Source organism: Dermacentor andersoni, chromosome 2 (assembly GCF_023375885.2).
Source record: "Dermacentor andersoni chromosome 2, qqDerAnde1_hic_scaffold, whole genome shotgun sequence".
Classification (NCBI taxonomy): domain Eukaryota; kingdom Metazoa; phylum Arthropoda; class Arachnida; order Ixodida; family Ixodidae; genus Dermacentor; species Dermacentor andersoni.
Window position 1 is genome coordinate 17519689 of NC_092815.1, and position 202145 is coordinate 17721833.

The 202145-nt window shown below is 45.6% G+C and overlaps 6 protein-coding genes and 1 long non-coding RNA gene across 8 annotated transcripts; 4 read left to right on the plus strand and 3 right to left on the minus strand.

The window, feature by feature from the left end:
* Positions 1-6168: 6168 nt before the first annotated feature.
* On the plus strand, positions 6169-45242 carry LOC126542771 (NPC intracellular cholesterol transporter 2-like). The gene is made up of 4 exons (XM_055077481.2): positions 6169-6402; positions 41489-41590; positions 44563-44744; positions 45064-45242. The coding sequence occupies exons 1-4, from the start codon at positions 6300-6302 to the stop codon at positions 45148-45150; spliced, it is 474 nt and encodes a 157-aa protein (XP_054933456.1). The 5' UTR covers positions 6169-6299; the 3' UTR covers positions 45151-45242.
* A 5123-nt stretch (positions 45243-50365) lies between these two features.
* On the plus strand, positions 50366-60869 carry LOC126542851 (tigger transposable element-derived protein 6-like). Its single transcript, XM_050189972.3, has one exon. The coding sequence runs from the start codon at positions 50419-50421 to the stop codon at positions 52015-52017; it is 1599 nt and encodes a 532-aa protein (XP_050045929.3). The 5' UTR covers positions 50366-50418; the 3' UTR covers positions 52018-60869.
* Positions 60870-72137: 11268 nt separating this feature from the next.
* On the minus strand, positions 72138-153255 carry Rpn2 (Regulatory particle non-ATPase 2). Its single transcript, XM_055077479.2, has 25 exons — positions 153113-153255; positions 152670-152787; positions 152502-152565; positions 152314-152419; positions 148405-148595; positions 146901-147044; positions 142920-142988; positions 141507-141610; positions 139410-139484; positions 136827-136875; positions 136537-136668; positions 136300-136388; positions 135667-135745; positions 135189-135362; positions 126312-126372; positions 119434-119561; positions 109273-109392; positions 107434-107529; positions 102517-102581; positions 94783-94897; positions 94577-94723; positions 93277-93440; positions 76337-76913; positions 74825-74900; positions 72138-72277 (listed from the first exon to the last, which is right to left on the minus strand). The coding sequence occupies exons 1-25, from the start codon at positions 153144-153146 to the stop codon at positions 72195-72197; spliced, it is 3060 nt and encodes a 1019-aa protein (XP_054933454.1). The 5' UTR covers positions 153147-153255; the 3' UTR covers positions 72138-72194.
* LOC140216047 (tigger transposable element-derived protein 4-like) lies at positions 116955-118137 on the plus strand. Its single transcript, XM_072286319.1, is given in 2 exon segments — positions 116955-117883; positions 117885-118137. Coding segments are annotated over 2 exon segments (1182 nt in total).
* Positions 153256-154025: 770 nt separating the features above from the next.
* Positions 154026-167970, plus strand: LOC126542867 (uncharacterized). The gene is made up of 5 exons (XM_055077480.1): positions 154026-154427; positions 155842-155944; positions 156096-156199; positions 158475-158650; positions 166455-167970. The coding sequence occupies exons 1-5, from the start codon at positions 154319-154321 to the stop codon at positions 166728-166730; spliced, it is 768 nt and encodes a 255-aa protein (XP_054933455.1). The 5' UTR covers positions 154026-154318; the 3' UTR covers positions 166731-167970.
* On the minus strand, positions 160401-166448 carry LOC129387847 (uncharacterized). Its single transcript, XR_008614998.2, has 2 exons — positions 164696-166448; positions 160401-162662 (listed from the first exon to the last, which is right to left on the minus strand). It is a non-coding gene; the product is annotated as an uncharacterized lncRNA (long non-coding RNA).
* Positions 167971-175027: 7057 nt separating the features above from the next.
* On the minus strand, positions 175028-177152 carry Rap2l (Ras-associated protein 2-like). Of its 2 annotated transcripts, none has more exons than XR_007601865.3 (2): positions 176240-177152; positions 175028-175323 (listed from the first exon to the last, which is right to left on the minus strand). XR_007601865.3 is itself a non-coding variant. In XM_050190008.3 (2 exons), the coding sequence occupies exon 1, from the start codon at positions 176838-176840 to the stop codon at positions 176295-176297; it is 546 nt and encodes a 181-aa protein (XP_050045965.1). In that variant the 5' UTR covers positions 176841-177150; the 3' UTR covers positions 175028-175323; positions 176286-176294. The 2 variants fall into 2 exon arrangements, 1 of the variants encoding a protein (XP_050045965.1); XM_050190008.3 differs by having other exon boundaries at positions 176286-177150.
* Between the last annotated feature and the right edge of the window lie 24993 nt (positions 177153-202145).

Sequence of the window (202145 nt, forward strand, 5' to 3'; positions counted from 1 at the left end):
AAGCGCTTGCTTGGCATGGCGCTGAAGAGCAAGCATGAGATGCAAAATCTGTTTGGTCTTTTAATGTAAAAATATTTGCGCGCAAGTCTGATGATTCCGATGCTATACAAATCGCTCGTGAAGTTGACCTTGAAAAAACTGACTAATAGAGGCTTTCGGCGTTGAACAGCTACCAAAGCAAAAAAGTCAAGATGAACGATAGTATCATAGCCGCGCGCTCTACCCCCTGATGTTTTCCCACAGACTTAATTACAGAAGTCTGTTTTGAACTTGAAAGCACGTTCCGCAGTTGGAAACATATATGAAATCATATGCTTAATTAACCAGTTATTGTTTAAGTTCAACATAATGATAACTGAGACTTGGTACTACGATGGCTGTGATGCGCTTTGTCTTGACGGTTACACACCTCTTTTATTAATCGTCAGAATCGACGAGGCGGTGGTGTTTGTATCTTTGTGAAAGGTTGTTGGACATATGAACTTGTTTCTGATTTTTCTTTAATTACTGATGACTTTGAATTTTTAGCACTTAAAAGTGACGTCGAAGTTGTGGTTGTTATATACCTTCCTCCCGCTGGCGACATCATGAAATTTCTTAATTATTTTGAGGCTTTCTTGGAATATATCTGCTCAAATAAATTTCGTCTTGTATGCGGAGGCGACTTCAACCTTAACATTTTGGAAGACACTCCAAGGACATGCCATTTTATCTCATGCCTTCACTCAGCTGGTTTCACAAATGTAATATCAACGCCAACTCGTATCACAGTATCCAGTTCATCGTTATTAGATCTACTGATCACAAATGCTGACACACTTGTTTCTGACGCCGGTGCTATATCATCCGACATAACCGATCACTGTCCAGTGTTCATGCAATATAGTTCCTCACAAATGCAACAGAAACGTCAACATGATACTATCACAGTTCAGCATTTCTCTTATGAAGGATTGCAGGCTTTCAAGCATGCTATTAGTTTGCATGATTGATCTTTCGTTTACAAAATAAGAAACGTTCATGAAATGTATCTAAAGTTTATAGAGACTTTCACACATCTATTTGTCTCATTTTCCTTTTATAAGGTTGTGGGAGATATGGGCGATTCTCCTCCGTACTCTTGGGACAAAGGAACGACAACACAGTAGTGCAAACAATCACAAGGGCATTTATTGCACCTTTCATAGATCAATGCCTGCTAGCCGAGTTGCCATCCACAAAGCATGCCGATGGGCGCGCGACAAATCTAGAAGTCCGACTCACCGCGACCGATAGCGAGCGAATATGTTCGCCCCATGCTGGATCCCAACGCCTGGTCGTTCGCGTGTAGGGTCACGCCAACGGTGGCGCGTTCGAAGACGGCCACGCGAGGCGGTCTCGCACAAGCATGGGTCGCCGCGCGCGCGCGGGACGTCCACGCCGTGCGCCGACCCGCCGGGAAAGAGCCAGAGCCTTTCTTTCCCGCGCCTAAGTAACCCCGCCGCAGAGCAACACTAGCGCCATCTCTCGCACTGCGCAACCACTCCGACCGCCGCGGGCGCCAGGCCACGCGACGGGCGAAGCCGCCCTGCAGGAGACGAGCTGTGCGGGAAAACTAGATCTCAGGGGAGGCGTGAGAGTCACGCATCCCCACAAGGTTTAAACCGTCAAAGAAAATCAGAACACCATGGGTCACATTTGCTCTTAGACGTATGATAAACAGGAAAATAAGCTATTTCATGCATTCTTGTGATCTCGGGCGGAGGATTTATTCGAGGAATATAAAGCACTTAAAAATAATCTAAACAGTGACCTTCGAAAGGCAAAGATAGCGTATTACGTGAATTTGTTTTCTAGTATCAGTACAAGAAACCCAGATACTACTTCGAAAGCTAAAAACAGTGTTCTGGGACTCAGCAAGAAAGACCACATGCCAGTTGAAATTACACTATACCATCTAGTATTGACCGGTGAAATCCTTGCTGATTGTTTCAATAAACATTTCAGTTCCAGCATAGCGCTAGATAATGATATCTCACTCGTAGGTGATTTAATTATTCGACGCCCTGAAAGCACAGTTCTTAAACCCACAGATGAACCAGAAGTTTATAGAACATTTGTGAGCCTTAACAACAGTAGCGCACTAGATATACACAATCTACGGATAAGGCCTGTAAAATTTGCTTTAGATTATGTTGACCAGGTACTTGATTATATATTCAATTTAGCAGTGGAGTCCGGAGAATTTCTACGTAAAATGAAACGTTCTCGCGTAACCGTTCTGTATAAAGATGGCGACGAAAATATGCTGGGAAACTACCGCCCAATATCGATTATACCAGTATTTGTTAAAGGTTTTGAGAAAATGTTGCATTTCCGGTTTTCAAGTTTTTTCGATAAACCTGATATTATCAGTGATTCCTAGTTTGGTTTCCGGAAAGGAAGATCGATGGAGTTAGCTCTGTTAAGGCTCAAAGAACTCATATTACAAAACATTGACAACAAGCTATACACATTAGGTTTGTTCATGGATTTTACTAAAGCTTTTGATTCACTTCAGCACAATATACTGTTTCATAAGCTAGAAATGTATGATGTTCGGGGCACTCTTCTGGCTTTATTTAAATTATATTTAGCAGATAGATCCCAATGCGTGTGTCTGAACAACTATCACTCATCTTCAATGCCGATTAGTAGAGGTGTCCCGCAGGGAAGCGCATTAGGCCCCCTTCTTTTTAATGTCTTTAAAATGACATCGTAAATATTGACAAGACAGTGAAATTTATAATGTATGCTGATGATGCCACAGTCTTACTGTCTGGCGAAAATCCACATGAGTTGGCAGAAAAATGTAATCGATTATTAGATAACATTAAATCATGATCACTATCAAGTAATTATTTAACCCCAGGAAAACAAAGGTAATAATTTTCGGATCTAGAAACAAGACACTGAATATTAAACAAGATATGTCCATAGAACAGAAAACCGACATTGTTGATGAACACAAGATCCTTGGTGTGGCATTTTCATCTCATCTAAGTTGGGATTCTCACATAAATAACTGATGTAAGAAACCTTCCTTAATTACGAGAGTTTTATCGCGTTGCCGAGAAATCCTCCTAAGACATATAAACAAGAAATAAACAATAAACAAGAAATATTTCTGTACTAATTCATTTATTCATTCACTTTTTCTATCAATATAGGGTCTTCATTAGTAATGGACTTTGTTCTACAAAACAGGTTACTCTGGTTTCTGATGCCTAGTGTATTATTGTTTCATTCTTGTTAATTGGTATCAATATAACTGATGTTATTTTATATTAATGCGGTTAGTTTTTCTATTAGTTGTGTTACCATTTCTTTCTGTTAGTAAAATTAGTGTTACGTATTATGGTAGAATAGTGCTTTTTAGCTTCAATATATGTTTGTTGTGTATCGCAACACAAATGCATTGTTTTTTTTTCTTTTCAAGTAAGAGTGCACGTTCTTAATTAATGTATAATGATATTCTACTAGCTGCGTAAACAACTTTCGTGTGTGATGGTTTTAAACATCTGTTATCAGTTTACCTGTCGCATGTCGCCATGCATGTATGGTCTCCTGGGCCCCGTCAAGCTGTTTTCTTGCAGCTTTTAGCCCAGGAGTCCAGCCAGGATATTTTCTGGTAAATAAAGAAACATGAATTGATGCGGGTGGGAGCGCAGTCACGTGGTGTTTTTTCATTTCTTGTAGGGTTTCTGTACCAGTTGGAAAAAATATTGTACACAATTATTACGTCGCTGAAAACACCGCAGTATGATGTCATTTGGAGGTGCCTACAAACGCCTCATTGACACTTTGATCATAACGACTGTACTTCTCGAGTTAGATAATAATAATAATTACCTGATTAAATCTCAGTAACGAAAAATTTACTGGCGGCTACTACACTGTACTGGAAACAATATGCACTAGATTTTCTTCGAGTAACGCAATTGCTCTCTTCTTAAGTATTGGTGCATGATAGTTGGGGAACATTGTATAATTCACTCAGTAACCGAAATGAGCCCAAGCCGGATTCACTCGAAATCAGAATCGACAGCAACCTGTGCAGGAGCGCCTATACCCAGACTCACAGAACAAAATAAAAAGATGCTGCATTTTCTCCGGAAAGGCGAAGCATTATTAGTCATAGCGAAGTGTACGACAATTACACGAAAGAAGATTACACCACAGAGAAACGCCAGGTTCTTGGTGGTGGGAGAGGACTCAGCTAGGCTGTGAAGTTGAACTGTCTCCTACTATGAGATCTTGTAAATTCTCACATTAGGCCGTCACTTCAGTGAACGATTTTTCGAAGTCACAAGAAGTTTCTTCAAGTGCAAGAAATATATACAGCGTGTCCCAGCTAACTTGGACCAAGGTTTTAAAAATACCCAAGAGCTCTAGAGAAATCGTACCGACTGCATAGTAGCCGTAGTCGTATGCACTTACGGCCAGCATTTTTTTCACCACGAAGTATTGCTTAATTAATTACTTTTAATTAGTGAACGTTTTGATTATTGCTTGAATCGCTAACATATCAATTACAATGTTGTACGGCACCTTACATAACCTCCTAATCAAGCATTTATTTCACGCTGAAGTGGTCCTGGTTGTTGTTTCCAAGAAAAAACAAAAGCCCGCAAAATACGCGAAATACGAAATAGATGTGCACTCGCACGCCGCTACTAAAGCGCCTACAAGCAACCATTGAAAGATATACGGCTGCATTCTCTTATCGCCACATCGTACAAGGCTCCGCAACGCTTATCAATTAGTAAGCGGCGTGTTCTCTTGATGCCGCGACCATAACATAGCGTGAAGCCCTGTACCGAGCTGCCGCCGCTAGTAAAGCCGTGTATCCGTGGCTATTCACTTGGGAGCGCTTAAGTAGCAGCGCGCGAGCGCCTATTTCGTATTTTGGATGTTTCGCGCGCTTTTGTTTTGTTTTTTTCTCGGAAAAACCAACGAGGCAAAGCTGAGCACTAAACAAATGCTTGATACGGAGGTTATTTGAGGTTCCCTATAACTTTGTAATTGATATGTTTGCGATTCAAGCAATAATTAAGAAGCTCACTAATTAAAAGTAATTAATTAATACTTCGTGATGAATAATAATCTGGCTGTAAATACATACGACTACGGCTACTATGCAGTCGGTACGATTTCTCTAGAGCTCTTGGGTATTCTAAACATCTTGGTCCAAGTTAGCTGGGACACCCTGTATATATACATTTATATGGGGTTCGGAAAGCTAGTCGTGCTCCAGCCCCCCCTGGGAAAATGAAAACTTTCTGCCTATGGGAAAACAAGCATCCACCGAGATATACCGTCCCTACTACCTTTTCCCAAATGAGGCTCAAGTGCCAGCCCTTTCAATAAATATGTTCATTAATTCACTGAAAAGGCTTTAGGCGGCCTAAATCATGGCGTAAAACAGAACCAGTCGTAAGCGGTAGTTCGAGTTGTAGTTGATCTGTCATACTAGCAAATTAGAGAAACAGATACATTGTGGGACAACACAAACATTTAGTGATTCCAGTCGATCGTTCTTGCTAGCCCGTATACTTTTCCCCAACCACAACTTTTTTTTCTTTTTCTTCTTCATCTTCTTCTGTCTAAGGTTCATATGTCACGGACTTTTACGGTCGGTTCTTCACGGGGCGTCGTCAGCAGAGCTTGACAGTTTTGGTTGTTGACTAGTGTCAGCGATGCAAGCGGACAACTTCTTTCCCGATTGGCGATCTCGTAACATGCTTAAGCGCGTGCCAATATATGCAGTGTGAGCAACGTTCGATTACCAAACGGTATTTTCAGCTTCCCACTTGCTCATCTTGCGCCATTGTGTTTACCGCTTCCGGAGTTTCCTGTTCCTGATCCCGCGTACAGTGTCTATAATGAGCTGCCCCGTTCCCGCGCGAGCTTTACGGCCACCTGAACATTTTCTTCGACGGCCCGTCCGGTTTCCCTTTGAAAGCCCTTTCAATCTCCTTTCCCGCTTGCCTCCACGGACGACAAAGAGGGGTAAGGGTCATCCACGGGGACACAAATGGTCCCAGAAACGCGAGCCACGTCGCAAAAGGCAGTAGGGACCCCGAGTTCAATGCCCCTCGGCGCGTCTAAGAAAGGAGGCCCGGCATTCATGAAAAAAAAAAGGGAGTTTCCACACAGCGGGGTGAGTCGGGGTGGACGTTGTTGGTCAGTCTGCTGTACTCGCCGTCAAACTATAGAAACGGCTACCGTAGACCTCGGACTGCAACGAGCCGAGAGACCAGTGTACAACTATACGCACGATGGTCGGGCTCTCTGCGAAGGTGTTGCCCCTGCTAGTGGTCGTTGCGGCAGCCATGGCCAGCACCGGGTCCGCGGCGGATTCGGTGGCCTTCAAGGATTGCGGTAAGCAAGCTCCAGATGCAAGCGTCGCGTGTAGACGTGGGTGTGTATCTAGATGTATACAGACCTAGGCAGCTGCATGTATAGTGCGACAGGTAGGTAACGTCGAGCGAGCAGTATAGTCAATATGATTTTCTTCCTCGTGCTTTAGCGGGTACTTAAAACATTGGAGGGCATTAAGCTTCGCCTTTAAAAGTGGAACGCCATAGCACTCAAAGGCCCCTGACTGCTTTTCATGCTTCCCGGAAACTGCAGCATATGTAAACAGGGAAACGCTGGCGGCGAACGCTATGCACGAAGACAAGCTTTCTGGTAGAAACGCGGCCTCTTGCCTGGGTCGATCTCCTGTTATTGTTTCGCACATTTAATATTTCAGTCTGAGAAGAGATAACATAAAAGATGTACGCTGTCGGTGTTTATTATTATTATTATTATTATTACATTTGTTTGTGGGCTGCCGTTCGCAAAATTCCGAGGAATAACTTTGCAAAGAGTGAAACACAAGGTATGAGCAACTTTGGTGGTAGAAGAGTGATTGGGTATGCATGGTTTGGAATTTGGTTCGAAATTCCTTTTGCCGAATCGACGTCCGACGCTGGACGCCGAGCGCTGGACGCCGAGCGCTGGACGCTGGCGCTGGATTTTCTGCAACACGGGGCCCTTAACGCTAGCGCATTAAAAATGCGGCAGATCCAACGAGTTTGAATCTATATACAGCGAAGCTTTTTGTGAGTACATAAAGCGTCCAAACACGAGTTTGTGCTTATCGAATGTCCGCACAGAGTGACACGGAAGGCTTTGTCCGGACATTGTAGAGAGTCTAATGTAATGCCGCCGCTGCTGCCGCGGATGCGCGAATGCAAGCTTTCTGGTTCTTTCTTTTTTCATTCCTCGCACGGCCGGCGCCGCCGCTGCTGCTGCGATGATGATGATCATGATGATGATGATGATGATGATTTATTGGCATTTTCTTGGAAACGGGGTGGGGACAAATCGTCCCCTAGCCTGGTTGAGTTACTCAAGTATGCTATCAATGCTTTTCCTTCTGGAATTTTTGTGTACATCTCTTTAATCTTCTCTATCTACAATACACCGGTATATACTTATGCCTGTAATGGATCCAGTCGTATCAGCCTCTTGCTCATCTCGACCGCTGACCGGTTGCTACCTCTGTCTACCTTAAATCCAAGCGCTTCTGGAAGTTGTACGTTACGTATTGGTCTCGCTGGGTGAATCTCTTCGGATGTGCGGAGTGGTCTCAGGATTCTTGCTGCAGCATACACATGCCTCATCTAATTGCGAATATTTGCTCTGGTATGTTTTTGTTCCTAGGCAACCAGCTCGAGCCTCAAATAGCAAGGTACTTTCCTTCATGTTATCGTACAAATTTTCCCTTCTAATTTTTTTCTCATTGTTGTAAATTTCTATGGTCTTTTTCGTTTTCATTATTTGCGTCCAATTCGCTGTCTCTGCTCCTCTCACTTTCTTTCTGATTACTCCTGGTTGTCTATTTGCAATTTCCACTACCCTGTACTTGGTTGCCAACTTTCTTGACCTCTTTCTCCATTCTGTGTCCACACTTTTTGGGTACATATATTTGTTCACTTTAGCCGCCCATTTCTTTTGATCCATGTTGCTGAGTCTTCTTTCAAAACTAATTTTGCTCTGTGCTTCTCTGACTTCAAACGAAGCCCAGCCCATGTCCCCTTGCACTGCTTCATTTGTGGTTTTGCCGTGGCCTCCCAAAGCCAACCGGCCCACCAATATTTGGTTAACTTCCAACCCCGACAAAATATCCGATTTTAGGCACAGAATGGCATTTGCGAACATCAGCGCTGGCACCACGACTCCTTACCAAATTTCACGTACCGCCTCACATTTATTGTGGCCCCAAAGTACCCTATGTTTCATTATTGCCGCATTCCGCTTCCCTTTTATTTTCTAGTTTTGTTGGTGGGTGCTTAAGTATAAGTCTTTATATTGCTTGACTACGGGTATGACTTGCTGTTGGATCGACACCATGCACGAAGTTACCCGTCTCTTCATTAAAGGTCCTAACTCCTGATTTCTCTGTGCTAAATCAGGTCTAGATTTGTCGTTGCGTTGCCACACATATTGGCCAGTGTCTGTAAATTCCTTGCATTGTCCATAGGCAACACTATGTCGTCCGCATGCATCAGTGCAGGGACCTTCTGTTGCACCATTTGTCCATTACGCGAGTATGATAAATCAAATCCTAATTGACCCACCGTGGGTGCTTAGTGACTATGGTGCTGGGCTGCTAAGCACGAGGTCGTGGGATCGAATCCCGGCCACGGCCTCCGCATTTCGATGGGGGCGAAATGCGAAAACACCCGTGTACTTAGATTTGGGCGCACGTTAAAGAACCCCAGGTGGTCCATATTTTCGGAGTCCCGCACTACGGCGTGCCTCATAATCAGCTCGTGGTTCTGGCGCGTAAAACCCCATTATTAAAAAAATAATAATAAATCCTAATTGACTGTTTTCCAGTTGTCTTTCTATGCCCTTAACATAAAGCGTGAACAACAATGGAGACGTAGCGCATCCTTGGTTCAGTCCGTGGTGAATTTCAACCACTCCATTACAATTTCGGCCTTCCCATACAATTTTACTTGGTTGTCTCTGTATATCTCCCTCTAAACGCCGGATGGATGGGTGGATGGATGGGTGGATGGATGCTATGACCGTCCCCTTTGGAACGGGGCGGAGGGTTGCGCCACCAAACTCTTATTATATTGCCTAATGCCCTACCTATGTTAAATGAAAGAAAGAAAAGGAAAAAAAGAACGCGAAAAATTCCTATCACCAAACTTTCTGAACCCTTATTGGGAACTTTGTTCTTGTGCGTCTCCTTTGTTTGTAGTTTCTCTACTTTTCTTCCACCAATCGCCTCTTACTAATCTCTATTGCGGACATGTTTACTTTCCCGCTGCTCTCGCTGAACCGAAGGGTTTCATGTAGGCCAGAGGTGCCTAAATCGACCGCTGGGCAGAAAGCTTCACATTCTAATAAAAACGTGGTCCATCGTTTCCCCAGCTTTACCGCAGCCAAACACATGCGTCTTCTTCCTTCTTATATGTCGCTTTATAGGTTGTTACGTTTCGCCTACAACGCGCGGTAATGCCGGCGCGGATGCAACGGACGCCGGGGCTTTGTTCAAAGCGGCGGACATTTTGGCCCGTCCGACGCCGCCGCAACGCCTACCCGCCAAGCGTGCCCAGGCGTGTTTCAGTGCCACGTGTCTTCGTGTGTGCGTGTGTGTGTGTGTGCCCTCGCTTGTCAAAGCGCGGCAGCCGGGGAGCGGAGTTCCCCGAATGAGGAGCCTGGAGGTCTCTCGGCTCAACTGTTCGCGCCGTCATGTGGGTGAGGGTTGGCAATGCGTCACTACACTCGGTTCAGCAGGTCTCTCGGCCCGACAGTTCGCGCCGTCGTGGGCTCCTGCTGCGCCGTCCCGTGACCTTCATCCCGTGACCTTCCCTCCTTCCCTTTTGGACCGCGACGCCGGGAGTATAAGAGCAGCTGCCCCCGGACGCCAGGAGAGGGGCTCCGATTTGTACTGTTGAGTTACGTGCTCTCCCGTCTCTCCACTTCGGTCGACCTGACCGGCCGCTCTTTTGCTATGTTAGAATAAACAAGTTGTTCTGTTACCAGTCTTCTCATGCTTTGCCGGGACCTTCGGATGCTTCCAGTGCCCCAGGCCGCCAGGCCAACGCTACCCTTGGGGCTTGCGACCCATTGGCAATAACGGGCGTCAGCACCGAGACCCCAACAACTCGTGCCAGCGGTGCGATTCCAACATCTGGTTGGCAGCGGAGAGATCGCGACAACGGAGGCCAGCAGCGAAGAGATGCGGTTGACTGTATGCTGAGCAGCTCAACGACCATCCGGGAGCAGTGCAACGAGCCCTGTGTGATGACTGGTTGCCTGCAGCGGAACGACTGCGCTGAAGTCTTGGCTGCAAGGTTTGGTGAGTGCGGGACTTTCTTCTTCTGAGTTTTGCCAGGCTTTTGTTAGTGTTAGAAACAGAGCTGGTAATTGTGGTTGTCGTTGCTACCGGGTTAGTTTGCGGCAAGACAATAGTAGGCAGTAGAGAAAGCAGCATTCAGAGCAGCCATGGATTTGAAGTCGTTGCGCAAACCGAAATTGCTGGAGCTTGCGAGAGAGTTGGGTCTGGATGTCTCAGACAAACTCAGAAAACCAGAACTGCTAAGGGCTATTCTTGAGTTAGAAGCTGAGGATGACGAGCTGTCGGAATGCCTTGAGACCATTGAGGAAAGGGAGACGGCAAAAAGACAGGAGCGCGAACTTAAAGAACAAAAAGAGAAAGAAAAAGAAGAGCGCGACCGTCAACACGCTTTGGAAATGAAGCGTCTCGAGTTAGAGATGGAACGCGCTCGTAATGGAAGTCAGGCACACGGTGCAGGAGAACGAGTATTGTTCAAAATGACTGACCTGATGCGGCCGTTTAAGCTTGGAGAGGACATTGGTTTGTTCCTGGTTAACTTTGAGCGAACGTGCGAGAAGCAGGGGTTCTCTCGGGAAACGTGGCCACAGCGCTTGCTCACTTTGCTACCCGGCGAGGCGGCCGACGTAGTCGCTCGCTTGGAGAGAGAGGAGGCAGAGGATTTCGACAAAGTGAAATCGAGTCTGCTAAAAAAGTACCGGCTGTCAGCGGAGGCGTTCCGTCGGAAGTTTCGGGAAAATGAGAAAGGCAAAAGTGAGTCATATACAGAGTTTGCGTACAGGCTTATGTCAAACATGCAGGAGTGGCTCAAAGAAGAGAAAGCGTTTGGTGACCATGAGAAAGTTCTGCAGTGTTTCGGGCTAGAACAGTTTTATAGTCGGTTACCTGAGAACGTGCGGTACTGGGTCTTGGATAGGCCAGACGTTAGTACGGTGGCTAGAGCCGCTGAGTTAGCCGAGGAGTTTGTGACGCGTCGGGCTCGTGGAGCTAAGGACGGTCAAAAGGGTGAATTTGGCTCCAAGTTTGAGAGGCCAAAGTTCACGCCCATGAGAGCAAAGGGGGACACACGTAGTGCGGATGCGAGTGAAAGCAGTCCGACCGAACGTAAGGAGACGGCGGCAACCGAAGCCGAACGCAGAAAGCGGTTCGAGATGAGGCAAGCGCGCGTTTGTTATACGTGCCAGAAGCCGGGTCACTTTTCGGCGCAGTGTCCAGAAACAAAACCAAAAGTCGTGTTTTTGTCATTATGCAGCACTGACGAGAACATCAAGCTTCTCGAGCCTTACATGCGAGACCTCCTCGTGAACGGGAAAGAGTGCCGAGTGCTTCGCGATTCCGCAGCTACAATGGATGTAGTTCACCCCTCTTACGTAGAACCCGATATGTTCACGGGCGAGTGCGCATGGATCAAGCAAGCAGTGGAAGCTCATAGCGTGTGTCTGCCGGTAGCAAAAGTGCTTATTGAAGGACCTTTCGGAGCACTTGAGACGGAGGCCGCAGTGTCATCTATGCTGCCCCCCCAGTACCCGTACCTATTTTCGAACAGGTCCGATCACCTCCTGCACGAGAAGGGGCTTTTGTTTGGTGAGGCTAGCGTTCAGGCCTTAACCAGATCGAAGGTTCGGGAGCTCGCTGCAAAGGCGGTAGTTGCGGGGCCGACGTTGTTGAACGATGAAAAAGGGTCAGAGGCGCAGCAAGCTAGTATTCAGAGCACGCCCGAACGGGATAAAATTGAGCCTGTAGCGTTAAAGGCACCAGATACTGGAGAGGAAATTCCCGATGCGGGAAAGTTAGAAGAGCTTCCGGGACTAGGCTCAGTGACGAACAGGAAAGACACCGATCAAGTCATTAGTGACTTAATAAGTAAAGCATCGCTGTCGCCTGAGCAGAAAACAGAACTACACCAGCTCTTACAAGAGTTTCAAGGTCTGTTCTCTGAGAGGCCTGGTAGGACTTCTGTCCTTACTCATGACATAGAACTTACCTCCCCAGAGCCAGTACGATCCAAGGCGTACCGGGTGTCACCCCGCCAGAGCGATATTATGGAGGCTGAGGTAACGAAAATGCTACAGCTCGGTGTTATTGAAGCGGGTGAGAGTGATTATACCTCCCCTTCGATTTTAGTTGAGGTACCGGGCAAGGAACCTCGTCCTTGCGTCGACTACCGCAGGCTTAATTCCATCACTAAGGATCAAATTTATCCGATCCCTAACATCGAGGAGCGCCTTGAGAGAGTGAGTAGCGCTCAGTTTATTTCCACCCTAGATCTTGTCAGGGGTTATTGGCAGGTTCCACTTACAGAAGAGGCTAGTAGGTATGCGGCATTCATTTCACCAATGGGGACATTCCGTCCTAAAGTTTTGAGTTTTGTTTTGAAGAACGCGCCATACTGCTTTTCAAGCCTCATGGATAAAGTGTTGCGGGGACAGCAAGAATTCGCTTTACCGTATCTAGACGACGTAGCAATATTCTCCGCATCCTGGCCGGAACATATGGCGCACTTGCGGGCAGTGCTAACCCGCCTGCGCGATGCGGGCTTGACAGTCAAGGCTCCCAAGTGCCAGTTAGCACAGGCCGAGGTTGTCTACCTCGGACACGTGATTGGTCGGGGTCGTCGCCGCCCCTCTGAAATAAAGGTGGCCGCTGTGCGAGACTTCCCGCAACCGCGTACGAAGACCGATATTCGGTCGTTCTTAGGTGTCGCCGGCTACTATCAGAGGTACATCCCCAGGTACTCTGATATCGCGGCTCCCTTGACGGATGCTCTAAGAAAGACAGAGCCGCAAACAGTCGTCTGGGATGAGACGAAGGAAAGAGCTTTTAGCGCCCTAAAGAGCGCCCTAACAAGCCAGCCTGTGCTACGATCGCCCGACTACACAAAAGGGTTCGTTGTTCAGTGTGATGCTAGTGAGCGAGGCATGGGCGTTGTACTGTGCCAACGGGAAAATGGAGAAGTAGAACACCCCGTCCTGTATGCTAGTCGTAAGCTGACCAGTCGTGAGCAGGCGTATAGCGCCACCGAGAAAGAGTGTGCGTGTATCGTGTGGGCCGTTCAGAAATTGTCATGTTACCTAGCCGGCTCGAGGTTTATCATTGAAACGGATCACTGCCCTCTCCAATGGCTGCAGACCATCTCTCCCAAAAATGGCCGCCTCCTGCGCTGGAGCCTCGCTTTGCAACAATATTCCTTTGAGGTGCGTTACAAAAAGGGGAGTCTCAACGGTAACGCCGATGGCTTAAGTCGAAGCCCCTAACGTGGGAATCAGCCTCAAAATTGCTTGTTACTGATGTTTTTCTTCCTGAGGCAGGATTTTTTTTAACTTATTGCTTTTGTGTAGTGTTTCAAAGTGATGATGTGCTTTTTAGTGCAATTTTTCCGATTTGTGGACGCGTTCTGAGTGCTGCTAAACTACTGTAAGGAACTAGGCAGCAGTATAAAAGGGGAAAGAGCCTGGCAGGGCTTAGTGAGGGTTGTGCCGTGCTTGCTGACTGAGCGGTTGACTTTCAGGCGTGGTTCTAACGCTTGCCGGAAACGAGAACAAAAATGTCAACTCTCCCGAAGTCACTTTGCAGTGTCCTGTGTGCACCTGAACGTGAGAACGAGGGCTTCTCTGTGCGCTGCGCTCAAGAAACGCCAAAGGACGCCCGACTTCGGTTATGAGCATCATCGAGCGACATCCCTCCGGACAGCGGATGCAGTCCCCTGACCATCGGGATCTCCTTCCCCCGGCGGGGCGGTCTGTTACGTTTCGCCTACAACGCGCGGTAATGCCGGCGCGGATGCAACGGACGCCGGGGCTTTGTTCAAAGCGGCGGACATTTTGGCCCGTCCGACGCCGCCGCAACGCCTACCCGCCAAGCGTGCCCAGGCGTGTTTCAGTGCCACGTGTCTTCGTGTGTGCGTGTGTGTGTGTGTGCCCTCGCTTGTCAAAGCGCGGCAGCCGGGGAGCGGAGTTCCCCGAATGAGGAGCCTGGAGGTCTCTCGGCTCAACTGTTCGCGCCGTCGTGTGGGTGAGGGTTGGCAATGCGTCACTACACTCGGTTCAGCAGGTCTCTCGGCCCGACAGTTCGCGCCGTCGTGGGCTCCTGCTGCGCCGTCCCGTGACCTTCATCCCGTGACCTTCCCTCCTTCCCTTTTGGACCGCGACGCCGGGAGTATAAGAGCAGCTGCCCCCGGACGCCAGGAGAGGGGCTCCGATTTGTACTGTTGAGTTACGTGCTCTCCCGTCTCTCCACTTCGGTCGACCTGACCGGCCGCTCTTTTGCTATGTTAGAATAAACAAGTTGTTCTGTTACCAGTCTTCTCATGCTTTGCCGGGACCTTCGGATGCTTCCAGTGCCCCAGGCCGCCAGGCCAACGCTACCCTTGGGGCTTGCGACCCATTGGCAATAACGGGCGTCAGCACCGAGACCCCAACAACTCGTGCCAGCGGTGCGATTCCAACAAGGTGCGTGCTCTAAGGCATCCTGATCTCGCTTCGAAAAGTAATGAGCTTCCCTTTGAGTTATCGTAAATTGTTTGCTTCCTGATTTCGTCCCGACGTATTGTCTGTCTGTCTGTCTGTCTGTGTCCGTCCGTCCGTCCGTCCGTCCGTCCGTCCGTCCGTCCGTCCGTCCGTCCGTCTGTCTGTCTGTCTGTCTGTCTGTCTGTCTGTCTGTCTGTCTGTCCGTCTGTCCGTCTGTCTGTCTGTCTGTCTGTCTGTCTGTCCGTCCGTCCGTCCGTCCGTCTGTCTGTCTGTCTGTCCGTGTGTCAGTCCGTCCGTTCGTCCGTCCGTCCGTCCGTCCGTCCGATTTCGTTTTTTCCTCTTAAGTATTTACCCATAGCAAATTTCTTTTCCATTGCGTCCATCCACAAGATTTTCTCATGTAGCCTCTCTGACTTTCCGCTTGACGTTCTTTGTTGTCATGTTGTTCACCATATACCGGTCGCATATACTTGCTGGTCATATGCTGGTCGGCTTCCCTAGTTCTTTTCCTCCACTGTGAATCAATGCATACCTATTTTTTTACAAATACCTGAACATTCTCCCAGCCCGTTTACTTTCTTCCATATATTCCTCAGCCGTTCTTCATAATCAATTTTACTTTGAGCTTCCCTCACTTCAAAACATGTCCAGCCCATATCACCCTGCACGGCTTCATTTATAGTCTTCTCGTGAGCGCCCAATGCGAGGCGTCTCACTGACCTTTGGTTGCCATCGAGTCCTGATTGTACACCTGAATTCAAGCAAAAAACCGCATTACCAAATGTAAACCCTGGAACCATTACACATTTCCACATACCCCGGAGCACCTCGTACCTATTTTATCCCCATAGCGCTTTGTGCTTCATTATGGCCGCATTTCTCTTCCCCTTTGCTGTTATTGTTTTTTCCTGTGTTTCCATCTGTTACGTTCGTTTATCCCTATATCAAGGTATTTATGTTCTTTTACCGGAGGTATTTTCTGGATGCGCGGAGGCAAGCGCCATCTGATGATGGTGCAAGGAACCCAGCTGCCCGCGCGGCGTGCGTCCTCCACTGTGATTGGTTGGGCTATTCTGCAAGAGAACAGCCTGGCCGCAGCATGCACGATCACGAAACCCTGCGAGTTTCGCAATGAAAAGCTTTGCTTTTAAAAGAGGTCAATGAGCGGGGCTCGAACCGGAACTCTCTGAGTAGTCGCCGACATTTGTTTACAAGGTCTTCTCTGTCTGATTGGATCACTGCGCACAACATACATTTGCAGAGTCACATGATCGAGGCATGCGCACCGTCTCTTGAAACAACGCAATACAGACACACACTGCATGTGCAAGAAGCCACCGATTTTTGGTTTGTTTGTAATGCGACAGGTTATGCAAGTCAAGACAGCTGGTGCGGTGCACACAAAGCGGTATCTGAGTGTAACTAAAGTGTAACGGCTGAGTGCGAGAGAGAGAGACAAATCTTTTTGCACATTCTAGGCCATCGTCATCAGTCATCATCATCCTCAGCCTGGCTACGCCCACTGCAGGACAAAGGCCTCTCCCATACTTCTCCAACTACCCTGGTCATGTGCTAATTGTGGCCATGTTGCCCCTGCAAACTTCTTAATCTCATCCGCCCACCTAACTTTATGCCGCCCCCTGCTACGCTTTCCTTCCCTTGGAATCCAGTCCGTAACCCTTAATGCCCATCGGTTATTTTCCCTCCTCATTAAATGTCCTGCCCATGCCCATTTCTTTTTCTTCATTTCAACTAAGATGTCATTAACCCGCGTTTGTTCCCTCACCCAATCTGCTCTTTTCTTATCCCTTAACGTTACACCTATCATTCTTCTTTACATAGTTTTTTGCGTCGTCCTCAATTTAAGTAGAACCCTTTCGTAAGCCTCCAGCTTTCTGCCCCGTACTGAGTACTGGTAAGACACAGCTGTTATACACTTTTCTCTGGAGGGATAATGGCAACCTGCTGTTCATGATATGAGAATGCCTGCCAAATGCACCCCAGTCCATTCTTATTCTTCTGATTATTTCCGTCTCATGATCCGGATCCGCGGTCACTACCTGTCCTAAGTAGATGTATTCCCTTACCACTACCAGTGCCTCGCTACCTATCGTAAACTGCTGTTCTCTTCCGAGACTGTCAAACATTACTTTAGTTTTCTGCAGATTAATTTTTAGACCCACCCTTCTACTTTGCCTCTCCAGGTCAGTGAGCATGCATTGCAATTGGTCTCCTGAGTTACTAAGCAAGGCAATATAATCAGCGAATCGCAAGTTACTAAGGTATTCTCCATTAACTCTTATCCCCAATTCTTCCCAATCCAGGTCTCTGAATACCTCCTGTAAACACGCTGTGAATAGCATTGGGGAGATCGTATCTCCCTGCCTGACGCCCTTCTTTATTGGGATTTTGTTGTTTTCTTTATGGAGGACTACGGTGGCTGTGGAGCCGCTATAGATATCTTTCAGTATTTTTGCATACGGCTCGTCTACACCCCGATTCCGTAATGCCTGCATCCTTATCAGTACCACAGATAAATTCAGCAGCATCACAGGCAGGCCTGATCATGCATCTGGGCTCTTAGTCAGCGCGTGAGTTCTTGTCTGCGTAGTGTTTGATCCAGGATTGAGCAGACGATATAAAAACCAAGTATTTAGCGACATTAGCAATGAATTCAGCGAGTGTTTAAAATGGGCATGCTCGAGGCGAGCTTACGGTCAGGGGCGGCACCAGCATTTTTATGTTGGAAAGGGGCACAGGCGGACCTACCGGGGAGCAAGGGGGGTGGGGGGTGGGGGGCAAGCTTCCTCTCCACTTTCAAAAGTGGAGGGGAAGCTATGTCTAGAGATAGCCTATATAGCGTCGCCGTGTCAATATCTTATCACCATCAAAAATCTGATCAAACCTCTTACAGGTATAAGTGTCCAATTTCATCGTGTAATCACGTTTAATCGTAGATGTGCTAGTGAAAATGACCTTGGTCGAACGTGCAGAGCCATTTCAATACCAATAGAACAGTGACTTGAAATTTTTCTGAAGGAATATGTCACTTCTGACTTTGACGATTTCATTCTCGGACTGTCTTTAAATAAGAGCTACACTATTACTTGTTTCCCGGCAGGAGAAAAAAACAGCAGATATTCCGTATTCTGAAAAACGAGAGCCACTTTTCTTCTGACGTGTACCGAAAATTCGCACTGTGTAGGTTGCTTATGTGCTATGCAAACAGGTACCTATAATAGTCGCTCACTTCCAATTCCTGTGCCTTATACACTACATTCAGTTGTTTTCCCCGATATCCTCGGCAAAATATGCGGGGCACTATGCGGGGCATATATTTATTGGAAGTACGAAGCAATGTTCTGAGTGACGAGCGATATATGATTATACTGTGTAGGTTCATTGCAGCCTCTGTAGAAAGTTGCTCATTGAAGCGTTCTAGAGTGTCATACTGCCGCTAATCTAAATGTTTCCCAGGCTTCTAAAATAACAGCACAAGAGACGGTTGACATTCTGTGAAGATAGAGAGAATTTTAAACGCAATGCATTGCGAAACTTTCACTTTCCCGGTTTAAATGGAAGTTTTGCAGATAATTACTAAATCCCCGTTTTTCCATGTGTTTTCGTGCATCATACGAGATTCGCAGTTAGTTTCTACAGTGTACACGGTGAGCTAAACAAAGCATCTTGTTTATATCGGGGGAAAATTATGGGCATGGTATGGCCAATGTGTAGGCAACGTTCCAAGTGCGTGGGTTAAATGCGAATTTTCCAGTATAATACATATACAAGTGATCCATACCGTTATTGGCCTGTTTTACGAGCGGTATAAAACTTATACGGCTGCGCTGACATAATTAAAACTAGAATTGAGGTCAAATTTTGCGAACATAAGGGGAACAATCCGCCAAGTTCATGTGCGATGGTAAATGCGTGTTGATCAAATACAGCGTTAAAGAAAGATAGCAAGCAGGTGTTCGAAAGTATCACGCTGCTGTTATTAGCTAGGTTTCCCCATGCCCCAAGAGAAACTCTGCGTTTCACATATTTTATACTTGGAAGGAATAGGCAGCATTTTAAGTGTTAACGTTTCTGACTTATTTAGTAGCGTTAAGAATAATTATTCAACCATCATGTTTTTTTACTTTTTCGCGCATGAAATATTGGATTGGCCTGGTACCCTCACTGAATTAAAAGAGACAGGTTCGTTTTGTTTGGTGGCTACAAGGACAAGTTAATGGGTACATGTTAATGGGTAGAGTTAATGAGGACAGGTTAACACATGGGCTTTCGCAACAAATTACGTATGCAAGCACTCCAGAGTGTTATAAGCGTGCCTAACGAGCGGAAGGAATGGAGCCCGCTGCCCTGGCAGAACTATAACAGCCGCCAAGACCAAATTTAGCGAAGAATGGTGGTACGCTATGGAAACTCTCTATGCAAAACATGGCAGGATCAAACACAGCCTTCGTAAAGCAGGGAGGAAGGGCAGGGAGGAAGGTGGGAACCATGTGAATGATATGGCGAAGTAACATGTGGGCTGATAAATTACTGTTTTTTTTTTTAACTCCCAGAAAGAAGTGCTCCAAAGCATTACTTGTGGGCAAGGTTTTAAACGGGATAGTGATATTGTCACGTGGTGGTGACGTTGAAGAACACAGTAGCAATACTGTGAACGACAAAACTAACTTTTATTGGGCGAACCTGTGCCCACAAGACAGGCTACACTTATAGCACAACGATAGCGGCGAACACGGTCGGCGATCGTCGAAAATCTGATCAACGGGTCAAGCGCATCGGCTTTTATACATCAATCGTCGAATGTTCCAGACTAACCGTTGGGACCCGCGTGCCTTCCACAAAGTTCTACACCATTCGCGTCAGGCGATGAAATCAGATAACATAAGGTTCGGCGACAACAGAAAGCGGATAGAAGCATCGATAACTTTCCAGAAACTTCGGATACTTGCAGGCGCGTCCCGCGCTGTGCGATAACATTTGTTAGGCGGCGAAACGTGGTCGCCCGATAAAGATAAGTACACGTGCCAATATATATATACGGGTAACTCTTTAATGTATGCGATATAGTCAAAAGAAACTTTTATTAGAACTGTTCGAAAGAAACAGCTTCGCTGGAAATCGGGTTGTAATTCTCCCAAGGTCACACACATCTGCCTTTCTTTCTTGTGAATATTGCAAGTAAGTGATGTTTATTGTACTTCGTTGCCTATAACCTCGACAATGCTATTACGTAAACTAGCGATGCATTTATGCAGTAGACTGAAACATCAAGTACATTTCTTTGTTTAATTATTAAAATTGTTTGTAGTAAATGCGCATTTTTTATGTGCGCTGTACTGCTGTTACTGGGCTCTTTCCAGGCTCTTTCACTTATTGTAATCGTAATATATATATATATATACATATATATATATATATATATATATATATATATATATATATATATATATATATATATATATATATATATATATATGTATATATATATATATATATATATTGATAGAGAGAGATAGAGAGGTCAGATCGTTTGCGGTTTGCCACCCCCCCCCCATCATAGTTGGTACGCCACTGGAAAGGGGGGAGGGGGTGGAGGGCAAAGCATGTCTCTCCATTTTCGTAGGGAGTGCTAGAAGGCACATCATATATCACTGGTTACTTCACTATGGTAGCTACGAGCCCAGGAGTGGGGCGATGGGGGGGCAGAAGAAAATTTTGTAGAGCCTCCCCTGCTTACGGCTTGAAGTTTTAGCATATATATGTGCACGAATCAATTACTGGTACTAGAGGCAACCAGGAATGCTCGTTTTCTGTATGGCTTAATCTGATTTAGCTTGCGACTTCTGGCGGTCTATCGCATTGTGCATCAGCTGTAACAACATAAATGTGCGGTGTGTACGTATAAACCGTTTACTGCTCCTTGTTCCTTGCAGCTATTTACTCGCAAAGAGCTTGCGATTGTACTGCGCAGTTTATATATAGTTTCGAACGAATGTAGAGTTCGAACCTTGTGCTGGGAGGTAGATTAAATATGTTCATAATCAGGACGCAGATTAGGGTATATTTTTGGTTCACAGCAAGTTCCTCACCTACCTCTTTCTCATATGTTAAAAGGCAAACACACACTTTAGCGCGCTTTCATTTATAGGCTATCTGCGAAAGGAAAATTCTTATATAAAGGTCACTGCACAAAACGCACCGTTTTGAAGAGAAAAAGTTGAGTTTTCCGACAATGTAAATTTCGTTTGTTGTATGTACGACCAATGTTAAGAACGGCCCACTGAGGTGCAAGTTTTGCCAGCCAGTTGCGACAGCGGCGTCAACTTTTCCTGGAACGCCACCGCAACCCCCTAGCCACACGGCGTCACTAAGTCTACTGTGTCCGCAGGACAATACGCCACGTCCGCCATTCTGCGTCGCGGGATTGCCGAGATGAGTTCGACGAACCAGGCTTTATGACTGAACACGCCACCGCCGATCTGGTCTGCCGCGAGCGGGGGAGTGCCCGAGGGAACGTAGTTGAAGGCCCCTTCCCACGCGCCTTGCAAGACGCAAGACAATGGACAACCGGCGGCCGCGCTGCGGGGGTCAGCTCGGGGAATAAGATACGCCTTTCCTGACGTAAGCCCCGAGCTCTGCGAAGACCGTCTGACGTCGGTGGGGGCCGTGAACCTGTGCGCAAGTGTGTGTGTGTCCCTCCCGCAGAGAGGCGACTCATTTACGATGACTGGTCGACGTTTCCCTCACCTTGGGATTGAGGGAGGACCGAGGGTTTATAAACCACTGTTGTGCGGCTGCTCAGTGTACTTTCTCTCGCAGTCATGCTAGACTGATGAACTGCAACGTCCTTATGTATAAACTCATATTCCTCGTTCTCGATGAGAAGCAGTCCTCCCTTCAACAACGTCCTCAGCGTGAATAAGTTGGAGGACGGCATGGGCCAGCTACCATCTATTTTATGCCCGACTCCAATCTTGATAACTGGTTACGAACGGTGGGATTCACCTCACAATCCTCACACCAAGAAACTATTAAATCCGTGGCGGCTCCTGTGCGGACGGCGAGTTTGGGATGCCTAGGCCAGCCGAAAGTGTTGCGAAAATCCGAGGACGCCTAGGTACCTCTTATGAGTTCCGAATGCGAAAACACGCATGTCCAATTGAACGCCGCAGACTGGTCCTTCGAGTTTTGCGCTGCAGTAATGTTTTCGAGTTTCACTGCGGGGTATGTTATCGAGTTTTGCTATTAAATTGGTGCGGGTTATTTTATTTTCTTTTATTGTTTCTGTGTTAGCATGTTGGCTGTAGACCGGAATAGTTGGGGCGATATTGCTCGCAAAAGAAGGACGCCGCACGGCCCCGACGTCCTTCGCGCCGAGAGACCGAAGAAGCAGCCGCGGCCGCCGAGGCCGCTAGGTGCACGAGCGCTGCAGCTGAGCACAGTGGGCTGAGTAGGGATGGCCGATAATATTTGTGCTTTTTTCTATTAACGAATATCATTGATAATTTTAGCCTTTAATCGATTCATCGCTTTCGATGCACGGTTTTTCATCGATGAATCGATCAATCTAAATTCTTGCCGGTCACTTTTAGAAAGGTTGAAACACAGGTATCTACATATGGTAGGACCCTATTTTAATGTTGGAGAGGCGGAGCAAGGTTTTGAACAGAAGTGTATAAACGTTTGATAAAGTATAATATCTTTAACTTGTTAAAGGTTAAATATAGTTGGCACTCTTATCTACAGAGCGAAGAAATGTCAATTGGCTGGGATGTTTGGGTGAAACCGACACCTTCTTTGAATAGTCACACACCAGCGTGCGAGAATAGATGCTCGGACGCTATAAATTTACTGGAATTAATCGACATGAACGCCATCGCTATGTCAAAATACATGCTCCAAACTGGCGCGCATGCTGTGTCACGTCTTTAGTGGACTGGGAGTGGCACGACGATCAACGACTGGGTTGCCGCCGGCATCGGGCGCGCCGTTTTGGCGTGTGCGGTGTCGGGGAAGAGAGGGGAAGCGCTCGGCTCGGCATCATTCGGGACTCGGAAAAACAGTCGGCACTTGCTCTACCAGAGCCGCACAGTCACTGTTGGTGCGCCGCCATTCCAGTACAATTTCAAAACTCTCGCGTCACTCCTGTCAAACTCGAAAACGATTAATCGAACAGGTCTAATGGATTAAGTCGATTAAACTAAAGGTAGACATCGACAAAGATTAATAGTTTTGCGGGATACATTTAATCGATTAATTATTCGTCGATATTACCAACCCTAGGTGAGAGAGAGAGAAAGATACGAACCGCACGCCAGCTTGCGAGAGCGAGACAGACATATGCGCGCGTCACGTGACTGCCTCGCCAACGATAACCCGTCTCGCCCTGCGGCGTCGCGTCGCCGTATGTGCTCCGTCGAGGCGCGCCGATGACGTGCGTCGCGATGATGCCCTCGCCCCTGACGCAACCCCTGGCGCGCTATCGAGGCAGCGGGTGTTCCGATTCGCCCGCTCTGCTCCGTCAAGGCGCGCTCGTGACGTGGCGTTGCGGCCAATGGAAATTTAGGTGCCGTTTATCCGCTACAGACGCCTCCGGCTTTTTCGCTTAATGAGTTATTCGATGCTTTCGCATCAAGGACTGCAATACGGTTCCGGTTCGCTCACATGCCATAATGGCCTCAAGCACTCAAGTTCTGCATAACGCGTCCGGCACGAATACGCGCCTTGATCTTTGAAGTGCCGTTTGCGCACAATTCGTGTATATTTCGCACTGGCTCCAATGGAAATGAAGAGGACGACCAGATCAACGTCTAAGAACGTTGGTCCAGATAACGTGTATACACAGCCATTTCTCTAAAGACACAATTTTCACCCCTGTGAGTGGCAAATTCTTATCGCGTTTCACAGTCTATGGATCCAAACTTTCTCATGCAGGGAGAGCTGCTCGATCGCGTTTGAAAGCCGCAGGCATTTAACTACAGCTAATGCTCATTGCTGTATGTTGCGTGACTTCATGTCCTATACGAAACGGTTAACCGTGCGTAATCGGTACTCGTGCGAGACACTTCTCTATGGCTGACAAGTGTCGAAAGCGCAACGACTGCTGTTTTCAGAACGAATGTTGCAACACTTACTTCTGCCGAACGCGGACTTTCGTCCGTAGAGCCACAGGAACGACATTTCGGCGCTGTAGCCGCTGCTAGGAATCCTTCTTCTTTGACTACGACAGAGCTGCAGCGCGTGCCAACAAAGCACGAAGCACGTGCAACGCAGGTACTAGAAGGAGTTGATGATGATAATTAAACCATTTGTTAGACTGAGAATCAGGCAGTCGGAATAAATGCAATTTTACCCTTTGCAGATAGTAGGACATAGCACACTATATAGCTCAGGCAGACCTCTCTGTTTTTCCTTCTGTCTAGATCTCTGCTGGTTGAACGATAGAAAAACAAGAAAACAAAAATCACAGTTTAGACTGAAAGGCGAAGCATTGATTGTGATAACAAATTATTAGACAGCTACACAAAGTAAGGTTAATTGTTTTATCAGCTGTAGAAACTGCTGTAAACATTCGCTTTAAAACTAAATTAACAAGCACGGTGATATGCGCGTATAGGCAAACATGAACACATATCACTCGATGACCACGGGCACTTCAGAACAATGACGTGATGAAGAGCGGCAGCAGCGGTGAGCGAATTTCCCTCCGTACTGCATCTCGCTTCAACGCGTAGGCGCGCGAGAACACCGCTCACACGAAGCCATCAGCGATTTCGGGTCGGCCAGCCTTCGAGCCCACCTTCCTCCCTTGAGCGCGCGAGAAGACGCCAACCTACAGCGACGACGCCGACGGCGGAAATTCGCCTGGAGTGTCCATAGAATTGCTGTCGCAAGAAAATGGAAAAGAAAGAACATCATTGACAATCAGACCAGATGAATACAACACAAAATACATAAAAGAAGGAGCCTTGTTCAACGATTAAGCGATAAATAATTTGAAAGAAAGATAGTGATAGTAAAAAAGAAAGATACGCATCGGCATAAATTTCTGCGGGTAGATACTACACGGTCGAGGCCCCACGGAAGGGTAAAAGCGAAATTCTTACAAATAAAAACTAAGTATACGAAGCATGCAGAGCTGGAGAAAGCGTTTCTTAAAAAAAGAAAAAAGAGAGATAAAAAACAAGCAGTGGGTGGCAGGAGAAAATTTAGTGTTCAACAGATCCAGTTTCGTTGGAGAAATTACCAAGAAGAGGTCCCCAGACATCTTTAAATACTGAGCTAATAAAAAGTTGGAAGCCTATTAAACCTCGACTTGAGGTCGATCAACGATAATGTTCCTGAGCGAGTCGGGGATGAGTCACTGCGCACGCCACTCTATCCCCCCCCCCCCCCTTTCTCGCGTGAGTAGAGGAGAGAGTAGCGTTCGACTGCTTCAGTTTTTTTTACTGCAAGATCTTCGGGATCGCCTCACATTTTAGTCTGCATGAGTTCGGGATATGCCCACAATTTTAGAGTGCACATGCCCACGGGAACGGCCCGCATTTTGGCTGTGCACACTACCTTAGGGACAGGTCAACATCTTTAGACTGCATAATCCCGGGGATCGGCCCACATGTTTAGAGTGCACTAACTTCGGGATTCGCCCACGAAAAAGGCTAGAAATCCAGAAATTCGATACGGAAAATTGGATTAACTCGCTAAGAAAGGCATTGTCTTTAATGCAGAGCCTAAACTTACACAGTATGGGTTGATTGCGTTTCATGAATAATGTTACGTGACTTCTCAATCGAAACGCAGACTTGGTATTGATGACGGTGGTATAAATGCGAGAAAGTGACATATGGGTGAGACAAATGGCGACTCGATCCACCTGAATATTCACTCATCATCTCCCGATAAGGCCACAGATTGTGTCAACGTCTGGTCTGGAGAAATGCTTACTAATAGCTATTATACTAAGAAACATTGCACGTTCTGCATTCAAGAAGAACGAAAACTCAATGCGGGAACTTTCAAGGACTTTTCCGAGCAAAAATGTGAAAATGCTAGGAAATGCATGACGTCATCAACATTGGCATCATGGCTTGTGTACAATGTTTCAGTTTTTCAACAAGAAAGAAGAAACCTTTCCATTCCTGATAGCCAGTCTTTTGGGAGACTCAAGCCTCTCTGTGAAATTGCCGTGGGGATGTCTGCGCAGCCGTTGCAAATTTCTGTCTAAGCAAGGACGATCTCCTTGATAAATTCTTAAAAAAAGATTTATTTTATCATGATTTTCATCTCATCAAAATTTTTAATTTGTGCATTCTTTTTTTGGGTTTGATTTACTATCTAATTCATCTGATTGTTGGTCAATCTCCCATAGTATTTTTTTAACTGCGCACCAATGGGAAAGCATATCCATTCACAGAGGCAAATCGACCAACCGGCTCCGCCAATATTCATCGCTCTTCGCTGAACAAATGCGGAAAGGTTTCTGAAAGGGCAATGCATACCAGTTGATCCTAAATTACTGTCTTCACACAGAACTACTGCCAGATTTTCTCTAGCACCTAAATAAAGAGAGCATATTTTTTTTTCTTTTTTTTTCTCCTTTTGGAAAATGGGTTTGTTCGAGCATTTGGCTTGAATTTCAAGCACGGTCCTTGAGCAAATAAAGACGACCTCAGGGCCCATGTAGCTAAAAATATATACACTCGATTTGAAAACAGTTTACACCCCTTCGTATGTATGTTTGTCCCAGAACAATTAACGTCACCTATCTTGCTTGCGTTTCCTTTCTTGGAGAATCTGTACTCGCTACTTTCCTGTCAAAAGAGCTACATCATGCTGATAACGCGCGTGCCGTCCGTAACCTTGAAGTGCAGTGTAAGAAAAGTTTGCACCTTTTAAAGCTTTTGTTTTTTCCCCGAACGCTAATCGTGATATATCGTGCGTCACCCGCTCCGTTGGCCACAGACATTCCAATTTTGTTGCCGCCCAGCGCGTTAAGCATATCACGAAAGATGTTTGATGCCTTTCTCAGGAAACGAGGTGGTCAGTGCTGCTCCCAAAATGCGGTCCGGAACGTCTGATAGAAGGGCGGTCAAAATTAGTGAGCAAAACAAAGTTACGTAGTCTGATATGCTGCTATGGTGATCTTCGCAAGATAATTTTAATTAAAGTATGAATGAATGAATGAACTTTATTCCCCTTTTAAGAAAGGGGAGGAGCCGGGGGGGGGGGGGGGGGGGGAGAGAGGGAGGTCTAAGTACTCCAGTCCCAGCAGGCGTCCATCACCACATTATGTGGCTAGAAGTCCGTCTACCAGTCGTGGTAGGCCTCCGCTACCTCCTCAGCCCACCTCAGGACTCGGTCCTGTAGGGTGGGATCGGAGCTGCGCAGGGCAGTCTCCCACAGCTCCTCGCTACTAATTAATGGTTTGAGCTTGCGGGGGGGAGTTTTGAAGGGGCATTGCCACATGATATGGGAGAGATCTGCTATGGGGACAGGGCAAAAGCGACACTTGGGTGTCGGGTATGTGGCGGGAAAGAATAAGTGCAAAGTGCGCGGGGTAAGAAAGGTGCGAGTTTGTAGTTGTCGCCACAGTATTTCTCTCTGGCGCGTTCTAGACACACAGAGAGGTGGATACAATAGGCGTTGGTTTCTGTAATGTGTGCAAATTTCATGGAATGTGACGAGTGTGTCTTTATTGGTGTGTTGTTGGGAGTCATTGGGTGTTAGAGTTAGGCCCATATTTGCGGCCACTCGGTCCGTGAATCCTCGAGCAGCGGCATGAGCCATTTCTTTGCCGTGGAGTCCTTGATGTGCTGGAGCCCATACGAGAGCGATGTCTTTTTCTGGTGGGTGAGCTACAAGCAGAGAGTGCGCGAGGTTGTTAATGTAGCCGTTACTGAAGTTCCGGATAGCAGTTTTAGAGTCACTAATAATGACGTCGCAATCGGGTAGCCCCGATGCAAGTGCAATGGCGGCCTCTTCCGCGTCACCCGCCGAGGTGGTCTTGATTGATGCTGAACAAACAGTGTTGCCCTGGTTGTCTACGACCGCTATAGCATAACGATGTTTAGGGGTGTAGGCTGCAGCGTCCACATATACACTCCTTCAGCCTGTCCATAGCTGCGTTGTAGCGCCTTGGCTCGATGTTTGCGGCGTTTGACGTGAAATTCGGGGTGCATTTTTCTGGGTAGGGGCTGGATGTGGTATTGGCCGTGTATGTTCGGAGGAAGTTGATGTCGCCTACTCTCGTTGAATGGTGGAGCACGATAAAGTTGTCTCAGGATCTCACGCCCAGCTTCAGTGGTGGTGAGTCTATGGTATTGTGATGATAGATGGGCTTCGGTTAATTCTTGAAGGGTATTTAGTGTGGCGGTGGCCATCACCCTTTGTGTGGATGCTCTAATTGGAACACCAAGAGCGACTTTGTGTATCTTGCGAATCAAGCAATTCACAGTATCCTCTTCCTGCCTAGAGAGTGAGAGATACGGCAGTGCGAAGGTGATTTTGCTTAAGACAAAAGCCTTGATTAGCTGAATTAGCTCCTTCTCTCGAAGCCCTCCGTGTTTGTTGGAGATTCTCCCTATCAGGCGGAGCGTATTATCTACCGTTGTTTGTAGTGTTTGCAAGGTATGCTGATTTGCTCGGTTGCATTGGAGGTGTAATCCTAGGACCCTTATCCTGTCTACTTGGGGTATAGGGTGCCCTTCAATCGTGAGTTGGATATTCGGGGGTGAAGTCCTGAAGCGTCTTGTGGGGCGTAGAAGGAGAAGCTGTGATTTGGTGGGGGAGCACCTGAGATTGAACTCGTGACCCACTTGTTCGACCTGATCAATTGCGGCTTGGAGGGTGTCTTAGATGTGCCCGTCAGAACCTCCGGTCATCCACAGCGTAATATCGTCCGCGTACAGTGTGAATCGGAGGTCAGGAATCTTCTTGAGAGTGAAAGCTAAAGGTCGCATAGCCAAATTGAAGAGGAGGGGGGAAAGTACTGCCCCTTGGGGCGTGCCAGTGCTTCCTAAACTTATTTGGCCAGATTGTTCGCTGCCTAATTGTAGCGTCGCAGTACGCTTCGTGAGGAAGCTGCGTATATAGCGGTAGATTCGCTCCCCGCAGTTTATACTGCTAAGTTCGCGTAGTATGGCCAAGTGGGACACGTTGTTGAAGGCGCCCTTGAGGTCGAGGCCGAGCAACGCTTGTGTGTCACGTGCGTCGCTCGGTTCGATAATGTCTTCTTTGAGCCTTAACATGACATCCTGACAAGAAAGAGATTTGCGAAAGCCAGTCATTTCCGAAGGGAACAAGTGATTATGTTCGATGTATTTGGAGAGGCGTAGGTGGATTACGTGCTCCAAGATCTTCCCTATGCATGAAGTCAGAGAAATTGGACGGAAGTTATCAATGTGAATTGGCTTATTCGGCTTTGGAATGAATATCACTTTGGCTGCTTTCCATTGCTGGGGTATCGCTCCCTCTTCGAGACAGTGGTTGTAATACTCGGTGAGTTTGCTTATGGATTGCTCATCGAGGTTGCGAAGCGTTTTATTAGTCACAGAGTCTGGGCCTGGTGCCGTGGTGGTTCGCACTTGGTTGAGGGCATGTCGAACCTCCGCTTCTGTGATGGGGCTGCAAAGCTCCTCATTGGGTTCACCAGCATAGTCAGGCATGGGTATTTGCGCAGGAGGGGGCATATGTTTGGAAGCCAGGTTGCTGAACATGGTCGGCAGGTCGGCTGCATGTTCATGCAGCAGTTTATTCATCTGGTGGTTGTTGTGCGTCCTAGACGTGGTGGGGTCGAGCAGGTGCCGGAGCAATTGCCAGGTCTTTTTAGTGCTGAGAGTACCATGCGCTCCTTCGCAAACCTGAGTCCATTGCTGCGCCGCCAATTTGATAGCATATTGTTGAATCTGAGAGTCTAATTTGGCTATTCAGATTCGGAGTTTACGATTGTAACGTGCTGTTAGCCATTTCCTAAGTAAAGCTTGCTTCGCTTCCCACATGTGTAATAGCTTGGAGTCAATTGTGGCCAAGGGTGTGTCTAGCGGGAGAGTGGTGGTATGGGCCTCTACGTCTGCTTGCAAGGCGTTCGCCCATTGCTCAATGTCGGTAATGGTTTCTTCGTTAGTGTTGCAGCGAGATTTTCTGAATTCCGTCCAATTCGTAAGCCTTAGTGGTTTCGTGGCTAGCGGTCTGTGCTTAAAATCTACACGGAGTTCGAGGATGTAATGGTCGCTTCCCAAGTTGTTTTGGAGGTTTTGCCACGTCGCCTGAGTGATGCGGTGAGTTAGGGTGAGGTCGGGGGATGTATCCCTACTGACGCTATTTCCTAGCCGGGTAGGAAGAGTGAAGTCATTGTAGATGGTGAAACCTTGATTTTGTATGTGCTGCCATAGAGCTCTTCCCTTAGGAGTGGATGCGGAGTGGCCCCACATTTGATGGGGGGCATTGAAGTCGCCCGTTACGACTAGCGGCTGTTTATTGGCGTTAGCTTTGGCCTGGGCAAGCATGTTCTCAAAGCGGTGGTGTCGAGCATTGGGAGGGCTATAAATATTCAACACGCATAGGGTGGGTTGTGTGTGGCTTTGAGGTAGAATTCTGGTGAAATCGTGGGGGATTTCAGTACTGCTGAATGTTTCCCGTTTAACAGAAAGATGTCGCCTTGCAAGTATGACAGTGTTGGGCTTGTCTATGTGAGGATCTTGAAACGTATCGTATCCAGGTAGCGTGACTTTCCCGTGTGTTTCCTGCAAGGCTACAATGTCAGGGAGCTCGTTAAGACTCTGTAGAAATAGTGTTAGAGATGCGCGCTTGTTGCGGAACCCCCTGCAGTTCCACTGCCAGATGACTAGACTACGGGCTGGCTTCATCATTATTGTCATTTTGAAGGACGGGAATTTGTGACGTCGCGGAGCGTCTTCCCCAGCTGTCGATTAGCTCTTGAAACCGGCAAAACTGTGCAGATGCCTCACAAATAAATGCATCAAGCTTGCTCTGTAGTCGATTTTCAAGGGCAACAAGTTTGTTTTCCAGAATGTCCATGCGGTCAGTGAGGACAAATATGGCGTTTTCAACGGTGTTCTCGGTGTCTGTTATTTCGGCATTCTTCCTTTTTGCGGGTGGGGGCTGCGTGTGTGATGAAGGCAGCATTGGAGTTGCGGCTTCCGTCGTAGCAGTGGATGCAAGTGTGTCCATGTGTTCTGTCGGAGGACGTGCGAGTGTGGGCGCAAGCGTTTGTGGGAGTGGTTTGGAAGTAGCAGCAGGAGTGTCAGTGATATCGATGGGGGGGTGGAGCATTGCTTTGAGCTGCTTGATTTCGTTTTTAAGCATTTCGTTCTGATTTAGCAAGTATTTGATGAGAGAGCTATCAGCATATTGTGAGGAGCTGCTATTGTGGGAGACTACTCCTGCCCAGCTCACCTTTTTGTGGTTGATGGGCGGTGTCTCCTCGTTGCGTGGGGTCAGCGGAGGCCAAGCTTGCTTCGATGATGGGAGCTGCGCCGATGCTGCAGTGTTCTTGCGGCCAGAGCTGCTCTGCGGCGTCTCTTGTCCAGTGCGTTGATTGGGGGCCTGTACAGCGTTCCTGGCCGGAAGTGTCAGTTTAGACTCTGGAGGTGCCGGGGGCGGTGTCCTTGGTTTGTAACGAAGTTTGCACTCTGAGGAACCAGTCTTGTGTGTTCCGGTGCAGATGATGCATGTGGGAGTACAGCTGTGGTCCTGAGGAGGATCTGGCGTGCCGCATTTTGGGCAGAGACATATGGTCACATTGGGGCAGACGTCTTGGCGATGGCCAAGCTGCCGGCACTTAGTACACGCCTCCACTTTTTGTCGATATGGTCGGCAGCGGAGGTCTGTGCGGAGGTAGTCAATGTAGAAGGGGACCTTTGAGCCTTCGAAAGTGACCAGGATGGAGTCTGTAGAGCCCATTCTTCGAGCAGCTAGGATGTTGATTGCTGGATTGGACTCTCGAAGGTTAGCCAACACGTTCCCTTCTACCAGGGAGGCCGGCAGCTTGATGATACCCCTACACGAATTTTTTAGGGTCTGCCACGTGCGTGGAGACTTCGTAGCTCTTGTCCATGATGGTGAGGGTGACGATCTTCAAATAGCGATCAGCCCTGTCCATGCAGGGAGTGCTTATGATGATTGTGTTGTTAATCTCGTTGGCCCGGAGTCGATCTAGCGATGCTGCAGCCGTGGAGAGACCGGTGGACTTGATGACGATGTCGCGGAGAGAGACTGGATGTATGTTGGCGCAGTTGACTCCACCATGTACACGAAGAATTATTTTGTATTCTGCGGCTGGAAGTGGAGGAGGACGAGGCAGAATGTGGCTTACTTGCGGTGGAGTTTTGAGGGTGCTGGGCGAGGTTAGCGAAGGCTTCTTGGTGTCGGAGTAAATAAATTTCTCGCGCCAATCGAGGATCTCTTCCGGAGTCATGTCGACGCTGTCGACGACGCCGTCCTGACTCATGGCTGCTGCAGCTGCTACCGCCGACGCACGCTGCCGGCGTTGCGCGGCAGGGGCGCGGGGGTTCGGATGTTTCGAATAAACGGCGATGAACTGAAGATGACAGGTCCGATTTCCGCTGAAGAGGTGTCGTTCGACAGCGGGTCACTTACAGCACCAGTGATCCAAAAATCACAAGAGTCGAGGCAAGAATTTGGACACAGCACACGAAAAAAGACGGAGCCGATGCATCATGCAACCACAGCGTTCGAAAGCTGCCTGTGCATTCTTAATTAAAATAATTACTGCCATCGTGACACAGGTCGGCCGTGCAAGTTCGTCAGCTCAGCGTAACCCTTTCTTTGCTCCTACTATGGGTAGCGAGCACATTTTCCGGGCAAGGTGCGTCCAGCGATGAGAATTAAGGCTATGAAAACAGGCAAAAACCTTTGCTTAGATCACCGTTTTCAATACGCTTTGTTTTCCAAGCTCGTCATACCTATTTCAAGACTAATATAAGCAAGTTGCGAAGTTCAGGCTGGCCGGTACTTGAGCGAATAAGTAACTGGAGCCTAAATACACTAGGGAAAAGAAGGGGGGGGGGGGGGAGAGGGGGAAGATTAGAAATACAAAGGCGCAATGAAATGTTCACAGGTGTTCCTGCGTTTTCTTTTTCTTTTTATAAAAATATTTTTATTTCTACCCTGATAAAGTGATGTTTTCCGAGCGGTCTCCGGTAGTCTGAAAGTGCGTTGAACAGAAATCATCATCATCATCATCTGCCTGGTTACGCCCACTGCAGGGCAAAGGCCTCTCCCATACTTCTCCAACTACCGCAGTCATGTACTAATTGTGGCCATGTTGTCCCTGCAAACTTCTTAATCTCATCCGCCCACCTAACTTTCTGCCGCCCCCAGCTACGCTTCCCTTCTCTTGGAATCCAGTCCGTAACCCTTAATGACCATCGGTTATCTTCCCTCCTCATTACATGTCCTGTCCATGCCCATTTCTTTTTCTTAATTTCATCTAAGATGTCATTAACTCGCGTTTGTTCCCTCACCCAATCTGCTCTTTTCTTATCCCTTAACGTTACACTTATCATTCTTCTTTCCATAGCTCGTTACGTCGTCCTCAATTTAAGTAGAACCCTTTTCGTAAGTCTCCAGGTTTCTGCCCCGTACGTGAGTACTGGTAAGACACAGCTGTTATGCACTTTTCTCTTGAGGGATAATGGCAACCTGCTGTTCATGATTTGAGAATGCCTGCCAAACGCACCCCAGCCCATTCTTATTCTTCTGATTATTTCAGTCTCATGATCCGGATCCGCGGTCACTACCTGTCCTAAGTAAATGTATTCCCTTACCACTTCCAGTGCCTCGCTACCTATCGCAACTTGCTGTTCTCTTCCGAGACTGTTAAACATTACTTTAGTTTTCCGCAGATTAATTTTTAGACCCACCCTTCTGCTTTGCCTCTCCAGGTCAGTGAGCATGCATTGCAGTTGGTCCCCTGAGTTACTAAGCAAGGCAATATCATCAGCGAATCGCAAGTTACTAAGGTATTCTCCATTAACTCTTATCCCCAGTTCTTCCCAATCCAGGTCTCTGAATACGTCCTGTAAACACGCTGTGAATAGCATTAGAGAGATCGTATCCCCCTGCCTGACGCCTTTCTTTATTGTGATTTTGTTACTTTCTTTATGGAGGACTACGGTGGCTGTGGAGCCGCTATAGATATCTTTCAGTATTTTTACATACGGCTCGTCTACACCCTGATCCCGTAATGCCTCCATGACTCCTGAGGTTTCGACTGAATCAAGCGCTTTCTCGTAATCAATGAAAGCTATATTTAAGGGTTGGTTATATTCCGCACATTTCTCTATTACCTGATTGATAGTGTGAATATGGCCTATTGTTCAGTAGCCTTTACGGAATCCTGCCTAGTCCTTTGGTTGACGGAAGTCTAAGGTGTTCCTGATTCTATTTGCAATTACCTTAGTAAATGCTTTGTAGGCAACGGGCAGTAAGCTGATCGGTCTATAATTTTTGAAGTCTTTGGCGTCCCCTTTCTTATGGATTAGGAATATGTTAGCGTTAATCCAAGATTCCGGTGCGCTCGAAGTCATGAGGCATTGCGTATACAGGGTGGCCAGTTTTTCTAGAACAATCTGCCCACCATCCTTCAATAAATCTGCTGTTACCGGATCCTCCCCAGCTGCCTTCCCCCTTTGCATAGCTGCCAAGGCTTTCTTTACTTCATCCGGCGTTACTTGTGGGATTTCAAGTTCCTCTAGACTATTCTCTCTTCCATTATCGCCGTGGGTGCCACTGGTACTAGTCATAGTCCAGTGGCATAGAAATAGTCATATGCTAACTTAAACAAACAATAATTTTACACTAGGAAGTGGTAATGAGATTTATTTGCAAGAAAATAGTGTAAAACATGCTCGGCGATTGCGAAACATGATAGAGCGTGGTGCAACTAATGCTCGATATAAACCGCTTGTCACTGAAAAAATTTAGATCTTTGTAGTCAGAAAAAGCTTTATATATGCAGCATCAAGTGACAAGAATCGTAAGCGCAATTTAACATTTGCATATAACTACAAAGCCACTTAGCCGACGCGAAATCTTGTGGTTGAGCCCCGAGATCGTGCTTCATTTCAAAAACTGCGTACAATCTCATTTACTCACTCGGCGCAATATTTTATGACTGAGTCACGACATCTTGTCCCTGCCTGCGAGGGCTGTGGTTGTATAATTTTTTTATTTAAAAATGAAATTCTGGGATTCTTACGTGCCGGAGCCACCATATAATTACGAGCAAAACGAGAACAACGTGAAAGTTCCCACTTTCACCTTGTTCTCGTTTTGCTCATCGTCTTGAATTTCCACCGCCCGCATTCGCCCTGCTTTCCCCATATGATTGTGAGGCACTTAGCAGTGCGACGCCATAGCAGAGTCCTTCCATGGTCATAGCCACTGGGTTACCACATTTGGTGGTGACATGGTCACATAGTAGAAACATTAAATATGCAACGTTTGTCGTCTTCCTAATGCTGTCATTTATATAACTAAAACTAGAAAAAATAATACAGACAGTAATTAGAGAGCGCCGTGCTACGCGAGACGCTGTCAGAGCGTGAGAAAACAAATGAAAATGAAGCTAGCCGGAGCGTAGCAGACTACAAAGGCTGGTCCCCCGTCTGACGTCCCCCATCTGACGATTTATGCATGGATGGATGGATAAGGCCGAGCTCTTTAATTAGGGCGGCGGCTCACGCCACCTTGCCATGACTAGTAATATATATTGTATTTGGCAGAGGGTAAAATTTCACTCTTGCCTAGATCACCAAATCAGATAATCAGGTTATTTCTACCCTCTTAAAGTCTATTTTGCCTCCACTATCCATAAAACCCAATGCTTTAAAAATTTAGTCTCGTTGCTTGAACTGTAGGGCGAATCCCTTTACAGAAAAGTATCAGGTGTCAGTTTCCTCTTCCGCTCCACACGCACCGCACCACGTGTCTATCCCTTAGTGCTTGCCTCGGTATACCTCTGTCCTGGCTTCAAACAACAAAGAACTTCCCCTAGAACTATCGTAGATATTTTATTTGGTGATTTCCTGCTTGAAAGTTCTGTATGTTCCCAGTACTGATTTCATCTGCGTCCCTGTTTCTTAACTGATGATTATTGGTTTGTCCCCCACCGCTGCTGTCCGAATATTTGATTGAAAGTTTTCTGGTTCGCTTCCTCCATTTTGTGTCAACATTCCTCATGTACAAGTAACTGAAAACTTTCCTAGCCCACCGCTTTCCCCACATTTATCTCAATCGCTCCTAGAATTTTATCTTGCTGCTAGCTTCTCGGTCCTCGAATGATTTCTATCTCATGTCACCCTGTACCCCCTGATTTGGTGTATTTCCGTGTGCTTCCAAAGCAAACCTACCTTCCCCACGTTGCTTAATTTCCAACTTTGCTTGAACCTCTGATATCATGCACTGGACCACATTGCCGAAAGTCAGACTAGGAACCATCACCCATTTCCAAATACCTCTCACCACTTCGTACCTATTGTGATTCGACAGTGCCCTATTCTCCATCACAACTGCATTGCTGCTACTTTTAGTTGTTAGATATTTTTCATGTTCCATCAAGTACTCAGCCCCATTGTTTATCCACACGCCAGGATATTTGTACTTATCCACTGCCTCCAGCGTAACCTCCTGCATCCTCTGCTCACCGCCCTGATTATCATTAAGAGAATCACCGACGATTAGTACACTCCCTAATGCGAAATTTGAGCGCAGTTGTATGTGCGTTTTCATTTCGCGATATATTGAGGCATCGCACCTACCACACAGCTGCCGCTTCCCGGCAAAAAATTATGGGGTTTTACGTGCCAAAACCAGGATCTGATTATGAGGCACGCCGTAGTGGGAGATTCCGGAATAATTTCGACCACCTGGAGTTCTTTAAAGGGACACTAAAGGTTAATATAAAGTCAACGTGGACTGTTAGAATACCAACCCAAAAACTTCGAAACGCTTGTTTCATGCGAAGAAGAGACTTATTTTAAGAGAAAACGCGTTCGGAAGCGTCCGCGCGCACCTCTAGCGCAGTTCAAATCGCCCGCCCTCCGATCGAGGAGTGGTGACGTCATGGTCTCATAGTGACGTTGCGCCGTCGGTGAGTAAAACGGCGCCCGCAGACGGCGCTACGGCTTTTCTGCGCAAAACGCAAACGCGCGGCCAGAAACAGAGCCAAGACAGAGCCAACAGCAGCGCGAAAGCGGAACTAAGGTGGCTAGTGGAAGGGAAAGCGCGCGACGATAAGCTGGTTCTTTATTTTATGACGCCAACTTTTACGCTAGTTGCAATGGACGACCCTGACAACGACACATTGGTTCGCGATGCTGGGCTCGACTTTAGTGATTTAAGCACTGATGAACGTGACCAGCTGCTGAGGGCTCGCGCTGCCGGCATCGCTGAGTACTGCTACGACGGCAACTGTATGTCATGGCTGTACATTTTCGCACATTTGTAGCTTTTCCTTCGTGAAAACCTATTGCCGCACTCGACCTGCAGTTCTTCTTGCGCTTCGGAGAATGCAGGCAAGACCGATGGAACAGCGCTACGGGAAAGCATTGCTTTGAAAGGCACTCCACACGACTTCAGTAAGTCGGCGTTGAATTCGTAGTCCTCTGGATGAAAGTGCAGCGAGCACACGATGCGATTTTTCGGCTCTTTGCCGACGAGCTGTGGCAGAGGTATGGCACTTAACCACTTCGAACGGAGAGGTTCACTCGTTGGCACACAGTGATAAGTAACGTTGTATTCGCCGCTGCAACTGCCCTTGGCCAAGTTCTGCGGACCGTTTGCGCATCCCACGGCATCACATGGACGTGGCATTCTCGCTGCTTGTTCCAAATGCAAGTTTCGCGATCCAGCAGAACCAGCGCAGCACGACGTGATAACGAAACAACTGAAACTCCAAAGCGCACGCGGCGCAAGAGTCGAGCGCGCAGAGTCGAGCGAAAACGAAACCTTTCGACCACCCATACTACTGAAGGGTAACGTCAAAATGTTATTTTTTCTTAGAATCGAACAGCAGTAGAAAAGTAGCATTTTCTTCCGTCTTATAACCTAATGAAATGATCTTTTTAATACGATTAGTTGAGTACTAGTGACATAAATTGTGATAAGGAGTGCCTTCGTCATCGGGCTAGTACCGGAATGTCGCTGGGGGGGTCTCAAATCGTGCCATGCATTTACCTCAATTTCTCGGTTACTAAAGCTCTGTTCGCGATTATATTGAAGCCTTAGACGTTCTAGAGCATTGCTTTATCACTTTAACTTGACTTCATAGTAACCTTTAGTGTCCTTTTAACGCGAACCTAGATCTAAGTACACAGGTGTTTTCGCATTTCGCCCCCACCAAACTGCGGCCGCCGTGGCCGGGATTCGATCCCGCAACCTCCGTTTTTAGCAAACCAACACCATAGTCACTAAGGCGGCTTTCCGGAAACTGTAGCTTATGGAACCATAACCTTTAAAGGGAAACGCTTGCGGCGTACGCTATGCGCGAAGATGAGCTTCCTGTTCTTTTTTTTTTTTTTTTGCCCCGCACGGCTTTCGTGGCTTCCTCCGCTTCCTTCCTCCTCCTACGCTTTCCTCATCGCGCTCTCTTCGCTCTCGCCGTATTTCATCCCCCGCTGCGCTCCGCGTTCGCTCCTTCATCTTTCGCTGTGCTCGTTCACTCGGTTACGCCTCCGAGGCACGCCGACGCTCAATTGACGCAGCAACGGTAACTTAAGGTATCCGTGTCGCAGAAAAACCGGCGTCAAACGTCGCGTCAGCAAAAAGAATTGCGAACGAAATTTCGAACCACGCATACCCAACCGCTCTTCTACCACCAAAGTTGCTCATACCTTGTGTTTCATTATTTGCAAAGTTATTCCTCGAAATGTTGAGAACGGTAGCCAACAAACAAGTATAATGGGAAAAAAAACACAGACAGCGCATATCTTTTATGTTAGCTCTTCTCAGACTGAAATATTAAAGGTGTGAAACAATAATAGGAGCTTGACCCATGCAAGAGGCTGCGTTTCTACCAGAAAGCTTGCCTTCCTGCCCATACATATAGCGTTCGCAGCCAGCGTTTCCCGGTAAACGTTACGGTTACATAAGCTGCAGTTGCTGGGAAACATGAAAAGCAGTCAGGGGTCTTTGAATGCGATCGCGTGCCACTCTTTAAAAGAATAATGGGTTTTTACGTGCTAAAACCACGACCTGATTATGAGGCACGCCGTAGTGGGGTCTCCGGAAATGTGGACCACCTCGGGTTCTTTAAAGGGCCCCTCACCAGGTCTGGCCATATTGAGCTGACAAGCGCAGAGCATACAATGCGCGATAACGATCGTGCCAGCAAAGTATTACATCGTTACACGCCACGGAGAGATCTGAAATTTCAATCCGAACGCCGTTTTCCCTTCTCCTCGCGGCCGCCCCGCTACAAGCCGGTGGATGACGTACTCGTTTTAGTGCGCCTACGTACACTTGTTTGTACTGTGACGTCGCTCGTGGGGACACGCGACTTCGAGAATTATTCGAGGCAACATCTGTTATTTGTGCAATATGTTGCTTGAATAAACGAATTAAAGCTTAGAGAAATAATAAAAACGCGCAAATTGAATGTCTGCATGTCTTTCTTTTTTTAATTCGCACCGCAGCAAGAGAGATGTACTACCATTTTGTCTGCTTGTTCTCACGTCATGCAGTCGAACGCGCAGACACCGAAACTATGTCGTTTTCTACCGTTTTCCAGCGCGGGATCATTCTCTGTGATCCGCTTGTGTCTGCCTCAGTATTCGTGTAGCACTAGCTTATACCGATAGTCAGTGTAGTGTCCATACTACCATACGTTACAGTCAGGTGTCCTCGTGCACAGCGCGAAATCGGTCGCTGTGCGAAACGAGACAATCACAACAGTTCGCGCGCGACGGCGTCAGCGGAAGTGCGCCGCGCCGCAAAAAAAGCGATAAGACAAAATAATGAAGGCGGGGCCCGTGACGTATGCGTCACGCGATCCTCGAGATTCGGCATGGGAGAACGCAAGGAGAGAATTTCGCTTGCGGAGCCTAGACGGGGCAAGTGGAGAGAGTGTCGCTTGGCAGTGGAGCTCGCCTCCTGAAATCATGGGTTCGAGGCACTGAAATATTTCTATGTCGGCTATTAATGAGCCGATTTCAAAAATTATTGCGGCAGAGTGCTCCCTTTAGAGGACACGTAGCAATTTCCGGCCTATAACCAAAATCTGCTATGGGGCCTGGTGAGGGGCCCTGCGGCAAACAATAGAGTGCGTTTCTCGAATGTTGGTACAAGTTGGTGTTTTACATTCCTGATAGCAGAGATTAAACATTTAAACAAAAATGTGGGGTTTTAGGTGCCAAAAGCACGATTTAATTATGATGCAGGCTGTAGTGAGGGGCTCCTTAATAATTTCCACGTGCACCTAAATGTAAGTACACGGCGTGTTTTTGGCATTTCGCCCCCATCGAAATGCATCTGCCGCGGCCAAGAGATTAAAGTGTACAAAGTTGGGAGATACATACGGCACCTATTTGCTGCCTGGTGTCTCATTCGGTCTTCATACAGTTTAACCCTTTAATTCTAGCAGCCATATATCACTAAAGATTCGTAGCAGTGAAGGCATTTGAAAACGTGATATATATATATATATATATATAAACGAGAAGGGGATTAACCGAGGGGCCCAATTTTTTTATTAGTCATATCATAAGAAGCCAACAAACACTGACACCAAGGACAACATAGGGGAAATTACTTGTGCTTAATAAATGAAATAAAGATATACGATAAATTAATGGAAATGAAAGTGGATGAAAAAACAACTTGCCGCAGGTGAGAACCGAACCCACACTCGGTAGAGCAACTTGGTAGATCATCGCACGCGAAATGCGAACGTTGTGGGTTCGGTCCCCACCTGCGGCAAGTTGTTTTTTTCATCCACTTTCATTTCCATAATTTTTATCGTTTCTTTATTTCATTTATTAAGCGCTAGTAATCTCCCCTATGTTGTCCTTGGTGTCAGTGTTGGCTTCTTATGATATGACTAATAAACAAATCGGGCCCCTCAGTTAATCCCCTTCCTTCTCGTTTATTACATAACGAGGGTCTCGAATCCGGAAACATTGATGCCTTCAGGTAGTATGCGTGGGTTTATTGACCAATCGCCTTCACCCAAAAAGATCCCGTTCTCGTGACGCCTGCGGCAGAAAGGACGTTCACCGTCCGCCGCCAAGGTCTGTGAGTGGTGGCGCTGGCTAACACTCCCAGGGTTCTACCAGGAAACATAAATACCCAAGAAAATGGATGGGAAAACGGCGCCGCGGTAGTTCAATTGGTACTGCGTCGCACGCGAAATGCGAAGGTTGTGGGTTCGGTCCCCACCTGCGGCAAGTGGTTTTTTCATCCACTTTCATTTCAATTATTTTATCGTTTCTTTATTTCATTTATTAAGCACAAGTAATTTCCCCTATGTTGTCCTTGGTTTCAGTGTTGGTTGGCTTCTTATGATATGACTATATATATATATATATATATATATATATATATATATATATATATATATGTGTGTGTGTGTGTACCGCAGGACACGGAAATGTGAGGAGAGTGAAGATACTAGGCTGCAAGAAACAACCCTGCCACGTCAAGATTGGCTCCAGAGTGACGTTCGAGGCTTCGTTCATCGCACGTGAGTCGACGGATCAATATCGTTGTTATCCTTTCTTTTTTTTATTTTTCTGAAGTTGCATTTACCTGTATTATATACAGGGTCTGCTCTGAAAGTAGTGGGATTCATTTTTTTTAAATTTATTCACGAGAATAGTAAAAACGATTAGAATTTTTCAAAGTAGCACCCTTCTGCATCTACACACTGCTGCGAACGAGTTTTCCCGTTTTCGTACGCCTCCAGGAACGCCTGGACCGGAATGCTGTTTAGCTCCCTCGTCATGGCCTGTAGGACCGCCTCTACCAATCCGTGATGCTTCCCCTTTTGCGTCGATTTTATTCTCGGGAATAGAAAAAAGTCTGGCGGGGCCAAGTCGGGGCTGTAGGGGGGCTGAGGCAGCGTCGCCACCTTGTGCTGGGCAAGATACTCCACTACGCGGAACGCTGTGTGGCTCGGCGCGTTGTCATGGTACAGCCGCCAATTGTTGGCGATGGCTAGTGGACACGAACAATGTGTTTTCGCAGTCTTTTGAGGACGTCCACGTAAAAAACTGCATTAGCTGTTTGTCCGGGTGGTACGGACTCTTTGTGGATGACTCCATGTCTATCAAAAAAGCAAATGAGCATGGACTTTTGCTTGAATTTGCTCATTCGTGCTTTCTAAGCTTGAGGCATGGGGGAGAAGTGGTGTGCCATTCTGAGCTCTGCCGCTTGCTCTCTGGGTCGTAATCAAACACCCACGTCTCGTCACCGGTCGCTGCATTGTCCAAAAAGTCGGGGTCCTCATTCACATGATGAAGAAGACCCTGGTAGATCGCTTTCCGCTTGGCCTTTTGCTCCACTGACAACACTCGCGGCACGAACTTCGCGCACACTTTCCCCATGGATAAGTTTTCTGCCACGATCTCAAAACTTGGGTTTGAGGAATGCTCAAGTCATCAGCAATCATTCTGATACTCATCCTACGACCACTATTCAGTAAAATTTTCAGTCGCTACACATTTTCGTTGGTCTTGCTGGTCGAAGGGCGTCCGGAGCGGTCGTCGTCTTCCACTCTTTCCCTTCCTTCTCGGAACAGCTTGTGCCACTCGAAAACACCTGATCTACCCATGGCAGCATCACCTAGGCCTCCCTAATCATGTCGTGAGTCTCTTTGCCAGTTTTACCAAGATTTACACAAAATTTGATCACGTATCACAGATCCAGTAAACGCTCCATGATTCTCCGTGACGAGGCGTTTCGACAGAGGTTCACAGTACCAGCGACCTGCTCCCTTCAACGGCTGAGAGCCGCCTGCCGATTTTTCCCAGCATTCCCAATATCCCCCTTCACCAATCTTGCGCGCGCAGACCGCCTCTCGTCCGCCCGTTCGCCCAGGAAAAAACCAGTCCTACTACTTTCAGAACAGACCTGCATACAATACAATACAATACAATACAATACAGTTTTATTCGCCCGTTTCATATTGCGCCGCTTTGGATATTACCATATTTTTGTTTTCATACCAGAATTTTTCCCTACCATACTGAAGATCGTAAGAGCAGTGGATTATCTTACAAGCTGTGTATCTCTCTAATATAATTATTTATCATATCATAAGAAGCCAACAAAGACACCAAGAACAACAAGCAACAAGTAATTTTCCCTGTGTTGTCCTTGCTGGCTTCTTATGATATCATTAATAAAAATCGGGCCCCTCGGTAAACCCCCTTGCTTCTCGTTCATTACATAACGAGGGTCTCGATTCCAGCAACACTGACGCCTTCAGGTAGCACGTGTCGGTTTATTGACCAGTTGCCTTCACCCAAAAAGATCACGTGCTCGTGACGCCTGTGGCAGAAAGGATGTTCCTCATCCGACCCAAGGTTTGTGAGTGGTGGTGCTGGCTAAAACTCCCAGGGTTAGTTCTAGTAGTAACACATTAATACCCCAGAAAGTCGTTGGGAAGACAGCGCCGCGATAGTTCTACTGGTAGAGCATCGCACGCGGGATGCGAATACGTGGGATCGTTCCCCCCCCCCCCCCCCCCCCTGCGGCAAGTTGTTTTTTCATCCACTTTGAATTCCAATTATTTATCATTTCTTTATTTCAATTAGTAAGTACAAGTAATCTCCTCTATGTTTTCCTTGGTGTCTTTGTTTGGTGGCTTCTTATGATATGATTAATAAAAATCGGGCCCCTCGGTTAACCCCCTTTCTTCTCGTTTAATTATTTGGAACTGACACGCCCGAAAGGAGGCCACTTTTCATATCGATACCACGTGTGCCGTCAGAAATATGGACGCTGTGACAATTTAAAAAAATTCATTTTCCTTTCGTTCTTTAAACATGCAGCCTCAAATTTAATGGTGCAATGCGCACTATAGCGCGCGCCATCAGACAATGGCGCATGTACCGAGAGGGGTGCAGCTTTTTCGCTGCTTCTGCACGTATCCAAACTGTCGCTCCTGACGCATATACATGGATATGTTATGACCACGCCACAAATGCATGTACAAGGTTCATGTGTTGTTGCAATATGATAACAGACGTAACTTTTGGAGGATGCACTTTCAATGGTTGTGCGAAGGAGCGGCAGGCGCGCGGTCTTCGCCGCTGCGGAACGGCGGCGGGCCGGATAATGAAGCCGGTGAAGCGACAGCTGGTAGGGGAGTATATTCGCGTTGCTCCATATCTACGAATCATTTGTCCTAGCCGTAACGTGTAGCAAACAAATAGTGTACAAGTTTCTAAAGCCAAGCTATACATAGTGTAGTTGCGAAGCCATGCTTTGCAAAAGCTTGCAGTTGCCTTACTTATTTTATAATATTTACGACTACCTCATAAATTTCGTCGTCTTGGGCCAATGTAGGAGTATTTCGCATATTTGTGCTGTGTTGCATCAAATAGATACGCTTGCGAAGCACCGAACGCCGTGCTGTACTATTTTTGTGCTTATGTCAGTGGTAGCACACCGGGCCACCGAATAAAGCAGTCGGTATATGCGTGCTTGCAGCGTTCACGACCTCTTCGGCGGTCAACGACATCGGCGCGTACATCGAGCGGCACAGATTTCAGCTCCCAGAGCCGCACGTCGACGCCTGCGCCAGCGGCCACATCAGCCCTTCGTGTCCCATGCGTAAGGGCCAAGTGTACTCCTACCGCTACACGTTGCCTGTCCGGGAGATATATCCTGCGGTATGTATACGATTCTCTCGACTCAGTACTTCAATGTACGATTTAGCAAGCATGCCAAGTACGCATGTCGTTTAGTACACATCCGATGGAACTATCTCAAACAAAAGCTGGTGATGGCCAGTTTCAAAATTGTAGTGCAGCCTACGTGGGTTCCCCGCAAAACCATACAACCAACTTTTTGTCGGTAAACCTTCACTCAACTGTCGCTGTCGGGTTGTCACTCGCTCACTCGTTCGTTCGTCAGTGGTTTTTGCACAATTTTTGTAGTGAAGCATTCACCATAAGAGAGTGCGATTCCTTATACTTTTTGCCCTTACAGACGCCGGCAACTATTGAGTACAAGCTGGTCACCCAAGAAGGTAAAGTTATAGGGTGCAGCCAAGTTCCAGTCGTGATCTTCAGATGATTTGGAGCGGTCTCGTCAACTCATCAGCACAGTCAAGATTACGTAATTATTGTAGTCTTGGGTTGAATAAATCTCGAGTTTACGCCCGAGAATTTGTAGTCAATGAATGAATTCATGCCTTATAGGGTGGCGCCCTCTGGATTTAAAATGCGGGTCGTACCGGCCACGACCTACTGGAACTCCAGACCTGCACAGATATTCGGCTTCTATGGGAGCAGCTTGCGCCCACTTTCGTTCAACCGACGGCCGTAGGTGGCGCTTTTATAACCTGTTCGTTATAATAGTGGAGTTATAGTGGAGGAAGAAATTGGCAAGTCGCCAAGTAAGGGGTGGGAATATGGTGAGCTTCTAAGTGTAGTAACGACAGAAATACGGAAAGAGAAACAACATGTTCATTGGAAAGGAAAAAAGAAACCGAAAAGCTGGTGGAACAAGGAGATACGAGAAGCCATCGCCGAACGACAGAAAGCATCTCGAGAGCACAGGCAGGCAAAGAAGGCGCAGTTGCCACAGGATGAAGTAACCAGTAAATGGGAAATATACCGGGAGAAAAAGTCTATGGTTCAAATACTGGTGCAAGCAAAATTAAAAGGTGAAAGTGAACGTTGGTTGTCAGAAATACGTGAGAAAAAGAATATTTTTCTTTTTCTCACGCACCTAGAATATTTTGGAATCACATAAAATTATTAGGCAGGAAGGCAACAACAATACAACAACATATCCTAGACGAAGATGAAAACAGACTGGAAGGAGAAGCAGCAATAAATTACATCCAAAAAGTAACAGCCGAATCTTTCCAAGGCAAGGACAAGGTTGTATTTGAAGAAAAAAAGAGCATGAAAGGGACCCAAGGGGGAAAGGAGCTAGTGCTTACAAATTTAAACTGGAAGAAAGCGGAAGAGAAAATTCCTAAGCGCACAGCCACAGGGCTAGACGAAGTTCCCGTTAGGCTGATAAATGAACTGGGACCAAAAAGTAAGGAAGCTCTCGTGAAAGCAGTTGAAAAAACTTTAAAAGATAGACGAATACCAGACAGTTGGCGACAAAGTAGAATGAATTTAATTTATAAAGGTAAGGGGGAGAAAGACAGAATTCACTCGTATAGACCGTTGACCATTACATCGGTAATATACAGGCTAGCAATGCAGGCAATCAAATTAAAGCTTCAAGCATGGGCAGAAAATAATGGCATTTTGGGAGAGCTTCAGAATGGCTTTAGAATAGGTAGGCGTTTGGATGATAACTTGTTTGTTCTTACTCAGTGTATTGAAATATCAAAAGCAGAAAGCAGACCGTTGTATGTGGCCTTTTTGGACATTACAGGAGCATACGACAACGTACCGCAGCATTTTGTGGGATATTCTGGAAGGGAAAGGCTTAGGCAACGATTGTATACAGCTTTTGAGAGAGATTTACCTAGAAAATACTGTTTGCGTTGAATGGGAAGGGATGAGGAGCGCGGAGAAAGTTCATATCAACAAGGGACTGAGGCAGGGGTGCCCTTTATCCCCGCTGCTGTTTATGATGTACATGGTGAGGATGGAGAGGGCGCTAGAAGGAAGTAATATCGGGTTTAATCTCTAATACAAACAGGCAGGTACAGTAATAGAGCAGCAACTCCCAGGTTTATTTTATGCGGACGACATTGTGTTGCTCGCAAACAAGCAAAGTGATTTGCAACGTCTGGCTAATATCTGTGGACAGGAAGGCAACAATTTAGGTTTGAAATTTAGTGTTAGAAAATCAGGTGTTATTGTATTCAATGAAAACAGTGAACAGACAGTGGAGATACAGGGCCAAGAAATACCTCGGGTAACAGAATATAAATACCTTGGTATGTGGATAAACGAAGGCAACGGATATATGGAAACACAGGAAAAAACCATAACAGTCAAGGGGAAGAGAAATGCAGCCATAATGAAGCACAGAGCGCTATGGGGATACAATAGGTACGAGGTCCTCCGAGGTATGTGGAAAGGGGTAATGGTTCCAGGACTTACTTTTGGAAATGCGGTTGTGTGCTTTAAATCAGGGGTACAATCAGGACTCGACGGGAACCAAAGGTCAGTGGGTCGCCTCGCATTGGGCGCTCACGGGAAGACTACAAATGAAGCTGTGCAAGGGGATATGGGCTGGACTAGTTTTGAAGTGAGGGAAGCTCGCAGTAAAATTGAGTATGAAGAACGGCTGAGGAATATGGAGGAAAGTAAATGGGCTGGGAGAGTGTTCAGGTATCTGTACAGGCAAAACATTGATTCACAGTGGAGGAAAAGAACTAGGAAGCTTACCAGCAAGTATATGCGGCCTGTGGGGTGGGCAACACAGCAACAAAGAAGGTCAAGCGGAAAGTCAGAGAGGCTGAATTAATCTCATGGGTGGCGGCAATGGAAAAGAAACCTGCCATGAATAACTACTTAAGGGGAAAAAACGAAATTAGGAAAGAAACCATTTATGATAACTCAAAGGGAAGCTCACTACTTTTCGAAGCGAGATCGGGATGCCTTAGAACACGCACCTATAAAGCGAGATATAAGAAGGAAGAAGAAGCATGTGCTTGCTGCGGTAAAGCTAGGGAAACGACGGAGCATATTTTATTAGAATGTGAAGACGTCTATCCAGCGGTCGATTTAGGCACCACTGGCTTCCTTGAAGCCCTTGGGTTCAGCGGGAGCAGTGGTAAAGCAAACAGGTCCGCAATAGACGTCAGTAAGAGGCGATGGGAGGATTGGTGGAAGAAAAGTAGGGAAACGACAAAAGGCGGAGACGTACAAAAGCACAGTTCGCAATAGGGTATCAGAAAATTTGGACGTGGTAGTTCATAGTGGTTTTTTTTTTTCATTGGTTAACCTAGGTAGGACATTAGGCAGCATAGTAGCAAGAGCTTGGTGGCGCAAGCCACCGCCCCATTCCAAAGGGGACGCTCATAACATCCATCCATCCATCCGTTCAGGACTCGACGGGAACCAAAGGTCAGTGGGTCGCATCGCATTGGGCGCTCACGGGAAGACTACAAATGAAGCTGTGCAGGGGGATATGGGCTGGACTAGTTTGGAAGTGAGGGAAGCTCGCAGTAAAATTGAGTATGAAGAACGGCTGAGGAATATGGAAGAAAGTAAATGGGCTGGGAGAGTGTTCAGGTATCTGTACAGGCAAAACATTGATTCACAGTGGAGGAAATAAGAACTAGGAAGCTTACCAGCAAGTATGCGGCCTGTGGGCCGGGTGGGCAACATAGCAACAAAGAAGGTCAAGCGGAAAGTCAGAGAGGCTGAATTAATCTCATGGGTGGCGGCAATGGAAAAGAAACCTGCCATGAGTAACTATACTTAAGAGGAAAAAACGAAATCAGGAAAGAAACCATTTATGATAACTCAAAGGGAAGCTCATTACTTTTCGAAGCGAGATCGGGATGCCTTAGAACACGCACCTATAAAGCGAGATATAAGAAGGAAGAAGAAGCATGTGCTTACTGCGGTAAAGCTATAGGGAAATGACGGAGCATATTTTATTAGAATGTGAAGACGTCTACCCAGCGGTCGATTTAGACACCACTGGCCTCCTTGAAGCCCTTGGGTTCAGCGGGAGCAGTGGTAAAGCAAACAGGTCCGCAATAGACATTAGTAAGAGGCGATTGGAGGATTGGTGGAAGAAAAGTAGGGAAACGACAAAAGACGGAGACGTACAAAAGCACAGTTCGCAATAGGGGATCAGAAAATTTGGATGTGGTAGTCCATAGTGTTTTTTTTTTCTTTTTTCATTAGTTAACCTAGGTAGGATATTAGGCAGCATAGTAGCAAGAGCTTGGTGGCGCAACCCACCGCCCCGTTCCAAAGGGGACGCTCCCAACATCCATCCATCACTCCGTCTGCTATGCGGTGGGCGGCTGTGCGGCGTTGTAATTAGTACGGCAGCTGTTGTGTTGTGATGAACTGCTTGTCTAGCCGATTATGTTTGCTAACACAGTGACAGTGATGTCAGTCATTTGGCTCCAAAAGTTGACTGCCCGAACCTACAAAATGTCGGAGCGTGTATAGTCCGCGCGCTGCTCTCTAAAATAGCGTTAAATAGCCGCTCATATTGCCTTTTTCAAGCAGATTATTATAAAGCACATTGTGTATAGAGTTCGCAAAGCACACAACAGTTTCATTGTACACGTTGTAAAATTCGCTTCTGCGCTCTTTAGAAACTTGAAACCACCGTAATGTTCGACGACAGAACGATTACCACTCATTTTAACTCTCAAAAGTTGTCCTTGAATCCGTCGTGAGTTCAAAAAGAGAATTACGCACACAGCTTCCCTGCGTACGTATCTTAAGCACCACCGTTATGCTGCCGCCGTACCACGCAGAAAAGCTAGCTTTACAGTTTGAAAAGAGTTCCGTGACGCGATTTAAGGCCTGCAGTGCAGCACGTTTTAAAGCACTGGGATCGCTTTTGCCAGCTTTCTACTGAGCTAGACAACAAGATATGCTCACCTTTACTTGAAACAGAATTGTTGTGTATAGGGGGCGATCCACCTATTGCACATATCGGGCGAAGGACTTACTCGTAAATACTTTTACCAGATCATCTGCCTTTCACTACGGCACACAGCAGTAAATCCTAATGTCATCTACAACATTAGGCTATCTGTAATCAACTCAGAAAAGCTAGATTATCCTATGAATTTTTTAAAACAACTTTTCCAGTCTTTTACGGAGGCTAGGAAAGGGAAATTTCTATGCTCGTTGTTTACATTTCTTGCACCGCTCCTCCTCTTCTAGTTTCACTATTCAAATGCAAAGCATTCGCAAATATGTTTTCTTTTGTATATTTGTGAATTTATTCATTTACCGCCAATACAAGCGCTTTGTGCCTGCCGAAATGGCAAGACAAGCGCTGAACAAATCGCAGAAGCAGACGACAGCGAACAGGTTATAACTAGCGCCACTATGCTCGTACGCTCTTTCCCTAGTGGCGAAAGGGGCGAACTAGACTAGGCGTGCTGGAGGAGGGAGATCTGTGCAGGTCTGGAGTTCAGTAGGTCGTGGTACCAGCTATGCAATGGTAAGACTGCAAATCGCTGGTTGAAAGCGCCGGACGCGATTTCTGCAGCGAGAAACACGCCATAAACGTCGGAATTTGAACACCACCTTTAAACTGCGGTTAAAAAAAAACGCACCTGATTCTTTTTCCTTTCAGTTCCGGTTTCGGTTGTTATAAGCCATGGCTAGCATACAGTCTGAACCAATTCACAGGCGACCAACCAATCGATACTGCCGCCACAAGATGGCGACACCATCTTTGCAAAAAAGCAGCAGTGAAACAAGCAGCACAAAAAGTAACAGCAACAGCAGCGCAACAACAACAAGTAGGAGACAAAAGACAGCAGCGGGAATGCTAACGATAGATGACAAGGCGCAGGCTTGTGACCCGCTGAACAAAGGTACGTTGAAAAAGCAAGGAGCCGATGCGTACACGGTGCATTCGACCGGAATCATCAAGATGATGCGAAAACGAAGTAGCGAACCTGTCGAATTCTGTGCGGATGCGGGCTTCGGTGGCTGCGGTAGCGGCAGCGGCGTGGTCGCTAAACGCAAGTTTACGGCCCACTTGAAGTTTGCAGACATTGACGCTGCCATGCTTCAGTGGGTTTTGGAGAAGACCTCCGAAAAGGTACCGCTCTCTGACAGTGCCATACAGGCGAAAGCCAAACAACTTGCACAGGTCCTGGGCACTACGGACTTCAAAGCGTCCAATGGCTGGCTGTACAAGTTCAAGGAGAGGCACGGTTTCGCGCTCAAGAGCGGTTCCAAAGAGGAGGGAAGTCGCAGCACGCTTGAGGACATGGGTGCAGGAGTCTGCGGTCTAGGGAACTATCATCACGCGCTTCTCGACCACGATCCGGTCCGTGTTTACAGCTGCTGCGAAACGTCCATACTTTACAAAAGAGCGCCATTCGGCAACGGCTGTGAACCAAGCCCCGAAAGCTGTTCGCCGGACGATCGGCTGACAGTGCTGCTGTGCTGCAACGCCAGTGGTACGCACAAGATCAAACCGCTGGTTATCAATAGCCAGCGGGAGACTCAGGAGGTGCGTGAGAACATGTCCAAGTTGCCTGTTACTTATGCCTGGCAACGATCATCTTTTATGACGAGCACCATCTTCCAGCAGTGGCTCTGGGAGTTCGAGAAGCAGGTGGAACACAACTCCGTGCTTATCCTCGATACGTGCCCTGCTCATGTGAGCGTCCAGTCAGACCGCGTCAAACTGTTGTACGTGCAGTCCAATATGCGCGAGCTGCAGCCTCTGTACGGAGGCGTCCTGAATGTTTTCAAATGCAAGTACAGGGCTGACCTGGTGGTTCACTATCTCAATTTCCCCGACCTGAGCAATCGTATCTCCATTCTGGATGCCCTGCTCTTGCTGGGTGAGGCCTGGAGCCACGTTCCGCGAGAGACCATCGTCAATTGCTGGGTGCGTTCGCAGCTGCTGCCAGTTCGCATGTGTGCTGGTCGCTCGCAGAATGGCGATAGTGACCCCATGGATCAGCTGTGCTCATCACTTATGAAAGTGCGCCCCGACATTACGCGTAAGGACGTTGAAGACTACCTGCACTGCGATGACTCATGCTCCACAACATACAGTTTCAGCGAGGAGGCCATTGAATGCGCAAAGCCAGGCATCACCGAGGCACCTCCCCACTCACAGTATCAGCATGGTGGCTGCCCTACCAACCTACGTCCTGGTGAAATACTGGGTATGCTTGACAAAATGGAGCATTTCTTCACCCACCAGGCACTGACCAGTACTACTGACTTGCTGGCCATTCACAGCCTTCGAAGTAAAACTATACAGATAGCCAGCAATGACTTTCAGACTGAGTGATTCACTGTCTTCCTTCCTTTATGGTATAGCCAACTTGTTTTTCAATAAGGTAGCTGAAATTAAATAGAATAGACTGTGCAAATATGCCAGGTCCCCTTGGCACTTAGCATTTCTCAATACCCCACTGAAAGTCACCTGTACTTGCTGACGCATGCAGGTGGCACTTAGCATTAATTTTGCAGATGGCTTACATGTGGCTTCACACAAACCATACTGGAACACCATGTGGCATCACTACTAGGCTGGATATAATGTGTTGCTTGTGATGCCCATGGTCTTCCAACATGGCAGCTGTGACATCAGTGCAAATGATTGTCACTCCTGTTGGCAAGCAGGCACCCCGTTCCAACCATAGAGCCGGTGTTCATCGTAGTCAGGGCAGTGTCAATACCTGATTTATATTGCATAGTAAATATGCAGCTATACATTATCTAGGCCCCATGATGAGCTTGTTCCTTCAAGGGACACCAAAACCATTGAAAACTGCACTCAAATGACACAATCGCATATTAACTCCATCCACCTGTAAAATGATGTAAAAGCAAAAGATGTTCTGAGCAACTGAAAGAAGGAAGCAGTAGTGGCATGATTTGATATTTCTGTTATTTCTGTAAGTGAACATTTAATGTGTCTGCTTTTTGGGTGGTCATGTCTTGGCAGGTAAGACCACGGAGGCTATGCAATGCATGAAGAAAGAAAGGAAAGCTGTCATGAAATTGCACTATAATGCTTTAAGAACTTCAAGGGGTACAGGCACTAATGTTTTTCTATGCCTCATTCCAGTCTTGCATGTTTGGTGCACTTGGTCACCTAATCTAAAGAAGTCCATCTGCCGACAGTGCGAGCACTTGCTGTAGCCACATACTTCTAGCAAGCCTACCGCTAAGAGTAATTCACTACTGTTTATTCAGCTATTCATTTTTCTGGTATGGCCTTTTGTATGGGCAAATATAGTGGTGCTACCCTAGCCATAGCTTCCACTGTATTTCGTGCACTCGTGGTTTGCAAGCTAAGTAATCTTGATGATTTCATGGCTGCCATGTACAGCATCTGTTCTGCTTGTACCAACAGCTAGCTCATCAAATGTTGTGAATAAGTTAGATGCGTTTTACACTTGCTACTATGAGCACTTCTTTGGTGGCACCAAGTAAACAGCCGCAGTTTTATTGAATTTCACACAACAGTTGCGAGTCTCTCATGCGTAAACAAATTGTCATCGGGCTCCCACGTATTGTGTTCCTACTCAATACGATGTTACCCCATTATGCTCCTGCATCTTGTGTTTCCTTTTGAGGAGGGCACTGACCTAAATTAAGAAGCAGGCACAGTTTACTACACAAATGCGTAGGAAGTTTTGATGGGTCAAAGGGTACACATGTACAAGCTTCTCAGTGGTATGCTGGCTTCTGGCATCCTGACATTGCCATCAAGGATGATGATAACCAACGTAGCGCTCAAAGCATGGAAAGCCTCGGAGCACATGACTGTCAGCTTTGATAATGGAGACGATGGATGCAAGATATTTTCAACACTGTGAATCCTATAATTTTTTTTTAAAGCATAGAACGAGTTTTATGAACTAAACCATTTGCAAAGTAAAAGTGCACTGCTTTAACTCATTTTGATGGTTACCTTGCTTTTACATTTTCTTGTCCATTACTTCTTTTCCATGGTCAACTGAAGCACATAGCGTGTTTCTCTTTTACTAATATCACTGGAGGCAATGGCTCCATCGTGAATAGCCTTATTGGAGTCTGCAGAGTTGCATAAAGAAATGGTGTTAAATTACTTTTCTTTTTCACACATGATTGTAGATTAAGAAAAAAATTGCCACAAGATGAACTCCTTTTTTTTTTTTTTCCAAGGATGAAGGCCTAGCTGGTGCCTGTACCCCTCAGTATGTTAGCTCCAGGTATTTTACTGCAACCATTGTAGGGAAGTGTACTGTATGAGTGGATAATGCAGTAGGCAGTCATTTAGCATGCCGAAGCTACATACACATTGTACCGAGCATGCTCTTAAAAAGCATGTACCAGTCACTTACTCATTTGAATGTTAATCTCAGTACCCTGAATCCTTTTTCCAAATTTTGACTCGTTACTCTTGTCTTTGTTGCCCTTCTTATTTCACTGATTCTTAACATCATTCCAAATGTTGAGTATTGTATTTAGGAAGTAGAAAAGCAACTGTTCAAGGCATTTGCACGTCATTTTCTTTTAATATTTTTTAATGAGCATTTCAGCTAGGTATCAATGCCAGGACCATGCCACTAAGTATTATTTTTGTAGTCCCTGTTTTAAGTTCCTATTGTTTACACCACTGAGTTGTCACTCCTATAAGCATATGTATTTTACATTCACATTGTCTGTTCCCTTCCATGTCCATTTTGTATTTGTTCCTATGTATGTTTGAAAAATGACTATTGTGCACATTTGTGCTTTTGTGGCATTATACAACGTTCCTCATTTTACTGTCGTTTTTGCGCAATCATGTTCTTCATTGTACTGATGAGCATTCTTTTTGTTGAACCACTTTTTTTCATGTGTGAATTATTATTTTACGTGTTTAAAATTACTTTCACTGTGTAATCCAGGGAAAACAGGGGAAGGTGGGAGGGGGAAATTCAAGACGACAAGCAGAACAAGAACAAGGTGAAAGCGGGAGCCAGCATTTCAACGAGTGGACTTGTCGAAACATTGGCTCCCGGTTTCACTCTGTTCTTGTTTCATTGTGTAAAGCATACGACCCTGTACACAAGGATGCATGTTGCAGATTGCAAGACTGCTTAATGATAGTGCAGCGAGATGCTATGATTGCTTCATTGCATGTTTGCGAGAGATACACAAATGGCAGGCACAATGTAACGAAGCATATTGCTTGGAAACTGTATATAATATAATGAATGACCTAAATAACAAATCTATGCAGGAACACAGACAACATTGTAGCATTACCAGGCACCAATGCATAACAGAGAAGTCAAGCAAAAGTGTCATGCCAGTAGCATCTTATGTGCTTGCAGTTTTTAATACAGAATTTACAGCATTTAGAAAGTAGTTATCTATGCAGTTTTATGTGTTGTTTTTACCCATACAAATTTACATGATCTGTGGGTACAACCTGGTATGCTGAGCTACACTGAACATCGAAAGAAACATTGAACCTGTTTAATGCTCTTGCATCGTGCAACAACACATGCTAGTTTTTAGAGTAGCTTTTTGCAGCAGGCACACCTAGTGCCTCTAAAGGACTGTCCAGAATCGTGACTTGCACATATCATCTTATCAATGACAAGGTTTACCCCGTTTCTTTTTGCAGGAACATATCACAGATATGACTAAATTTGAGCTCAGTGTGCTTACATGTATCAAAGAATGCTTGTTGCATCTATCCTACTAATCGCCCTCCTGCATTTTAATTCATGTGGTGACATATACTGTACTTGAAATCATATGCAGAGGTAAGTTCCATTTACTTTGTACAATGTGAAAATTTTCTAGCTATGGTGCTGGATCACCCATTGAACAGGCACCAGCTAGGGTGCAGATGCTGCTTTGTGTGCTGTGCTAATCAGCACACTGCTATTTTGTGCACGATCTACAAGAGTGAAATTACGTGAACGGGATGTTTTGCTTTCTTTAGCAGTCACGTATGCATTCACAGGCCATCTTTCTCATGTTGCACTTTTGTGTTACATACTTGTAGTGTTTCAAATGCACCAAAAATTTTACTATTATTCACTTGGAGGTCACAGAAGGTTTTTCATACATGTCATAGCTGTCACAATTTTTTTACACTCTTGTCATCTGTGGTTATTGTGCCTGAGCATTGATTTTGAAGCAGGAATATTTTCCTGTAGAAGATTTTTTTGTGCAAATGATTGTACATTATGCATTGTGTTTGGTGTATGGATAGGAAAAGCCGAGTCACATGTTTTGTTTTTTTATGCGAGCATTTTTTCATTTTGAATCCGCTCATTGTTACCTGGTTGCTGCTACCAAAGAAGTGGTTACACACTACCGGGGCACGAATGGGCATACCTTTAACTTTACACTAAAACTTTTTAACACATGTTGTATTCATGCGTATTTTGCATTGTTGACTTAGCACATCACTATAAACATTGCAAAATTTAGTTTGTTGCGAGACATGTTCAATGCAAACTTATGCCGTGCTGTTTGTACAAAAAATATGTGGCTACATAACATGCCAAGCATGTATTTACAGATACAGAGCCAAATCAAAACCTTGTCTGAACGCTATAGATGTGCAGACCTTATGCTTTCCTATTGAGTTGTGCTTTTGGTGTGTAGTAGAGCCAAACATTGTTGTCAGGTGCAATGGGAGAGAATGCTTTGTGGGGTATGGATAAACCCTCTGCTCCAAGTTTTCTTTTGCACAATTTGCTTCGCAACACTCTTCGTAGCTCAGAAAGCACAGGAGCATCAGATGTTAAATTTGGCTCCATCATTATTGATGGACAATATAAAACTTTCTGAATGCGGAATTGGAGTCTCTATCTTAAGCTGTTGAGCTGTTATTTGGTGATAGACATTTAGCTTTATTACGTTTTCATTGTGCACTGCACCCATAAGAGCCAGTAAAATATATTTTTGAACAGAAACATGAAGCTAAACGTCAGACCGGACAGTGATGTGCACGCAGTTGCATGCCAGTAATATTACTAACGTAATAAACATTGCCTGTGTTTTGGAGGACTACAGCTAGAAGGCTATTTTTACCATCCGAATGTACTCAACATGTAATAATATTCACCTATATTTAACATGCACCCAACACGTGAAGAAATAAAGTGTTTAGTCGAGATATCTTTCATACTGCAAATCTTGAGTTCAGTATCTCGGCAGGTGATGCAACAGGAACGAATTTTACTCTCACCACCTTTGTAATCGAACAAATGCATCACATTTTACCCTCGATAAAGTAGCATCTATGTTAACATGTGAAAGTTGGTGTACATTCCAAAAGATGCACTCCCAGCCACACTGACACCTAGCTGCTTCTGAACTTGAAACAAGTTGTATAAATGTTGTTGAGAAGCAGTCCCAGCTTCCTGCCTTTTCTTTTTTTTTTGCTTTGGCCTTCTTGTCATACCCCCAGTAGCTGCTCACTTACGCAGCACAACAAAGATGAATCAAAGTTCTGAGCTTTGGATAAAAACCTCTGGCCTTAGCACGATAAGCAAACGGTTTGCCAGTAGAGTTGCTGTGAATTATAGAGTGCTTGTGAGTCTTGATACAGCTATATTGTAATGCTGTGCTTGCAGAAAGTAATGAGTAAGTAATGGCTTTAGAAAGCTTGTACTTTGATGTGGTAGGTGAGAGTGGTTTGTTAGAAGTCGACATAACTTGTAACTGTAGGACATTTAGCAGCTGGAAAATGTGTGCCAAATTGTTTCGTGGCGTTTGGGTACAACTTACCATTCCTAGCCATGCATATTTTATGCAGATTGTACTGTACATAGCAGTCATTGCCTACCGTAGTTTGTGAAGCTTATATAATTCTATGCATAGCCTAGTTCTCTGTCACATACATGTTAATTTTGTTTGCCTTGTGCATCTTTTACTGGCCTGCTTGTCGGGAACCTCGTACGAGCAGTCACACAGTCTGCCCTTGTCCTCTGTTCCCTGTCTGCATTGTTGTGCTTCTTCTGCACTAGAACAGAAATGCTTTAATCAAGTGTGTTCACTGCATGGAGTACTTTGTCTTATGCGCATTTTATTTTGATGTGTCTTTAGCTGATAATATTGATGCTGGCGTAAGCAAAAACGAAAAAATAACCCTTTGCTTAACCCTACAAAGCCCAACATATCATTGTTGATATGCCGAGATTGATGCCTCAATATTCTGATTTATGCAAGTGAAATTTACTGCAAAGCCCATAATTGCATTTTTAATATGATGGAGCAAGGTCTTAGTTGGGGAAATCTCATCAAACTATATACAAGGAATTATTCTAATTCTTAACTGAGATACTTTTTTTTCTCTTTTTCATTTTTACAAATGCACTCATAATCAGAAATGCAAATGAACAAGTTCTAATTTTCTTTAGTGTAGAATGGCGTTTGGCCTTTCTGGGGTTAAGCTATTGGAACTCCTCTGCTTTGCAAGTCAGCAAAATGTGTCAGTGAAATATGGTTACAAAACAATACTGCTTATATATAAAATGAGCTTTATTAACTTTTAATTGTTGTTTGAAATAAGAAGTGAGCCGCCAATCAAATCTTTTGAGCAATTTTTTTTTACTGATATTTATTTGCTACAGCTAGTTTTGGTAGTTGCTGTCATCCAGGCAGCCTTGTATGAAAAACAAAGTGCTAGTTCTTGTCCGTAGCTGTTGAGCTTGAGTGATAGACTGGTAGCTACATTGAACCCACGAAGGCCTGCCTTTTGATGCTGGGCATCAACACAACATATGCAATTTAATACTTTTTAATAAAAGCCATTTCATGCAACAGCTGTATGCAAACAGAACAGAAGGATCTGCTGCTTTGTTTGTGTTGTTGCGACAGCAGCTTGGTAAACAAGTTGGCGTTCACACATTCAAAGTGTTGGAGTTTCGGAGACTTAGTATGCTAAGCAATACATCTTTACCACTGCTGAATGCATGAAGGCTTCATGCAAATGCAACAATTCATTATGCTTATTTATACCTCTGTTCAAAGTTAAATGAAATATCTCCTTTCTTCTCCTTTTTTTTTTTTTAATCTACCCTCCTGAAACACGTACAGGGCTATACACTCTTGGGAGGAACATCTCATGGTGTTCAGTCAGATATAAAGTTGGGATTTCTTTCATGTTATGACAGATAAAGTCACCAGTATGAGGTCTTCAGTTATTATCTACTAATAAAAGATTAGTAAGCACTTAGTCATGTCAAATTTAGGCTTTTATGGACACTTGAATGTTTTTATAAGGCGTATTCAATAATGTCCCTTTACTGCTTGGAAAATAATTTTGCAGGAACTTTATTTACTTGCACGGAATGTACAACTTGTCAAATATTCCCCATTGTTTCTGACTTTGTGGCATTATTAAGGCGCTCTTTAAAGAAAAACGTGAAAATTATTGTGGATAATGCTTTATCAATGTTTTTGTACCCTCTGTTCTACAGGCATCTTTTGCATCTTAATATTACTCTTGCAATGTAGTGCTTATTCTTGCTGATAAACATTTCTTTATGATATTACTGTGATTATTGGTCTACAAATCTGTTTCTGCAGAAGAGTTCTAAGCTAGGCTAGTTGGTTCATGATGAACATAGCGAATAGTGTAAGTGACGGGACTAATGATAGAGACAAGTGTGGGAATTATGCCATGTTTCAAATTTTTTCTCCAAGTTGGTGGAAGTGTAATTTAAAACTGGGATTAGCACAGTGCTCTTGTACTTCTGCTTAAGAAAAGATTAGCAGAAGCCAGATACAAGAGTTCTTGAAAGCTGCATGCATGCTTCAAAAAAGCACAGATCCCGTTCAAGACCTTGCCTGCTCAACTAGGCACACAGCCTCAGCTAGGAAGCTTGCACAGCCACCAAAGAGCTGCAAGAATTATGCGATAGTTCACCGATATGCTCCTTGCTATCGAGTTTTCTTGGCTGCACCGTCACTAGCAAAGCCTAGCTGTTCATGAAATAGCGAACTAATTGTATTACCACTATTTTGGTCATAGTCAAACATTTAGTGGCCTTGAACATATAAACAATATAAATCTTCAATGATGCGAGCCGTTCCATGACTCATTCAATTTTGACAGCATACGAATCTTGCTCTTTGCTGGCTTTCTTTCCTTGTTTTCTTGCTTTCTTTGCACTATTTATTACCTGTAAGGTGGTTCATGTTTATCACTATGCAGCACCAACTGTACATGCAGAAAACTTAGCATCACGATGTCGCAAAGTTAAGGTAAATGGCCCCTTCTCAAGTACAGGCACCTTTGTACCCCGTTTTTACTATGGTTCAGCTGAAGGCAAAAAGGGAGGTTCATTAACCGCAGTGTTAGCTGATGCCTGTGCCATGGCCGCTGGATTAAAAAAAAAAAAAAAAGAAGAAGAAGAAAGGGTGTGGCCTGCCATGTCGGGCAGGCTGCAATGGGAGCGAACATGACAGCTGTAGTTGCATTTTCGGCCGCTTGGTTGGGCCGAATGGCACTAGTTGCAGGGGGTAGGATGTGTCAGGCGACGGCATTCCAAGTGCGTTTTTGATGCATTTTCTATGCTGATCCCAGACAAACAGTCCCAGCTGGTGGTGCCGCGGCAAAGGACACCGTTTTCTATGCATGCGACAGGCCTGTGCACTAGCGGCTGTGCCTGTGCACTCCCTCCTAGTGCGTGCTTTGCTGGGGGCACTAGCTGAAGCATCGGCAAGCATTCATGCTTCTTCTTTCAGAACCCCAGCTGTGACCAAACATACTTCAAAACCTTGAGTTTCCAGAAGTGCAAGTTTCCTAGTGCACTCCTAATTAAAGCATCATCTGTCCACTTGTGTGCTTAGCTCGTGTTGTGCTTTTTGTTTTCATATTTGCATGCGAGAAACTTGCACTTTCTTATTAGGCAAGGAAGAGCTCACCCATTTTGATATAATTATATAAGTGGCTAAGGGATTATTAATGTGTTCACAACATACTCGTAACAGATACAAGTGAATGGAAAGCATCCTATGGTCATATGTGTATTTTTAAATGAAACATGTATTTTTGTTTTATTCTTTTTATGTAGCAAACGTTGGCATCAATCCTACTTACTTGTGCTGTTGTATGCAATATTGTTGGCTTGCTGCTACTTTGTAATTGGTGCGTATTATGTCCAATGACAAAAATAAAGGCACTGAGAGACACCAAGTGTTATTCATTGCTGTTAGATTCATATTTGCTTGATAATTAATCATTTCAAATTGTCAAATATTAATTTTGGGTTCGAATGTATGAAGGATAATTCTGAAAAACTGAATAAACAATTGAGCAAGATCACCCCTAACATTTGTCTCAACGGGACATATAAATTGGACTAACTGTAAATGTCATACCAATTGGCCAGGCAAGGCCAAACGGGGATATTCAAAAGACGAAACGCCATCTATCAACTTGCAACAAAGAGCCATCCGACCATATTAGTAATGGTACAACAAAACCAAAACTGCTAACTCAACAGCATAGCTTCACGCATGGCTGCTGCTTTCACACTTGTGCTATGGTGTCCTCCCACTGCTATTTGCTGTTTTAAGCGAAGCAGGGAATCCTTGGCAACAAACTAGGACTGCATGCTAGACAGTGGTTGACATGGACTGCTGTTATCGAATAACAGTAGCATTTAACTTGTATCTCATTTCCTTGTGTATTTACTGCGACTATTACACTACCCACATTCCCAAAAATCTTTCCAAATTATTTTTGACCATGTCAGCTTTGTTTAAATCTGTGTTCAAGGGCAATGCTAGCTTCCACACGAAAATTTGCGCTCGTTACAATGCACCCATCTACAGTGGACTTTCGTATATAACGGACCACGGGCGGAACGTTTTCATTTTCCCAGGGGTGGGGGGGCCCAACCAGCTCTTTGAACCCCATATATATATATAATCATCATCAGCCTGTCTTATGTCCACTGCAGGACAAAGGCCTCTCCCTGCGATCTCCAATTACCTTTGTCCTGTGCCAACCGATTTCAAACTGTAAGTAAGCTGGCTTCAGAGGCAGCAATTGAAGTGGGAGGTAAGGCACCAAGGCAACCAATAGGCAAGCTCTCCCAAGCAACAAAGGACCTAATAAAGAAATGACAAAGAATGAAAGTGTCCGACTCAAGAGATAAGATAGAATTCGCGTAACTGTCAGAACTGATCAACAAGGCGAAAATAAGTGATATTTGAAACTATAACATGAGAAAGACCGAAGAAGCCGTAAAAAATGGGCGCAGCCTGAAATCAGTGAGAAAGAAACTTGGCATAGGGCAAACCGAGATGTATGCACTGAAAGATAAGCAAGGTAATATCATCAGCAATATTGAAGATATAGTAAAAGAAGCGGAAGAATTCTACATTGACCTGTACAATACCCAGGGGAATCAGGATACCTCCATTAGGAACAGTAATGAACAGGATATAGAAACTCCTATAACTAGCGATGAGGTCAGAAGGGCCTTTCAAGACATGAAACAAGGAAGACTGGCAGGAGAAGATGGAGTAACAGTCGGTTTAATCAAAGATGGAGGAGACATAATGCTTGGAAAACTGGCGGCTCTTTATACGAAGTGTCTATTGACTGCAAGGGTCCCAGAAAACTGGAAGAATGCAAACATTATACTAATCCCCAAAAAGGGAGATGTTAAAGAATTGAAAAATTATAGGCCCATTAGCTTACTCCCAGTATTATGTATATAACATATTTACATTTACCAAAATAATCTCCAATAGAATAAGGGCATATATATATATATATATATATATATATATATATATATATATATATATATATATATATCTTGCACTTGAAGAAGCTTTGTGTGACTTCGAAGAATTGTTCTCTGAAGTGACGGCCTTATATGAGAATTTACAAGACCTCATGGTAGGAAACAGTTCAACTTCACAGCAAGAGTCCTCTCCCACCACCAAGAACCTGGCATTTCTCGGTGGTGTAATCTTCCTTCATGTAATTGTCGTATACTTCACTATGACTGATACTACTCCGCCTTTCCGGAAAAAAATGCAGCATCTAATTTTTTTCTGTGAGTCCGAGTACAAGTACTCCTGTGCACGACCACTGTTGATTCTTATTTTGAATGAATCTGGCTTGGCTTCATTTAGATTACCGAATGAATTATACAAGGTGCCCCAACTATCATGCACCAAGACTTAAAAAGAAGAGCAGTTGTGTTACTCGAAGAAAACCTAGTGCTTATTGCCTTCTAGTACAGTGGAGTAGCATCCAGTAATTCCTTTGTTCCTGAAATTTAATTCGACAACTGATATTGCTTATTTAATTTGATAAGTATTGTCCTCATTATTATCAAAGTGTCCATGAGGCAATTGTAGGTACCCCCAAATGACATCAAAGTGCTGCGTTTTCAGCAATGTACTCATTGCGTGTCATTTTTTCTGACTGGCAAACAAACCTTACGAAATATGAAAAATGCCACGTGACTGCACTCCCACCCGTATCATAAAGCAGCACCCTCAAATAAGCTGACTGAAAGCAACTGCATTGCCTGTCGCAAACCCAAAGAGACAGTGCATTGCCTTGATTGATAATGGCACGGAAGGAGCACCAACAGCAGCTTTCATGTTTCACAGCTATTTCTTCTTTTTTATTTTTACGGCACACTTATTATCCATCTCTCAAGGCTGACTGATCACATTAATAACAAAAGCCCCTTGATAATGCGGCCGAAGTGCCGCTCTGACCATACACGAAACGTGAAAAACAATGTAATAGGCATAGCATGTTTCAAAATCCCGGCTTTGCTCGCACTGCATTGGCAGAGTGCTATATTTCACGCCATAAACTTGCTTTGGACCAAAGCCAATTTAAGGTGACGGTTTTAGTTTTCACGAGAATGTATATGTGCTGCAAAAACAGGTTCATGCATAGGCTAGGACTGAAAGATTGAGTTCTAAACCACTGTTTCTGGAAACTGCCAGTTTGTCTCAGGTTTTCATAATTTCTGATGATAATAGAAGCATTTGGTCTACCGCCACACTTCCATGACTGAAACACATTTGCGGCCTTCCTTTTGTTGTCATTTGCAGCTCCCAAGGCAAGGATCATTTTTACCTTCTGCTCGTTAGAGAAAGACATGGAGACTGGGACAAAACGAAATGCATTTTTAAACATTTGCACTGACATCGATTTACTTTTGTGGCGATAGGTATTGTGGCAAAAAAAAAAAAAAAAGACCCATCCGTGCACTCTATCTACTAAGACAACAGCTATTGCAGCTTGTTTCCAACTAACACCAAACATGACGTGTTATTTCGGCTGAGGCGCGGCAGATAAGGCATTAGCTCGGTCACTATGATTTTCAGCAAAGCTGTATATGTCTAGCCGATTCGACTGTCCACCAGTCTGTCGACTGTACGCCGAATACTCCTCCGGTGCAACCGCATGCAACCGCACACACACACACACAAAAAGAAGCGAAAGAAAGACGCGAGATTGGCTTTGAAAGGCGCGAGAGTGACGTTGTTGCTCTCCGTTGCAGTCGAGCGGGCATGCAGCAGTTTCTCTCCGGCTCCGAAATGGGTAGGCCGCACGTCATACGTACTCCTGAGGAGCATGCAGCTTTCGATCAGCAACACCGCGAGCAGAACCGCGAACGAGCTCATCTATGTCGTCCCGATGCTGCAGCTCAGGCACAAGAACAGGCTCGTGCAGTTGAGCGCAAGCAGCAACTGCGTACTGAGGATCTGGCAGCCTACCAAGCCGTTGTTTAATGAACCGTCGGGATTAACCCAGTGACACCGGGTTTAGAATCCTCCAAACTGATGACTTGGAAACTGGTACCTGGGCGGCCACGTCCCGCATGCTAGCATGACGATTTGAGGCCATAAATGCTAGAACATCCGTGCGTAAGCTAGGACTCAAAGATAGAATCCTACGCAGCTGTTTCTTGAAGCTGCCAGTTTGTCTCAGGTTTTCATCATTTCTGATGACACCGTAGCTGACGTGTTCGGTCTACCGCCACACTTCCGTGACTGATATAAGGCAAGGATCATTTTTACCTTCTGCTCGTTAAAGACATGGTGACTGGGACAAAACAAAACACATTTTTAAACATTTGCACTGACGATGTCAATTTGCTTTTGTGGTGATAGGTATTGTGGAAAAAAAAAAAGAAGACCCATCTGTGCACTCTATCTACACTAAGTCAACACACTATCGCAGCTTGTTTCCAAGTAACGCCAAACGTGAAGTGTTACTTCAGCCGAGGCATGGCAGGTAAGGCACTAGGTCGATCCTAAAGTTTTACAGCGAAGCTGCACATAGCTAGCCGATTCGTCTGTCCGTAAGTTTGTCGCCTGTATGCCGAAAACTCCTCCGGCGCAACCAAATGCAAATGCACAAAATAAAGCAAAAGAGAGGCGCGCAATTGGCTGCGCCAGTAGTGTCATCGTTGCTCTCCGTTGCAGCGGAGCGGGCATGCAGCAGTTTCTCTCCGGCTACGAAATAGTAGGCCACGTGTCACACGGACTCCTGAAGAGTAGGTAGCTTAAGACCAGCAGACGAGCAGAACCAGGAACCAGGTCGTCGACGTCATCCCGCCGCTGTAGCCCGGGCACAAGAACAGGCTCTTGCAGCCGTGCGCAAGCAGTAACTGCGTACCGCGGATCCAGCAGCCTATCAAGCCATCGTTTAATGAACCGTCAGGATTAACCTAGTGATAAACACCGGGGCCACCCATTTCAACTTCGCTGGTTAACCATCCGTACGGAGTGCTTGGGTGGTGATTTTTTTTATTTCCTTCATTTCGTTCTGGCTAGCTCAGAAGGAGCCTGTTTGAGGGCACTGCTTTATGTTGCGGGTGGGAGCACAGTCACGTGGTGTTCGCCATATTTCCCAATGTTTGGTTGTGTCAGAAAAAAATTGTACGCAATTAGTACATCGCTGAAAATACCGCAGTTAGATGTCCCTTGGCTGTGCCTACAAATGCCTCATTGACACTTTGATAATTATGATAGTATGTCTCGAGTTAGATAATTAATTACAATTACCTAACTAAATCTCAGTAAAGTAAAATTTACTTGCAGCTACTCCACTGTACTGGAAACAATATGCACTAAATTTACTTTGAGCAACGCATTGTTTTTTTGTTTTTTTAATCTTGGCGCATGATAGTTGGGACACCCTATATATATTTATGGCCTCTGCATGCAAGTGACGTTTCCATACCTAATAAATGTTGTAAATTATTAGAAGTGTTCTTTTAATGCGTCGTTAGCTTTGCTTACTGGAAAGAGAAGCAATACTGGTACACATCATCCATGTGCATTTCACATGCCGTTGATAAGTCTCTGCCAAAGAAGTCACTGAAGTCTGCAAGCTTTTTTCAGGGTCAAAAAAGCACGCAAGGCATTTTGAAGCAAGGCAAACATACAGCAACATATTCGTTCTCTATGCATAAGCTATCCATACCTTTAGAAATAATTAAATGGCTACCTCCTTCGCCTTAAAAATATAACAAACTTTGTCCTGTGTACATATTTAAATATATTGTATATGTGCATGGTGTTTACAGTGGAAATTTAAAGCTATGTGGAAGTGAGAAAATACCGACGAGGCAGCCGCCACTGGTACTTCTAATGTGCTTGTTCTCCTATTGTCAGGATTTGCAAAAATAAGCGAAGTATGTATTGAAATCCATGCACGTCCGCACCAACAATGATGCGGTAAGCTATTAGCAACAATAAAATTTTAAGTGAAGAGGTCAAGGCAAGTCAAAAGAAATCTCAAATGGTGTGGGTGACAAAACTGTGGCAGCGACAAGTTAGGTGGCGGGGTAGGCTTCGGTATCGCTAGGGGTGGGCTCTTTGTTCGGAGGCCCCTTGTAGTCGGCGCCTACGTTAAACAGACCATGTTTCAACCTTAGTTTGTCCTATTTTATTAATGCAACAAAGATTGCTTTTAACGGACCACACTACAACGCTTTATCAGCTGCAGCGGACGAAATTAGTGGCAATTTTTTTTCAAGATCGGCGTATTAAACAGACTTTAGCAGTATCGACACAGGCTGACAACTGACTTGCGAGGTCTGTCGACAACTGCGGCTCTATGTCATGTGCGCAAGGCACGTGGGAGGGGGGGGGGGTCAGGTAGAGAGAGAGAGCGGGTTATACTCCAGCGGCTGCTCCTTATGCCACAGCCACCGTATCTTGAAAGCAATCTGTGCTGTGGACAAAGTGCATGCCTGCACGGGCCTCATATTTAAAACCATGTGCAATGTGGACGAAGTGCGCCCAGTGCCGGTAGCTCCACATGCGCTGTGTTTTCTACGTTTAGTTTGCGTTGAAGCAAGACAGCATGAAGGTCAATTCGCTCGCAGCTGCTGCTGCGCTTAATTTATTGCAGTCACTGCTTCACCTTTGGCGCGAAAGTGCGACTTTTTTGTTTGTTGTTTCTTTGGACGTTCGTCACTCACGCTTTGCAATGAAGTTGTTATATATTGGGACCAAAGATTCGGAAGTGAGGCATTTAGAATATTAGGGACTTTGGATAAAACTGATGTTTTTTGTCAGGTTATTAGGGTTCATTGTAACGACAGCAGTCTGCATTTTTGAAAAATGTGTTTAGCCTACACGCACCTGCCAGCCTGTGAATTCTAAAATTTGTAAAATTCCACAAACATGACGCCGCAGAGAAAAAGGGGGAGGGAGTTACACATTTCCTCATTTTTTTAAGGAAGCTTTACCTTTGGTGCCAACTTTGATGTTGCCCATTTAAATACATGTAGAACGCAGAAATGCATTTACGAGACCTCTGGACCAATATAAAATTTATCGTATTTAAGAGAAAAAGTTAAGCTGTAGTGACTATAGCAAGCAGAATTTTGATTATTGTCCTGTATTTTTTTAACAAAAATTGCCAAAAATTGGCAAGGTAAAAAAAAAAAAAGACAAATTTAAGCAGAGTTTACAAATCTCGAACTCTGCACCAAAAAAAAAAAAAAAAGATAATAAATAAAGATCAGTTCTGCAAACTGTCTCTGTTAGAGCATCTAAAGTGGGCAAGTTTGATATATCAATGCATGTCTTACGTGAAATTCTTACAATGTTCATGAGTGTTTTGTAGAAGTTCTACTCACAATTTGGTGGCGTATTGAAGGACATGCATAATACGTCAATTTTGTTTGCTTTAGAATATTAGGTGCAGTTTACAGAAGTAGTAGGAGTAGTAGTAAACGACTTTATTGGGGTCCTGAGGAGCTAGGCGGGGACCTGCTAGGTAGGTCCCTACCCAGCCATTAGGTAGTCCCATGTCGAAACAGAGAGGCCATGCCTCTCTGCTCGTTCATGGGCCCTCTGGACAGCCAGGAGCTGGACATCTTGTTTCGGGTCTGTGATGGCCTTCGTCGTCGTCTTCTCGGTTAAAATCCTGTAACACAGGGCGCTGCCAGAGCATGTGACTTAATGAGCTAAATTCAGTGCCACAATCTGGGCAGAGTGGATCAATGTCCGGGTGGAGCATGTTCAGAAAGCCCCTAGAGGGGTAGGACCCCGTCTGGAGCATGCGGAGCGTGCTAGCTTATGGCCTGTTGAGCTTATGATGGGGGAAAGGAAAACTCTGCCTATTCCCTCTGTAATGAGAGGTGATTTCATGAAAACTAGAGGATCACTGTGCACAAGCTTTCCCGAACTCACCCGAGACCCCATACCGTCGCGGCATTGGGGTTCAGGTGACCCAGTAATATGCTTGGTCCCATGTGAGCTGGGAACCAGCCTATGTGGTGAACAATGTCAGAGGGATGTTTTGCCGTTCAGAATCCTGGCTGCTGCTTTGGCTATCAATACCGATGCAAACGCTCCAACGGCTGCTCGGGAGCCTGTGTACACCGTAGTGTGTTTCGAGTCCAGTAATGTGAGAGCTATAGCAGCCTGTTCCGCCACATCGACCGAGGAGGTCTTCAGTGAGGCTGCCGAGAGGAGCTCTCCCCCGTCATTGACTATGGCTATGGAGAACTTGTTGGCACTGGCGTGTCGCGCCGCGTCAACAAAGGTCTCCGTTCCGGATATGTTCTTCAAGAAAGTTCTAGCCCTCGCTAATCTTCGACCTTTATTGTGTTGGGGGTGGACATTTCTTGGAAAAGGGTCTACAATAAAGGAGTTTCTTGTTTGAATATCAAGTTGCGCGATGTCTCCCTGATTGAAGCCAGGACGGAAGCCTGCTGCATCCAGCAGTCTTCTGCCTGCTTTGGAGTTTGATATAGTTTTTCATTGCCACGTTTCGTTTCCTGAAGTTTTACGATTTTTAAACATTTTTATAAATATATTGGCACCTTAAATAAAATTTGTTTCCAACAGTCACTAGGTTTTATTTTTTTGCTTTTAAATGCAACAAGCCTCATCAGATGTGTTAAGGTAGTTGCCAAGAAAAACTATTTCTTCACTCCCATGTGGTTAGATAGGAGTGCCCGAACTAAAGCTTTGTCTTAAAGCTTGCCCTGAGCACATGCCTTTTCAGGCATACGTATATCTGTTACTAGAGGTGATCTACCTTTAGATGCAGTACACAAGCAGCAATGAACTTGGGAAAGCAAATGTTGACAAGAAGCAGACTACTTTTAGATCATGGCGACTTATTCAGTGACTTTAGAGTAGTCAAGTTCACTTGCCTCAGGGACTTCTTGATGCAAGTATCACTTTTGCATCCCTTCCCACCATCAGGAGACTTCCAAAAATAAGTTCAGGGACTGACAAGCGAAGCTTGTTAATGAAGGTAACGTACTTTTTGTAAGACGACAAAATATTCATAAAATTGCAAAACAAGATTAAAATTGAAAACCTTATGCAAAATTCGGGAGAGCTGCAAGTTATGCTACAACCGTGACTTTTTTTATGTGAAGGCACTGCTCATTTTAACAATTTACTTTGAAATGTTTAAGCTTTTTAAGCTTTTTAATAGCTAAAATATATTTTCAAATGAACTAAAAAGACACCTCATGGGCAACTGCACACATTTCACTCAAGATTTCTTCCAGCATGAGCCAAACTGAGAGAGACTTCTATGAAGAGGGAGCAATGTTCACAAAAAATTGTATTTCAATTTATATTGAAAAAATAAAGTGCTTTGACACATGTGTAGATGGATTTTGCATCCCTGGCGTTTTACCACTACACATATTTGACAGCACACTTTGAGAGCTATGTCAGCAGTGAGCGGGTCAAGTGATCACACAACATCTAGATGAGTATGAAAATCTCGAGGTAGGATGAATCAAGGAAGATCTACGTCAATGTCACCAGAACCAATCTCAGTTTCACAGCTTACCTTAAAAACGGGCCAAGTGGCAGTCATGTGGTGTAGCAGCCCCATCAAATGCATATGTCATTACAGTCTACATAAGTACGGCAGAAGCGCTAAAAACAAAAGATAACATCTCCAGTGCTTCACTCCATCGCTAGTACCAACCACTTCTCATTCCCTTCTGGTGCAGGATGAATAGTCCAGAGAGGAAGTATCCTTGGAGTATCCTTTATTTTTATGTCCACTAAGGACCAATGGCCTCTCCCAACGATCTCCAATTACTCCTTCCTTGAACTAGCCGATACCAAGTTGTGCCTGCAAATTTCCTAATTTCATCACACCACCTAATTCTCTGCCACCCTCGAGTGCACTTCCCTTCCTTGGCACCCATTCTGCAACTTCAACAGACCACTGGTTACTTGCCATAGGCATTACATGGCCTGCCCAGCTCCATTTCTTCCTCTTAATGTCAACTAGAATATTGGTTACCCGCCGTTTGCTCCCCGACAAACGGCACTGTTTTCCTGTCACTTAAACTTGCACCTAACATCCTCCGTTCATTGCACATTGCGTGGTTCTTAACTTTTTCTCAAGCTTCTTGGTTAACGTCCAAGCTTCTGTCCCATACGTCCATACCAGTAGAATACAATGACTGTACACTTCTCAAAGATCCCGGTCATGATTTGGTAATACCTGCTGTTATACACTTCAACCCATTTTTATTCTTCTGTAAATTTCCTTCTCATGATCAGGGTGCCCTGTCAGTAATTGACCTAAATATACTCTCCCACAGATTCTAAGGGATGACTTGCAGATCATGAATTCTTTTTCTCTTGATAGGCTATTTAACATTTCCTTGGTCTTCTGCAAATTAATCTTCAACCCTACTCTTACAATTTCTTGGCTAAGGTCCTCAATCATTTGAGGACTCGGTATGACAATTCGCTCAATAAGTTTTTTAGTGGACCCCAAAAGAAAGGTTGCATGATTCGGGAAAACGTAACATCTGGTAGCGCCTGCAACAGAACTAGTTATGAGAGAAAATTTTGCTGATTCCACGCACCATGGGAATCAATGTCACGTGAAGCTGGTTATCAACCATTGTTCTGGAGTCTGCAAAGTGTGACCAGACTTATGAACATGCTTGTTTAAAGTGGGCAATTGTGTATGTGACAGTAGCATGTATGTGATGACAGCAGCAAGGCGACAATGGTAACAACCATATTATCACATTGATGGCATGATGACTGATTTGCTGTACTTGGTTGGTTGGAATTAAACACTACCTCCACTCACCAGCGATAGGCCAGCCCCGTCCAGACAGAGTGGAAAGGATCCCACACACATACAACACTAAAGAACACTCCCTCCACCATACATGAGACTAATACATACAGGAACTGCCACATTGTTTGTGCCTCCAAGCTAACATGCTCCGCAGCCTCGCACTCCTGCACACCACCTATCCTGCCCACACCAATGCCCCTTCTGTGAAGGACTCTCAAACCACATTCCACATGGGAATTCCCCAAACCAGTTGCCCAACCTTCTGCGCAAAAGGGTAAAAAATGCATAAACAGAAAATCAATGGTTGTGATAAGGCGCAATGCTACTTAACAGGCATTATCACTACTATCCACTATTTTCTTGTCCTGTTGTCTGCACTGTTTGCTATGCTATTAACAAGCTAACTAGCACCAATCTTGTACATTCATACGTCAATACCAGCTTTCCGTTCCAGATAGAGACAGTCTAGTCCCAGCTTCAGAACATTTCTTTTTACCCTTACAACAAGCACATTTTTGGTACTACCATGTTAATGCAGCAATAATAAATTAATACAGAAATGACTCAAAGAAGTAAAAACAATATCTGGAGTCAGCATTGTTAGAGCCACGGACAGCCTAACTCACTGGCAACTTAAATTTAAGGCATGTTCAGCCAACTTTATTGCCAGTACAGAGCACTTAACGAAAGTGGGCAAATGTGAAACGTTGAACACACATACTTCATGTGAAGCCAAGAAAAGTAGAACGCTTGTTAACCAATGGTGGTCGAAAACAAGGGTGCATGACGGGGCTGCACCAGGGAAGGAAAGGCCTATCAGTGAGGGGTGTTGCTCGCACATTGGAAATGCACTTCTGAGACACATGAGAAACTAAGTCCAAATTTGTATTCACACAGCAGCAATAAACCACAGATAAACATAGCAATCAGTCATGGTCAAACGGGTACTCGAATGGTTCTGGGGCCTCAGGCTCGTCACCCTCGTCACTCTCTGCAGTGGGGCCTCCAGCTGGAAGAGGAGAAGTGCCAACATGAGGGGTAATAAATTCTCAGCAGCAATAAATTAATTTTTTGTCTCTGACATGTCTTGGCTAAGAGCTGTGGCAAGGTAATGCAACTTGTTCACCAAAACCAAAACTGTCATTGCACATCTTCAAATTTATATTTGTTTGTTCTGAACACTAAAATTTGAACCAATGTGAATGCCAAATAGCAAAACATTCGCACAAGCCTAGAAAACAACAAGCAACAAGGAAAGAGCAGGGCAAAATTAATCTGCTATTATCAATTCTTTTCTTTTGTTTATTGAGAACAGCTAGAGCAACCACTATATTAAAAAAAGCCTTTTTTCCTTTTTTTTTGTGCTAGAAAATAATTTTCCACTAAGGGAATGCAACAACTAATGCAACTTTCTTCCTTGGCAACACAAAGAGGCGTGTGCACAGGAGAGTGGTAGTCAAAGCGATTACGGTTGAACTCACTTGTAGCAATATTCAAGTGGCCAAGAAAATTCCATTGCTATAACTAAAAATTGTTATACCAGGATTGAATGAAAAAGACAGAAGGAACAAGTACCTAAACATTTTTAATAGACAGAAATAAATACAGCTGAACCCACTTATAGTATTAACGGTTTAACAATACTCCGATGTAACAATGAGCATGTCACCATGTTCAATGGGTAACATATACTGCTTATTTCAATGTACTCACCACCAGCACCTCTTTCAGTCTACCCTCCGCTCCTCTGAGGTCGGTGCTGCTGGCGCCTTCAATTCGAGTTCCAGAGGGGTGGAAGGGAGACAAAAGAGAGGCGTGCGGTGCTGCATGCATGTAACACAGGCAGGTGCAGCGGCTCGCATTTTCTTTTGTCTTTTGACGCAAACACCCAGTGGCCAGATTTAATTGTTATAACCAATAACGTGGCATGGGAACATTGTAGTAAGTAGTTTATTTTATCATACAACACACACAAGTTCACGGTGCTGTGGCTGCTCATTCTTATATCTGATATACTATTGTTAAAACCGATATTGTTATAAGTGGGTTCAACTGTACTGTTATTACGCGTGGTGATGTACTACAGATTACATGTGCATATATTGTATTGAACATTCTTTACATGACTGAAAGCACATAAAATTTATGAAACATGTCACAACTTGTCTTTCAGTATGTGCAAGAGCCATGCATGTACAGCAGTTGACTGATACTTTTTTGGGCTCATTTGCTCATTCGACTCTATAGGACTATATAGGGTGTAATGGCTATAGAAAATTCGGATTATGTGCAATGACTTATTGGATTTTTCACACAAAATTTATGTACACCGTGCTGCAAATATTGCTGTTGTAAAAGGCAAAACTATAGCTGCATTTCTTCTGATAGAGAGGTCTGTCGACTCTCCGAGAATCAGCTAATTAAGCGTAACAGGAAAGCAATTTTCATTGAGTCAACACCAAATGCAGTAACTTTCAATTGTGTGTTGTACAAAAAATTTTCCGAAATCTTATTTTGTAGCAGCATTTGAGCTTTGTAAGCCAAAATTTTTATAAGAGTGACCGTTCTGGCTGTCATGCTATCACACTCTAGGGAGATCAAGTCAGCTATAATGTGCAATTAATTACATGCTACAGAGAATGGTCAAGCAGAAAAACATCGCAGATTGTCACAAGTCCCTCAGTCGATTTGTAGGGCAAGTAATGTGCAGTCAGGTAAGCTTGCGAATTTTGACCTCTGCTGTATCCTCGCATGACAATCAATCAATTGAATGTTACCGAATGCAAAAAAAATATGTGACAAATGAAAAATTAATGCAAGTTTTGTTCATTCCATATTCCATTAACTTTCTTAAAGTTAGTTTCTTTGAAAAGCTAAATTTTTCAAATGCTTTCAGAGCCACCCATAGGTTAAAGAAGTTTGTTTGGTTTCTGTAACCAAATAAAAGCACACTTTCTGTGCCAAATAACATGTCAACCGTTTGCAGTCATGTGTTGTGCAAAAAATATTGGCTCCTGTCAGATGTTCGGAAGCACCCAACATATGTGTGCTTACTGCGGCAACGTTCAGAAACTTACTCCACTATTGATAATTTCACTCCACAGCTTCTGCATACGAGGACAGCACAGTTTAGTGGCACACACGTCCTATTAGAATGTGCATTATCAACCATTGCATCATTTTCTTTGCGTACACTTTACGGAAAGAACTCGCATGAGTTTAGTGAATATGAAGATGATTTAGTGCTGAGGAGGAATAGATTCCGCCTTGAGGCGACAAGCACACATTCTTAGTTCAGAGCAGTGAAGAAGAAAGTGACAATGAGGATCCCCGAGAAAACGATTCCTGCGATAATTATTCATTACGTGATGCTGACTGAAGAATGTACGCGTATGAGAGCCTCAGGCATAATAAAATTTTCTTGACATTACTCACTATGTATTTGTTCATATAAGAGCTTTCTGCACGGCATCTAAAACACTAAAAATAGTTCCTGACCAGAACCACCATACAATGGGAAAATGCTTGTGACTGCAAACATTTAAAGAGGCCTTACCTGAGACAGGCTCTACCAATTCTTCCTCTTCACTTGACTTTGTGTCTGTCACCATGATAATGCCACCAATAGTGATCTGCAGCAGAAACCGAAAACTATGTGAGGAAATCAGAATGGCACAGTGCTTATCTACTTGATGGCACAATCCACAAAGTTGCACTTTCAGTCCCAGTAGTCAAATTTCATCATAACAAAGATGGTTACGTTGAATCACTGGATATAACAAAATAAATGTAATTTTATGCATTCAAAAGTTAATTTTAAGAAAGCAAACGTTTTGTATAAATAAACATAATGAATCCTTTTTAGTTCAGAAATAAGGTTAACTGGTCATTTTTCACCAATTTGCACCACATCTGGTTGTATGTGACAGTCCTAGTAATTGGTCAAATAAGTAGTTAAAAAATTTTGTGAGCAGTAGGCCACCTGCCAACCCAAGACAGGCCGCAAAACAACAAACAGCCCTATCCAATGCATTTTGTGTCATATTTCTACATGAAGTACCTCAGTGCGAAAATCAGCGCTGAAAGTAGATCAAAACTGACATTTTGGTGTGTTTGTCATGTTTCTTCTTTCTTTCTTCAAAAAATTTGAACTATGTATTGAAGCATGGGAACTTTTTTTGTAAAGTAAACCTCTAAGGCAGTCAGGTGAAATTCATTACAATGAATAAATCAATAGTCATTTTTCTAGTAGAAGATAATCAATTTTGCAAATTTTCATCAATATTTGCAGCTCTTAAACCACTTTTCCAATCGAAGTTGCCAATAAACACCACTACGTATTGAAGACAAACCTATTTGTTTTACCACATGAGGTTGTGCAGCATTACACACTAAAATACCTTTTATATTATTTTTCTTGTTTGTTTGCTTCTAAAGTTCACTCAAGTATTAATAAGTTCGTTCAATGTTAACGTACATTCTTAATAAGTTCGTTCAATGTTCAAGTTTGTTCAAGTTAAAGTTTGCTCAAGTATGTTCCACACACTTCAGCAAGCTATAGAAGCATGTCATGTGACAAGAAATTTTGTTTTTTCATAAAACATATACTGGGAAATCACTGAGCAAAGTAGCACATAATGATGACATTTTACAAGAAAATCACAAATGGTCGAGCAACATGTCTGGCACACTGGCATGAAATGATCCACATTGGACTCTTCTCCAGCATAGGGGCAGGTGTCGGAGCAATGCATTCTGGCATGCAGCAGTTTTTAAAAGAAGGGAACTGATGCACCTTAGCAGCTAGAGAAGGCGACTTGATGTGTCAAGCCTTGAAGAGAACATGCTTATTTTTTTATGCAAGAGGTCACGTGCATATGCCTTTACGGAAACAGTGTCATTTCCATTGAGAACTTGGCCCCGCAAGATATACATGGCGCTCAGGTGGCCCATAAACGGCCATTAAATTACAGTTAGCTTCTTTGGAACTTTTGTTACCATGTTACATGTACCTTGTTAGATCCGCCGTAAAGAGTCCAGTAACAAGTAACGAAAAGTGGCAACTCACATCCTTGATTGGCCGATAGCGTGAGCCTTCAGGCATGGTAAGCACCTTCAGTTGTGGTTTCACTACTCTTGCTGGATTGGAGAGGAGCTCAAAGTTTGGCTCTGGTTTGGCCTTGGCTTCAGGCTTTGCTTCCGCCTTTGCTTCAGATTTCGCTTCAGACTTGGCTTCAGACTTGGCTTCCGCCTTGGCTTCAGTGCCAGCAGGGGCCTCAGTGCCTTCCTTTTTAGCCTCTTCCGTGCCAGCAGCCGGTGCCTCCTCCTTCTTTGCTGCTGCTGTGTTCGTGGCAGGTTCTTCATCCACTTCCATGGTCTCAGGTGTTGCCACAGGCGTGGGCGATTCTTTGCCAGAGCTGTGTGCCTCACGGCGGCGTGCCTTGGCTGTGATGGAGAGCACCGCCGTGGTAACCTTCTCGCGCTCCCGCTCCTTCTTCTCCTCCAGTGGTGGTGGGTAGGCAAAGGTTGAGGGTTTGGCCCCCGACCGAATCTGCAGCCGCGGCATGTGCAGCTCCCCTGTCAGGGCAACCAGACAGGTGGGGCTCAAGGCCAGCGACAGGAAGTGTGCCAGAGGGAACCAGTACCTGAACAAAAAAGATGCTCGGCTGCACTTCTGGGCTGGGCATATGTGCCAAGGCAGTTTCAGGAAGAGGAACTAGTATTCTTACAATAGACAAGGGCAACAGTGAATGCTGCTGCAACTGGTTTTCTTGGTAGTATTGCATCAAATATTACCCCCATTAATACTTATTTTAAAGGTTTCTTCCTTTTTTATGTATCAATTGCTACTGTACTTCAACACAGCTGAAAAGCATAAGCAAAACAAAAGCGCTGACAGTTTGCACATGTGTAGGAGCCTACAGCCAGGTTGTTTTAAACAGAATATCATGTACCAGGCGTGCGAATGCTAGAACATTTTTTGAAGCCCCTTTTGGAGGAGCATATACTATATCTAAAGCAGGTAAACTGGGGAAGGAGTTTGCATTTGCAGCAGGACATTCCAAATCTGGAACAGTGTAATAAAATCAAAGATACCAATTTTACATTGCAAATTTTACAGTACATGCATTACTTTTTTTAGGACTAACTCCTTCAGTGTGCTCCATGTTTTGGAACAGCCCGCCCGCAGCAAGTCGTAAATGTAGCACCTTGCAGCTACTGACGCAGCAGTTCCGCCATTGTGAATACTTAAAGAATGAGTTTTCCTGAAGTTCTGTAGAAGACACGATTTGATCTGATAATTATGGTCTTTTGTTTTTGGCTAAAGCTTGATAATTCTAAAATTTTTGCACCTCAAACATTTTTATGAAAACCAGGTGAAACCAGATTCCCCCCCCCCCCCCCCCCCCCAGTTCTAACCTTTCATAACGGGTAAAAATACATGGAGATGTTCAAAATATGCGTGTTATCTCTGTGCCACCATTCTGGGATGGAATGAACAATGGAATCTCATAGTAAAGCTGTGTGCTTATTTGTTGCAAGATCGAACTACAGGTGGCAGCACTGCTGCTGCGGATAGGTAGCCAACAATACGCATTGAAGTGTACACAGCAGCGTTCTGTAAACGATTTGGCCCAGTTTTCCGATAATAAAAAGTGCTGACTGCAGTTAATTGATCTTATATGGTTGCCCTCGAATGGCTCATTCTTTCACGAAATGCACATAGCATTTATATTTACTTGAAAGAAGCGCAAACAATCATTCAACGGGAGCTGGCACTCAGCCACACAATCTCTGTTTCAGCACTTTCTTGGTACTTTTTGCGTATTTTTTTGCTTACATTTTACCTACGCTGTTAATATTGTTGCGCAAGTTAATTATACATCTCTCTCTGTGAGTATGCCTATATTCCAGTACAACGCGAGTAGCAACTTAATGGCCAATTGTACACATACATCTCCATTTTTTTATTAGCTGCGAAATTCAAACATTTAATGAGTTCAATTAAGCAAGCTAGGCCACTGTGAGTGATAATACATTAATAGGATCATCAGGTTGCTTCACACGAGATCACCTTTATCGCCCTTGCACGGTTACGTACACAACAGTAATGCAACAAAGTTGTAATTATTTGAGGAGCTAAATCACTAGGTTGTTTTATAGACCTTCTTCACTGCGATCTCATGAGTGCTGTCATGTTTGATCAAGTGGTGATGCATCCATTGCTTGCCGTGTTTATTTTATAATGGACGTCATGATGCACCAGAGCGGCTCGGCAAGGCTCTGTTTCGGCAGATGTCGTAGACAGTGACTAGGTGGACAAAAAGAAGCTCTCTTCACAGCTTCAGACGGTACGTAAGCGCTTTGAAGCAAGGAGCTTACTATGCCAGGAAGCGGCACTGCTCTCTTTGTCACTGTGTAGTGAGTGATAATCAGTCTTTCAGCTGTCCTGGGGTTCTTTGGAAGTTAGCGATACAGTGCTGGCACATGAGACATTTTTTATCCTTGAGGAAAGCCATGGATCGTGAAGGGCCAGCAACACAGGCAGTTCTTGTGTAGCAGCAGTTTGAGAACTTGGCCACACAGTTTCATTCAATTCCTTAATATGCCAGTCACTCTTTTGCAGCCATCTACCACTTCTTCCCTCTACCATTCCACATTTTGCAACAGGAATGGAACACAGTGCATAAGCAAGCAACCAGTTGCATTTCTGACAGCTCATCACACAGTAGCAGGGCCGCAGTGGTAATTATTTCGCAATTGCGTGCTTTTGCTTGAGGAAACGTGCAGTGCATAAAGTCCCGTTGTTTTGGAAAATAACGACACTCTTAGATATTTGCCACCACACCCTTACCTGTGGCGCTGTGCCTTTTCCTTCTCGCTGTCACCGCGCGCTGGTTGGCTGCGGCGCATGAAATTGCCCTATCAGCTGACCCTTGCGTCAAGACGACGTCATGGAACTTGCTTTAGCTATTTTTACCTTTTTCAGGCAGCCATTCACCTGCCCTGTGTTGATTGTGCTGCCATGGCATACGTGCATTTTGCAAGTGAGCTTCATTTGCTGGAAGAATGCTTGGCTGCTGCGCTTTTCAATGCAGCAGCAGGCAGAAAAAAGGACTAACATTGTTAACAATCGCCAAAAGAAAACAGGACATTGTGCAGTGAAAACAATGGCTGCACAACATCGGAATACTTCGCACCTTCGAAAAACACCGTTCTTTGCAAGGCAAGTATTATACTCCTCTTAATACTTGCAGGCAAAGTTGCATGAAGATTTTTATAATATCTGCAGGTCAGACTGTGTTAAATTCATCCCAGTGAAGCAGTGCACTGCACATTTAGCGCGTCTAAAACATGTCGCTAACTTATTTTTTATAACTGTTTGCGCATCACAACACAGTGCATTTTCTTTTCGTGTTCGCAACATTTTAAGCTATACTATATCCTTTACAATGTTGTGCCTGTGGCTCAGCATTCGCTTAAATAATTATGCATCTTGTAAGCCAATCTTAGAACAGGTTAGTCATAAATAAAAGTTATACTTCGTGTGTGTGCCTAAAAATGTTTCCAGTCAGTAGTTTGTGTTTTTGCTTGCATTTTTGTGCAAAAAATGAAGATCTCCACAAAAGTTTATTGGTCGGCTCTTTTATAACAGTGCAGTGAGCTTTCATGTATGGTGTTAGTTCACTAGGCACACTACAATGCACACATTTTTAGCACAAGTTAAATTTCGTGTTCATTACAATTGTACTGGCATGCACTTGGAGGCTGCTTTTATCTCAATATTATGTTAAGTAAAATTTCAGGTCACAATAACTACTTCGAGGCTAATGTCCAAGATAATTTTTTTTAATGAATAGCACACCAGTCGCAAATGCTTAATCATGCCTGCAAATATCTGAACCATCTTTTTCATTATTTAATACTCGCATTCCTAGAAGCTCAAGTTTCATAGAGATAAGTATCAGAAATTCTGGAAGACCAGCAGCGAATGGCTTGAATAAAAAAAATTACACATAAGAAATGGTTTCCTCTCAAATGAAATAATGTTAAGTTCTTACGCAGGAACTTGAGAATGACGCCCGATTTTTCGTACGAATGCTGTAGATGGCCACCTTTCTGTCTGTGACGTTCCGAACGAAAAACAAAAACAAAATCACTTAATAGCTCATTAAATATATGTTGGCATCCGCCATGCACTAGGCAGTAAGCAATACAAAAGAAAATTGCTTAATTGGTGTGTTTTATTCACGACTTGACACAAAATATGAGCTACGCACATTGCATTTGGCCCCATATTTCTGGCAAAATGTACATGTTGCATGCTGTTGGTTTATTGTGAAGCGATGTAAGCAAAGTTCAAGCACGTGCATTGCTTCCTTTATTCACTCTTCACAAAAGCCCAGAATATGTCTCGCGTAGTGGCACTAGCCCAAGTGCTTTCAGTGCACTTGATAGAGGCAGATTTACTGTAGGAAACCATCACATATATTCCTGCTTATCTTTCTCAAGCTTCTTTAAAGCCACGTATATGAAAGGATAGCATTACTTGTCTGCACTGCTTAAATTTTCTGCATACCGCACTCCATTCCACCATGGATGGCCAAAGTGGCATTGACATGGAGAGCAAGCCTCTGAAATATAGCTCGATAGCCACATTTTAAAGCACTTCCGCTAGTTTATCTCGGAGCCTTTCTTGCAATTATTTTTCATAACAACCCGTCGGAAGTTGTGGCAAACACCTGCTCCCATTTCCTCCAGCGTACTCACGTCGTCCCATTCGCACGTGGCGGACGCGTCGAGCCGGTGTAGACATGGGAGAAAGGCACTACGCGCCCTCCCATTCTCCGTCGTTCTTGTGACGCGCGTACCCCTTTCCCCCCCCCCTGACTCGCGGGAAAAGGAGAGGTATCCGGTAGGCGAGGAGCAACTCCCCTCGCAAAAGGTAAAAAGGCATAAAAGTGCGCCACCACGGGAGACCCTCTCTCTCTGACACCCGACTCCTAAGCTGCCAGACTGGATCACCTGCCGCAACCCGTGAGTGACCTCGTTTGCCTGACTACCCCAGGCAACGAGGCAAACCTATTTATTACTTATTACAGAAAGGACTTCCCTCTGCCAGTGTTCTTTATTGCTGGTAGCAATAAACGTTGTTACAGTAGACACTGCTGGTTGCCTTATTCGTTCGAACCCGACGTAGCCGCGATTGAAGCGCTACGGGTTGGGGAGTATTACGGAGCGACTCTGAGGCTAGATCCGGAGCTTGTCTTCAGCCTTAGCCACACACAGAATGGAACCCCCACAAAGTTTACCATGGTCGTAGTACCAGTGTCATTAGGCGATGAATTTCCCTTTATAATGCTTCAAATGGCTGAAACAAGCATGCACATCGATTCTTCTGCGGCACCAGGCGGCTGCTGGCAGGAAAACCTTGATGTGTGCAGCGCGCCAACCCGTGGGAGAGTGAAATTTGAGGAGAATTGAGGAGGAAAGCGTGCATGCGAAGGTGAGTGTCACTACTTTCTAGAGTAGAGGGGCTTTAGCAGTGTGCCGCCACAATTGCCATCTCGTTCCTCTCAAGCAAACTACTCTGCAAAAAGAGCCTATTGCAATTAATAGTGGCAATCCACCTTTTTCATTTGCCTGTGCTATACTTTCCTTTCGAAACGTTTTCAGCATGCTGCTGAAAACATTTTGAAAGGGTGCCGGGGCTTTCGCCAGTTGATTTGTGTACCTGTGCCCACATTGAGTGCATGTTGGTTGTGCATATTGTGGATTGCAAATAGCTTCTTCAATGGCGTCTTCGGGGCAGCATGTCATTCCTGGAAGCCATGTAGCATTCACCAACTACTGGGTGAGCAGGCCTGAGTGCACTGCTGTGCAAACAGGGCAGCTGATAAAGGCCTCCAGAGTAATCTCTGCAGTGCCAAAGCAGTTCTCAGTAGCAAGTGCCAAGCTTTCCAACTCTTTGTGGCAGCAGCACATACTATGGCTCACAATGCTTCACACAATTGCCTCCTTTAGTAGATGCCTGTGAAATTGCGCATGCTTCCAGCACAATAGGCCTGCCCTCAGTTGTGAACAAGCGTCATGTGATGGCATTCACGACTAATACTGTCATCAATGGCGTTGGGTGGGACCAACGGCTGGTGACCCAGCGCACGGTGTTTATGTGGTCGGTACAATCGAACCCGCCTATAGCGAACCTATTTACATCGAATTACTCTATATATATATATCGAACAATTTCTGGTCATGGTATAGACCTTTCGGTCACGGTATAGGGCAAGGAGGATAGGGCGCGTGGCGAGCCTTTCCTCCTCTCTAGCTTGGGCAATTCGGCGTGGCGCTGCTTGAAAGTATTGCTGTCGCATGCTGTGGAACGATTTCAGAATGTTTTAGATCGTACTTTGTGAAATTTACGCCATGTCCGTTCATATAAGGTCGCCAGAGAAGCCTTTCAGTGCATCGGTAACTACAGTAGGCAGAAATATGTCTTGGGGGCGCAAAAATGTGACGTGCATTATCAGCCGCAGTGTGTGCATATGTTGTCAACTATTTTGCTTATGTCGGTTTTAATTCAACAAAGAAAGCCGGTGTCTCTGTATTACCAGCATTAAATGGTAAATCAGCTCACTGTCCGATCGCTTGGTGTAGGGAGTAAAACATAAAACATAAGAGCGCATCCTCGTGCATGGCCAACCTAAGGCAGCCACAAAACGTCTAAGCGGCAGGCGCTATCAAATATTTGTGATACACCGGCATCGTTCTCACGCATTTCAAGTCTAGTAGGCTTGAAATTACTATATGTCTACACTAGCCTTCCAGCATGAGGCCGATGGCTCTGCTCAACAGAGCGATCACTGCGGTTGGTGAACCAGCACGATACATATATAAGCTGTGTGCTTCGGCATTGTCATTTTGACCTGTATACAGCCATAGTATATGAGCGTGATCACATAAGAATTCGATGGCTATTTTTGAGGACAAAATTTCTGTAATACTGTATTTATTCGAATCTAGGCCGACAGTTTTTTTTTAAATAATCATATTCAAAACTCTAGGGTCAGCTTAGATTCGAGGATTTTAAGGAACGCGCCAGTGTTTCATTAAAACTGCTAAATATGGTGCATAGCTAGCGCCATTTAGAAAAGTCAGTATCACAGCCGCTACTAGCCATGCCAGCAGCCAACTGTACACAAGCCAGGTCACCATTTTTACCTGTGTCGTGTCGGCTGTATCGGCGTGTCGCGTGGTGTTATCGTGATGGCACCAAGCAGGAGATGCCACTACAGTGCTGCTTTCAAGTGAAAAGTTGTGATAGCCACAGAGGCATTGTCAAACCTTCAAGCCGGGCGGGACTTCGGCGTCGACAAAAAAAACTTTCGGCGTTGGAGGGGACAACGACAGCAGCTTTTTGCGTGCGCCGCAACGAGGATGGCATTTAGTGGACCAAAGAAAGGCCGTCACCACGAAGTGGACACAGTTTTGGCCGACTTTGTTCGGACGCAGAGAGCAGCTGCCCTTCCAGTGACAACAGAAATGCTCCAAGCGAAAGCTAGGGAACTTTCGAGGGAGCGGGTCCTAACGCCAAAGGATTTCAAAGCCAGCTGGGGCTGGCTTCAGAAATTAATGAAGTGCTTCGGCTTCAGCGTCCGACGTCGCACTTCAATCACCCAGAAGCTGCTAAGCGATTTCGAAGAAAAGCTGATAGCTTTTCAGCGCTACGTGCTGCGAAAGAGAGAAGCGGCAGGCTACAACCTTGGGCAAATCGGCAACGCCGACCAGACGGCTGTGTATTTTGATATGCCAGTGGTGTGCACCGTGAATGAAAAGGGTGCTAAGGAGGTGATGTGTGGTATTTTATGGCGCAAGGGCCAGGTTTGGCCAAAGAGCGCCATGACAAGTGGTAATGTTGACGATGTATTGTGGATGATGTGCACAATGAACTCATCATGGTAGATGTAATATGGCTGTAAAAGGGTCAAAAAACTTCTGCTGTAAGTGGCGTAGAATATATAGGTGCTAAAATAATGACGGTGACTAGGACGTGATGTGAGCTATGGCAATGGGCTTTCGTTAAAACATGATGCAATAAAACTTAACACTGAAACCACAGTTTCAAGAGAGCCCTTGAATGCAGGGCTGTTAGTCATGTGCTAAGAGTTGCCTGGCCAAATGATTTTCAGGGTGTCGGTATTGGCTAAAAAATCTAAGACTGTTTGCAGATTAAAAAGCGGTTCATCGCTAATAAAAAATGCAGGGTGAAGGGGTATATTCTTGCGATATGCAGCAGGGAAATACTTTTTCCTCTCTGTTTCTATGGCAGGGCACTGAATAAGAACATAGAGGACTGTGAGGCTATTGCCGCACTTAACACAAGTTGGAGGATCGCCCCCAGTCAAGAGATGAGAGTGGGTACCGTATGTGTGGCCTATCCTTAAATCGGCAAAGAAGTACTTCCTTGTACCTTGCTATTTTCCCATTTATCCAGTTTCCCAGTTTTGGTTTTATTATGTGAAGTTATTCATTGCTTGTGAATCCCACTCGCCTTTCCAATGATTCCTCAATTTACGGCGTAGAAAAGGCTTTAGGTCTGTGGCAGGGATGGGGATATTTGAATCTGCATCGCTAAAAGTTACTGACCTAGCACTTTGGTCAGCAGCTTCGTTGCCTTTTATACCTTTGTGACCAGGTACCCAGCATATGATAATCACTTGATTGCACATATTTGCAGAGCACAACAAGGTATACAGTTCATTCAAAACGGAGTTCTTGTGTTTTTGTAGGCTAATTAGGGCTCTCACTACACTTAATGAGTCTGTGAAGACAATAGCCTTAGCGATATTTGTGAGCAGTATGTGTTGAATAGTCTTAAGTATAGCCTATGCTTCTGTTGTAAAGATACTGGTGTCTGGGTTTAGTGCTCCAGATGTTGAAAGTGAGGGTCCCAGAGCTGCGTAAGCAACACCAGCAGGGGACTTGGAAGCATCTGTATAAAATTCATCACAGGAGCACTTCTCCTTAAGTTCCAGAAAATGCGAATATATTTGTGCCTCTGGGGCTCGTTTCGATATTTCTAAGAAAGAGATGTCACATTGGATAATCTGCCACTCCCAAGGCGGTAGAAGCCCTGTAGGAGCCATTAGGACATTGTGTAAAAGAGGGACCCCTGTATTTTCTGAGAGTGCTTCCAACCGGAGGGACAGAGGAGGCCTAGTGGCTGGGCGGTTACGAAACAGCCTAGCAGTGGACAAGTTGCATATAGTAGAACGACAAGGATGTTTAACATCTGAGCTAACTTTCAGGGCGTAGGAGAAAGTTAAATATGTCCTTTGGTAGTGCAATAACCATTCGTTTGATTCGACGTAGAGGCTTTGCACAGGGCTAGTCCTAAAGGTGCCTGTAGCAAGGCGGATTCCTAAGTGGTGAATAGGATCTAGCATTTCCAAAGCGCTAGGTGCAGCAGAATTATAGACTATTGCTCCGTAGTCAAGCCGTGTTAATATTAGACTTTTGTAAAGTTTTAAAAGGCACCGTCTGTCGCTTCCCCGAGATGTACGTGACAAGAGCTTCAGCAGATTCATAGTCGTGAGGCACTTTGATTTCAGATACTTCAGGTGTGGTACAAAAGTCAGCTTACTGTCTAAAAGGATTCCTAGAAATTTGTGTTTATGGCTCACAGATAGCCCTTCTCCATTTAGATCTATTGCGGGGTCCGCAAGTATGCCTCTCTTGTTAGAAAACAGGACGCATGTACTTTTTTGTGGGTTTAGCTTGAAACCGTTCTTGTCTGCCCACATACATAATTTATTTATGCAAAGCTGTACTTGCCGCTCGCAGATACCTAGGTTACATGATCTGAAACCTATCTGGATGCCATCCACATATACAGAATAAAACATAGTATGTGGTATGGCAGTCTGGATAGAGTTCATTTTGACAATAAATAGAGTGCAGCTCAGCACACCACCTTGTGGAACACCAGTCTCTTGCGTAAATGGACAAGACAGAACGTTACCAACTCTAACACGGAACGTGCGATTGGAGAGGTAACTCTGAATCACGTTCAGCAAGTTGCCTCGAATTCCCATTTCAGACAGGTCACGGAGGATTCCAAAGCGCCATATCTAAAAACACTGACAGGAAAAACTGTTTGTGGACAAAGGCATCACGGATATTCATCTCGATGCGGACAAGGTGATCTGTTGTGGATCTACCCTCCCTAAAACCGCACTGAAAGGGATCGAGTATCTTGCTGCTTTCAAGGTAATGGATGAGGCGATGGTTAATCATTTTCTCAAATAATTTGCATAGACAACTTGTCAGAGCTATAGGCCTATAACTGTTGGGTGAGGAAGGGTCCTTGCCCTCTTTGAGAATAGGGATTACGATTGCTTCTTTCCAGACAGAAGGAATGTAGTCGGCAGAGAACATGGAATTGAAGAGTGACAGTAATGTTTTTTGGATTTCAGGGTGCAAGTGTCTGATCATCTCATACATAATTCTGTCACTTCCTGGAGCAGACTTGCTGCAACAGTTCAGTGAGGCCTGGAACTCAGCCATTCCAAATGGACAATTGTATGCTTCATTGGATGTGCTTTTCCGACTAAAATGCAGCTGTTCTGCTAGTCGCTGGTATTTTAGGAATGTATCTGTATAATGAGATCTACTGGAAATGTGCTCGAAATGTGCTCCTAGACAATCAGCTTGGTCCTCAAGAGTGTCTGCTTGTGTGTTTACTAATAGTAGAGGATGAGTTTCGCGGCCTTTTAATTTGTTTACCCTGTTCCAGGCTTTTCTTTCGTCTGTATAGGAATTAATGTCGGAAATATATTTTTGCCAGCTATCCCTTTTGGCACTTCATTAAATCTTCTTTCTGGGCGAGTTGGTCCATACTTGACATAAAAATTGTTACAGCGCAAACACATGCAACCACAAAGTATCAAGGACGGGACACAAGCGCTTTTGTCCCGTCCTTGATACTTTGTGGTTGCATGTGTTTGCGCTGTAACAATTTTTATGCCCTTTTGGCACTGTGGCGTGTTCTTCTGCCTTCTGATTTTATTTTCTTAAAGCTGATAAGGTTTTCGATAGTCAGAGAGTCACGGAGCTGATTCCAAGCCTTATTCTGTTTCTTTCGTGCTTCCTTACATTCATCGTTCCACCAGGGAACATGTCGTTTATTAGGCGATGCATTTGTTTGCGGGATACATATTGACGCTACGTGGAGAATACATGTTAAATATGACACTGCATCGTCAATACTAAGCGGACGAATATCCTCCCAGGTCATATACGTCAGTTCTCCGTATCGCTGCCAGTTCGCTAAGTCAACTTTCCACTGGAGTACATGTGGAGAACATTCGTCCCGTTTCTTTAATTTTAAAACAATCGGGAAATCATCACTCCCGCATGGATCCTTATGTACTTTCCACTCTGACTGTACTTGAAACAATGGATAAATCTATAGATGAAAATGTCTTGTGCGCAACGCTGTAAAAAGTTGGCTCCTTCTTATTTAGCAAGCATGCATCCGTACTGAAGAGGAAGTTTTCAATCAGACGCCCTCTGGCATCACACCTAGAGTCACCCCACAAGGTATATATATAGGGTTCCGGAAGTTGCGCAATGAAGCTTTCAAATTCAGTTTTGGAGAGTTGACAGTTGGGAGGAATGTATAAGGATGCAATTGTCAGCAGCTTACTAAAAAGCACTGCTCTGACTGCAACTGCCTCTAGGAGCATTTTAAGCTTTAACTGCCGGCAAGCAACACTCTTATCTACTATTACTTCCACACCGACCGACGAGGCAAGGGCCTCGTTGTGGTCTTTTCGGAGAATGGCATACAGTCGGAGAAAGTTTGTTTGTGAAGGTTTAAGATGTGTTTCTTGGACACACAGCACCTTTGGGGTGTACCTATGTAAAAGTTCCTTAATGTCGTCTAGGTTGTGGAGTAAACCCCTCACATTCCACTGTAATATGTGTGTGTCCATATTATGTATGTCTTGTGCTGTGTGTCTAAGAGATAAATTAGATAAGCTGACGAGGCCTTTCCAGGCCCCGTGATACGGAATTTTTCTTTCTTCCCGGTGCGCTCGAGAGAGCTGCGCCGTTGCTTGGGCGTCTGAGACGCCGGAGTTGTATTTGTTGTGTCCATCACCTCGTCTGAGGTGGTGGATAGTGCCTGGGCAGCGGGCACGTTCGCGGGGGTGGTGGGCCTATCGGCACGCGTGGTGGCCTTGGGTCCAACAGGCCCGAGGGTCTGCTGTTCCTCCTTTGCGGGGACTGGAACAGCGCTGGCCGTTCCGGCAGGGGGGGGCTGATGGCGTGACCGCCGTCACACTCCGTGTGACTTGGGCGCCATCGGTGTTGGGCGCCAACGCCACATCGGTGTAGGACGGACTAGATTGGTTCATCGAGAAGTGCTTGCGCGCCTCTTGGAAGGAAAGGTTCAGTTTGATCTTGATTTCGATTATTTGTTTTTCTTTTTTCCAGGATGGGCAAGAACAGGAGTACGCTGGATGATCCCCGTCACAGTTAGCACAATGGGTGGTGGTAGTGCAAGTGTCAGATGAGTGCTCGTTTGATGCACATTTTGCACAAGTAGTGCACCCTCGGCAGCTTTGTGAACCGTGCCCGAACCGCTGACACTTGAAGCATCGGCGTGGGTTAGGAATGTATGGCCTTACACGGAGTTTGCAGTATCCTGTTTCTATTGAGTCTGGTAAATTGCTAGTTCCAAAAGTTAAAATTACGTGTTTAGTGGGGATTTCCTTGCCGTCCCGCCTAATCGTTATTCTCTGGACCTTTACTATATTTTGATTTCGCCATCCCTCAAGTAGTTCACTTTCACTAAGATCGAGCAGGTCGTCTTCAGGGACGACACCGCAGACAGTGTTCAAAGATCTGTGTGGGCCTACTGAAACTGGAATGTCCCCAAAAGCAATTAGTTTTGACAATTTACTGCACTGTGTCTTGTCACGAAGTTCAAGAAGGAGATCGCCGCTTCCCATTTTAGTTACATTGTAGCCTGGGCCGATGTAGTTTGCCAATTATTTTGCCACAACAAAAGGAGATATTGTTCGGACTGTCTTGCTTTCATGTTGACTGTGAATAACATGGTATTTTGGAAAGGTTTCTTTCTGACTCATGAAGAAGTTGAAGGAGTCTTCAGTGCGCCCCCTCTTGAAGGAGTGATCAGGGAGTGGAGGGAAAGTTGATTCCATAAGTAATAATAATATATTCGGCAGGGATGGCCGCCACCCACCATGGAGCCCAACCAGGGGACGACACAGGACGAGAAGTATTCAGTTCTGGGCACGCCAGCGGTACATCCCCACTATAACCAAATACCTATACCCGAGGCTGGGCATAATGCACAAGGTTAACCCTTGCCGCCAGGAAATACGGAAGTAATAAGAAGTGAAGAGAAGACAGGAAAAAGGAAAAGGTGAGAGAGAAAGACGAAGATGAGGACAGGAAAAGGCGACTACCGATTTTCCCCAGGTGGGTCAGCCTGGAGGTGCCGTCTATATGAAGCAGAGGCCAAAGGGGTGTGTTGCCTCTGCCAGGGGGCCTTAAAGGTCCAAACACCCAGCATCGGCTCAACCCCCAGGATCCCCCTTTCCCCAGACATGGCTAAGCCGCGCACGGCTACACGCGGGAGGGTCCAACCCTCGTGTGCTCGGGTACGTGGTGTCGCAACACACCAAACGCCTGCTTACGCAGACGCCCCTGCGGAGGTGCCAAGGAAGTGAAGGTGTGCTCTGTGGGCTACAAGAAGCAGCGCGCAACTGTTATGCTGGGCTGCACAGCTGATGGACATAAACACCCTCCTTATATGATATTTAACAGGAAGACACTGCCTGCTCGAGAAACTTTCCCAAGAAATGTCATTGTGCGGGCAAATGAGAACGGGTGGATGACGGGTGCGATGGTGGAAGAGCAGGTTAAGATTGTGTGGCGATGGCGTCCAGGAGCCCTTTTAACAAAGAGCTCGCTCCTTGTCGTCGACTCTTACCATGGGCACTTGACCAACAATGTGAAGGCTGCGCTCGCCCAAGTGAACACGGACCTCGCTGTCATACCGGGTGGCATGACGGGCCAGTTGCAGCCACTTGATGTCTGCATCAACAAACCTTTCAAGGATCGTCTGCGGAAATATTACACGGACTGGTTGACTGACGAAGACCACATGCTAACGGCAACGGGCCGCATCAAACGTGCATCGCTATCGCAGCTGGTGGGCTGGGTAGCTGCAGTGTGGGAGGACATCCCATGTACTTTGATCGTGCGCGCCTTTAAAAAGTGCAGCATATTTAATGCGCTTGACGTTACCAAAGATAGTGCACTGTTTGAAGGTGACAGTGACAAGGAACACAGCGACGACGACGTTGAATGAGCTTTGCACGTTCAGATTCAGCAAATGCTGTTTGCATTTTGTGAACGCTGTCCTCACTTTTTTTGTTCGGCCTACATTCGAGGTAATATCCTTTTTTTTTGGGGGGGGGGGGCTTCGGACTTTAGGGGGTCGGCTCAGAATCGTGGTTGGCCAAGATTCGAGTACATACAGTACGTGTGAGTGCGTTGAGGGAACGAACACAACCGAAAAAAAAGTTCGGTTATCATTCTCTTTCTCGAAAAAGCAAGAGAAAATGGGCTAACGCCGCAATACGACCGCGCATAGTCACGCCGCACAACATTTATGCTAGATATATAACCGCCGATGCTGTATGCTTGGACCACGCGCTATATAGAACAAGATACCTGTAATCCAGCACCTACCACTGCTTAGGACGCTCGCACAGTTCGTAAATGGTCGCTTTGCTAGACAAGCTTAATTCAGACGGTAAGGTATGCTGCTATTACTAGCTAAAACAATTTTATTCATGGGTGGAAACCTCATCCATCGAACCAAGTAGTCCCGCAATGTAACCTGCAGCGAACAGTTTGAACGCTTGTCAAAGTATAACAGCACACCTCCTATCGTAGCAAAATGGTACCCACACTGTTACGATTGTCACGTATGTTTCATTTCTCCTAACCCGCAGCTTAGAACTAGAGGATAATACTGCAATAAGGTCACATTAGTGAATGGAACATTCAGAAATACACAATTGATCTCCAAGGTTGATTGTAGGCTCAAATATATGCGCGCACACATTGCGCTGCGTGCTCCGTCCGCCTTAATGCCAGCAGAAAGTCCGGCCATACCGACTTAAACCACTTCAGTAAGTCTCACAGAACCATTGAGCGCGTAGAAGATGCATGTCGTGCTAAATAGACCGCGCGAGTGCGAAAACAAACACCAGAAACCATCGTCAACATATACCTGCCAAGCAAAACGGAGCCCTTGCCCAAGCCAGCATGCCGACTGCCCATAGATGGCGCCCATGAAAAAATGGTGTATAGTTACAATGAGTATATATAGCAAAAATTACGCTTACATCGAACAAATATAGCAGCGACTCCCGATATATTGAACGCCAACGCGGCGAAAAGTGCCCCCGGAAGATGGCTTTCCCTCACGATGGAGGGAATGCCTGGCGGCACGGCTCCATCCAACTGCTCTCCTTACGGTGACTGTGCTCCCTCAGACGAGCCGTCGACACCCCCCTGCAAAAAATGATCCTGGCCCGCCCGCAGTGCTTGCTCAGACAGCCAATTATAGGCTCTTGTGCCCTTGTCGTGCAAGATGGGGAAAGTAGGAGTTTCTTGCTGCTTTTCTGGTTCATTGTGTGTGCGCCTTGTGGGCTTTCTCCCACAGTGTTGCAGTGATGAAGCGGCAGAATTCGCCTTTCGTCGTGAAGCTCGAAATCATAAATCAGGTCGAACGCGGTGAGAAGTCGGATGTACCCGCAGCGTACAAGATTCCGAGGAGCACTCTCAGCACGATCTTGAAGAATAAGGGGGAGATTAGGGCTAAAGTGGCCGAACTCTGGACCCTGTGCCTGTGGCGCCCGACGCGAACGCACGGCGGTGTACGAGTGGTTCATCCGAAATTGCTTCAGCTGTGCCGACTTCCGTGTGCTCGGTGATGACTAAATTCTGATGAATGGGATGAAGCTGTTGCCGGTATTGCCGAAGTTTGGAGCGAGCTGTGAGAATTTTCGGAAGCCATTGAAGAATCAACGATGGACGAGTTTGTGAGAGCAAATGATGGTGTTGCAACCACGGGAGAGCCAGAAAACGAAGACTATACTGCCGACATCGTACCGAGCACAAGTGAAAGTTGGCACAATGAGGAAAGCAACGACAGTCCTTGGCCTACATCCTCCGAAGTGATTGATGCGCTTGCACTAGTCCGGTGCTTCTGCGCGAATGTGGAAGGTTGCGGCCTCAGCTGCTTCGACTCCTTAGACAATGTGGAGAAGTGCGTGTATCGCAGGCAGCGAAATTGCCTAAGCAGAAGAAAATGCAGGACTATTTCGTTCAAAACTAAGCTAGTTTCATCAATAAAGTGACTTTATAAATGGTATGTGGTTTTATGACATCCAAATCTTTAGCAGGCTTATATCGAATTATGCTTTATATCTAACTAATAGGCGTTTTTTTGTGAGTTCGATATAGCCGGCTTCGACTATACCATGGTGAAGCCATGGTCAGCACAATCATTTGGGTGCGCCTTTTAAAAAAGTTGGTTATTTGCTCTAGAATACCTGTTGCCTGTAATGCCTGCAGCCATACGCTGAGCTATGATTGAGGTTAATGGCCTTTGAGATCGACGTGCATGCATGATGGAGATTTTGGAAGCCCCGTGTTCTGCCAGTGGTTCCACAAGACACATGTGGCACTCGTGAACAACACTATTTCAGAGTAGAAAAGGGAAAGGGAAAGGGCAGCTGGTTTTCCGCTCATGCGGCAGGCATCTAGTAAAGGAGGCAACGTACAGACCATCGAATTAAAAATGCTCCACACCAACAGAACAGGAATGTTGCGTTTTTGCCAAGAGTGGTCAGTGGCAAACAAACTGCACCTCTATGCCCAACATGCATGGGTACTCACCAAAACTGTGTGAAGACAAGCATGCCTACAACAGCAGCCATGTTCACATGACCGGTGCGAGAAGTCAGAGCAACGGTGACATTGCGGCCACCTGCATCCAGGATGCCCTGGGCCAGAATGGCACCTAGCTTGGCCATGACATCATCGTGCTTGTCACTCACAACCTGCACACAAACCCAGCAGGGGGTATAGTCTGCTGTAGCACATTGCTGGAAGGATGCACTGATTGGATAGAGCAGCAAGGAGACACAGCACAAGCAAAAATTGATAGCATTACCCTTCAGTTTGAAAGTGGCACACTAGACAGACATCTGTTGGTCTGAAGGCACAACACGCTCACAGTGAGCATTACAACTCCATGCAACTAGAAAATTTCAGTGATCTCCCTTGCATTGTAGAAAATATTTCTATCAACCAGAACTCATCTCTCTCACACAAACCTAAAAACACAACATAAAGTATGTATCCATTGATAATGGACAACACATTTTATATGTTGCTTCGTAATTGGTTCGAACTAACGACGAAGGTTCATAAGAACAGAAAATTACATGGAGCATTAGAGAATACAGCCACAGGGATGCGTGGCCATAGCAAAAGCGAGGCACACTATGTGAGCGGCCGCAAGCAAGCTCAGTCGTGCACACTTGTCAGAAAAACTAAACATGCTAGAAATTTGTAGTAATCAAAAGTTAAATCTCTAGCTTAGGCTCTACGAGTCCTCGCGCACGTCACAAAAAGAGAGAGAGAGCACCCACAGCAGTATCGCCGCTTTGCAAGCGCCCGCCTGCAAGCAAAGTAATTGCATGCCAGTGAGAGAGCTACGTGGGCGAGCATCTTGCAGTATAAGGAACACGGTAGAAATCAGTTTTCCGGATGCTGTTAACTGGAAACAACAGGCGAGAGCGTTTGATTCACAAAGTGCGCAAGCACGGGCATGAGCATGTGGCAGTAACCTAGGTGAAGTGGAAATACTCCCTAACTACCACGATGGCAGACAACATAAAGTGAAGCAAAAAATTAAGTTTTGATGGAAGCCGAGGGGGCTGCAGCACAATACAAATCTTTTCTAGAAGTTACGGAAGATTGCACCATCTCTGCAGCAACATCAAGTGTTCCAAAAAGGCATATTTTCTCACATATTTAGTTGCAACCATACATGTATGGCAGTTGTAAATGTAAGCATGAAAAGTTGCTGCAGCTGTCACTGTAATGGGGCTATAATGCACTGGACAAACCCTTCGAAGGCATGAGAATGTATTGAGCATCACTTCTGTCAACAAAGTAGCAATGTGTTTACCTTGTGGTAAAGCTGTCGGAAGTCCTTGACTTTTGGGCAGGTAGCCTCTGTTTGCTGGATGAGGATTAGTGCAGATGCAATCAATGCCCCCTGGCGGACATAGTTGACGGGATCGTTGGTCATTGGCTCCAGCAGGGACAGGGCTTCCTGCAAGATCTTCAGGTTAAATCTACGGCCCCACAAGTGTCCCAAGCACAAAACCTCACCTTGTTGCCAGTGCCAGCACACGAGATGCCAAGTGCCATGGCTGATCCATAGCGCACATTGGGGTTGTAGCTTTCCGAGAGAAGGGACACAACGCCAGGGCACTGTTCAGGTGTCCTAAAACCACAACCTGACTTTGTTACAGGTCCAGGACATGGCAAACACGTTGAACAGCAATTTTCGAAGTATAAATATCTACTTTTCTGAAGCACTTTGGTGGAAAATAATTCTGATTTTAGAGCAGATAAACATTTATACTACTGCAGCAGTTTAACTAAAACATGGCTACATCCAGCAAAACCTGGAGCAATACCCTTTTAGAGCATCATTAAAAAGAAACATAGGTCAATGGGTTTAACAGGCACTAAATGCACTTTTGCTGCTTTTCATGCCATACGGGGAGACATGGGTTATTGAGATAACTGGTATTTCTTGATCAAATCTGACAAAACTACATATGCTCATTCAGTTTTTGTGTTTATTTAAAATATCCAATTATATTTTGCATATACATAGTAGTTGCCAAGATAATTAATAATTGCGTTCTATTGCTTGTTGAAACAATTAAAATTTACCTGCTAAAGATTCGGGTTGTGGCGAGTTTACCCCGCACGTCCACCAAATATTATGGGGAAGAATATTAACAGGGGATATATATACAGGGCGAATGCAGGCAGGGCGATACTACTGAATGATGTCAGTGTCAGCTCATCTTCCTCTTCTCACAATGTCTTTCTATAATGGCACAAACTACTGCATAATATTAAGTCCAGGCGGCGGAAGCACTGTCTCAGTGCATTTTAGTGTGTTGAATTCATAAGGTTTCAGTGGGGAAACGTATATGATGTCAGTCACTGGTGGATCAGAGGAAGGCTTCGTAGTCAATGGTGAGATCTCGTATGTTAGTTCAGACCCGGTAAGACCCGACATAGGGCGGCAGCAATTTCTGGCACTGGCCAACACAACGTGAAGGCAGCCACTCCAGGACAAGGGACCCAGGGCAGAAGCTAACATCCCAATGGTCATAAATAAGCTTTTGGGTCGTCTGAGACACCTCAAGTCAATCACGGGCAATGCAATGCACCATGGCTGTGCAAATGATGGCATCGTGAGAGTAGAAAGTATTGGAGTTGGCATCGGCAAGGAGCAGGGAGTCAAGAGGCAGGAGTAGGTCGTGGCCATATAGCAGATAAAAGGGAGAGTAGCCAGTGACATTGTGGCAAGACGAACTGTAGGCAAATGTAACAAATGCCAAGGTGCAGTCCCAATCCCTGTGGTCATCGAAGACGTACATGGACAGCACGTCTGTGAGTGTGCGGTTGAGGCGCTCAGTAAGTCTGTCTGGGAATGGTAAGCTGTGGTGAATTTGTGAGATGTAGAGCAAGAGCAGAGAAGGTCGTTAACAACTTTTGAAAGAAAGCAAGAGCCCCAATCAGTGAGTAGCTGACGAGGAGCACCATGGTACAGAATCACTTCATGAAGAAGGAAATTGGCAACATCAGTTGCACAGCTAGTTGGAAGTGCCTGTTTAATGGCATAATGCGTGGCATAGTCTGTTGCAAACGCGACCCACTTATTATCCGAGGACGACATTGGAAAGAGCTAAGGAGGTCCAAGCCAACGCGGAAAGAAGGTTCACTTGGGATGTGTATTGGCTGAAGGTACCCAGCGGGAAGCAAAGGAGGCTTCTTGCAGCATTGACAGAGCTCGCAAGCCGCAACATAGCGTCGAACTGAGCGGTATAGCCCAGGCCAGAAGAAGCGTCTGCGAACGCGACCGTAAGTGTGAGAGACATCCAAATGGTCAGCGGTTGATACAATATGCAACTGCGCAAGCACAGTGGAGCATAGATGCTGAGGAACAACAAGGAGCAGTTCACCATCGGGCTGCATGTTGCGCTGGTATAACGTGTCATCTGGTAGTAGGAACAGGCGGAGGAAACGATGGTGTCTTTCGGAGTTGAGGCGCTCAATAAGAGATCGTAAAGACGGGTCCCAACACTGTGTGACAGCAACCTTGAGGAAGTCAGTAATTGAAAAAGCCCAGGCATCGGCTTGAAGTTCTTTGGCGCCAGGTAGATCAACCGGACAGCGAGAGAGGCAGTCAGCATCCTGACACAGCCACCCAGATTTATAGGACCCAGAGAAGGTGGACTCTTGTAAACATAAAGCCCAGCATCCAAGACTGCCTGTGGGGTCCTTGCGTGAGGACAGCCGACAAAGTGTGGTGAAGGAAAAAGGTTGGCTGAACAGATAAGGGTGGAACTTAGCAATGGCCCAAACGAGAGCAAGGCACTCGCATTTGGTTATTGAATAATTCCACTCTGATGCTGAGAGAAGGCGGCTAGTGTAAGCGATTATGCGATCTACAACCCATTGATGTTGAGACAAGATAACGCCAATGCTGTGGCCACTTGCATCAATGCGAACTTCTGGGTAGGCAGATGCATCAAAATGACCCAAAATAGGTGGAGTTATGATGCAAGCAGTAAGCGCTGAAAATGCCTCAGCTTGTTCACCTCCCCAACAGAAACTGGTGTCCTTTTTGAGGAGATTGGTGAGAAGACGAGCAATGTTGGCGAAGTTCTTAATGAAGCACCGAAAGTATGAACACAGCCTAAGGAAACTTTGGACATCAGCGGACAAATGACGAGGTGGAAACTCACTGACAGCACATATTTTGTCGGGGTCAGGTTGTATAGCGGTAGCGTGGACCAAGTGCCCGAATACTCGTATTTGATGACAGCTGAAATGGCATTTGGAAGAATTGATCAGCAGGCCGGCCTGTTGAAAGCCATCAAGAATGGCCAACAGCCGATGAAGATGGCTCTTGAACGTCGGGGAAAAAACCATGACGACATCAAGGTAACGGAGGCATGAGGACCATCTAAAACCACATAGCAGAGAGTCCATCATGCGTTCGAACGTAGTCATATTACATAGTCTGAAAGGTATAACTTTAAATTGGTAGAGGCCATCTGGGGTGACAAATGCAGTCTCTTCATGATCCTTGTCATCGACAGCAACTTGCCAGTAGCCCAAACGTAAATCAATTAAAGATAAATAACTGGCACCATGTAAGCAATACAGTGCGTCATCGATATGTGGGAGAGGACACATGCCCTTTCTAGAAATCTTGTTCAGATGGCGAAATTCGATGCAAAACCTCCAGGTATTGTCCTTCTTTTGACCAGGATGACGGGTAATGCCTACGAACTGCAGGAGGGCTTGATGATGTCTTTGGAGAGCATTTTATCCACCTCTGTTTGTATAACCTGGTGTACAGTTGTTGACACGCGATAAGCATGTCTGTGAATAGGAGGAGCGTTGCCGGTGTGCATCGAATGGGTGACAACGTTGGTTCAACCTACTGGATGCTTGCGGAAATCAAATAGATCGTGGTAGGACATCAAGATGCGACGGAGTGCATCGGTGTAGGCAGCACGCAGATCGGGAGCTATCATTTTGGCAAACTGGTCTTGATGAGAGCTGGGTGGTGCCAAAGATTCAGCAGAGTCAGACGGTAGATCAGGCGTTAACGCAGAAACCACGAAGTCATTCGATGGGTACAGCACGGCAACTGCAACACCTTGAGCAAGAACCTGCAGAGATGACCCAAAGTTCAGAAGGGAGAGCCACGCATAATTGCTGGTAACTGTGACCACAGCGCTGGGAAGGGCTATTTGTTATGTCAGGAGAATGTCACAAAGCAAGGATACCACGTATTGGCCATTGCAATGAGGTGGAAAAGGAAACATGGGGACATGGGGACATAGGGACATAGGTTGTGGGGGTTCCACTCTGCGTGCGGCTAGGGCTGAAGGCGAGCTCCGGATCTAGCCCTACGCAGTCGCTTCGTGGTACACCCAACCCGTAGCGCGGGAATCGCGGCTACGCCGGGTTCGGACGAATAAGGTAACCAGCGGTGTCAACGGTAACAACGTTTATTGCTATTAGCAATAGCGAACACTCGCAGAGGGACGTCCTCTCCGTAATAGTAATAAATAGGCTGGCCTCGTTGCCCGGGATAGTCAGGCAACGTGGTCACTCACGGGTAGCAGCAGGTACTCCAGTCCGGCAGGTTATGGGTCCGGCCTCAGAGAGAGAGGGTCTCCCCCGGTCGCGCTGTTTTGTACCTTTTTAGCTGGGCGAGGGGAATGTCCTCCTCGCCCGTCAGCTGCCTGCCCGCGAGTCGGGGAGGAAGGGCGCGTGCGCGTCGCGAGAGCGAGGGAGAATCGGGAGAGGGCATAGTGCGCCTCTCCCCCGTCTATGCCGGCTCTCGACGCGACGGCACGGGGAAAGATGGGCACGTGTGCTCCCCACAAGGTTGCAGCATCGGGTTGCAGCCAAACAAATTCAACGCACCGAAGTTGGGATTGGTCTGCGGCAGTGTCGGCAGAGTACTCGAGCAGCTCGAGGTGGAGAACACCAGTTGAACGATCAATTAGTGCAGAGTGGACTGTCAAGAAGTCTATTTCAAGAATCAGTTTGTGGCAGCACTCCACGAGCACAGTGAAGAGAATGGATGTTGGGTGACTTGCAATGATTACGCTGGCTGCGCACATTCCCATTACGGCTGTGGTGCTGCCTTTGGCTACTCAGACGGCAGGTGACTCGGCAGGTGTCAGAACTTTCTGGAGAAGACTACGAAGATCTGAGCGCATAGCCGACACTTGAGCTCCGGTATCAATGAGAGCTCTAAAAGGCACACTATCAACAAAAGCGTTGATTAGGTTCGGTCCGGGAGCAAGCGTCAACAGAGATTTTGCTGTCCGGGTCATCAATGCAGCCTCACCTACGGGAGCTGCGTTGTTTAGTTTCCAGGGAAGTGGCCAGAATAAGGAGGGAATTGGGATCTTCAAGAAGGAGGTGAATGGCTGGTAGTGTTCTTCCGTCTGGTAAGGTCGGCATTGTAGGGCTCAGCGAGAGGGGACAGCAGACGAGGTTCACGTTCGAAGCGGCAGTCACCGTATGGTCGAGGTGAAAAGAACCAGCGACTGCGGCAGTGGCGGGCGATGTGGCCAACCCAAGAGCACACGAAACACATAGGTCTGTCGTCCGGTGTTCACCACTCTGCTGGGTTCCTGTAACATTTGCTTGAATTTGGTCTGGATGCAACAGTAGCAGCAATGACAGGAGCCATAGGGATGGAGCGCTGGCGAATGGTTGACAGAATGTTTATATTTGCAATCTCTTGGCTGATGATGGCTTGAATGAGCAAGGTGGTTAAGCCGTTGCGCGTCTGTGAACCGCGAGTGCTTGGAGCTATGGCCTCTAGCTTGCGACAGATGGCTTGCGTCAAATTTGGTAATGCTGGCTGTTGATGTAGTGTTGGCAGGTCGTCACAGGAGGAGGTGGCAGCCGTGTTGGGGAAGCCAATCAAAGTGTTGTGCAATATGTTTACTCTTAGTTTGCTCAAAGTGCCGGCTCTCCGTTGTGATTGGCTGAACTGCTGCACAGCCCTGGCAAAGAAGCAGGTTTGATGCATCGCCTGCGATGCCCTTTATAATGTGGCCGACTTTATCTGCCTCCAAAATGTCCTTATCTGCTTTTCGATAAAGAGCCAGAGCGCCCTGAATGTACGAGACATGATTTCGTGTATGTCTGGGCATGAGACGCAAGCTCTTTCTTGGCTGCTACCTGGCGTCCAACAGGCTTTCCGAAAAGATCGCGCAGCTTGTCTTTTTATGTGTCCCAAGTCGTAAGGTCGAACTCATGTGTCTAAACCATACCTTTGCGGTTACCCGCAAGAAAAATGTTGCTATGGAACAGCCGCCACAGTGTGGCTGCACTGAGGTGAATGAAGACGACGTGGCCCCGCTTGATATAGCGTCGCCATCTTTGCCACCGTTGGTCTACGTGTAAATATATTGTAAATAGACTTGTACATCAGCTACACGTAACATTAATTTGGTGGAGGTGGACGTTCCCTGTACCCGTCACGGAGCTTCGCAGCGGTTGCAACGGCGACAGTGCAACTTCGGCTCCTGCTGGCGGCACTTCATCTACGCAACCGTCTCCGCCTGCAGCCCCGACCTACGTCGCCGTTTCCTCTCCTCGGGATCCTGGTGTTTTCAACCGAGTCGGCAGTTCTGATGTTGACGACTGGCTTCGCTTATACGAACGTGTCAGCACCAGTCACAGGTGGGATCCAACTATTATGCTTGCGAACATTCTTTTGTACCTCGACGGAGCTCCACTTGCATGGTTCCAGACTCACGAAGAGGAGATCTCGAGCTGGGATCTCTTCAAAGAGAAGCTCCGCAACCTTTTTGCCGATCCCTTCGGTCGCCAAGTCAATGCCAAGAAAACCCTTGCCACACATGTACAGATGTCGACAGAGTCCTACGTGTCGTACATTCTCGACGTCTTGGCCCTTTGTGCCAAGGCTGACCCGACCATGTCTGAGGACGATAATGTTAATCACGTCCTCAAAGGCATTGCTGACGCCTTCAATTTACTGGTGTTTACGAATGTCACCAGCATCGATACGATCCTCAAGGAGTGCCGCCGTCTTGAGCATGCTAAAAGCCGCCGGGTATCCCAGCACACCACGCGACCTCCCAACACAGCTGCTACGTCATCCTGTGACGACCTCTTCCACCAGCCGTCGCGATGTGACAACTTGACCCGCATCATTCGTCGTGAGGTCGAAGCGGCACAACCGGCGGCCCCTTCATTCCCGTCACCTGATCATTCTCCGGTGACAATCTCCTTGATCCAGGCCGTCGTTCGTCAAGAGTTGTCCAACGTCGGCGTGCAATCCCTTCGTTCCGTACGCTCGGAACCTTTGTCTCCACGCACGTCCCCACCGTGCTCTCCTTACTCCTCTTATGGACAGCGCAACCCCTCCGAATGGCGAACCGTGGACGACAAGCCGATCTGTTTTAACTGCCGACGTATAGGACATGTCGCTCGCCACTGCCGCAGCCGCTGGACTTCTCCGGTGCGCATTCCTTCTGATCACCACCCTCGCCCCTCTAGCGCGTCCTTTTCCTTCGCCCCTTCTATGCCCGCTCCATCATCTGACCCTGCGACACCTTTGACACGACCCCGCTACTCCCGCTTGCCTTCCCCTTCCCTTTGTCAATCTCGTTCGCCCCCTTCACACCGTGCTCCTTCTCCGACCAACTCGCCGCACCCCCAACCGGAAAACTAGACAGTGCAGCTTCTGGAGGTGAAGCTGCAATGACGAAATTGGCACGAAATCCTCGCTTCACTTTACCCACGAACAAGAATCTTTTGGACGTTCTCGTCGACAATGTTCCTGAGTGCGTGTTGATTGACACCGGGGCGCATGTGTCCATTATGAGTGCTGCTCTTCGCTGTCGGCTCAAGGAAGTTCTGATGCCCGCCCCGGACCGAGTTGTACAAGTCGCCGACGGAGGGACTGTCAATATTGTTGGCATGTGCTCTGCCCGCCTCACAATTGCTGAGAGACACACCGTCATTCTCTTCACCGTCATCGAGCACTGCCCTCACGAACTCATTCTCGGTCTGGATTTCCTTGCCAATCATTCTGCCCTCATTGACTGTTCGGCCGGCTCACTTCGCCTTGACTTGCCTCTTCTTGCCGACCCTGTGGACCCGCCTCCAAGCCATGTGAGCTGCATGGATTTTATTCGCCTACCGCCTCACTCTGTGAGGCGGTAGGCAACCCTTTTGCACAGGAATTTGCATGCCACATCGGCACAGCTGTCTACACCCATGCAGGGCCATCTAGTACCATAGCCTTACCTGAACAAGATGAATCCAAGGGCTTCAACTGCTGCACGCCTCACGTCATCATTCACGTCACTCACCTGCACGAGGTAGCACAACACTGTCCAAAAACATGCAGATGCTATGGCACACAGTTTTCTACTTTGTGGTTCAATTGTTTCAAGCACTGGCCTCACAATCTTTCGCCTGACCAAATAAGTGTTTCACAATTATTTCACTTTATCATGCAACTTCAATTGCTTAAATAAATCACAAACTTTAACATATGCATGTGGCCAAATCTAGACAATGTTTGGTAGCTCCACCATGGGCAATTATATTCAAGTCATTTTCCACTGCCATTTCCCACGTGTGATGGCACTCAGTCAAACTAGAAATTTTTCACTCAAACAAGGCAGTATGTGCAGACGTTAAGAGTGCTACAGCTTGAAGAACACTCTTTCTGTGTTAAGCATTCAGAAATATTTGCTAGGAATTTTACCCGATATACCGAATGCACTTCATGTTCTAAGAAATGCATTGTACGAAAAATGTATTCGTAAGAGATGCTCAAACATGGTAGTATTCTCAGGCTAAAGATCCTGTTACGGAAGCATCAAAGAAGAGAGAGGAAGAAGAAGATCGCAAGACGCTGGCTGCTGCGTGTTGTTACTAGTCAGCCATCTTAACCCCATTGACTCTGCTTGTACATACATTGTAAATACAGTCTTATACTCCCAACATCCCCGTAACATATTGGAGGAGGTGCGGGGTACCACGGCTGGAAACGGAGCTTCGCAGTGGATGTCGCGTCCCCATCCTCACCATGAAAAACGGTGGGCACTCGGAATGAACGCCGTTGCCGCCTCCAACGTCACCATCGCCCGCTACGTCGCTGTCCCCTTCGGTTGTGGTTGTGCAACCCAAGGATCCCGGAACTTTCTCCGGGACTGATGGCGCCGACATTGAAGAATGGGTTGCCATGTATGAACGTGTAAGTGGAATCAACATATGGGACCCTATGCTTATGCTAGCTAACCTGTTGTTCTACCTAAGAGGCATGGCAAAGTGTGGTTCAAAAACCATGAAGGGGAGCTGACCAGCTGGACCAGTTGTTTGGCAAACAAGCTGGCCGTAAAATTGCCGCAAAGAAGGAACTGGCCTCCTGTGCCCAATCCCCCGCGGAGCCTTGTTTCATATATCCAGGACATTCTGGCACTTTGTCGTAAAGCCGATCACGACATGACAGAAGCTGAGAAGGTAGGGCATGTGCTCAAGGGAATTGCTGACGATGCCTTTAATCTGCTCATGTGCAAAAGCTGCTCTACAGTTGGTGCTATCATCAAAGAGTGACGACAATTCGAGCAGGCCAAAAGCCGACACTTCCTGCAACCATTCACCAGACTTCCTAATACTGCCGCAACGTTGACATGTGAAGATCGCAACATTCTTAAATTGGACTTTTTATCTCATCATTCCGCTCTCATCGACTGCGCAACCGGCGTTCTTCAGTTGGAACTGCCTCAAGTCGCTGATGCTACGAGCACCGCTCCACCGCACTTGTGTTCACTTCAAGATGTGCGCCTGTCACCTAAGGCAGTCACTTACGTCACTTTGACTCCACAGCCAAAGATTCCTAACGGGGAATATGTCCTTTGCCCCATCATCGACGTGCTTTTGAACTGGAACGTTGCTCTTCCGCATATGCTGGTGACGATTACTAATAACGGCGTCGTTCTTCCGCTTCTGAATTTCAGCCTGTGCCCTCAAGTGCTTCCAGCTGGCATGTTCTTGGCCAGCATTTCTAATACTTCCGAATTTGACATTGAAAGTCTGAATGACGAGAGTGGTTTCTTAGCACTAATTGTAGCTCACAACTCTGGCTCCATAAAAGATGACTTCGTGAAGATGATTGCACCTGACTTCACCTCTGCACAGGCCACAGATATACGTCTCCTCCTTGAATCGTACTTTGACATCTTTCATTTCGGCAACAAGCCTTCAGGACAAACATCTGTCGTTCACCACTGTATCAACACCGGAGACACAAATCATATTTGTCGGCATCCCTATCGTGTATCGCATGCTGAACGTCGTGTCATCCAATCAGAAGTGGACTAAATGCTCCGCAAAGGGGTAATCGAACCATCAGCCAGCCCTTGGGCTTTGCCTGTCGTCCTTGTGAATAAAAAAAGATGGTACCTGGCGTTTTTGTGTCGATTATCGCCATTTATATAAGATCACCCGAAAAGACGTCTACCCGCTACCACGCATCGATGACGGCTTAGACTGCTTGCACGGAGCTAAATAGTTCTCGTCCATTGATCATCGATCCTGCTACTGGCAGATATCAATTGATAAAATGGACCGCGAGAAGACGGCCTTCATCACACCTGACGTTTTATATCAGTTCAAAGTCATGCCCTTTGGCCTATGCAACGCTCCTGCGACATTTGAACGTATGATGGACTCTCTTCTGGGAGGCTACAAATGGACCACCTGTCTTTGTTATCTTGACGACGTTATTGTTTCTGCAATATGCACAAACATGCGCCATTTCCTGATGAGTATGCTACCTTTTGCATGCAGGACCATGATAATGTAATGTATTTCTTCTCGCACTTCGTCAGTGGTTCGAGCAGTGCTCCGGACCGTTCAGTCATGAACAGTGGATGATAAGAAATGTATAGGATCAAGGAAGAAGAATCTTTACATTATAACCCTATCTCTTTTGCTTTTTTAATAAATGCAAAATTTCTTTTTTTCAGTATTCTTCCACTTTTACATACTTACAATACAGGAAACCCTCATTAACTCAAACTTGGATATCTCGAAATATCAGTTAAGTCTAAATGTTTTCCTGGCTCTGTATCAACTTCATGTATTTCTCGAAGTGCTTTTGCACCGTACTACAGATATCTCGAAATCTCGATTGCAAAAATGTCGGGAAAGAGTCACCTAAAGATTTCCATACTTTGCATGCAGTCCTGATACCACCAAAAAGTGACAGGATCGCAAGGATTGTGACGAATTTTGCTTCATTCTATGCCACTGTTATCGTGTACCAGGCTGTGATACCATTGATAGTGCGGGAAGAATGTCGCTCTGACGCCTGAGAGAGTCAGAGAGAGAGAGAATAACTTTATTTAACTGAGGAAAGGGGGATAGGGGGTTGGGAGCTTGATGGGTAGGGCCCCAAATCCAGGGCTCCACTGGCTTCTGCCGCGAGCTGAACGTTACCCAGAAGAGCCTTCTGCACCTTCGGGTCTGAGCTGGTAAGTTGTGCCTCCCATTGCTCCAGTGTGTTAGTTAGGTTATACCTAGCTAAGTAGGCATTTAAACTTGGCGGTCTATTTTGGCACCCCCGTGAGATGTGGTACAAAGACTGCGGCGAGTTGCTACACCACGGACAAGCTCTCCCATACATCGTTGGGAAAATGTTGCTTAATCTTAAAAAATTTGGGTAGACCCCCGTTCGAATCCTGCGGTGATCTATTGCCGTATCTTTGCCACTTTGCCACATACCGCGCTGGTGAGCAAGAATATCACGTGGTGCCATACGTATCGGATTGTTACCCTCCTCCTCGCGACGGCTTTCCTGTGAAGTGGGGGGTTGTGAATGGGAGGGCGGTGGTTGCTCCGCTCGGTTCGTGAGCTCTTGAGCTAGAGCTAGAGCCTGCAGGCCTGCGTGTCCAGGGCACCAGACCAGTCTGTATGTATTCTTGAGTTCCTTTCTCAGGAGGTTGCTAACGCTGAAAAGGAGACGGCCATTCATATTCATAAAAAAGCGGCACGCCTCCCGAGAGTCTGAGATGATAGTGTTGTACGACTCCCCCGTCCGTTCCCGGTCCTTGATTGCTAAGGCGATGGCGAAGCATTCTGCCTTGGCAATTGAGAACGTGATCAGGGAGCCGCTTGAGATTAGGCTAGTCTTGTCAGTGCCTATGACAGTGACTACCGCACGCTTCCAGTTGTACTGAGAAGCGTCCACATAAACGGTACTTTCATTATTTTTGACTAGTTTGCTTAGCCATTTCGCCCTCTCTTCTCTTCTTTTTTTTTTGTTTGTGTCTTTGTGCATATCTTTTTGGACAAGAGCGACTGAGATCCTGCTTTGGACGGGACCAGGAATATCTACCAGTACCTCATCCAAGCGCGAAAAAGTGAACATGACCTCCGCAACAAGCATAGTAACGTGTGCGAAAGGCATGGCTACAAAATCACGGCCCTGGACTTGTATTCCCGGTCGATTACTTTTTGGGATACAAGCACTTTCATGCTATTTCGTGTGACTAGGGTTTGCACATGTCGTTGCCTACGTGATACAGTGTTTGCTTGAGTCTGTGCTAGGACCGCTGTTGGCCGTATAGGTCCGTCGTGTCGAGTGCTGAGTCGCACAATATCTCGCAAAAGTGATCTACCGAAAATACCGCTCCTGGTATGCTGAGCTTCTGCAAGAAATTTAGCAGCTACTGAAGAGTATATTGAAAGGCTCTACGTGGTCTATGCAAGGCAAGGGCTCATGTTTTTGCAAATTCACTTATCTCAAAACTGTAGTTATACTGAAATTTTCCCTAGTTTTTACAACTTTGAAGTTGACAGGGTTTTACTGTAGTTATGTATTCTTTTAATGACCAAATTATGTTTCAAAGGCAAGGTTAAACTGCAATTACGTGCCGCAATATTCAAAGGTTTTTAATATCCCCACAATTCTACCATTTTGCTGACCCAACCACATGGAGACTATTTCTCTGGTTGACAGACCAACCACGACATGCTGTCAAGTGGAGACTATAGCGACGTTGTGCTTTATACCTCCACTTGCCTGGCAAGGAACACCCCACTAGTAAAAGCGTCACGAACAAGGACTTACCGCGTGCAATTTTAGTGAACAACACTTCAGACCTTTGTCTGCACATAAGCAGCAAGAGCGGTGCCGGCAACACAACTCACCGCAACATGTAGAAGCCTGCGTACAGCCCTGTTGTTTCCAGATCCACAGTAGGCCATGGCAATGGCGTGCATGGCTGAACGACGTAGCAGTGCGTCCTGCATTGCAAACAACCGATCACATCTAACTAATGGGACACAGCCTTGGCTATTTCGAAAGCACCGGATGTCACCACGAATGCTGAATCGTTCATTGTATCAAATCATTAATGTTCAGTTCAAGACATCAGATCTGTATGATTGGAAGCACTCATTTTGTTCATCTACATGTATAACAGACACAAAGTAAACACACTATCTCCTTCACCTGACAGCGCACCTTCCCTCCGACCCCCACTCCATCTTCGTAGTGAGAAAATCTTACCTACAATTGAGCACACATTCCTGCTCCCTTCCTCGTAATCTAACTTGGGTAGAAGAAGCGCCTCTCAGGTGAAAAGGCTCGATTCGTTTTCACTAACTAAAGTGTTCCTGGCGCTAACACTTTATTAAACAGAGGTGGAGGTTTCATGACCAGAAAAATATATATGGATCACATGCACTACGGGAATCAATGTAAGCAAACCTTTCTGCGCTGTTTGCTTTGATTGACTTAACGGTGATATTGACGGCAAACATTTAATTTCTTTGATATTCAGTCAAACACGAGAGTGGTTAGTTGATGTTAAATGTTACCTTGCATGTACCACTGTCGTTTGTCTGTGTAGTACACAGAACACACATGGTAGGTGTTTGCTTGAGGAGTTGTTGAGCGCCGTACTTCATAGCCTCGGAGAGGGTTGAGCATATTCATTGCCTCACATGGCACATGGATCGTGACAGGCGTATTAAACTTTAAATTTAATTATGGGGCTGTACATGCCAAAACTACCATCAGATTATGAGGCACACTGTAGTGGCAGACTGAATTAATTTTGACACCGTCATGTTCTTTAACGTGTCCCAAAATCTAAGTGCACGCAAGTTTTTTATTTCAACCCCGTCGAAACACGGCTGCCGCGCTCGGGATCAAACCCACAACCTCGAGCAATGCCACAGCTGCAAAGCTACCATGGTGACACAGGAGCGTTGATTTGACGTGTGACTGGTTCTGTGGCGTTGCCTAGACCCTACGGTGCACTTTAATGCGGCTTGCTTCCGCACGCCCTGCGTAAGTTGTCCACCTGATAATTTTGCATGGTGTTTATTTTTCAGAAATGTATCATACCGTATCCTGAATTTAAATTTATATAATTTCCCGCAACCAATGTCGTATCTGTAGTCGTCGTGTTTCCTTGCTTTCTCACCTCACCTCCCAATCCCTCCCTCCCCTTCCCCGCTTGTATGGGAACTGCGAGCGAAAGCTGGCAAGGCTGTTATTCACTTCTTTTGTGACTGCGTCGGTTCTACCCATTCTCTGCCTCCTCTCTCCCCTGCACTCTAACATTTTATCTAGCTTCCCTCTGGACTTGCACGTTAGTAGAAAGGTAAGCCCTGCAATTTCTGCTATGCTTTTGTGGGGGGTCACAGATAATTAAAGCTGTCAAGGGGCTAATATGGCGATGCGCAGGGAGCTCCAGAGGACACTGTGCACATTTGACATGGCTCAAAGGTCCAAACGAGTTTACCGTGTCATCTTTCATCTCTGCCGCACTGCTGTCATGTATACACATGCTCTAAACCACCCCCTCACGCTGCGTGCCAGACAACAGAAACAGCAGCAGCAGCAGCAGTGGGAAGTCGACAGAAGAGGCAAAGAAAGCTTTGCTTTAAAATCATAGAAGGACTCTGATATTATTTTTCCTCTCTCAGATCCTAAGCACAGAGCCTAATATACTGTGCCAATATATGTAGCAAGCTCACCTTGTCCTTTGCCAAGGCATCGATCTGAGTGTCAGCCTCCTCAAGACGCCCGTACAGCACCAGTGCTATGCCCACTGACAGGCCACGCAGGATCTTCTCATGCTGTGTCTCGTGAGCATACTGCAGGAGGACAGTGTATTCAAATTGTGAGAGGCTCAAACCACACCACGGGCATGTGCTCAGTCAGGTGACAATGAACACCTTAATGAGCATACCAAACTTCTGCCACGACACATGCTATAGGCCACTAAGCAGTCTTAAATATTAGTATAACAGACATTTGCTGAGTCTAAAACCATGGTCCTTTAGGCTGCAATTACTGCTTGGTGTACAGAAAAAAGCTCACAAGTGTAGGAGGTGGTTTCAGGATCATAACAGCTGAAAGCTAGGACTAGTTTCATCACATATTCCCTGTTGGGTACAACTTTGTTGTCTGCAAACAAAGAGGGCAGTCACCAGCTAACAGCTATGGGTTCACTAATGCTCACCTCACACCATGCATTTTTGGTTTGACTATGGCTCAAGGCCACTCCAGGACCAGTGACGCATTATGCAAGCTACCACATCTTGCAGTTCTCTCAACAGCCCCTCCCTGCTTGAAAGTCCTGGTGCCTACATCTGTTTAGTGTCACAGCTCCTGATCATTGAGCAACTTGCCGTTGCGTTTGCAATCCCTAGCTCCTCTTGTTTTTGCAACTTACAGGCAATACAGTTCAATGTTAACACAGTGCAGTGTGGCTATACTTAGCCCAATGCACTTAGATTATAGTTTTGGCTATATTGCAATTTACAAGTTTGCGTCCTGTGACTAAGGCTGGTGTGTATCAAATGCAGTCAAACCTCAATATAACGAACACAGAAATTAATAGTTATTGAATTTAACAAAGTTAATCTAAAATTTAGTTGGTCATATATTATTTCACCGAGAATTCTACTGCTACAATGGAACCAAAGATGCAATATCTTAGAAACACTAGAAACAGCAAAGCGAATATTTGCTTGCTCACACCTCAAAACACCTTTTCTGGTAAAAAAAGATGCCTATTTAGCAAGAGGAACTCAAAACGGCACATTTTGGACATCCATGCACGTCTTGGCTAGTGCCTTGGCTTAGCTGGCCCACAGCTGGTAAACCAACCAAACTATCCTATGTGATCAAACAGATTGTATGGTTGCATATTAATAATGGTGCGAAGCATGTTTGCAAATTAAGTGTCATTCACGTGCTACGTATCGTCATAGCAAGCCACCAAGGAGACATCAAGATTGACAGGAGGCCCTTTGCCGGCCTGTCAGAGGCATCACACTTGCATTTCTTGCACACTGTACTCAATCACAATTTTTTATATATTTTTTTTCTAGTATCAGCATGTTGCTCATAACAAGTATACAATAGTACAGTAATCCCTCGTAATAACAAAATCGCTTTACTCGAGATAATCGCTTTATTCGAAATTTATTCCGGTCCTGACCCAAACGCATGCATTTTAAGCCGCATTAGTCGAAGTGCACGAAGAGCTTGACCTGCTTAGAGCGGCGGCGACCCTTTTGCGCATGCAGTGTCAAATTAATACCGCCAACGAATTAGTATCATGCATGCACGGAACGGACCACAAATGTACCAAACCCACGACCGACGACCACCTGGTAATGGGTACCAAGCGAGTGCCGAGTGCTCCCAGCTGTTTACTGGGGAGCGAACAGAAGCTGTCAAATTCCATGGTGTAGCCCGCCCAAATCATTAAGCTCGGTCGCAATCGCATCGCTGGTGTGCCCTGTGACAGAATCCACATGGAAATGAAGTTTTCCTTCACTGTACGATGCCAGAAAACCTGGTCTCTTGGATGCCGAAAAGTAGCTAGAAAACCGCGGGCAGACTTGCGTCATAGCATTCCATGGGGTACGCACGATGAGCAAAGTTTTATTGCTCTGAAGAGCAGATATGGTATTGAAACATTCCGAAAAGCACAAAAGAAGTGTCCCTCCGATTATAAGTGCCATGTTCAATGCCAGGAGCTACACTGACAAATTTGAAAGACGACTTTGAGGAAGCCAGTCTAGAAATTTGCTCGCCCCTCTCCATAATCAGCCTGCATCGCAATAAAACACCACCCCTACCTTCATTGCACTTTTCATGGTGCAAATCGACCTTAACTTGCTGAAAACACGAAAAATCTTAGCATCGCCAGCGGCGAGCAAGGCTACCAACATGGCGGGTCAACACAAGCTAATGTTTCCCTGGCGATTTTCTCGAGCCTGTCATGCTAGATTCGCCCCATCTGACTTTAGACAAACTGTCTAAATGCACGATGGGGTCAGTGAATTCTGTTCCTAGACATTTTTCAATGGCGCGGACGTGACGGTGCGCAAACACCGACACTCGAACCATAGAATTTGCACAGTGTCGACAACGGTGTGCTGAAAAACTCTCGTTTTGAAAACTTCACGGCGGCACGCCTCGGGAAAAAAATTGCCCAGTGATCATGCAAAGCGCCTTCTCCAAAACCGCTTAGTTTTCACGATCGTGCTGCATACCCACAATGAGCGGCTAATCGTTTTATGAGCACGACACAACCTCAGGCTTGAGCCACAGCACTTAAGGCGCATTCACACCGAAGGCGGGGCGGGCAAAGCGGGCAGGCTGAAAGCGGGAAGCGGCAAAAACCTCCTCGCCGAGTGGGCAAAGCAGGCGGAAAACGAGGCGGGCAGCCCGAAGCAGCCGCTGCTTCCCCCCACTCTTTATTCGTTCTCCAGTCTGCAAGCTGTTTGGACGCCAGTCCCTCCTCTCACTTGCCACCATAACTCCTCGCTGCCAGTTTAGAGGCTGCTGCTGCTCCTCCAAAGCTGCCCTCTTCCGGCCTGCCCTCCCAAGCACAATCTTCCACCAATGGGTGCCCTTCTCCGGTTTCTACTTCTTGGTCTCTACAACTCCGATCGCCTTTCTTCCGCTACACGTGAAGCTGATGCCAAGCCCGCCATTGCAACCGTCGCCATTACCAGAGCACACTGATGAGGAAAGTGAGATGTGTGTGTGTGAAAACTTTTATTGTAATGAGGTCCGGAGGCTCGACTTCTTAAGCCAAGGCGGGCCGCTCCCACGTTGGCACTGTCAGGCCAAGCCTTTCAGCGACATCATGGGCCCTCTGGACTGCCCTTGCCCTGATGACACTTTGAAGCTTCAGCTTTCTGCATCGGCCACCGCCTTCAGTAACCTTGGCGCAAACGGCGCGTGCGGTTGGACCTGTGCTGCAGGCCATGTGATCGTGTGTTATTCGGAGTGCTTCGTTAGGCAAGCCTCGCGTGTGCTTTTGTGGTCTACAGTGATAAATGGCTCTGTTGCCTCGGTCTCCGAGTAAAAGTGCCTGACTTTGGGGGAGAAAGTTCTGCCGATAAAAGAAGTCGAAAGAGGTGGCCCGCAGAAAAATGACGCCACAAAGGAATTCGGAATACTGCTGTCATTATCAGCTGTATTGAAAAACAAGGAAGCTGTTCTGGATGGCTTTGAAAAGAGCTTCTCAGCGAAGAGAAAGACGAATCACGATTCGAAATACCCCGAAGTGGAAGGTGCACTTCTACAGTGGTTGAAGAATGCCAGGTGTGCAAATCTCCCCGTACATGGACCTGCACTTACTACAAAAGCCAAAGCTTTTGCGCTCCAAATGGGCCATAAAGATTTCAAGTGCAGCAATGGCTGGCTTGAGCGGTTCAGGAAACGACACAGCGTGACCTCGAAGTCGATCGTTGGCGAAAACGCAGCCGTGAACCGTGACATTCTAGACACATGGCGCCAAATTTAGCTCCAAGCTCTACTTGAAAAGTTGTGGGGCTGCCCGACCCTCACGCGTCCCCTTATATGTTGTTTTCCACGCATGTCTCGCCTCTCCTGTGATTCGGCTTCTCCACGTAGCTTAGCGCCGGCCATGGTTGGTCTTGTTGCAGTGCATTACGAGAGAGGACACTAGTGTGGCACTTCAAGCACCACCTAACGGCAGGGTTGGTTGGGCGCGACAGGGAGTAGGCTTGTGTTCTTTGCCTCGGGATCAGCAAGTGGGGGAGACGTTCCACACGTGCTTCCATCTATGCTTTTGCGAGACCATCTCGCATGGCCTAGGAATGGGACACCGGAATGGATGAACACAATCGTTCAAACACACCAACATTCGCGTGACCGTACGCACAGACAACCATGCGTTAGTGTCCAGCATGGGGTGAAAATATTCACTCTATACGGTCGCAGTTAGTTGAACTACCGCCGCACGCCCATCGGCATGTATTGTGGGCAGCAACTCGGCTAGCAGGCATTAGTCTATTAAAGGTGCAATAAATGCCCTGGTGATTGTTTGCACTACTGTGTTGTCGTTCCTTTGTCCTAAGAGCACGGGTGAGAAACCCCCAACATCTGCAACCTAGATGAGACTGCATTTTTCTACAAGATGCTACCAAATCACATGTTCACTATCACTGGCGGATCCTCATCCTGAGGAAAACAGAGCAAGGAGCGTGTCACAGTGCTGTTCGGTGCCAATGCAACAGGCGAGGACAAGCTTCCCTTGTTGATATTGGGAAAGGCGGAGAAGCCGTGGTACTTCTGAAACACAGCTATTCCCAAGGAATGCATCTACAGAAGTAAAAAGCAAGCGTGGATGACTGCTACTATTCTTGAAGACTATGTGCACCTTCTGGATAGACGGCTCGACGCAAAGACAACTGTCCAAGCCACGGGAAGATCGACAACCTCGAGGCGATTGCTGTGGAATTTTTGCCTGCAAACACAACCACAGTACTGCAACCAATGGATCAAGGCATCACTAAGACCACCCGGAAGCTGCACCGCAAGCGCATGCTCTCACCATACGATGCCAGCAAGAGGTACAACATTGGCTTATTTGGTGCAATCCACTTGCTGAACTTTTCATGGAATAAACTCGCACCTTCGAAGGTTGCCAACTGCTTTGCACACGCTGGCTTTTCCCGCGCCGTCGTCAGCGACCCTGACAATGACTATAGCTTGACGATGACTGGACTTGCAGCGATCTGTACAAGGCTGTTCCTACAGATTGCTGGTGCGGTCGCCCTAGCAATGGATGCGGAGATACTAACTGACACTGTTGGTGGCCCCGACGAGGATGAAGAGCCACATGAAGTGCCAACTATGGTGCAGACGCGGGAGTACCTACGCCTGCTGCGAAATAAGGTTGAATGCATAGACTGGGACTACGGCCTCGTGCAATGCTTGATCAAATTAGAGTAGGGGTTGCTTGCACACGGTAAGAACTTGAAACAACCAAAGCTCACTGGCTTTTTTGCGCCTGAATAAAGTTTTGCTTCCCTGAATACATTGTATAATGACTTCCTCACAGTTGTGGCACAATTAAAGCTCGACTGCTTTTTCTCGAGTGGTTGCTTATATCGAATTACCGCTTATAACGAATCTTTCCGTTGTCCCGCTGACTTCGTTATAACGAGATATTACTGTTTTTCAAAAGAAAAAAATTGGCCCTAAAATTACATTTTGGGTCTTGTCATTCTTTTTTCATCTCTAAAACCCTTAACTTTAATAAGATTCATTCCATAAGATTCCAAGACCCTTCATTTCCATAAGAATTTGAAGTTATGTCACAATAAAGATGCTTTGAAATGTTTTCCCTTGATTTCTTAAAACAACAATTTTGACACACTTGCAATTTTGGAGAGAACATAGCTTCTATTCTATTTTAGCTATAGTAATAATAATTCTCTCTTTACCAAAAAATAAATGCATAGAGTTTGCACTAAGCCCAATTTTAGTGTAATATTTTCTTCAGAAAGTTCATTTACTTAGTCATACGCTTCCCTTCTTAAATATCACATTTTTTTCAGGCAACTTTGATGGGCCCCAAACTTCGTTTTCAATTTGTTCAATTTGTTCTAAGTTCAATTTGACCTAAAATATTGGTTTATATCCTGGCGCACACCTTAGATATTCTAGATTATTTCTATATCCTAATGACTGTGTTTTTTGTCTACATGCTAATTTTCTTCGAAACAAAAGAACCTAATTTCTACAGTATATCAGATACTACTCGTATACAGTCGAAACTCTATTTAACAAAGTGATGACCCCGCTCAAATTATTTTGTTAAATTGGGAAGTTTGTAAAATCAAGTAAGGAATTTTTCAGTCCTTCAAAATCTGATACTGTAACGTAGCGACATGCAAAAGCTACAGCAGCATTGTATTTGCCACTAATCCAGCCATCTGTTGCATAAACCATGGAATAACAAAAGCAACCATCGTCGCTACTATCGAGGTGGTGTTTAGTGCATGGGCACGGTGTGCAGCCTCGTCAAAATAAAGCTAGGGCCGTGACTAGGGTGCCTAGATGTTTTAATACGATAGCTTTAGAGCGCACGCTCGAAGAAAAACCCGTCTGTGTCAAAATTAGAAAGAAATCACTGCTTTTCTTACTCATTTATTTCAGGAAAAAGCTTCGTTAAATCGAGTTCGGCCAAGTTAGTTTCGTTAATTTGGGTTGATGACAACATTGAACCCTATGGGTACCTGCCAGGGAATGGAAATTTCATTAGATTGGGAACTTCGTAAAATCGAGTTTCGTTAGATCGCGTATACTACATTTCTGGAATCAGCACATCAAAATGTGCACATTTGGTTAAAGTTTATCCATATAGAGTAGCCGACCGATTTTTCGTACTCCAAAAATTTGGACTTAATGGATATTCCGGACTTCATAAATGCACCATCAAGGTTCCCACAGAGCTAATGCATTTTCGCAACCGATTTTTAGGACAACATAAAGCCAGAAGTTCGATTTTCTGGACAAAATTTGCCATGACGGACCAACGCTACAAGTCAGGGACGGTGCCATTTTGAATCTCGAGCCGCCTGACTAGCTTCGGATAGGATGTGAGCTGGCTTGGACCGGTATAGTAATTTGATTAGCAAGTACAGGAGGCGTCCAAATCCACGCGGCAACGGTGGCGCCTGTTGTAAGAAACGCCGATCTTAGGCCATGCTTTTGCCTGTAGCCTGCGGCAGAAGCAATTTTGAGATCTGGAAACCGGTCAGGCGCGGCCAGTTTTGGACATCACCTATGACTGCTAGGCGACGCTCATGATAAACACCACCATCATCAGTTTTTACCTCTGTGTCGTAGGTGGTGTCGTGCATGCTTTCGTCCAGCAGCGATCCGCCGGCTTTTGTCCAGTACAGTGCCATGTTTTTGAAACCATCGCTTGCCACCATTAGCCGCCGTACAACATATCACCGCTATTTCAGTGTGTTGCGGCCATTCATTCAGCGCAACACCGACGCATTTTTGATACCACGGCCCCTCCTCTTCACCCGCCTCCACCGAATGTGTCGAAGAAGCGTGGAAAATATTGGACCATGACGCTGGACAAGAAGGTCGTCATCATCAGGTTTATCGAGCATGGACGGAACCAAGTCGACGTCGCGAAGGAGTTTAATATCTCTAACAGGCCTTGTCTGATTACGTAAAAAACAAAGAAAACATCTTGTCTGCAGTAGACCAGTCGCACTGCAAAACTACAAAACATGACTGGAAAGGACAACATCCGAAGCTTGAAGAGGTCCTGCAGCTGTGGTTGAAAGGAGTCCTAGCAAAGAACCTTCCTGTTTCGGGCAAGATGTTCAAGCAGAAAGCAGAGATGTTCGCTTTAAAAATGGGCATTCAGGACTTCAAGTTCACCGATGGGTGGATCCGTGGGTTTAAGAAAAGGCACGGAGATTCTTTCAAGAAAGTTTGTGGGGAGAGCAGTGCCGTGGATCAATCTACTCTCACGGATTACCGGACGAGTAAGTTCAAGGCTCTGCTACAAGAGCATGCTCCTGCAGACATTTTTAATTGTGACAAGACAGGCCTATTCTTCAAAATGCTGCTGGACCGTTCACTTTCCTTTACTAATGAGGCCTGTGCTGGTGGGAAGCATAGTAAGGAGAGGGTAATTGTCATTGTCGGGGCAAATACGGTTGGCACCAAGAAGCTGCCCTTTCTAGTGATAGGGAAGGCGAAAAACCTGCGTTGCTTCATGGGTGCAAAGAACCTGCCTGTGTGGTACAGCAGCAATACAAAGGCCTGGATTACACAAAGCTTGTTCGAAGATTACGTTCACCGTCTGGACCGGATGTTTGAGCGCCAGAAGAGGCAAGTGGTAATAGTCGTAGACAACTGCGGGGCGCACAGCACCGTAAACAACCTGCAAGCTATTCGTCTTGAATTCTTGCCGCCAAATACAATGAGTGTGCTCCAGCCGATGGACCAAAGGGTCATTAAAAACCTCAAGGTGCACTACCGGGCCCGTTTACTTGGCCACACACCGATGTGTTTTGACAACAGGAAGACGTACTCCGTTAACCTGGTCTCGCTACTCAACATGCTAGCAGATGCCTGGAAGGCTGTTCAGCCTTCGACAATTGCAAAATATTCTAGGCATGCTGGATTTTGCAACTATGAAGAGCCCGTGATTGAAGAGGCAAACGGTACCACTGAAGACTTCGACACCAGCGAGGAGCTGATTGCTGACTTGCGCAGCAGTGGGATGGACCTTCCCACTGCTGTTACTTTTCACGAGTTTGCCGCGATTGACAACAACAGAGTAGTGCGCAGAGCTTACGGACGACGAGATCGTGCACCAGGTGACCGCACCGCCACAAAGCGACTCGGACTCCAACGACGACACCTCTGGCCGCCCACAAACATCAACGCAAGACATTGCCAACCCTCTAAAATTGTTGTCTAGTGTGTATGAAAATAACATGACGCTTGCACAGATGCAAGCTGATGTCATTACAATAAGCAGGAATTTAAAACAAGGGACAATCCATGACTTTCTCAGTCCAGTTTAGCAGGACTAGTTTTGCGACTCACGGATTTTTCAGACCGTTCTTTTATACAGACTATTTTTCGGTCCTCTCCAGGTTCAGAAAATCGGTCGACTACTGTATAAAAAAGTTGGCTTTCAAGTGTAGCATCTGCCCTTAAATGTTTGACTGTATTTTAAGTTAGCAGGACTGACAAAGATACGTTGACTACTTGGCTAGGTCTTTCAGAAGCAACACGTGGAGCAGTTGTGAAACATACTAGGCAATCTGCAATGGCGTTACGAATGCCATTATCACATCACCATAAACGCCACAAAGTTGCCTTCACACAGCTTGAATGTTTCTTCACAGAGGGTACAAAGGAAAAAAGTTATGCGATAGCTGTTGCTACAAGCACGGAGTGCTGCAAACCATGAAGCAAGCTCATGCAAACACTTGCAAATGCTGCAGCATAATCAACAACTTGGTCCATGTCAGCGCCCACATATGAGCCCTGTCTTGTTTGTCTTAACTCTCATCTCAGCTTTTTTGGAAAACCTAAGCAGGTCACCGTGGCAATATTTTCTTTCTCCTTTCAACTTTACTGCTGCTTGTAATTATGTTTTTTGTCAATTTATGAAAACACATTATTGATGCTAACAAGGGCTTAAGATTACCCCTATTGATGGGGTAATGTTCCAAGTTTCATGATATGGGATATGAAGGCCTGCTATTTATTGTGAGTTACATTAGTGAATGAGGGTTAAAGTCAAGACAGTGGTGCTCAGGTCCATTAATTTTTTATGTTCAAATCTTGTCGTCAGCATGACAACTATTGTGCTAGCAAAACTATTACACACATGAAATAATGGTCTGAATAAAATGCAATTCTCAGCCTCAGTTTCAGACTTGAAAATGCAGCAAGCTCAACCACTACATGACTAAGCTCTGAAGGAGGCCAAACTCTCAATGCCCTTATAGAAATACAGACACATACATGTACGAGGTAACATAGTTCATGGCAGAATGCAGTCTAAATAAAGTTCATTTTTAGCAGTGGTAGTGAGGAACCTAATTCTTGAGCAGCAACAACTAAGAAACAACATGTGTTTGCGACATAGTATATTTCATGTTCTCAGATTTGTTGTTCCTTGGAGCACTGCTGCCCAAACATGCCCAACGGTCTAATCAGCTTGATATTCAGCTATTTAATTTGAATTTCAGCTAAAATTTTATTCACACATCTGTACGACCAAAAATCCCACAGTGTGTCCCGTCACACAGCTATCATTGCAAGATAAATCTAAAAGTGCATTTTTGACAAACGAAAACTATACTCACTGCAATCATATCACCAAGTGTGGAGTGTGAATTTGAGCCCAGCATGACCAGGCCCATGGCGATGCCTGCAGCTTCTCCAGCGACCGCATCATCCTGGTACAGCGTGTGCTTCAGCTGCTCATAGATGTCTGAAACCAATGGACATATGCTTATTGCATCCTCTTGTGAGCTGCTGAGAAAACATCAAACTGCATTTGTACAATAAAATTTCATTCACATGTCTGTCAAATGGGCTGTACAACACTATTTGTGAGGATGCTGACTGCAATTCAAGCCACTTTTCAACACTGAGTGACGACACATGCAAAATAAATGGCAGAAATCAGCTAGTACAATCGACAGTTATTCACCAAGTGAGTTTCAATATAAAAGCAATTAGAATATAACTCGCATCTCGAATTTTGGAAACCTTCCATTGCCATTTTGCTCACCCAATGACACAGACAGAAGAAATAGAAAAAAAAGTGAATGCACAAGGTTCATGTAGAGGATGTTTACCGTATTTACTCACATAATGATCACACTTTTTTGTAAAAAAATTGACACAAATTCAGGGGCGCTATCATTATGCGGATGAAATTTTCTGTGAAAAGAAACTTTGTTTTCTTCAACCCACATTTTCTGCAGGGTGACCACAGGTCAACAAACAGCAGCCGGCTGCCGCTGTAACAGTGTGGGAAACCAAAACAAAAATGGTGGCTGGCGGAGCAAGCCGAACGCGCAGAACTATAAATTTTTTTCTTCTCATGGGTACATTACGCGCACTGAAACAGTTTCTTCCGTATCAGCAATAATATTGTTAATATTGGCAAGCCTGTGGTATAACGTAGCCATGTCCATTTTGAGGGGACAGAAACAGAGATGGGCACGCTTAGCCGCCACTGACATAGAAACACATGGCGGGCATGCTGAAAGACTGCAGCATTTGTCTTCACTACTATCCTAATACAGTCAATCCCGAATATATCGAACTCGAAGGGGATCACGAAATAGTTCGATATATCGATAATTTGAAATATAAAATATACATGTCAAAAGCTTCTCTAACAACTCCACACATCTCAAGGCAGTTTCCCGATGTCGTGACTAACGGGAACTTACCGATCTGTGCCTCCAAGGTGTGTAAAAAAACAAAAACAACGCGATGACCAGAGCACTTTATTTCGGAAGAAAAACATCTGTGACCTTTGCTTGCTTTTTCTTCTGCACCATCAAGTTCATTAAGCTGTCGTCAAGTTTGTTGACAGTGTCCAAATGAGAAAGGCCAGCTCCTTCCATTGTGCCACAACAGCGGCGAATGACGCTGAGAGCTGATGCAAGTTCAGCTGCAGTGCATATTGGTTGGTCCTCTTCGTCGGAACCTTCGCCGCTGCTCAAGTCTGCGTCCTCGTCACCCATGATGTCAGCCACAATCTCTGCATCAGCGCGATCCGCTACAGCTAGCACGCCGTCGTCAGCGCTGACGAAATCGCGTGCTATAACGCCGCCTGGGTGGCGCCTGGGTATGCCGAGAGCACACGAAATTCGCTGTCCAGGCATCCAGCGTCGTCTTCAGTGTCAAGACATCTGTCGTCTGCAGCTACCACAAAGCCTGCTTTGTGGAAGCAGTTCCCAATTGTGCTTTTCTTCACGTCGTTCCAAGCACCAGCCAGCATTTGAATGGCTCCGAGGAGGTCCACCTTGAGTTTGATTCCTAATCGAAGGTTGATTAGGAGCCTCTGCACCAGTCGTCGTCACAATGCCTTAGTCGAGAGGCTGAAGTTTTACCCTTAAGTTTGGTGTCAGAAACTTGAGGGTGATCTGCTTAAATGGGCAGACGACATGATGGGCCGAACAATTGTCAAGAAGAAGACTAACTTTGCGGCCAGACTTCTCCAGTTCGGCATCCCACGCCTGCAGCCACTCAACGAAAAAATCGCGTGTCATCCAAGCTTTCTTATTGGACGCGTATCGAACCGGGAGGATTTTCACGTTCTTAAAGCAGCGTGGCGACCTGCCCTTTCCAATGACAAACGGCCGTAGTTTGCATGACCCATTCATATTTGCAGCAAGCAAAATCAACGCACACTTTGCTGTTCTTTTCACCATGGCATGCAGTGCCCTTCAGATGCAGAGTCTTGTTTGGCAGCATTAGCCAAAACAGTGCCGTCTCATCTGCTTTGAATATTTGCGACGGCGAAAAGCTGTCGGAAATATTTGGCCACTCTTCAGACAACCACTTCTCTATGCGACTTGTGCTAGTCGCCTCGCTTTTGCCCGAAATAGTCTTTCCGACGATGCTGTAGCGACTCTTAAATCGCTGCTGCCAACCAGTGCCACCAGTGAAGCTTTCTTCTCCGAAGGCCACAGCAAACCATTTGGCCTTCTCCATGAGCATTGGGCTGTCAACAGGTATGTTCTTGCCATGTGTCTCCAAAAACCAGGCGTACAATGCCTTCTCGACCTTGTCAAAGGTTGGGACGCGCACACGACACGCTCCAGGGCGACTGGACTGCACTGCGTTCAGCTTAACATCGGCTTTGTTCTTGAGGATCGTACTCAGGGTGTTGCGAGGAATTCCGAATGCCGCGGTGACCGACAACTTTTTCTCGCCAGCCTCCACCCGTCGAATGATGTCCGCCTTTGTTGAAAAATCCAATTTCACGGCCATGGCTCCGGAACACGTGCCAAACGCGGAAAGAAAAATGCACTGCACCACACGAGTCTCAAGCCTTCGCGTTGGCCTCGAGAATAAAAGGAACAAAGTGAATTGAAAGACGCACCGCTCCACATCTCCACACTACCACAAGCCCAAGCTGCACTGACCTCGTTAGTCTCGCTGCGCCAGCGGTGTCAGCCAACCAAAACACAGGAAACGGGTGCCTGCGGTCAGCGTGGTTTCTCCCTCCCGCTTCCCTTTCACACCCAATCGCACTCCAAGTACTCCTCGTCACGTGCCTTTTACCCACACGCCCCTTTCTCAGAGTGCAGGGCGGCGCGCGTGAGATCGCAGGAACATCGCGAGAGCTTCGTGAGGAGAAGCGCACCTGCGGGGGTGGGATGCGATGGGATAAGAGCACTTGCAAGGGTGGGGTATAGTGGGAGAAGCGCACTTGTCGGGGCGCAGCTCAGCACGGAGTTTGATACATTGATATGTCGGTGCACGGGAGTTCTGTATACGCGAACAATAGCGCTATACTTTTGCATGGGATTCCCAAGGGGATTTTTCAACTGTTCGATATAGACAATAATTAGATATATCTGGGTTTGATATACCCGGGATCGACTGTACGGCACGTTTCCGCTAAGGGTGGGTGAATATCTTAGCTGTGTTACAAGTGTCGGTGTATGAATAGGGCCCACTTCTAACGTATCAGTGTAAATGTGGCTACTACAGTTGCCGCTCACGATTTGTTGCGTGCCCATGAGTACAATAACAGACAGGTCAATAACGCTATCTATTGACGATCGTGCGTCCGCGTCGAAAGCCAGCCATTACCTTTTGATAGACGATGTAAAACTCCAAGTACCATTCTAACCGTGTAAGGAACATTCTCTCCATTACATTGCCAAAACAGCTGGCCAGTGCTATCGGACGGTAAGATAACAAATCCAGTGGAGACTTGCCAGGTTTGTGGAGTGGAACAAGGCGACTGGATTTCCACATGGTAGGAACCAGGCCGTCACGCCATGATGCATTGTATAGGCCAAGAAGTGCATCTCTGGCCTCTTGACCAAGGTTTGCAAGCGCAGAGTATGTGATGTCATCGGGTCCTGGTAACGAAGATCGTCTGCACCCAGCAAGTGTGGCCTCCAGTTCTTCGATGGAGAAAGGAGCGTCCATACGAGGACCTCGGGAGCAAGGGGGGGACAATAATAGGAATAGGTGTGCAAGGTGAATAAGTGAACGCCGGACCTGTGATCCTTGTGCAGTAATCTTCGGCTACGTCGACTTCTCGGCGTCCTTGATGGAGGACTAGAGATTTAAATGGCCGGTGCTGTTGAGGAGCTGTTCGAAGTCAGTGGACTGTTCTCCAGGCAACTGACAGAGGTTTACACGGATCGAGACTCACAAAAGGATTTCCAGCGTTGATTTTGCAGCACAGCAAAATGACAAATTTTCTGTTGAATGCGTCTGGCCTCTCTCAGGTCGTAAACCGATTTAGTCCATCTGTACCGCCGCTCCACTCGCTGGCGGATTGCACGAGGCTCTGTATTTCCGCATCAAAATCTGTGTATTTCTCCAATGGCCGAAATGAATGCATAGCATCCTGCATAGCCTTGGCGATCTGAATTTCTAGCGTTGCCGAAAAGCCTTGGTGGCAAGCATCTTCCATAAGTGATTTAAACACGAGCCAATCTATTGTTTGTTTAAAAGTGGATGGGATGGATTTGGTTAGGCCTTTAATCTTCAGGTAGGTAGGAATGTGGTCGCTTCCGTGGGTTTCTATATCTGAGAACCAAAGGACAGAGCGCATGAGGCATCGCGAGACAAAAGCCAAGTTTTAACAACTACTACACGTCCGGCCGTGCAGAAACGTGGGACTGCCGTCGTCTAGACAGCAAAGTTAATGGTCACAGGCAAAGAAAACGAGCTTTCTTCATTTGGAATTTACCTTGACGCTTCCCTAAAGTGAATGATGTGCGTTAAAGTCCCCAACAACAATCCATAGACCAGGAGTCGCATCTATAATGCCACTCAGTCTCTGTCTGCCGAAACCACTTGATGGAGAAAGGTAAGCGCCCACTAGAGTAAATGAAAGTTTGCGCTTTTTCACGATCAAACAGACATACTGATTACTGTCATGTGGCAGCACTAGATAAACAATGTAAGTCAGTTCATGCCGTATGTAGATGATCACCTTGCTGATTTCATTACAAGTCAATGACACATAAGGTTCATAGCCTGAGATCCAGACGGGTTTCTGTAGGCTCGGTTCACATACGACAATAATGGGGAATCGATTGGTGAAAACGTAATGGCGAAAAGTAGCAATACGGGATTTCAGTCCACGGGCATTCCATTGGATAATAGACGCTTCCTTGACTTGTCTGAAGAACGGCTGACGCAGTAGAGCCATTGTGCATGCTATTCAAGGCTCGCAAGAACCGGATCCAGACCGTCCAGCACTTGCAGTGCACCCCGAGCAGATGGCGTCTGCATGTCATTTATCAAAACGCGAATTACTTTTATTAGAGACTTGATTACAGCGATTACTTCCTTGTCTTGTCCTCGCACGCAATCTGTTCCGCCATTGGTGTGTTGGCAGTCCACTGCCGATCTTTGCTCTGCTGGAGGACTTAATGTCGGAAGTGCAGGCCAGGCGTTTGCAGAAGACGTATTCAATGTGCCATTAGACGCTGTGTTGCTAGTGTGGGTGAGTGTCTTGGGAGCACCAGCTGTTGGAAGAAGCGTCTTTCTTACGACGGTCTCAGTACTTCTAGTTGATGAAGATCGTCTGCGGTGGGCACGACGCCGTCACACTTTGGCAGCGGCTTCTCTGTGCGTTGAGTTGTCTCTCACCATTTGTTTTAGGACTTTCAGCTCTGTCTTGTGTCTCAGGCAGTCTTTCGACGATGCTTCATGAGGACCAGAGCATTTGCACACTTGAAATCAGTCGCACGGCAAGCATCAGTGCTGTGCTGCTCAGAGCGTTTTGGACACACGGTCGAATTTTTGCATATGCCGCTGACATGCCCGTTCTTCAAACAATTACAGTACTGAAGTGGTCTTGGAACGAACGGTCGCACTGGATGACGAAAAAATACAACTTTCACGTGTGACGGCAAGCTTCCTCCCTTGAAGGTTATCCTCACACAACGTGATTCTCCGAGGCGACGGATTTCAATAATAGTGACATCTGCTGTGGCGGGTTTAACCAATATAGGCAGATCGTTGTCGTTGATTGACTCGTCAACATCATAAATCATACCTGATGAAGTATCGCTGTTCTGTGGTATTATGGTGCGAACATTAATCTTTCCATCAACATCGACCGCGAGAATGTTCTTATGGGTGTTGATTTTCACATCTGTAATCTCATTCGGAACGAGAGCCTCCAGTGTGACAGATATGGCTTGCCTGTTTAGCTGATTCAGGTCATCGGTCGGCGTCTTGGGCAAGAAGAGGATGGTAGGAGCTGTGTCATCGCTCCTTGCCATCGCCGTCGTCTTTGTTGAAGACGAGGAAGCAGTGACAATTCTCCCCTTTCCTTTTTGCCTCATAACTGTCAAGTAATCACCGTCGTCCGATAGATCCTCGCCTGAAGCACAGTAGTACAGCATGGTGACCTCGCTGCCTGTGTCGTTCAAGAGGTGGTTGCGCTTCCTAGGAGTGCTCGACGCTGTTACGTCTGTCTCCTCTGGACGTCTAGTGAACTCCACTTCCATCACTGAAGGTCTCGGGAGCGGCGTCTCCCAAAAGCACACAAAAATACTCGTAAAATAATGTAGAATCTTGCATCATGTGGAAGTGAGCTGTTGCAGATCCTGTGTGCTCTACAAACAAATTTTTCATGTTGCTGGACTGTAAAAGGGAAATGTTTCTTTCTTTTGAAACTAATTTCCTCAGACCGTGCTATCTTTCTGGCATTTCTGTGGCCCCGTCACGGTGTGAAAAACCACTTGGCAACTGAATTACAAAGAAAAATGCTGAACCAAGGCTGCACCACACTAGTGATGCTCAACACATCATCCACCATAGTTCAAAGACAAATGAGTCAAATGGGCAGAACAATGGCCAGAAGTAGCCAATTGTTGATTACTACTTATAATGAGAGTTCCAAAGAGACAAAGAGAGAGAGAAAAAAAAAAGAATGAATGAAAGAAAGAAAAAAGCTGTGATGGGCTTGCAAAAAGCCAACAGGCTATACAAAAAGGAGTGACACACTGCCTCTTACCTTCCCTGTGCGTACTCATTGCAGCGAGACCAAGACCAAGGCTTCCTCCATGACGTACAATCTGCATGCACCAAAATCCTATGTCAATGGCAGTAAGCACACATCGCGAGTTCAGCAGAAATATGGTGAAAGAAACTGCAATGAGGCCTGCAAGAATGATCAGCCAAAGAGCCCACCACCTAAGCGGTGCTCTGGCAGTGACAGCTCTGACAACTGAACAAATCACAGCAACACTGTCAATGAAGTGTTTGCTAGCATAATACTATGAAGGCAAACAAATGTAAAACACCCAAAATAAAAAAATTGCCATATTTCTAGAGGAAAAAAGAGGGCGGCTCCAGCGTAGGTGGCCACGGTATATGCATGGTGCTCCCTGCGTTATCAGTTCCGTGATGAAAAATAACACTCGCCACGGTGGTTCAGCGGTTATGGTGTTGCGCTGCTAAGCACGAGGTCACAGGATCAAATCCCAGCCGCGCTGGTCGCATTTACATAGGGGCAAAATGCTAAAACGCCCGTGTTTCATGCATTAGGGGCACGTTAAAGACCCCTGGTAGTCAAAATTCATCCGGAGTCCTCCACTAAGGCATGCCTCATAATCAAATCATGGTTTTGGCACGTAAAACTTAACAATTCAATTCAATAAAAACTAAAATATAAACCCCTTTAAGAGATATCAGTCTGCAGTTGTGTATCGCTACTGTCAATAAAAAAAATATGCCTGTGTTGATTTGTTGGCACAGGCTTCAAGAAAAGCTATCGGCAGGACACTTCACCCATTGCACTTTCTCGCTTGGTTAAATTATGAACAGTCTCCCCATATAAACTACGCTTGTGTGATGCCAGTGCACAATGAACAATCCCCACTGTTTACCCAATAATTGACGTAAAAGGTTTTCAGACACCCTGCGACACTTTCGCTGTTAACGTTTGACTAAATGCTGCCACCACCATTTCAGCCTTCGTGAGCATTATCACATGGCTGTGGACTTGTGGGGAACTGTACTGAATATTTTGTATCTGCAGCCGGTAGTTTAAAAAAAGCATTCACGCAACTGGAGGCCTTGTTTAAATCGTAATATATTACCATGATTACACGAATTTAAGTCGAGATTTATTTCAAGCTTTCTGGCCTCAGAATGTGCTTCGCAGTATATTCAGGTTTATGACGCAAATATAATGGGGCTCCCCCCCCCCCCCCCCCCCCTTTTTCTTCTTTCGTTGTCACCTGCTCACCATGCTGTGCCATACTCAATGTGTCTGCTGCCACTTTGCTTTGAGCAAGAGTGGTGGGCTGAGAGTTGCCCCTGTGCCTTTTGCACCGTCTTTCTTGTCCCGATTTAGAATGCAGTTAGAGCTGCATCAATGTGGTTAAGACATATTAATCACAACCTTGAGTAAGATGATAGGCGCTGTAATGCACACATGTCAAGTGAGTGGTCTTAGAAGTTGCACGGTGCATCATCATGCAATCTGTGTATAAGGCCTTGTAGTGTTCGATTGTGTCGTAGGCAATTTTGTAGTGATGTTTGTCCAGAGATGTTATGGACAACAACATCATTCTTGCCAAGAGTGACAGATACGTCAGTTACTAGCCCTTTCACTTTATTTTGCAATAGCAGTTTGCAGTAACGATGCATAAAGCCCTACGAGCAGCCTCTTTTTTGCATTGTTTACTCTTTCCTTGTGCCTCACTTCGAGTTATATAACAATAATATATACCGTACTTACTTGCACAATGATTGAACTTTTTTTCAAAAAATGTTGGCACGAATATAGGAGTGCAATCATTACGCAGGATAAATTTTCCAGGAAAAAAAATAAATTTTTTTTTTTCATCCCATGTTTGCTTGCTGCAGGATGACAATAGGTCAACAAACAGGCAGCTGCCGCTGTAGCAGTACAGGACATATAAACAGAAATGGCAGCTGACGAAGCAAGCTGAATGCACCGAATGCGATTATTTTTCTTTTTGTGAGTGCATTACATGCATTGAAACAGTTTCTTCTGTGTCAATAATGAATGATATTGTTAATATAGGCAAGTTTGCGGCAATAACATAGCCATGTTGAGGGGACAAAAACAGAGATGGGCGTGCTGGCTACTAGTGACATAGAAACACATGGCGGGCATGCTACGAAAACTGTGGCATTTGTCTTCACTGCTATTCTAATACAGTCGAACCCGACTATATCGAACCCGTTTACATCGAATTATTCTATATAATACGAACAATTTCTGGGCACGGTATAGTTACAATGAGTATATATAGCAAAAATTACGTTTACATCGAACAAAAATAGCAGCGACTCCCGATATATCGAACGCCGAGCGTCGGAAAAGTGCCCCCAGAAGTTGGCTTTCCCTCGCGGTTGCAGGGAAACCCGACGGCGCGGCTTCATCCAACCGCTCTCTCGACCGTGACTGCGCTACGTCGGACGAGCCGTCGACACCCCCACTGCAAAAAATGATCCTGACCCGCCCGCCCGCCGTGCTTGCTCAGGCAGCCAATCAGAGGCTCTTGTGCCCTCGTCGTGCAAAATGGCGAAAGTGCGAGTTGTCTCGGTGCTTTTCTGGTCCATTGTGTATGTGCCCTGTGGGCCTTCTCCCGCAGTGTTGTCGTGATGAAGCGGCAGAATTTGCCTTTTATCGTGAAGCTCGAAACCATAAATCAGATCGAACGCGGTGAGAAGTCGGGTGTGTCCCCGCAGCGTGAATGATTCCAAGGAACACTCTCAGGACGATCTTGAAGAATAAGGGGGAAATTAGGGCTAAAGCGGCAAAACTCTCGCCCCGGTGCCCGTGGCGCCCGACGCGTACGCACGGTCGTGTACGAGTGGTTCATCTGAAATTGCTTCAGCCGTGCCGGCTTCCGCGTGCTCGGTGATGACTGCAAATTCTGATGAATGCGACGCAGCCGTTGCCGGTGTTGCCGAAACTTGGAGTGAGCTGTCAGAATTTCCGGAAGGTGTTGACGAATCAACAGTGGACGAGTTTGTGAGTGCAAATGATGGTGTCGCGACCACGGGAGAGCCCGAAAACGAAGACTACATTGCCGACATCGTACCGAGCACAAGTGAAAGTGGGCACAATGAGGAAAGCAACGATGGTCCTTTGTCTACTTCCTCCGAAGTGATTGGTGCGCTCGCACTAGTCCGGTGCTTCTGCGCGAATGCGGAAGGTTGCGGCCTCAGCTGCTCCCGACTCCTTAGACAATGTGGAGAAGTGTGTGTGTCGCAGGCAGCGAAATTGCCCAAGCAGAAAGAAATGCAGGACTATTTCATGCGAAACTTAGCTAGTTTCATCAATAAAGTGATTTTAAGATTGGTGTGTGCTTTTATGACATCCAATCATTCAGCAGGCTTATATCGAATTATGCTCTATATCAAACTGATAGGCGTTTTTTTGCGAGTTCGATATAGCCGGGTTCGACTGTACGGCATATTTCTGCTAAGGGTGGGCGAATATCTTAGCTGTGTTACAAGCGCCGGCATATGAATAGGGCAGACTTCTAACGCATCAATGTGAATGTGGCTACTGTCGTTGCCGCCCACAATTTGTTACGTGTCCACGAGTGCAGACGAGAGAAACCAAAAGGCGCCTTTTTTTCTAGTTGTTTTGTTGACTACAACCATTATAAAGCTTACAAGTAATAAAGCAAAGACAAGTTTTGTTGCAGATATTTTTTTTTTGTTGGAAGTGGAGAAAGTAATGAAAGGAATGAAACGGGGCATCTGCTTAAGAATCTGTTTGATGCATGCAGACCATTTTGGTAAGTCTTGAGTCGTTCATGTAGCATATGACAGATGGTAAGCACAGTCATCATCAGCTAGACTTGGCACACGACATGTCTCTGCGGCAAGTTCGGGGTGCAATCATTACGCAGGAAAGAAGAAAAAAAAAAAACTTTGCTGACAAAATTCAGGGGCGTGGTCATAACTTGAGTGCGATCATTATGCAAGTAAATATGGTACTCCTTTTTATAAAAGATCAAAAGTACCCCCTCACATATATTCGTAGTTGCATTATTTATTCTAGTGCACAACATTCCGAACTGGTTTGAACAAGGCACAGCAAACTCTGTGTTTAGCATTTTGAATGACTTGATATCCCTATGGTGAAGCTAGAGCTCGCATCATGAACTGTACTGTGGATGTTCTCCTACATTTTACATGCACTCTAAGAAATTGACTCACATTAAAGCATGTGTACTGCGCAGAACATGGTACAAACCAAATACACTATGTTGTCGTACAAGCACACAACACATGTATTCGAGCACAGCCAGAGACCACTGTAAGCCAGTGCTGAAATTCAATTCTCTCCTTCTAATGTGTAGCCCATGCATGGGCTACATAAATGCTGCACGCAGTGACATGCCAAACATTCTATTTATAGGACGTAAAGTAAATATTAACATACAGCAAAACCTTTTTACTACGAGCACCACATTAATAAACTTTTCAGAAATCCCCTGCAGACTTTCTTATAGTTTCCATGCAAAAAATATTTCAGTACGTACTACAAACTTCAGAATACCAAACTTTTCAGAATAACGATTGTCATTGCTTCTCTGTGATGTTAACAACGCCTCAGTACTACGCACTAATATTCAGAAATGTGGCGATTCTTAGATTTCAGTGTATCCTTCACGGCAGCTGAAACAGCAGGCTAGCAGACGTTGTGGTGCATGGGTTCAGAAAACCTGAGATGGCACCTGAGGAAGAAAGAATGCGGGCGAGCGGAGGCGGCAACAAGTCAGGTTTTGCGAGCGCATGTTCCGCACAGAAGTGTTGCCTAGCAACGGAGGCATGTCTCTTCCTTATTTTCCCTTTTTTCTGCGCACGCCTCTTTCTTTTGCACTTCATTCTGCGGCCGTACTAGCTACGTGCACGGTGAAATGTAACCTTCGTACTCGCGGGGACACCACACGGTCGCACTTTGCACTTTCCAGGCGAGGTCATTTACGCGCGCTTGCACTTTGACATAGTTCAGGTGTGCACCTGGAGTGAGAAAATTGTGGTGTCCACAGAAAGAAATGTGAAAAACAAACAAAAAGCCAGAAACATTGCGCTTTGGAGGCAACATGGAGCAACCTACTTGCCGGTAGTTTTCTCGGCGTCAACATCTGTTTTGTGCACGTCACTCTTATTATACGGTGCTTCGATGGTGTGTGGGGGCAGAATCTATGGAACATAGCAGCAGTGCCTGTCGAGAGCCAACAGCAATGTTTTTGTGGATAGCTCATATGGTGACTGAACTGGGCTGATGGGCAGAATTCTTAATTTTGGGGCTTTCACAATAACAATCTTTCAGAATAACGAACAATCTACTGCGATCCCCTAAGTTCGTTATATCGAGATTTCAGAGTATGCATATACAGTCGAACCCGACTATATCGAACCCGTTTACATCGAATTATTCTATATATCGAACAATTTCTGGTCACGGTATAGTTACGAGTATATATAGCAAAAATTACGCTTACATCGAACAAATATTGCAGTGACTCCCGATATATCGAACGCCAAGCGGCGGAAAAGTGCCCCCAGAAGTTGGCTTTCCCTCGCGGTAGCGGGAAAACCCGGCGGCGCGGCTCCATCCAACCGCTCTCCCTCCCGTGACCGCGCTACCTCGGGCTATTCAGGCGAGCCGTCGACACTCCCCCTGTAGCGCATAGTGGAGTCTATTAGGCCACATCCTCCCTCTTTCTCTGTCATCTTTCACTTGCCACCGCCTCTCCCCTGACGACGCTTCGCCGTGCTCCCTCACGGTTTGCAGAATCAAGCGGCCTTCCTTTCTTTAGATCACTATCTAGCGACACTCCCCAGCAAAAAATGATCCTGGCCCGCCTACAGCGCTTGCTCAGACAGCCAATCAGAGGCTCTTGTGCTCTCTTCGTGCAAGATGGCGAAAGTGCGAGTTGTCTGGCTGCTTCTCTGGTTTATCGTGTTTGCGCCTTGTGGGCCTTCTCCCGCAGTGTTGCCGTGATGAAGCGGCAGAATTCGTCTTTCGTCGTGAAGCTCGAAATCATAAATCACGTCGAACGCGATGAGAAGTTGGATGTCCCCGCAGCGTGCAAGATTCCGAGGAGCACTCTCGGCACGATTAGGGCTAAAGTGGCCAGACTCGCAACCCGGTGCCCATGGCGCCCGACGCGTACGCACGGCCGTGTACGAGGGGTTCTTCATACGTGCCGGTTTCCGCGTGCTCGGTGAGGACTGTAAATTCTGATGAATGCGACGAAGCCGTTGCCGGTGTTGCCGAAGTTTGGAGCGAGCTGTCAAAATTTTCGGGACATTCGAATCAACGGTGGACGAGTTTGTGAGTGCAGATGATGGTGTCGCGACCACGTTAGAGCCCGGAAACGAAGACTACATCGCCGACATCGTACCGAGCACAAATGAAAGTAGGCACATTGAGGAAAGCAACTACGGTCCTTTGCCCACATCCTCCGAAGTGATTGGTGCACTCGCATTAGTCCGGCGCTTCAGCGCGAATGCGGAAGGTTGCGGCCTCAGCTGCTCCGACTCCTTAGACAACGTGGGGAAGTGCGTGCGTCGCAGGCAGCGAAATTGCCCAAGCAGAAGAAAATGCAGGACTAAATTATGCCAAACTAAGCTAGTTTCGTTAATAAAGTGATTTTATAAATGGTATGTGCTTTTATGACATCCAATTATTTAGCAGGCTTATATCGAATTATGCTCTATATCGAACTGATAGGCGTTTTTTTGCGAGTTCGATATAGCCGGGTTTGACTGTATGTCCAAGAACCTTCCCAAGGGTTGCCAAGTGAGGAAAATGTATGCACAATGTATGACAGTCGTGAGCAGACAGCAAGAGCTTATGTTACAAGTGAAATGTTACAGCTGGCATCATCTTTATGCAACTGGTGCAGCTATGACCTAGTGAGGTGTTGTAATGCCCTCGGAAAGCATGCCACAACCAGTTAAACACTGTTGCAACAGCGCACAACCAATAAGCGCAATATTGAAGTCCATTATTTGGAGGTTTAACTGTATATAGGATCGTTCCTCAATAGGCACACTAGCGTCCACAGCACAGTGCCGATGCGGAGTTTGTTCGTTTGAATGCTCAGAAATCGTCCAATCCCAGTTTTCAAGGAAAGAAAGGGGCCCGTTTATTTCCAAGACATTTTAAGGGCCCTTGAATCTGTTTTTCCAAATTCAGGTGTCTTCAAGGATTTCAAGAAGGTGTGCAAATCCTGCCACTGGTTCGTACTTATAAGCCATGAGTGGCAGGGAGCTTTCATATTTCCATACTCATAAGAATTGCCCGCGGCAATTTTTCAAGACAGCTGCACACACTGTATTTGCTTGGCTACCTCTCTCACGATCACAATCCACACTGGTGTGAAACAACAGTCAAGCAGGGAGAGACACACATAAAATGTGCTCATTAGTGTTACAGTTAAACCTTGATATAAAAAACTTCAGTATAACAAAATTCTCAATATAGAAAGTATTTAACTTTTTATAATTTCTTGTCCATAGAGCACCATATATTTTGAACCTCAATATAACGAAATTCGTTTATACACAATTTGAATAACCCAATTCACTGCCGCCAAGAAGGAATACTGTTACAATAAATGGAACTTCCACAGAAGCAGGTGGCCAAATAGTTCAATTACATGCAGCTGCTTGGAAATTCACCTCTCAATCATGTGCCGCGCACCAAGAGGGACCGTTGAAATGGAAAAGCCACAGTCAGTATAGCCCGGGAGGGTATGCTAAGGAAGTTCCACTTTAAAATTATGAAAGACCAGGGTTCTCATTAGAAATTCTAGGAGGAGTGGACATTTTTCAATTGGTAGGGGCAAGGGGACTGCCCATTCACACTCAATGGTACATTCAACAATTTAGTATGTGTATGAGATTGAAACATCAAGTTTGGCCAACTTTTCTAACATCTTGTCAAATGAACAGTCCTGTCATATCTTGTCAAATGAACATGCTATACACATGCGAGAGTCTAGCGACTTTTTCTTTCGAGTGCTTTCTTAGGAATGTTTTGATAAGCTTCAGCACAGGGAAATGTCTCTCACAATGATACCAACTAGCTTCACTGTCGCCACAAAATGTAAATAGATTCTTGTGGAAATCATGTCCCCATCACTGCTACACCGCAGCTAGGATGCCTTATTAAAGAAATGCGAACCAAAAATGCAGCCTACCATAATTGCCAAATGCCACTTGGACAAAGAAATGCTAAGTAATGCACAGCTAGCCACTGTCAAAATGTGCGCGAAATAGGTGCATCAGCAATTGAAACCTGCGTCAGCCTATAGGAGCCTAAGCGCCCCCTGTACGCCCATGATGGCAATAATGGAGTTTGACGTGTTTCTTTACCTTTAAAGTTGGTAACTTATGCTTTTATTTTTGCACAACGAAATAAGGCCTTGATGCTATCTGGAGCTCTGACCTATCCTTTTCTACAATGGCTTCAAGATGGTAGCGCTGCGTCAACAGAAGGCCCTGTGATCCATGCTGCAATGGCTCCTTGCGATGCCCAATTTCTTACCCAGCTTTGTCACCAGCACACTACAAATGTGCAAACTGCTTTACTTCTACTGTACGTTTCTAATATGTTTCCGTATGATAAAAGAGCACTTGAGGATCACGGAAAAAGAAAACACATTAGAACTTATGACCAAGTCGACCATTCTATTTGCCATGTCCCCCTCTAAAGGGGTGGGTAGTCAACCGGAGTGGTGGGAAATCAACTGAAGTAGCTGGAAGCATTTCACACGGCATGCACCTTTGCCACCCTGAGAAGGGCCAAAGCACAGTAAAGATATCTCTGCTGCATTAGCATTTGTGTTGCAGGGTATGTGTGGACTGAGGAGAGACTGACCTCATTGGTGGCATCCCTGAGCTGCGAGAGTAGATAATCTGTAATGGAGGCACCATGGTTGGCATGAATCAGGCCCAGAGCATACAGCCCACCACCCTCTGTGTACCCGCTGCCAGGACCCGACTCTTTGGGCAGGTATGATGACATCAGGTGTAGGGCCTCCTTCTCATGACCCTGCATTAACAATGACAAAACATCTTTTGAATGCACTAACCAGAAACATGCACCAAGGATGCACAGCAACATACTGTATGCATTTTTGCAACTTAACCTGACTAGGTACTAGTACTTTCTTTTGGCTATAGAAAAGAAAAGCAAAATGAAACTTCACAACAAGCTTTCATTGAAGTCTAATGACATACTATTTGAATGTTTGCATGGGGTTTATGACCTGATTGTCCTCTAAAGATAAAGAGGGACAAATGCTGATAAAGCATGCAACAGCGACAATGATGCAGCCTAGGCAGAGGGCCCCTACCTTGTGTATGACGCCAAGGCTGGCTGTGGCTGTGAACTTGGCCCAGTTGGTGGCACGAGCAAGCCACTCCAAGTTGTCCCTGCATCACAGGGCAGTCTTCACTGACATGTGTTAAATGCGATTGCTTACAGCAGCCATACTTTATCACTCCTGTGTTATAATAGCCATGTCTGAATGTACAAAGTAGAAAAAAAATATCATTACTTCGACCATTGTTAACTCGGAAAATCAGACAATTCAAACTGCCTGCCTGGTCCTGCAAACACATACATTATTTTATGGCACCAATGGTTAGTGAATATGTGTGCCATGACTGCTGAAAGACATGCCAGAAGTATGAACAAACAGTGATGTTCACGGTATCAAGATCTTGCATTTAATTTCCTGCCATAATGAACAGCCATCTTGGCATAATCTCACAAGTAGTTTTCCCAGCTTCAGTCTCCTCTGTCAGCTTCTGCTCCAAGGGGCGGAGCACAGACAAAAAACATGCACTGACAAGCTGCACACACACATGAAGTGCTGGTTCTAAACAAGGGATGAATGCTTTTCTCAGCACTTAACGAACACATTCGTCTATAACTAGCCAAAATACACACGCACAACCAAAATTGGTCAAAAGCGAAGACTCACCTGAGGAAGAGGTCACTAGTAGTGCCACAGTGCATCAGAGAGTTGGCAATCACTGTGGCCGTATGGCAGACTGAATTCCGTACAGCATCCTGCATTAGTGGGCAAGTAACAGTCAAGACCACTTATGCATAGAAAAAATATGGTGTCTTCTGATACCTAGTGCACCCTCAACATGGTTGCACAAATCTCTTTGCAGAATGTAAGCAAGAATACAACATGAGAAAGAAGGTGAGCCACCTTGGTCTGCTTGAGAATGAGCAGGTCTGTATGGTTGCTGCGGATAAGGAACTGCAGATGCAAGCCGATGGTGACCTCTCCGCTGAGGATGGTGGCTAATTTGTCGAGCTGGCCCGCACGTGGACTCTTTTCCTGCATGAAGGCAACATTGACCCATTGACATGAGAATGAGAGAGGCACAATGCTTGTTTACTCCTTAAAGTATTGCCAAATGTACCACCACTGGGATCCAAGTGCCCTGGCTAGCATCTAACAGACAGGTGTAATAAATGCTCGACCAGTACACTCGCCTTGTCAGCAGTATCATCAGCAGGCTGGTCCTCTGCCGCTGGTTCTGTCCTGCAAGATAATTATCATATGATGCTTTCCAAAGAGACTCGAGGCAAATGGCAAATCACATTGATGTTGTTTGTGCTCAAGTGTCCAAGGCCGCACTTTTGCCAAAAGATAGCTTTGATAAGCTAGAAAATGATGTATATGTGGCACAGAATTGGGCATTGCCACTGTGAAAATATAGGCTACCATGACTTAAAACAAATTTTAGTCAACCACTGATAATAGAAAGGTCATAATATGCTGCATTTTAGCAGAAAAGGAAATAATAAAAATCAGTATAGGCAATCAAATTCTCCTGAAAAAGAAGTCGCCGACACTACATCTCTCTAAAATACTCTTTCAGTGTTATTTATGGCGACGTGGTGGCACCTCTGCATTGCGTTTAGACTGCTACCACAGCTTAGTGTACCTTGTTCAATACAGTCAATTTGATACAACTGCAGAACTGTGCAGCCCTTTCATTAATAGTTCCTCTTAACAAAGTCGCCTCATGGCACAAGAATATTAGGATATTATTTGTCGCGAGAATCACTTTAGGCAAATATTTCCTTCTTCCTTGAAAGCAATGCTACTCTTGTTTAGTACCCATTTACAAGTATAGACCACAGAATAAAGTTGGTGACATTTTCCCCTTGAAGCAGCATGAACATGTGGCACTCCAGCACGGCAGTCTGGTCCGACAGAAACCCAAGTCTCTATCGCACACACTGAACCAAACTTTTCCTGCACAAGGTGTTTTTAAAATTAGCTGTTTGTACCAATACACAATACGGTTCCATTCTGCTGCTGCCTCATGACTGCATATTGAAGACGCCCAGATTCACGCTTACAACCCCCAATATCATACACTCAAGTTCTAAATCACACATTCTAAACCACTGTGCTGAACCAAGCCTACCATTACTACCACTAACGTGGATGAAAACACGGGACTCATGTCAGAAGCGCTCTCCCTCGTGCGCGCTTTGACTCCGTGGCTTTCCCTTCAGTGCCACAGAAAGTTGTCCGCGAGTATAGCTGTAACGGAGCAAGGCCACACGGCTAGCTTGAAAAGCAGCTGAGTCCAGTGCCACGAAAAGGTAGCACCTTGCTCAACAAAACACGTCATATAGAAAATGCAAGTATGAATGCTTCGCCTTTAACTACTAGTTGTTTATTCATTGGTTAAAATGCATTTGAGCACACGGTGCAGATACAGCCTGATCAAGAAATCACAATGACCTCAAAAATAAAATTGCGAGTTTAAGCCAAAGGTCAAAGCACTGACGGTGATAGCAATGTTTAGCGTTGCGCTTGAACTCCTCGGATGGTGTTCCAAATACACAGTCCAACTAATGCGGATGCGACATATGCGGGTACGGCAAAACTTCCGGCACCCTTAAAAGCTTCAACACGCCATGTAGGGCCTGTAATGGCATCACACAGCCACCACTATGCTGCCCGTAAAGAGCCACACCAGTAAAATTGCATCACTTTCAGGTTTGAGCACCGATATCGTTTTGCACTTTGAATATTTAATAGTTTGAGAAGATTTAAGATTAAAGATACACTGTCAATGTTGTGTCTCACTAAATTTGTTTGCGAGCTACCATTCTCAAAAATTCTGAGGAATTCAGTCAAAAATGTAAGACATGATTTAAGCAACTTTTCCAGTTGAATAGTACAGCATCCACCTTACATATACGGGATGCATAAACATATAGCATACATATACCTAAACATATGCGGAACCTCACGGCAACGCTGACTGTAAAATTCACCTGGAGTGTCTATATAATTGCTATTGCAATAAAATGCATTTGCTACTGAAGGGAGATTAACATATCTCTAATAGCAACTTTGTTTCTTTTTCTTACATAAAAAGCTTCCAACAGTTCCACCTTTATTAAATGTGCTTTTGCCTAGAATACATTTAATCAAACTGTGCCTCACAGTTGCAGGTACTGCCAATGCACAAGCAAGTGTACATTGTTCTATTCCCTTATAGAATATTCATGCTCACATGCTCAGACACTAAAACGCCATTCAGCATAAGTTATGTAGGTCTGCACCACAAACAGAAGCCATGTTAAAATAATTTTTTCAATCCTTTCAATGTAATGTGCCCTTCAGCTTTCATGACTGTGAGGAAGCCATTGCTCAGAGTGTGACATTTGGACACCATCACCATTTTTTGCAGTTGAAACAAAAACATTTTCCCTAGCCTAGACTTAAGTCGAACCCTGATATGTTGAACCCACATATAACGAATTATTGTATATATTCAACAGCTGTAAGATCCCCCTCAAAAGCTTTTGTATAAAATTTTTACTTTATATATATCGAATGGCCTATATATCACTTTGTTTGTGATCCCCTTCAGATTCGATATATCCAGGTTCAACTGTATTTGCATTTGGAGTAGCATTCCAGGCAGTATATTCCTATACTTCCTATATATTCCTACAGTATACATTAAACTGCCTCTCACAATCATCTCAGGGGCAGCTGTGCTAGCTTTCGAGCAGTCCACCGAACAGCAGCCACCAGAAACTCACTTTGTGTCCTGTGCATCCTCAGCTGCCTCTAAGGCCTCTGCTGGTGCAGTTGTTTTCGGTGCTGCTATCGCTGCCCTGCAAGCAAAAACATAATCTGCTAGCACCGTTTTCTTTACCACTTGTGATGTTACACCCACTAGGGGTAGCAAAAACACCCACTAGGGCTGACTAGGGATAACATTACATTGCTCACAGCAAACCACATTGACCACCCTTTCACGAATTTTGTTGACCACGAAACCTTCACATAATGCTATAGGTGCACATCATACTGTCACGTTGTAGCGACGGTGAAGAATCAAACGCCACCAAAAGTGTGAGTCGAGGATCTAACTCTTTATGAGGTGAAATTGCGTGCAGAAATATGACCAACACTCGAATCACAGCAATAGCAGCAAGCACAGTAATCAAATCTATTTACGTTGTAATCTGATTTACGTAATCCGATTAAACAAGAATCTTTTACTATAGGATTGGTAACAACATTCAAGAAATTTTGGTTACAGTAGATGCATCTTGCGCCGAGCGATAACTCGATAACAGTGATAAGCCTGTGAAAATCAATCACCAAATAAAAGTAAAACAACATACGAGCGAAAATCTGCACTCTGAAGTATATTCAAGACAAAGAAAAAAAAACTTAAGTTATAGGCGAAATACAAACAGTAGGAACCTAACTTCCAACCTCAGAGTGATATGTGCAGTGCACTACCTACCAAACGATTTGAAACTGTGGCTGCCCATTCTTTCAGTTATCTCAAAATTATGTTTAAGAAACATAGCCATTGAAAACAAATTAGCTAGTGCCATTGACAGGAAGCGTTTTCCAATTTATTTTAATTTCCTTACGTTAAAAATACACAGTAAAATTTTAAAGGTATGCTAAAGGAATATATTAAGCCAAGTTACATTGATAGATTATTCGTCTAGAAATGTATGATAGTGTTCTGTGTGCGAACACATGATATAAATTTCTCGAGTAGAAAATTTCCACCAAAGGTCCCGTTGCTGCGACACAATTTAAATTGTCCAGGTCAAATCGTACGAATTCACATACAGTCGAATGCCTTTATAACGAAGCGCTTGGGGCCTCCAAAATCATTCGCTATGCAGGTCACTTCGTTGTAAAGGTCGTGCACCGCACCGCTCACACTAGAATTGGGACAGAATATTCCCTTCCTTATACAGCTCATTTTTTTGTAGAGGCCCTCGACTGTAATTTCCACGTGGCCTCCCTCTCTGCAGCTCTTTGTGAATCAGCCAGTTCCGACACCACATGATAGACCACACTCAAAAATATGACGACACTCCCGATTTTTCATTTTTGTCACTTTCTCACTTGCAAAAACTCTGTTTTCGCTACAATGACAAATTTATTATTACAGAAGCCTAATATTTCAATCTAGCTCGACTTGATATTTGTCTTTAGTGTACCTTTTAATTAATATCAATGTATAAAACATACAGGCATACACTTTACACACCTTTGCTTTGAACTTTGCTTGAGCTTTATAGGCTGTCATTGATTCTCGCTTGTTTCCATGCCTGTCACATGCTCAACACACCGCCATGTCCTACAATCATGGCAGCTGCCCATCTCACAAATGGGTGATTTAATTTGTGACCAGACATGCCAGTATTTCCTCTTGATTCAGCTTTTGCAGCAAGTGCAACAAGCAACACATGGCCTACCTGTACCACTAATGACACATGAACATCGAGGATTTGGCTCAGAATGAGTTTTGTTTTTGTTGTACAAGCTAACTGGTACCAAGCTGAAATGCTCTCGACACCTAAGACGTTTAAAGCGACCACGGTAGTCGAAGTTGATTTAGCTGAGCTCTCACATCAGTGAGAAACACTGCCTGTGGTAATGCTAGCCAGCATACTGTGAACACTGGTTTAGACAGCCACTTGCGATGCCTTGACTGGTCAAATCTTCCCATCTGCCCTTTTCTCGCCTTCAGCTGTTCACTGCACGGCCAGGATAGGCATTAGAAGTGCCATACCTCGCTGTATTTCATGCAATGGAAAATGTACTGCCAGAAGTTTCTGATGAAAAGCCCTGCCCAAACTTCAAGCGAAAATTCCACTTGCCCGCCACCTAACGTGCGCAGTGCCTGAAGTACGCGTGTCAGGAACTGCTGGGTGGCACTCTCATAGAGGTCGAATGCAATCTGGTATGCCATCAGCGTTGACTCCTACAGAAGGAGAGAGATGATCAACAAATAAATTAGTATAAAATGCTCCCTGTGTCATTAATGCTGGTCAGTACTAAATGAAAGAACATCTTAGTGAAAACAAGGCACTATATAAGTGGCAGTAACCCAACACGCAACTACTTGTTATTCAGGCCTTGAAACACAAGTGCCACTTCACAGCTGGTAGGAAAACAAAGCCTAATTGTGCTGGTAGTTTGGTGCACATAGCTCGAGAGAGGAGTGCGTCACGTGTTCAAGAGTGTCACATGCATATGAAATGCAGCAAATTCATCAAACGGTATGTGAGAGTGGCTCGAAATACGGGAGAGAGATGGTATTGATGCTCTCATGGATTTCAAAGTATTTCCTCATGTTTGGACAGCATAACACAGAAACATCTCAAGACATTCTAAGTCGAACCTTTTGTTCATTAGGAATGCAATGTATTCCTTTTATATTGACTGGCAATTAAATATGTGCTGCCAAAATATGAATTGCACTGTGCTTGGCACAGGTTAGTAAAAGCTTTCGAGATCACAGTTTCATTATGTCACAGTGTGCAATGAACTTCATTCAACATGCACTAAAATAAAGAGGTGTCACCTTGAAATTTTCATGTGCTGCCTTACTAGCAGTCAGTCAACCTATGTATGAATCTTTTCTCTTTACCCTCCTGTGGCTCTACATCTGATAATACAACTTACGGGACGTGCGAGTAAATACTAGTAACTTAAACTGCAAGCAGTGTACTCCACTTTTACCAGATCACTCCCTTGACATCACATTATGCCCAACAGATGCAGTGCCACGAATGCATTCCGCCATAAAATGAATATTAACTAGTCCTGCAAACTTGTTCTGTTGCAGTAGTTTTAAACAAACATCAATGGTAGCAGCAATGAATTAACATCTTTAGGGAATCACATTCATAGAAAACTACAATAATTTTAGCACATCACAGGCATAGGCCAACAAATTCACTCATGAGTCAGCTCACTCAGACCGACCTGCGAGTCTGTGTGAGTGAGGCCGAGTAGAATTTCTGTGAGCTTGAGTCTGAGTCAAGCAAGCCAAGGAGAATTTTGGCAAGTCTGAGTGAGCCTTAAGTAAAAGATATAATTTTGTGAGTGAGTGCCATTTGTTTTACCAGCCTATGGTTAGATGTTTTAGGACTGCATACCTTTATTTATGGTGCTGTTAAAAGCCTTTAACAAAAGCCATGCCCGCCAGTGACTATGAATCATCGCATGACTCTGTGTGACAGTGCTGTAATGCAGGTTTGTGAAGTGTGCCCTGCACAAACACTCACCGCATTGCCGTCGAGGAGCCGCAGCAGCACATCTGCCACTGACCGTGCATCATCCAGGAAGATGAGGCACTGCAAAACAATGCAAACACACTCACAGTCAGTCTCGTAAGCATAAACAACAAGAAAGAAAAGTGTCACCATGTCTGTCTCCTTCTTTGAAGAACTTAGCTCTTCATGTGGAGTCCGTGTGGCTGGTGCAGCAGGAGTGGCGGGACCCGTTAACAAAGGTCAATTTGCTATTCTTACTGTTGTATATTTAGACACAAGTTTTCCACCTAACTTTACCCTTTGTTGACCAAGCCTGCTAATTACACAATGTTGCTCAGTTTTTCCACTCACCTCAAATATGCAATTAGTTTCTATGTGGGCCAATCACATCTCAATATACTTAAAGGTCGCACATGCAGTCACAATTTAAGAAATACTGGCTCAAAAGAAAATTATTTTTAAAGCAGGGCTAGATAGCCTATACAATAAAGAATACAATGTTGGAAGCAGTTTTGTAAAATATTTCCTTCTTGAAACTAAAAATAAAAATTAGTTCAACATTGCAGATACCACAAACATAGTTTCCTATGTACTAAAAATTTCTTGACCTTACCTTCTCTAATGCTGCCATATCAAGGCCAAAAAATTAAACGTAGTTATAAGCATTACTTTAAATGGGTCCTGAATCACGCCTCGGGCTTGATGAAAAACACAATCAGTGGATACCATACACTGCTGTGAACATCTCAGCCAAATTTTGCAGTCATGCCCAGCCCGTGGATCTCGCAAGTAGAGTGTGAGGTCACCTTTCTCTCAAACACTCTCTCTTTTCAACAGAAACTTGCACCTCACTCTTTTCTGGATGCTTTATTTCGTAATATAACAGATTTTCATATGCGGCTGCTAATGGCCAATAGGCGACATCAATCAAGAAGGGTATTTGGATCAGGGCACATTTCTCTACTCTTACTGTGTTTGTTTATTGACGAAATTTAATAAACAGGGTGAAGCAAGTGAAAAGCTGCTTTCGAATTTTGACAATTATTTCGTTATGGGGGTGCTAGAGTCTCAGAGAAGTACCGACCACCATGGGTTCGAGCTTAGCGAGCCACAGGACTGTGTCAGCCATTGCCTAGCGCGCCGCTGCGCCTGCGCTCAGGCCGCAAAAGGGCTACTGAGTGCTAAGCACGCAAGAGAACACAGTATTGCCCTGAGTTGGCAGAAACTATTTATCTCCAGCAACACCCAACACTGTACAAATGCATGGTCCTGGGGTTCGTGGAAGCCAAATGGCTCCTGTGCAAAGGGCGAAAATGCAGAAGGGACAGCTATAGCATGTGACTGCGAAAGCAAAGGCTCCAGCGACATGCTGGGAAAAGTCCCCGCGGTTAGGCTGCTTGCTCCCACAATAACCAGCGGGCCAACTCACGAGAGCTCGGACAATCTCCTTCTGCTTGGGCATCCGATAAGTGCAGCTTGGCACAGTTCGACCCCATGCGAGCACTAGGCACCGCTCTTTGGCTTAGCATCCGGAAAGAATCAGCACAAGCCACGTGCTCGACGTACGGGCAAAGGCACCGTACGCGAGCTCAAGTCTGCAACACCAAGGAGCCAGCAGGCGAGAGGAAAACTTGGACATACTCAGTGCAGTGTCGGAGAGAACACCTGCGGGCAGTCTTGGCCACCCTGCTTATCAGTGTGGTGGCTGTCAGGTCTCGCTAATTTCAACTAGTTTTGAACACTCAACTAGCCTCAAACCATGCGCAACTTAAGGTCAGACGGCACGTACGCTAGCCAGCGCACGCTCACTCCTGGCCACTCCTGGTTAGACACGTTGGCAGACTTCGCCCTTAGGAATGTGCAAGTTGGATGTGGCTACTATCCTTCAGCGAAGCTGGTGCAGGAAAAAGCAGCGCCCACCACATAGCATGGCCAGATTGGAGCATATGAGCACGAGCACGCAATCAAGTCCTGTTGTGCACAAAGCAAACGCTGCACACACGCACTACATTTGCATGTAGCTGTGATCTGCTATGTAGCGTACATACCACAGCAGCCGCGACAAGTTCGCCAGTTGAGCACACTGCGGCTCGCTGAAGACAACAGCATTTGGCTTACGTTTGGCGCGTCATAGGTGCCATAATCTTAAGTAGTGGCGTCTACGTGAACATCCAAAATCAAATTTGAACTGCACGCCATGGTGGCGTCCAGTAGACTGAGCGTTGTGGGCACACCATGCTCCGTTGTATCCTTTGCAGTGCAAGAGATTGAAGAAGGAGCAGAAGCACCGCGAACGATGTGTTTGATTGCCAATAACTGCGTTTCTGCTGAACGCATTGAAGTACTTTTTTACGGCAAAGTATTTTTTAAAAAGCTTATTTTTTTCTAGGGGCCCTGAACCACATCAATAAACAGTGGTTCAGGGCCCCTAGAAAATGGCAAAATAGAAGAAAGAAAGTAAGTAAGGAAAATAATTTTCAATGGCTAAGAACAAAAATACCTATGCAAATATACTTGCACTCTTAAGTGTGGTCACTAGCCAGCTTAGATATGAAGCTATCATATAGTCAATGAAGGATGACATCACAATTTTTAAGACACTTGCAGTAGGCTGGAGCTGCTAGAAATACGCTGAATTTATAACAGCAAAATTCCAATGGCTGTGATATTTTTTGCAGGTATTGTTCAATCAAAATATCTTTCTGCAGGGCTATATTATATACTTTAACTGAATGGTGTATCATATACAGTAGAACCCTGTTGATATGTTCCCGTTATGTACGTTTTCCCGGTCCCAACGTTGGCAATTGAGAACAAAAAAATGACCCAATAGAGTTGCGTTCATTTTTTACCAACTGATTTGTTCCTGGAACGCGCAATTTTTCAGCAGCGATGTTCAATACGTCACCAAACTGCAATAATATGATACGTTTTCCATCCGCTAGATCCCATGTTAACAAGACAATGCACGAGGTGCGCGGGGTCAACAACAGTATATAGCTGCCTGCTGTGGCAACTTCACCGCAATACTCGCCCTCCCATCTCACATGAAAGGGCCGGCGCGCACTCAGTTTCTCATCTCATTACCAGCAAATGTTCTCCGGGGTCGTCGCACATGGCATTCACAGCTATCACCGCCAATCCTATTGCAATAAGCATCGTCGCCTATCTGTTTCACAGCGCATGGTCCCATCAGAAGTGTAGCGCACGCTTTTAATAGGCGATTACCGAAACGCGACAGCATTCCCTGCTGCAGACTGGGATCGTATACGTTTTCTAGCCACTAGACCTCATTGTGAACAAGAAAAGGCGTGAGGCGTGCGTGATCGACAACAGTATATAAACGCCCATCTCATGCGAGAACGACGGCGCGCACAGTTTATTTCGATACCAGCAAATCTCCGGCCGGGTCGCTGCACTCACAGCTATCGCCTCCAAGCCTACTGCAGTAAGCATCTTCACCTATCTGTTTTACAATGCGTGATGCGTAGTGCATTGTGTCATTGGTAGCGTGCTGCAAGCTATTACTAGGCGATAATTCAAATGTGCTGCCATTCCCTGCAGTGTCGCCCTCCAGCTTGATTTCATTCCGGTTTCCTGTTGCCCTCTTAAAACACCACACTATAGGAAAACAACAAAAGGCGCCTCTGGCCTCAGGAGCACCATCAGCTCGACGCGCGTCACATTACGTAGATGTCAATGATAGTAGAGTCTCAAATTTTTTTAGTCACTTCGGATCGTACGTTTTCCCAATTAGTAAGCTTTTTCTCGTATTTTTTTCCAAAACGTATGAACGAGGTTCCACTGTATATGATATGCGACAATTACCATTCACTAAATCTCAATTGTGCACTTTTTTTTAGAAATGTGAGGTTTGTTAGGCCATTGCAAGACTAAACGAAGGCTTGTCTACTTTTCGCACAAAAAAATATGAATTCATACAGTAAGGAGTTAAATTTGACACACAACAACTGGCACAATATTCCAACATACCTGGCACATGTTGACATAGTCTGGTGTGGCAAGATTCTTGTAGAGTCGAACCAAGGTGCGCAACACCTCATCTTGGAAGGCCCGATTTTGGACTAGTGTCATGGCCACATTGGCACTGTAGGCCAGCATTCCAGGAATTTCTTTCTGCCAACGCAATAAGCAAAGGCATCCACTATGAGCTCATGTTAATTCTATTGGCTCTAGCTTATTTGTGTTATTACATTTTGCCGCTGTAGCCAAGCAATGTCAGTAATATTGTTCGTTTCTGCATTGATGCCTTTCCAGGTGTCACATAAAGATACAATGCTGGCAATGAGTTGACAAGAAGAATATGAATGCACTCTAGCAGGTGTTTTTTTTGCATTCCTTGTTGGCCAAGGCTATCTGTGGCTTCTACAATACTGCAGAAAACCAGTAGGGTGGGATAAAGGGAGCCTCTAAAAGCCCATGTGGCACTGCGGCTTGCAGATGTACAAAGTGTGGCTAATGTCACTGAGTGCACAAACTTATCCATGTGATGTTGCTTTTCAGAGCACCACAGCCTGTAGACTAAAATACCAGCACACCACATTCACACTACACATGGTTTCATCAGTTAAAAGGACACTGAAGAGGTTTAAGAAATGGAAGATTTATGGTGGTCTGTAAGGCTGCCACAGTATCATTCAACTCCTTAAGGTATTTTTTCGATTGTGTGCGTAGCAGCACCGCAACCACCGTTTAAATTTTCATCGCAGCTCGGTCCTCTCACACACCGAGCAGAGCAGCAAATAACTTGGGTCACACGAGTGCTCTATTCAAATTTACCGCCTCACCAATACCTGTGATGACGTCATGATCATCATCATCATCATCAGAGCATGTCAACTGACTCGGGGTGTCTCCCACAGATACCACTGCTCATTTCGGCTAAATTAAAGCGACCTGTGGTGGACGAGTTTCATATTCAAGGTGAGGGGGGGGGGGAGTATATTAAGTCTGAAAGGTTACTGTTTTTTAAAAGTGCTTCAGCTTCTCTTTTAACTCAGACATATGAAGATCCTCAACATGATAGAATCGAATGTGCCATTTTTGTCTCGACTGCCCTAAATTATAAGAGATAACCACAGGTTTCTGCTACATGTTAAAACCTGTTTGAGGAAGCCGACACATCTCTTGACATTTTTTTATTTTAGCCATATTTGTTGGTTTTCCTAGTACTAACATGAATTCCTTCTCAACCAGACAAGGAGTCTTCCAGTAGTCAATTTCAATTACATGTTACACCAGCACATTTTCATGCAATATATTAGGCTCCCACGATATTCTTACTTCTATATATCTGCACTTGAATGTACATTTATTTTGTCCTTTTCCAGCTTCTTGTCAAATCGCCTTGCCAACACTCATTACAATACACCTCCTAGGTGCATTAAAAACTAACAGTGGCTGAGGAACCTTGTCCTGCTTACAAATGCAGCTACTACTGCCGCTGCTACCAACACAAAGTGAAATACACACTCACTGAAGCCACGATGGCCTTCTCAAACATGTCCATGCGGCGCGTCTCGAGCGCAATGCCCACAGCCTGTCGGTACTGTTTATCATCAAAGCAGCGCTGGAACATGCGGTTCACGATGGCCTCCAATCGCTCGTCAATACCCTCACTCTCCTCGGGCTGCTTGCGCAGCTTTATGTAGTGGTCAATGGACTTGGCTGCAGACACAATGGCACCACAATTACTTCAACTTCCAGACACCAAAAGTAGACATGCAACCATGCAACTGTTTTTATTTAGAAAATAAATACAAGAAGCAGCCACTCCTGTAGTTCAGACACAGACAGCAAACCACCAAAAAGAGAAAAGAAAGGTGGACAAGCTTCAGAAAAAGGCGTGGCAAACATTTTAGCTTAAAGAGATACAGAATAAAAAATGTGTCAAGGAAATTTGTGGCTACAATGACAGCTACCGCACTGAGAGTTACCAAAACAACACTCTTTCTAAGCAGAAATGAGCAAAAAGTAATTATTTTAGTGAATATTTTTCAAATTGCTGCCCCTAGCGGCATCCTCCGACAGCTCCGGCAAAACCAATATTGCACCACACTTACCTGCCTCACTGCTTCCCGCCCATTGCGAGCGATCGCAAAGCCTCGGGGTGTCATTGAAAAGGCAGCACCTCAAGTCTGACGCTGTGTCGTCTGTTTTCTCGAGGAAGCGCAAGCAACAAGATGTCAGAGGCGCATTTGAAAAGAGAAGGCGAATATGCATGGCTCTGCTATCGCAAACGCCATAGACCAGTGGAGCTGGGGGAAGTAGTGCCATACTGCACACAAAACACTCAAGCGCTGGCAATGCGTCCCTACGGTGTCCACCGAAGGCGTCTACTACGGCATTCGCAATTCGAGTGGCTAACGCTGTAGTAGACGCCACGGTTGTCAGCAGCCACGGTTGTCAGCAGCCACGTGTAGCAGCCGCCGGAGAAGAACGCTGCTTGGCAGTTATTTGTTGTTTATTCAAAATTCTAAGCCAGATATTTGGCCAATTCTGCCCGAATGAATCGAAATTCGCATCGTCTGCAGCGACGACAAAAGATTAAAAAAAAAAAACATAGGCCTACATGATAGTGACAGTGGCATCTCGCTCCCGCCAAGGGAAGGAGCGCCCTGCTGCGATAAAAGAACGGGGGAGCGGGCGTGTTAGCTAGCGCTGAAGGAATGTGCTGAGCTGAGGTATATGTTACCTGCTCGCCACTTGTGTTCCTTGTATCTGCCAGTTCTGCAGGCTGTGCATAAAAACATTGTTCCTCTGTGTTTAGATTGATCAACTTCTTGGTGAAAGTACGGAGGAACCAGAAACCGTGCCTTCAGTACCAGTTGCTACCTCTGATGGATTGTCACCGAAATACCGTTCGTTCCTGTCGTTGCTGGTTGTTCACAAGGCTGCTCATCGAAGTCAGAGTCATAATCTCCGCTCATGCCATCACTCTCACTAGAACTTAGCATTGTGCATGGCGCAACGCGGGGAAAACAAAACAGTGCGCAGCCAGTCAGTTCACCCAGTGGTTGTTGAAGGCAGATGTGACGCCAGATCCGCCGGCTTGTTGTCGGGAGTGTGTTGCATGTGACCCAGTGGGCACTCACAGAGCGTCAAAAATAAACCTATCCGCTCAAACATAACCCGAATAATGACTATATACAAGAGCAATCGTATCTTAGGAATGCAACTGTGGTGCTTTCGCAATATTATTAGATTTTTATTCTGTATCTCTTTAAATTATTGAGTCCAATGCAACTGTTAAGAAGACAGTCAAGTATTTCTAACAGATGCCTCCAGGGAACAATGGAAGACTAGTCAAAGACAAGGTCTATTGTTCGTGCAACCAGTGACCTGTTCTAATACAGTGCATACACCTGATGCTAATAAACTTGACGACCCTTCCTAACAGTTGGCATACACCAGCCTGGGGGGGGGGGGGGGGGAGTGTATTCCGTAAGCATCCACCTAGTAGATTGTCCATTTCAGCAAGCAGCTGATTGGCTGTAGGGGAGCCAGCGAAAAGGAAATTGGCTGAGGGTGCCTGTTTTCTTCTCACTGGTACCCCAGCCCAGCCAATCAGCACTTCAGCAGCAGCAGAAATTGGTATGCCCACTAGGTGGACATTTACAGAATACGCTCCCCCCCTCCCCTGTCAATGTGCACATTTGTCCCTCCTCCACAGAAAGCAGATCTATAGAACTGCCTCTACCTTACAGGTACCAAATTTAATTTGTTTTAATACTGGTTCACAGGTGATACAATAACCAATCACTCACAACAGCAAGCTTATTTCATATCAGAAGAGCTTCAGTTTGGTCTAGTTGGTGTTTACTGCATATCTTAAAAAGTTACCACCTGTCTCATTTCTGTGTTCTCTTCTGCTGTCCCCATCTTTATTTGCAGTCAATATGATATGCAGTATTTCACATCAATTTCAAGCAAAGAAAGGACATCAGTCTATGGTATTCATGGACACAGACCATGCTTTTGCAGCCGAGTTCATATTCGCAAATTCATTTGTATTCAAGAACGGTTCGTAAAAATGGACGTAAGCCAACCACGACAGTGTTCAAGATGACAGCAATGGCAGTAGCCAAAGCAAGGAAGAAATATAGAAAAAAAGAAAGCTTCATGAATACAACACCAGTCATCTGTGTTTATTACCTACAAACTCCTCACTTGCATGTTTCACTCAATTTCAATATGCAATTCATGTGCTCAACCAGCTAATTCAAAATACATGGCCATTTAGAGTGCATATAAAACTGGGTGTAACCTAACCTCACCATAGAGCTAGCATTTACACTGAGCTGTGTCATGGAAAGAAGCAGCTTGCTTCCTCTAAAGGGGCTGTTTTCTTAGTCATTTTTGCAAGTACTTTTTTCATTGTGCACCCACTATCTGAATGAACTAGCATCTGACAGGCATCTTACATCAACGTCACTTTCGCATCCCATACTTGTCAGTTCACTGACAAGATGAACAGCAGCAACATCATAGCGTAAATTAATAGCAGTTGCCATGGTTAAGCATCCCACTGAATAAATGTTATTAGCAAATCAGTTCTGCGGAAGCCAGCAAGGTGAAGGAAAAAGTTCATGCACAGGAAAAATTGTCATCCACCTGAGTGCAGCACGAAGCTACAAAAGAAACCCATCCGGGTTTCTCAGTAACAAGGCATCACAGTTGAAGAAAAATTTGTCCTGCTCTGGGGAACGAAACCAGGACCAACCCCTTTCCAGGGTTGTCGCTCTACCATCTGAGTTAACCAAAAGGCCAATGGATTGCAGCGCAAACTTTATTTTTGGGAAACCTGTATGGATTTCCTTTGTAACACTGTGCTCAACTCAGATGGATGAAAAAATTTTCCTTTCCTGAATGTTAATTGAATCGATGGAGCAAATGCAATTATTGCAAAGAATGGGTCTACTTAAAGCAATAAAGGTTGAAAAGAGGTCTTTAAATTGTTCTCTGTGGCGAGGCCACATTCCATGAAAGATAACATGTCCATGCATTGGGTGGAACAAGTAGCCTGAGGATGAATGCCCATTTGGGAGAATTGCATCGTTGGCTCAACAGGATTTAAACCTAACCATCTAAGCAAGCAATATTTGCGGTTGTGACATTGGAGTGCAATAATGTGATAATCAAAACCTGGCATCCAAGACGTCATTACAGTGCCTGCGGTAGGCAAAGCATAACCTTCGATATGGGCTTCCAGTACTCAAGGTTCGTTACTCAGTAATGCAATGTGGGCATTATCAATCACACACTTGCCACCTAATTTTTTTTTTCACACACTCATCTTTGCTGCTCTAGCCCATGTACACACCTAAACGTGACATCCCGAATAAGTTTCCTAATGTTATTACATACATAAGAAAATCATACGTACATATGATGGTCTGTACATACTCAGACGATGTTGTTACGTCAAAGAGCTCGCTCGCACCAAGGGCATAAGTTAGGGAGTCTTCAAATGAGCCAAGATGGTAGTAAACCTGGTAGAAAACCCGAAGGAAAGAAGCGAAAAAAAAGAAAAGACGTCAATCACTGAAACCAAGTTAAGGCCACTTCACAGACCTTGGATGCAACCAGCGCAGCCAGGTGCCTTTCAGGAAAAGCATTGTCCTCGTACAGAACCTCACTAAAAAGGGGGTAATAAAGACAATATTGATAAGACTCATTGAGAAAACAAAAGAAAGCTGAATATGACGATCTGAAATAGGCCATTAAAGTCAACGTCATTACATCTTCTCGATTGCTTCGGAGATCTCGGCCCAGAACTCGTCGACGATGTTGTCCAGCTTCTTCAAGGCGAACACTTTGAGCTCTGTTTGGTTCTCTTCAAGCAGGGAAATTATTCCCGCTGAAAAGGAGAAACACAAAACGATAAATTTTACTATGTGCAATACTGACATGTTAACGGAGCTCTACGAGTCGTTAAAAATATCTCTGTCATAGTCGCATGATGCGCATGGCCGTCTCACACAGGTGCGAGAAAGAAAGAGTTCTGTGTGACCGTGATAACAATCACATTTGTCATGTTTATTTGCAACAAAGCACGGCATCCCAATTTTCCAAACAAGCAACCTCGATGATGTAAATGTCGTTACTGGTCACAACGACACGCTGAACAGCACTGCCAGAAGGAAAAAATCTACGCAAACACAGATATATTCGCCACGCCTCACCTGCTGAAGTGATATTCATTGTTGACTGCACCATTCTCACGGTGGAGCGTCAGCAGAATTTGAGAATTCACGACGGAGTCGACGAAATTCCCTGACTCACGGACGCCGCTGCTCTCCTGCCCTTGCTCGCCGCAAAATTAGCCAACGGTAGCCAACATCAATCTATTTAGGATTACCCATAGTCGTTATAATTTTCATAATAGCCTCAGAGATGTGTATTTTTTATTTATGCACTATTATAAAATAAAAATTTCACACTCACGGCTGCTCTGTTCTTGCAAACATTTTGCACAAAAAATTACTTATTATGATTTTGATTGTTTATAGCAGCACTTGAAAATGCTTACGCCAGCGCCTCGGAGTGCCCCCGAAGCATGGTGGTCATATAGTAACTCTATGGGTCATGCTTCCGAAAGCACGACCTACTGTCCGAAAGAGGCTGGTTTATAGCTGGTTCTTCATTCTATGAAGACATAGAGTTTCATATTAGAAACTCTATGTATGAAGAGGCCGCAACCATAGAGTTTCTCACACTATATGAGAAATTCTATGGCCGCAGCCGATCATGGAGCTCATTCAGCCCACAGAGATCACAGTCGCCCCATGTCGCCCACGCAGTCGCCAGTGATCCTAGCGGAATGGACCAGTCGCTCCCAGCTCCCGCCAGAGCGCAATGAACGGGACAAAAAAAGTGGCACAAACATGGAGTTAACTTTATGGGCACAAACTTGTAGCGTTCAATGAGCTGTTTTTTTTTATATATAAATATATATCAACTAGCCCAACAGCAAACTCTCATAAAATAACAATTCTACAATTTTACTACAAGCACAATTTTACTTGATACATAAATATACCACAGAACACCTATACTGGATACACTAATATACTTCCCATGTACTATGTCGTCCTCTTCACGCCTGCTTTTAGCGCGGTTACACAGGCCAGACACATGCCAGACATAGGCATTGCAAGATACAGGGGGCTGGGCTAAAGGGAAGGTCATCAACCCTGAAGTTTTGTCACCGACGTCCAGCAGCGCAGCGTACCTTTCTTCTTTTTAACTGAAATTTTTGTCATGTGAAATATATTATTTGGGTGCAGAGGCGCGGCGTGGTTTCGTCTCTCCTATGCTGTGGCAACATTTAAAATTGGTGGCCTTTATGTGCGTCAACGTTTAGGCGGTGTGTCCCATCCGAGACTACGATGCGCAGCAATATTTTGATCAGTTGCGTGCTTATCAACATTGGCATTCAGTGGGGCTTCTTCGTGGTTTCCGCGGTGCTCCGGACCGATCTTCTCTTCGAACTAGTCGGTAATTTCCAATGCTTGTCTCATCATTCCCTAAAATAGCATAGTGTGCTTTATTTTGTGCGGATTAAGTCGCCTGTCTCATGACACAATTCACAAGAAAAGCTAAGGAATTGTCTATTCATGCTACTTGCTGCAATGGCTTAACGGATTAAAATACTAGTACCCTTACAGATCGTTGGTGCTGCACGAAATGTTGCGTAAATGTGCTAATAAAGCAAATACAAGACATTTACAGACCGACGATCTGTTATTTTGTCTGGTTTCCCGTGACACAATTTATTCTATTTCATGCTATAATATTACTGTGCCGCATTCTTGTTTACTACGTGTTGAGCGACCTTCCTTGTCTGCAAATTTTGTACACAAGATTGTTAGCCTGTGTTAAACATTAAAAACCGTTGTCGATTGTATGTGGTGTGTAAAACGGCAGTTTCACGTTGTCAAAGTAACCTGGGTTGCTGTAGGAGCATTATGCATGCAGCTCGTAACAATAACGCGGTTGATTTTAAGCTGCTGCATAGCATGCCTCAGGCTCTTGGCTGGTTGTGAAATGAAAAGATAAGGCTTTAGTTAATGTATGTGTGCATTGGTTCCAAGAACAATGTGAAAAAAGAAAAAGGCTTACAAGCAGTGGCTGTCAGTTGTGTAAGTAAAAGAAGGATGGTGGACTGCAATAAGTTAACGCTCAAAAACCAGCAATTTCATGTTTTTAGCTCGACATGTTTAGGTACTGCCGTATGCAGCTAGCTTTTTGCAAGATTCTGTTGAAAGCGAAACAGACACATATATGAAACAATCAAGGTACTTTCACATCATAGGCAAGATTCAAGAGTGACGACTGGTACAGTCACATGAACAGGAATGATAGCTAAAATAAGAAGGCAGTGACGATTCACACTGAGCAATAGGCATTGTTCAGGTCGGCCTGAATGATGTAAGGGGAGCTTTGGTAGCAAAGGGCAGAGCCAGATAACCTCCCCAAAAGCATTGAGCCCACATCAGTATCAAACAAAGCAGTTATAAGGTGATGCAGTGGTGAACATATTCACAGTCAAGTTCCCTTCAAGTCAAACAAAGCTTGAAAGTCTTTCATCTTATTACAATGCTAGCTTAACAGTGGCACACTGCGTTTGTGAAAAAACTATAAAGTATCTCTAACTGTTCATCTGCCTGCATAATATGTTTGTCTTCCCTCACGCTGTCTTTCAGTATGTTTAACTGGTTGGAAAAATGGGCTTGACATTGTTTGTCTTAAAGTGACTCTATGGTGTATCAAAATTGGGAAAGGGTGCAACTGATAGTAGGGGGCGCAGCAGAAATGCAAAGTTGCAGTGCACGATGGTAGTTGGGCTTTGTGTCCTTAATGTGCTTAAGATTTGCATGCTAATTGGGTCAAGTGCTGATGCCACCTGCAGGCTCGTGTACATGTATTCTGCTGGCACTGTTGAGCTACTTCTGGGGCAGCCGTTCCCTCCGACAGAGGATCCATACTTGGCTGGTCGTGCTGTGGGCAATCAGGTTGGTAGCTGCAGTGGGCACATGGCCTGCTGTTATTGTTTGACTAAATAATAAGCAGCCTTACTATCATTGCTCCATCAAGGACAAAGTGGCAGAGGGCAAGGCCAGTGTGCCCTTCAAGAAAAGCCTTGCAAAGTACATTTGTTTGCAGGCTTGGTCTTTACCTCTTCACTCGCAAGCTATGGCACAGCCAAGATTCACGGGAGACTGCACCCCCACGTCGACGGAAATTCTTTCTCTTATGGACGCTGCAAGGCAAGCCTTGCTTTTTAAGCTAATTATTCCTTCTAGCAAGATTGAGAATATTGTGTTATGTGACACAATATTGTGACACACAACTATGTGACCACGAGCTATGAGGCTGGTGGCCGCATAGCTGGCATATTCTCCATTTTTTGTAGCCTACTTCATATGTTTCACTTGCAGTTAAAAAGGGAGGGAGGGTGGCATTCACTGCAGCTCCGGACACACTATGAGCATCCTCTTGCAGAAACAGCTAACATACACCTTTGTGATAAGAGTTCGCGGTGGCAAATATTATCATCAAAATGTTCATTATCAAGCGATTCAATTTATGGTGTCAATGAGTACCGCAAGTCTTTTGTAAGCATGATTCTAGGACACTAGGTGAAGCAAAGTGCACCTATGTCTTTTGCCTGTACCTCTGATTTGAGAACAGCAACTCCTTGGTGAGAACACACATTTTGCAAACAACTTAAATGCAATCATTCAGCTTCCCCACATTGCATTTTGTGCATGCCATAGACTGGAACACCTTGCTGACCTAAACCATACATTGCACAATCGGACATGTAAGTAAGCACAATGAAGCAAATATTGGGGGCAAAACAGAACTCTGCAAGGGGGAAAAATCCTAGAGCAGCAAAAGCACCCTATAATGTAGGGTCCCTCACCAGGATTAGGCATTGCAAACAGACAAGTGCGGTGCATAGAACATGTGATGACAATCGTGTCTGCAAAGTATTACAATGATTTATGCCATGAAAGCAGCTGAAAATTCAAACAAACGTGTGTGCTCTTGGAGGGGCCACTTGCCATGCCAGCATAATGACACTCGCATATTGTGCTGTCACATCACTCACATGGTGCCTGCAAAGAACAAATAGCCAGCAGTAGTGCAATCAACTTGGGAGTTTCCGTGAAAAGCAGAGTGCCTAGAACCACCTCTGGAAATGCATTTCACATCAAGAAGGGAGAAAAAAAGAAATTGGATGCAGGCGTCATGACAAAAGAGCCATGTATTCAGATTTGTATTAGTCTGATAAGTGTCCTGTCATTTCAATAGGAACTTGGATTGCATACATATTAATCAATAGGTAATCTGATAGTAACTGCCAACAGACTAATAGAAATATGTATTAAGCTCACCCCCAGTTAGGACTATTAGTGGTAAAACTAAGTTGTAGTAACGGACTGTAAGGTGATCTATACGTGTGTGGGAACTTATATTGGAACTAAATGCCAAGTGGTTTTGACGAGGCTCAATCAGAATCAGAATTTATTGTTAGAAGTTGGGTCAAATTACAAGTTTTTAGCATGCAGGAGGAGGTCCCATAGTCAAAGACTGTATCGGGACCTCCTGTACAAGAATAGTTATGATAATTGACATCTCAAAGCAACAGTAGCATATAATAAGGTATTATACAAGCAACAGGAAATGAACGTTAACAGAGCAAAATACAGAATTCATTACAAATAATAACAAGGTTTAGCTTATCTCACGGTAACATAAAGAATTGTATGTGAAGAAAATACCAGTAGTTTATTTACAAGAACAAAAACACAAAAAAGGCAAATGTATTTCAATTAGCCCAAATAGGTCCAATTTGGAATTCACTGGATGAATAATGCCATGAAACAACCAAATTGTTAATATATAATAATAGCATAATTATAATTTGAGCCCTCAAACAATAAATATTTGTAGTTTGGTATGTTTAGTGATAGTGGAAGGTGGGAAGAGGGTGTCACCATCAGGCACTGGTTGAGGCAACAGGAGAGAGCATCTGCTGCAGCAAAGGGCAGCTTGCCTCCTGGCACCATTGCTTTACCAACATTTCATTGCTTCTATCTTGGCTACTGCTAAACCCCTGCAGTAGAATGCTCTTTGGGCTGTTTTTTACAACTTATGGTGTGTGACCAAAATTGACAATTGGGCCTGGTGAGGGGCCCTTAAATGAAGTTATTGAAAGCATGGTTGAATGCAGTGCTGAGCAGCAAATTGGAACTGGGCAGTGCTGATATGCATTCAAAGCTGTGCTTGTTGCAACTAGCATGGCTGTGCTTTCAGCAGTTCATGAATAGATTTTAAGATTGTGCTTACGTGGACTGGCTGATACGTGGCTTTTTAGACAAAAACAGCATGAGAATGAGACATAAGAGAGGACAAAAAGTGCTTCGCTGTGCCTTGTTCTTGCCCGCTGTGTCCTGCCTTCACACTGCTTTTTTTTTTTTCTCTCTCTACCTCTCTCTCCTTATCAAATGCATTTCACCGGTGGCACTTGTGCAGCACTGCACACCTTGGTGACTCTCTTCCCCACACTTCTTCTGAACACGAGCATGTGGGCCGACTTGCCACTGGGAGTACGTGACCTCGCTGGCTGGCTGCTGTGGCTGGTGGGTTTCGTGCTGGAGGCAGTGGCCGACCACCAGAAGGCCACCTTCCAAGCAGACCCCAAGAACCAGGTACCCCTCCTCCTCTGTCTTTAACTGGGCACAATGTACTACAGGGGCCAATAGTTTCTCAAATACCACCAACATAAAAATGCATTGCAAATGTCGCATGGTTTACCACAATATCAGTTCATCCAACAAAGAAATAAAAGGAATCACTAGCTTTGTCCTGTCCAATGTCCAAATAATGCTGTTAAAGCATTCTATTTTATTTTTCAAATAATTATAACTTGCCTGCAAAATTTGTTCACTGGAGACTTCTACTACAAGATGCAAAATGTTAAAGTGTTTTCTTACACGGTGTCACAGGTCTTAAACTAAGAGTGAGAATAAATCTGTACAATTTCATTATCAGTGGCGTTACCCAGAAAAACTTCATGCACTCACCAGCCGCTACAGAGAAAAATGCATAGCAAGTGAACCACTAAATGTCTGCTTTTGACAACTCCAGTTGTGCAAGCTACTTGCCAACTTAAATTGCTGGGAGGCAATATGAAGTGTCAATATGAAACGCTCGACACGGTGGCACCTGGCATTGGTGTGCTGCCCCCTGGAAGCTACCCTGGAAACCCTGTGCACTGCAGCCTGTTGTGCTTAGCCGCAGGAGTGAGGGTCAACAAAGGCATTTACTGCAGTGCACAAACAATTTGCTCAGGGAGGCTTTTGTTCCCTCTCTCCCACTTCAGAGCCTGTGTTTCTCTTTCACCTCTGTGGCAGTTTATTAAGGTATTGTGCAAGCAAAGCACACCCTTACATTGTATGTGGCACCCTTGGTTGCAGGATCAAACTTCGGCTTTTAAGGTTCCATGTTCGATGCCAGCTGTGGTGCTGTCTTTAGTTCAATCTTTTGAAAATATTCAGGCAAAAGCCTCAAGTCACTCATGGATTGAAAAATCCATTGTGCGGCGTTATAAAAAACTTGACCCTGTGGCATTGTGGCACCAGAATTGATTGTGCCACCCACGACTATCGATGGGACTCGAACCCATGACCTTTGGTGGGAGTTGAACCCACAGCCTTTGGTGTTAAAACACTCAAACCCACGACCTTTGGTGGGAGTCAAGCCCTCGACCTTTAGCGAGACCAAAATTCAATGGCACCAAAATTGATGGAGCCACATTTGATGGTTGAATCTGCGACCTTTGGTATTCATTAAGGCGATGGTAATTAAGATAGAGTTAAGGCACTCAAACCTATGACATTTGGTGGGAGTCGAACTCACGACCTTTGGTGGGACCAAAATTGATGCTGCCACCATTGATGGTCAAACCCACAACCTTTGGTGTTAAGACACAGTTAATTAAGACAGAGTTAATTAAGGCACTCGGACCCACAACCTTTGGTGGGAGGAAACAAGTTATAGGAGGTAACAATGCATTCGTTTTAGAATGTCAAGTAATTTAATGAATGTCTCGTGAGTGCGCTGGCTTTCACCTTCATCCTCTTTAGCGTATGTTAAAGTGACTGTCAACTTTTTAAATTTTTTGCCAGAAGATGTGATTACGGTCGTTGTCAGAGATCTACTACTGCATTTGTATATGGTCAGGAACTCCCACTTGTTGCAAGCTGCCCTTATCTTTTTATTTATTAAAAGTACCAAAAGTAATGCAAATCCCACATTGTGTAGGATCAATGTTATGCAAAGCATTAATAATGACTACACAGATACTTTTTATCAGGGTTGTCTGAATAGCAAAATCTTTAAAGCAGATTTAATAGTACTTCTATATAAAATTAAATATAAATGTTGCGTGGAGTCAGCTTGGTAATAGAAGGGCTTACTTACTTTATTTGATACATGTATAACACCATTCACAACTGGACATCGAGTCAATAGATAAGATTTTGAATGAAAGACAAGTGAAACATTATCGTACCCTGTGCACCATGACTATAACAGTAGTCAAACGAAGGAACAGTACATTGCTAAATGTGGGTATAAAGCAGGGGTCTCAAATATGCGGGCCGCATGCTCAGGTGCAGCCCACATGCCCCATCAAGTAGCGCACCCCCTCTGTCCCCTCCCAACTGTTCTGCTGCCCGACTCGCCCAACTCTCACTGTTCCTTCTTCTAGCTAGGTAGATGTAGCAGTTCTCATGCCAGAAAAATAAAAACGTCGGCAATGGAATAACCAACACAGAAGGACCTTTCAAAGCAATGATAGCATGCTAACAGGATCATGCGTGCCTAAACATGACCATAGTCGGTGTGGGTATGGTATGACTTGTTTCCCTCAACATATAATGAGCGGGAAGACATGTACAGAAAAATGCACCTACATAGCAGTCAATTTTGCAAACCGTTGTATTCTTGAATCACGTTACACCCATACAGACCCATAGACATGCAGTGTTGACTGCGACTCTCTCTCCCATGTGACTGCTTGGCAAGTATTTCAAAAAGGGACAAAAGTGGGCATGGAAAAAGCGCTGGGCAGACATAGCTGACTATGCGTCATGTTGTTCTTGTACAGGTTAGTTACAATAGTGCCGATGTTACTATAGCAGTGATGATAGATTTCTGGTTGTACTGCTGTGCCCATATGTGTGTATGAGTATTGCCTGTGATTGTTTAAATTCTTGCAAGCTCCTAGTTTGTGGAGATATGGAAGAAAATCCAGGTCCAACCATTGAGGAAATGTTCCAGTCATTAATGAGTGACCAACAGACAATTAGAGAAGACATTGCTTCTTTGAAAGAATGCCTTGAGTCCATGGAAAAAGCGATACGCGGTTTCGAAAAGTATTTAAGAAGCTTGGAAAGTAGTATCATTGAATTAAAAGCAAAGAATGAAGAAAACGAAGAAGTAAATGCGGCTGTAAGTGCAATGCAGGAAATACTTAAAATTCACCAAGAAAAACTTACTGATTTGGAAAACCGCAGTTTTTCATAGCTTTTGGAATTTCTGAAGATCCGAATGAAACAGAAACGATACTACAGGATAAGGTTGTCCGGGATGTCTTTCAGGGTAAGTTAGGAATAAATTATACATCTGTCGCGCGAATCCACAGACTTGGGAAAACACCCACAGGAAGGCCAGTCATTACGTGTTTACAGGACTATTCTGAAAACCAAGCTCTCTTGGAAAATGCACAAAAATAGAAGGGAACAGGAATATCCTTGCAAGATGATTATTGTGCAGACATACTGCGCAAGCGGCGTCTGCTCTGGAGCAGTGCGCAAGAAAAAAAAAGACAGTGGCAATAGAGTCAGGCTTATTTATGATAAGATTTGCGTTGACAATGACTTGTACATTTGGGACGACGTACAAAACATGCGGAAACTAATTCAAAAGAAAAAAGAGAGTGCAGAAATGCGATAAAAACACACGAAATAGCAGTCACAGTCGCAGCAGTTTCAACTGCTTTAACCAAATGCCCAGTGTATTGTCAATGAAGTATAGAAACTGCCACCAAAATAGAGAAACTGCATGATCTTTTACTAGTACACGATCCGCATGTACTATGTGTTAGATCTGAAACTTGTTTGCACGACGGGGTGCATGGTAATGAAATCATTTCGCCAAACCACTAACTGTTTAGGAAAGATAGATGCTCTCGAGGCGGTGACCTCACAGCTATTAGTGTTGATGTAAGATAACTAGATTGGATTGATAACCATGAAAGTTTGTTTTTGAGTGTCTCTGTTTGGGGAGCATCATGCATATTACATTCTGTGTATCAGACACCAAATGCTGATGCTCAGTTTATGCAGAAATGATATGATAACCTTTGGAAATATAGAGAACTAACTTAATAATTACTGGTAATTTTATTGTCCCACAAACAGAATGGAAAAAGTGGAGTTACGGACACAGTCCTTCCTCTGACTTACACATTGATGTCATGCTAACATTCAGTCTTCAGCAGGTTCTCGGTGTATGTACTCAGGGAGTGAATATTCTTGACCTCTTATTCTTCAGCAAAGTTTTCAGTGAAGAATCCATTGAAATTGAAACTGCCATTTCAGACCACAAAATTATTTCTTTTTCATCATCGATGAGTGTGAGTAATGTCAGATGACCCTGAGAAAAATTGAGGTTAGGAATTATGCTAAAGCAAATGATGAATCAGTTATTGATTACTTAGACCTACACATTAATATTGACCAGGATAATGCCAAGCTTTCATGGCAAAGGTTCAGGGACACTGTTCCTTATTGTACTCAAAGATTTATTACATTGAAGGTGCTCAAGAAACCTCCATCTAGCCTTTGCATCAACAGAAATATCATACAAACTAGGCAAAAGCTGAAAAGAATTAGAAAGAAACATAAATAAAAAAAGTTCATATCTCAAAGAATTAAAAATTGAATTACTAGCAAAAGTGAAAACTGCACAAGAAAAATTTTTCAGTCGTAGCCTTGCTGATCTTATTTAAGGTGCTCCACAGAAGTTTTGGTGCTGTTTAAGTCAGCCAAAAGAGGTAACACATAAAGATTAATGGTGAAATTATTGAAGATGCCCATATAATTGCTGAGTATTTTAATGATTACTTTTGGAGTGTGTTCTCTTACATGGACGAATTCGAACAATGCAATGCAAATAGGTCTTTCTTACATGATATTACGATTTCCAGAGAAGGCATTCTGGAAATGCTCCTAATATTAACATTAGGAACTCTGCAGGTCCTGATAAGCTTCCAAATGCTTTTTTATGAAGGTATGCAGAACAGATAGTATGTGTATTCTTAATTGTTTTTTTTTTTAATTATCCTTACATTTAGCAGATACACCATCCAACTGGTGCAAGGCAAGAGTTGTCCCAATTCATAAACAGGGCAGTCACCTTACAGTGTCAAATTAATTAATTATTTTGACATTTAACACGAAAAAAGGAATGTAGCACATTTTATCATGTTCTAAACGACGCTATAATAACTGATGTTGAAAAATACAAATACTTAGGCGTCACATTCACTAACAAATTCTCTTGGTCAGACGATATTTCCCTTAGATGTTTAGCAGCTTTGTGCAAATTACGGTTCCGTGAAAAAGAAAACCTAGAAAGGCACCAGTAAATACCAATATTCTAGCATACAACACATTCATGCAATCAAAACTAGAACACTCTGCAGTTGTATGGGATCCTCATACCAAAAAGAACATTATGAATTTGGAGTGTGTACAAAGGAAGGCCATTAGATTTATCCTTGGAAAATGTAAAAGAGAGGGTTCCCCGTCCTTACTAATGCTTAGAATTAAAATCAGTTCACTAGAACACAGGAATAAATTTAGTTTTCTCCAGTTTTTATATAGCATCATAAGTATCAAGATCCAGCTTCACCTGCCTCATTGTGTAACGCCTTTTAATGTACGAACAAGACATAGACACAACCTTTCCCTTAAGGCAATATTTGCTAAAACAAAATCTCACATGGATAGTTTTTATCCACATACTGCTAACAAATGGAATTCCCTCCCTGTCCATGTATTACAATCAAGGAACTTTGAAAAAGAGTTGGCAAACTGTTTGTCCCATAAATAAGCACAATCTTACGCAGTGTTTGCAACTATTTTCTCGTTTTCCTGTTAAATTTCCGGCATTTTGTTTAGTGCTCTATTGTTGTTTGGCACATCTGCACGGATCATCTTTTTTATAGTGGTTACTGTGCTAAGGCAAGCATTTAGATGTTTTGCAACACGGCTATAGGCTGCATCCTTTTGATGCACTGTTTATATTTTCAATTTTGTTGCACTGTCATTACCTTGTCACTGTATTGCCCCTCCTGCATGGGCCAGCATCTTGGCCTGCAGTATAAATAAATAAATGAAAGCATGCCGCACGCCTAGTGGTGCAGTCCTCAAGAAGCTTTGTAGACTGGATGCAGCCTGGTGTCAGAGATAGTCTGGGACCACTGGTGTAGTGTGTTGTGTTTGGTGAAGCAGCGAAGTGAAATACTGCAGCTTCGCAAGTCACTTAAAAAGAATCCGAACAAGGTGAAACTGGTGAGCGAAATATTGCCTAAATCAACAGAACAAACTCGCAGCCTGCCTATCTAGGCATCTTTAGGCACCTTTGTTGGATGACTGGAAAATCACGCCCTGCTGGCAACTTACCTCCCTTTTCTCAGTGAACCCAGACTAGGGCTTTGCATTAAATAGTTGTTCTCTATCTCTCTCACTCTCTTGAGCATCAAAGTCATTCGGAACAGTCATTACTTGCTTCGATCCATCTCCACATAAACTTCAATAAGTGTTATCACTTGTGTCTATACAGAAACAAATATTCAACAATTTTAATTTATGTTCAAAATTTCTAATTTTCACACACTCATATTTATACATTTCCACTTTCCTACTGCATTTATTGCATTCACATAGTATGAAATGTTTTGTGTTTCCATCATATTTTTTTGTTTTAGTTTTTTTACACTTGCACCTTCTTACTCAAGTCATGCAAATTTCAACAGTAGCTTGTCTTCACCCTTGACATGCATATGTGTGATGCATATACATCTCACATAAACATACAATTCACTCCATGGCAACCTTGTCAGCATAGCACATCATCGCTTGCACAACACATTGCTGCTTCTGCAGTGGGAAAACACCTTGCAGTCATCTGTACAACTACAACTTCTCATTGTTTGCTGCGCGTGACATTGTCACATACCTTCATGCACCAGACACACTGCACCTTCTAGTGGCAGAGCGCTGCTCAGTATGCCAGGTACCCCAAAATGGCCGACTCAGGCAAAGAATTCCTAGGTATACTTTGTGGCGCAAAATACATTTCTGGAAAAGGGACAGAAGAAAGGGAGACAGTGAAGCACCAAACTACCAACTGTTTAATGACAGCCTGAACAAACGTATAGAAGAAAATACAACTTCCGCTCATGCGCAGGGAGCCAAGGTGTGACAGAACAACGTGGTCATGAGAACATACTTTGTATGAAGCACATTTCTGCGGAATATAATACGATAGATGTATCGCTGACACAATCAGACCCTTTCTTTTTAATATAAAATGCTTCCAACAACTCCCTTGCAGTTTGCTCCCTACTTCTGCCAAGAATCAATACTTGTTCAAAGCATGGTCTACAACGACAGGCTTTACAGTGCGCAGGAAGATGCGCGTTCTCACTCTTGCCGATGCTATTAGCGTGCTCCCTCAGTCTGTCATTAATGCAACGTCCCGTTTGTCCGACGTATGACTTGCCGCAATCTAGGGGTATTTCGTAGACCACCCCTTCAACGCAGTCCCTGAAATGTTTGGCGTGCTGCTTCTGGCAGCCCCCGGATCACACACGAGGGGCCGCGGGAGTTGTTGGAAGCGTTTTATATTAAAAAGAAAGGGTCTGATTGTGTCAGCGATACATCTATCGTATTATATTCCGCAGAAATGTGCTTCATACAACGTATGTTCTCATGACCACGTTGTTCTGTCACACCTTGGCTCCCTGCGCATGAGCGGAAGTTGTATTTTCTTCTATACGTTTGTTCAGGCTGTCATTAAACAGTTGGTAGTTTGGCGCTTCACTGTCTCCCTTTCTTCTGTCCCTTTTCCAGAAATGTATTTTGCGCCACAAAGTATACCTAGGAAATCTAAGCACCAACTTGCCCAAGAAGTCCTTTTGCAGGCAAAGAATGTTTTGCGTTAACATATTCACAAGTTCAGTCGTCTCTTACAGTTGTCTGGCATGTTAAACAAATTAAGTTTATTCCTCCTGTGGTTTCCATGATTGTTGGTTTCATATGGTCATTGCTTGATAAAATCACTAAATGAGTTGTTGAATGTGTTTGTGTACATCATTAACTCGTAATAATAACATTATCACTTACGCTTCTGAACATGTTTTGACTGCATTCCTGCCAGGGTCACTTTATCCGGACAGGGCTGTGGAGTGTATCACGGCACCCAAACTACTTTGGCGAGATCCTGCTCTGGCTTGGCCTGTACCTGTCGGCCAGCTCTGTGTTTCGGCGGACTGAGTACCTATGTGTGCTGTGCCCCATAACAGACCTGCTGCTAATCACCCGTGTCACTGGGGTGCCGAGGCTCGAGCATGCTGCCTTTCGCAAGTGGGGTAATGACCCTGCCTACCATGAGTACCTGCGCTCAACTGCGGTGTTGGTGCCTTTCCTGTGGTAGCGATTTCCAAGTTCCACCATGTGACCACACTGAGATACCTTGCACAGCTTGCCTCTTCACAGCAAGACGTGTTAGAAGCCTACGAGTGAGATCTTGGTGTCTGAAGGATATCAGCATCATGAGAAGCACAGGGTGCTTACAGGAGCTACTACAATGAAGATCAACCATGTTGCCATGGCAGCCTGAATACAGAGTGCCTTGGCTCCTTTTATGTCTACACTAGGTCTTAGTGGCAGATTTAGCGATGACTCAATAGCTTGTAAGAACTAAGAATGGGCCATATACCCAGCTGGAGCAGCAGCTAATTTCTGGCACTCCTCAGCCAGCCATCCATCTCATATCTGAATAAATATTGAGCAGCTGGCTATTCAGTATCCCCCTTATCCCCCACAGAAACTCGTAGACATGTCCAACAGGGATAGTGTCACAGTTGCCCAGGGCACTAACATGATTGAGGCAGGATAATAAAGTGTTCTGTCTTTGCACAGCCCTGTAGAGTCCAGATCAAACAAGCAGCAAACAGTGAGTTGTCTGGTTGTCTGCACTCCCCATGTAAACTATTGAGTCGCCGTTTTAGCCATCTGGTAATCTTCACTAACCACTGAGAGCGGAGAACTGCTACTGAACGGAGCTCGTTAAGATAATCCTGCTTGACTGTGAAAAGGATCTGCAGAAAAGCCGGCAGTCTGCACAGTAATATAGCACCCTTTGACATCTGTATTATGTGTCTAGCCACAAGAGTAGCCCTGAAGTGCCTGAGTGAATTTCTACATGAAGTTAGCCTCAGCCATAGCCTAACATGAATGCACAAGCGCGAGTCTTTGTAGCTTGCAGGCTCAACAGTGAGCGCACAAGTTTGCCTGGTCACACCAGCGCACAAGGTTGCACTGGTCCTCTATGCCAAATGGCATAGAGGACCAGTGCAGTGATTATAGTACCCATTGTCAGTTGTGTTTCACTGAGACACAACAAAAAGACATGGCTAGCATCAGTGTAAAACATCCATGTGACAATGTTGACAGCCTTTAGCATCTCTTGAAATTTAACCACTATTTTTTGCACAGCTGCCTGAAAGGGACTTCTGTTAGGGCAGCACTTTACATGCTCCAAGCTGTTTGCTAGCTGGTTTGGCTTTTGTCAAGCAATCTTTGCTCTTCCTGAAGGGCCCCAGCAAACAAATGAACTTATGCATGTACAGAAACTGTATAGAAAACATAATTAAAGTTCTTCTGACACACCATCTTCGTGAAATGTCTATCCGAAAATATTTTAGAGACTGCTTTCCTGGGCCCCTGTGACGCACTAAGCATGGTGCAACACAAAATCATATTGCAACACTTACAGACGTGGCAGGGGCTTAGTCACAGCATTTGCAGATATGACAAGGGCCAAATAATAATAATAATAATAATATATCTGCAAAATGAACACCCACAAAGCAATACTCCAAGAATGGAAAAAAAAATTATGGGGTTTTACGTGCCAAAACCACTTTCTGATTATGAGGCATGCCGTAGTGGAGGACTCCAGAAATTTTGACCACCTCGGGTTCTTTAACATGCAGCTAAATCTAAGTACACGGGTGTTTTCGCATTTCGCCCCCATCAAAATGCGGCTGCCGTGGCCGGGATTCAATCCCGCGACCTCGTGCTTAGCAGCCCAACACCATAGCCACTAAGCAACCACAGCAGGTTACTCCAAATATTAAGTTTGCATGCATGCTTGCATGCATGCTGCTCAGTATGACTCAAATAACTTTTTAAAGATGTACCTAATTGGTTTCGTATCTAGTAGGGGAAGAGAAGGAAGTATCCAACGAAGTAACCTCGCAAATTTTCCAGTAATTTGTGTGCTCACTATCAACGTGCTACTAGTAAGCTTGGTGGCCTCAAAACTGTTTTAACACCTGAATCGTTGAATGCTGTGCACAGTGGCAAACTTGGGAACAAAACAATTGTTGTGACTTGTTTTAATTTATGCCAGCAGTGCATGCCTTTGGCTTGACCCTACAAGTGGACACATTTCTTAATCTATTGGCAAATTGCAGACATCGAAGAATGCACTTGCATGAATGCTATGGACACATTAATGTGCAGTAATAAGTGGCGCCACTGGTCATACAGTGCACCTCAAAATCAACAAGATTCTTCACTCTGGACAGCAAACAGTGCTGCAAGATCTGGCACGGTATGACAAGGCCGACTATTTACAGTAGTGAATGCAACGCATCTGCCTCACCGTCTTGCCAATAGCTTAGCAGGCTATGTCACATGGCATTTACCCCTGCACCATACTGTCTCGTACAGCGTTACACTGATGCCACCATTGATTTTTACGATGAGAAGCCATCTTTGCAAAGTTACCTCGAGTGACATTTTGATGGTTGCATAGCTTCATGTAACCTCTTCACCACGTTGCTGCTCCATATTGGCCGATACACTGCTGCCATAACGGTGAATTGGTGCAGTCACACCTTGGCAGATTTGTACTTAGCAAATTACATTTATGGGAAGTTTTGTAATTGATCGGTTACTTTCTTTACTCGATATAGCTCATTGTAATTCGGTTACTTTCTTCAGTAGCCAATTAAATATAATCACTTACATTATTGATGTGACAAGCTGTAACAGGTGATTTAGCTTCGAGCTGTTGAATTTGGTGGGAACTTCAGTAAAACGCCTGTAGTTGTGCCTACATGGCAGCCTCACGGATGCGCATGTTTGGACGTAGACCCAAGCACTTATTATTTGATTCACCTTAACGTTCCACCACATGTTGGCTGACAATTTGAACTGCCACTGCTATGGCTTGATAGCAATGGCCACTGGAAATGTTCATGCCAGGAAATTGCGTACAGACAATTTTTCAGCTTTTAAAAGACATGTTTTTTGCCGCAATTGAACACTTACAAAAGGAAGACACAAAGACAACACAGGCTTTTCATTGGCCCTACCAGGAGCGTCTTCTTCGAGCCCCTGCAGCAGTGAAACACTGCTTTTTGTAGTAGTCGGATGCAAGCATTGTGGCATCAAGTAAGCACTATCTTATGTGCAAGGTGTTCATACATTACAACACTGCCCTTGCCTCTAGAGTGCACATCGAGCAAGGTTTTAGTGTCTCCGCTGGCGTCTTCACAAGAAAATCAGTGAACATGACCAAGGAAAATTTTGAAAAGCAGTTGTTAGTGAAGGGCAGCAAAGAACACACTGAAAGAGCAAGGCCAGCTCGTTCTATTTACTCTATTTGTGCAATGTTAAAGGGCCAAAAACCACGCCTAATAATTCAACAATAATTGCATGCTCCTCTCCTGGATTTTTCAGTCCCTTCTTTATGTCTTTACAATAAAAAAGTCATGCATGTGACATCACTAAGGCAAAAGCTGTCGAATGGTCCAGATACAAGAAAAGCTAGTTCCAATCAGGTGGTCAGAGCGCCTTTGCCAGGAGTCGCACACCCGCTCTTCCTCGTCGTCTCACTTGCCTACTGTGCGCCATTAACTGATTTCACTTCGTGTAGTGTGTTGTGCAGTGCGCATGCAGTAGCAACAGCGTGTAAATGAAAAGCACTAACTCCTGATAAACAGGAGTTAAGTGTTTTCAAGAAGAGTGCCAACATGACGTTTGGCACTATGTCGTCTATGTGTTGTTTAGAGAAGTATGCGGTGAGGATCGTAAAGTGCCCCAGAGGAGGGTAGTCAAGGTGAGAAAGAAACTACTTTCTCATTCGAGACCAGAGAGCTGTAGGAGTTCTCTAATAAAAGTTGTGAGGAAAGTAACATAAAAGTAATCAATTACATTTTAGTAATTGTGTAGTTGCTTTTGTAAGACAGTAAGTCGTCAGGTAATCAATTACATTTTTCAATGAAGTAATTGTAATTGGCGACTTTTTTTCTGTAATGTGCACAAGCCTGCACGTGGAACATGCGAGTCACATGATGGCACAAATAGCATCGGGGATTGGAGAACCACTATCAATCGGTTTCAGAGTGGCTCATGGGACAATATGAACAGTAAGAGCCTATGTATGCTGGGCAGGTGTTCTGGTGTTGCATTGCTTCAATGCTAATCTAGTGTCGACAGTCATCCTGAGATGGTTGGCACGTAAAACCCCATAATTTTTTTTTATCCCGAGATGGTTTCTGCTAAAATTCTTGTGCAAAGTTTAACCTTGCAATTATGTGTGACAACTGCATGTAGCTAAACAGATGCGCGTGCACACAATTTCAGTGGTTCACCAGGTCTCGTCGACCCAATCATCTTGTTTCAGCAAATTTCCAAAGGAAAAGTTGTGCTTCAACTAGACTTTCGGAGGTAAATTTAGTGTTCCCGTGGCATGCATTCTCTAACCTCCCCTTCCCCCCATCACAAATCATAATTTGTGCCTTCTGCATGCCATCCATTACATTTGTTACAGTTAGATCTGCAGCATACTGATGCACATTACTGCACTATTATTTAAACAGTAAGCATGTCTGAGTGCATTTGCAGACTGCCCAGATAAAGTAAGTTTCATTGTGTGGCAGCACATTTAATTTAAATCTGGAACTGTCGTAGGTGATCATAATGATACATACCCTCGGCTGACTTAAGTGTCACTAAGCTTGGCCACGTTTATTTTTTATTTTATTTATTTTTATCAATACTGCAATCCCCATTGGGGATTTTAGCAGGGTGGGAAACAATACATATGTAAAGAACACTATAGCATAGGCAACGAAAACAATACAAAGCAGGTCAACAGAGCTTGAACATAGCAGTGGCACAGCAAGATAACAAATGTTTACTCAATACTTGAAACAAATGCCAAAAGAGATGATTTTAAAACTTGGTCATTGGTTAGACAATTTCATTCAACCACTATTCTGGGAAAGAAGGAATACTTAAAACAATTATTACGTGTACTAAATGGGATTATTGTTCGGCTATGTCGCTGCCTAGCAGCATAACCAGATGAAAAAGTAATTATTCCCGTGAGATCTGTCTTATAATGACCGTTAATGAGTTGAAAAAGGAATTTTAGCCATGATACACGATTTCTTTGCATTAATGTGCATACACACTTCTATGGCCTTTTAACAGGCGTACTAGCAGTTGGACGATTACATTCTTGAACAGCTTCATCAGAGTGCAATATGGGGTTAGTGTGGACACCACCGCTTCCTTTTGCAAAAATTGAAGGGAAATCCAGTTTTATACCGAATGTTTCTGCGAAGACTAAATTTTAAAAATCACCTGTGGCTAATACCACAATTCTAATCTTTGATATGGATTGCTTGAACAAGTTAACATTATTTGCACAAGAAATTGAAATGCATAATCGAATAATTAACAAAATTAGTTTAAACTATTTACCTTACGGCAAATTGCAATTTAGAAATTGTAGCCAGGTAGTTTGCAAGATGGATCCAATTAGAACTAAGTCTTGAGATGACACCAGTTTTGCAATATTGCTTCCCAAACATTGTGAAGAAATACATTGTCGGTCGAGTCACTTTGGTGCTTCAATGCATAAAATGGCATTTTGTTAAACTCAGTGGAATAGCAGTGGATTTTTACAGAAAGTTTGATTGCACATATCTCAAAGATGATGTCGTCCACAGAATTGTTTTCAAGTTCATATGCCTTTGTCTCACCAGCTACAATTCGTAAACTGCAGTATGTGCTGCAAGTAATTAGTTAAAAACTTAATTAGTGATTTGTCAATTAGTCCATTGTGCATTTCAATTTTTCACGCAAGTAATGTTCGTCTCTTCAAGTAGACCAGCTCAAGGAGTAGAATTGTGCTACCTATCACAGGCAATTTTTAGAAATTATTTGGTCTGTGTAAGTAGTGTTTTACTGGGGTGATGCAAGGTGCTTCTACAGGTAAGCAGCTATCTCACCATCTCCACGGCTAGGGGCACCAACAGTGAGTATCACGTTTCTGTTCACACAGCTCAGCAATGATTGAAGTAGCATGATGACCTGTCATGGTTCTGCCAAGCTATATGCAGAATGCACTTCTTCCGAGCTTCAAGCACGCTATATATATTCATGAAGCTCAATACCCAAGACTCTTTAACTTGTTCAATAGCAAGGACAGCTAAAAGTCACTATTTCTGGTCTTTCACATAAACACAACAGTTTAGCAAGTGTTACAATTATCATTAACCTGCGGCAGTGATCTCAAAGAACTAGTTCTTGTTGGCAAAAGCTTTAACTCCCACTCTTTGGCCAATCCCCTGTTGTGGGCATGTGCCATAGTATTTTGCAAACTCTACTATTGATGATCTTCCAAAGTTACGACGCATCTAAGTCAGTCAAGGCGCGGTGTATCCCGCATGGGGATAATGTTAAAAACATACCAGATGAAGTAGGTAAATGCACAGGCACAGAGTAGTAACTATTCTAAGTAACTCAACCAGCCAAATATGAACATCAAAGTGCCACTTCAGCTTCTGCTCATAATCATCCGATTATCAGGGAGGATGTTACATCATTGCAAGTAAATCTAAATGCTATTTCTAAACCCAGATGGTAGTCTGAATGCATTTTTGTAGTGCTACACAGAAGAGATCTCTATTTCTGATTGCACTGTACAGCCTTTCAATAAGTTCATGTACTATACTTGATTACTGGTGAAAAGCATGTAGTGCCAGTGCATAAAAAATGTAATCATTTATTGGTATCAAATTATCCGGTCTTCATTATGACTAGTTGTTGGAAGCTGTTAGTCACACTGTAGGAAGCAGTGCTCCTTATCTGTAAAAGTACTATTCTAACCATGACATACTGTCACATGTCAACATGAATTCAGAAAAGGCATGTAAATTGTTATGTAAAGTCTTGTTTGTGTGCTGAACATAATTATTCTCCTTTTGGATATATCTGGCCAAGTTAATATATTAGACCTCTGTAAGGCATTCGACAAGGTACCATGTAGTAAATTGATGTATAAACATGAATAGGATTGCCAATGACTTATTAGGTAAATTACAGCTTACCTAAGAGAATTAATTAAATTCTGAGGTCTTGCATGCCAAAACCACGATATTAAATGTGGCCGCCGTAGCCGGGATTCGATCCTATTCCCTTGGGCTTAGTAGCGCAACTCCGTAGCCACAATGCCACCATGGCAGGTTACCCAAGAGAGAGAAGTTCATTGAAAATGGTGGTCACTCATCAAATGTACTTTAGGAGTAACTTCTGGAGTCCCCCAAGGAAGTGTTCTGGGGCCTACTTTATTTCTTTTTTATGTTTATAATTTGTAATTCCAGATGGGGTGACCATAAGGTAATTTGTGGATGACCACACTGTATAGAGAAATTGTCAATGGAGGACCATAAGGACATACGGACTCAAGCTATTTCTGCTTGGTGCAACCTCCAAGGCACAAAATTAAATGCAGAAGAGATAGTACCTTAAGCATGTAGCAAGCAAACCATCCACCAGCATATTCTACTATTCATTTGGCGGCATTACAGTTTGCAAAGTACCTTGGCATTTCGCTCACCATTAAACTAAATTGGTCAACAAATCTCACTGGCTTGTACGTAAGCTATTGTTTATAAACAAACTTGAAGAATGCACTAGGCATGCTAAATTCTTAGCATGCACCGCCTATGCAAGGTCTAACCTAGAATGCCAAGAGTGTGTGGTGCCAGCCTTTATTAAAGAAGGAGTTGAAGCAATTGGGGCACATCAACCATTAGACAGAGAGGTTCATATCCGGCAAGTATAAAAAGCAAAATTCACCATCCGTTATTATGAAAGCTAATGGTATGCTACAATTAGAAACTATTTCAAAAACGAGTAATTGGACATCCCTTTACATGAGCATGTCGGGGAAAATTCAATCAGTCTAACCACACACAACCAATCACAACGATGAACATTCACTTCCTAGGATTGGAAATCAGCTCCTGCCACCATTGTTGCATGCTGTAGTAATTAAACAATCCTTCTCATGCTCTTAAAATTGTTTGTTGGTTGCAACTTTTGTATCGATATTGTACATGCTTCGTTTTTATGTGTGCATACTGATTTTGTTATGTCATATACTCTGTCTCTTACTCTCCTGCTTGGGCCAAACTAGTGGCTCACTTTATTTTGAAACAAAACTTTCAGGCTATGCCTCGTCACTGGTTAGACATTTCTTGTCGGCACTTGAGAATTTACTGCCAAAAGCTACAAGTGCATTTGGCCTCCTTTAGCCAATAACACAAACATCTGCGTGACACAATTCATTAAGATATGCATGACAGTGCACTATCACCAGACAAGTGCCTACTTCTGCAACAAGCGAGCCAAAACGCCAACACCATGGGCAACATTCTGTTTATTGCACTTGCTAAGTCACGTCTGTTGGGGCTGTGGTAAGCAGGTAAAGGAACTGGCCAGGGACGAAGAATGTGGAAGGCACCTACTGTTCTGTCGGCAATCTTTGTTCCTTCTTCCGAGTCCCATAGAAAAAACATTCAATGTAACGACACCTAAAACCGTACACACATACACAGTGCTGTGTTCTGCTGCCTCCTTGGGCACTGACTGTCCTGTAGCAGTCTGGTAGCTCCTTCTTCCGGTTAAAAAAGCACTCGCTGCCTCCATGGGGTGATCTGCAAAAAGAATATTTTACTTTAGCCTGCGCCAATCAAAGGATGCTCAAGCTGATGTCCTGACCAACAACTTAACTAAATAGGCGATGCGTCACAACTGGCATGCAGCTTAGTGCACAGAGACATATGCCACAAGGTATGGAAGAGTGTCTAAACGAACAATTTGGCCTATGAAATTACAATAGCAGCTATCACATATGGCAAAGCACTTCAGCATTCAGGTGTAAGAGTTTACAAATTTGTACTGCTATGTCCAAGCCTTCGCGACAACTAGTTGATGCCTGAAAAAGCGGATCCTTCTTCCGAGGTCGGTTTTAACTCGATGGTGGCATTAACATAGGTGCACACTATTCACTCATCTTTAACAGCAATGGTGTGGTAATGTATATATAAAGTTGAAACGCCATTAATTTTGTCAGACAATTCCAAGCATTTCTTACACGGCATGTGGGCTCGCCACTAAGGTTCACATTGAGGATACACTGGTTGAGGACATGTAAACTTGAGCAAGTAGAAAGGAATTTCCAGACCATGGCCTGCAGCCGCTAAACAAAGGACGCCTCACTTTTAGACCGGCCTTTGGTGGCGCGTGATCTGTGTTGTCTAACGCTGTACTTCCTCGGCCCCTTTCATGGTTTGTTTCACCTTTCTCGGCACTAAACATCCCCTTTGGATTCGCTTTTACCATTTAGAAATGGATATGCATCTCCGATTGTGCTCGATCCGCTGACCCCCAATTCGCAGTCCAGAATCTTAACCCATTCGCAGCCCTGACAAGACCAGCACTTGGCCGAGTCAGGCGGCGTTGATGAAAGACCGGCAAGGCATGAGAACATGCGCCACAACAGAGAATGCAATCACATGAAACAATCACAGGCTTAAGGCTATCAGACGGCAAGTAGGCGTCGTCACCCACCGTGCACGCAAGAAGGGCGGCGGACTTCCGGCCAGGCTTAGCTCACCTGTCTGTGCTAAAGCAAGGCGCAGCATCGGTAGCTGTATTTCTCCTTGGGCGGCAGCACGTTCATCTCGCGCACGATTTCGGCGAACATCTCGTTGACGTTGCAGCGGTTCTTGGCCGACGCTTCCATGCAGGGGCAGCCCCACAGCTGCGCGAGCGCCTCCATCTCGGCGCGCGTCACCTCGCGCTGGTGCTCGAGGTCGCACTTGTTGCCCACGAGCAGCACGGGCACGCGCTCGGCGTTCTTGACGCGCAGTATCTGCTCCTTCATATTCTTAATGTCCTGGAACGTGTGGTGGCTCGTGATGGAGTAGACGACCACGAATCCCTGGCCGTTCTTGATGTACAGGTCGCGCATTGAGGCGAACTGCTCGGTGCCCGCCGTGTCGAGTATCTCGAGCACGCACGGCGCCTGGTCAACCTCAATCTCCTTGCGATAGAAGTCCTCGATGGTCGGATCATACTTCTCGGTGAACACGCCCTGCACGAACTGTACCGTTAGGGCGCTCTTACCCACGCCGCCGCTGCCCAGCACCACGACTTTGAACTCACGCATCACGCATCGCCTGTCTGCAGGCGCAGCGGGCGCTAGGCCTACGACCACCACTTGCCCCACTCTCCTCGGGCGCTACAAACGTTTCTATCTACCGCCCGCTGCTACTAGGCATGATGCCTGCGGATAGCGTGGCCCGTGTCACCTGAACGACGTTGACAGGACGCACGGATGCGCTGGCCGCTGGGCGGCACACTGACTCATAATCACTAAGGCCCGAGAGGGCTTAGTCCCTCTAATCACCGCCCTCTTCGTAAAAGTGTCTTGCAGCAGGGAAGCAGAAACCACCGCAGAACAACCAACAACTTGGCCCGTGCTCGCCGCTGTCGTCACTTCCGCGTGTCCTTCTACACCGCTAGGGGGTGCCGAGGAACGCACCGAGACGCGCGCCTTCCCAGCGTCTCTTGCGGCGTTAACAGGAAAAAAGCGCGGGATTGATTTGCATGCTCGCCGTCACTTTAAGCGCCTTAAGGTTGGAATTTCTTATGACATCATGACAACGTGTTTATTCCTGTGGGGTACGGCAGCGCAGCGCAGCGACATGATTGAAAACTTCATTTCGACAGGTGTTTACATGAGTGTTTAGGTTGGCTGTTGGTTTAGGCGCTACGAGTCGCAGTTTTCTTGATTTCTTTATTTCTCTCTGGATGGGCGCAGAAAGATAGGAACCATTCATGGAAGCGCGCCAGACTTTCGTGCGAGCGAAAGCGCACTCGTGCCGTGCACTCTCTTCCTCAATCTCTTCTTTCTAAAAACAAAGACGGGGGCAGACGACGCTATGTCCTGCGCATTCGTTCTCTCTCGCCCAAAGAACGCGTGTCAGCGCCGTGTCGAGGAACAATCGCGACCCGTGAAGGATTTTGACACACTTGCGGCGTTTCTGCGAGCGCCATTGTTTTGAAAGCATGAACTGGGTCGGCCCAGCTCACACGCGCAAACGTGATGCGGTAACGGCGCAGGTCCCCGAAGGGTAACCTTTGCAAGTCCCATAAATGGCGACCGGTTCCTGTCAAAGGAAAAAAAGTATACACTGCGATGGCCGGAATGCTGAATCGGTGTAGCCGGTGTATGTTTTCGTTAACGACTGGAATCGCAGCAATTGCTGTTGAGCACATTATTTCTGTCAGTATATATCGTGTTATACGCGCTGCATCATAGTGCAATACCCACGGAATAGAAGATAGCGCACTGGTGCGGGTGTGACATATATGCTAGCCTGCTCCCCAATATTAACAGGACGACAAACGAATAACGTCCGCGTGTAGCAAGAAAAAAAGAAACGGTCTTGGCTCGAGTGATTTCTCAACCGGTGTGACGGAAGCGCAGACAGGCCGGGAGAGTCTTGTGCAGGACACGTCCATATTTAGTTCCTAGTCGTGTAACTCGAAACGTTCACGAACTTTGCAGCCATACTTCATGTTGCACCAGTTAGCACATTAATTGCTATGAGCGCATTCAAAACTCAGCAAAACAGAGAGCTGCGTTCAAATTATTTGCGCACACACACACAGATATATATATATATATATATATATATATATATATATATATATATATATATATATATATATATATATATATATATATATATATATATATATATATATATATATACAGGAACGAGACGACGAACTTTTAGGAAGACTTATTTACTGAACGTTTTCGGCTGGTGGACCAGCCTGTACTCTGACGAAGGCTGGTCCACCAGCCGAAAACGTTCAGTAAATAAGTCTTCCTAAAAGTTCGTCGTCTCTTTCCTGCGTATGTTACGTCGGGTCCTGCGTGCTGAATTTTGATGAAACCCCCTACATATATATATATGTATATATATATATATATATATATATATATATATATATATATATATATATATATATATGACATAACCCTCACTCATAATTATAATATATACTTCAATAAAGAAACATTTTATTTCCCATATATGATTTTTTATTGCTTCGCTGTCAGTTGGTTTCAAGTGTTTTTTACTAAAATCGAGCGCTTCGTTTCCACCGAATCTTCTTGCTCATGACTATAAATTCGTGGATGCAGTTATGGCCTAGTTAATATCCGGCCAATCTTATGATGTAAGCTTCTGCTTCCGAATAGCAGACTCCCTTCTTGCGGCTGAAATTGCAATACAAAAATTATAACAGATAAGACCGTAAAGTGAGCGTTAACCGCTTCACGACTGCAGTCACTGAAAAGCGCGACATCGAAATCACATGATGGAAACAATACCTCCTAAATTCAACTTGCGGCATTTATCAGAATGCGAAGAATACATTTTCGAATGGCGAAAGAAAGAAGACGTTTTCTTGCACACATGCATAGCGGCCCTGATCCCTTTTGTGACGAATTACGATTACTTCAAGGCGCTGCAGACTTCATCGAAAGAAAGTCAAGATAGTATACGATAATCCTTTGTGCATTTTCTAGTGGGTCCTCCTAATTAGAGAGTAAGTAATTTTCAATTTGGTGTACAGTTCGTCTAGTCCAATTTTCTCACAAGAAGGTGAGAACCTCCTAAAATCGGATCTAGAAGTTAAATATTGGCTGGAGGTGGTCATGGAGGTCACACCACACGGAGGTGACATATAATTTTGAACAAAGGTACGAAATCATTTATTGTCTTGATGGGTGATCATCGCGACGAAATGGACGCACACTCATTTGTCGTTTTGATCGGTGGTCATTATTTCACACGACACTGCAATCACATTCTTTGATAATGTCAAATCGATGCACGTACGCCGCTGGGTGGTCGGTTGGGCCGGATCGGCTATGTCTGTAAAACGGGACGCGTAAACCACTCCCTTTTCGGTACCGACACGTCCACATTGAGATCACCGAGAACGACAACAGCGGTAGTGTCATAGCAGCTAATTCACGCAAAGTTAGTAGCCATGAACCTTACGGGGCTATGAATCGCTTGCTTACGAGGGTATGAGCCCTCGTAAGCAAGTTATGGCTACTCACGTAAGCAAGTCATGGCTACTCACTAAGTGAGTAGCCATGAACCTTACGGGGCTATGAATCGTTTGCTTACGAGGGTATGAGCCATTGCTCATACCCCAAATGCGACCCTAAGTGCAGGCTATGCGGTGGCCGACACTTCACCGCTGCCAAGGACTGCAAGCAGAGGTACCAGACGCCGTACCTCGTCAGATGCAGGCGCGGGGAGCGATCCCTAGCCAATAGAAGCAAGTCTCCGGCCTTCGCCATGGGCGAGTGACGATCCCGGCAGTCGCCGGTCGCTCCGGGGCTCGAAGGAACTCCAGATCCAGGAGCCGCCTTCCGGACGCTATTCCAGGTCCAGGGGAGATCCAGGTCCAGGGGCTAATCCGGGTCCAGGGGCAGATCCAGAAGCCGCTCCACGGAGCCGCTCCGTCTCCAGGGCCCATGGTCCGGTTCCAGCGTCGGACAGCAGAGGAAGAGAAAGTCGACCCTATCCTGGGCCGACATGGTTATTGGCGGCGGCGAAGGGAGACCCTCCCGGGGCTCACACGACCCGGCCGCTCCCAGAGCAAGCTAGGGACGTCGAGGTAGCGCGCCTTCGGAAGGAAAACGGGGACTTAAAAGAAATGGTCAGAAAGATGGCTAGCGAAATGACAAAGATTAAGAAATTGGTAATCAGTCAGAGGGCTTCTGCCAAAGCGTCGGTGCCGACCGCCACCGAAGCACCGGTTCCGGCCAGCGACTCGGCCGGCGTCCCCAAGCGTAGGGCAGTCGGGCAGTCTACAGTAAGGAAGAACCATGTTCGCAAACCAATGAGATCAAGGGCATGTTGGCCACCCTCACTAAGAGCGTGCAGTAGTTACAGCAAGGCTTAGCACAGGTGCAGGTCGCCCTAGGGGCCCCGAAGACAGGCCGAGGCGCGCTGGCCGATCGCGTGGACGCCCTCGAGCGTCTGGTGATCCCAAGTACTACGTCCGCAACTCCGATGCAGGTCGTTGTTCCGAACGCGTCGGGGACTATAATCAGGGCTACGAGCACATCGGGGACACTTTTTTACGTGCACCTGTGCTTACAGCAGGCACTACAGAAAACTTGTCTAATCATGGTTAGTTCCAAAGAGGAGTTCAGAATTTGGCAATGGAACTGCAGGGGGACTCCAATAAGAGGGCTCCGTTGCAGCAATATTTTAGATCGCTAGCTAACAAACTATAGGTAAGAGCATTGCAGGAAACCCTCGTTTATGCCGCATCCCTCCCCGATTATCGGGCCGTCTCCGGGCAGCCCGGAGGTCGGGGAGTATGCACGTTAGTTGACAGGAGGCTTACACACTTGTCTCATGACCTGAAGCTGGCGAGTTGCAAAGTCGAATACGTCATGGCGGAGGTTTTGCTCAACACGAGACAACGCAACCAGCGGAGAAACAGCGTGTTTATGCTCAACATCTACAGCAATCCCAGGGACTCCCGATAGCAGTTCAAGAGGATACTCACCAAGCCCGTCGACCTGGCCGGCACCCATACCCTGGTCGTAGTCGGGGACTTCAACACCCCGTACGGACCGTGGGGGCACGTCTGCGACACGAGCAAGGGCCGGGGTCCGTGGCAGAATGCCAATGAAATGGACCTCATTCTCATCACGGACAAAGCGTTCCCGACCCGAATCGGCAACTTGATGAACCGGGACACCACCCCCGATCTGACGTTCGGTAAGAACGTCGAGGGAGCCGAATGGAGTAACACCGCAATGGATTTTTTTAGCGACCAGTATACGTGCTCGAAACCCGCTTCGACGTCGCCCGAAGTAAATCCAGAGAGTTCACCATCACATACTGGTATATTTTTCGCAAGCTCCGCAGCAACGAAAGCGCACCCGTCCCTAAAAACCTGGAGGTTGAGAAGATGGACAGCAGAGTAGCCCATCTTGGGAGGCCAAGCAGGCCCTGCTCCTCCGATGGAAGGAACAAAGGCACAACCGCAGATTGAGGAAAAAGTATTCCGAGCTCAACAAGCCCATCGAAGATCACTGTTGGACCCTCGGGAAGCAGCAACGGGACGAGGTCTGCGACTTGATCGACGGGCAGATGCGCAACGGCAAGTCCTGGGGCATGCTCAAACATCTCAAGGAGGGCAGCACCAGATGCAGTCAGAGACACACGCTCGCCAGAGCCCTGCACGAAGCTACCAGATCCTGTTCCGGGGACAAGTTGGTTACAAAGCTCATGGAGAAGTACCTGACCGTAAAGCATGGAGACGAGGAAGTCCGGTTTCCCGACTACCTCGGCCCGGCCCGTTCGGAGTTGGACGAAGACCACCGTGTAGGAAATCACACAAGCTATTTTCGCGCTCAACGGCAAGTCTGCGCCAGGTGCCGACAGCGTCACCAACAAGATGCTGCGGAACCTTGACGACCGCTCAATCGAATACCTCACTGAGGTAAACGAGACGTGGATAAACGGCAGCGTCCCAGAACAATGGAAGACCGCCAGTATCGTCCTGATCCCGAAACACGGCAAGGCTCCGAACGTGGACAATCTCCGACCATCTCTCTCACGTACTGCGTCGGGAAGGTGGCGGAGCACGCCGTCCTCAACAGACTAAGCAGATATCTCGAAGACAACAACGCCTATACTCACAACATGATTGGCTTAATTCCGTGTCGGCCTCTCGTCGCAGGACGCCATGAAGATGATCAAACATGAAATCATCGACGGCAGTACCAATGACTGCAGGGCCCTGCTTGACAACGTTCTCCACGAATACATCCTGGCCTCCGGCGCGGACCTCGAGCTGGGCACTGTATAACTGCGTCCGTTCGTTCCCGACGGGGAAGAAAGTGAATTTGCGGATCGGCGACTTTGTCTCCGACGAGGTGCTCCTGGGCCCACGGAGCACGCCGCAAAGCTCGGTCATTTCGCCCACTCTTTTCAACATCTGCATGGTCGGCGTCTCGAGGAAGCTAGCCCAAGTTGAAGGTATCAAACACACCACCTACGCCGGCGACATCACGATCTGGTGCACCGGCAGTAGCGAAGGGCAAGTGGAAAACGCCATGCAAGAGGCCGTAGACGTCACGGAGCAGTACCTGCTACCCACCGGACTCAGGTGCTCCCCGACCGAATCCTAGCTTCTGCTTTACAGAAAAGAAAGAGGGGCAGATTGAAGGGCTGGAAACCGGTTTGCGAAAGTGACATTCACCCCTGTTCACTCGGAGCAGCGACCCGATGCCTAGGGTCGACACCATCAGAGTTGTGGGTATGTTCATCGAATCGGGTGGTGGCATGCAATGGCACTGCGTTGCGCAAAATCATTGCGAAGACCGACAACGCTTTTCGCCTCCAGCAAAGGGTCACGAACAGACATCGTGGCCTCAAGGCGGACAACCTGCTTCGGCTCTTCCACGCCTTTGTGCTGCGTCACTTCACCTACACGGTGGCCATGCACAACTGGCTCAGAACCGAGCGGGACAAGCCCAATGCACTAGTTAGAAAATTCGTCAAGAGAGCCCTCGGGCTGCCCGTCAGAACGTATACCGAGGACCTCTTCAGGCTCAGCATACACAACACCATGGAGGAGATAGCCGAGGCTCAGGAACGGGCTCAGATAACTCGGCTTACCACCACGCCGGCCGGCAGGCGGATCGTCGAGGAGATCGGACTCGCCACCACCAAGAACTTGGCTAACAACACCAAAATCCCCAGAGAAATAAGGGAGGTGTGTGTGTAAAAACTTTATTGTCCATGAGGGGTGACACCGGAGCTCCGGTACCACTCGTAGGCGTCCAGAGAGCCCTGGAGCCCGATCGGCCCGATGTCACACTAAGGGGCAGGGGTTAGTAGACGAAGCAGTTTGCCGCTTCGGCTGCCAGACGGACAATGTTGCCCTGTGCCGCTGGGTTTTCGCTATGAAGCGCGGTCTCCCATTCTTCTTCGTTCTTGAATAAATTATATCCCGGGGAGTAGCTGCACTCCCATAGGATATGTCTTAGATTTCCTATTTTATCGCAGAATCTGCAGAATTGGTCCTCCGGATTTGCCGTTTGCGTGAGCTGTCTCCATCTGGGAGGCATGTGGTTCTTTGCTTGCAGGCGGCCCCAGGTGACTGCCTCTGTGGACGTGAGGGACGTAACCGGGAGAGGATATTTCCGGCGTCCTAATCTGTAGTGCTCTATGACCTCCGTGAGCGTCTCGACCTTAAAGTTAGGTTGAGGCCGTCCCCCCCCCCCCCCCCCCCCCCCCCTTCGGATAGTGAGCGCTCAGGCGAGGGCGTTGGCGGCTTCGTGTCCTGGTGTGTTGGAGTGAGCGGGGCACCATGTTAAGGTGATGCCTCTGCCTATGTTGCCTATCGATATTTGCTGTACGCGTAGTCTGATATTTCGCCCATTTGCAGAAATTTCTTACTGCCGATTTGCTGTCGCTAACGATCACCCTTGCGTCCATACTAACGCACGCTCGGGCGATCGCCGCTTCCTCCGCTGCCGTGGCGTCTACTCCGTTTGTATATATCACGCCCTGTTCTACCCCGGACCCGTCGACTACCACTGAGACGGAGCTTCCGTCTCCGCCAAGGGTGGCGTCTGTGAAGGCAACCGTCTCGGGTGGCATTCTGTTAGCTTTGTTGCCAAGTGTTTGGCTCTGTGCTGGCGTATTTCCTGATCGTGTTGTGGGTGCATGTTCTTAGGTATCGGTGTGTGTGAGGGATTTCCTAATTTCGGACTCTATGTGGAATGTCTGGTATTCGGTTACTCTGTTCCCTTGTAGTCCTACCCAGTTTAGAATCTGCTGTCCTGTCTCGGTTAGACTCAGACGTTCGAGTTGTGCCGTTCTCGTCGCTTCCGCTAACTCCTGCCATGTGTTATGCACCCCCATTCCCTCTAGTGCCTCGGTTGACGTCGAGATTGGTAGTCCCAAAGCACGTTTCGTGCGTTTCCTTATTATTACGTATAGCTTGTTTATTTCTGCTTTTTTATGTTAAGGAATGGGGTTGATTAGCAGATCCGACTCAATATATGAAGGCCTGGACCAGCCTTAACTTGTTCTTCTCCTATAGCCCTCTGCCTCTGGCCGAGATTCTTCTAATGATGCTTACCACTTGGTTTGCGTGCGCGTCTAGCTTAGCAATAGTCGTGTGGTTGTTTCCTGCTTCGCTTATGAGCATGCCCAATATTCGGATCTCATCTACTTGCGGAATTTCCCTCCCTTCTAAGTCTATCGAGATTCTTGGAGGAGATGCGTTGTCTTCTTCGTCCGGGGCCTGATGATTAGTATTTCCGACTTCGTCGGGGAGCAGCTCAGCCCTTTACTTTTGGCATGGAGGTCTATGATGTCGGCTGCCCGCTGGAGACTTTCTTCGATAGACGCATCGCTGCCCTCATTGAGCCAAACGTTGACGTCGTCTGCGTAGACGCTCGTCTTTAGTCATTCGATCCTTCCCAACATGCACGGGAGCTCGGTCTTTCATAACTAATTTAAATAGGAAGGGGGATAGGATGGCTCCTTACGGGGTGCCCCTGTTTCCTAATTTAATCTCTTCCGAGCTGAGGCTCTGCATGTGCAGGGTCGCTGCTCTGTCTTTGAGAAAAGATTTTACGCAGTCGAAGGTCCTCTTCCGTATACGTTCACATTTGACAGGCCGTCGAGGATGGCCGAGTGGCTGACATCAAACGCTTTGATTACGTCTATGCCTAATATTACTCTCGTATCTTTGGTCTTTCGTTTGTCTATAATATCGGGTTGGAGCCTTATCATGGTACCTTGAGCGCTAAGGTGCGGTATGAAACCTACCATCTCGTGGGGCCAGATGCTGTTTTCTTCCGCGAATCGAGTTAGTCACGTGTGAGTTACCTTCTCCAATAATTTTCCTAGACACGAGGTCAGTGGAATTGGGCCGAGATTTTCTATACCCGGGATTTTGCCCTTCTTATGGATTAAAATGATGTTGGCATGTTTCCAGTCTTTAGGGACTTCCCCAGATTCCCACATTTTGTTCAGATAGGCTTTAAGATGAAATACAGAGTCGTCATCTAAGTTCCTCAGCATACCTTGGGTGATCTTGTCTGGGCCAGGGGCTGTGTTCCTTTTGAAGTCAAAGAGCGCGGCTCTGATCTCTGCTTCTAGAATGGATTCGTCCAGTAGCGGATTCTCCGCTACCTGATATTTTTTATCCGCTGCCGGGCGTGCGGGGCCTATATATATTTCTTTAAGTCGGTCGATGAGCTATTCATCGGTTCCGTCAAATTTGTATCTTGCCTTGATTTGCTCTATGTTGGCGTGGGTTTTGGTGTTGGTGGGGTCTATGAGGTGGCGCAGCATCTGCCACGTGCTGGGACGGCTCATATTCTTCTCTAGCTCGTCGCATTTTTGATCCCACCTTTTCCATTCTAGTTTGAATGCGTAGCTCTTTATTTCTTTATCGCGCTCGGCGATTTTCTTCCTTAGGTTATGGTTCCATTTCTGGCGCTTTAGCTTGTTCTCGAGGGTTCTTTTTTGGTTCCACATATTTCTAAGCTTGTTGTCTAATATGAATGGGAGGTCATCTCCCTCAACCGTTTCGGTGGCCTGTTTCACGTGTGAGACGACGGTTGAGGTCCACTCTGTTATGTCTCCGATTTCGCCTAAGTCTGCTGTTGACCTGATATCGCTGAATATGTCCCAGTCAGTTGCGGTGGCCTGCTTTGGCTTATGTACGGGCACCCCTAGTTTCCTATCGATTTGGATTTCGATTATAAAGTGATCGCTGCCGAGGTTTTCGCCCGTGTTTTTCCACGATGTTTGTGCTCTAGTGTTAGGTCCGGTGTCGTGTCACAGCAGATGCTGTTACACGTTCTGGTTGGCTCGTTCGGGTCCGTTAATAGCGAGAGTCCTGTCTTCTGAATCGCTTCCCACAGCATTCTTCCTTTCCTGTCGATTTTGGTGTAGCCCCATTCGTGATGATTTGCATTGAAGTCCCCTATTAAAAGCAGGGGGCACGATTTTGCTGCGCTCAGCGCTTTCTTAAATGTGGTCTCGAACTGTGCCTTTTGTGACGAGGGCGGCTGTATGCGTTAAGGACGAATATGCTTCCCTATATTCTTTTTGCCGGTAAGGATTTCTACGAGTACGGCTTCCACTTCGTCCATACTCGCGTCGTGTTCAATTACCGCTATGTTATTCTTAACTAGGGTGGCAACTCTAGATTTCTCCTCTCTTCTGCTGTCGAATGTGCGGTATCGTGAAATTTGGACTGGGGGCTTTCCTGTTTCTTGTAACGCCACGGCAAGCGGAGGCTCTCCTTGATTTAGAATGTGCTGTTGCAGCAACGACTTTCTTTTTTTCGAAGCCCCTGCAGTTCCACTGCCAAATTATAGTTCCTGTCCTGGCCATGATGAGGGAGAGAACGGGGCTTCCGGGCTTGAGGAAGGCTCCGCATCGGGATGAGCTCGTTCTTCGCCTCCTAGCACGGTCAGAAGTGCGTTCGTATGATTTGATATAGCCCGGAATTTCTTATCTATGATAGCGCTTAGTTTGGTTAGCATATGCTTTCCTCGTATTACTTGAGTTCGTCCTCGTTAATATTTCTGTTCATTCTTTTCTTCTCTCGGGTGGAGCCGTTTCGTGCCCGTCTGCCTTCCTTTTTGAGGTGCCTACCGTATCTACCATCGTGCTGCCCTCGGCCTGCGTCTCGGGGGCGGCTATTCTCTGGAATGGGGTAAGCGGCCATGTTGGCGCCGCCTGCGTAGCTCGCATTGTTGGGTGCGTTAGCTGCACAACTTGCTCTTTGAGTTGGTTTACTGTTTCCGTTAGGGTTTTGATTATTTCTTTTAGTCGGCTATTTTCCTCATCTCGTTTTTCTATCTCTTTCTTAAATAAAATGGCCTGTGCCTTGTAGGAGTTGTCGGACGATCCCACTGCTGTCAACCAGATGTAGGAGTCGTCGGACGATCTCGCCGCTGCCACCATTTGAAGGAGTTGAAGGTCGTAGAGAGGAACTCGGTGAACAGGATTTATTTACATTATTTACATCTTAGACAAGACATACATCGACAGTCTAGCGTGACTCCCATATGGAGCCCGCAAGGCTAACATACAGCAAACAGCTTACGAGCACACAGCTCACGAGTACATTTCGAGCATGACAACGAGCACGCAGCTCACTAGTACATCTCGAGCACGACAACGAGCACTCAGCTCACTACGACGAGCACACACTAGCAGCCGGCAAACGCTGCTTATAAGCACTTGGTACCCCCCTTGATTCCAAGTGGACGGAAACGTTCGTCCAGTCATCGTTCGACGTCACCGTTCGACGTCACCGTAGATGACCCGCCCTTTTGGAGGAGCGGGCTCACACACTCGTGTTGCACACACACACAGGTGTAATGGTCCGGAGCCGACGTCAGAGGGGCTTCGTAGAACTCTGCTCCGTCCCGGGTGGCGGTTTCAGCACAAAGCCTGCTTCGTCGAACTCCTTCACTCGCAACGGCGACGAGGCTAGAGGTTGGCGGCGGCGTTCCAAGATGAGGTTACCACCGCGGGCGTAACTGGCTGGCAAACTTGCACTGCAGCTGGCCGTTCTTAACAGCGCCTCCATGGCCCGGAAAATCTCGACTGTCCAGTGCTGGCAACCGCTGGGCAGGAAGAGAATGGCTGGCGATCAAGACGATGGCTTTGCTCTCTGCAACACCTGCGCACTTGGAATGCCTTCAACCATCTCACAACAACTGGCACAGAGGAGTCGACCCGGCAACACAATACCACTCGGCGTGCAAACGCCCGGAATCAGCTGTTAACCCACCAGGCCTCCTATCAAAATTTCAGTGCAAGTCACTCAACTGGGAATCCCCAAGTTTTGCCCCAAAATTTCGTGCCGCCAAAGCGAGCGTTCACGTTCCTCTTGAGTTCGACCAAACCCGACCGTCGCGCTGCACAAGAGTAAAGGTTTACGCAGAATTAAACCGAAGGCTCTCAAACACCAATACCCAAACATAACTTAAGCAGCCTAACTTCGCGAACAGCCTGTTCTTATCCTATCACAATGGCGTACTTATCTCACGTACTGTTGCCACTGAACAGTCTGGCCAACTCCATAGGTACGTAACCACAAACGCGCTAGCTTTGTGGTCTCTATTCAGAACGCGTACTTGCGTCATACACAAAGTTTTTATCACGCTTACTCACATTTGTTCCTTTAGTCCATACAGGACACGTTCCTTAAACGAACAACCAAACTTGCGTAACTTACGTAACACAGAGGAACCTTTAAACAAATGTACCTTCTAACGACTAGTTCTACGCACGCGTACTAGAGAAGTCAGAATACGGCTGCCCTCAACACACACGAGCAACCCAGTCATAAACGATCTGCTTCTTTCCGTCCGCACAGGACACGTACGCGCTAATGAACCTAAGACCTATCCTCAGTGCAAATCACGCACTTGCAGAAAACCTACGCGGTTAACCTTAGAAAATAAAAAAAAAAACACATAAAAAAGAAAGTTAACTAATACACACGCGCATTACGATAGGCCTCTCAACGATAACCTTGACATCAAGGTTACTTACACACACAAAAAAAGGAAGCCTATCTACTTATTAACTAATTCCTCGCGATACTACATGTTTACAGGAAAAAAAAACACGTCTTTCATATTTCGAGCTTCTCAAACAAAAACAAAGCTCATACTTTTACATATTGAAAGAAACTTAAATCGCGAAAATTATCCGATGCTCAAAAAAATAAAACATGCTTTACTTCTACGGAAGCTCTCTTGGCCTCTCTTTTTCAAACGTTTACAACTGACTCATACTATTTGAGCCGTGCTCGAGGTGGTCGCGGTTTGAAAGCTATTCTGGCTATCCAGGAACAACAAAAGGGCTGACTCACTATGAGCTCCCCCAAGACGTTACAGTCTCCTGCCAATTTGCGTCCTGGGGCCCCTCTTTCCTCACAAACTCGAGTGACCGCGTTGCGATTCCCCACCTGTCTCGTCTTGCCACCTTGCGCTTCTTTGTACTACACGCTGAGCTTCGAAAAGAACGACGGAACGACGAGGAATTTAACTGCCCCGTGCCCTTTTTCCGCGTCCGTGCAGAACATGCTCCTCGGTCCCCCTTTGACCGGTGGCTCGAACGTGTTTGATGCGTCAACATCGTCCGTGACGACCGCACCTTTCTTTTTTCGGCGCCCTACCTTTTCGTGCCTGTCGCCGTCTTTAGCTTCACTACATTAGCCACCGTTCCCATCTTTTCGGCGCTTCTTTCTGCGGCGCTTTCTCCTCGAACGCTCTTTCATGCCGTCATCTCGCGCCTCGTGCTGGCCGTTACACATCTCGTCGGCCCGGATCGGTCTCTTACCCGCACAGTCTGAATGATCCTTAACTAAATCATTCCTCTCTTGGCTACCTAGACTGGCGGAGAGCCGCACCGATCCCTGAACGATGCAGTTGTTCTCTCGTGAGCTACGGAGCTCGCCATCCCGAGAACTACTCTCAACTGCATCGTCCAGCTGGCACTTCTCTTCGGCACGGAGATCTGACTCGACTTGGGTGCTCGTGTCTGTCGGGTCAACAGTACACTCTACTTCGCTAGCAACCTCGCTAACATTACAAGCGACGCTCACTCGCGGTAACTTTGCCAATTTGTTTGCAGCTGGCCTAGCTGTCTCTACAGTCCTGCTGTTGACACAGCACCTCGTTGCTCTCACTCTGGCCTTTAACGGCCTCTGCTGCCACTAAGGCATCGTTAGCTGCTAGCACTTCGAGTTCACTTATGAACGTGCTGCTTATCCCGCAGGTGCTACTACTTTTCTCGGCTTTCAACCAATATCTGCTATCGACTTCCTTCCACTTTCGCTGCGTCCAGCCTGTTGTTGACTTTGCTCGATTAACTGCTCAAAACCTTCAATCTCTTTGTTCAATGCCTCAATGTACTGCCTCGTTACTTCTGTTAGGCCTTCTTTCTGCGAAACCCCTCAGTTTCTGCCTAGCTTCTTCCTGTTCTTGCCTAAATTCATCCTGTTCTTGCCTAATTGCTTCCTGTTCCCGTTTCTTACTTCGAATTCGTTTTCCCATTTGTTCTATGAATTTCAAATCATTCTCACTTTCGAGAATTGTCTTACGAATCTAAGATTCTTTCAAGTCCTCCTCTACGTCCACCTCGATCTCCTCACATAACCACAACAGGTCAGCTCTCGTCAAACATATTAGGACCATGGTCGCTACTTTAAGCTTTGGCTTTGCTGTCACACCAATACTTGCTGCGATACCCACGCAAATCAAAATACAAGTAAAAGATCCCGGCGAATCAAATCCAAAAACACAGAGAAATTGAAGCCTGGTAAATCTTACAGCCAAAACCAAACGCTTACCCACTGAAGCAGCACCATATCACCAGTCCTTCTCCGCCGTATCCAGTCAGTTGCAAGAGGTGGTCAATCCCAAGTCGCCTCCAACTTGATCAGGATACCGGTCGGTCACCATGTGCCAACGTCCGTCAGCTGCCGTTGCTGTCTCCAAGTAGTAGGCCGATCTATGAGCCGTAGGCCGATCTCACCGCTGCCATTCAATTGTCGGATTTGGCAGTCGTAGCTGTAGGAAGGAGCTTGACTTTTCGTCGGGACTTAGGAGAGCAGGATTTATTTACATTATTTACATCTTAGACAAGACATATATCGACAGTCTAGCGCGACTCCCATATGGAGCCCGCAAGACTAACATACAGCAAACAGCTTACGAGCACACAGCTCACGAGTACATTTCGAGCATGACAACGAGCACGCAGCTCACTAGTACATCTCGAGCACGACAACGTGCACTCAGCTCACTACGACGAGCACACACTAGCATCCGGCAAACGCTGCTTATAAGCACTTGGTCCCCCCCCCTTGATTCCAAGTGGACGGAAACGTTCGTCCAGTCATCGTTCGACGTCACCGTTCGACGTCACCGTAGATGACCCGCCCTTTTGGAGGAGGTGGGCTCACATACTCGTGTTGCACACACACACAGGTGTAATGGTCCGGAGCCGACGTCAGAGGGGCTTCGTAGAACTCTGCTCCGTCCCGGGTGGCGGTTTCAGCACAAAGCCTGCTTCGTCGAACTCCTTCACTCGCAACGGCGACGAGGCTAGAGGTTGGGGGCGGCGTTTCAAGATGAGATTACCACCGTGGGCGTAACTGGCTGGCAAACTTGCACTGCAGCTGGCCATTCTTAACAGCCTCTAATTCTGGTGTCCCACCATGGGAGACCGCGCTTGCGAAGGTGACAGGCATACCAAAGTGGGTCCTCTTGTCTCCTGGTTTCTCGAGGCCCGGCCAGTGGGTCTGTTTGTCCCTGGGTGGCGGCCTGGGTGCACTTCTGTCCCTGGACTCGGACCGTTGCTTTTTCGCCGTAGGCGGTAGCGTGACCCTCGTTGTCGGCCTGCTTCTACCCGCGGTCGCTTCTCCCTTGTTTTGTTCGGCCCTGGCCTCGGTCCGGGCGGCTTCGTGTTGTTTAACCCAGTGAGGCTTCCTGTATAGTTCCCTGCATGTCTGGTCCCCTAACTTCTTCCGCAGAGAAGATACTTCGGCTCGCAGGCGTGCTCCTCCGGCTGATTTCTTAGCCCGCAGCCTCGCAACGGGTGCTTCTTGGATCTGGGCAGACGTCTCGCCTGTGTCCAACCTTGCCGCATGCGTAGCAGACGTCGTACTTTTTCTTCTATAGGTGACATGGAATCCATTGACTGAAATATATTTTACGGCCTTCGGTACTTCCATATTCTTGAAGTTAGTGATGACAGATTCGGATGTCCTTCCTAGCCTTCTTACTGCCGTATGCTTTGGGTTGCGTGGGTTGCCCAACCCCCTGTGTATTTGTTCTTCCGTCAGCTCTAGGTTAATACCGTAGATGACGCCTTTGCCCCCTTCGGGCATCGCCGGGTGGGCAGTCATTTCGATATCTTCTTCTCCGGCTCGGATTTTCTTGATTTTGGCGAAAGCTTTGGCCCTTTCCTTGTTCGGGGTTGACATTAGGATCGTTGGGTTGTTTTTGTTGAAGACAATGTCCTCTTCTGCCATGGGGCGTAGCCCGGCCGCCTCAAGGATGGCGTTTCCGGCGAGAAAGCCCAGCTTCTTTATGCTGTCGATTCCTCCTGCAGGTCTGAGGATAATCTTCTCTGTGCCCGATGGCAGGCGAACTTGAAGCTTGTCTACCGCTCTCTCTGCCGTGGCCTTGCTTTACTTCAGGTTTAGGGGTTTTCGTTCCTTTCTTCTTGCTAATACTTCTTCCATCTTCTCCTCCGGGACGTATCTGCCGCCTATGGAGCGGCACCAGCCTTCTTAGGTTTCTTCTTTATCGGCGAAAGCGCCGTACTCCATCTTTTGTCCTTCCTGCTCTCCTGCGTGGGGAGGTCTTCTTTCTGCATGATTTCCATCCGAGGACGTTGGCTGTACGCCCCTGCCGCCAGTTGCCGCAGCTGTTGCAGCTCCGTTTCTTCGCTCTTCTGCCGGCGTCTCCGCCGACGCCGGCAGAACCGCTGCCCGTGGTTGCATCATCATGCTTGGGCCGGCGCAGCAGCTATGCGAGCTGCTACGCCGTTGCGTTCCCTCGGTGCTAGGCTTAGCTGGCGGCGTAGCCGCCTCGAAAATTCAAACTCTTGCAGAGATTAGAGAAGTGGTCCTACCATGGTGATGGCGGTAGTTCCGTGATCCCCTGGTGTTCACGGTTCTTCTCGTTCTTGAATTTTCACTGTAGGACTCAAACATTCGAAGATATGGACATTTACGTCAGAGCTCGATGTGAAGGCGACTTCCCTTAATCGCGCCCCCTAGCGTCCCCAGATAAATAAGGGAGAAGATCGTCGTCGCCCCGTTGCTCCGCAACGTTCATCTCGTGCACAACGCAGGTCGTCGCAAGGCAAGAACGTCGACGATACTAAAGCAAATATACAAGGACAAGATGAAGCAAGCTTCGTGGACGCCGCCGCATACCGAGACGGCAAGGCTTTTGCGGTTTCCGTCGTGGACACGCTGGGCAGTCATCAACTGTGTCTCGGTCCGGACGACGGACCCCGAGGTGGCCGAGCCAGTGGCCATTACACTCGCCATGCAAGACGGTCGGAGAGACGGGGTGTATAGCGATTCGAAAGCGGCCGTCAGGGCATTCCAGTAAGGCCGGGTAGCGCGGCAGGTAGTTCAAATTCTGAAAGGCGCCAAACACGGTGACAGCTCCACACACTCCGTTTTTTGTTTCCCTGGCCACGTCGGGGCGATTGAGCGGGTTCCTCCACCGAGTCTGCCCAGGAGGCTGCGCGTGGCTTTACCGACCGCGCTGCCCTCGGATCGGGCAACTCTCTCCTCGGACACAGAGACGCTCCTATCACGCACGATGAAATCACTAAATTATTGTACTTAGAGAGGGCTTTCCTGCCGTCACATTCCAAGCTAAGCAGGCCGCAGACGGTCATGTTCAGACTGCTACTTTGCCTCACATGCTTTGGGAGTGCGGGTCGTTGGGCCCTAAGTTCACCAAGGAAGAGTGGGACGCGCTCCTGCGAAGACTTGTCTTTGAAGACCAAATCCTGGCTGTCCAGCGCGCCCGCGATCGGGCCGGCAGGTCAGACCTGTCGGTACCGTCGTGGGATTAGCCGGGTGCGCGTTTTATCGCGTTTTGCTGGACCCAATAAAGGTTCACTCACTCACTCACTCACTCACTCACTCACTCACTCACTCACTCACTCACTCACTCACTCACTCACTCACTCACGGGGGTATGAGCCATTGATGATGGCAGTTTTTGACGTGCTGTTCTGTAAGTCGTATGAGTGATTAGAAAGAATTTAAGCACGGTTTGCTTCAGTTTGCTTAGTGCTTTTAGCTTCTGCCTTACGGGGCTATGAGCCACTGAATTTTTTGCTTGCTTACGGGCGCATGAATGCTTACGGGGGTATGAGCCATTGATGATAGTTTTGTTCACGGAGAACAAAAATATACAGCGAAGCTTTGTGTGAGTGCATAAAGAGTCGAAACACACACACACACACACACGCACACACGCACTATAGAAAGTACGCCAGTCGAAAGGAAGTGCAATTCGACCAACTCGTGGTGCCGCATTCCTATCGTGAGCAGCTCCTGCACCTAGTTCACGGGGGCTTTTGGACAGGGCAGCTGAGCATTCGGAAAACAAAGGACTGCTTACTGCAGGAATTTTACTGGCCCGGCTGCTTCCGGGAAATGGAAGCATTCGTGAGAAGCTACGACACATGTCAACGCATAGGCAAGCCCGGAGATAAGGCTAAAGCGCCAATGAAACTTGTTCCCATTATCACGGAGCCGTTTCACTGGCTCATAATAGACACAGTGGGACCACTTCCAGCAACGCAGTCTGGCTATCGGCATATTCTCACTGAACTATGCCCCGCAACGAAATTGCCAGAGGCGGTGCCCCTCAAAAAACTAGGCTCGGTGGAGATAGTCAACGCGTTTTTGTCTATGTTCCCGCGAGTGGGGTTTCCCGCAGAAATCCAGTCAGATCAAGGATCCGTCTTTACGATTGCACTGACCTCGACGTTTTTGGAAACGTGCGGTACTAAAATCATTCATAGCTCAGTGTACCACCCGCAGTCAAACGCGGTAGAGAAAGACCACTCAGTCATGAAACGGCTTTTGCAAGCCCTCTATTATGAGCACAAAGCCGATTGGGAAGTTTGCGTTCCTGCAGCAATGTTCGCGCTTCGAACTGCACCGCACGAGTCAACAGGGTTTTCACCTTCAGGGCTCGTTTACGGTCACTGCCTTCGGTCCCCTCTTCGCATTGATGTAGAAGCCTGGGAAGTCCGGGCGGACGACCTTACAGTTGTGGCATACGTGCCAGAGCTGTTAGACCGACTGCGCACATCTCAAGAATTAGCACGGTCGGAAATGCGCAGGGCCCAAAGCAATGCTAAGCGATATTATGACAGGACGGCTCGAACGCGACGCTTTGAATTTGGGGAAAAGGTAATGATCCTGAAACCCTCATTGAAAAACAAACTACAGGTTCAATGGGAAGGACTGGTTGACATAATTCGGAAATTATCTTAAAGAAACTGCGTAATCACGGTACCGAGAAAACGAAGGACACCACAAGTGTACCACAGCAATCTACTTAAACCCTATACCGGCAGAGGGAGGCCATTGTGAACATGTCACTTAACCAACCTGAGGAGATGTCTGTCGACTTTCCGGAGTTAACATCAATAACGGGGGCAAAAGACATTCACGAGACCATTGACAAGCTAGTAGAGCAGGCGGAGTTGAATCCCAATCAAAGGGCCGAACTGAGGGAACTCGTGTTTGAATTTTAAGACAGATTTTCGGACACACCAGGCAAGACCACTGCGATCGTTCATGATATCGAGTTAACCTCATCGGACCCAGTTCGATCGAAAGCTTATCGCGTTTCACCTCGTCAACGTCAAGTCATGGCTGCTGAAATAAACAAGATGTTAGAGCTAGATGTAATCGAGCCAGGAGAGAGTGATTATACCTCGCCTCTTATCTTGGTTGAGGTCCCAGGAAAGGAGCCGCGACCATGTATCGACTACCGAAGGCTCAACTTAATCACGAAGGATCAGACCTACCCGAAACCGCATATCAAGGAAAGGCTTGAGAGAGTGAGCAGTGCTAATTTCATCTCTACGCTCGATTTAGTAAGAGGATACTAGCAGGTTCGGTTCCTTCGCCGCTTCTCTTCAACCTGGCACTCCTCCCTCTCCCTGCTTTGCTTCAAGACACAGAGGGAATAGATCACGTTCTCTATGCAGACGACACAACTGTGTGGACGTCGAGGGCAAGGTCGGAGAGTTGGATGGAGGAGACCCTTCAGAGAGTGGCAAAGACCGTGCACGAGTTCGCTAAATCTTGCGGCCTCAGTTGCTCGCCGCAGAAGTCAGAGTTACTCGTCATCAAGCCAAGAAGAAAGAAAGGAGACCAAGAGAACATCCACATCACCATCGACGAGACGACTATAACGCCAACCACGCAAGCACATATCCTGGGTGTCATCTTCCAGAACAATGGCAAGGCGGGGGCGTCGATCCACAACATGAAGGTTTCAACGGAACAAATTTCGAACATGATCAGAAGAGTCACAAACAGACAAAGAGGACTGAAGGAGGACGATGCACTGATGCACTGACGCTCGTCCAGGCCTTCGTGACGTCGCGCATCGTTTACGTGGCGGCGTACCTCAAGTTACTCAACAAAGACAGGGACCAGTTGAACGTCATTATACGCAAGGCAACCAAGATGGCGCCGGGCATCCCGAAGCATTCTTCGACAGACAAGCTTCTCGGCATGGCCAAACACAACGTCGTTGAAGAGTTCATAAAAGCCCATATATATATATATATATATATCTAATCAAAGAGCTCGACTCAGTCAAACTTCGGCGGAACGTCGCATTCTTGCCAAGGTGGGCTGGCAAGAGGCAGAGCGGAAGGAAACGGGGCCGTTACCCAGGTTGTGGGCGCATAAAGGGGTCACACGGGAAGATTTAATGTCATTCGAATCGAATGACATTCGATACATCAAATGCCATTTGGTCTCTTGCAGTGCTACACACTAAAATATAATGGCATTCACAAATGATAGCAATGACGATCTGGAAAAAAAATTTTGAAATTCAAAGAAATATTGTGCCTATTAAACGCGTTTAAGAACTTTTGCGAGTACTTTTAAAACGGACGAAAACATTTCGAGGCCAATTATTCACAACTAAAAGCACTTCGATCAACACATTCAATATGGCCGACCGCCGCAACAGACTCCTGATGCAAAGAGTAATAGCGCTTGAGCACAGCCCGTGGTGAAAATATCATCGCAGCAAAAATAATTATTCCTTTTTATAAGTCTAGAAAATATCTTCTGACTTTGCTGATGCTCACATTATTTTTTCGCGTTGCGTGTCGCTGTTGTCTATCTGGGGTCTAGAGTACACATTCGGTTCGAAATCGAATGCGAATGAGTTCCCCTAACTCATTCGATGGGAAGTGTCATTCCATTCGAATGACATTACATTTTCCCGTGTAAATCCCGATTATTGGGATTACATGCGAATGCCATTCGATTCAAATGACATTAAATCTTCCCGTGTGACAGGGGTATAATACCCCTGTCACACGGGAAGATTTAATTTAACCAACCAGGTCACAACATTGATGAACTTAAATACAGTCAAATTTCCATTCTGAACGAGAAAGAAAATACAGAGAATCATACCTTATCCACAAGTTCAAGACATTGCAACCAATAGGTATAAATGTTTCAATGGGAACTTCTTTAAAATCTATTTGCTATGCCAAATTTCAAGCTAGAGGCAACAACACTTACTTTGATTGCCTCAGTGCTTTTTTTTTTCTTCGCCTTTATTTCTTTCTTTTTATTCATTTATCTATTCCATTTCAGTATTTTTTTTCCATGAGCACCGGTTTCTGCCATTCCTTCTATTATCTCTTTCACAGACAGGATAGCCCATGACCACTAGCGAAGCAGGTAATAGAGGGGTCCTGTGCACGCCTTTGACACACTGACGCAGGGCTATTGACATGTGACTGACAGATGGCCATGTCACTGGCCTTGTGAAGAACACCCCTTTATTCTCAATTCTACACCCTCGCCATTAACACACCTTCGCTCGTTGCTGCACCCACCCACCTTACCCATCTTCCCTTTAGAAGAACCCTACCTACTATATATACTGTGCCGAGGAAAGCATGTGTCGCCTTGAAAAGAACAAGTCCACTTGTTGAAACATTAGCTCCCGCTTTAACCTTGTTCTCGTTTTGCTCATCATTTAGGGATTCTGTATCTTTTGTATTGCAGCAGTATGACATACGCATTATGGAGGATTGGCCAAGAACAGGCACATCCCCAGTGGCACATTCGGAATCCCTATTTATAAGTATTATAATAATCTCAATATAATTCACCATTCTATGAACAGGTCAGTGTGCTCATATCTTCATGTTTTATGTAATATAGGAATCGTACATAGTGGGACATGCCCATTTTGGAGGAGTCGCCAAGAGCCCAATGGCACATTAAGAATCGGTGAAATATATTTCACCATTCCATTAACAGATTGGTCTGCTTTAGAGATGCCTGTGAGCCGACTTTATATGTTCAGGATTTACGTAGGCAGTTTTTTTTTATGCAATACTGTGGCACACATCCTTGGTCAGCATAGTAGGGTTACGCTGCCCTAGTAGGGTCTTTTGTTTTGTACATTTATGTTGGATGTAACCCACACCTGCTTGGGCCACCACATTGGCCTGCAGTATTTTGAAATAAATAAAATGCGGGTACTTTCATACCCTGGTATATGTATCCAAATGCAGGGTGTTTCAGCACACTTTCAATTTTTTTTAAATTGCCTGCGGCAGATAGCACAATTCTAGACCATGAGCTGGTCTCATCGAAAAAGGGGACGTTATTTGCACATTAAATTGAAATACATAATCAACTAATTAACAAAATATCACAAATTAAGTTTTTGGCTATTTACCCTATGGCACATATGGCAACTTACAAATTTTAGCGGGTGACACTGCAAGGCACGTCTACTACAAAAGAACTGTATGGATGACACCATTTGCAAGATATGCACCGCCATATTTGTGGTAAAAATGCACTGTCATTCCACTTACTTCTTTTAACAAAATGTCGTTTTATGCATTGAAGAACAAAAGTAACTGAAATGCTAATGCATTTCTCCACAAAGTTAGGGAATTAATATTTCAAAACTGGTGCCATTCTGAGAATACGTTCTAAGTGTGGATCTGCTTTGTGAACTCCCCAACTGGAATTTTTTGTTAGTCAATTATACATTTCAAATATTTTTTGTGAAGTAATGTTCGCCACTTTGAGTAGACCAGCTTTTGGATTAGAATTCTGCTACCTACCACAGGCATTTTTTTTTTTAAATTTTGAAATTGTTTGCTGAAACACCTCGTATATACGCCAAGATAGCAATCGACCCAACAGCCAGGTAGCTATGCTAAACTTGGGAAAGTAGGCAATCAGAAAGCTTCGTTTTGAAAACATTCCCCCACTGCACATAGCATGAGGAGAAGCTCTGCTCTCAAGGAGAATGCTAGAGGGTGATGTCGCTGACACTCTGGAAAGCACAGGGTCCCGATTGGCTGCGATGGGTTTAATGGACTTCCCTCAGCACTGGCCCTACGGCTTGCTTTTTCATCATGGCAAGGCCTCAGTTGCACATGTTACCATGGTGGTGAAGGAGGGTGCTGTCACCTTCGAAGGATCGGTGCTGTGCTAGATGTGAGCTAGCTTGTCAACCATTTATTGTAGTTATGCCTTCCACTGCTTTTATTGCGATATCAATATGAACACTCCAGGCGAATTTTCACTGTCACCATGATCCTATTGTATCCCACATGCTGTGTGTGAGAGGGTGACACAAGGAGGATGGTGCCGTGATGCTCAGTCCTCCCACACTGCCAATGTTGGAGGTCATGTGATCAGGCACATTCTAAGGGAGAGCACGCATGTCCTCAAGCCAGGTCTTGAATGTGCATGGATGTAAGCACAGCTGAGCGCATAGGTGGCTCAAACGCCCTATCGTCTAGGTCATCTGTCATGAGTGCACACATGGGGTCGAGACGGCTGGTGGCTTCATGCACTGTCTTCTTGTGCACTTAGTGTTGGAGGTAGCGTAATCTTGTTTCGAAGATGCATTGAAACCGCTCGCAACTAATTAAATTAACAAACATGGTGTCACGTATGCACAGGCAAACATGAACATATCCCATTTGATGGCCACGAACAGTCGCTGTCACAACACTGGCATGGTGAACTCACTGCCACTCTTCACCATGCCGGCGTTGTGACAGCAACTGTTCAGTGGCCATCAAGTGGGATATGTTCCCGTTTGCCTGCGCGCACGTGACGCCATGCTTGCTAATTTAATTAGTAAGCGAATGTTTATTGCAATATAGACGGCTGATAAAACTATGAACCTTACTTTGTGTAGTTGTCCTCTATCAATGCTTCTTTCAGGTGCAACTGGGATTACTTAAGGGTACCCTCTGATATTAGTGCAACATTTTAAAGGCCTCTTCCCGCTAGTCTCATGGCACAGCAGGGTGACCAGGCAGGAAAGGCAGTAGTAGTAGTAATCACGGAACAATCATGGTGTATATCTAGCAGTGTACAGGCGGCAAATTTTGCGTGCGTGGACAAGATGAATCGCATAATGCTGGAGTTGCCTTGCGAGATGCTACAACAATTCAACGGTCTGTCTGCCGAAGCACATCTTGCGTATGTGAAAGCACAAAAAGTTCTGCGAAAGCTAAATTGCTGGTGCAAAATAAAACCACACAAGTCATTACAATTTTTATGAAGGTACAGCTTCACAAACATTAGGTGCTGCTTTACGACTACGCCTCATGCCATGCTCATTTAAAAAGTACGGTAGCTAGCTGGGCGAGTCGGTACATCTGCATTACTGACAGTGCTAACGAATCAACAGGGACAAACACAGCACTTGTGTTATGTCTTTCTTCTTTGTCACTGTTGATTCCTAAGCGCTGCAAGTAATAATGCATTAAAAAAGGGTTGTAAATCTCTTATTCAGTATCGTTATAATGTAGCGATTCCTTTTGCTGATTCTTTCCTTTAACTGCTCATGATTGGCTGATTTTTCTAGCACGAGGGTTGATCCAGAAATAAGGTTCCCAAAGAGCTCCAGCCACACAGGAAGGTGCGAGGCAAAATTACGGCAACACTGCTGCGTGCGGCTGTTCCTCCTCTCTCGATTCCCCCCGGCCGTGCTTCGTTGCGCCACTGATTCTTGGCTTCGAATTCGAATAGAACTGTTAAATTATCTCTTCCCAGGCTGGCAGCAGCATAGTGGCTGAAATCTCATTACATTCATGTATAACATAGCCACAGTCAGTCAATTAGCTATCAGTTCAAACATGTCTCGGTTCGCATCATTTTCACCATCGCTTAACCTCACAACATATTGAACACCTGAAAGTACATGAGGCTAATATATCCATACTTTGTTCAAGAAAAGGCTTTTGACCACCTTCAGCCAACACCACTATAAACTGGAGAAGGCTTCCGAAATGCCTGTGTGATGTCAGCATTGCGACTGCTGCTTCAGATGGCCGTGCTCCAATGCTGCAGCAATGCCAGGGGGCGTGGTTGCTAAACAGTAAGATATGATCAGTCAGTAAAAAAAATTTATTTAGGAGGATGGCTATATTCTAATGCTTGAGGTATGCCTATAACTTGTCTGTAGTTTGTACAATTGCCATTTAGTTGGGTCCAGCTTTTTCAATTAACAAATGAACTACAGTATGAACATCTACATGCTATGGAAGCAGAGCAAATA

Excerpts from the sequence above, each read along its gene's own strand:
- LOC126542771 (XM_055077481.2), top strand. The coding sequence starts at position 6,300 with ATGGTCGGGCTCTCTGCGAAGGTGTTGCCCCTGCTAGTGGTCGTTGCG. Across the intron at positions 41,591-44,562 it reads CGAGGCTTCGTTCATCGCAC|CGTTCACGACCTCTTCGGCG; the intron begins GTGAGTCGACGG and ends GCGTGCTTGCAG. Across the intron at positions 44,745-45,063 it reads TCCGGGAGATATATCCTGCG|ACGCCGGCAACTATTGAGTA; the intron begins GTATGTATACGA and ends TTGCCCTTACAG.
- LOC126542851 (XM_050189972.3), top strand. The coding sequence starts at position 50,419 with ATGGCGACACCATCTTTGCAAAAAAGCAGCAGTGAAACAAGCAGCACA.
- Rpn2 (XM_055077479.2), bottom strand. The coding sequence starts at position 153,146 with ATGGTGCAGTCAACAATGAATATCACTTCAGCAG. Across the intron at positions 135,363-135,666 it reads GCCTTGGCGTCATACACAAG|GGTCATGAGAAGGAGGCCCT; the intron begins GTAGGGGCCCTC and ends TTGTTAATGCAG. Across the intron at positions 109,393-119,433 it reads CACTTGGTGATATGATTGCA|TATGCTCACGAGACACAGCA; the intron begins GTGAGTATAGTT and ends GTCCTCCTGCAG.
- Rap2l (XM_050190008.3), bottom strand. The coding sequence starts at position 176,840 with ATGCGTGAGTTCAAAGTCGTGGTGCTGGGCAGCGGCGGCGTGGGTAAG.
- LOC126542867 (XM_055077480.1), top strand. The coding sequence starts at position 154,319 with ATGCGCAGCAATATTTTGATCAGTTGCGTGCTTATCAACATTGGCATT. Across the intron at positions 154,428-155,841 it reads TCTTCTCTTCGAACTAGTCG|GCTCGTGTACATGTATTCTG; the intron begins GTAATTTCCAAT and ends TGCCACCTGCAG. Across the intron at positions 156,200-158,474 it reads TCTCTTATGGACGCTGCAAG|CACTGCACACCTTGGTGACT; the intron begins GCAAGCCTTGCT and ends GCACTTGTGCAG.